General features: G+C 38.0%; 22 protein-coding genes, 3 long non-coding RNA genes and 1 other non-coding gene across 61 annotated transcripts; 13 read left to right on the forward strand and 13 right to left on the reverse strand.

The window, feature by feature from the left end:
- The first annotated feature begins 7,774 nt into the window (after positions 1-7,774).
- On the forward strand, positions 7,775-9,612 carry LOC131314128 (UPF0481 protein At3g47200-like). Its single transcript, XM_058342622.1, has 2 exons — positions 7,775-8,560; positions 8,600-9,612. Exons 1-2 carry the CDS (start codon positions 7,775-7,777, stop codon positions 9,251-9,253), a joined length of 1,440 nt encoding a protein of 479 aa, XP_058198605.1. The 3' UTR covers positions 9,254-9,612.
- A 13,466-nt stretch (positions 9,613-23,078) lies between these two features.
- On the reverse strand, positions 23,079-23,186 carry LOC131315393 (small nucleolar RNA snoR100). The gene has a single exon (XR_009196727.1). It is a non-coding gene; the product is annotated as a small nucleolar RNA snoR100 (small nucleolar RNA).
- A 1,301-nt stretch (positions 23,187-24,487) lies between these two features.
- Positions 24,488-26,300, forward strand: LOC131314527 (uncharacterized). 5 transcript variants are annotated; one of them, XM_058343230.1, is made up of 3 exons: positions 24,488-24,861; positions 25,216-25,350; positions 25,516-26,300. In XM_058343230.1, the coding sequence occupies exon 3, from the start codon at positions 25,621-25,623 to the stop codon at positions 26,062-26,064; it is 444 nt and encodes a 147-aa protein (XP_058199213.1). In that variant the 5' UTR covers positions 24,488-24,861; positions 25,216-25,350; positions 25,516-25,620; the 3' UTR covers positions 26,065-26,300. The 5 variants fall into 5 exon arrangements, with proteins under 5 accessions (XP_058199213.1, XP_058199214.1, XP_058199210.1 ...); XM_058343231.1 differs by lacking the exon at positions 25,216-25,350; XM_058343227.1 differs by lacking the exon at positions 25,216-25,350 and having other exon boundaries at positions 25,531-26,300.
- An 11,248-nt stretch (positions 26,301-37,548) lies between these two features.
- On the reverse strand, positions 37,549-44,012 carry LOC131314525 (sanguinarine reductase-like). Of its 2 annotated transcripts, none has more exons than XM_058343224.1 (9): positions 43,571-44,012; positions 42,515-42,627; positions 42,308-42,361; positions 42,118-42,202; positions 41,392-41,497; positions 40,126-40,212; positions 39,803-39,900; positions 39,486-39,595; positions 37,549-37,754 (listed from the first exon to the last, which is right to left on the reverse strand). In XM_058343224.1, exons 1-9 carry the CDS (start codon positions 43,992-43,994, stop codon positions 37,689-37,691), a joined length of 1,143 nt encoding a protein of 380 aa, XP_058199207.1. In that variant the 5' UTR covers positions 43,995-44,012; the 3' UTR covers positions 37,549-37,688. The 2 variants fall into 2 exon arrangements, with proteins under 2 accessions (XP_058199207.1, XP_058199206.1); XM_058343223.1 differs by lacking the exon at positions 37,549-37,754 and adding an exon at positions 37,914-38,102.
- Positions 44,013-52,091: 8,079 nt separating this feature from the next.
- LOC131314524 (LRR receptor-like serine/threonine-protein kinase ERECTA) lies at positions 52,092-61,993 on the forward strand. Its single transcript, XM_058343222.1, has 27 exons — positions 52,092-52,457; positions 53,074-53,212; positions 53,325-53,396; positions 53,589-53,660; positions 53,768-53,839; positions 53,936-54,007; positions 54,100-54,171; positions 54,329-54,400; positions 54,504-54,575; positions 54,668-54,736; positions 54,846-54,917; positions 55,104-55,175; positions 55,413-55,484; positions 55,847-55,918; positions 56,029-56,100; positions 56,178-56,249; positions 57,115-57,186; positions 57,320-57,391; positions 57,467-57,538; positions 57,628-57,699; positions 58,377-58,445; positions 58,550-58,621; positions 58,698-58,768; positions 59,936-60,064; positions 60,372-60,719; positions 60,928-61,298; positions 61,468-61,993. The coding sequence occupies exons 1-27, from the start codon at positions 52,349-52,351 to the stop codon at positions 61,840-61,842; spliced, it is 2,976 nt and encodes a 991-aa protein (XP_058199205.1). The 5' UTR covers positions 52,092-52,348; the 3' UTR covers positions 61,843-61,993.
- A 1,575-nt stretch (positions 61,994-63,568) lies between these two features.
- On the forward strand, positions 63,569-74,746 carry LOC131314531 (pseudouridine-5'-phosphate glycosidase). Of its 6 annotated transcripts, none has more exons than XM_058343236.1 (14): positions 63,570-63,743; positions 65,105-65,216; positions 65,763-65,873; positions 67,367-67,449; positions 68,137-68,196; positions 68,315-68,375; positions 69,308-69,414; positions 69,512-69,589; positions 69,850-69,895; positions 69,984-70,104; positions 70,207-70,292; positions 70,940-71,023; positions 71,613-71,674; positions 74,633-74,746. In XM_058343236.1, exons 1-13 carry the CDS (start codon positions 63,672-63,674, stop codon positions 71,633-71,635), a joined length of 1,044 nt encoding a protein of 347 aa, XP_058199219.1. In that variant the 5' UTR covers positions 63,570-63,671; the 3' UTR covers positions 71,636-71,674; positions 74,633-74,746. The 6 variants fall into 6 exon arrangements, 5 of the variants coding, with proteins under 5 accessions (XP_058199220.1, XP_058199215.1, XP_058199219.1 ...); XM_058343235.1 differs by lacking the exon at positions 74,633-74,746 and adding an exon at positions 72,407-72,644; XM_058343237.1 differs by lacking the exon at positions 74,633-74,746 and having other exon boundaries at positions 63,569-63,743; positions 65,135-65,216; positions 71,613-71,975.
- A 748-nt stretch (positions 74,747-75,494) lies between these two features.
- On the forward strand, positions 75,495-77,853 carry LOC131314532 (scarecrow-like protein 3). The gene is made up of 2 exons (XM_058343238.1): positions 75,495-75,806; positions 76,146-77,853. The coding sequence occupies exon 2, from the start codon at positions 76,183-76,185 to the stop codon at positions 77,599-77,601; it is 1,419 nt and encodes a 472-aa protein (XP_058199221.1). The 5' UTR covers positions 75,495-75,806; positions 76,146-76,182; the 3' UTR covers positions 77,602-77,853.
- Positions 77,854-78,993: 1,140 nt separating this feature from the next.
- LOC131314533 (protein GAST1-like) lies at positions 78,994-81,121 on the reverse strand. The gene is made up of 4 exons (XM_058343239.1): positions 80,844-81,121; positions 79,656-79,706; positions 79,499-79,532; positions 78,994-79,328 (listed from the first exon to the last, which is right to left on the reverse strand). Exons 1-4 carry the CDS (start codon positions 80,913-80,915, stop codon positions 79,147-79,149), a joined length of 339 nt encoding a protein of 112 aa, XP_058199222.1. The 5' UTR covers positions 80,916-81,121; the 3' UTR covers positions 78,994-79,146.
- Positions 81,122-84,412: 3,291 nt separating this feature from the next.
- LOC131314534 (G-protein coupled receptor 1) lies at positions 84,413-94,727 on the reverse strand. Its single transcript, XM_058343240.1, has 9 exons — positions 94,404-94,727; positions 93,030-93,061; positions 92,768-92,937; positions 92,433-92,536; positions 91,136-91,237; positions 90,926-90,976; positions 86,867-87,010; positions 85,732-85,802; positions 84,413-85,100 (listed from the first exon to the last, which is right to left on the reverse strand). The coding sequence occupies exons 1-9, from the start codon at positions 94,584-94,586 to the stop codon at positions 84,995-84,997; spliced, it is 963 nt and encodes a 320-aa protein (XP_058199223.1). The 5' UTR covers positions 94,587-94,727; the 3' UTR covers positions 84,413-84,994.
- A 3,033-nt stretch (positions 94,728-97,760) lies between these two features.
- LOC131314535 (DDT domain-containing protein PTM) lies at positions 97,761-111,916 on the forward strand. Its single transcript, XM_058343241.1, has 9 exons — positions 97,761-100,069; positions 100,163-100,783; positions 102,146-103,178; positions 105,310-105,598; positions 106,085-106,209; positions 106,520-106,977; positions 107,369-107,397; positions 109,660-110,280; positions 110,979-111,916. Exons 1-9 carry the CDS (start codon positions 98,292-98,294, stop codon positions 111,587-111,589), a joined length of 5,565 nt encoding a protein of 1,854 aa, XP_058199224.1. The 5' UTR covers positions 97,761-98,291; the 3' UTR covers positions 111,590-111,916.
- Positions 111,917-112,830: 914 nt separating this feature from the next.
- On the forward strand, positions 112,831-123,553 carry LOC131314536 (magnesium-chelatase subunit ChlD, chloroplastic). 4 transcript variants are annotated; one of them, XM_058343243.1, is made up of 15 exons: positions 112,831-113,217; positions 113,484-113,662; positions 114,900-114,984; positions 115,060-115,376; positions 115,659-115,782; positions 117,837-117,929; positions 118,281-118,376; positions 119,351-119,485; positions 119,680-119,880; positions 120,222-120,377; positions 121,038-121,145; positions 121,799-121,933; positions 122,626-122,787; positions 123,036-123,156; positions 123,242-123,553. In XM_058343243.1, exons 1-15 carry the CDS (start codon positions 112,966-112,968, stop codon positions 123,325-123,327), a joined length of 2,250 nt encoding a protein of 749 aa, XP_058199226.1. In that variant the 5' UTR covers positions 112,831-112,965; the 3' UTR covers positions 123,328-123,553. The 4 variants fall into 4 exon arrangements, with proteins under 4 accessions (XP_058199226.1, XP_058199225.1, XP_058199227.1 ...); XM_058343242.1 differs by having other exon boundaries at positions 112,875-113,217; positions 123,036-123,553; XM_058343244.1 differs by lacking the exons at positions 123,036-123,156; positions 123,242-123,553 and adding an exon at positions 122,072-122,209 and having other exon boundaries at positions 112,875-113,217; positions 122,626-122,642.
- A 1,737-nt stretch (positions 123,554-125,290) lies between these two features.
- On the forward strand, positions 125,291-131,466 carry LOC131314538 (uncharacterized). 3 transcript variants are annotated; one of them, XM_058343248.1, is made up of 10 exons: positions 125,291-125,653; positions 125,780-125,827; positions 126,963-127,032; positions 127,651-127,741; positions 127,827-127,888; positions 129,067-129,377; positions 129,496-129,567; positions 129,676-129,709; positions 130,046-130,177; positions 131,160-131,466. In XM_058343248.1, exons 2-10 carry the CDS (start codon positions 125,780-125,782, stop codon positions 131,348-131,350), a joined length of 1,011 nt encoding a protein of 336 aa, XP_058199231.1. In that variant the 5' UTR covers positions 125,291-125,653; the 3' UTR covers positions 131,351-131,466. The 3 variants fall into 3 exon arrangements, with proteins under 3 accessions (XP_058199231.1, XP_058199232.1, XP_058199230.1); XM_058343247.1 differs by having other exon boundaries at positions 125,293-125,601; XM_058343249.1 differs by lacking the exon at positions 129,496-129,567 and having other exon boundaries at positions 125,291-125,601.
- Positions 131,467-131,965: 499 nt separating this feature from the next.
- Positions 131,966-133,799, reverse strand: LOC131314537 (trans-resveratrol di-O-methyltransferase-like). Its single transcript, XM_058343246.1, has 2 exons — positions 132,899-133,799; positions 131,966-132,649 (listed from the first exon to the last, which is right to left on the reverse strand). Exons 1-2 carry the CDS (start codon positions 133,670-133,672, stop codon positions 132,344-132,346), a joined length of 1,080 nt encoding a protein of 359 aa, XP_058199229.1. The 5' UTR covers positions 133,673-133,799; the 3' UTR covers positions 131,966-132,343.
- Positions 133,800-146,822: 13,023 nt separating this feature from the next.
- On the reverse strand, positions 146,823-152,830 carry LOC131314539 (uncharacterized). The gene is made up of 7 exons (XM_058343250.1): positions 152,627-152,830; positions 152,395-152,511; positions 150,690-151,154; positions 149,565-149,704; positions 149,343-149,463; positions 147,574-147,714; positions 146,823-147,066 (listed from the first exon to the last, which is right to left on the reverse strand). The coding sequence occupies exons 1-7, from the start codon at positions 152,726-152,728 to the stop codon at positions 146,983-146,985; spliced, it is 1,170 nt and encodes a 389-aa protein (XP_058199233.1). The 5' UTR covers positions 152,729-152,830; the 3' UTR covers positions 146,823-146,982.
- A 2,355-nt stretch (positions 152,831-155,185) lies between these two features.
- Positions 155,186-161,900, reverse strand: LOC131314541 (PKS-NRPS hybrid synthetase cheA-like). 2 transcript variants are annotated; one of them, XM_058343251.1, is made up of 5 exons: positions 161,689-161,900; positions 157,842-158,294; positions 157,177-157,257; positions 155,874-157,087; positions 155,186-155,802 (listed from the first exon to the last, which is right to left on the reverse strand). In XM_058343251.1, the coding sequence occupies exons 1-5, from the start codon at positions 161,776-161,778 to the stop codon at positions 155,241-155,243; spliced, it is 2,400 nt and encodes a 799-aa protein (XP_058199234.1). In that variant the 5' UTR covers positions 161,779-161,900; the 3' UTR covers positions 155,186-155,240. The 2 variants fall into 2 exon arrangements, with proteins under 2 accessions (XP_058199234.1, XP_058199235.1); XM_058343252.1 differs by lacking the exon at positions 157,842-158,294.
- Positions 161,901-162,815: 915 nt separating this feature from the next.
- LOC131314542 (ubiquitin carboxyl-terminal hydrolase 24-like) lies at positions 162,816-173,204 on the reverse strand. 2 transcript variants are annotated; one of them, XM_058343255.1, is made up of 7 exons: positions 172,829-173,204; positions 170,612-171,268; positions 170,337-170,521; positions 168,368-168,627; positions 166,441-166,586; positions 164,064-164,240; positions 162,816-163,304 (listed from the first exon to the last, which is right to left on the reverse strand). In XM_058343255.1, exons 1-7 carry the CDS (start codon positions 172,841-172,843, stop codon positions 163,116-163,118), a joined length of 1,629 nt encoding a protein of 542 aa, XP_058199238.1. In that variant the 5' UTR covers positions 172,844-173,204; the 3' UTR covers positions 162,816-163,115. The 2 variants fall into 2 exon arrangements, with proteins under 2 accessions (XP_058199238.1, XP_058199236.1); XM_058343253.1 differs by having other exon boundaries at positions 166,441-166,589; positions 172,829-173,191.
- Positions 173,205-174,682: 1,478 nt separating this feature from the next.
- LOC131314543 (uncharacterized) lies at positions 174,683-189,219 on the reverse strand. 2 transcript variants are annotated; one of them, XM_058343257.1, is made up of 12 exons: positions 188,858-189,159; positions 186,516-188,769; positions 185,594-185,833; positions 184,685-184,814; positions 182,631-182,783; positions 182,036-182,253; positions 181,857-181,926; positions 179,688-179,894; positions 178,597-178,829; positions 177,322-177,400; positions 177,104-177,241; positions 174,683-175,760 (listed from the first exon to the last, which is right to left on the reverse strand). In XM_058343257.1, exons 2-12 carry the CDS (start codon positions 188,618-188,620, stop codon positions 175,557-175,559), a joined length of 3,777 nt encoding a protein of 1,258 aa, XP_058199240.1. In that variant the 5' UTR covers positions 188,621-188,769; positions 188,858-189,159; the 3' UTR covers positions 174,683-175,556. The 2 variants fall into 2 exon arrangements, with proteins under 2 accessions (XP_058199240.1, XP_058199239.1); XM_058343256.1 differs by having other exon boundaries at positions 186,516-189,219.
- A 2,087-nt stretch (positions 189,220-191,306) lies between these two features.
- LOC131314544 (uncharacterized) lies at positions 191,307-193,099 on the reverse strand. The gene is made up of 3 exons (XR_009196437.1): positions 192,791-193,099; positions 191,940-191,982; positions 191,307-191,829 (listed from the first exon to the last, which is right to left on the reverse strand). It is a non-coding gene; the product is annotated as an uncharacterized LOC131314544 (long non-coding RNA).
- A 3,638-nt stretch (positions 193,100-196,737) lies between these two features.
- On the reverse strand, positions 196,738-201,263 carry LOC131314545 (zinc finger CCCH domain-containing protein 22-like). The gene is made up of 8 exons (XM_058343258.1): positions 200,349-201,263; positions 199,342-199,524; positions 199,074-199,253; positions 198,906-198,976; positions 198,336-198,593; positions 198,101-198,215; positions 197,698-197,904; positions 196,738-197,039 (listed from the first exon to the last, which is right to left on the reverse strand). Exons 1-7 carry the CDS (start codon positions 201,086-201,088, stop codon positions 197,706-197,708), a joined length of 1,746 nt encoding a protein of 581 aa, XP_058199241.1. The 5' UTR covers positions 201,089-201,263; the 3' UTR covers positions 196,738-197,039; positions 197,698-197,705.
- A 3,249-nt stretch (positions 201,264-204,512) lies between these two features.
- Positions 204,513-212,605, reverse strand: LOC131314546 (uncharacterized). 5 transcript variants are annotated; one of them, XR_009196439.1, is made up of 4 exons: positions 212,533-212,605; positions 210,874-211,058; positions 208,939-209,198; positions 204,513-204,734 (listed from the first exon to the last, which is right to left on the reverse strand). It is a non-coding gene; the product is annotated as an uncharacterized LOC131314546 (long non-coding RNA). The 5 variants fall into 5 exon arrangements; XR_009196442.1 differs by having other exon boundaries at positions 204,515-204,700; XR_009196440.1 differs by lacking the exon at positions 204,513-204,734 and adding an exon at positions 204,755-205,855.
- A 5,151-nt stretch (positions 212,606-217,756) lies between these two features.
- On the forward strand, positions 217,757-221,226 carry LOC131314548 (RNA-binding protein Y14A-like). The gene is made up of 4 exons (XM_058343266.1): positions 217,757-218,085; positions 218,806-218,942; positions 220,536-220,681; positions 220,992-221,226. Exons 1-4 carry the CDS (start codon positions 217,839-217,841, stop codon positions 221,035-221,037), a joined length of 576 nt encoding a protein of 191 aa, XP_058199249.1. The 5' UTR covers positions 217,757-217,838; the 3' UTR covers positions 221,038-221,226.
- A 3,017-nt stretch (positions 221,227-224,243) lies between these two features.
- LOC131314547 (uncharacterized) lies at positions 224,244-235,297 on the forward strand. 6 transcript variants are annotated; one of them, XM_058343259.1, is made up of 12 exons: positions 224,250-224,449; positions 225,706-225,754; positions 225,864-225,912; positions 227,548-227,618; positions 228,976-229,034; positions 229,444-229,542; positions 230,845-230,902; positions 231,805-231,941; positions 232,032-232,088; positions 233,235-233,332; positions 234,129-234,340; positions 234,935-235,297. In XM_058343259.1, exons 1-12 carry the CDS (start codon positions 224,441-224,443, stop codon positions 235,003-235,005), a joined length of 969 nt encoding a protein of 322 aa, XP_058199242.1. In that variant the 5' UTR covers positions 224,250-224,440; the 3' UTR covers positions 235,006-235,297. The 6 variants fall into 6 exon arrangements, with proteins under 6 accessions (XP_058199245.1, XP_058199246.1, XP_058199247.1 ...); XM_058343262.1 differs by lacking the exons at positions 234,129-234,340; positions 234,935-235,297 and adding an exon at positions 233,494-234,087 and having other exon boundaries at positions 224,244-224,449; XM_058343263.1 differs by lacking the exon at positions 234,935-235,297 and having other exon boundaries at positions 224,246-224,449; positions 234,116-234,237.
- A 698-nt stretch (positions 235,298-235,995) lies between these two features.
- On the reverse strand, positions 235,996-247,470 carry LOC131314549 (uncharacterized). Of its 3 annotated transcripts, XM_058343267.1 has the most exons (11): positions 246,855-247,470; positions 243,455-243,588; positions 242,852-242,914; positions 242,366-242,455; positions 241,910-242,075; positions 241,053-241,242; positions 240,112-240,519; positions 239,499-239,926; positions 237,658-238,254; positions 237,511-237,576; positions 235,996-236,781 (listed from the first exon to the last, which is right to left on the reverse strand). In XM_058343267.1, exons 1-11 carry the CDS (start codon positions 247,416-247,418, stop codon positions 236,674-236,676), a joined length of 2,814 nt encoding a protein of 937 aa, XP_058199250.1. In that variant the 5' UTR covers positions 247,419-247,470; the 3' UTR covers positions 235,996-236,673. The 3 variants fall into 3 exon arrangements, with proteins under 3 accessions (XP_058199250.1, XP_058199251.1, XP_058199252.1); XM_058343268.1 differs by lacking the exon at positions 242,852-242,914; XM_058343269.1 differs by lacking the exon at positions 243,455-243,588 and having other exon boundaries at positions 246,855-247,087.
- On the forward strand, positions 236,625-242,926 carry LOC131314551 (uncharacterized). The gene is made up of 2 exons (XR_009196444.1): positions 236,625-236,799; positions 242,252-242,926. It is a non-coding gene; the product is annotated as an uncharacterized LOC131314551 (long non-coding RNA).
- An 8,599-nt stretch (positions 247,471-256,069) lies between the features above and the next one.
- LOC131314552 (exosome complex component RRP45B-like) lies at positions 256,070-266,253 on the forward strand. Of its 7 annotated transcripts, none has more exons than XM_058343270.1 (10): positions 256,070-256,146; positions 257,393-257,535; positions 257,975-258,184; positions 258,740-258,835; positions 258,967-259,081; positions 260,539-260,619; positions 260,716-260,904; positions 263,399-263,691; positions 264,667-264,725; positions 265,781-266,253. In XM_058343270.1, the coding sequence occupies exons 2-10, from the start codon at positions 257,399-257,401 to the stop codon at positions 265,999-266,001; spliced, it is 1,401 nt and encodes a 466-aa protein (XP_058199253.1). In that variant the 5' UTR covers positions 256,070-256,146; positions 257,393-257,398; the 3' UTR covers positions 266,002-266,253. The 7 variants fall into 7 exon arrangements, with proteins under 7 accessions (XP_058199253.1, XP_058199259.1, XP_058199260.1 ...); XM_058343271.1 differs by lacking the exon at positions 256,070-256,146 and adding an exon at positions 256,347-256,457; XM_058343272.1 differs by lacking the exon at positions 256,070-256,146 and having other exon boundaries at positions 257,393-257,515.
- Positions 266,254-269,697: 3,444 nt separating this feature from the next.
- Positions 269,698-278,491, forward strand: LOC131314553 (ABC transporter G family member 15-like). Its single transcript, XM_058343278.1, has 9 exons — positions 269,698-270,252; positions 274,121-274,200; positions 274,488-274,949; positions 275,177-275,299; positions 275,541-275,672; positions 276,207-276,491; positions 276,652-276,924; positions 277,174-277,281; positions 277,752-278,491. Exons 1-9 carry the CDS (start codon positions 269,994-269,996, stop codon positions 278,106-278,108), a joined length of 2,079 nt encoding a protein of 692 aa, XP_058199261.1. The 5' UTR covers positions 269,698-269,993; the 3' UTR covers positions 278,109-278,491.
- The last annotated feature ends 5,237 nt before the right edge of the window (positions 278,492-283,728 follow it).

A 283,728-nucleotide genomic window follows, 5' to 3' on the forward strand; every position in this document is an offset into this window, starting at 1 on the left:
TTTCACGCCACAAAGGTGAGATTTTTCTCTTTTATCTCGTACAAGAGCGAGATCTTTCATCTCATTTTTTTCTATTCTAAAATCTTTTATCACGCTACAAGGGCGAGGTTGTTTTTCTTTTATTTTGCTGCAATAATGAAGTCTTTTATTCCGTGTTAAAATCCACTTTTTATCTCAGTTTTAGACTTAAACTAAGATTAAAAAATTTATGCACCACTTTTTATCACGCTGTCACTGAAAATCGTGATCTCTGTGAATTTCTATAGTGTGACCCATATCTATTATTGTAGTAGTATATGTATATTTCTTCCGAGTACATGTATACTAATTTATCATTTAAATTTGTAATTACAATTTTGAGGCTTTACTTTTGTGACTTTTTGCTGGAAAGATGACCAATTATAATGATTCCTTCAAGGAAAAACAATCTGAGATTCCTTTCAGGTAAAGATTCGTTTCAAATCTATTCTAAAGATTGCCTTTCTCCGAAAAGGGTGGCTGGAGTCATGGGGTGGTGGAATTGGGGAATGGTACCTCCGAGCCATGGGATGCGCCGAGCTATCGAATCGTGCATTTGACGGCTCAGATCTTATATCGATAATGAACGATTCTTAATTGTTGGTTGTCGAGATGAAATTTAAGCTGTTGTATTCACGATTCGACGGCTCGAAAGTACGCAACACGATACTGTGCACCTCACTACACAGCATCAACCCAAAGTCGAGTGCCCATAACTCCGAAAGAGTATCTATCTATCCTAGTCTATTCTAACACGGCCTTTCTAATAAGGGCGACTTTTTTTTTTAATCAGTAAAAATAAGTTTCATTAACTTATAACACAAAGTTGTAAAGATAATAGGATCTTGGATACACTGGCCTGATCATCCAAGACACAGATCAACCAAATCCAGAACATGAAATAAGTCCTTATTTTTTAATAAGACAATTTCAAGCTAAAAAATAATGAGTTTACTGAAATCTAAAAATATGCAATATGGATCTTGTTTGAAAGAACGGTGCAAAATATATATATATTTTGCATTTATTTTAATTGTTGGTTGCCGAGATGAAATTTGAGCCGTCGTATTCACGATCCGACGGCTCGAAATTGCGCAGCACGATACTGTGCACCTCACTGTATTGCACAAACCCAAAGTTGAGTGCCCATAGCTCTGAAAGAGTATCTATCTATCCTAGTCTATTCTAACACAGCCTTTCTAATAAGGGCGACTTTTTTTTTTATCAGTAAAAATAAGTTTTATTAACTTATAACACAAAGTTATAGAGATAATAGGATCTTGAATACGCTGGCCTGATCATCCAAGACACAGGTCAACCAGTTCCAGAACAGGAAATAAGTCCTTATTTTTTAAGAAGACAATTTCAAGCTAAGGGAAAATGACGGCCCAGGACGTGTTTTGATAATTAATATCCGCCAATGATAAGTTAAGAACATTTGTTAATGCTGAAAATATTCTTGACGGATATTAATTATCAAAACACGTCCTTAGCCGTCATTTTCCCAAAAAATAACGAGTTTACTGACTTCGAAAGTAAGCTAATATACATGTCACATGCGCGTGAATAATTCTCACCTCCATCCAGTGATGAATAATTCTCATCATTGTCGGTATTTTATTGCATGTTTTTTTTTTTTTTTCACACGCTATAGTTAGCACTGGTTAGCAAGGTGTGTTAGATTAGCACAGAGAGTGCAGGGACTATCCATATCTCTGATCCCAAACTGTCTACGGAGGGGCTCGAACCTCCGTCTCCTAAAGGAGGGGAGTGGTAGGCAATTGCAGTAGGCAAAGGTTCCTTATTGCATGTTAGTTTACTTTCAAAGTCATCGTATTTTATGACGTGTGAAGCGTGTCGAAATTAATAGGAAAATTTATATAAATGGTCCTCCTAATTTCATTCGAGTCTCATTTTTATCTTCTAAGTATCAATTATAACTCTTTTGATATTCAAGTTTAGTTTTTGTACCAAATTAGTCCAATTGATAATTTTTGTCAGCCAAACTAGATGAAAAAAAATCAAATTGACGGCAGTTTGGACATTGTAGTTCGTACCAAGTTGGTTCAATTGATGACGTCTACCATCAATCTAATTTTTTTTCCGTTCAGTTTGGCTGACAGACGTTATCAATTGGATCAACTTGGTAAGAAAATCAAACTTGAAGGTCAAAAGAGTTGCAATTAATACTTGGAGGACGAAACTGAGATTCGGATGAAACTATAACGACTATTTCTATAAATTTCCCAAATTAATAAGATACTACTAATTGGTTTGGTTACAACCTAATCCTAATTCACGGGTGAATATAGAAGCATTCTATTTCTACTCCGTTTCGGAACAAAAAATAAGCCCTTTTTTTTAAGAAGGCAATTTCAAGCTCAAAAATTATGGGCTTATTGAAATCTAAAAATATGCAATATGGATCTTGTTTGGAAGATCTCGATGAGATCTTTTATACGATGCAAAAAAAATTAAAAAATTATTTTTCATTTTCTTTATTTTTGAGTTTGAAAATGTGAAATAAACTGCTTATTTTTTAAGAAGATTTCTGGAACGGGACTTCGTTTATTTTTAAGTGATCCCACTTGTTTCATCAGCGACGACTTAAAAAAATAATAATAATTTAGCGTACACAGACCTTAATGTATTTACTATTTAAATTGAAATTTGTAATTTCCAAATTCTTTTAACTTCAAATTTGTAATTTCCCACTTGTTTCATCAGCGACGACTTTAAAAAAAAAAAAAAAATTAGCGTACACAGACCTTAATGTATTTACTATTTAAATTCAAATTTGTAATTTCAAATAGTTCTACCGGATCGCTATAACGTCAGAAGCCACAAGTATAAAAGAATTTAACATATCCTACAAGATTCTTTTCCAAACAAAGACAAAAACAGTGGATGCGCAAGGTTTTGAGAATTGTCGTTCACAAATTTCGGTATACTTCCACAGTAATCCTATATCAATAATTCTAGTACGTACCACATCCAAATACACATTCATACAGCCATACTCACATGAGTAGTGGGTCTCACACTCACTAAAGTGCAATGTGCATGTGCGGGATATATATCCACCAGTCGTGTGAGTGTGAATGTGTATTTGAGTGCGGTGGCAGCAAAGCTGATCCTATCTTGCCACTATGTGTAGCGTCGGTTCTGGCATTTGAGTTGTCCAAGCCCAACCTCATATTTTGTTACCCACTTACTATTAAGTCATACAAAATATTAAAACAAAACCATACAAGTACCCCCAAAAAAATCAAAATTACTTTGTTCTTTTAACTTGAATAACATCAAAAAAATCAACATCAATATGTAAATCCCGGTTATAGTGCTTTATGATTACCACAATTCGATTCAAAGAAAACAACTTCTATCTCCTTGCATTTTTTGAAACAAAATTTTCAATTAAGTCATCATACTTTACTTATCCAAGAACTCGAGGCCTTTCCGCTAACTGTTGGTTTTTTTGATTTTTTGACTTTTTAATTGATATATGTGATGATAATGACCTATCTTGAAAAATGTAAAAAGTTAAAAAAAACACAACCCCCAAATGCCCAAAAAGCTCTTAGTGGAACGGCACCTCATTTTCAACTGAGATCGTAGCCAATATCTTAAATCTCTCCTGCAAAATAATAGTTCGTAGGTAAAAATAAAAACCGTTTTAGATAGCAATTTATTTTAACTATGATTTTTTTTAATCAAATGGAAGAACATATCACTTATACATTACTGTTGTGTTCTTTAAATCAAAAATTTCCAACAAAGTAATTTGATTTGTTGTAATACTATGGATTGGGAGGAAAATAAAAAGGGTTAGAAAAAAAAAAGGAGAAAGAAGGAGTGAGTTGTCGTTCAAAAAAAACAAAATGAAGGAAAGAGTAGCGTGGGAATCGAACCTTACTCACCCGGAGCTTTGCCAATTTGCAGCGACAAAAACACCAGGCAAATCATTTGTGTTACTGTAGCAAACTAATTTATATTTATATATAACTAAATTTCTTTTTGGGGTTTCTCGTTGCCCCTGCCCGGGGGCCAAGCCCGAGAGCTTGCGGGGCTTACCATTGGTCCGGCCCTAACTATGTGCGAAAGGAAGAAAAAAGCAAGGCCAGCTCTGAGCCGAGACGAGTAAGGCGACAGATTTAAGCCCCCGAATTTTGGATCAAAATTAGGGTCCCAAATATGTAATATATATTTAATCTAGCACTTATATAACAAATAAGCTAGCTAACTTAGTGAAAAAAGTTTAGTTCATCTATTCAAGAAGTACATGGTTCAAGTCGTAGGGGCCACTTTTTTTCTTCCCCATATGAATATTTTTTTTCCCTCCTAAGTTCGTCTTAGGTCCCAAGAATCTCAAAGCTGGCCTTGAAAGAAAGAAAGAGAACTTATTAAACCGATTGTGGATCGTGATAGGTGTGAAAAAATTGGAGCAACATATGTACGTAGGTTGGGAGTTTGAAATGTGGAGTGTGAAGTAGCTAGGTTCCGGGGGCACTTACAAATTATTTGAGGTACGCGAAATTTGGCTCAAAAAATATGAAGAGAAAAAATGAACCCGCAACACTCCGAGTGGACGGTGGAATCAATTGTGTTCCTACAAAGTCGTTAAGGTTTGCATAAATTGACCCAGACACTCCGAGTCATAAGGTTGCATGTTCGAACCAACTTGTGCAGAGCACACTTGACCCCTATATGTACATGCAGTACAGGTAATTGATTTGTACTTGTATTATAAGACGGTATTTTTTTGTCAAGTGCTACCACTGTGAACCGCGGATTTGGACATCTTAGTTGAATACTTTGGGCAGAGGATAGCTACCATAAACTCTCCATATTTTTAATTAAAAATTCGGTCCTAATATAATATGCAACTGTGCTATACGCACAGATTTTTAAACACAGACAGCCTGCACAGATGGAATTTGGACCCATTTTGGGTTTCAAAAAAAAAATCGGAGCCGTTCATTTTGTTCAAAACATCTTGTTTAAGGTCTCCGTAAAAAATCAGCTCATTTGAATGTCGATAAGGGGGTTTACGAAACATCCAACTTTGCTTCAGAAAATAGGCTATTTTCTGAAGCAAAGTTGGATGTTTCGTAAACCCTCTTATCGATATCCAAATGAGCTGATTTTTTACGAGGACCTTAAACAAGATATTTTGAACAAAATGAGCGGCTTCGATCATCTTTGTGAGATCCAAAACGAGTCCAAATTCTATTTGTGCAGGCTGTCTGTGTTGAAAAATCTGTGTCGGTATAATATGAGATCCCACGCCGAACCAAGAGAGGAAAGGGAAAAAAGTGAACTTTAATTGGTTACAAAGTTAGAGTACAACTTCTGCCAGGTGAAAAGTAAAACTGTAAAAGTCCCAAGTTAGGTGTTCCATGAAAAAAAAAAAAAACGAACACCTAAGTTATGCTAGATTCCCAATTATATTTACGGGTTCCAGTTAATGTTTTCATCCTCAAATGCAAAATTTGTATTTGAGGCTCAACCCACAGCAGGACTCTTCTTTAACTCTTATAGCCCAACGTACCATCCGATAGGTTTGTTGGAGGAAGAAGAGGGTGGGATAAGGGTGGGGCCGGGATAAGCTAAGACGGGTTGGTTTATATCCGGTGTTTGGTTCGCCTTAATAGTCAGATTACTTATCCCATCCCACAACTTATTTTTAGGCTATCAACAGTGGTATAATAAAAAATGGATAACCAAAAGTTAACACATTATTTTTTTATTATTCTTTTAAAAGATTGTTAAGCTTAACAATATTGAGGTCCACAATAGTCACTTCAAATCCATAACCAAAATAAAAGATCCTCTATAATTTCACTCTTTCTCTCTCTCCCTCTCTGTTTTCCACCATTCATTTCCCTCCATTACGTTTTTTTTGGAGCAAAAATATATCGATTTTCTCCCTTAATTTTGCAGAAAAAAAAGGAATAAAATAGAAACGAGAAAGAAGAGTGAAATACCTTTATTCCGGCGACGATGAGTTGAATTGTAGATGATCGAAAAATATAAGCTGCACTTTTAAAAAAAAAGAAAGAGAAATAGTTTGTGGGTGAAGTGAAGAAGATATAGAGCATACGAAGAAGAAAAGAAAGATAAACAGTTTGTGGGTGAAGTAAAGAAGATATAGAGCATACGAAGAAGAGAAGAAGAAAATATTAGTTGAAACACGCGTGTATACAAATTTTGGAACCAGTTAACTTATGTGGTGTGAGGTCCACAAATTTTGATCGGTTTTGCTATTGTCAGCCCACTGGGCTGACGATAAGTACACTAAAAGATAAGAAAAATACGTATTTTCTGTGTATTTTTTGCACCATTTAATATGCATTCACACACTTATTATTGGCTGATTTTAGAATTTTCCAATTTTGATTATTAAAAAAGATTGCTAGTTTTGATTATCCAAAACCCAAAATTTGATTATTTCTAAGAATGTTGCTAAATTTGATTGTATCATTGGCCTGTTTGGATGCGGAATAAAAATTTGGGGTATTAGTTATGAAGGGAGAATAAGATAGTATGAGATATTATGTAAGAATGGTGGGCCCACATTGATGTGACGGTGGGATTAAATAATACCTGGTTTGGATGATGGATAAAATAGAGGGATAAGGTTGTTTTGTAATTGAAATGGAAGAAAGATGGGGTATTATCCGGGAGTATTATGTAATAACACCCCAGAACCTTTCTATAAATAATCCTCCCTCCAGGTGTATTAGAGGGTACAAGAGAATTCAGAGTTTAGCTAATACCCCCGGTAAAATGTTTTCCCAAATCATAGCTTAACCATTAGCCCACGATCTTAGAAGGGGTATTACTAATACCCTATTGGTAGCCCCCATCCAAACAGGCCCATGAGCCATCTTTTGTACCAACATTTTTAACTTTAAACACAATTAACTTTTGATTATACCACTGTGAATAACCTTAGCTTATGAACAACCGATGTTCATGTACACTTTCTCGATCAATTTTTTTTTGGTAAATAATTTTCCTCAAATTAACTTTCCTTCTTTTTTCGCTTTCTTTTCCTTTCATTTCTTTTCCATAAGGCTCAGTTTGCATGGCAGGACTCTTGAGAAAGAGTGAGAATGTAACATCATATTTCCATAATTCCAACGTTTAGAAGGACCAGGAATAAGAATGTAATGTCACACTCTCAGGATTCCCATGTTATGGAGATTCAGGAATAGAATTGTGATTCCTGACGACATAGTCGATCAGGAATCACATTACTTGATTAAGTGAAAATTTGATCTCTTCCTTACCCCGAGGGAATCTTTCCTGGATCAATCAATAAAATAAAATATATATATTGACTTTATAAATTTCCAAAAAAAATTAAAAACTGCATAAGATTACTGAATTAATCTAAACACTGGAATTTGATTCCTGCATATGATTACTGAATTAATCCCCACACTGGAATAAAATTAGTTCAGGTATTGTATTCCTGAATAGAAATATGATTAATAACTAGGAATGAAATTTCAGGTAATGTATTCCTAGAAATTAATTTCATTCCTAATAATCATATTTTTATTCAGCTTAGCAAAAAAAAAATTCATACTCCGTATTTCTTTTCCGAGCACATTCAAACTGAGCCTAAGTACCAAACTGGGCGTAAAACTCGTGTTTCTCGGCAGTTGATAGTAGTTTTTATATATGGTGTATATATATAACCAATTACAGTATATAGCTGGAAAAGTAGATAGAAACAACACAAAAAATGGGAGACATAGCAGAGCAAGACCAACACCAGTATGTTATCACAATCAAAGATGTGAAGGGCATGCAAGAGAAAATCAAGGAAATTCCCAAACTCCTCAACCTAACAGCCGGAAAAGAATCATGTTGCATTTTCAGAGTCCCTCAAACGCTAGTCGACATCAACAATAAGGCCTACCACCCACAAATACTTTCAATCGGCCCATACCACCACGGGGAACCACACCTCAACATGATCGAAGAGCACAAGTGGAAATACCTCGGCGAACTCCTCGATCGAACCCCTCCTCATGTAAACGGCCTTAATCTCTATGAGTACATAGACCTCATCGCACCGTTGGAAACAAGAATCCGACATTGTTACTCAGAATTCATCGATTTGAGTAGCTTTGACCTCATAAAGATGATGGTACTCGACGGGTTATTCATCAATGAGCTTATATCAAAAAATAAAGGAGTGGCACATAGTGATCCTGACGATCCTATATTCAGAAGGGCTTGGATTTTGGCTTTCCTCAAGAGAGATCTTCTCCGGTTGGAAAATCAGATTCCGTTTTTCGTGCTTCAAACTTTGTTTGATAACACGAGAGTTACGAGGTCTGGTGATGACGATCAAACACTAGCGAAACTGATTTTAGGGTTTTTTGATAACATGGTACTAGAAAGGCCTGATGAGGTTTTAGAGAGGTTTGTAAATCATGAAGGGAAACATCTACTTGATTTCTTTCGATTGAGTTTTATCCCTCCTCCATCTCAACCGGTCATTGCTTCAAATGGTTTTAGAGAGGTACTAAAAAGGTTCATCGCTTCAATTGGTTTTAGAGAGGTACTAGAAAGGTTTGCAAATCATAAAGGGAAAAACGACATTCCAAACTCAAAGCGAAAAGGGAAAAATGACCATCCATCGCTTCAATTGATCCCATCATTGAAAAAACTCAAAGCGGCTGGAATCAAGTTCAAGGCTAAAAAGGGCGACACGTTCTCCTTCTTGGAAATCAGATTTCGCTACGGGGTACTGGAAATTCCACATATATGTATAGACGATTCCATCACCTGCTTCTTCCTAAACTCTGTTGCATTCGAGCAGGGTTACAACAACTACTGCTCGATGGACATGACCGCTTACACGAGCTTCATGGGGTGCCTCATCAAAAACCCCAGCGACGCGGGGTTCTTGGGTGACCAAGAAATCATCGAGAATTATTCTGGGACAGACGAAGAGCTGGCTAATTTCTTCAATGATTTGCGGAAAGATGTGGTTTTTGACATCGACGATAATTATCTGTCCAAGGTGTTCGAGGATGTGAATGAGTATCAGAGGAATGGTTGGCATGTGCATTGGGCTGGATTCAAGAACACTTATTTCAACACCCCATGGTCTATTATTTCAGCCTTGGCTGCTTTGACACTTCTGCTCCTGACCATGATCCAGGCTTTCTTTGCCGTTTATCCATATGCGGGAGGAAAGAGTGCTGGGTGACGCTTATAAATCACCTTCTCTCTCTCTCTCTCTCTCTCTCTCTCTCTCTCTCTCTCTCTCTCTCGTTTTGTCTCCCCCTTTTTCTCCTCCTGCTCTCTTTTCTCCACATTCCCTAATCCAGCGCTCCTCTTTCTCCCTTATACTCACCGCCATTTCTGTAATTTTCATCCATCGTTACCGGGGGTTATTTTATTGGCGCCAGTTGCACTGTTGGGTGCTTCCTGGTCTTGGGCCTAACGGCAATGTTTTGATTTGGGTTGCTGGTGGTGGTCGGTTTGGCAGCGGAATTACTGGTTGCTGGTGCTGTGTCTTCAGTTTCTCCATGTCTCCGACGATTGGTTGCCGTCGATGAATATCAACCTCGGGTTTGCTTGTGCAACGAAGAAGGACCTGGTTAGCACTGGATAATATGTCTCTGTAGTCTGTAGTGTAGTGTCTATTGTTTGGAGATATCTCATCTTCTGGCTTCTGGAGGTGGCGTTTTGCTGTTTGTTGGTTGTTGTGGAGGAGCTTTTGGGGTGTTGCCGCCTTGCCGGTGATAGTGATTCTGATGGGGCGGCGGCTTGGTTGTGGTGGTAGGGTGTTGATGCGGTCAAAGTCCTTTAAATTATTCATGTAATCATTGCGTAGATCGAAGAGTCTTTTTTAGTTTCTAAGGCCCCGTTTTGGTACTCAAAAAAAATCTTTATTTTTAAGAAGGCAATTTCAAATTTAAAAATGAGGGGCTTATTGAAATTTAAAAATATGCACTATGGATCTTGTTTGAAAGATCTCATTGAGATCTTTTATACGATGCAAAAAAAATTAAAAAATTATTTTTCATTTACATTATTTTGTAGTTTGAAAATGTGAAATAAGCTGCTTATTTTTTAAGAAGGTTTCTGGAACAGGGCCTAAGTTTTTTTGAGTTTCAAAGAATCAAACACGTTTTTCTATTCGTCTATGGTTAAGTCCTTTTTAATTTGTGTCTTGAAAATATAAGTGTCTTTTCCTATTTTTGGAGGGTTGTTCCAAGTTGTCTATAAATTGTGTTGCTATGAATGAAATCCTAAATTGTGTGTTGAATTAAAATATAGCCTTTAGCTAGTGAGAAGCTTTTTTTTTTTTTTTTGAGGGAGGGCAAGAGAGTAATTTCACCTACTAAACTCATCTAGGCAATTGCTGACTAGGGAGAGGTAGAGTGAACCCTTTAAACACACACACAAACCCAAACTCCCAATGTGGAAGCCAGCCCAACTGACGCAGGCCCAAGAGCCTCACCGCGAAACGCAGCACAACGACAGCGGGCCCAAGAGGCCTACACCAGAGGTCGGATCCCTCCACAACGGGTGGGCAGGACTTAGTTTTTTTTTAGGAGAGCAAGAGGGTAATTTCACCTACCAAACTCACCTAGGCAATTGTTGACTAGGAAGAGGTAGAGTGAACCCTTTAAACACACACACACAAACCCAAACTCCTTATTTCGTTTCTGTATCTCTTAAGTGGATTCCTTGGAGTGGTGAGCAATCCCTACGCCCTGTATCCCCAGTTAAATTCTCGAGTGGTGTCAATCTGTATCCCGTTGATTTCCTAACTTGGGTGGTGAGCGATTATCCATTTTTACTTTTTTTTCATCCCATTTGAAAATCCACCATTAGTTTTGGTATCAAAGCTTTGGGTTCAATGACAAGTTATTGTTGCTTACAATTTCAAACAATGTCGGACGAAATATTTTCAGATAATGATTCTTCGTCTTCACTACCAGTTGTGGATTGGAATTTGCCTCCAATCTATGATGAATACACTGAAGATGGGTTCTTGACTTTGCATGATGTGCACATCAAGAATATTGTTCGTGTGGCTAATGAATTGAAGCTGTTGGTCTCGTTCATGGCGAAATTGATAATTTATTCGTAGTTAACGATGATATTCAAGATGGCAATAGGCAAAAGCAAATTTTGCAATTATCTAGTACCATGATGAGTGCTATTCACATCAATCATATTGAAGAGAGCAAACAGGAAGTTGAAGTGAAAAAGCATTTTGATTTGATTGAACAGCCAATTTTTGACAGAAAAACAACTATTATTGATGAAGAAGTTTCTAAAGCAAATGACGAGTTCCAAATACGTGGTGGGTCTTTCAAGCAACAACATGTACCAGATCCATTTTGAAATTTTATTGAAGGCTTTGCAAGCAAGAATCCATGGGTTACGTACCAACAAAATAGTTATGTATGTCCTATAGTATTTTAGACAAAAATCCTATAGTATTTTATCTAAATATAAGATATGGATATTATACAAAAATACATACATAATCAAATAGATATGTATGTCCTGTAAATATATAAGTAATAAATAAACATTAATGTGTAAGTAAGTGCAATAATAATAAATAGTTAATATACGATGAATGTGTACAATGTTTTGAATTATGTTCAAAATTAATTTAGTAGTAGTATAAGAAAGATGATGATAACAATGATAAATAAATAAAAACCATAAAGATCACAGTTATTGGCTGTGATTATAAGTTTTTTATCACGCTCCTACTACCGTGGTGGATCTGGATGTGATTGTAAGTCATACTTTTTTATCACGGTTATAAACCATGATTGAAAGAGAGAAACAATCACGGCCAAAATGCGTGATCGTTTCTCTTTTATTACAGTTACAAGCCGTAATTGTTTCTCTTGGGTGTGATTGTTTCTCCTTTTTGGGTGTGATTATATGTCACTTTAGATCACAATCTATAACCGTGATTGAAAATTCAAAATGATCACATTATAAACTGAGATGGAAAACCATTGCGTGTGATTTTTTTTTTGTATCTACTGACCATCTTTTCTTGTCATTGCTAGGGGTGAGCAAAAATCTGTCAAATCGCGAATTCAATCCAAACTAATCCAAACCGAAAGATTTTGTTCAGTTTTTTAGTAGTATGGTTTAGTCATGATTTAAAAAAATTAGAATCCACGTTATATGGTTTGGTTTGTAGATTCACGTTCATGATTATGGTTTCAAATCGATCCGAACCGTATAATATATATAGTTTAATTATGATTCACCAAATAAATATGGGAGCCTTAGTCAACTATTTTTCCGATTTATTGATCCTATTAAATTCACCACAATATTTAGTTTTTTCATTCTCTGCTAAGATAATTTAGACTAAACTTCTATATAAAACGATTCACAATTGTTTCCTAATTTCCTAGGATTATTAATTTATTATACACAAAAAGCATATTGAATCACAAGATCAGTCAACTTCAATGCCCCAATTCTTAAGTTTTTATACATGAAACCAATCCCAATATCTATTCATATAATTCCTTCACCACCAAAACTAAATACCCTATTACTTTTTGAAGATAATAATAGCTTAGTTCAAAGCAGATCGTGGTTTAAAACCGAAACCAATCCTCATTTTAATGGTTTGGGGATTGGTTTGATTCTATATCTTTCGTGGGTTGATTTGGTTCTCCAATTTCATAATCCATAGGTATTAATTTGGTTCTTGGTTTACTATAAAACCGAACCAATGCGAACCATACTCACTCTTAGTAATTGTCAAGTTTCAAACCTACGCACCCTTGGTTGTTTTCCCAAGCCCTTACCACTAAGCTAGTCAAGAATTTCTGTTACATTAGGAAAACAAAAAATATTTATACTTCCTTCCTAAAGTGAAAAAAAAAATTCCCTTAAAATTTGTTAAATTTTTTGAAATGCAATTTACATGATATTAAAAAATATAAAAATACATATATAAACATTGTTTAAAAAATTTTAAAAATATGACAACAGATCTTTTGCCAATCAAAATTAGTTGTTGGATACCAAAGGATTTTCTTGGGGTGAAAAATTTTAGTTTTAGCCAGTAAATTTAGTAGACAATAGTATTTTTTGTTGTAGTGTGCGCCTTGTATTTTTATGAAAATTATCACAACCTGCCGATTGTAACATTATAGACAAATTTTAGATTTTTTTTTTTTAATAAACTAACCACTTCACATGGATTTTATGTTTATATTGAATTTCAATTTTAATGGTGGCTTTCCAATTGGATTTTAATCTTTTTTAAATAAGATTAAATCATAATAATATAATTATTTTTTTACCGAATGTGTCAAACACTTGGATGACATCTGAAATAACTAAATTTCACTACTACAATAGATCATAAAGATCACAGCTCGGCCATGTAAAAATCGAGCACTAGTGGAATAGCCCGCCTGTCATCAAAGAAATAACTAGACACTAGTGGAACCCGGTCGTGGGATTTACCTTCTCTCTCTTGATCTCGATCTTTTAGGGCGTGAAGATGAAAATGAAACATAAAGATTTTTAGGTTGAGTGTAATTAGGGTTTATTTTCTTACTTTCTGTTAGAAAAAGAAGAAGCAAAGTCCCTAAACGACATCGTTTTCCTTACATAACATTTCAAAGCCCGCCTAAATGGGTATCTACCTGTGCACGTGAAAATTCAGACTGCACGCCTAAATGGGTAGGTTTTTTATCTCCCCGCAAGAATGAGATCATTTATCTCACTTTTTCCCGTGCTAAAGTTTTTTATCACGCTACAATGGTGAGGTCTTTTCTCTTTTATCTCGCCACAAGAGCGAGATCTTTTATGTCACTTTTTTCTTCCCAAAAATCATTTATCAAGCCACAAGGGTGAATTTTTTTCTCTTTTTTATCACGCCACAAGGGTGAGATCTTTTCTCTTTTATCTCACCACATGAGCGAGATCTTTTATCTCTTTCTTTTTTGCCCTAAAATCTTTTATCACGCCACAAAGGTGAGCTCTTTTCTCTTTTATCTCGACACAAGAGTAAGATCTTTTATTTTTGCCTAAAAAATTTTTATCACGCCGCAAGAGTGATGTTTTTCTTTTATCTCGCAGCAGGATCGAGGTTTTTTATTCACTAAAATTCACTTTTTATCTCAATTTTGGATTTAAACTGAGATAAAGAAATTTAAGTACCACTTTTTATCACGCTTTGACTAAAAATCGTAATTTTTGTGAATCTTCTTAATGTGACATATATTTATTATTGTAATAGTGCAATCACAGAAATATTTCAAATCGTACATTACCATGTCCCAGCATTTAAAGACATTTGTTGATTAGTCCTCTAGTTACCGGCCCATTTTTTCTACCCAGTTCTTTTACTTTCTCTAGTATGATAGCTAGTTATTTGATTGTGAAAGAGGAAAAAAGTACTACTGACGTGTCCTATTTGAAGCCACTCCAGTTTTCAACTTCTCAGGCTTACGCCCGCTTTGAACCATAAAATATTGTAAATTCCCTCCCACCTTCTTTTCTCTTTTATCTCGCTACACGAGTGAGATCTTTTATTTCATTCTTTTTCACCCTAAAATCTTTTTTCACTCCACAAGGATGTGATCTTTTTTCTTTTATCTCCCCAAAAGAGCGAGATCTTTTATCTCATTTTTTTTCTAGCGTAAAATCTTTTATCACGCCGCAAGGGCGAAGTTGTTTTTCTTTTATCTCGCTGCAAAAACGAGGTCTTTTATTCAGCGCTAAAACTCTTTTTTTATCTAAGTTTTAACTCAGCTTTGAAATAAACTGAGATAAAAAAAAATTTAAGTACCACTTTTTATCACGTTTTAATTGAAAACCGTAATTTTTATAAATCTCCTTAATGTGACCTATATTTATTATTGTAATAGTGCCATCCCAGAAATATTCCAAATCGTACCTTTCCATGTCCAAGCATTAAAAGTCATTTGTTGAATAGTCCTTTGGTTACCAGCCAATTTTTTCTTCCTAATTCATTTATTTTCTCTAATATGACAATTATTTGATTGAGAAAGAGAAAAAAACTACTCACGTGTCCTCTTTGAAGCCACTCCAGTTTCCAACTACTTATGTAGTTAGGTTTATGCCCCCTTTGATCCAAAAAACTTTGAAAATTTCCTCCCACCTTCTTTTTTCTTTTACATCGCTACACGATCAAAATCTTTTATCTCATTCTTTTTTAACCTAAAATCTTTAATCACGCGACAAAGGTGGGGTCTTTTCTCTGTTATCTTGTCACAAGAGCGAGATCTTTTATATCATTTTTTCTACCCTAAAATCTTTTATCACGCCGCAAGGGCGAGGTTATTTTTCTTTTATTTCACCGCCAGAGCAAGATCTTTTATTCCGCACTAAAATCCACTTTTTATCTCAGCTTTGGGCTTAAACTGAGATAAAAAAAATTTAAGCACCACTTTTTATCACGTTTTTACTTAAAACAGTAATCTTTGTAAATCTCTTTAATGTGACCCATATTTATTATTGTAATAGTGCCATCCCAGAAATATTCAAAATCGTACCTTACCATGTCCAAGCATTTAAAGTCATTTGTTGAATAGTCCTCTAGTTACCAGCCAATTTTTTTTCCAAATTCATTTATTTTCTCTGATATGACAGTTATTTGATTGTGAAAGAAAAAAAAACTACTCATGTGTTCTATTTGAAGCCACTCCAGTTTCCAACTTCTCAGCCTTAAGCCACATCTGAACCATAAAACAATGAAAATTTCCTCCGACCTTTTTTTCTCTTTTATCTCGCTACACGATCGAAATCTTTTATCTCATTCTTTTTTTCCCTAAAATCTTTAATCATGCTATAAGGGTGAGATCTTTTCTCTTTTATCTCATCACAAGAGCGAGATCTTTTATCTTATTTTTTCTGCCCTAAAATCTTTTATCACGCCGCAAGGGCGAGGTTATTTTTCTTTTATTTTGCAGCAAGAGCGAGGTCTTTTATTCCACCATAAAATTCACTTTTTATCTCAGTTTTGGATTTAAACAAAGATAAAAAAAAATATTTGACTGAAAACCGTAATCTTTATAAATCTCAATAATGTGACCCATATTTATTACTCCGTATTGTAATAGTGTCATCCCAGAAATATTCCAAATCGTACCTTACCATGTCCAAGCATTTAAAGTCATTTGTTGAACAGTCCTCCGGTTACCAGCCAATTTTTTCTTCCTAATTCGGTGGTGTTCCGGTTTCTTAAAAAAAGAAATATTGATTGTGAAAGAGAAAAAAATACTCTTGTGTCCTCTTTGAAGCCACTCCCGTTTCCAACTTCTTAGACTTCCCCCTTTGAATCATAAAACATTGAAAATTTCCTTCCAACTTTTTTTCTCTTTTATCTCGCCACACGAGTGAGATCAATATGTCATTCTTTTTTGTCCTAAAATCTTTTATCACGTCACAAGAGTGAGGTCTTTTCTCCTTTATCTCATCACAAGAGCGAGATCTTTTATCTCATTTTTTCTGCCCTAAAATCTTTTTTCACGTAAAGGGCGAGATTATTTTTCTTTTATTTCACCGCAAGAGCAAGGTATTTTATTTCGCGTTAAAATTCACTTTTTGTCTTAGCTTTGGACTTAAACTGAGATAAATAATTTTAAGTACCACTTTTTATCACGTTTTGACTGAAAACTGTAATTTTTGTAAATCTCCGTAATGTGACCCATATTTGTTATTGTAATAGTGCCGTCCCAGAAATATTCCAAATCGTACCTTACCATGTCCAAGTATTTAAAGTCATTTGTTGAATAGTCCTCCGCTTGCCGGCCAATTTTTTCTTCCTAATTCATTTATTTTCTCTGCTACGACAGTTTTATTTGATTGTGAAAGAGAAAATTGTGTCCTCTTTGAAGCCACCCCCGTTTCCAACTTCTTAGATTTATGCCCCCTTTGAACCATAAAACGTTGAAAATTTCCTCCCACCTTTTTTTCTATTTTATAGACTTATGCCCCCTTTGACCATAAAATGTTGAAAATTTCCTCCCACCTTTTTTTCTATTCTATAGACTTATGCCCCCTTTGAACCATAAAACGTTGAAAATTTCCTCCCACCTTTTTTTCTATTTTATCTCGTCACACGAGTGAGATCTTTATCTCAATCTTTTTTGCCCTAAAATCTTTTATCACGCCACAAGAGTGAGGTCTTTTCTCTTTTATCTCGTCACAAGAGCGAGATATTTTATTTTATTTTTTCTGCCCTAAAATCTTTTATCACATTGCAAGGACGAGGTTTTTTTTTTTTTTGTCTCTCCGCAAAAGCAAGGTATTTTATTCTGCGCTAAAATCCACTTTTTATCTCAGTTTTGGACTTAAACCGAGATCAAAAATTTTAAGCACCACATTTTATCACGTTTTTACTTAAAATCGTAATCTTTATAAATCTCCTTAATGTGACCCATATTTATTATTGTAATAGTGTCATCCTAGAAATATTCCAAATCGTACCTTACCATGTCCAAGCATTTAAAGTCATTTGTTGAATAGTCCTGGTTACCAGCCATTTTTTTCTTCTATATTCATTTATTTTCTCTGATATGACAGCTATTTGATTGTGAAAGAGAAAAAAACTACTCATGTGTCCTCTTTGATGCCCCTCCATTTTCCAACTTCTCAAGCTTAAGCCACCTTTGAACCATAAAATATTGAAAATTTCTTCCCACCTTCTTTTCTCTTTTATCTCGCTTTACGATCGAGATCTTTTATCTCATTCTTTTTTGCCCTAAAATTTTTAATCACGCTACAAGGATGAGGTCTTTTCTCTTTTATCTCGTCACAAGAGCGAGATCTTTTATTTCATTCTTTCTGCCTTAAAATCTTTTATCACGCAAGGGGTGAGGTTATTTTTCTTTTATTTTGCCGCAAGAGCGAGGTCTTTTATTCCGCGCTAAGATCCACTTTTTTCCTCAGCTTTAGACTTAAACTGAGATAAAAAAAATTTAACCACCACTTTTTATCACGTTTTAACTGAAAACCGTAATATTTGTAAATCTCCGTAATGTGACCCATATTTATTATTGTAATAGTGTCATCACAGAAATATTTCAAATCGTACCTTACCATGTCCAAGCATTTAAAGTCATTTGTTGAATAGTCCTCTGGTTACCAACCAATTTTTTCTTCCTAATTCATTTATTTTCTTTGATATATGACAGTTATTTGATTGTGAAAGAGAAAAAAACTACTACCTCCGTCCCAATTTAATTGTCACTTTTAGGAGTTCGTGTCACTTTTCAATTGATTATATCTTGTAATTTATAATGTTTTCGGTGATTTTGAAAATATTGTATTATAGAAAAAATCGAGATCTATCAAACAAGATTCATATTGGATATAAAATTCATTATCAATTTAAAGATATAACTAGTTTTTTTATTCAGTTAGAATAGAACTGAGACAAGTAAATTTGGACGGAGGGAGTACTTTTGTGTCCTCTTTGAAGCCACTCCAGTTTCCAACTTCATAGACTTAGGTGGTGTTCCACTTTAAGAAAAAGTATTTTTTTTTCAAAATGTTTGAATTTCAAACTCAAATATAATGAAAATAAAAAATATTTTTTCAATTTTTTTGTACCGTTTAAAAGATCCTAATGAGATCTATCAAATAAGATTCATATTGGTAGGAAAATTATTTGCGTAAATACATGATTTTTGAGCTTGAAATTACCTTCTTTTTCAAAAAATATTTTTTTGGAGAAACCGGAACGGCCTCTAAATGCAGTTATGCCCCCTTTGAACCATAAAACATTGAAAATTTCCTCCCACCTTCTTTTCTCTTTTATCTCGTCACACGAGTGAGATCTTTATCTCATTCTTTTTTGCCCTAAAATCTTTTATCATGCCGCAAGGGTGAGGTCTTTTCTCCTTTATCTCATCACAAGAGCGAGATCTTTTATCTCATTTTTTCTGCCCCAAAATCTTTATCACACCGCAAGGACGAGGTTATTTTTCTTTTGTCTCGCCGCAAGAGCGAGGTCTTTTCTTCCGCGCTAAAATCCACTTTTTATCTCAGCTTTGGACTTAAACTAAGATAAAAAAAAATTAAACACCACTTTTTATCACGTTTTTACTGAAAATTATAATCTTTGTGAATTTGCTTAATGTGACCCATATTTATTATTGTAATAGTCTCATCCCAGAAATATTCTAAATTGTACCTTACCATGTCCCAGCATTTAAATACATTTGTTGATTTGTCCTCTGATTACCTACCCATTTTTTCTTCCAAGTTCATTAATTTTCTATGGTATGATAGTTATTTGATTGTTAAAGAGGAAAACACTACTCACGTGTCCTCTTTGAAGCCACCAACTTCTCAGGCTTATGCCCCTTTGAACCATAAAACATTGGAAATTTTCTCCCACCTTCCTTTCTCTTTTATCTCGCTACACGAGCGAGATCTTTTATCTCATTTTTTTTCTTTCTAAAATTTTTATCACGCCATAAGGGTGAGGTTTTTTCTCTTTTATCTCGTCACAAGAGCGAGATCTTTTATCTCATTTTTTCTGTTCTATAATCTTTTATCACGCCACAAGTGCGAGGTTGTTTTTTTTTATCCCGCTGCAAGGTCGAGGTTTTTTATTCCGCGTTAAAATTCACTTTTTATCTCAGTTTTGGACTTAAATTGAGATTAAAAAATTTATGAACCACTTTTTTTCATATTTTTACTGAAAACCGTGATCTCTGTGAATCTCTATAGTGTGACCCATATCTATTATTGTAGTAGTATATGTATATTTTGTCCGAGTACATGTCTACTAATTTATCATTTAAATTTGTAATTCCAATTTTGAGGCTTAGTTTTCTGACTTTTTGCTGGAAAGATGCTCAATTATAATGATTCCTGCAAGGAAAAACAATTTGAGATTCCTTTCAGGTAAAGATTCGTTTCAAATCTATTCTAAAGATTGCCTTTCTCCGAAAAGGGTGGCCGGAGTCATGGAGTGGTGGAATTGGGGGATGGTACCCCTGAGCCATCGGATGCACCGAGCCGTCGTATTGTGCATCCGACGGCTCGGATCTTATATCGGTAATGAACGACTTTTAATTGTTGGTTGTCGAGATGAAATTTGAGCCATCGTATTCACGATCCGACGGCTCGAAAGTGCGCAGCACGATACTATGCACCTCACTGTATTGCACAAACCCAAAGTCGAGTGCCCATAGCTCTGAAAGAGTATCTATCTATCCTAGTCTATTCTAACACGGCCTTTCTAACCAGGGCGACTTTTTTTTTTATCAGTAAAAATAAGTTTCATTAACTTATAACACAAAGTTATAGAGATAATAGGATCTTGAATACATTGGCCTGATCATCCAAGACACAGATCAACCAGTTCCAGAACAGGAAATGAGTTCTTATTTTTTAAGACGACAATTTCAAGCTAAGGGAAAATGACGGCTCAGGATGTGTTTTAATAATTAATATCCGCCAATGACAAGCTAAGAACATTTGTTAATGCCGAAAATGTTATTGACGGGTATTAATTATCAAAACACGTCCTTAGCCGTTATTTTCCAAAAAAATAACGAGTTTACTGAAATCTAAAAATATACAGTATGGATCTTGTTTGAAATATATATATATATATATATATATATATATATAGTCCCCTTCTCCTAAGGACCACCTTAACTTAATAAAATAAGGACCTCTCTTTCCCAATCAAATTTCGATGATCCGAGCCGCTCAATGTGTTCATAGCGTGATTTTAAGGGTACACGCGAGAAATCAGCAAAAAAAAAGATCGGGAAGGGCTTCATCCGAGCAGTTTTTGTTTATTTTTTATCAAACGGTTCAAATTAAAACTGCTCGGATGAAGACCTTCCCGGTTTTTTTTTTTACCGATTCCTAGAAGATACTTTTAAAATCACGTTCTGAACACATTGAGCGGCTTGGATCATCAAAATTCAAACAGAAAATGGGAGAAATGGAGAGGACCACCTTATTTGAAAATAACTATATATATATATATATATTCATTTATTTTATTTTTGAATTTGAAAATGTAAAATAAGTACTTATTTTTTAAAAAGGTGTTCTAGAATAGGGTTTACTCTCAACGTTTCTCTTACGAGTATCTCTATAAATACAGCCGGTGCATCCTCCAAACTCTGGTATTAGCTACTTCCGCAACTAATCGGCCGAGTTTTGAGATTCTCGTGTGCCCCAAAAGATAAAGATATATAAGAGCTCTTGAATTGTTTTTTTTTTTTTTTAAATCATTTTGAACAGAAAATACTCCCAATAAAAGAGTTAGGAGTATTTTTTTTATCACACAGTTGGTTAGTCACAACCCAATTGTGACAAAGTTATTTAGAGAATGGGCATATTACGCTGACAAAGTCTTCATTTTTCAGCTATCTTCCAAAGTAAACTGTAAGGGTTTTTTTTCTTTTTTGGGCAAATTTCACTGACCTCCCCTAAGGTTTCTGACACGAACAGAAACCTTCCCTGAGGTTTTTGAAATAACACTGCCCTCCCCTCTTTTACCTAAAAATACCAAGGGACCCCCCTCTCCGTTAATTGCACGTTAGAAAACGGATGGAAAAGATTATTTCTCTCTTCACCCACTACTAAAACTAAATTAAACTCCCAACCAAACAAAATCGATGTCATTGTACTATATTTTTTACAATACCTATACTACCCTCACCAGACTCTTTACCCCTCTTATTTATAAAATATAAAATACAAACATCACTACACTTTGTACCTGTTTCACTTTGAAATTTTGTCTTTATTTAAAAGGATTCACATTTGTTAATCTTCTATCAAATTTTTGTGAATTATTAGTTCGTCTCGATAAGAGGAATTGAAAAAGTAAAAAATTAAGACTTTTTCCAAATATTTTGAGAAATTCAATATTTTGGGTAAAAATAATAATTTTGTACTCTTTTAATTCCTCTTGTTGAGATAAGCCAATAATTCACAAAAATTTAACGCAAAACTTGCAAATACGAAAAAATTCAAATATGAACAAAAATCAAAAAGTCTAAAAATTCCACAAACAAACCCCGTAAAAATCAAAAAACCTAAAAATCCCACCAACAAGCCCGTACCCTCCATTGCCAATAGTTTGTTTTTTGGTTTTTACGGGATTTGCTTGTGAAATTTTTAGGCTTTTTAGTTTTTGTTCATATTCGAATTTTTTTCATGCGGACTTGTTTGTGGGATTTTTAGGCTTTTTTATTTTTGTCCATATTTGAATTTTTTTTGTATTTACTAGTTTTGTGTTAATTTTTGTGGATCATTGGTTTGTCTCAACGAGAGGAATCAAAAGAATATAAAATTATTACTTTTATCCAAAATATTAAATTTCTCAAAATATTTGGTAAAAGTCTTAATTTTTTACTTTTTCAATTCCTCTTGTCGTGACGAACAAATAATTCAAAAAAGTTTGATAGAAAATTAGCAAATGTAAAACCTTTTAAATAAGGACAAAATTTCAAAGTGAAATGGGTACAAAATGTAGTGATTTTTGTATTTTATATTTTATAAATAAGAAGAGTAAAGAGTCTGGTGAGGGTAGTATAAGTATTGTAAAAAATATAGTACAAAGACATCGGTTTTGTTTGGTTGGGAGTTTAGTTTAGTTTTAGTAGTGGGTGGAGAGAGAAATAATCTTTTCCATCCGTTTTCTAACGTGCAATTAACGGAGAGGGGGGTCTCTTGATATTTTCAGGTAAAGGAGGGGAGGGCAGTGTTATTTCAGAAACCTCAGGGGAGGTTTCTCTTCGTGTCAGAAACCTCAGGGGAGGTCAATGAAATTTGCCCTTCTTTTTTTCTTTTTTAAAAGAAGAGGACATACTAGCAAGGATTGTTATGGACCATTGATACATACAACAACAACAATAACATAACTTATCTAGTCTTCAATTATTGAGGGTATAGGCAGGGGATGATTGGAGACAACCCTAACTTTTGGCAATATATGCACAAAGTGGTTGCTCTCAGAAAACCACTGAAACGGTGGCCCCCCTAAACCTCCAAGAACCGAGAAGCTATAGGGACGTTTTGTTGTAGAACCATGCCCCCAAATCAAAGCCAAATGACATTAGAGAGGGCATGTCTAGAGACTCAAATCAATTTATGTGCATATTATCATACTTCATTCATTGATAGTTCAAAGCATCGGTATGCACCATTGATACATGATAGTCTTAATTCATCAAGCGGCACTTAATTTGTTATGGCCCTGCTCTCCGGGTCCATCCAATGTGATACGACAAAACAATGACACTGTAATTAGCTCTGCAATTCAATAAATGCAGTGCCAAGAACTTGTTTTGTGCAAGTCCGCTCTCATGTTCATGGTTTTTTTTTATTATTTAATTTGCCCTACTGCATCGATCTTCAACTCGATCATCTTTCGATCATAGAACTAGCCGTTGGCTGCAACATCTGATAGGGAAAGAGCTGAGACTCATACTAGAAAGCTGTCGGGCTTACCGACCGGGATAACTATGAATGGCGTAGTTACGGGGCTTCGAGGAAACCTGTTTATAATGAATAGGCAAGGGCGCTTGCTGGTTGAAATTGACAAGTCCTAAGTCGAATAAGACAGGGCAAACTCCTGCTCCAACTGCGATTGATTGATTTTTGATTTTTTCTTTTTCTTTTTTGGTTGACAAACGTAGAGCCCCATCTCTAGGCGGGGAATTTAGTTTGTTTCATTTATGGAGTGGAGGCAATAAGAACCGGCGAGGGAGAAATCTTAAAGGCATCCCAGAGTGACTCCGTCCGTGTGGCCCTCGTTTCCTCCGAACTTGTCTCTCATCTTTCTTTAAATACAGCAAGATTATCCTCCAAACTCTGGTATATATTAGCTGCGTTCTGTGACTAAATCGGAGCAAAAGCCATTGAGATCAACCAAGTCATCAAATTCTCGTGTGCCCAAAAAATGTAGAGGTAAGAGCTCTTTAGTTTTTATTTAGGACAGTTCAGATTTTAAAAAGAGTTTTCACGGAAATAAATTATTCTTTGTCCATAGAGCCTTTCAACAACACGAGACGGAGAAACCATTTCCTTTATTTATTGATCGTTTTGAACTAAAGATAGCAAACGAGAGTTATTTCTTGTCACACAATTAGTTATTACATATCTCAAATTCATTTAGAGAGGGGCATATTACACCAACAATACCAGAACATGATTAAGTCCATCCACTTGGAAATTGTTTTCGGAAGATAAATTTTTGTAGGCGAAAAACACATACCAGTGGAGGTTACGGAGTATTTTGTAGGCGAAATGCATCGGTGTAGGGATGACAATTTGAACCGAACCAATAGGTACCTGAACCGATAATCGAAATTATTTCCGAACCATAACCGAAATTTTTTCCATGGGTACGGGTAAGGTTGGCACATAGGATAACCGAACCGAACTAGTAAATTACAAAATTACCGCTGCCTATATATATACACATACATGAGTCACTGAGTTAGTGTTTTCAGTCCTATTTTCATTTCTCATACAGCAGCCATAGAATCAAAAGATCTTTCTCTGGTCTCTCTTTCTCTCACACCTCATCTCTCTCTGTCGTCTCCAATTACTAGAAGAATCAGTCCGATCGTCCGATTTGAAGCTCGACAGTCAGATCATCTCTTTCCGTCTATCATCCTCAACCCTCTCGTCGTCACTCATCACGCCGTCGATCATCATCACTCCTCGACGAAAGCAATCTCTTCAGCCAACCTCTCCTCGACGAAAGCGAAACCCAAGATCTCACCTAGTTGCTGTGGTGCGGAAGCATCTTTCTTCCCATTGTTGTCTGCTTCTGTCTCTACTAATTAAGTATGTAGCATTTTTTGTAGCAAAGTTTTAGATTATGGGTTTCTTATATCAGTTGAGAATGATGGATTTGTGACAAAAATCTTTTGGTTTGTTCTAGATCATGGTAGTTTTATGTGTTGATTTGCTTTGGGGTTCTGTTTCTATTGATTTTTCTGGAGTCTAAATTTGATCGAATCCTAGATCTGTATTTATCTTGTTGTCTGCAACTGCTAGTGTTTTTATTTCGGTTCGATTCGGGGTGGGTACAACTTGGGTAAACAGATTTTTTCATCCAATTCGGTTACCCAATCGGTTCGGGGATTATCCAAACCCCAATTGGTTCAATTACAGTTCCTTCTTTCTCTCTCCGTTCAGGTATCGGGGCGGATATGGGTAAACATTCTGTTTCGGGGATCGGGTATGGAAATCCCCATATCTGCCCCCCCGAATGCCATCCGATTCAATCCCGACTTTAGTCCGTCAGGACCGCCACTGTACTCTGGCTGCGCAGTACGTATTTACATTTTTCTTGAACAGCAAATGTATGCATGTATATACTTACACAAGAATAGAGAGAGATGGTTCATTACAGCAAATTAAAAATCATTCAAATCTAAATTCTTCAATATATTTTCTAATCTTATGATGATTTGTTATCCGCTTATATGTAAATAGTTCTATGCATCGCAGGGATTTGTCGCTAGTTCTCCTATATATATATAAAACCAAGACTCCGAGCATTAATTCCACAATCAACGACCAAAACGAAAAGGTACGACAATGTCGTCTCAGTTTAACAACCACGTGCGCATGTTCAAAGAACTACCAGAAGACGATCAACTACGGCTAATTGACGAAGCCTCTAAGGCAGTTGGCGATCAACTTGTTATTAACAAAATCAAGAAACAGTACCCCACAGATAGCGACAAGGAATTCAGAGTCAAAAAATATCCCGAGCTGCTAAAGAATCTCCCAAAGGATTCTCAACAGAATTTCATCACTAATGCTGAAAAGGAATTAACTGGGGATCGGATATTTAAGACGAAAACTAAGGATCCGAGGCCACCACCTCCGCCTCCAGCAGGAGCCGAAGGGTCTACTACTACCGGAGCCGGAGGGTCCGGCTCTACTACTACTGGAGCCGGAGGGTCTACTACTACTGGAACCGGAGGGTACGTTGCTACTTCTGGAGTCGGGCGGTCTACTACTGGAGCTAGAAGGTGAGGCAAACATTGACTGAGAAGTTGGAGGACTATCCCTTTTGATTTACTTTCAAATATTGTGTTGTATCAGTGGGTTTGTATTTTCCAATTACTAGGTGGTTAATTAGCTTCGTGCTCCGGACAAAAGCCATGGCCGTTGGCTTTTTGTGACCAAGTATTGTTCAGTTTATATTGGTATGTGTACGTGTGATTGTAGATGTATGATTACATAATTGAATGCATTTGGTGTAAAGTAAATTATAGTAGATTCTAGATATTGTAAGAGTATACAAGGATTCAAAAACACAATAAGCAAACTGGTACATATGCATGCAGTGGCAGTAGCAAAATTCGTCTCTTGAAATGAAGTCTTGAGATGAATATAGTTTCCACAAAGTATCGAAATAAAAGCTTAGGTAATACTACAAACGAGCTACACCTTAGGAGGAGGAGTTAGTTCAGGTGAGCAGCAACCTAAGAGGTGGACTCTTTTCAAACTCATCCTCAACAATGCTATTACAATCCCACACCAAATTTAAACTGGGACATTTTTCAAGAATCTATATAATTTGCCAACCCATGAGCTCGTCCTCGTTGGCAAATTATAGAGATTTTCAAACTCATCCTCGTTGGCAAATTATGACATTTTCAAACTCATCCAGTCATCCTTGCTGATTACACGCCGGTTACTGCAGCAAAAGAGATACAGTCATCCTCGTTGGAGTTACTCTCTCTCTCTCTCTCTCTCTCTCTCTCTCTCTCTCTCTCTCTCTCTCTCTCTCTCCAGGCGCTCTCCCTGTTAGAATAAGTAATTTGTAATCTTCTAGAATAATGTAGAATGAGTATTTAAATATCTAAGTTTAAGATAATTAGAAATGTGTAGAAGTAATAATTACTAGAAGATATTTGTATGGATAGGACTAGATAGTTCTAGAAGAAGCTTGAAAGATGTTTGTAATTAAGCACATGGGTTAAAACTAGAAAAATCTAGAAGTTAGGAGATCTTTGTAATGCACATGTGCTTATCTCTAGCTAGAAAATTCTAAAGAATTGGATGTCCTCTATAAATAGAGCTTTCTTGTACTCATTTTGTGTAATGAAAAATCCAAGCCTTTCACAACTTGTCCTTGTAACATCTCTCACCCATCCTTTCTTTACAAAATTCCACTCTCTTGTCCAATTTACTTCAAAATCTAACTAAGCACCCCAACACTCCCTCCCTTTTCCTTGTTTTTTCTGCACCTTTCTTCCTTTCCACTTCTCTGTGTTTTTGTTGCTCCCTTCTGACGTCAATCTCTCCTGCTCCGCCATTGCCCATCGGTTTCTTTCCATGGTTTGAGCCGATCTTGTGCTTAACGGCTTGGTGGTTTCGGCGGCAGGTGGTGGTCGTCGTTTAGGCGTTTTCTCCGGCCAGTTCTGTTTCCTGGGGCGATCTGGTTATGCTTAACGGAGAAGGAATCCTCGAGGCCACTGGTTTTGCGATCCTCCTCTCTAGCCATGCCACTTCTGTTCGTTGGTCGTTTGCTCTGGATGTTTGGTGGTGGGCGCGAGCGTGCATCGCCGTCCTTTCAGCTTTGGTGGCTGCAGATGGAGGAGGGATGTGGATGTGGGCTCTTGGTCGACAGCGTTTTGGTTTTTGGCCGGAGATGTTGGTGATTTGGGGCTGCGGAGGCTGCGTGGTGGTTTGGCATGGAGGCGGCAGATGGTAGGACTAGGGTTTAGGTGTTTTGTTTGCTGTTACAAAATCGGTTGTGTGCGGCTAATCGTGAAGTTAATAGTTGAATCAGTTTTTTCTTGCGTGGTTCCTTGCAAGTTTTCCTGGCATATAGCAGAGCTCTTGTTTCAAACACCGAAAACAAAAGTTCCTCTGATCATCTGAAATCCTTCTTCCTTTTGAGAGAGAGAGAGAGTACAGACACAAGTTGGTACGACTGGCAGTCTACGGCAGTGCTTCGGCAACTGAGTGGTAACCGAGTCAACTCTAGGAGACAAAGACTGACACAACCTCCGGAACCGGCCGGTGAGGCAGTGAATTTGTCAATTCTTGTTCCTTACTTATAGTTTATGTTTATGTTTCATATCCTATAATTCCAATTTCATGTAATTATTCTGGTCAATTTAAAAATTCCAGAAAATAGTAAATTCGATTATTATTTTCCACACTGTTTTCCTACAAGAACATCTTTTTGCGCTAAAAATTGGTTATTTTTCAAAATACTGGGTAAAAGTGCCAAAATTTTACTTTTCTGATTCCTTTCGTCGAAACGAATCAATAATCCACAAAAATTTGGCGCAAAACTAACAAATGAAAAAAAAAATTCAAATAAGGACAAAATTTTCATATTTAAGTTAAGTCCAAGAGAACGCAGTCTTTCTGTCTTTAAGCTCTCTTGTGAGTTTGAATAGTTTACTTTCCCTTGATCTTCCCTTAGTGCCTTCACCCAATTTTCATGGGTCGAAATGTACAAGCACGCGGTATGACTTTCGGTCTCTTGATTAAAAGAAAATCATGAGTCCGCCATACCAGTTCGTATCTTGTTGACAAGAAAATAAAAATAAAAAAGTGTAAAAAACAATCCGAAATAGACGTAGTGAAATTCAATTTATGCAAGTCACTGCATCTAAGAGTGAATGCCATAAGGTGAAAACAATCAACTCATCTAGCAAACGGAAAAGCCAAAGATGATATATGAACATTCGTATAGAGTCAATCGAGAAAATATCCTACCAAGAAAGAAAATATCTTTACAGAGAAAAGGCGAAAGAATGAAAGCGCGTATAGTGGCTCAGCTACAAAGTTATTCCTCGGTTACCAAAAAAAAAACTTAGCGAACAACGTACAAGTGAAACAAACTTAAAGTTTGAATAAGCACTACGGCTTCTACATCTTCTAGTACTTAAAACAACATTCAAGAAGAAACAAAATGATAACGCATGAACTAAATTTTCAGTTGCAAATGGAGTGGAGTGCACCTGGTGCTTGTAACGACTCTAATTTTTGCCCTAATTTTTTGATTAAAAATTAATATTTTGAATTTTAAACTAACTAGCATCTATCAATAATTTTTTTTTTTAACCCATATGTTATAATGATCCAAAAATTTTAACAAGTTAAATTATAATTTCATACCAAAAAATATTTCTTTATTAAGTTAGTTAATTAATTATAGATTGAACTCTATATTGGTTTAAATCGAATTATCAAAATTCCTTATAGGTGTGTGGTGTGCCACATACACCATAGTATTTTTTCCCCCCTCTTATCAAAAAAATTTCGCCCCTCTCTCTCTCTCTCTCTCTCCACATTAATTCTCCTCCTTTCACCCCAAGGAAAGATGCCCTATTCCTATTTTTAGGCTAACCATTAATTACGACCTTATCCCCTTCCTCCTTGCACCCCGCTCCACCCCACCTCTATATATACCTCTCCCTCCCTCCGGAAATAACAACACACAAAACCATCGCCACTAAAAAAAAAAATAGTGGGAGTTCGAGCTCCGCCCATGAAGGTCGAGAGAGGAAAAAAAAAAGTGAGCTGGATTTCTAGTTCGCATTCACCGAAACCGTTCGCCGTATTTTTCGATCAAATTCAAGGTTTTATAATCCCTATCCTACCTTCTCCTAAGTATATTAACGTCCTAAGATGTTAATTTTGATGTTTAGAAGAGGAAAGAATCGAACCCGTGTGTCGATTTTACAAAAGCCCCACGCGAACTCATTCCCCGTAAATGCACTATTCATAGCCGTCATTTTTTTTAAAAAAATGCACTGTTCATTGTGGTATTTTTGTTAATTACAGTTTATCCATTTATCTATTTAAGTGTAGTGTTTCAGCCCAAAACAGAAACTTCCAATCATTACTAAATTATGATTAAGCCCCTGAATTTACTAAATTCTATGCTTTAGCAACAAAAAAAAAACGTTTTGATTTGTTTTTGTTTTTGTTTTTATTTTATTTTATTTTATTAAATGTCTTATTTGTAATTTTGTATAAAAGTGCTAGATAGTGATAATAGTTTTACTTTTATTTCTGCAACTTAAATGTTAAATAGGTATTGTAACAAAAAAAAAAATGATAATGTCATTATAATGTAAAGTATTTTTTTTTTTTTTGACCCTTATCTATTGTATTAGTATTATAAGAAAGTATTTTACAAAGATACTAATACAAGCCTAGACCCTTTTTTTTTTAAATAAAATTTCTTTTATCAAGATTAACTTCTTGGCCATATAAGATTAAAGGTAACGACCCATTCATAAAAAGTCGTGTGATTGCATTGCCTATTATTTGTGTTAATTATTACTTGATTAATTGTATATTGCACCGATACTTGATTTAGAAGCTAGATTAGACCCTAGAGACATGGGGTGGTATGTGAATAGAATTCACCTAGACGATGCTAGGTAATGAATAAATTGGAAAGTTTATTTTTAAATTGCCTGCAGGAGGAATTTTGAGATGTGATGAGTTGGATGTGATGATTTGAAACTGGGAAAGTAAGCCCAGTGATGAATTGGAACTGGCAAAGTAAGCCCAGTGATGATTTGAAATTGGCAAAGTAAGTCCAGTGATGATTGTGAAGTGGTGCATAAGATAGGCGAACCATAGTTATGATTCGGGCATGATAAGCTTCCTTTTGTTGTAATAAGAGGGATACACACTAGGCACATAACTTAGGTGCAATCCGCGACAGCAAAAGAAAGTGATCTCATGGGACAGAGCATAGCTAGCGGTTGGGGAGGAAAGATCTCGTGGATGAGATCTTAGATTTCACGTTAAGTTAATAAATAGTAACAAACCGGTTTATGTGGAAAATCTCTGTTTTACTTTTTCGCATTACTATTATCCTGTTGCTTGCTAATTGTAAAGTAAAAAGGGGTAGTTGGGTTGGATTATTCTTCTGGATGATTTATCACTCACGGATACGTCTGTATCCTGGTAAATCGGTTGCTTCGGCGATTAATTTGCCAGAGGGTGCAGGATTCAATGGAGGAGCAGTCGGACCCAAGAGGAATACTAGGGACAAAGATCGAGTTCGCTTGGTATATGTATCAAGACTAAAGTCGGCTCTGAAGTTAATGTATTTTGATTCAGTAAATCTATCTTGGGATTGTAACGATTAAACCTCTATTTTTGAAAATTTTATTTATTTAGCAAAATTTTCTTAAGATATTATTGCTCCTGAAAAATCGGGTCGTTACAGTGCCTCCCTGTATTCCCAAGCACATGGACAGGGTTTGATTCCCGTAAGCACCCATCCCCCTCCCCAAATTTCCTAGGATAGAGTGTAGATTAAGATTAACAAATGGCCAAAAAGAACTAAATTTTCAGTCACGAGTATTCTATATGTTTTGCCATGGTCACTCTTACGATTTATTAAGGTTACACAGCCCTAACTTCCGATTAAATCACGTACCAAAACGGAATCCACATTTCCATCACAATGGCCCAAAGTTTTGGCCCTTGCTAAACCTCCATTGACCAATTCCCAAGCACCTTACACATGTTCTTACAGTAGTTCTAGGTTTGAAATACAGCTAGAAATCACAATCAATGTGTATCAGAACCTGAAATCCTCACAGATGGTCTCTACTTCTCCTTTGCATCCTCTCTTCCTTTTTTTGATCATTTCTAGTATCCTTCAATCACCACTTGCCACCAGTTGTTTTCCGAAATTTCTAAACAACGACAAGCATACACGACGAGTTGCAAAGAAGATAATTGCTCCAAATACAAATCAAACCTCAAACTTTGGCAAGCTACAGTGTAACCACTGAAGCTTTTAATGAGACATGCATAAGCTATATCTGAAACTCATGAGCAACAAATTAGGAACACTTGCTAGCTCATTCTGTTTTCTTGTAGAGGGCTCTTCTATACCCTAATACAACAGTATGTCACATTCAAACTCAAATAGATTAATTCAGATATCTTCCTTAAGTTGACTACCCCATTAAATCTTCTTCTTTTTACCTGGACTACCCCATTAAATCAACGAAAGGTAAAGGGAGACCAAAGTTACTACAGAGAAGTCCCACAGAATAAGTGCCATCAATCTAAGTAGAAAGGTCAACAGCAATTTTGAGTTCGTGAGTTAAATTATAGTCTCAACTACTGATCAATGTCCAACAAGGGACCGAAAAGGAATGCAGGTGAGAAAAGAAAACAAACAATTGGCGTTTCTCACCAAATCTCACGACCGAAATGAAATGGGCCTTTATGTGTGTGATCATATTCCACCATTTCTTTCCATTTCTCACAAATCACGATCCAAACAAGTGAGGGTTTCCCTTTCTCCACTTCTTATCATTTCTTACCAAACCCAGCAAACCAAAAGGGCTGCAAAGATAATTTCTAGACAAGTATAACAAGTTCAGGGACTTCAGAACACTTACCAACAAATTTTATGCAATTCTATGTAAACTAAGGTTTAGAAATGAATGCAAAAGTAACTAAATAACGTCATAACCAGTAGTTACTTACTATCAAGTATAGCAGTACCTCCAGGGTAGTTCATTGAACTTGGTTACTCCTACTGATGAAACAAGAACAATTCTTTTCAGCAACGCAAGCAGAGAGGACGCATGATTCCGCACACCTTCCCAATCTTGAAAGGTAAAGATAAATCTAGTATCAATGATGGCATTAAAATAGATGTCACGCACAATGGACTATGGCCCATTTAAAGGCCGAAAACATTGAATAGGCATCCACGTTGTTTAATAAATGTAGAGAAAACTCATTTCAAGAGCAACAAATAAAAGATTTCCCAAGATTTGAGAAAGGAGGTGCAAAGATGTTGTGAATCCTATTTGAGATACTGACTATAGTTTTGGGGATCCTATTTGTTTAGTGAATCAGTTGTACTGATAAAACTACTGCAGGCCCCTTAGAGCCGTATTGTGTAATTGCATTTTCTCTAATAAACGTAAGTAAAGGACACAAGCCAAATAGCGAGATCTAAAAAAAAAAAACACACAATTTGTTCAAATTCTTTCAGAAGCATCAGAAGCAAATGCTTTGGATTATTCCAATTTCGTAGCAGCCACTCTGAGAACAAACTTCTTACCAATTTACTTTAAAGGACTTTCATTTATGGACTTGGTTAGTGTCAAGCTTGGATCTATTGGTGTCTTTACAGCAGTTACAGCTGCTTTATCTTTCCCAGGACACCAGCAGCTTTTTGAAGCCTTAGTAATGCTACATCATAAGCCAAAACAAATACTAACTTCAAATTAATTCCACAATGGATAGTCCTCACCTGTTCTTTCTGGTGTATTATCTCCGTCCCATCACCTTGATGGAAAAGCAGTTGTTCCCATGCAACAAATAACATGTGTGACACCCTATAAAACAAGAGTTAATGTCATTGACTCTAATTTATATTACATCTTACACAATCGTGGATTCTTCCAAAAGGGGGAAGAGAGCCATTTTAATCAATCACAAACCTTAAATAACGATGGATCTAGATCCTTTGGGTTTCGAGTGTCCCCTTTCCATACCTGGCAATTTTAGCAGCTCTTTTCAAAATCCATATGCTGAAGAAAGAAGAACTTTGAAGCAAAGATTTGCCTGACATTCTAAAAGTAAAGCGAAAACGATAAGTAATGTTGCATCGCAATTAGAGTGTGATACAGAGAGAAGTTGAGACCATACCTGCAATTTTTCCTCATCTTGTTTACCGAAAAGGGAAGTTGCTTTCTTAGGATCTCTAAGTAAAAGGCGTGACTTGATATTCCGGGTGAGCAATGAGGCAACAACTAACCGTACGTCCTGCATGAAGAGCATGAAATTAAGTCTGCAGTTAACAGTCTAAATTCCACTTAACATGACCGATGAAAAAAAAAAATCATAGACCAAAACCATATGTGATGCGCTGAATAACGAGATCATAATTACGCAGCTTCCAAAAGGAAGTGTCCAAGATTTATCTTAACTACGCAGGTTCTAGAAGACAGTGTCCGAGATTTATCATATCTATCCACTAAAGCCCTAGTGATCCGTTTCTTCAAAAAACCAGAAACCTAAAGAAGGGCTAAGAGTAGGCTAACGCGATCATGGGCTTTTCATACAAAAAAATGTGATCACATGTGCTTTGCGCTAGGGAATCGCTCCCCAGAGGTGGACATCTCCTCCCGGATTTACTGATTATTTTCATATCAGTGGAATCCAGCGGATTTTACGTCCATTTCTAGTATTCATTATTCGTTTTTAATACTTTTCAATACCGTCTTTTTACTGTTTCATCTAGAAATATCTCAAAACATTATCAAAAGACTATTATTCATGCGTTTTACCAATTAATCCACTGTTTGGATAAAAACAGAAAACATTTTCAGAAATTGATCTGGACAACTGCTTTGCGCTGGGCATTTGAGACCCCAGCACAAAGGAGTTGTCCCAAAAGGTATTTTGCGCTGGGCACTAACTCCCCAGTGCAAAGGAGTTTTCTCCATCTTCCGCAGATTTTTGACAGTTTGCATTCATGTCACCTATAACATGTAACTTTCCGTTCTATTTCACTCTTATATATACTGTACACTCCAGCACATGTCTACACCGCACATTCAACTTGCTATGTGTTTAAAAAATAAAAATATAAGCATTTTTCAAAATCCCACAAGTATTTAGTAGAGACCGGTCCTCGTATCGGGCGAGAAGGGTGCCAAACAAAAGCCTTCCCTTCTCGTAAATTGGCTTCCGAATCCAAAATCTCTAGTTTATTTTCAAACTCAAATATCATTTTCAAGTTCTAGGTTTCTCGGGTGGCAAACCATTTTATAAAAAAACTCGGGTGGCAACTCTTCAATTTTCAATAAATCCAAAAATGAGCATGGGGTCCTCCATGAGGCCTCAGACTTGGTAGCCCACAACGATATTAGCTATTCAATTTTTAGGTCTTGATAGGTAAAGTAATCCTGCATAAAATCAGGTTAATCGAATGCGGTTAACCATACCATCAAATTGTGTATGTGTTGGAAGAAATTGACTGTCTTGGGATATTATTGTTCAATAAGGTACTTACAGTTACCGACATCTGATGAACCGGATTTTATGGATGGTTGATTTACACATTGGGACCTACATAAGTAATGACTCTGTTTCTCCTCACATGATAATATCCTGATCCTGTATTCCTGTGTTATAGTTTTTTTGAAAATGCTGTGTTATAGTTTGTTCATGCCTTTCTTTGTGTCATTTTAGGTTTCTTTTCTTTTTCAACTGCTTTGCTCTAATTTTGGCGGCCGTCTGACATCACTACTTTGCAGGACTTGGTGAAGAACTTCCTGTTTAATGGAATTGACGAATTAGGAAGTAAGACATTTTTGGATTACTTACCTGAGTACCAGTGCGAGGATGGGACTGTAAATGAGAAGCGCAGCATCATCGGGAAATCATTCGACCATCGGCCGTGGGATGCAGCTGGAGAATTTGTTGGCAACAACTTTAGATAGGTAACGTGCAATATTATCATTTCATCTTCACTTTATTTCCAGTCTCACACTCTGTCCCAACCCTTGTTATGTCGCAAGTTCTTGTTTCTCGTAGTTCTATTCCCCGTTCCACTTTGTGTATTCAATGTAGTCGGAGTTCTACCAACTCCAGTTTGGGTTTAGTGAAAGACGTATTGTATTATTGTCCACGTGCTAATTTTACGTTTTTGGCTATCGTTGTTGAAACGGATTGCGTAATTTTAACAGAAAGGTTAAATGAGATGAGAGATTTTTTATAAGAAATGAGAGATTATATGATTAGACTTGGGAATGAGGAGGCTGAGGGTCAGTGCAAGTAGCATTCCTGTCTTAGAACTTGTGGCAATGTTTCCAAAACTCTGGTCTCCGTTTATTATGCGAAGAACTTACAGAGAATCAAACTAGTTACTACAAACTAGCTATTGTGCACTGATAAATGATCGGTCGGCATTGCTTTGATTCATCTCAACGGAGGACGAATCACGTTTCCTGCTGTAACCCATTTCTTGTCGTCCCATTTTCTGACTACTTGGGTCTCTTTCCAAAAACGCATGTCAAATCAAATCCAAAACAGGAGCGTGGTAGAGAAAACGAAGGATGAGAGAAACTGAAAATGGGGAAAATCAATTCTGGCATAGCATGTTTGAACAGGATGAGAGAAACTGGTTGGACTGGGCTGCACCTTACCTCTTAGCCCACTGATAGCAGCATCTTGAGGCCCACAGAGTTGAGCACCCAGCTCCGTGAGGCCCATGGTTAGCCCATGTGTAGCAGCCTGCTTATCACGATTCAAGAGAGGGAGGGTTTTCCGGATATAGAGAGAGAAAAAGATGCTTTTGAAGAGGAGGAGTGCTATATATCCAGAAAGATTATTCCAAAACTACCCTGAATTTGAAAATCAGTGGTATTTGCATATGGACTACTGATTTTCAAATTTGGGGTAAGGTTTTATGGAACATAGAATTACTTTGAGTGGGGAGGGAACTGTGGGTTTATTTTGGGTGCAAATTGGGTATCACGTGACGGTACCCTGAGCCGTCCAAATTCCAAACGTGTTTTGGACGGTCTAGATCCGAGCACTCTCTCCCATTCTCAGCCAACCACTCTCTCTCCTCTTTCTCAACCTCTAAATCTTGGCCGTCCAAAACACATTCGGACGGCTCGGATGCACGCCTGGGTACTACGTGGACTATACCCTATTTGCACCAAAAAATTTATCAACTGTGGGGAGTTTCAATTGAGAAAGTTTAGAGACCCAATAGAAGTCCTTAGTCACATAATTCCCGCGTGTGAGTGTGAGAGGGAGAGCTAGAGAACGACTTCTGAAGATGTCAAACTACTAAAATTCACGATAGTGAGAATTGAGAGCTGAAACGAAAAGCAAAGATCGCAAGCGGAAGCGAATGATCTAACCAATGGATTATATGCCTTGCAGTAAAACTGTGGCCATGAGAGAGAGCGTGTGTGGAGGATTCAAGGTAGCTTGATGAGAAACAAGGAAACAGTTACTTTCGCTAACGGCGGAGGCGGATGGTGCGGTTACATTGTGTTGCACTAAAAATTGGGACGTTTAAGTTGACAAAATTGAAAACTCGGCGTTTGATATAGAAATCGTATAAAAATTCTGGGATTTAGTATAACTTTCTCAAGAATCAATACGAATAGAGTTGGCTGCCTCTTCTTAGGGCAGCAAACGAACCAAGTCGTTCGCGAGCAGCTCGAGGCTCGGTCAATAACGACTCAGATTGGCTTGGTTCGTGATGAAAACAAATGGGCTCAAGTTACGCTAAAAATCTCGGCTCATTTTGTAACCTAAAGATTGGCTCGAGTTGGCGCGCAAGCCCAATACATGTAATATATACATTTTTGGGCTCGAGCACATTCGTTTTCATCACAAAACCGAGGCAATCCAAGCCGTTATCGAGCGAGCCTCGAGCTGCTTGCAAACGGCTCGGTTTGTTTGCAGCCCGATTATGTTCCTACTGCCTAATTCATCGCTGCATAAAAATGGCGTGGTACTCCTGGGAAATTGAATAATTACTCCCTATATTACTCCTAGCAAATTGTCAACACCAAAAACCTTTCGCAATGTTTATTTTAAGCTACAGCATATGTACTGTTACGTCTGTTATATACATACCAATGAAATGGATAAACATAGTGCGCAGTTTATTGAACTTGAGCAGCTTTAAACAACTCGCGCCACTTCTGCGGATCACTTCCGGGTCCTTCTCCCTACACAGTTCCGAATCTTTTCAGTCTACAGCCGGTAGATATGAGGAAATTTTCAATGGAAATTATATGAAATGATTAACAAAACCATGTCCATTCCATTTTTAAACAAAAAGAAAACCATCAAGTGCATACTGATAGACAGATACTATGAACAGATGGTGCTGTCTTATATAGTTATATGAAATTTGTATACATAACTATATCAAATGCCAATAAATCCTTTGTCCCGACTAGCAAACTTGACCATATGGTTTTGGAGATTGGTGTTGTGAAGAAAACGAGATCATGTTGCTTATATATCTCCTCTGGGTAAACCAACTGCAGAAATGGTTTTTTGTTTTCGTTGTCCTAACCATTGAAAACAAACGAATAACTTGACTTGTTTACTTAATTTTCTTTTCCTATCTTTTCCATTCTCTCATCACGTACCCGAGATGCAAACATAACATAGACATTTCACAGTCGGAAAATATTGATGCGAACAGGAAAGGAAAAGGTATGCATTTCCCTACTTTTACCCAACTTGCATTAGCACTGCTGATCAAAAAAACTTGCATTAGCACTTATAGCTTAGTACTACAAAGTACAAACATAAACATATGTAACCATTTTGTCATACTAGTGATTTTCCGCATCAACCAAACAATTGAAAATGTTCGTCGGTATACATTTTCATGTCAACCAAACACTGGGAAAAAAGTATCTACAGAAAAGGTATTCCAGAAAATGTTTTCCGCATGAAACAAACGGAGCTCTAAGTAGCAAACTGATTCCTGATAAAGAGGTTTTAAAATTCCTTCAAAAATTTACTGTCATACTGTGCCTGTAGAATAAAAAGAAACTCATCTTTACTTTCTTTCAGCAGGCCATTTTGATCAATGATTAGAATATAAAGTTCTTCCATATCACCTTGTCCAGTGGCCTTCGCATGGGGCTTAAGTCTACTTCTTATAGGAATCTCTACACATTAGCCTTAACATTTCGTTTTCACCTCTCAATTATACTCTCCAATGCTCAGATCATATCCATTTTTGCAACCTAAGCCCTATGCTTATGGGCAAGTAGCGGGCTAATAACGCACATGCCTAAAACTTAGACCTTAATGACATCTCATTGACTAATATTCCCCGATTGAAAGGAACTTTTACTGCAGCTTCTGAGGGAAGGACAAACAATTCGTCTGCAAGGCTTGGCTTGTCGTAAGTTTCCTCCTATACACCTGCTGATGGATCCAAGGATTGGACGAACATGTCCTTATGAGAAACAGGTATGCATTGACAGTAAAGGTATCCATCTTGTTCACGGGTTCAGAGTTTTGGATGAAGCCTTCCTTAAGGAATCTTGTACTTTTAAGACGAACCACGTAGAATATTCTATGACATGAAGTTATCAATTCCTTTGCTTCAACGGGTCTCCAGTAAGGTTGAACCTAGTAAAGAGTAAGTCTTTCATAACTCAAACCGTTGATGGATATTTCAAACTTATACTTCACTTCCTAACCATGGTTATCGTATTCCAAAGCCAAGTATAACTACTACAAAGATGGGAGATAGATTTCAACAAGAGGACGTGTTAGTCATTTTTCCTGTATTCAGTCCAATTTCTTTCACCGACTTCAATTCTGTTTAATGACAATCTTGGAGTACTAGAAGGACTCTAGGTTTAAAGAAAGGTTTAAACAGAAAACCTACACATGATGTTCAATTGTCAAGGTAATCATCAAATAATTACCTTGACTGAGTTAAGTTCATAAATTTCGCCTTCAGTAAACTCTATGTCCAATGCCTGTATGCAAGCCTCAGCAACAACAAGCCTGCTAACCTCGCCGACGAGTTTATCTCCTGGGAACAATATGGAGAAATCAAAACCAAAGAAACATGCAAAAAACTGAAAATAATGCTTGTCACTGAGTTATTGGAGCAAATGATTTAGCTAAAAAGAAAGAAATTAAAGCAGCAGAATTCTCACTGATTGTGGATACATGACTTTCCATGATAAACAAATATATTTAGCTCGTTCCACACAAAAGCAAAAGGATTGTCTTCTACCTTGACCAACAACAACTGCACGCCTTTCTCCAGCGGTAGCTTTCAGAAGAGTATTCAGATCATACGACGTGTATGGTCCATCTGTCAATCTCCCAGGTCTAAAAATATGATAGCATAAGTAACAGCTGAAGTTTTCAAATAGCATAGAAGCATCAAATTGAGCCAACAATGGATGACTATGCTTTCATTTATCCACCAGTTCTTGAACCCTTGGCCTGGGGGTTGGAAACTCAAACCCAAAATCAACCAGAGAAAAAGGGGCTATTGAATGGGAAACTTCATCTCTAATATACAGAAAAAGATAGCAATTAGGTGTCACAGACCTGATTATTGTAAACGGAAGACCAGAATTGCGAACGAAGTCCTCACCCATCTTCTTATACTTGAGAACACCAAAAAGGTTCATGACACTAGAGAGAGAGAGAGAGAGAGAGAGAGAGAGAGAGAGAAGGATCAGAAAAACAGAAAAAAAGTTGCATTTATTCCAGAAACAAAGAACACAATAGGGGCAAATGCCCAAAGATTTTGGCCCTTGCTAAACCTCCCTTGACCAATTCCCAAGCATCTTACACATGGTCTTCCAGTAGTTCTAGGTTTCAAATACAGCTAGAAATCACAATCGATGTGTCATCAGAAACTGAAATCCTCACAGATGGTCTCTAATTCTCCTTTGCAACCTCTCTTCCTTTCCTTTTTATCATTCTAGTATCCTTCAATCACCGCTTGCCACCAATTATTTTCAGAAATTTCTAAACGACAAGCATACACAAGAAGTTGCAAAGAAGATAATTGCTCCAAATACAAATCAAACCTCAAACTTTGGCAAGCTACAGTGTAAACACTGAAGCTTTTAATGAGGCATGCATAAGCTATATCTGAAACTTATGAGCAACTAAGAACACTTGCTCATTCTGTTTACTTGTACAGGGCTCTTCTTCTTCTTCTTCTTCTTCTTCTTCTTCTTCTTCTTCTTCTTCTTCTTCTTTTGGGTCAATCGGAAATTCGTACAGGGCTCTTCTATACCCTAATATAACATTATCTTCCTTAAGTTGACTACCCCCTTTTCTTTTTACCTGGACTACCCCATTAAATCAACGAATCGCTAAGGGAGGCCAAAGTTAATACAGAGAAGTCTCCACAGAATAAGTGCCATCAATCTAAGTAGAAGGGCGAACAGCAATTTTGAGTTCGTGAATTAGATAAATTATAGTCTCTATAACTGATCAATGTCCTACAAGGGACAGAAAGGAATGCAGGAGAGAAAAGAAACCAACCAATTGGTGTTTCTCACCAAATCTCACCACCGAAATGAAATGGGCCTTTATGTGTGTGATCATTTTCCAACATTTCTCACAAATAACGATCCAAACAAGTGAGGGGTTCCCTTTCTCCACTTCTTATCATTTCTTACCAAACCCCGCAAACCAAAAGGGCTGCAAAATAATTTCTAGACAAGTATAACAAGTTCAGGGACTTCAGAACACTTACCAACAACTTGTGTGCAATTCTATGTAAACTAAGGTTTCGAAATGAATGCAAAAGTAACTAATTAATGTCATAACCAGTGTTACTATCAAGTATAGCAGTACCTCCAGGGTAGTTCATTGAACTTGGTTACACCTACTGATGAAACAAGAACAATTCTTTTCAGCGACGCAGGCAGAGAGGACACAAGATTACGCACACCTTCCCAATCTTGAAAGGTAAAGATAAATCTAGTATCAATGATGGCATTAAAATAAATGTCACGCACAAGAGACTATGGCCCATTTGAAGGCCGAAAACATTGAATAGGCATCCATGCTGTTTTTCCATAATAAATGTACAGAAAACACGTTTTGAAAGCATCAAATGAAAGATTTCCCAAGATTTGAGAAAGGAAGTGCAATGATGATGTGGATCCTATTTGAGATACTGACTATAGTTTTGGGGATCCTATTTGTTTAGTGACTCAGTTGTATTGATAAAACTACTGCAGGCCCCTTAGAGACGTATTATGTAATTGCATTTTCTCTAATAAATGTAAGTAACCAAAAAAAACACAATTTGTTCAAATTCTTTCAGAAGCAAATGCTTTGGAATATTCCATTCTCGTAGCAGCCACTCCGAGAACAAACTTCTGACCAATGTACTTTAAAGGACTTTCATTTATGGACTTGGATAGTGTCAAGCTTAGATCTATTTGTGTCTTTACAGCAGTTACAGTTGCTTTATCTTTCCCAGAACACCAGCAGCTTTTGAAGCCTTAGTAATGCTACATCATCAGCCAAAACAAATACTAACTTCAAATTAATTCCACAAGGTATAGTCCTCACCTGTTCTTTCTGGTGTATTATCTCCGTCCCATCGCCTTGATGGAAAAGCTGTTGTTCCCGTGCAACAAATAACATGTGTGACACCCTATGAAACAAGAGTTAATGTCATTGACTCTAATTTATATTACATCTTACACAATCATGGATTCTTCCAAAAGGGGGAAGAGAGCTATTTTAATCAATCACAAACCTCAAATAACGATGGATCTAGATCCTCTGGGTTTCGAGTGTCCCCTTTCCATACCTGGCAATTTTAGCAGCTCTTTTCAAAATTCATATGCTGAAGAAAGAAGAACTTTGAAGAAAAGATTTGCCTGACATGCTAAAAGTAAAGTGAAAACGATAAGTAATGTTGCATCCCCATTAGAGTGAGATGCAGAGAGAACTTGAGACATACCTGTAATTTTTCCTCATCTTGTTTGCCAAAAAGGGAAGTTGCTTTCTCAGGATCTCTAAGTAAAAGGCGTGACTTGATATTCCGGGTGAGCAATGAGGCAACAACTAACTGTCCTGCATGAAGAGCATGAAAGTAAGTCCGCAGTTAACAGTCCAAATTCCACAAAACATGACCAATGAAAAAAAAATCATAGACCGAAACCACATGTGATGCGCTGAATAACGAGATCATAACTATGCAGCTGCTAGAAGACAGTGTCCAAGATTTATCATATCTATCCACTATAGCACCGCCCCCCCCCCCCCCCCCCCCCCCCCCAAGTGATCCGTTTCCTCAAATATCAGCATAGGCACAACAGGTAGTTGAGAAACGTCCAGATTGAAACCTCTAGCTTATTGAACCCAAATGGGTTGAGCCCCTGCCCATCGGTGAGCTATCCGCCACGGTTCATTTATACGAGGAGACCTTCCGCACTCTCATTGGCAGTTCCCTTCACAGTTCACATTCTGCCTCACCTCCAGCAATGATTCTACTCTCTCTCTCTCTCTCTCTCTCTCTCTCTCTCTCTCTCTCTCTCTCTCTCTCTCTCTCTCTCTCTCTCACACACACACACACACATCTTTGTCGAAGCTCTCAACTCCTCTACCTCCATTGACCTATGCGAACTAAATGCCTGCCATCTGCCCTCTTCCAATGTTCCGCACTGACCACCTCACTAGACACCAGCCATCCCTCCACATTTTGAATAACAAGATATTACAATTCACAGCCACACAGGAGCCTATATAATATCAGAAAAACACAAAAGAGAATGTAAAACACACTAAGGGCACGTTTTATTAATAAGAATTCTATAAATTATGCAGTGTGTAGTGTGTACAATTGAGATTTGCTCTCTTGTAAATGGGTCAGCCCAATACAGCCCATTCACAAGAATAGTTGGACTGCACGTAACTTGGCCCGAACACCTGGTATATATATATATATATATATATATAATATACTGCGAAGAAAAAGAACATCAAAAGGCAGCAGTGGATGAGGAGGAGGGCATACCTACGCCGCCCGAGCCGCCAACAACAAGAACGAGCTTGGAAGAGGCAGGAGGGTCAGTCTGGGAATTTTGGGTCAAGTCCGAATTTGGGGATTGAATCACTTGCTGTTCTTTGACAGCATGACAAACTGATACTCTAGAAGAGCTTGAAATGCTCTTAGAGCAGTGATACCCAGCACACAAATTCAGTGGCAGGTGAGGAAAAATAGGAATTCTTTGAGGGGGTTTTGGGAATACATCGGAGGGAAGGGAAAGATCGGTTATGGGAGAGAATGAGAGCTTCGAAGCCATGAGCCAGTAGGACTGTAGGAGAACAACAACAGAGAAGAGAGAGAGAGGTGTATATTGCTGGTCATACATGTGGATGTGGTGGTTATCTTCCTCTTTCCAAATTGAGTAGGAGTGATAGTAAACCTTTCCCTCCATTCACACGATACACTCCTCTCTTTCTCCAAAACTTCTGTGATGCTCCCAAGTGGTATGGGAGCATCATACTCCCAATGAATTACAGCCCTTAGATTGAACATAGATAAATCACAGCCCTTAGATCAAATCCAAAAACTAAAAATAGGGTGGTTTTGTTATAAAACGAGGCGGTTTTGACCTAAAAAACGGAGGATTACTTACCACAGAACATGCAACACTTACCATTTACTAAGGCAACACTTACCATTGTATAAGGCAGAACTTACCACACTTGTATGGTAAGTTCTGCCTTGGTGAATGGTAAGTGTTGCCTTAATGAATGGTAAATGTTGTCTGTAATTCATTGGGAGTATGATGCTCCCATACCACTTGGGAGCTTCATAGCCATTTCCCTCTTTCTCGGTACACCCATTCAGCACCGTTCAGCTAACTTTTTGCACATTTTTTAAAAATGCATTTTTTTTATATTCAATTTTTTTTTATTTGTTATTTTTACGTTAAAAATTTTGTGATTTACTGATTGATCTCGATTGAAAAAATAAAAAGAAATACTTTTACCTAAATATTTTGAAAAATAAGTAAACACTTTCAAGCCAAAATTTGTAGTTACATCAAAAAAAAGTGCACGATCAAGAAACCGTATATCTCAAAGAAGTTGTATTTCTTTGGGTTGGTAGTAATGGGATTGTTAAATATGAGAGAATAAATGTTTTATTGAATTCAATAATAACATGTATATAGGCTCTTGAATTTATACAAGAGTGAAATCCTAAATATATGGAAACAAAATCAAATCCTATACTATGAAAAGATGATCAAATCATTGATCCTAATTAATTACAATCGATTCTATCAACTATAATCAATCAGAATATTTTCATTATTCTAACATCCCCTCAAACTCAAGTAAATATACCAACTACAACTTGAGTTTGAAAAACAACCAAGAGAAGCCAGCAGCCAAGCCAAGAGAAGTCAATAGAATAAACGGTCAAAAGAGCCGAGAGCTAGGAGCCAGGAGAATTGCCAGGAAGAAAACCAAGAGAAACCAACAAAAGTCGAAAAACGAAGAAGTCACGAGCGCTAGTGGTGAAGAGGCATGGTGGGTGCAGGCAATTGGAAAAGTGTGAAGGAGATTGACAAAGTAAAAGTGCCCGACGGATGGCAACGAGGCTCAGGCCGCCCGCCAGGAGCGAATATCCACAGGACCTAAATCTTAGAGATCTGATACCATGTTAAATATGAGAGAAGAAATGTTTTATTGAATTCGATAAGGCCATCCACAGTGGCATAATAAAAAATGGATATCTAAAAGTTGACACATCAGCTTTTGATTATCCATTTAAGAGATTACTAAGCTTAACAATATTGAGGTCCACAATGGTCACTTCTAGTCCATAACTAATAACTAAAATAAGGGATACACTACAATTTCACTCTCTCTCCCCTTGTGTTTTCCACCATTGATCACTTCCCTCCATTACACTTTTTTTTGCAAAAATATATCAATTTTCTCCTTTAATTTTGGGGAAAAAAATTGGTGACTTCCTTCCCTAATATTATGAATTTGGAAAAAAAATCATGTACTAAAAAAAAAAAACAGATGTGTTCTTGAATTTGTAAAAAAATGTAAGGTTCTTTATGTACTCAACCACAGGGAGAGGAACGAAAAAAGAATAAAATAAAAACGAAAAAAAAAAAGTGAAATACCTTAATGCGGCGACAAATGTTTTCCACCATTGATCACTTCCCTCCAACACGCGTGTACATAAATTTTAGAATCAGTTAACTTATGTGGTGTGAGATCCACAAATTTTGATTATTGAAAAAAGGTTACTAGTTTTGGTTATCCAAAGCTCAAAATTTGATTATTTCTAAGAATGTTGTTAAGTTTGATTATACCATTGTGAGCCATCTTTTACCCCAATATTATTAACTTTAAAAATAATTTGCTTTTGATTATGTCACTGTGGATGACCTAATAACATGTACATAGGCTCTTGTATTTATACAAAAGTGAAATCCTAAAATATGGAAACAAAATCAAATCCTATACTATGAAAAGATAATTAAATCCTTAATCCTAATCAATTACAATCGATTCTATCAACTATAATCAATCAGAATATTTTCACCATTCTAACAGAAATGCTCTCATTATCTAAAATGAAGAACATTTCCCACCAAAAGATCAGACCAACAAGACAAAGTTCAAAGTGAAGATTGATCATGGTGGGAAAGGAATGCCATACGTGGTTTAGAATAGCGAGAATAGTTAAGAGCATCCACATTTCTCTTTTTACTCCCCTCTTCTAACTAAATTAAAGAGCCAAAAAGAAAAAGAAAAAAAAAAACACCCAAAACCCCCTGCATCGGTCTCTCTTCTTTCCTCTCTACTTTGAAAAAAAACTCTAACATTGCTACAGTTGCTCGTTTGGACATTTGGACAGCCGAGCAACTGTTCACTTGCTTCTCATTTTTATATTCTCTCTCTCTCTCTCTCTCTCTCTGATTTTTATACCTATCCGATTTTTGTTTCTCTCTCCAAGGCAAGGGAGAGTATTTTAATTGAGGTGGATTTGATTATTTATTGAGAGGAGAGTGAGAGTAAAGTATCTGATGCTGTAATTATTTTATATTTTAAAAATAGGTAGCTGAAGTAATAAAGTGACTTTTTAATGTGAAAATTGATCCAAAATATAAAGAATCTTGTGCGGATGCCATAAGGTCCCAACTGGAAAGGTTAATTCATAGGCCTACCCTTTCCTCTATCCTATGTTGGATGCTTACGAAAGTTGCTTCAAATGGAGGCGGCTAAAAAAAATTACTTTTACCTAAAGATTTTAAAAAATAAGTAACCACTTTTAAGCCAAAAAAGATGAGGCAAATTAATAAGTCATAATATTTTTTGTCCAAAATTAATAAATGCAAAAAAAAAAAAAAGAATAATGAAAAAAATGCACTTTTAGAAAAAGTGTAAAAAGTTATTAGACTGAAATTCTTTCGTTTTGGAGTTTTAAAACCCTTGAGCACGGTCTCCAATGAATTCTCTTTATTTATTTCATTATTCTAAAAAACCTTCCTCAAAATTCAAAACGAATAAAACTAGACAAGCAGAAAGTTTTACAGTGCTCAAGCCCCACTAATATCTGAGTACTCGAGTTTTTTGGCCTCTCCATATTGTAGATCGTCCATTATCCTTCCAAATCCCTACTCCTCGTTCAGGATGCACAATAATAGTCCAAATTGTTTATCTTGTAAATCTCATCAACCAATACTGTAAAACAATCTTGCGGCATGTTAAAATTTTCTTGCATTAATTTCTATTGTGAACTCATTGACCAGATCACAGGAACTTAGTACAGTTACTCGAATCAGCTTGTCTGCACTTCAGATTAATTTCTACAACTCTTCTCACAACCGTTTTACATGCTTACGCACGAGGGTGAGGTGACACCCAATAATTATTGACAAGAAAAATTGAACCTAAAATCTTAGCATTTCTTTTGCAAATGAACTGCAGAATTGTGTGATGGTTCATCCTCATTAGGACTTGTGCGAGGACAAAATTGTCAAGTTGTGCAAAAAATCGTGGCAGGAACAAAATATGTCGTGGCCTTAATACGCCTTAAGTTCTCTTTTACGCTTGTTTGCCGAGCGGATAAGTTTTTTGATGGATGATAAAGAATGGGTAGATGAGAGGTGATTATGTCAAAAGAGATGGTGTTCCGGTTTTGTAAAAAAATACTTTTTGGAAAAATGAGGTAATTTCAAATTCAAATATAATGAAAATATAAAACATTTTTTCAATTTTTTTTTGCACCGTTTAAAAGATCTTAATGAGATTTATCAAACAAAATCCATATTGATAGGAAAATTATTTGCGTAAACACATAATTTTTGAGCTTGAAATTACATTATTTGTTCAAAAAGTACTCCGGTTATGTTCTCCCACTTGGATTACTTAATCCCAGGGTGGGGTGGTATTAGCTTAGACGTTGGCGGCCCTATTACATTTTTTAATGATTTTTATGAAGGTAATCCCATAATTAATTCTTTTGCCCCAATAAAAGTGTAGTTACCATTTTTTCTCTCCACAAATAATTTCACAATCATTACTGTTACGAACCTTTAGTACATATTTTCATATTGATTGAATGTTTGTAGCATTTTAAGCAAATATATAATCTCACATATGAATATATCAGTTTTTTTTAAGACTAATTTCGAAACGATATTTGGTATCTGGTGGGAATCGTCGTATCATACTTATATATAACACATATCGTGTGAGGGAACCCCGATCATAAGTAGGGAAAAAAGTGCTGGATATATATATATTGTTAGGGAAGGAGAAAGATCCCAAAGGGCAAAGATCATACGCAAACCTCAAACATTGAAAAAGGGTTGAGAGCATTAGAGAGAAAGAATGGAAAATAATTAGACCAACCTTGGGCGTTGGGGGGTGGGGGGAATATATTAAGCATGATTTTTTCCTCTGGACTAAATTGACTAAAGCCTATGTTTTAACAGATTTTTAGACAAATCATTCTACTCATATACATCAACTAAAATATATCAATTAGTGAAAACAAACTGACTATTGCCGTTACGTTTAAGTCGGTCTTGCTAACTTCCGTCTACTAGGCGATGGATAATATGTCAATAAATTCAAATAAGTTCGGATATCAATGCATATCTCGTGAATATTAATACACTTTTACAAATATCAATACGTATTTTATCTATTATCCTACAATTTTTGGACAGAGGTTAGAATAATCTATTTATAATTAATGAGGGGGACGAGGGTGTTGTCCCTTATCTCTCAACATTTCAATCACAAAACAACACATTATCCCATATTTTAGTTCAATCAAAATCAAGTACTATTTTATCCATTTTTTTAAATATCTCATCCAAACGAGAAACTTTTGGGTATCTGTTTACACCCATTTTTGGCACCCAGTCCTGGGTAAGCGTGGGAAGGCTATTTAATTATCTTTTAATTAAATTGGGCCAAAAAATAGAGATGAATTGGGCCCAATTAATTTTAGTTTGGTTCGGACTCGGGTTTGGAGGTGTTGGGCCAATTTGTAAAAGAGTTTGGCTGGCCCAAATATTGATGTGGGCTAAAAATGTTAATAGGCCATTTAATTAAATTAAATGGCCCATTGCCCAAGTGGCCCATGAAAAGTGGAAAGAAATGAGGAAGTTGTTGCATGATGAGAGCCGTTTGAGTTCTTTGCAGCCCGCAAAAGGAGGAGGAGAAATAGGCTCATTACCCCATTAATTGCCCATGATCAAATAAACACATGGGTAATTGTTATTTATCTCAAATAATTACCCATGATCCCACTAAATATGTGAATGGATAGTTACTTGGGACACGTGGCAACATTTGAGGCTTACTCGGGACACATGGCAGCTCGTGGTGAAGGCAGGAAGCTCGGCCCAGATCTGGACCAGTGCACTATTTGCTCATGATTTTTTATAACTTCCAATAACCACCCATTAGCCCATGATCTCATTAAGGAAAAGTTACAAAAGACACATGGCGCCATGAGAAGAGGATGACAAGCCTTTTTACGTGCAGAAAATCGAAGACTCTTGGCCTATAAATACTAAAAGACAAGAAGAAAAAAGGATTCACACACCAATCAAGCTCAACGCTTAAAACCAAAGCCTTGCCAGCGAAGCAACTATCTTTATTTTCTCACCCTCACTCAATTACTTCACCAAGTAATTCGGGTTTTTATCTTTCTTGTATCCCAACTTTATTATTACGAAATATAATAAAGTTATTCATATCTCTCTTCACCCCTTACTTTATTATTACGATATAGTAAAGTAATTCTACGCTGTTACTTTCTTTCCTACACGGTTAGGAAATTATTAAGTCCTCGCACGAAGAGGCAAAACCACGGACCTTCACTGCAATCCAGCCCTTAGGTTGCAGCACTATCGCCCTCTCAGATCTAGAAGTCAGAAAAGGGACGCTCAGCCCTTTACGTTAGACGCGACAAGTTTTGGCACGCCCGCTCAGTCCTTGAGCCATTTCGGAGCCGAACAGTATCGGATGGATATCACGTGAAGCCCGCTTTGCCCATTCAGGCCGTTAAAAAATGTGTTAATGATCCAGATTGAAATCGTCTGTCTCCTCTTGGACAGCCCAGATTCTATTGGAGATTAATTTACCAACTCAACGAGTCTAAAAAAGGGCACTGACATCACATGAGCAAAGCTGTAGCGGGCCGGCCGGCTGTGGCCTGACACTCCCAGATGTTGTATTAGCTTAGCCAGTTAGCTGTAAAAAAAGGAATCAACTTTATATGGCAACAAAACTTGATATTCTCATAGGAAGGAATTCTTTTACTAGCAAAAATGCTAAAGACACGTACATTTATACACATATTTTGCACATATATTTTTATAGGGTTCATTTTGGGTTTCACCAATATGATTCGAATTGTTCATTATTTTTAAAATAATATTTTAAGAGTTTCTGTAAAAAACCAGCTCGATAGGATATCGGTAAGAGCTTTTTCAGAAATCGCAGTGCGAATCAGACTATTTCATCCTATGATTTCTAAAAAAGCCCTTACCGATATCCTATCGAGTTGATTTTTTACAGTAACTCTTAAAAAATTATTTTAAAAATAATGAGCTATTCAGATCATATTGGTGGAACCCGAAATGAACCCCATAAAAGTGTATGTGTAAGATATGTGTAAAAGTGTATGTGCAAGTAGCATGACTGTTCTTTTAGTATGTTTTTTAAATAACTAAACCCTAGATTTGCTGTAGCCTCTGTACGTGGGTAATTAGTGGTTGGCTTAGGGTCCGTTCCAGAAATCTTTTTAAAAAATAAGCAGATTATTTTACATTTTCAAATTTAAAAATAATGTAAATGAAATTTTTTTTAATTTTTTTTGCATCGTATTAAAGATCTTGATGAGATCTATTAAACAAAATCCATATTGGTAGGAAAATTATTTACGTAAATACATTATTTTTGAACTTGAAATTGCCTTCTTAAAAAATAAGTACTTATTTTACGTTTCGGAATGGAGCCTTAGTCAAATTGAGTATAATAGTTGCACTTATCAACTATTTTGGGTTTTTCTAAATGTGTCAAGTCGATATTACAGAATCTATTGACCAATCAGTAATTGTTTTTGACATTCCACAGCTAGCTGAATCCATGTTTACTACTTAGGTAATGAAAAGGACAACATTGCAATCCGTATTAGTAAATTGTAAGAATCAGTAGTTGGTACGTAAACTATTGTAGGGATGATTTTAAAACTTACTGTATTTGGTAAAGATCAAAAAATTAAATAACACAAAAAAGCATAATACATTAAAACGACAAATAACGAAGAAGGTGGAAGGATGTATCGGGTTGGGAGGGGGGAGGGTACCGCCATCTTCGTTTAAGTTTAACTAAAAGAAAAGTATGAAAATCATTTTCCTATATAACACCACCAAAACTCATTCCAGACGCTTCAGGTGTTCCACACTTCCGTTAACAGTGCCACCCCACCCCAAAGTTTAGGGGGGTGTATCTGTTGAACAATGGAGTCGAGGGGCAGGGGATGTAAAGTTGAAGCTCGCTCAAAGTACAGAGGGTCAAAAGTGAAATTTGCCCATACATCATTATCGTGGTGGATCAAACAAAGAATCCAAATGGCTCAAAATGCTCCGGGAAGTGAGAGGCTGCTGTATGGTTGCAGGTCTCGCTGCAGAGCCTGGCACAAGTCCTTTTAACTTTATCTTCGAAATTATTTCCCCTCTCTCTCTCTCTCTTTCTTTACGCAGTTATGGTACGTACACCCATCAAATTATCTCGAGGGCTTGATCGTACGAACTAACTTATTCGCATATCAATTAATTTTATTTTTATCCAGTTAAAGCATCAAAATTTACGGTGAGACTAGAAAATTCGTAAGAAATTAGAAGGATTATTTTTTTTTGCGATTTGACTCCTAGAATTAATCACTGTTCTGTTACAATACGTGAAGAGCAAATTTACCAACCAATCGGACTAACATTAGGCTTGGTACACCCATCAATGGTCCATTGTACTAATAGAAGAAGCGATGTGTGACTGAACAGGCATTTTTTTTTCCGCAGAGAGTCTACCCCAGTTTCTTGAAAACTTTCCTCCCTCCATCTGGGCAGTCCTCTCTCTCTCTCTCTCTCTTATTTCCAGCAGTTGTCACTTGTTGGCATTGCTGGGTTGTGATAATGTACTGGTAATAGAAAAGGAAATTTGAAAAGAAATCAATGGTAGATTGGCTTCAGTGAAGAATGCTAGTGGTTGGGATCATCGACTGTTAGCTTCATCAGAAATGGCTGCTGCACTTAGTTCCAATTTCTATCGTCCTTCTCTTCTTCTTCTTCTTCTTCTTCCGCTTCTTCTCAGCTGTTTGACCTTCAGCTTTGTGTTTTCAGACGATGGTCAGAACCTCTCTCTCTCAATCTCAATCCCTTGCTACTCTGCTGCAATGGATGCCATTTAACTAGTCTTGCTCTTATTTAATCTGGGTTAAAAATTATAACCAAATTTTAAATTGTTTTTGGACATCTACAACCTGTCCTATTAGTCCCCTTCCTTTGTTTCTTTATTCTTTCTTTTACACATTATCTTATTAGTATTATGTTTGTTTAAATAACCGGCTGTCCGGAATAGCTTGCACGCATCTCGACTAATTTCGAAATCTCAACGTGACGACCGGGCAAACGCAGGCGGCTCCAAAGTTTGGGATGTTTGCCGAAGATTCGACCTTGCTGCCCCTTTGGTTGCTATCTCATGTCACGTGGCCTAACCCTTGTTTAATCCTACGATTATGTATAACAACGCTAGAGTTCAAGTGTTATGGAGATTCGTTGCTTCTCTCTCTCTCTCTGTTATGTATATAAACACACGTTTATGTTCTTTAATTGAGGGATGATCTATATATCTATCTATCTATATATATATATGTACTTGGAAGCATGTGTGTAAATTTATATTTGGGTTGAATAGTGTTATGGATTTTGGTTGTTTTTTTTTTTTTAAATTTTTGGAATGAAGGGGCAACTTTGTTGGAGATCAAGAAGTCATTTAGGGATGTGGACAATGTGCTGTTTGACTGGACGGATTTACCCTCTTCCGACTACTGTGCTTGGAGAGGCGTAGCCTGTGACAATGTCACCTTTACCGTCGTCTCACTGTAAACTCCTTCCTTTTTCTTCAGCAATATTTGTTTGTTTCTTGGGTAATCATCTCGTATTCTCTCTATTATTAAAATGTTGATTTGTTGGTTGATTATTGAAACGTTGTAGGAATCTCTCAAGTTTGAATCTTGATGGGGAAATATCACCTGCGATCGGCGAGCTTAGAAGTCTTCAATCTATGTACATTACTCCTACTTTTTTTTTTCCTGTACATCGGAAATTACATTTACTACTGCATTTCTAACTCTTCATCTCCGTCAGGCGCTCAGGCGCACTTGCTGTAGTACTATGCTAAGTTCTTTCGCCAACTGTCAATGATTTTTGGTGGGTGTTAGTTCTTGAATGAATTTAATTGCACTAATTTTGGAACAGTGACTTGAGAGAAAATAGCCTCTCGGGTCAGATCCCGGACGAAATTGGTGACTGCTCCTCCTTGAAATACTTGTAAGCACTTCTGTTTTAAAAAGCTGTTTTTTTATACTCAGCATTCGTAGTATTGCTGTTTATCGTGGATTAATCTTGATTGAAAAATTGAAATATCTTGCTATTAGGGACCTGTCATTTAACGCGTTGTCTGGGGACATACCATTTTCAGTTTCGAAGTTGAAAGAGCTAGAGTTCCTGTAAGTTCTAGGCAAACCTCATTTTGTTCCATCCCTTTCTCTGCTCCTAGATTTTTCTTATATGATTTGTTTTTTTCCTTGTAAATGGGTTTCCAGGATTTTAAAAAACAATCAGCTGATTGGTCCAATCCCTTCAACACTGTCTCAAATTCCAAACTTAAAAATCTTGTATGTCTGCTTTATCCCTCCTCTTCTTCTTTGCAGTTTCTTTAAATTTTAAATGTGACGGCTTGATTGTGTTTATAAAATATTTGTTCTAGGGACCTGGCCCAGAATAGACTGAGTGGGGAAATACCGAGGCTTATATACTGGAACGAAGTTTTGCAGTATCTGTGAGTATACTTCTCCTCTTGTTTTTATCGGTTGCCTTGTGTCTATTAAGGGGCACTGCTACTATTTCCCCATGTTGTTTCATCCCAATTTTTGCTCCCATGGTGAATCAACTTATTTATTTATTTATGATTCTGTGCTTATTTTCGCAACTCAAAGAGGGTTGCGAGGAAACAACTTGGTCGGGACACTTTCTCCCGATATGTGCCAGCTCACAGGGTTGTGGTACTTGTAAGTTATTACTCTTCCTTCTAATTCCACTGTGTTCCTCTTTAGTTTTCGTTACCTTGGGTCCTCATCTGAAATGTCTCATCTTTTTCACTACAATGTGCAGTGATGTAAGAAATAATAGTTTGATTGGTAGCATTCCTCTGAACGTAGGCAACTGCACCGCTTTCCAAGTCTTGTACGTGTACCATCGAAGTCAAAGGCCTCAAATTGTGGATTACTTTGTGTTCTTTTAATGCAAGGACTCTTGACTCTTTTTTTGTTTGGCAGAGACTTGTCTTACAACCAGTTGACTGGAGAGATTCCTTTTAACGTCGGTTTCTTGCAAGTAGCTACATTGTATGTGCCGGAAGTCCTTTTGACTTGCTTAATCAATACTGCACTGCTACAAGGTTTCTTAGTTATTTATATATATCTATAATTTCTATGAATTGCGTTTGTATGCTAGATCTTTGCAAGGTAATCAACTCTCAGGACAAATCCCATCGGTGATTGGATTGATGCAGGCACTTGCTGTGTTGTAAGCATTGTATTTTTCCTGTTTATTTGTCAAATAAAAGAATAACTTTGCTGTCATCTAAATCTACCATTTTTGCGGTATGGAATCAATCGTGTGGAGCCTTTTGGAGTTCAACTTGTAGACACTCCCTTCATTTAAAGTTTTGTTTGTCTTATTGCTGTGTCATTATCCTTGTTTTTGAGCCAGAGATTTAAGCTGCAACATGCTGAGTGGACCTATCCCTCCTATTTTAGGAAATTTGACTTTCACCGAGAAATTGTGAGTATATGCTCTGTAATTTTTTCAGTTTTTTTTACTGGATTTAATTTCCAAAAGTGCACAGGCTGTCTTGAATACGGCTTACTGTCTTTTTCTACAAAACAATCTCCTAGTAAACTTGTGTATCAGTAGGTAAATGAATAACAAACTTTTACTGAGTTGCCTGATGCATAAATTTTGTATTCTAGGTAATAGATCTACTGGATCCTGTTCTAGTTCTAATAACTGATGTAACAGGTACCTACACAGTAACAAGCTGAATGGATCCATACCCCCAGAGCTCGGAAATATGACAAAACTCCACTATCTGTAAAACTTCTCTCTTTTTCTTGGTCGGTTTTGTTAGTTGAACTTCAGTAATTTTCTTATTTTAGAACATTGTGGAAGGTATGTGCACTTTGTGTGGAACAGTTAGAGTGAGTCCATTTGGTTTTTGTCAAATTGAAAAAAACCAGGTTTGAGGAGTTCTGTGTTCTCTTTTATGTGATCAAGTCCATCGCTGTCACGATGGATTCTGATGCTTAGGGCATTAAAACCTGGTGCTCGAACTCAGCTGCGCTTGATATCTTCCTTTCCCTTCTAAGGGTTTATTTGGGAGTTGGGAGCAGATATATGAATTCACTGTTATAAAAATGCAAACTTGTTCTTAATTGATATTTCTGCCTTTGCAGGGAACTGAATAATAATCAACTCACTGGGCATATTCCACCTGAACTTGGGAAACTCACCGACTTGTTTGACCTGTATATCCTGTTTTCCATTTTTTTTTATCCTATATATCTCGTTTCCCTTAACGGTCTTTGTTTGAGAAGCTTATGTTTCCTAAGCAAGTACTAATGCTATATTCTTGCAGTAATGTTGCTAACAACCACCTTGATGGACCTATCCCTGATAATTTAAGCTCATGTACCAATCTTAATAGTCTGTAAGGATACAAACTTACTCCTGTCACTTTGTCTTGTACAGTTTGAACATGGTTATTTAATAGTGATTTGGTGGCAGGAATGTGAATGGTAACAAGTTGAATGGAACCATCCCACCGGCATTTGAAAGGCTGGAAAGCATGACCTACTTGTGAGTCAACTACCCATGGTTAACACTCTTGTATTGCACACAATAATCATTTATCCTTAGTTCTTTAATGCGAATTTCTTTGAAAAATCATGCACGACTATTTTTTTTCCCCCAGAAAAATAGCACAACTTTTCATATTGGACTAAAATTATGGGACAAAGGGAGTAATAGAAGAGCATTAGCAAGAATGGCAAAGTTGGGACATGGGAATTACTTAATTAATATTTCCTCAGTTAGCATGTATCTAAGTTATGGAGTGTACTCAGTGTAGTATGCAACCAAGTTGGCTTATCCACATAAATGGAATTCCGTTTTGTTCTTATAGGTAGTATTATTAACACTCTTCGTACAATTGTAAATTACGTTTATGGAGTCTAGTCTAAATCTATCTTATCTACTGGATTCCAGTGCAAATATCTAGTATGATGGTTCTAATGATGATCCTCAATGTATTTCGTTTGTATCTCACCGGTGGATTTAGAAAACCTTGCGAATTAACTTGGTTGCGGGTGTGGTTCTGGGTGTCTTGACCGCATCTTTTGGCATAACTGGTTATTCCTTGCCTTGGGACCACATTGGTTATTGGGCAGTAAAAATTGTAACAGGTGTAGTCTAGATGCTTGAACAAAGGAGCTAACCATCTCTAAATTTGGGGGAGATTGGGAGTACTTCATTATTCTGTGTTATTTTCAGTACCTTTGGGCATCATACTTGGGGGGTCTTGATCTCATTCTACACTTGGAATTGAGCATTTAACGCATTTTGAAGGATTCCTCTATTCATGTTAGTCAGTAAATTTTTATAACTACGGCGTGCACAATTGGTTATTCTGATGGTTCTGTTCATCTTTCCTTGTCATCTTTAGGAATCTCTCCTCCAACAATTTAAGGGGTCCCATTCCAGTTGAGCTATCTCGGATTGGCAATTTGGATACTCTGTAACTACTCAAAACCCTTCCATCGTTTCATTTCTGACCTTTTTAATTCTCATTTTTGTTTAGTGCCTTTTGGTTATTAGGTTTACTAAGATGTCTACTTATTTGTCCTTTATTGGGGTTTGGATGGGGTCAGGGACATATCAAACAACAGGCTTACCGGTTCTATTCCTTCTTCTCTTGGAGATTTGGAACATCTCCTGAAACTGTGAGTAAGAATTTGTTGTTGTTTGTTTTCTAGAAACTTCTGATTATAGCTAACACCTGCAATTTGGTTTGACAGGAATTTAAGCAAGAACAATTTGGTTGGCTTTATACCAGCCGAATTTGGTAATCTTAGAAGTGTGATGGACATGTAAGGAAATCCTTTTCACTTGGCAATGCATATTACCTTTCTTTCTCTTTACAGTCTTCAAATTTGTCAACCATACACTTGTATTACAGAGATCTGTCAAACAATCAGCTATCCGGTCAGATTCCTCAAGAACTTGGTCAGCTTCAAAACCTCTTAGTGCTGTAAGTTTTCTTGCCCTCATCTCATATTTGTCCTTTAGTAGTAATTTCCACCCTTGTTTTGGGTACCAAGACCCGTATGTTTTGTTATCCCTCCTCTGCTGCTGCAAAATTGTTGACATTCTTTCCCCCAGAGAACCTGGGTTGGTACCCGTCCTGCGAACAAGTTTTATAGTTCAGCATGACTCCCTCTTGAAGGAACCACATCTTTTTTCCCTACTATTAGTTAATGCTCTAGTGAAGAATTTCAATTCCCTGTTTGGCAATCGTTTTCGGTTTCGAATATTTTAAGTAACTTCGTGATTTTGAGGAAATAAGTGGATACTTAGGCATGTCTGGATGTTTTTTTTGGTTTCGTTGATTTTGTTGTCCATCTGTTTTGTAATAGAATTATTATGACTATTAGGGAAACCTTTTTAGTGTTTTCTGAAACATTAGCTTGTTTTGGTTCAAGTTTCCTGAATAGAGTTTTTTGGTGTTTTCTTAAAAGTGGGTTGTTTTGGTACACTTTACTGGAAAGAGTTTTTAACAATCGACACTAACATGAACATGCATTTTGTCTCACTACCATTTTCATTTGGGTATAGAATTACCATTATGAATCCGGTCATAATTTTATGAAATTGTGCTGTAGCTTCTCATTCTCACCATTATAGTCTCTGGGTGCAAAATAATGGCAGGAGAGTAGAAAACAACAATTTATCAGGAGATGTGACGTCACTGATGAGCTGCATCAGTCTTACAGTTCTGTAAGTTCTAATCTCTCTTTGTTTGTACACGTACAATCTTTATATATGTAGGTATCGTATAGCTGGACCATTACACCCTGACAAAGCTATTCTTTGCCTTGCAGAAATGTGTCATATAACAACCTAGTTGGGAGTATTCCTACCGGCAATAACTTCTCACGGTTTTCTCCTGATAGGTTGGTTAATCATGGATAACTGAGCTGGTGTTGGCATTTTATGAATGGTTGTGATTAATGTACCCTTTGTGCACAGCTTCATAGGAAATCCTGAACTTTGTGGCTATTGGCTTGGTTCTTGTGATGCACCTCGTCCAACCGAGCGTGGTAAGGATGCGTTGGATTATGATCATATTTCTTCACCCTCTTGCTAGGTTTAAGACAAAGCAGCCATGAAACCTTTCTTTTTTTTTTCATTTCAGTGTGTTTCAGTGGAAAAACATTGCGATGTAGCCAGGGACGGATCTAGGATATAGTATAGTGGGGGCACTTGTTAATCATAATGGTCAAAATTTATTTTTGTAGTCAACCACAATAAGATTTTACAAAATTAAGGCATGTATTACTAACTACAAAAGTTTATTACGTGTACTTTAAGTTAAATTAGGTAAAAATGAGCACAAAATCTCATACAAAAAATTTAAAGTGTTTTAAATGAACATCGACGAGTTTTAGAAAGATTGAGCTAGTTTTGTTAGTGATTTTGTTTTACAATATTTCTCCCAGACGGTTAAAAATAAAGAGAATCAAGAAAGAATTAGTTCAAAATAGACAAATAGCTCATAAAGCAACAAGTATAAATACACCATATGATAAAATTCAGACATAAAACTAATTATGTATGTATTTTTTCGAGATATATGCAAGTGTTATGTTTATATATTAGCACACTTTCATAATTATGCTAATTTATACCAAAAAATATTTTAATTTTGAGCGGGGGCACGCGTTCGAGTGGGGACATGTGCCCCCGCGGGCCCCCGCTTCGGTCTGTCCCTGGATGTAGCATATGTATCGCAAAAACTGGGCTGAACAGTACCCAACTTGCTATACTGTTGGTCTTTTGTATAGTGTCATAGCTTGAAGTCTGGCTTCCGGTTTGAGAACAAATTCCATACACTCTCTGGTCTTTCAAAATTGTTCTGACAGGATAAATAAACGACACTTGTAAGACTGGATGATTACTACTAAATTTTGAGATTGAGTGCAAAGCTTTATAGGAAGTATCTGGTGATTCTGCTGTATATGTGATGTCAAGTGTAGGAAAATATTTTCCGTCACACCTTTATGGGCTCCATGTATACGTCTTACCAAGCATCAGGCAAGTTGGTGAGATTGCCCTCAGTGGGTTTGTTATATATCTTATTGTTCTCGCAGTTGGAAAACATTATCTTTGTTCTAGCCTTGCTATTCACATCGTTACATCCTGCATTGGAGCTTTGTGTACAAGTTGATCTTCGCTACAGCTAATTCATTTCAATTGCTTGTATGCAGTCACAATTTCTAAAGCAGCTATACTGGGGATTGCTGTAAGTGCGCTGGTGATTCTTCTCATGATCCTAGTAACAGTAAGCAGGCCCACCAATTCTGTACCTTTTCCGGAAGGATCACTCAACAAACCAGGTACTTGCCACGGTGATTTGTACCCTTGTTTTGTGTCCAATGTGAGTGCATGAGGGAGATGACACAGATATTCAAAGTTGGCTTAGCTAGAACCGATGCGGACCTAATAGTTATCCAATGCTTGTAATTTAATCATGCCAGTAGAAGAAATGCAGAAACCCAGAAAGTTAAAATGAAAATTTTAATTTTGCAAATGAGTTCTATAGTTTACTAAATTGTGTGGATAACCTCAAATAGTGTGACGAATCTAACAATTTAAGTTGTTCTCCTGTTTTACTAACTCCTGTGTCTTCTTTGCTAAAAGCAGTCAGTTACTCGTCACCCAAGCTTGTGATCCTTCACATGAACATGGCACTTCATGTGTACGAGGACATCATGAGGATGACCGAGAACTTGAGCGAGAAGTATATAATTGGTTATGGTGCAACAAGCACCGTATACAAGTGTGTCCTCAAAAACTGCAGGCCGGTGGCGATTAAGAGACTCTACTCCCAGTACCCACAGTGCCTCAAGGAGTTCGAGACGGAGCTTGAGACGGTTGGGAGCATCAAGCATCGGAATCTTGTCAGCCTTCAAGGTTATTCCTTGTCCCCTTCTGGGAACCTTCTCTTCTACGACTACATGGAAAATGGAAGCCTGTGGGATCTCCTTCATGGTAAGTATTTTTTATTTTTTAACAATGTTGAAGGTATAGAAAACTTGTATGTCGTAACCATGCAAGAGCCTTTGGTTGAGTTGATCTCAAAATCGTACCTAACATTCACCATGCCGCAGTTGGACTTTCATAAACCAACTTGACTTCCAATATTTCATGAGTGGTTTGGTACTCTATGTTTCTCATACATGTTCTCTGTACCTTGTAGGACCTACAAAGAAGAAAAAGCTAGACTGGGACACTCGTCTTCGGATAGCGCTGGGAGCAGCGCAAGGGCTTTCCTATCTCCACCATGATTGTAGCCCTCGCATAATCCACAGGGATGTGAAGTCATCCAACATACTATTGGACAAGGAATTCGAGGCTCATCTTTCGGACTTTGGCATTGCGAAAAACCTGTGCATCTCCAAGTCCTATACTTCTACTCGCGTATTGGGTACCATTGGTTACATTGATCCCGAATATGCCCGTATTTCCCGTCTCACTGAGAAGTCGGATGTCTATAGCTATGGGATCGTGCTTCTTGAGTTACTGACCGGAAGAAAAGCAGTGGACGATGAATGCAACCTCTATCATATGGTCAGTTTTCTATCCATCTTTATAAAGTCAGTTGATATTTTTTTTATTAACTGAAATGCCTCGACTATTTGTGCTAGCAGAAAATGAGATGATATTGTTGTAATGCGATATTTTCGCTGCTTGCTCTATTTTTTTGATATAGGCTATTTTTGGTGATGAATTATGACAGATCTTATCCAAGACAGCCAACAATGCGGTCATGGATACCGTTGATCCCGAGATATCAGCCACGTGTAAGGATCTGGGGGAAGTAAAAATGCTATTTCAGCTTGCACTTCTGTGCACCAAGAGACAGCCATCTGACAGGCCAACAATGAACGAAGTTTCACGAATCCTCAGAAGCCTCGTCCCGTCCGACCCTCCAAAACAACCGGGCATGGCCCTTCCCGCGCCCCTCCCGTCAGCTAAGGTGACCACCTGCTACATGGATGAATATGCAAATTTCAAGACTCCTGACCTGGTGAGCTGCCCCTCCATGAGCACCTCTGATGCCCAACTCTTCCTAAAGTTTGGAGAGGTAATTTCCCAGAACAATGAGGATTAGTAAGGGAATAAAGAAATTTAAGAGCATTAAGTATCTGGGCAATCTCCTTGTATAAAAGTGTTGGATTCAATTATTGTTGGTTTGGAAATGGAAAGAGGGACAGCTCTCTTTAAGTTAGTAGAAGATTTGAATGTGAAAAAATTTAACCCCAGTTGCTGTACTCAGAAATTATTGTAGTACTAGTATTGGAAGTTTTGGTTGGGGACCAGTGGGTCAGGGGCACTGGCATTTGAGTGTATGGCAGAGACGACAGGTACACAGGAGGTGGGTGGAGAACTGCAATATCTGTGTACTCAGCAATAATGCGATGGAAAGTGATTTTGGCATCCCATGTTTAGCCATCGGCGCTCTACGTTTCGCCTTTTATCCTATGTGAAATTGTCAAATTATCTTTTATTTTTGTTAGTGTTCATCCACTCTCAGTCTTACACATAGAAAGGTATTGTTGTAATTGAAATTACTCCTAAGAAAAATAGAAAAAATGGGGTGCCGATGGCTAAAAGTAGAGTGTCAAAATCAATTTCCTAATGCGTTTTCAGGAGCTTGGTTGAAAACTTGAAATTGTCCCATGGGCAATGCTACGGACGGAGTTTTAGAACACAATCCCGGACTCGGAACAATGCTACGGATACAAGTTTAAATCACGCATATCTAACCGTTCCGGAATTTGGTCCTGGACTTTTTGATTTGGGAGACTGCGCAGAGGTATATTTGGCCAATACGGGTACAAATTATGAAAACTTAACTAGTTTGAAATTAGAATAAACTCTTCATTTTAGAGTGCTAAAATGAACCAAGCTGTGAATTAACGTGGCCTAATTCGTTTTGGGGTCTCAAAATTTCTAGGGACGGTCTTCAATAATTTTTTTTATCTATTTTTTTCACTTATTATTTTCAAAAAGCTTTCTCAAAATTCAAACCGAGCAGGGATGTTTCGGGTCAATTTCACTATCCTTAAAAGTAATTTTCCCAACTTTTTACCCCAAAACTCAGTTCTTCTTTGAAAATTTTCACTTACACCCCTGTATTTTGATGACTTCAATATACATTCTTTCTACTTCATTATTACCCTTTTACACCCCTTGTACTTCCATCTTAAGTGCAACCGTTAGTTTTTGTCTTTGAATTAACGGAAAGCAGAACAAGGGCTGCCAAACAAACCAAAGCTACTCAAGTCTGAGTTTGTGTTCGTTCGTTAAAAGTTTATTCAAGATTGGTTTGTTGCCAAGCTTGAACATTTTTTTGGAGCTCGTTAAGATTTCAAGCCAAACTTGAACAAGCTACTACTCAGTTCGTTTGGCTTATTGTGTATTAAAAATTCAATCTACTTGAGCTCGGCTTGTGATTGGCTTAATTAAAACTCGTTTGAGATTGACTCGTCTAATAAACAAGCCAAACTCAAACATATTTTTAAAACTCACTAAATTATCAAACCAAGTGCATTTATCGCCCCTAGCCAGAACCCATACACTAAAATGTGTTATATTTGTGCACAAATGGCAGAATTCATTGCAAGTTGTCTGTCAAACAAAAAGTATTTTCACGCTTCCACACTACTAGTACTTAAATTTGAAGTACTCCTTCCTACAAAGCAATGAAATGGTTATCAACTGCTTTGTTAGTTCTTAAAAATTTTGAACTTGAAGTAGTAATATTTATCAGGGGAAAAAAATTGTAGCGTTTGTTTGGAAAAAAGAAAAAGAAAAAGAAAAAGAAAAGGAAACATTAATAAATAAATAAAATCTCGTTTGGTCTACTTTTCCCAAGTTCCCAAATACGCAGGGGAGTAATATTTCTCTCTCCTCGTTCCGGTGTTACTGTATCAGAGAATGGCTTCTTCCGCCCTCTCAAGGCTTGTCAACCTTCAAAGACACTTTCAGCTTACGGGCTCAAACCGAAAGGTGATGTCAATTCATCGTTTTTTCTACATATATCCGTGTCTTTGGTGTTATACCCTTTTCATCTTACGTAAAAATCCATGTCCGATTGTGTACAAATTTACTTAGATTAGTCTCCTGTTGTTTCGCCTCAACTTCGGTTACGATGAGTCTTTGTTACATTCGTGACATGATTGGAGTAGGATTTTTAGAAATGGATTCCAATGAAATAAGCAAGTAATAGAAACCTCAAGGGTTGGCCTGGTGGTCTTGACTTTGAAGTTGGGACTTGGGTGTTTGTTCCATCCTAAGGTCTTAGGTTCGATTCTTCTTGCTAGCAACTCTTGCGACCACCTCACCCCACGTGTAAGCTTGTGAAATGGTTGTAGGAGGGGTTGTAGGAGTTAATCTGAGGTGCGCGCAAGGTGACCAGAGATACCCTGCATTACCAAAAAAGGAGAGAGTAAGTAATAGAAGCAAATACAGTGAATATTGGGCCCTGTTAGCTGAGGTGAAGCCAGGATTGTTGGATAGTGGGGTCGAAAACCGGGAAGAATTGGGTTAATGTAGGACTTGTGGTGAGATTTTTGGGGCCATTAAGACTTCTAATGATTGCGGATGGGAAATTTAGGACTTCATGTGATTAGGGTTAAGGTGTTAGGACTTCTTGTGAGGCTGTGGGTTCAAAATTTTGAAGCTAGGTTTATTCATGTTGTGGTGGGGACTTTGGGTCCAGGTTCCAACTCGATCGTGGAGAGTAGAATGAGTTTGGAAAATACATATGCTACTTCAACAATGTTGAATTGGGTGGGTTCAGTTGATCCTTTTGGTGTCAACCCACCTCTGCCCTTGCTTGTTAGAATTCCTGGAAATGTATTGGGTGTTATTGGAATTGGTTTGGGCATGTTTTTTTGTGTCTTTGGATGTAATCTCTTTTACTTTGTTTTATTGTGGAGAATGAAAAAAATATGAGAGTCGGTTTGGTATTATGGAATCCAAACCTTGAAAATGTTTTCGATTTAGTGGAAATTGTTTAGGCCTTTTCTTGGGTTATCAGAATTACTGTTCTTGTAACCTGTTTTACGAGAAAGCTGAAATGAATTTTTAGAGTGTGATTGCAACTTGGGATCCAAACTTTTTGGAATAGAAATTTGACGCAATTATAGATCAAAGTTTGGGCCAAGATGGCTTTAATCGTGAATTCGTGGCATGTCTAGGACGTTAGGCACTCGAAATAGAAAGAAAAAAAAAGAAAGCATTGATAATCCCTGTAATCCTATCATTTAGTCTAACAGTCAATTTTTTAGTTAGTCTTTTGGTTACAACAAGGGTAGTGATGTTGTTTTTGGTGGCATGATATTGATGGTAGATGTTTTGTTTCATAGGGCGGTAACGACGATGTGGGCATTGGCCAGGTAAAGTTATCAGCTGATGTTTCTGAAGCTTTATCACATGGAAGGGCAGTTGTTGCGCTTGAATCCACCATAATATCACATGGTATTCTCTGCTGCCTTCTGGCTCAGTTGGTTAATTTTCTATATTTGCTTATATTGGTTTGTGAAGAGTAGTTCCCCGAGGAACAACCTCTCAATATATGGCAGCAGGGAATTGGGCGATTAGCATGTCTATTTCATCATGGCAACTACTGGCACAATCTTGTTTTGAGGTTTTCATTGTTGCCAAAATTGTGTGGTATGGTCCAAAGAATCCTATAAACAGGAAAATGTTCCAAATTTTACGTAGCCCCAATAATTTATGCGTTGAATTCATTTCGTGTTTACTATTATCTGAAATGAGTCTGTTTTCTGGTGTCTACCGGGTTGTTGTGGAAAATGAAATTGCATGAGCCATTCTTTAACATGCGGACCAGTGTGAAATATGATTTCCATCATAAATACTACCCAATCTAATACCCTTTTTGTAGTCTGAATAAACCTAAGTCATGCAATTTTATATTTTGAATTTTGTTTGAACATGGATATATAGATTGGCAAACAAAACACATGTATCACTCTTGTAATTTTGTCATCGTCTGATCTTCAGGAATGCCTTATCCTCAAAATTTGGAAACAGCCAAGGAGGTGGAGGCAATTGTGAGGGAGAATGGAGCTGTCCCTGCAACAGTTGCTATTTTAGATGGTGTACCATGCGTAGGTGTTTATTTTTACTTGTTCTTTCAACTTTTCATTTTGTTTTTGGTCTGGGAATAAGGAATCAGGAAACAAAAAGTTAGGAAGACATAGGTACAATACAAGCTTAGAATCTAGATAATGTCAGAGATAAAAGCTAAAGGCAGGCAACTTTGAACACCACAGGGTTGAACTTTGGAACTAGAGATTTCCTAGACAAAAGTCAAAGGTTCAAGCAAGCTCTATCGATTGCTCTCCTGAGGCTTGAAGAGCTTGAACAACTTTTCCCACTACAATGCACCCATATTAAGGCCCATAACAATAGGTCCACTTATACAGCAATTCTGAGACTGAGACGAGAAGAGCTTAAAACAACTGTTCACCATTTTTATTGTTTGGTATTGCAAGAAGAGAATGAAGTTAATGTGAGAATTGAGATTATTTTGTTCTTGGAAGGGAGTGCTTGACCAAGCAGTGCATATTATGTGTTCCTGCAAAGGATTTGTTTCAACTATCGGAGTTATCTCACTTAACGAATTTTGTACCTTGATTGGCTCAGCATAGCAGTTTTGGTCTCACCCAAGTTTGGATGTGACTGACCATGTGCCTCAGATCCTTTGGTGTGGAACTGAGCCGGCTAAAAAGTGGTGGACAAACAACCTATACATCCCATACTATTTGAAATTGAACGTACCATGACTATGATCTCCCTTTTTTCAATGGAATCAGTTAAGTCCAAACGGGACAAAGATGTTTTTGGATATGCTAAATGTTTACGGCAGCACAACACTTGAAAAGCTTCTAGCGTCAACTTACGTAGCTCCCACTGCTCAACTAGAAAGTAAATAATTGAGTGTTCACAACCGATTGGATGCCAATGCAATGAGTGGTAGATATTTATTTTGAAAATCATAATAAATAACATCAAGAACAAGAATGGCATGATAGTATAATTGAAGACCTGGTATAACATCTCTATGGAAGCGAGCTCAGAAATGTCTCCATTGAAATTTCATTGTAATCTTTGACAATACTCATCATCCATCTCTAATATCGTGTCCACTGGATTGAGCAATGACTAAAAGCAGACTCCATTGTCCTATGATACCATCTTAATTGAGCAATTATGACAAGCAGGAAAACGTAGTGGAGCAACTCATGAACGGTTACAACTTACGAGTGACAGAATTGGCCCATGAATGCAAAAAATTGGTTATCTAGCAGTAGGGATTAATATGCTCAGCCCGACCTATTGGGTTTTGGGCGATGAAAGTCCTTCTGGGTTCTAATGTTAAATGGAATTTTTTTCAGTTACTTATAATAGGAAGATTGTCAGAAAAAGTGGAGTGAAAGACTTGTAGCATAACCTGTGGCCTGTGGCTGATTTAATTCTCATTGACCTTAGCCCTGCTGCATGAATTGAGATAGCAAGCTTCCCATTTTGTAGTTGTTTGCGTTATACCATTCTGAGTTCAGTTATGAGCAATTACTGTTCTAAAGTTGCAAAACCTGTTGCAGGTTTGAGTGCAGAAGAACTTGAGAGGCTGGCTATAATGGGAACCAAAGCTCGAAAGACAGCTCGCAGGGACATCACATATGTTGTGAGTAGACCTCGTAACACAATCAAACCATGGTCATGTCTTCTTTTATGATGCATGTGTACATTTTCATTTGGAAATCGTTTATGCCATTCGCATACCAGCTGCTTGGCTGAAGCGTACTGTCACTCCCAATGCTTGATTGACTTTTAACGCTGGAAAGCAGCACTTTTTAGGCTATAGTTACTTATCTATAATGCTACGGGTTGATGCTCTGAGAGGAAAACTAAAGATTCAGTAGTGTTCCAATTGAAGAGCTTTATCAAAATCTGCATGCAAGTTGCTGTAATTCTATTACATGTAATCGTCAATTAATAGTGGTCATTTAGTCTAATGTCTTAGAAACTGGCTTGTTTTCTTAGCTTCCTTGGTTCAATAGAGAGTTGTGAAAAGTAGAAGTCTTTGTACTTAGGTTGTGTTTTCAAGTTTGAGAATTTGTCTACGGATATCGTTTGTATGAGTGCTGATCGCTTGCAGTCAGTTGAGTGGTTCTCTCTATCATTTATCCACTTGTTGGTTTCATGTCTGGTTCTCTCTCAATTTTTTTTTACGGCATTGTGCAAATCCTGAAGTTAATCCTATCTATCTGCATCATTAAACAGGTCTTGCTATAGTATGTATTTTACAACTAGTATACACATATATGGATGACTAAGTTGAGCTGTGCTAACGTTTTTAAACTCTATATAGGTGGCAACCAGAGCGAATGGTGCCACAACTGTTTCTGCCACTATGATTTTCGCTTCTATGGTGAGTGCTCTAACCTTTTCACTTTTTGTCGATTTTTTCAATTTGATTTGTAAAAATAACCATGAACAAGATCCTTTGAATAGTGTTGCTAACATCAAGCAATTCAAAACTTCTGCAGGTTGGCATCCATGTATTTGTCACTGGGGGTATTGGTGGAGTGCATAGACATGGAGAGAATAGTAAGTACATTGATATGCATAATATACTCCTAGTGGAAATGTCAAATGTGGAACTAGGGTTTTTATGGCAAGAGAATTAGAGACGAGGAAAAAAAAAAATGGGTGTAGAAATCTAAGAAATGTAATCAGCCCCTTCACCCCATTCATAGTAGATACTGACTCCTCCTTTGCACAATCATGGGAGGTTGTACAATACCTCAGATCTTATTACATGTCTCCACTTTGCATCACCAACTTTTAGATGCCAGGTAGCAACTTTGGCATTCTGACACACTGTTCACAAAGAAACTAGATGCTTATCATATTACATAGGTTTTTTTTTTTTTCTCTTTCTGATCAGCATTATCATATTACATAGTTGAGCTGTTGAGGTTGTAAAAAGTTAGATCCATTGTGGTTCTGAACCTTTGATATGGATAAACAGATGGACTACATCAGTAGTCATGTTTCATGGAATCATGGCCATAAGAATCTCGTTATAGTTGTAACGTCATCCAACTCAGAACCACTTGGCAATGAGGGCAAAGGCGTCCAATGACTCCAACCTCATATACTAGTTTCAGAGGTGATAAAGTGCTCTTATGGCAAACAAATGGGGAATCGATGTAGACAATTTTGCCTAAAAGCCTCCGGACTCCTAACACAGATCCCAAGTGGCATTAAGTGGATGTTGAGGCATCCAACTCAAAATCAGTTAGCTCTAAGTGGAGTGGCCACCTGGGTTCATATGCTAGTGTACTTTTGGAGTTAACTGATGTGAGACGAGCTCTAACAACATGACATGAGAAGGCTTGTTTTTATAGGATTACACTGTGTAAATAGTTTAGACAAATCTCTTGGTCATTAGTGAATCATAAGGATCTCAGTTCCTGTAAATCATCTCTCTCTGACCTACGTTTATCTTCCTCTCTTTTTTTCCTTTTCTTTTTCAGCAATGGATATATCATCTGATCTTACAGAACTTGGAAGGACTCCTATAGCAGTAATCTCTGCTGGCGTAAAATCGATATTAGATATTCCCAGAACCCTCGAATATTTGGTATTTACGATTTCATCTTTTCATCTTCAAGTATCATGAGAAGAAACATAAGTTGACTTAATATACGATCAACTTCTGGTTTGTTGTGATGGTATAGGAAACTCAAGGAGTTTGTGTGGCTGCTTATCAGACCGATGAATTTCCAGCATTCTTCACTGAAACAAGTGGCTGTAAGGTACTTTCGTGCTGTATATCTCGCCTTATCTTATTATGCTCAACAGTTATTAATCCCTTTAATGATAGTTTAGTGTTAGTCTTTCAAGGTGATGCATGTAATTATCATAGGAACAATGTGTCTCAGCTGTTACGCCAGCTTTCAACTGGGGCCACAATCATTTCAATAGATGCAATTGCATCTCATATGAGTTTTCAACACCCCAATTCTGTTTAATTCTTGGCTTGCTGTAACTGTAATTGATGTCGAAGAAATTGTAGGCATCTTGCCGGATAGACACACCAGAAGACTCTGCTCGATTAATAGGCAAGTGGTAATCAATCCAATTCATCCTTGGTCGGTTTATAATGGTATTTTTAACTCCCTTTTTTAATTTATTTGTTTCTGATTGTAGTTGCAAACATGAAGCTCAAGCTCGGAACTGGTATTTTGATAGCAGTGCCAATTCCAAAAGAACATTCTGCTTCAGGCAGTTTGATCGAGTCTGCAATACAGAAAGCCCTCAATGAAGCTAGGTAAAGCAGTTTTATCAACTGGTAAAATTGTGAAATTCCATGTTGCTCTTCAACTGTTTTGGAGTTCCCTATATGCCTTACCTTTTCAACCTGGAACCACAGGGACAAGGGTATAACAGGCAATGCCGAAACTCCATTCTTGCTTGCTAGAGTGAATGAACTAACTGGTGGAGCTTCTTTGTCTTCAAGTATCCTTTACATGTACTTAAAAACGTATCGTTGTAATTTTAACATTGAAACTGTAAATTGGTCCCCCGGATTAGTTGGCCCATTGGGCCGGATACCAAACTATCAAAAAATTTGCACTTGTTTAAAGTACTTGAATTTCGTAGATGTCTATTGTTAAAACCTAAGAAGCATGGACATGTCAGTCTGCCTCCCCTGTCCTAGTCGGAGCATAGTTTTTGAGTATTTATTCAATGATAATTGTTTAATTTCTTCCTAGTTCCTAATACTATAATGTTTGCGTTGGTCTCTAATTAGATCCCCTTGTTTGATGGGAATGATTTTTGTATTTTATCCCTGGAAATAAATAAGTTGTATATATTTATTATTCAACGTATCCCCAACATTTCCGTGTATTAATTTTTGAAAAAAGGACGTATCTGCATGTCTGTGTCTTGTTGTATCGTATGTGTCCTGTGTCCCTTTCCATGCTTCTTATAGTTAAACATCAAACTAACCTTATGTCCCAATCAATTGGGTCGGCTACGTGAAATGTTTTTCACATATCTATTGTTGAACCAAACCAATTCTGTGGTTGAATTTCCTTCTAGAATTGTCATCAGTAATTGTGGTGTGTTTTATTGGGCAAATTTCCTTAGTGATTCCAAAGACATTGCTCTTGTGAAAAACAATGCGCTTGTTGGTGCCAAGATCGCTGTTAGTCTTGCTCAGATGGGAGAAGATGATCGCCATGGTGAATTTTTGTCCTTTTTCTTTGTTTGCTAATAGTCTACAAGAATATGTCATCTACTTATTCCCTGAGAAATGTGACTCTGGATCCATAAGCGCCGATTATACATGGCATGATATGTTCAGTGTTAAAGGAGTGTATCACTAGAAGGAAATCCCCTTTTTGTCGTGTACCTAAACTCTGCACTTCAATCATCAAAGTTTGATTATTCTTTCTGATATCTACTTTTGGACTTGCTCTAGCATGTACTCATAGCCATGAGTCGTAACCTTTCTTGTCGCGTTTTTGTGTGAAGTGAAATTGGGTTGTATTTCAGTGTCCTAATTCTTCGGCAGCAAATTTCACACGCAAGGGAACAAAACACTGAAAGGGTGGTTTTGGTACTCCCACTGGTCCATTTGATTTTTTTCCTCTTGTAAGGGTGAGAAAGAACAAATTTAGGGGCTTGATAGTGAAAATTTTATGAGTCAATTGTCCTCACCTTAAAGGGAATTGTTGTGAAGTTCCAGTTTGCCTCTTCTTTGGATTGAATGATTCATCATATCTTTCTTGGACTGTGTGTATAAAGCAAATTGTGTCTTATTTCTTGCAGGTGATACCAATTCAAAGTCATAGGCAATGGAATTGGTACGCGTTGAATCACTTATATGAGAAGTAAGAACCTTTTCTTTTGTTTTCTTCTCTGTTAGTGTGATTTAGAAAACGTAGAAACATAAAGAAAGTGTGTTTCAGAAGCCAACTTAGGAGAATTTTGTATGTCACTAGACGCTGTTAAACTGGCATGCAAGCTGGTTGGTTTATTTCTTTGTTTCAAGGTTTTGCTTCTAGTCCCTCGGTGGAGTTGATAACCTCTTGTAAGCTAGTAATCGGATTATTGCCGGTAAATTATACATAATGTCGTATGTTGACTTATCCTTTTTTGCTACTATATACACACTTTGGCATGTTGACTCTAGAACGAGCTGAAGTCACCTTGTTTTCATGGTTAAAACTTGTGTTTGCTAAAATTATTTGGCTTTTGGTGTTACAATTGCGCTCTCATACCCGACCCTGACTTGATTCTGGTTGTACTTACATATGTAGAGTTGGAGATGTTTCTAGTAATAGTAATTGTAATGTATATACATCTCGTTAACGCCTCAAGCCTCAAGAGTCGAGCAGGGTTTGAAAAAGCTCCCACACCCCTTGCAGCGTCGGCATAATGATGTTGCTGTCCGTTCTTAGATATTGTTATTTTTGTTTATTTTTCTTGATCTATGTACTTGAGAAACTATGTGGAAGTATGCAAGTTGAGTCGGATTCTGGTTTAGTTTTTTCCCTATACCAAATCTGACTTAGAAAAAAACGAGTTTCAAAATGAATTCTAACATGGTTTGTACATTGTAGGACGGGGTCAAAGGATGTTTGGGCGAGTCGTCCCGAATTCCTGTCACGGATTTGTTCAACCAACAAAGAAATTGGCAATATATCAATATATCTTGGCCAAAGGCTTTGATTGCACTTTTAAGTGATGTTTTTTGAGCAACAAAGAAATGTCGTTTATATTGCTTAAATTGGTACAAACTACACAGCTCATAGGCCAAAAATAGTTCAAACAACTAGTTAGCAGCATAAAGATGAACAAATGAAAAGCACATGCATAGGCTTACAACAGTATTTTAACAAGCTACAGAAAATAGTCAAAAACTCAGATACCGTTATCGATTAACCATCACATCCCGCTCAAGAATGGGTTTCGGAGAGAATTGAGATTTGTATCAAGCTAAAGTACTGTTTATGCCATTACGGGCTCACTTGATTCTCGAATAACTTAGGCGATTGGATAAGATGTTGATGAGACGGTCCAAAAAATCGCATTTTCAGGCTCGGGACTAAGCGCATCTAGAGAGCTGCTGCCATCCGGATCCAGTCCATATTTTATGGGCAAAGGGTCACGAATAAGCTGGACATATATCGTCAGATCCAAAAAAAAACAAAAAAACAAAGAAAGCTGGACTTCTTAAAATCAAAGACGTTCGTCGAAAATCCAATAACAAATCAGCCAAACTTGAAATTGACCCAAGAAATGGAGCTTTGCCAGCCTTGTCACTCTCAACTTAGGTGTCAAGAGTTAATTGTTTTCTAAGGATGGATGGTTTGTTTTTTTATGTAGTTGTGGTTGTTGGTCTTCCACGTGTGGATTTAAATTTGAAAACACATAAAAAAAAAAAATACTTAATCGAATTTATACGCTTATCTCTATCTATAATGGAAAAACATATGTACTTCGATCAAGTATAGTAGCTGATTCCCAGGGGCCAGGACCCAGATAAACTGAACCATTCGACGCACACTAACTCTCTGTAGTGCATGGAACACCTCGTCTTACATTGAAAGTCTACATTGATAATCTTGGATATGTAACAAATTACGTGAGCTACTACTAATACGTTGAGCTCAAGAATTTTGGACGATATGGTTAGGCCTCAACAAGTTACTGGACTACATGGAGAGGTACAGTGCACTCCTGCACTCCCCAAGTCCCATATGAATATATCTTGTTGTATGCTATGCTGATTAATGGAGTATTGTGCTAGGTTGTTGAAAATGATGACGACATGGAAAATTATTCAATTGTATAATATGTTATGCTTTGTGTGGAACTTAGGCTCCGTTCCGGAAAAGAAAGTAAGTAGTACTTATTTTTTAAGAAGGCAATTTAAAACTCAAAAATCATGTGCTTACGCAAATTATTTTCCTATCAATATGGATCTTGTTTGATAGATCTCATTGAGATCTTTAATACGGTGCAAAAAAAAATTGAAAAATTATTTTTCATTTACATTATTTTTGAGTTTGAAAATATGAAATAAGTACTTATTTTTTAAGAAGGTGTTCTGGAACGGGGCCTTAGGCCCGTTTAGTTGCATGGAAATGATAGAAAAATCAATTTTCTTGTAACTTTCTGCGTGTTCAGTTACCAATAAAATTGTAGGACTCCAAGCTTCAACTTTCCCACTGGAACAGACCTTGCCAAAATGAAGAAATTCTTATTTTTTTTGTAAGATTTCTTGTCAAGAGAACACACACAGGAAAATAAATTTTATTTTTCTTTACTTCACCTCACTTAACTTTTCTTGGGAACCAATTTCTCGCCCAATATTCCCGACAACTGAATAGGGCCTTAGGGAAAGTGAGAGAAAAGAAAGGAAAGTTAAAAAAAATTTCCCTCCAATCGTTTGGATTGAAAAGAAAGAGGAGAGATAATAAAAAAACTCAAGTTTTGTGAATAGTGAAATTTCTCACCCATTTTCCTCTTATTTTCTTTTTCCTCACTTTGCCATCATTTTCTTAAGTTCCAAAGAAAGCTTCGTTTTTCAAAATGTAGGCCACCATAGGACTCCACAAGTGGAGAAAAAAAATGTGATCTATCTAATTTTGGATGTTTCCTTAACCGACTTGTCTCTTTGTCTTAATATGAGAAGATAATACCAAGTTGGAGGTCTTTGGGCTTTGGAAAGAAAACAAGATTTGTGTTTTGGAATCATCTGGAGGGGTGGCTTTCTTGCATTTCCCCAAACTTGCCCCCACTAGGAAACAAACACGACTTCAGGCATTTTTTGGATTTGTTAGGGCTTGTTTGGAGTCAAGCAAGGATTGGGGAATATTAATGGCTTTTCGACAGCACTGATAGGCTTTGATTCCTTATCCAGCTTACGTGAAGACATAGAAAAGGCAGGAAAATAAGATGGAGAGAGAAAGAGACAAAGGTTTGGAGAGAGAGAGAGAGAAAACAAAATGCTTCTAGAGAGAGAAAGGGCAGGGCAAATGGTATCAGGACCGGAACGGCCGGACATTTAAATTGATGGAAGCACTGTTCGACCGGTTTAACTGTTGTATCAACCGGTTCACCATCCAACCGCTTACGAACATAGAAAACCCATCAAACCGCTTGTCCTAAGTGATACGAATTCAATATTACATTTGGCCTAACATAATTACTTAAAGCTCATTTTTTGGGGCACAACTAAATTTTTCATACCCGGATTAGCTATCTTGTTTATCATGCTCGGATAATCAATTAGAGTTTGATGACTCTAAAAACCCAAGATATATACGGATTCAAATATTTTCAATAAACAGTCCCTTGCGGATTGTTTGCTGACAGGATAAAGAGGTGGATATGTTATCACTCTGAATAGTATATTCGAAATACTTGTGTTTGTCACTTAAAAATAGATCATGAATATAATATCCATTAATTATTATGTTCTCTCACAGACGGATATAATGATAGAGGGAGAGATGATATTATTATATTTGCTTTCATATCCATCAAAAAACAAACCAAGCATATACATATCTCATCTTTTATAAATTACTCAAACAAATCATCTATATTACTCTCTCTCACTGAACCGGTTCAAGAACCACCTGGACCGGGTTCATCTAACGATTGGTGGTGCACACGGCACAGCAAGTGGCTCTTCTTTTCACAAATTCCATATTCCTCTGAAAGGAGGATGAATCCAAAACAGTAACGACAAGTCCAAACAAACAACCCCCCACACATTGTCGACTAACGTACTCCTCCCCAAAACAAAGTCATTCAAAACAAACCATTATCTCTTTTTAATTGTCCAGCAGATTGCTTTCTCTCTCTAGAACAGAATCCTGGAGAAAAACCGGAAGAAACGTCTGAACAGATTCACACGGAGATATGTCAGAGTGGATTGTCTTGGGGCTTTTGATGGGTTTTTGGTGAATTGAAAAACCCAGCAAGGGATTTGTGGTCTTTCTGCTGTTGGTGAGTTCTTGAAAAACCTGTGTGTTTTGTGCTTTGATGATTGCTTTTGTGAGTCTTATCTGAACCATTGCGATAACTGATACCCAATTGAATTTGTTTGTTATTGCATTTCTTGGCTCTAATTGGGGTGTTTCCCCTTGTAGTTGAACCAAACCCTCAATTTGTTTTAACCTGTCTTCAATTCTCTCACTTTGGCTTAGTTTTCTTTATATTTTGTGGAAAGAAGCAGCAAAAGGAAGTCATATCCTCGTATATCTCTTGCGAATTCTCCAATTGCATAAGACTTTGAGAAACCATCCAATACCTTAACTTTGCTCACATTAGTAGTGTTGTGTGAAGGTTCCTATCTTTTGGTTCCCAATTTATATATCCACCAATGTTTCAAGATGATGGGTCTTCATCTGTGACTTCATCCCCTCTCCAACCCTTTCCCATGATGTCACTCTCACCTGGCTTCGGATCACCGTACCCGTGGCTCAGAGAGCTCAAATCCGAGGAACGAGGCCTATATCTGATCCACCTCTTGCTTGCTTGTGCAAATCATGTAGCCTTGGGAAGCCTCGAAAATGCGAATGTTACCCTTGACCAAATCTCCCAACTTGCCTCTCCCGAAGGAGATACGATGCAGCGTATCGCAGCATACTTCACTGAGGCACTTGCCGAACGGATTCTCAAACATTGGCCTGGTATTTACAAGGCCCTCCATGCTACTAGAATTTCTTCGGTATCAGAAGAAATACTCGTTGGGAAGCTGTTTTTTGAATTGTGTCCATTTCTAAAGGTGGCTTTTGTGGTTGCAAACCAAGCTATAGTTGAAGCCATGGAAGGGGAAAAGATGGTTCATGTAATTGACCTAAACGCCTCAGAACCTGCTCAGTGGCGTGCGCTTCTTCAGGACCTGGGTGCTCGGCCTGAGGGCCCGCCTCATTTGAGAATCACGGGGGTCCATCAAAAGAAAGAGGTTTTGGAGCAAATGGCTCATATTTTGACTGAAGAAGCCGAAAAGTTGGATATTCCGTTTCAATTCAACCAAATAGTTAGCAAGTTAGAGGATATTGATGTTGAAAAACTTCGTGTCAAAACTGGGGAGGCTCTAGCGATTAGCTCAGTTCTACAATTGCACACCCTTTTGGCAAATGACGATGAACTCCTGAGAAAAAAATCACCATTGACAGCAAAGAATGCAAATGGAGTAGTTAACTTGCAAAAAACCCTCCAAATGAACCAAGAAGCTTCTGGGAAATTGCTTGACAAAGAATTGGTTAATGGGTATAGTCCAGGTCATGATTCGGCTTCTTCATCGCCTCTATCTTTCAACTCTTCAGCACGGATGGATAGCTTCCTTAATGCGTTGTGGGGGTTGTCTCCAAAAGTCATGGTGATATCAGAGCAAGATTCAAATCACAACGGATCAACACTCATGGAGAGGCTCTCAGAATCGTTGTACTTTTACGCCGCCTTGTTTGATTGTTTGGAATCTACTTTGCCTAGAAGTTCACCAGAGAGACTCAAGGTGGAGAAGATGCTATTTGGAGAGGAAATTAAGAACATTATAGCGAGTGAGGGAATGGAAAGGAAGAGCAGACATGAAAAGCTTGAGAAGTGGATTCAGCGGCTTGATTTGGCTGGCTTTGGGAGCGTTCCGTTGAGCTATTATGGTATGCTGCAAGCAAGGAGGTTGTTGCAAAGCTATAGTTGCGAAGGGTACATGATCAAGGAAGAGAATGGCCGTTTGATGGTTTGCTGGCAAGATCGATCTCTTTTCTCAGTATCAGCTTGGCGGTGTAGGAGGTAGACCTTTGATCATTTACCATATACCATTTGCATTTTTTTTCCCCCTGTTTGCTTTTATTGTACGACAGAATCTCGTTAGGTCTTGAAATTGATAGGGTCAGGTTGATTTGTTCATCGCTTGTGAGCTAACCTACATCATATAGTGGTTTCTTTCCGTGGTTTTTGTTAGGAAAATGAAGCTGTTTGTTCTCTATGGTTATATCCTTTGTAACACTGCATTATTTTTTTGATTCAATGCATTGTATTTTTTCCAGTTTTGTTGACTGACAAGACTGAAATAGCTGATATTATGGCTATTTGATTCTTAGAACTTTACTGCACTATGAAGACTTTGGGGCCTGGAAATTTGTCATATAAAGTCTCAGATTTGAATTCATGCTTAGTTGAAGGGCACAAAAGTAATATTGCACCAATGCGACCTAGTGGTCCCGGGTTGGAGTTTCTGAAACAACCTCTCTACTTACGAGGTAATCTTGCAGTACCAGGAGCTTGTTGCACTGGATGGACTTTTTTGAGTCTCTAAGAAATTGCTTAGTTGACGACTTACTCCCACCGCATGCGAAAATGACCAGAAAACCGTCATTTATTGGAGTTGATTGATATATTTCAAAATGAAAGAGAGAAAAATAAATCATGGATCCACTAATCCATATTTTGCTGGTGGTTAAAAAAGTAAAATTCGATCAAAAATTGGTTGATCCGGCTACTTCTCATGGACGTTCTTCAATTGTTGGGTTTACTTAGTGAATTATATAATTAAAGTTATTAAACATATATAACTAATTTGTCAAAGTGGTCTACTTCCATGTTTGGTTACTCATAAGAAATGAAAATCTAAGATGGCATAGGCGTGCCATGAAACACAGATAGCTAGTAAAATGGGATAAGTGTTAGTTTTGGTACCAAAATTGGGGGTGCATGTATGGTTCCCGCCTCCTTCGTCAAAAAGTATTGTCCCGTCACACCACACTACTATTTATAGGGGATCTTGCCGGATCTACGTCGGGACCGAAGCTAAGATCCTACCACATGTGGGTGGTATTAGGAGAATGTTCCGCCCCAATGAGGGGCTATGGGGAACCCGTCATTTGTTAACTGCTAGTTGATTGTTTTTCTTTAGTTATCAATTGTCCCTAAAGTTGAAACTATTAGGAAATGGTCCAACAATGTATATGAAGCTATTCATTCCTTGCCGAGAAAAAAGAAGAAGAAGCTAGTCATCCCCTCCCTCCAGTTCAACCCCATCTTGTATGTAGAGACGCAAATACCAAGAGGAAAAAGTAAAATGCAAACAGAGAGACTTGAATCAAGACTCTCCTAATCCTCGTTTTGTTACCATGTTAAATTATCAAATGCCTCAAAAGATTAAGTTGTTTGGAAGTAGACCCAACAATTTATATCGAGCTATTAAATACTTTCAATTATGATTAAATAGAAATCAATTCAAGGACATAGAATTAAATGTGCAGGAAACAGAATGATAAGCATAATACAAGCAAGGTAGGTTAAGGTAGGTAGCCAGGAGTAGTTGTGTTAATTTCCACTTTCAAGGGCATTTGGGTCCTCCTCTCTGGGTCTTCCAGTTATTGTAGCAAGGGCAAACCTGCTTGTTTCCATAGGTTCCCGGAGGCACACACAGGCATTTAGCACAACACTTCTGGCAGAAGAACATGCATGGCTTCTTGTACGCCGTCTTCGAGCACCGACCCGCGCACCGCCCTCCGCACTCTGTGCCCAACCAACAAGGTTCAAAAAAACTCGTTTCGTTATATGCATATAAACGGAAACATTTTCGAATCGATGAGTGCATTTAATTGGAAAACAAAATTTTCAAACTATCTTGCGAAAACTGTATTTTAAAATCAGTAATAAACATGGCCTAAATTTGCTTAACCTACCTTGAGGTCTGAGGCTGCCTTGGGTGACTCCATACTGTAATCAAAGAAAGGGGGGAAATTTAACAAAACTTAAAAATTAAAAAAGTGTTAGAAATGCATGAATAATAGAAAAACCATGATATAGGAATGTGACAGCATTTGAAGGAGTCTGTCTCACCAGTTGGTTGTTCCCTTGGAGCTGAGACACTTCAATTTGTAGGTCAGATGCCTGCAGAATCCAAGTGGAAGCAATTAATCAATGAACATGTTTTTCTTTCTGCATTCCGGGTTTAGACCGCAAGAAGCAGTCGCAACTCGGCCGCCCGTCTCAATTATTAATGGGTCAGGTTTGCGAAAGTGTCTTCCCGATTAGATACTTTTCTTATTGGTAAAAGTCTGTTAGCAAATCTACACCATTAGAGCACTTTTGGACAGCCAGGGATTGCACGGACTGTCCTCTGCGGTCCAAAATCGCGTGTACTCATATTTCATTCATCAAAAATTCTATATGTACCGACCAAAAATATAGGGAAACCGTACCGACAGCCGTGCGCGGCCGTCTCCGGCCACCGGAAGGCCGATCCGAGCCGTCCAAAAAAAATTTTAAAAAAAACCAAGGGGCCTAACGCGGGAATCAACGGCATCCGATGTGTGTAGGGTGCTTGATCTAAAATAGGGTGTTTAGATCAAGCACCCTACACACATCGGATGCCGTTGATTCCCGCGGAGGGCCCCTCGGTTTTTTTTAAAAAAAATTTTGGACGGCTCAGATCGGCCGTCCGGTGGCCGGAGACGGCCGCGCGCGGCCGTCGGTATACCATCGGTATGCTCCGGTTGGTGCAAATAGCACCACTCTTCATTCATTGTTGAGAATTTGGAATGATTTTTTTCCCCAAAAAAGTTCAAGAGATGAGTTTGGACAACCATACAATTTCATGTGCGTTCCTAAAAATGAGAACCGAAAACAAAAACTATACCGAACCAACCTAGAGTTGTGCGCGCGTGTTTGGGCCAAGGATCCTCTGTACCGAATTTGCCAATACCCACATTGTAGTGCATTTTCATGAGCAAAATCATGTTTTCAGATTTCTATGTTTTGAGATTCTCATGACCGAAAATGCCTTGTAACATATATATGTGCACATAGTTTTCGTTAATGACTTTGGACCATGTGTGTTTGGGCCAAGGATCACTTGTACTGAAAATCTCCTGTTTTAGCGCATTTTCAGCGACAGGATTATCTTGAGATTCTGATGGCTGAAAATGAACTCGAACGTTAGGCAATTACAATTTTCAATCGGAAATGAGGATCTTTGTCCGTGTGTTTATGCGGTTGTGAGAGAGATCAAATTAACATTCAAGTTACCTGGAGCTTTTCTGCAAGTGAAACAACCATCAATACAGAGAACAAAATCAGTGCAATTTGTTTCCTATCCATTGCTTAGTTTGCGCAGAAGAAGACAAAGAAAGTGAGAGCAATAATGGAATCAAACTCAGAGAGAGAGAGAGAGAGAGAGAGAGAGAGAGAGAGAGAGGTATGGTAGTGATCAATGTAGTAGGAAATAGAGGTATTTATAGACGTGTACCTATTTCTCAACTGGATTCTTTTTGGGGTAACTGATTTCTCAACTGGACAGTGTTAAACACTGGTACATAGACAGCTAACCTTTTTTTGTTTTTTTTATATCAGGATGTCCGAATCAGTTTGCGCATACCTCGACTAATTTTAGGGCCCTGAAGTCTGAAGATCCTGGTGGCTCCAAGATTTGGAATGCTTGGCCTCCGTGAGAATGAAACCCGTGACCTCATGGAAGAGCACTTATTGTTTTCTCACAACTACTTGGCCAAACCCCTTGGCAGTGGCGGAGGGACATAGAGACAATGGTGGGCAGCCGACCACACTGGCTGCCAAATTTTTATTGAGATAGGTATAATTTTTATCCCATTTTTATTAATTTGACCCACTTTAAAATTTATTTTGCCCTGGCCCATATAAGGTTTTGTAGTTGGAAAAAAAAGGAGTCAAAATAGAATCTCCACCCACAAAATTTCCAAACATAACGCTAGTTTGTTTGTTTCTTAAAACAAATAAGGGTTTTGTACGTGAATTACACATAGTTTAAATTTCTGACCCCACTTATCGAAAGTCCTGGCTCCGCCACTGCAGCCGTTGGAGTTCAGGTAAACTTCTATTGGATAGTCGTCTTCTATGACCCTTCAATCTTTCTAAAAAAACAACCAACCAGAGAGAGAGAAGCCATGTGGGCAGGCAGGTAGATAGGGTTGAATGAATCAAACTAGTAGAAAATTTGGTTCATAATTTACCGTGTAGAATTTTACTCGAGCTTGGTTTGTTACATGAAAAACTAAGCTTGAAAAGATGCTTATAAAGTTCGGTACGTTTTCAAACTCGTTAGTTTAAGGTTGCCACGGAGATCAATATTAGTCATTATATTCGGAGATTTCATGTTCAACTTCTGCCGGCAATGCCTTGATTTTAGATGTCTGAAGCGGGAAGTCGGCAATGCCTTGACTTTAGATGTCTGTAGCTAACGGACAAGTCTCGATACATGGTGTTAACCCTAGAGGTGCCGGCGGAACGTGACTTCACTTTCGAAGCAGTTTCTTATCATCACCAAGAAAAAAAAAACCAAGTTCAAACACCCATAGTCAACTCGTTAAGGTCGTACTATCAAAACATTAGAGCTGCCTCGTGATCGAAAGACTTAAAGCTTGTTTGAGATTGTTTAAAACAAATTAACCATAGGTGAAGACATTTTTAAAGTTCATTTTGTCCAGGAAGAAAAAAAAGTGAGGGTAAAATTGTTTATATATTATTTCTCCCATATCAAAAGAAATTGAAACAAACTTTGTTTGGAAACTATAAAAAAGAAAGGAAAGAAAAGAAAATTTAAAAAAAAAAAATCGCTCCCCTTGTATGGTTTAGAAGGAAAGCGAGAGGAAAATAATAAAACTACGCACAATAGTCAGTATATTTTTCTTTACATTTTCTCACACCTTTCTTCTTAACCATTTTCCTTTCATTTTCACAAGACTTCAAAATGTAAAAACCTTTTTACCCACATAGACTGATTAATTCAAGGGGTCAATCTCACTATTCACCATTCGATGCCTCAGTTAAATTCGCTATACAAATGTAAAATCCGCCCACCACAACCAAAATGTGAAAATTAGGGAACAATGATTGAGCCATTTTTAACAAAGGAAACAGATTAATCCAGAAGATAGAACATATAACGTCAATGCCACCCAAACTTTTTAACTCAGGTGTTTGGGTCAAGTTGTATGCATCTCGACAGGGAGCCCAATTAAAGCACTAAAACTCTGTATAGACTAACTCCAAAGAAGTTGATAAAATCTTGAAAGTTTCGAATCTAAGATCTTAGGAGAGAACAAACCTCTAAATCCCAAGTCTTGGTCATCAAGTGATTCAAGCTTGGGCGACTGATTATGAAGAAGCTGTAGTGTCGTCAGGGAAAGGACCCGTGAAATATCGTGGTGACTCTATGCTCGGGGCGCATGTGTTCACAAGGGGAAAGACTAGTGGAATACCATGATGACTTTGGTCACTAGAGAAAAGATTCATGACATATCTTGGGGACTCTAATGCTCAACCCCTCCCGAAGGCGCGAGAGTGGAGAGATTGTAAAACCCCATCCCAATTATAAGTCTACATTGTTGATTTTGGGTATATAAGAAACATTTTAAGTTACTACTTGTATCTTGGGCTTAAGTGTTTTGAGTTTGTAAGACAGGGTAGCGGACAGGACCAGGGGGCGTGTTGTGCGCACGGTGCACATCCGGACCATTGATCTCGGCAATCAAAGTTCTGAATTGTACGGTGTTGTGTATAATCTCAACCGTCCAACCGTTCGGCAATTCGGAACTTGTACTAATGTGGGGATAGAACTTGTACTAATCCAATCCATGTGCAAAGGGAAACATGAGGGCGATGACACAGTCACTTCAACATGTGCAATCACATGCCCAACTTTATGAATTATGTGATCAAAGAAAAAGAAAAATCACATCCCCAAACTTTGAATTAAATGCCCAGTGCAGCCGGAAAGCAACTAAACCCCAGAAACTGAACAGTCTGTTGTGGGGCTGACCTTGTACATGGATGTACATATTCACGGGCTCCACCACAAGAAAAGTGCTTTTTCCAATTACTGTGATTTTATTAGGGGCTTCAGATGAGGATGGCCTTTGCCATGTTCTCGTCCTATCCTTTCTCTGGGTTTGGCTTCATGGCAGGAAATGGTAGGGCCTTTTTTAACTTTCTGTTTGTACAGAAAACATGACCCGCTCTTGGAACCGCGTCACATGGCAGTAGAGGCGCGCGATGTCTTGAGGCGATGATATCATGGGCCATTATCAACGCTACAGCGCAGTCTGGTGACAAGCACATGTCGTGACATGCCTTGTCTAGTCCGGTGACATGTCATGTTATGCATTGGCTTGCCTAGGCTAGGCCGGTGAAAAGCACAAACCGTGTCATGCTTTGGCTAGCCCAATAACAAGCGCATGTCTTCCCAGTTCTTCTGGAGAACAGTGGTGCATTCTTCTTGAGAGCTCCTTACAATCGGCAGAGTGAAAATCTCCGGAGAGAATCTCAATCCCTTGACTTCGTATGTCGAAGTAACTGGAAAATTTTAAATAAGATCTTATGTATATATCATTTTTCAAATGAAAAAGGTGGTTGTTTTTTCTTGTTTTTGTTCGGACCTTTTGTTGTATTTCCGGGAACCGTGGCTACGAGTCCCTTGCACTGTTTGGTTTATGAATATATGCAAGCTTGGCAAATTTGATTGAAAGAATTTTGCTATGCCCAACCTTAGATTTTTCGAGATATTTGATGCAATCTCATCACTTGAAGCATGCCATGATTTTTTTGGATCAATGAGATGAAGATTAATTCACAACTTAGGGTCGTTAATAACAAAAGTAACACAACCAAAAAATTGTTATAATGTACAAAATTTTCGGCTTCAGCCTTTCCTGGTACAATACTCTTATCTTTTCCTCTTGTCATATGTCAGAAATATCTCTACTGCCCCAACCTTCACCCAGCGCATGAACAAGGTAGCGATTGGAAAAAATCAACAAGGTATCAACATTCTCTTTATAAAAATTGAACCCACAACCTCACTGCACCTAAATACTGTTACACAACCGTTGGGCCTTTTTTCCCTACAATGCCGTAAGCGCCACTGGGGCCATCCCCCTTATGCAACACACAAACCTCTGGTAGTGATTCTGCTTGGAATAAGGCTATCAACTGAAATATGTGGGAGGACCACTCTCCAGAGGGCAGAAGTGTCTCACAAGGCAAACGGATCAACAGATTTATGCAAAAAAACTGGGCTGGTTTAATGAGTATTGAAAGAGTCCCCAATACACGGCGGCATGACGAAGTTGACCTGTATTCCGTCTCGTTTTCAACATCATCCCTCCACTGTGATAAAGCAGCAATGCCTAGATATCCCCTAGTTGCTATTGCTGGTCTTGAATCTTCAACGAGACCAGTTCACTTTCTTGCTGTTGTGGGCCTCTGGACTTGGTGTTCTTCGGGCGCCATCTTCTGAATCTTTCCGGTAAACTGGAGAAAAAGGCAAATCCTTCTGTCTCAGCAGATTTATTGTAAAATAACCACATAGCAAAAGACTAGATGCGAACTAATGTAAAATTCGAGAATTCGAGAGCCCTAAAGAGATCCACAGCAGCAGGTAAAATTAGCCCTTCTTCCCAACTAATGTACCAGTGCCCCTATCTGAGTCAGTCTACATAAAAGATTAGCCTATCAGTTTGTTATTTACTAAAATTGGAGCTCTCACTATTATTTAGCAACATGTTTTTCTTTTCAATTCTTGGATTAAGGTTAAGATTTTCCAAATCTACCTCTGCAACGGATTTGACAGGGAGCTTCAACGGAAAAGGACTATTTTTAAGGAGGTTAATGGACATTCAAGAAAGAAAAAAAAACTCTACTCCGTTGCAGTGGGATGAAATTCAAGCCACCCATAAAGTACACTCATAGGGTGTACATAGCGGTGAAGGATACGACCCAAATCTTGGAATCACAAATCTGAGTAAAATATTAGTATGTGGCACTATAATCATAGTTAGAGAATCTAGCGAAATTCATATCCAATATTTATTGGCAGACCTCAGAAAAACAACTCAAAATTTCTTCACAAAATAGCTAAACTATTCAGAATTTGTTGACTTACAGATCCAATCTTTCATAGATTGCCCGCCGCACTGAAGAGTTGAGGCCATATGCTATTGAGTTGAACAAGCCCTAAAATAAAACATAGTTGAAGAAGTTAGCAAGTGAGATCCCAATGTAAGGAAACCCATTGAATCTCCAAAGAACAAGTAATCATTCAGCAGAACACGTCTTGGACAAAGAAAATGACAAACTTGTCTTTATATTTGTGATAGGTTCGGTTCAGAGTGTCTTGAACCCGAGATCCAAAAGCAGGTAAAGTTGTATGGCTCATTTGGATATAGTTCAAAACAACCCACCAAAGAATTCAATCAAACCATCTGCCCACAGACATCTTTATCTCTAACATTAGAAAAGGCATCTGTGAGGGGTTAATTACCTCAACCCAAGAGTATTCAGACCTGGCCCTGATCCGATTAGGATAAAATGCCGCCGAGTACAAAGACCTCGGTGCTTTTTATCGCTTGAACTAAGGTTATTATAGTGAATATACTAACCCGAACTCCATCACAGAGTACTCCAGCTAACAGAATCGATACATACAGACACCTGGAAGGGTATGTTCTGCTGGACCTCCAGGTGGTCCTGGAAATAATCATTAGGAAGACACAAAGTTGTGCCCATGCCAGAGGATCTTCTAGAAGAATAAAGGATATAATGAACCAGTGGTCCCACTTGTAAAGTGACGTCAATACGGGCATTTGATGGGTGGTCATACCTCACGTGCCCTCGGGCACTTGTGTCAAGTAAGGTCAAGGGAAGGGGTTCAACGAAGGATCTCTGTCATCATGTTTTTGAATCATATTACTCATTACCCCACACACCATCTAAGTTTGCCATGAGTGCCACAAAAGGAAAATAAAAAGCATTTCTATAAACAAGTACCTTAAAAAATAACCAACAGATGAGATTGAGTTTACTCTAAAAAATCCACGTGCACTCTACAGCCCAATACACTATGAAAAGCTACTACCGTGAAATATTAGCACACATTAAAATAACGAGCAATGTCCCCATATAAACCATGCAAAAGGTACTACCCCAAACAAGGAGAGTATGTTTGCTTCCCAGAGATGCAAGAGAGTACCCATTGACAAACCAATTAAGAAAGATAGCTATAAGATTGTGGCATTTACCATAAGTGCAGCCATTCCAATATCAAGCACTGACAGCCAAAAGATGTTATGCCCTGGTTCAATAAAATCATGGATGTGGTTGATTGTAGCAAAGCTCCATGATCCTACTAGAATGAGCGGATAATATCCCCACTGGTTTAAAGCCTATAAAATGTAAATTAGAAAGGCAACGGTTAGAGGTATGCAGCCTTAGCTGTCCTTAAGATTGTTTATGAACTAGATTCCAAGACTTGGAGACACCAATTAGCACCTGACAACAGGAAATGTAAATAATTCTTTAGGCTTCCTATGAGTAAGAAAATAAAAACAAGTAGAACAATATGCATTTTTGTTGCTATTTGTGCTAAGATGAATCAAATAAAAATCATTATTCTGTTATTTTCCAGTGTGTGAGAAAAATAAATGAATGTATGCCAAATACCATTCTATTACACTATATATTAAAAAATATTGTATTCAAAGTATACTCAACTTGTACATGTTCTAATTCATGGATCTGTGTCATGTTGTGTCGTGTCCGTAGCCGTGCTTCTAAGTGTTGCAACCCGTGTTTTCATTAATCCATTCCAGTTTGCCTTTATTAAAGCCAGATCGATTGTTGATAATGTTCTCGTCATGCAAGACATGATCCAGTAACTATCATAAGGATTCTGCGCTTCCTGGGTGTGCCAAGAAGGTAGATCTCATAAAGGCATATGACTTGGTGGCATGGAACTTTTCTTTCGATGTAATGACTATTATGGATTTCCCTGGGGTTTTTATACACTCAGTATAGTAGATGTAACCAAATACATATTCTCAGTAGCCATCAACGGTGAGCTAGAGGGATACATTGCTTGTAAGAGGGGATTGAGACAAGGGGATCCAAGATCTCTTATCTTTACCGCACGGTGGCTTTCTCAACTATTCTCCTTCCAGGATAAACCAAAGAGTTTTCACTTTTCACCCTAAATGTAAGGAGCTACATATTATCATCTAGTATTGTGATGATCTGTTCATTCTTTGAGGGCCGACACAGAGTCTTGTAATCTGGTTAACGACTTAAAGATTTTCAAAGTTGTTCTGGCCGAAAGCCCAATCTCCGAAAAAGATGCGTTCTTTGCTGGTGTTAGGGATGATGATAATGCTAATTTACTCCATTCTGGCTATTGCTGAGGGTGTTGTTCGCGTCAAGTACCTACATGTTCCCCTAATTACATCTACACTCCAAGCCGAGACCCGTCAGGTGTTGGCGGTAGAATTCTAGAAAGGGTGCAGTCATGGACTAACAAGCTCTTATCCAAAGGGGGTAGAGCTCAAATCGTAGCATTCTGTTGTTCAGTATCCAAATCCATGGGAGCTCAATTTTTTCTTCCTTGAAATATTCTCACAGACATTGAAGCTCTTCTCAGATCGCTCTTTGGGCAGGCCATGATTTGAAGAATGTGAGTGCGAAGGTTAACTGGAGTGATGTTTCCTTATGGAGGAAGGAGGGTGGGATTTAGATACTTGAAGGACTGGAACAGAGCAGCTATTAGGCACCTATGGGAACTTTGCCAAAAAGCTGGTACAGTATGGGTCAAGTGGATACACACATCTGCCCCTAAGGATCAATGTCCCATAATTCAAAGATAACTGTTCTGGTAGCTGTCTACTCCAGATATACTTCTAAGTAGGGGAATTGTTACCATGGCAGCTGTGTCCTATGCAACAACAGCACAGAAACTCATGATCACCTATTCTTAGTGTGACCCTTTGTCTCTCAGATGTGGTCCTATTTTCTGAGGGGAACGACATTGAAAGAGTTCCTACTACTCTGTCCCAAGACTTGAAATGGGTCCACCATCACTGAGGGATGGGTATGAGACAATCTGTCGTCAAACTATCAGTGGCTGTGGTTCTTTACTTCTTTATCATGTGTCGGTAAAAGGAATGCAAGGATTTTCAGAAAGTTGATTTGGGGAGCAGATCTTTTGGACTCTCGAAATATAAAATTATGCGAAAACGTGCGTGTCATGGCATGCCGTGTCATTCAACTTCCGGGCCAACCGTGCTTCGTGCCGTGTCGTGCCGTGCCCGTTTACTTAAATCGTGTCGTGCCGTGTCGTGTCATAGCCAATCTTGTCGTGTCGTGCCGTGCCCATGTACTTAAATCGTGTCGTGCCGTGCCGTGCCATTTTTCAATCGTGTCGTGCCGGGCCGGGCCCATTTACTTAAATCGTGTCGTGTTGTGCCGGCCCGTTTTTTAATCGTGTCTTGTCATGCCGTTTTTCAATCGGGCCGGGTCGGGCCATTTACTTAAATTGTGTCGTGTCGTGTTGGCCCTTTTTTTAATCGTGTCGTGCCGTGCCAGCCCGTTTACTTGATCGTGTCGTGTCATTTTTCAATCGTGCCGTGCCCGTTTTGTATGGTACGCACAACAAAATTGCTTTGTTTTTGTTTTTGGTCTCTTATGGACGGTATTCTTTTGAACCCTTAAGAACCATAAAAGAATACTGTGATGTGCTGTGATGGAGTCATGTATTAAAAATATGGCAGTACCCATTTGCTTCTTAGAAGCTACACACGAATCCGGGTGCTAAACACTAGGTTACTATAGCCAAATGAATGACTTTCGTTCGTTTGAGTAGGCAAAACCTGGAAAACATTTAATTGATTTTCTCATCAATCATGTGGATCATGTGGTTTAAACTTGCACTCTAATTATCTTCATACACCGGTGGAGGATTTGGGCAGCAATATTTCTACTATGTATTTTTTTCTTATTTTTTGTTTGAGATTTTTTTTCTTATTTCTCGTTAGATCTAGGGATATACGACTCTTGCACATTTTCTTTCGTATTAAATTACTCTTGCACCATAAATATTTGATAAGTTTTTCTAATTTTACTTGTTATCTTGTAATGTTAAATTTACAAACCAATTGTCCAAAGTCTATTCACTAACAAAAACAAAACAAATATTTTTTACCGAATAAAAATTGATTATTTTTTAAAGGTAAAAAAAAAAGATTTTTTAAAGACATGATTTTTTTAAGAAATAGTTTTTTTTTTTAAAACTAAATATCTCAATTGTAAAGGTAATCAAATATTTTTTACCGAATAGAAATTGTTTAGTTTTTTTTTTAAATTAAAAAAAGCCATTTGGCTTATTTAATTTTTTTTTTATTTTTCCGTGCCCGTGTTGTGCCCATGTCCGTGCCCGGCTTGAACCGTGTCTTGTCGTGCCATTCCCATCCACATTATGTGTCTGTGCCCGTGTCGTGCCCTTCTACGACCGTGCCCGTCAAACTCGTGTCGTGTCGTGCCGTGCCTATGCCCAGCTAAACCGTGTCGTGCCGTGCCGTGCCGTGCCAGGCCAACTTCCGTGCCGTGCCCGTGTCGTGCCCGCCCACGTCCGTGTCCCGTGCCAGTCCACGTGCCCCCTAAAACCGTGCCGTGTCGTGCCGTGCCCGGCCAAGACCGTGCCCGTGCCAGTCCACGTGCTCACTACGACCGTGTCGTGTCGTGCTGTGCCAAGGCATGACCGTGCCCGTGCCCGTGCCCGTGCCCGTGCCGTGCCACATTTAACCGTATCGTGCCGTGCCGACCCGGCCCGTTTGACACCCCTATGCGAGGTATTCATCAATTCTTGGAGGCAGGTGAAGAACAGATCAAAACAGGCTGCTGTGAATAGAATGGAATTTATCCCCTAGCAGTTTTTACTACGTGATCTGTGATTATGTTGTTACATGTTTTCCTTAGTTTGTTGGCTGTTAAGTTCTTGACTTAGTTCTTTTGGCTGTGTTCTGTTGCTTTCCTTTCCCTTCCGGGATTTGTGGCCTTAGCTTGTTTACTTTTATGGAGGGTGCCCCTCTGTAATTGGGTGGTTGTTTCCAATGAATTAATTAATAAAAAAAGACGTCATTTCCACTGACAAAAGTATCATCACGACCACTTAATTTGTCTTGTAAACTACTTAGTGCACCAGCGACAGCGAAAGATTCATTTTAGCCAGTGCTTTCACCCCAAATTTTTCCTACATACGGGTAGCAGGATCTTATGAGAATCAATATACGAAGATTAATTAAAGGACAGTATACCTTCGCCCGTGCTTCTTGTTGGTATGCCCTGTTTGACATGTCGACCGCCATCTGAAATATCAATTTTTACCGTTATAAGGTGAAAAAGAGCATTGAGACATTTCAACACAGTATCCTACTTCTACGTCAACAAGCACTTGGTGGCCCAAAAAAACAAAAACCAAAGAACTAGAAAAATAAAGGGAGGAAAATGCATACGTAAGTACTTACACGCGTTGCATTGTTTAGCATGCGTATCACTTGAAAGTACGTGACACCATTGAAAATAATTGCACCCCATAGCGGCACATAAAATGTAATAAAGTGAACCACCTGTTGATCAAATAGAGAAATTCAAACTTACCATGAAGAAAATGCAAGTCAATGAAATCTCAGGCTAGATATGTTGTTCATTATCTCAAATTATACTGACATCCCAAAAGATAAATCGGAGTACGGACTCCTTTACGAGAAAATCATTTCCTCAAATTTAGCAGAAAACTTTTACCCTAATTTACTAGAAAACAGTTGCTCAAATTTACTCAAGTACATATTATAAACGAACGATTTACTTATATAGTATTTCAGGAAAAATAGAATTTGCAATTCACTCCAATTCTTAGTTGCACAGATTGCCTAAACGAGGAGCTTCTATTTAGTAATTGATTAATTGGGAGAGGTTTGCCAAGCTTGGGCTCTATGTAAGACTAAATTAATTACTTCCAAGGAGTATTTTAAAGAGATACTCCTAATGCTCCCCCAGCCCAGCAACCACCTTCGCACCCACTTCAGCAACTAAGGAAAGGAGACCAAGAGAGAACAAAGTCCCCTTTTCATTTACAAGGCTTGTTTAAGATCTATTCGTATGTCCAATAAATTTATGGAACATTGATTATACAGATCCAACAATAGATAAATTCCAATTGGAAACACTATAAGGAATGACCTTGGTGTGTATCAAAACATGGCATAGAGTCAGCCACTGGAGCAAGTCTAAAAGGTAGTCACTCGCGACTTTCTACCATTGCAATTTTCAGCAAGGTCCAACGACATGTTCTACACTACATAACATGTTTTTTTCTAATATACAATAAGACAATGGGTAATAAGGAGACTAGAATAGAACAAAGCTTTTCTCTGAACTCAGTTATTTATTATAACAGGTTCCAAAGGGGATTTCATTTCACGTGTTTCATATTAATGACAAGCATTCTATATTTCATGAATTTCATGCTATGTTCTAAATGGTCCTGAGAATGACAAAATTTGTCATGTAAACCTATCTGTGGAGTATTTCATAGTTACAAGTAGAACTGCAAAACTGGATGTTTTTCTCCACCTTCTTTTCAGCCAGTAGTAAGGGCAAGAAGCAGAGCATAAAAGTAACTCTTGTGATGAAAGAAAAAGTACATAGGCAGTCACAATATAAAATGACTAAATTTCTATCAAGTCAGCCCCGTTCCAAGAAAGCAAAGCAAATTAAAAATTAGAACACAATGGCAGCTGGAAAAATCTATCGAATGCCTACCTTCCCTGTGCGCCCAGTTTGTGTCCAACACCATGCACCTAAACCACCAAAATGTCCATGTTCATTACCAATAGACCGTATCACTGTCAAGACTAGAGAAGTTCCTGTTGATAATTGAATTCAATAATTAGCTTCGTGGAGGGGATAGAATAGATATAGTTGCATGGAGGCAATGAAAGCATAGATAAAAAATAAAAAAACTGAAGGTCACTACAGAGACATAAGTGCAAAGAAGGCAATGACGATTGACAATGAGAGCTACAAAAATAGTCTCATAACAATATTGAAAGGATTCTCTTTTTTCTTTCCTTTCTTTGTCATGGATAGTTGCATACCCCAAACATACAAGTGGAAAATGGGCTCCATATCTTCAACGTCTGTCTTGTGTCTAACAACTGTACGATGAAGAGTAAAGGCAATTGTAGTAGTCCATAGGAAAGAAGCCACACAGAAGAAATGTGTGGTATATGCCTGAGCATAACAGAAAAACCCTTTTGATGGATCCCTGCATAAAGGTAAGGTACCCATCAGGAATCGCATCGATCTACAAGAAACACTAGACAGAGATACTAATTTACTTAAGGCTGAGGTGCATACCCAACAATGCTGAAGAAACTGTAAAGCATATCCTGGAGGCAAGAAAGGGCAATAGATTAGCCAAAAAATAACTTCTCAAGCATTTAAGAAAAGAGTGACCGATGAAGAGACTACAACATGTCCAATATTTGACTTCGCAGAATAATAGGCAAAAAGTCTCGTTGACCATCTTCTTTGCGGACGTAACTCTTTTTTTTTCTGATAAGTAAATAATTATATAAAAGAAGGCATTAAGGGAATGCCACCCGTATACAAAAAAAGGGGCCAATCAAAACCAAATCTAAAGTCACAAACTGCATTCATCCCTCCATATCACTGACTACAGAAACAAACCAACATTTTTCATCTATCATTGCACAACCAACTAACCTACGTTATTAAGAGCTTGTTGGTTTGGGGTTTGAGCGAGGTTTTGGGGGTAATTAGTGGAGAGAGGTAAAAAGAGAAAATTTATTGGAGACCATGCACAGAGGGAGGGATCAGGTTTTGAGACCCAAAACGAACAAGCTCAACTGATTGCGGAAACCCGAAAACCTACTAATAAACCCTAGAGAAAGAGTATTAAAGCAGGAAAAAAAGAAGAAGATAAGAAGTGAGGAAGCATTTTGTTATGTATCTGTTTTGATGGCATTGTAAAAGGTAAGACATCAAACTCTATACCGTTGATGGCAGATTTTGATGGGAACTAAAATATCTTTTTATGGCTTCATGTGATCTGTTTAAAATTTTTATGATTTGGACAGGTGTTCATTAAAGAATGGCGATTTTCATTCAGGCATTGGTTTCACTATTAGGGACCATAGAGGTACGCTCATGACGGCTGGTGCTAAGGCCATTGTTTCATAAGCATTCTGTCATCCGGGTTAGTATCTATGTTTTTTTTTCCCCTTTGTCTCCTGATATCACTTATCAGGTTTCTCTAGAACCTTGCTTTCCACTACCACAACTGCCATGAGAAGGCATTTACACATAGACAGGTATCTCCATTGCATTAGAAGTCAAAACATAAGATTTGAGGTCATTACAAACCATCATTGGACCAAAACACCACCAAAAACCATTGACTGCAATACAAAACCAACCTTTTATTTGTCATCGTATATGTAACGCCCCATGTAGACCACTGACTCAGTACCTTGATTTTGATCAACAAGTCACACCATATGGCCCAAAATGCTCAAGCCCAAGGTACTAGCAGTAGCTCACATTGTTCATTATATTATGCCCAAGATCACCCATGTAGATAGATTTCCGATGTGGGACGGGGTATCACAGTATAATCAACTTTAACCTACCTTTTTTACCCATTGCGATCCCGAGAAATCCAACAAATGAAACCGTAGAGAAAGAGTATTGAAGAGCGAGAAAACATACGGAGAGAGCGAGGAAGAAGACGAGCTTGAAGGAGAACTTGCGGAGTTCTTTGAAACAGAGGTAGCAAAGAACTATGAAACCTGAGCCAAGCAACGAGAGGCTCGACGCTCCGCTGTTAACCGCCGTCAGAATGCGCCGATCGCTTGCCGGCAAATTCCCAAACACTGCCTGCACCGTCGCCATTTGGCCCTAATTCTAAAATTTCGAGCCACTGGAAATGCTCTCTGATGGTAAAAGATGTCTGATCTCTCCCTCTCTCACTCCAAAAACTGAAACGCTACTTGCACTCTACACTTTCTTCCCTAACTTTCTATCAAAAAAATAAACATCCCCTATTGTTCCGTTTTTCTATTTTTTTTCTATTTTTATTTTTTATCTGGGCATATTGTTCCATTTTTTCATTTTTTTGGGGACCGGCCAAGCAACCCTGCCAATCGGTGCCAAGTGGCATCCGTTCGTATATCTCAACACAAATGGCTCGGATTGAAATTTGAGTACATACAGATTTGAATAGTACATTGTTTGGTGAAGATACAAGCCGTTGATTACTGAGATGAACGATCGCATCAGTCGCTCAGCACCCGCTTAGCAGGGGTGTTTGGCTGCATCCCCATTCCGGGGGCAAAAACCGAAAAACTATTTTCAAGATAGACTACTCACGAATGTCAAAACTTATTTTGGTTTTTAAAGGAGGTTTTTTTGGTAATGGTGGAGAGAGATATAGAGAAAACTTATTGGCACCTTGCACATGGGTTAAGTCTAGAGACCCAAAACAAACACAATAAATAAGTAAATGATTTAAAAGTACCTAACTTTGTCACCTAACCTTTACATTATAGTTCGGATTTAAAAAAAAAAAAAACCTTTGCATTATAGTTGAAAATCACAAAGGATTTTGTATAAATTTTTATATATTGGGGGGTAAAGAGATTTGGAAACAAACCAAAATAATAATGGGTAGTGATAATTTACCTATTCTTAATTTCTTAACTTTGTATGTCAACATAAAAAACATCAAATAAAAAACTTACGAGTATCATTTTTTCTAATATAAAAACTAAAAAGGTATCTTAGTGTAAGTATGATATTTATGATTGCTTGGCAAATAGGATTAAGAATAAAAATTGCTTGGTAGAATTGTATGTCTTGAAAGAATGTTCAATGCAATTTCATCACTTAATGAGGGGAGAGAGATACATAAAAAATGAGAGTAATAATTTTAGAGAAAACTTAATAGGGATCGTGCACAAAGAAAGATGTTGAATATAGAGACCCAAAGCGTACACAATCAGATTTCCCCTCTCTTGGGGATTCAACTACTTAGATACCTATGATCTAAAATGTCTGGAGATAGGTGGCAACTAATTGGCTACTATTAGATAGTGTATTAATCCAAAACTTTAAACCGTAAAATTATTTTATAATTAGAACATAAAATTCAAATTATTGGTCTACTCCGCTATACACGTAATAAAATTGTTAAAAAAAAAAAACTTGAAATAATTTTTACTGAGACACTTCTTTGACAAAGGCTTGGGAGCGTTAAACATATTCTCAAGTTCCTCTTTCAAAATCCAAATCCATATCCTTGATTTGATGAGTTTCTCTGAATATAATCAATTTTGTTACTGTATTTATTATAATTGTCTAAATCAACATTTTTTCACCGAATAAAATTCAGTAAATCATCCATTCACTCGTTTATTTCCACTTTGGGGGTTGGGATAGGTGTTTCTTTTTTATTGGGAAAGCATTTATTTTTGAAATCGGGAAAGCCTTGAAAAATCGATTTTTGGTGATGTAACAAGATTTGGCATATCAAATACTCCATGTTTTTCACATTTTTTTACACTAATTTGTACTTACCGTAAAAGATGAAATTTGCCAGAAATGAAGATGCACATGCGCCCAAGTCCAATACTAATACTAAGAAAACCTTTGTGGTCATGTCCAACTAGGGCTGTAAATGATCTGAGCAGCTCGAGAGCTCGACTGAATTCGTTAAGGCTTGGGCTGAGTTCGAGCTCAAATTTTTGACTTATTCAATAAACTAGTCGAGCTTGACAAAGCTCGACTCGTTTGCAACCCTACGTCCAACCCAGATGAACATAATTGTACCTACCTTCTTTTGTTTTGGTGTTACCTGTTGTAACATTCTTACACATTGACCGTAAGCACTCCCACTTAGAGATACCCAAATTTGTCTATTATAGAATCCTTATGCTTTGACTGCGGCAAAATAGTACTATAATTGATAATGTGACCAAAAGACCTAAATGTGCATAGATAAAAACATAAAAAAATAAAAAAACCTCACAAGACAAAAAGTCGAAATCCTATGGTTGGATAACCGGATTCACCACTTAATTTTGAATGTATTGAGCAATGAACGGGTGAGCAAGTTTGATAACCGTATTTCATGTTACGTAAGATTTTATATTTTTCTTAAAACGTGGGTGAAATTATTTATAAAAGGTTAAGTAGCTTAATTATTCAGTTAATTTTGACCGAATTTTTCATCACTTGCATACCACCTCTTTCTCTATCACCATCACCCTCCACTAACGATGCTACCACCACTCCTCTGTCGCAAACTCTTCATCATTTCTATAACTACAATCACAATCGCCCTCTACTATTGCACCACCACCATCTTTCCACCGCACCACCAATACAACAACCACCATTTTACCATCTTCCACCACTATAACCATCCACCTCTTCACCCCCACAAAACAATATGCCTACTTACCAATGTCACACCAAACATCACTACCCATTGATAAACATCATTCCACCACCACTACCTCAGCTACAACCACCATCAACTCTCCACCACCACCACATAACCACTAGCAATCGTGACCGCCATCTCTTTATCACCTTCCACGACCAACAAGCACATTGCCTCTTTATTTGTACGACTACGAACATCACTTGCAGCCATCGCCACTTCCTATTGCAACCATCCTTTCACCACCATCACCTCTGATGTAACCACCACCACCACATGCTGCCATCACCACCGTAACGCCACATGTAATCACCTACCTCTCCTCCACCGACCAACATCTCTGCTAAAACACCCATCAACTCTCTACCACTACACCACATCTAGCCATAACTATCTTCATATCTTCGTCATATATAGTCACCACTTCTTCGCAACTATTACTCTGCTACAACTACCGCCAGACTACCGTCACTCTTTTACACCACCACATGTTGTCAAACCTCTCCACCACCGCATTTCTCACCACCACAAAACACATTACGAGGACTAATAAAGCTAAAATAGAATAATTAAAAACCAACATAATCACACAATTTTCATTTTCATTAAAAAACCAGCAAGAATGGTCAACTTTAGTCCTTGCCTCCTCGGCCGGCGGACGTGCTCTTAGCCAAATCGAAAATCAATCACAAAACATTTGACTCCATTCCTTTTTCTCCCAAGAGGGCGGACCCAAATTGGACTGGTTCAACCCCTTTCCCACCCACCAAACCATTTGACTCCATTCATACGTTACCAGAATCCCATCTTTCCCTTTTCAATTTTAAAGATCTCAGACCCAGGCCCCTCCTTCTCGTGTCACTTTAAATTGCTTTTCCTTGAGATAGAAAATCAATTTATCTCTCTCTCTCTCTCTCACGCACCCCCGGGGTCTACGCTTCATCTTTTTGGTAACTGATTTGCCTAACTCCAACGAAGAACCCATTCCTAGAGAGAGAGAGAGAGTCACATAATTTTCGTTTCATTTCCAGAGAGAGAGAGAGAGAGAGAGAGTTTGCAGCTGGAAGTTAAAACCCCTCTTCTGTATGGTTTAGTTCAGATCAAGAGAGTTTTATTTTTTCCGATTGGGTATGAACAGCTCCGCCGTCAAATGAATGGCGGAGTTGGTGGGTAAAACAGTGAAGAAAGAGTTCAAAGGGTTTGGGTTTTTCAACGGCGTCGTTAGCTCGTTCGACCCTTCAACTGGGCTTTTCGAAATCGTGTACGACGACGGAGACTCGGAGGAGCTCGAGTTCCAGGAGATTTCCTCCCTCCTGGAAAACGGATCGGGGTCGATTCTGGACAATCATCAATCTACCTGCGCTGCTGCTGACGTCACGAAGAGGAAGCCGAGGAAACGCCGTCGTGTTGGCGATGATTCAGGTACTATTATCAACTCTCATTCTAATTTGGTGATGGGTATTAGTAGTGGTGAGGGTTTGAAAGAAGATACTATTTCTGTTACTGAGAATAATACTAGTTGTGGAAATGGGGTTAGGTCAGAAAATTGGCTGAATTTGAATGATGGGTTTGACTTGAATCATGGGTTGAATTTAAATGATGATGGGTTGGGTTTGAATGATAATGAGTTGGATTCAAACGACGGGTTTGATTTAAATGTTGATTCTGAACGACGTTTGGAGAAGAAAAATGTAGCATTTATTGACCTGAATTTGGATGCAAATGGTGAGTCTGAAGAGAATTTGAAGGAGGAGGATTTAGTGGTTTCGGTTGTGGTGGGGACCCAGAAGACGGAACGCTGTTTCGATTTGAATTTGGGCTTAGATGAGGAGATCAAAAATTCAGACAGTGAATGTGAGGGACAATTGGAAGAGAACGGTTCGTTCTGTCTGGTTAACGAAACCCAAAAGCGGGATATGGAAGAAACTCGGATGGAGGTCATTGGCGGGTATTCGGAGAGTGCAGTAAGAGATCCCTGCGTCCGTTTGTCAGAGGAAGTTCCAAAGGGGAGCGGTGTTAGTCTAGGGTCAAAAGGAGAAGATGCTAGTTCTGGAGCTATGTGTTCTACAGATATTTTGTCTTCCGAAGTTCAACTGACAGAGATGCTTCCTGATACTGGCACTCCAGTAGATCATAGTAGTTATCAAGGGAATTCCGAAAGCACTTGCAAAGAAAGAAAAAGAAGAAAGAGACAGAAGTCTTTAGATAATGTTGACTGTGCTACAGAAAGAGCGTCGAGGAGGAGGAGCAGTAGTAGAGTAGCAGTTGCTAATTGTACTGAAAACCATGTTTCCAGTGGAGCAAGGTCAGTGGCATATGATGAGGTGTCACCTCCTGGAGCTATTGAAGCCAAGGATTTTCCTTCTTCTGAACTTGAAGTGGAGGCAGGGTTTCCTGATGGCACTCCATTGGATCATGGTTACGGGGGCAGTACTGGAAGCACAAGAAAAGGAAGGAGGGGTAGAAAAAGAAAGGAGCTTTTAGATAGTGTTGATTCTGCTAGAGAAACAGTGTTGAGGAGGAGCAGTCGAAGACTGGCAGCAACTCTTTCTGATCAAACTTGTGTTTCAAGTGGAGCAATGTTGCAAGAACTTAATGAGGCTCATCCCTCTCCTGCAGTTAGTGTAGTACTGGAAGAATCTGAAGAATACAATGTTCTTCCTTCAAAGCTGCTGTTACCCCCTTCTTCAACAAACTTGAATTTGGATGGGATTCCCATACTTGACCTTTTCTCTGTTTACACTTGTTTGAGATCCTTTAGTACCTTATTATTTTTGAGTCCCTTTGAGTTGGAGGATTTTGTGGCTGCCCTCAAAAGCAAAGTTCCTAACTTCTTGTTTGATTCCATTCACGTTTCTCTTTTGCAAACTCTGAGACGGCATTTGGAGTTTCTTTCTGAAGAAAATTCCCAATCTGCTTCTAATTGCCTCAGGTACTGTATCCTACCTTCTCCAAGTAACTTAATCCAATTGGCTGTTGAATTATCTTTTTGTGGTTATTTACTTTTGTGTGTTCAATAATGTAGGAGTCTTAACTGGGATTTTCTGGATTTGATCACTTGGCCCATGTTTATGGGTGAGTACCTTCTTACACATGGTTCTGAATTGAAGCCTGGTTTAGATCTTTGTAAGCTAAAGCTATTTGAGAGTGAATACTACGAGCAACCAACATTAGTTAAGATTGAGATACTTCGGTGTCTCTGTGACGATATGATGGAAGTGGAGGGCATAAGGTCAGAGCTTAATAGAAGAACTCTGGCAATTGAGCTGAATATTAATACTGATCGGATCCATCGGAATATAAAAATAGAGGCTTCTAGAAAAAGAACTTCACTGGATATTTCCGGTGGTTCTTGCTTAACTGAGGATGTTGTTGATGAAGCCACAGACGGGAACAGTGATGAATGCAGACTTTGTAAGATGGATGGGAGCTTAATATGTTGTGACGGGTGCCCCGAAGCATATCATTTGAAGTGTGTGGGAGTTGCTAATTGTCTCTTGCCTGAGGGTGACTGGTATTGCCCCGAGTGCATGATTGACAAAGATAAGCCTTGGCTTAAAATGGGAAAGTCAATTCGAGGGGCGGAGCTTTTAGGAGTTGATCCATACGGAAGGTTTTATTACAGCAGCTGTGGCTACCTACTGGTGTAAGTCTTCCGTAATGTTGATCCTTACGAGCTTTTATTAACTCCGTTCACCTTAATGTGTATTAGGCCTATAATCTGTCTACAGTTGGCTGTAGTTTCTTTTCAGAAATCTTTACATTGCCTAGACCAACCTTCTATTTGAACAGTGGTTGTTATAAAGAGACTCTGACTTAACTATTTTTGTTAGGTCTATTTATGTTTTGTACATGCAGCCTTTGAATATTAAAAAATTGTCTCAAATACCCACTAAAATAACATCCTTTGGTCTTCTATTGTTCATTGACAAACATGCCTGTATCAAATTTGCACCATCTAGATTTGTGTATATTAATAGTAGACATTTTACCAGGGTAATTAATGAGTCACGCGTCATTTTAAGAATAGGAAAAGTCGAAGGGTCATTTGGAAATCAAAATTCTATGTTAGCACTAGTTTCCGTTATCAAGTCGGACAAGCAGAAATCAGGCGCCTCTAGGTGTTTGACCCCACGGTCCAAAAATCTTGGCTCTGTCTGTGATTCTTGCCATCTTTTTGTGATCTCTTTAAAGGGAAGTCGGTGACCATTTTGGGTTATGAAATAATGCAGATTAAGTATACTATGGGTGGAAGTTTTGCAATGGCCAATTCCATTTTTTGTCAAGCATTTTCTCCACTTGTTACCTTCTTTATCGGCGTAACGTACTCTACCATACGATCTCTCATGCACACCCACATAATTAACTAAGAGCACAACTCAAGATTTCTTGTCTTTACCAAGGGGAAAAAAATCTGAGATTGTTTGCGAGAACCTAGAAAATATGTCCAGTATTTCCTTTAAACTTGTATGGGACTTATCTCTTCTTAAACCAAGGGTGAGTTTTCACCTTTCATGTGCTGTTTCTGGAGGAGATTTTCGGTCCCACAGTTCAGAGTCGGCCAAGTAGGCAGAGAGTAGTCCGGGTAAGAATTGTCAATGTTCTTATATGGACATTGAGAAACTTTTCTGATTGTGCATCGCGTTCCCATATCTGCTTTTCACATAGGAGAAATTTATGAGTTATCAAGAATTTTGTGTTGGCTGTGGAGTACAATTATACGTGGTTTTAATTATCATTACATAGCTCCAAATGAGCGCAACTTCTTACTCATGCTGTGCAACTTTACATAGAATTTTGTTGGAACTTAGGAAACTTGTAGGTGGAGTCTTACGTGCATTGTCAGCTGTATTTTGTTGTGGTCTTGTTTGGGAGGATTTTCATGATGACTCATGTACTTTTCATCCTTTTCTGTTTCGCCCCTTTTTGTTTTATTTCCTTGTGTTCCCTTTTTGTGTCATTTCATAGATAAACTTGTAAGGAATCTTGTGTACTGATGAATTTGCAGGTCAGATTCATGTGAGAGTGGAGTGTCCTATCACTATTATCGAGGAAATGACTTGGCTTCTGTTATTGAAGCATTAATGTCATCAGATACTCTTTACAGGCCAATATTATGTGCAATTTCAAAGCAGTGGAATATATATGTTAAGTTTAATGGATCGAAAAGTTATGCAGGCTCCCATCGTCCTACTGTATGGTTAGAAACTATGAAAGGACAAATGCCTTCTTTAGCTCCTTCAGAAACCTATGTCAGGGATGAAATAAGTGATGAAAGAAAACCTCGGGTGAATTCTATAGCTGCTCAAAGTTCGGGGAATACAGATTCAGAGGTTTCTGCATTGGTAAATAATGAGCCAGTGACTCTGAATAATTCCATGAAGATGGAAAATCCATTGACTAGTTCTGAAGGGTCAGCTGAAACCTCACTGGCTACAAGAATCCACAATTTTGGGAAAACTGGAATTTCAAAGGATTCTGAGATTCAGGGGACTATTGTATCTGTAACTATAGATTTAGGTGCCAAACGAGGAAAGAATATGGAATCATCAGATTATGTGAACAATTACAATTTTGCTCGAAAAGCAGCTTTGGTTGTAGAAGAGTTAACTGGGAACTCATCAGATAAGATCAATGTGGGCTCTACAAAGTCACTCGAAGACATAATTTCAGCCCAGCTGAAGGCTATATCGAAGAAAGCTACCAAGTTTTCTTGGCCAAGCATTCAGAACCTAAATGCTGTGGCGAGGAGAGAAAAATGTGGGTGGTGCTTCTCCTGCAGAGCACCGGACGATGATGAAGATTGTTTCTTCAACATGAATGATTCTGCTCCAGATTCTACAAGTGAGATTATTGATCTTGGTGCAAAAAGGAATAAGAAAGGCCATCTTGTTGATGTCGTGGGCTATATGCTGTGCTTTGAAGATCGATTGCGTGCCTTTCTGCTCGGACCGTGGTTAAATCCACATTATACCAAGATTTGGCGTAACAGCGTTGTCAAGGCATCTGAAGTGGATTCCCTGAAACATTTGTTGCTCATGGTAAGAATTTCATTTTGTTGGTAGTTCCTGCGAGAAACTTGGTGTACAAATTGATGTTTTTGTGTCTGCTGAATGCATTTTTGAGGACATGTCCTGAGCTTTGGCCCAGTGAAAATTTATAATGACGTAATCAACCTGAATTTCTACTACTTATTAAGTTTCTTAGCTAGGTGAATTCAATCTAGTCTCAAGGTTTTTTAGTTCATGCTTTGGTGAACTTCCGGCAGGACTATATTAGAACCTACTAATTTTTATGGTTTGGTATGTTTGCATGTCATAGGTAACATATGTCATCCAAAGTCTGAGGTCATTGACTGTTCCATTTCAAATCATTTTTCTTTTGTCATGTTTAAAGGAACCAATTCTCAGCCCAAGATATTGTTACTCTACTTGATCTTGATATGGAATTAATGGACTTGCTCTCTGTTCTGATTACCTACTTCATGTGTTCGGTCGGATGTTGCTTCATGGAATTACTGAAGCTGTATCCTGGTAATTTATGATGGTGTTTTAGTTGACTTTTAGGTTTCCAAATATATATGGTGGAAGAGTGGAGGAAGTGGAAAGTTGAGGGCTCTGTTTGAAAATGGTGAAACAGTAGATATAGCTTGAAAGTTAAGGGGATAGACCAATTGGAACTCCAAGTTGTTTGCCTAGAGTTTCTTGGCAACAACAATTTTGGGAAGGTGGATGGGTAAAATCTTTAGTGGTAGGGAGGTTAGGATCCATGTCACGTAGAACGCTGATCATTGCTGTACAAGGAACAAAAGCAGTAATGCTTTACGCTACATGCCCTAAATGTAATACGGTGGGGGTAGGATTCTATAGATTCTATTGCTAGAAGCTGAGATTGTGCTTACTCAAGAGATAAACATCCATTTTTTTTTTTTAGTCAGATATAAACATCCAGCTAGATAGAGTATTGTTTTGCTAATTAGTCATGTAAAACACATTTATGGAAGCATTATGACCAGATTTTTCTTGGCATTTGTCTGGCTAAATCTTTTCTCTTTATAAAACTGAAAATACTAAGGAAAGTATTAGGAAACAATTGGAACTGGTTTGGATCGGTAAATTCACTGTTTTGGAACATACAGTACCATATTCCGGAATGTGCGTTCCAAAACGTTAGTCTTTACATTAGCCTTTTTTTAGTGACAGTCAAGATGATGAAATTGGGATTTTTCATTTTTGGTTAATAGTAATTACTAACTGAAAAATAAGGTTGATTGCAGTTGAAAATTTTGCGTACTCAGTAATGAGAGAAGGGCACTACTGGACTCAGTAATGAGAGAAGCACCTACCTACTACCTCTCTCCCAAACCATGTTGTAAGTGGTAGCCTTGGCCCTTGTGCATGACAACATGGGCAGCACTTGACTAAAACCCGTTAAGCTGCATATAAAGACCAACAACATTGGAAAGTCCAATAGGCAGTAAAAGAAATTCATGGAACACTAAAACACCGGTAAGGCTGTAGAGTGTGAAGTTTGTTCAGTGTGAGCTTTCTTTCAGGCTATGCTAAAGTGTACAGGGAGAAAATGCGCGTAGTGTATTCTGACGCCTTTGAGATCAACGTGCTCCTTGCCGGAACCCTAATCCTGCAAGACAAGGCACAGTGAGCTCACCTTTGCCTCTCATTGGGAAAGGCTCTCCAATGCCTTAGTTAGTGTCTTCGACTAGCAAAACCCAAATTCACAATACAGGAAAAATGATGAATGACAGTGTACTGTTACCCACAGGTTTACCTCTTTATTTATACAATTAGGTTGGCTCGGGCTCCAAGCTTCCTTCTCTTCCTAGGTTTCCACGTTTGCTAGAGTTTCCGCATTATTTGCTTGGCAGAATCGCCGTGCACCCATTCATGGTGCCGCTGATCAATTACTTGGTTGGCCATATAACTTACCCTCACATGGTGGCCTGTTATAGGGCACATGCCATGCTTGTGCTGGGCCTTGTTTTGTATTGTTCCGGAGAACCCTCTTACATGAGGTAGTACTTAAGCAACCTTAAAAATAATACTTGGTTCTGCATATTTCGAAGAGCAAACAAATAACTATCTCCGAAGTTGTCTTCTTTGCTCAGTTTGTTTGGGTTGGTACTAATCACCAATTTTTATGGGCATTCTGCAGTTAGAGTCCAATTTGCGCCCTCTTGCACTTTCAGCAGAGTGGGTAAAACATGTCGACTCTGTTGCTACCTTGGGTTCTGCTTCTCATGTTATGACCAGTTCACTACGCGTGTCTTCAAAACATGGGATTGGTGGGAAACGTGGCCGGAATTCAGATTTAAAGCCCAACCCTTCATCAAAAGCTGCAACTGGCTTGGGTTTATTTTGGTGGAGGGGTGGAAGGCTTTCACGTGAGTTGTTCAAGTGGAAGGTTTTGCCTCGCTCCTTGGCTTCTAAGGCTGCCCGACAAGGTCTGAATGTATTTTCTTTGTTAATACTCCCTCCGTTACATTTTGTTTTTGTCCCTTTTGGGAGTTTTAATGCACTGTAATTCTAATAAAAATGTATTGATTTGCGACAATGCACCTTTGTTACCATATGTGAGGCATATTTCTGGAAAACTAGGTTTTGTACTTTTGATTTTCCCTAGCGGACATGAATTTTGAGGTTTCTACTTTTTAAGGGTACCTGCAGCTGATGCTCTCTAATTCAACTCAAAAGGTATTGATTTTCAACAGTGTCCCTCGACCCCCACTTCCAATATTATTCTTTATCAGAAGGAGTGATTTTTGGAAACTATTACGATTTGTACCTTGATTTTTCACATCGGACATGCATTTTGGGACAACCCAAAATACAAAGATGAAGAACGAAAGTGGGATGGAGAGAGTATTTGTAATTTTTCTCCTTTTGGTATCTGCATTATCATCCTGAGTTTGCTGTTTAAAATTCTGCAGCTGGATATGCAAAGATACCAGGCATATTGTATCCTGACAGTTCAGAATTCGCAAACAGAAGCAAAAATGTTGCATGGCGAGCTGCTGTTGAGACATCAAGAAGTGTGGAGCAGCTTGCTCTCCAGGTATGCCTCTGGTTCTTTGAATATTTATCACAAGGTTTTAGGTAAGGCCTTGGCCTCCCAATTTAGTATTTAATTCTCTCTTGTTTCTTTAATTGCACTGTTGTTTAAATCATTCTCTTAGTGAGCAATTGTTCGCTTCTACCATGAATCCATGATAGTCGAGCACGTATCACACACTGCACCAGTGTATGATAAAGGAGTAATAGACTAACTTGAGTTATTTGCCAACGATATATAGATTCCTAAAAACAAATAAGTTTCTGATGATTTTTGAAGTAATCAGCCCATTGGATTTGTATATTCTTCTCAGGTTAGAGAGCTTGATTCAAACATTAGATGGGACGAAATCGAAAATACTAATCTTCTCTCCAAGATGGACCAATTCAGAAAATCAGTCAAATCTTTCAAGAAGGCTATAATTCGTAGGAAGTGCAGTGAAGGAGCAGTGGTGAAATATCTCCTTGACTTCGGTAAGAGAAGATTTATTCCTGATATTGTTCTGACGCAAGGATCCAGGTTTGAAGAATCCTCTAGTGGAAGGAAGAAATACTGGCTGGAAGAACCTCATGTTCCCTTGTTTCTCTTGAAAACTTTTGAAGAGAGGAGAATAGCCCGCAAAACAAATAAGATGAGTTCCGGTAAACTTCATTGGAATGATAGAGTAGCAAAGAAAACCTCAAAGAAAAGGGGATTCTCATACCTTTTCGCAAAGGCAGAAAGATCAGAAAACTATCAGTGTGGGCAGTGTAACAAAGACGTTTTGATCAGGTATCAAAGGATTATTTCAATCCACGGAAGTATAGTCTTGTCATTATGTAGTTTTGTATTTACTGGAATGTTTCCTTAAACTTGAATTATGTAGCTATATTATTACTAGCTTTTGTATCTCTGGTTATCTCAATAATTTGGAGAAAGAGTACTTAGCAATATCAATATCATACCGACTATGGTAACGACGTAACGTATTGGGAAATTAAGTGAATACCAATATCTATTTGAGTGCTGTTTTCAGTAGCATGTGTATGAACTTGTCGTACTAGCGTTCAAGCCCTTGGTCTGTAAACCTAAAGAAGCATGCTGAGCTTTGTTTTAGCCTTGTTGAACCTAATAATCAGTTCTATTTGTATCTTTCTAATTTGATTTCATTTTTTATTGGCAGGGAAGCTGTGAGTTGTCAGCATTGCCAAGGTAAATACTTCATTTACAGTAAATATTTTCTTGTAGTGTATCTTCTCAAAGTTGGATTCCACTCATTGTACCAGTTTTTGGAGCGAAATCCATTGGTGGCGGCTGTTTTAATTGGGCCAATCTGTCTCCCCGATGGTGTCCAACCTGTACAAATTTAGTATCAGACATGTTTATCTTTGGTTCTTGTCCAAGTCCAGGTCTGGACTTAGTTTGGTTCTTCAGTTCTAAGTTTGGGTAATTGCTGGCTTGATCAATCTGTAAAATCCAGTTTGTTGGATCTTGAGGAATTCATGAAGTTAGGTCTGAAGTATAATAGGAGAAAGTGGTAGGGTTCTTTTAATCTAGTCATTTATTTCCGGGGGGGGCATGTCATGAACATTGTCGGTTTTATGAGATGTTCAGAGTTCTTGTTTGCAACTTGAAAGTTTTCAAGCTGAAGCTAAAATCTTGTGAATGAGGTTTCTCCCACGTGTATTACCCTCTTTCTTTTTTCTTCCTTTTGCCTTTTCTTGTCCACTTTTGGTTATAGTGGCCAAATCTAAGGCCATTTTTCTAGGGTTTAGGTTTAATGTTTTCATCTACTGTTATACCATTTCTATTTAACTTCTGATCTTTCAGCACTAGTTAGTTTTTGTTATTCTATTTTGCTTCTTTTTTTGGCTGTAGTGTTGATGATGAGGAAAGGCAAACCATTTATATCATCTTGGTATAACGTCTCTGATTATGCACCAAATTGTGAAAATTAGATAGGGTTAATGATGTCGATTCTACACCCGTATGGTTCTGCTGGTTAATGATGTCCATTGGCCAGGGTTGTGAAAAGTTGGTTTTAGGTCTTTGACGATGTCCTAATTTGCACTAGAAACTTAACTATTCGTAGCCCTCCAATGTTGGCTGGAAGCGTTTGCAGCTCTGTTTTTCTCCAAGGATGCATGTAGTTACTTCATAGGGATTGGCAAATATAGTAAAGAACAACTGCCAACTGCACCACTGAAAGTTAAAAAAAAAAAAAACCAATTTGTTTTCTTAATCTTCTTTTTAAATTTCCTAACCACTACAATTTCTACTGTGGTTTTAGAATCCATTTTGTGGTTCTTCATTAATACTTGCCCCAAAGGTCATTCTACGTCATCTATAGACCCCTTGAAGTATATATGCGAAGGGCTTAAGGCTGGAATGACAGTTGTTTATACCCCCAGTGAGTTGGTATCGTGTTATACTATACTTGCATTCATTTAATGACTGTGGAATCGCCTTCATGCGATTTAGTTCCCGATGAAACCTTATGTTACATGGACCATTTTAAAACAAGTGAAGTATCCAGACACCCGTGTATAAAATCATGGACCATGGAATGTGTATGATACTTTTATTGGGCACCTGGTATAGAATCGAATTCTACCCTGTCATTATTGTGTAGTTTCTAAATAATGAGTAAACACTGTGATGCTTTTTGCCTAGTCAGGGAACCCTTCAATTAGAGCTTTGATTGTCCAAACCCCTTAATAAAACCTGCACCCGAATCTTGTATCTATGTCCATGTTATAGAACTAAATTTGTAGTTATAACATCTGAATCTGTGGTACCATTTTATTTGGTTCTAGTACTATTTTATTTACCAACTGCATGGCCTCTACTTATGTTAGATACATGAGAACAAACATCAAAATAAGCCATTAGGTACGTTTGCCTAACTTGAATACCTGTACTTGACCTTTTTGAAGTCTTATTTCTTCCCAAATCATGTACTCCCTGATGAACGATGAAAACAATTTTAATGTCTATGTTGGTTGGTTGGTTGCCTACAATATACCACCTTATACTTTATTTTGCTGAAGCTTTGGAGTTTTCTTGAAAATGAGACCCTTGACCTCGAAGCCTTTTTGAGACCATCTGGCCAAGCCTATTAGATGACAAATAGCTTCTTGCAATGGCTGAATTTTGTTCTCGAAACTTGTTGCACTGAGTCCATCCTAGACACCTAGTAAATTCCATATCCTTTTATATAGCGGAGAGACATGTAACTAGTGATGAGTTTTCTACAGCAACTAATATAAAAGATTTTGAAGGTCTTAGGACATGGTGGTCTGAGTTTTCATTGCTTCAAATTCCAATATTCTTATATAGATGTTTGTTTAACATTGTCATGGTTTTGGCTGGTCGTATGCTCCCTTCAGTTTCAATTAGAAGAAAGCAATGTCTGGTGATGTTTTTTTGTTGTAGTTATTATCTTTTTTGATAAAGTTGCAATATGGCCTTCAGGATTTTTCCATAAGAGACACGTGAGGAAGTCTGCTAGAGCCATCACTGTTGAATGTACATACACTTGCCACAAATGCCAGGCTGGCAATCGTGTGAAGGTCGCAGCCAATCATGTGAAGGTCGCAGCCAAGAAAGGGAAAGCACAGTCACAGAAAAGTACAAAAGTCTCGACTGTGTGTAGGATACTGCGCTCAAATGCAAGTAAAAAAGCCTGCAAAAATAAAAAACAAATACAGAGGCAGAAAAATAAGAAAGATACTGTGGTTTTACCTCTGCGACGTTCTGCTAGGAGAATTCAAATTGTGTCATTGCCGACTAAAAAGGTTGGAGGACGCAAGAAAAAGAAAGGGAGACAAATCAAACCCAAAAAGGAGATATCAAAGAAACCAAAGAAATGTACTTGGCAGAAGAAAAGAACGGGGATATATCATTCTTACTGGCTGAATGGTCTCCTGTTGTCTAGAAAGCCAAATGATGATCGAGTTGAGAACTTCAGGAGTAAAGTTCTTCTTGCCCATTGTGACCAGTTGAGTGATGTGGTTGATCAACCAAAATGCAGTCTCTGCCGTGAACAGGAATTTTCATCGATGTTAAACTACGTTGGTTGTGAAATCTGTGGAGGTAACCAAATCCATTTTCTGATGTTGTTTATGTTTTCATTATTGTGTTGTTTGTTTGGTTTGTGGATTTCTTTGATACACAGAAAAAGCTCCTCTAAATCTAAATTATGTTACCTCTTAGTACCCCCTTTTTGATAAGGAAAACGTACCAATAAATGTGTCATTGATGACTTAGGTCTCCTTCTCTCTCGCGTAAAATTTTCCACTCACTATCAAATAGGTAGTCTGTGAATTCTAGAGAAAGCATTCTTGTTATTGGATCAAACAGAGTCAGGTGGCGAATGTGAAATCGTTAGATGGATTATCTCATATACGACTACATCTTTTAGACGTTTTTTACTGAACTTGTTAACTGTGTCAACTCGGAAACAACCCAGGTCAGTTAGCGGCAGCATATACGCATATATAACACATGTAGTTAAACAGATTGTGTTGGGGGCAAGGCGGTTTTGAAGTCAACCTGGAATGACACAACACGACATGACATTGCCCCCCCCCCCCCCCCCCCCCCCCCCCCTTGGGAATTAGATTTTCTGAGTTCTGACACTTGCACACATACCCGAATGCATGTACCAGAGGGGGTTTTAGATAACTTGTCATGCTTCCGAGGCATCAAAATTTTATCAGCTCATAAATTTCTTCATATTTAGACATTCCATTCTCTTAGATAATAATTTTCTTCCCTGCAATATTCTGCAGATTGGTTCCATGGAGATGCTATCGGGCTAGGTGTGGAAAACATCAGTAATCTCATTGGATTTAGGTGCCACGAGTGCCGTAATAGGGAACCTCCAGTCTGCCCCCATTTGCACAGTTCGAAAACTGATCGGACACAGTCGGGTGAGTCAAATCATATGGAGATTGAATGTGCTGAGGAAGTTTCTAATGTTACTGCACCTCCGACTGAGGTACTGGAAGAGAATAAGTCCCATACAGATGAAGAATCCAAAAACATACATTTGAATGACGATTATAGTCATAAGGACCAGGAATCAGAAATTTTTCTCAAATCAAATCAATTGGAGGCAGAAAATGAGCATTTAGCGCAAAACGGCACTGAGAATTCGATACGAAACTCATCAATGGAATCCAATGAGCATGTTTCATTGGTGGAGAGTGCAAGTGATATTGACAGAGGAGACATTGAGGCTGTGACTGATGTTATTGACACAGAAATGGCATTGTTGGCACATAACAATACAGAGAAGGGGTCATTGGAGCAGAAAAGCCTTGTCGACTCATCTGAATTGCCGTGTCAAGCAAATGCGGCATCAGGTGAGACGGTAGATGGGCAAGAAACCATGTTGTAGATTAGATTTTAATTCCATACTTTGACTGATGTAAGGAGGCTTCCGATACTATAGAGTGAGAAGCCATTTATGAATCTTCTCTGATGCCATGAAGATGCAGAGTTGGTAGATGATAGGAAAATAGGTAAACCATTGTGTTGTTTTTGCTGAATTTGAACAGCTATATAGGGATTATTCTCTTCAAATCCGAAATAAAGAGATTGAAGGGTTGAAACCTTTTTTTTTTTTTTCTTTCTTGTGACCTCTAATTTGGCATTGTAATTAATTGTTGCAAATTTAGTGTTATTTTTCAGATGGGAATCGATACTGTGCTAATTTATGGCTTCAGAATTGTGTTCGGTTCGCGAGATGATTTTCTTATTGTGCTCATTCAGCATGTCTGTGAAGGGTTGAAATTATATCTGCCTGTGTCGAAATTTCTAAAACTATTCTTTCAAATTTCTAAAACTATTCTTTCTATTCCAATTTTGATTATCGTACTTTTTTACTTACCGATACCGAAGACGGTATTACTTCTGAAAAAGTACAGGAATTTTTTTGTACCTGTTAGGTATAGAGAAACATTGAATCTAAAATTTTAAGGATTTGTGACCAAGAGGGTCCTAATTTTTTTCTCTTGTGACCCTTTAATTTTTGACCTTTTTGGAAGCCTATTGTTTATAATTCTCAAGATGTACATGTTTTATAAATTTACCTATTGCATGGCCCACACAAAACAAAAGATTACATAAAATAGGAGTAACATCTTACGATCTTGATAAAGTCTCTGCATCTTTTTTGGATCGAGAAGATTTTGATCAGTCTTCTCTTTTTTTTCTAAAGAGATCTTTTCTTCTTCTTCTTCTTCTAAATCGAGACGATCTTGATAAGTCTTTTTCATCATCTTCTGAATCGAAAAGATCTTGATCAGTCTTCTCTTCCTCACATCTTTGAGCATGCCAGCTTGGATGAATATGGAAAGAAGAATGTTACATACACAATTCTCTGTCCAAAGTCGTTCATAGTTGTTACGATTGATAATAAGTCCATATACAACTGCGTTCAGAACTGTTCGATTCATGCCATAATAGACCACAACTCCGGACATCAATTGGATCTAGATGTAGTTGTGGTCAATCGTGGCACAAAAATACTAGGTGCGCATCCAAACACAATACCTAACACAATCCTAATATACGCACGGGTCCCACCCACATTTAACACGGAGGGATTTTGTTCGGATAACTGTTCACCCAGCATCTCTCATCCTGGCACGTAATTGTGTCCGGAGTTACGGTGAGAGTTGTAGGAAAACTTTCTCAAATGGAAATGGACAAGCAACGGATAACAAATGAACAGATAAGAGAAGAGTGAGTCTCTCTCTCTCTCTCTCTCCAATGGCAGCTCCGACATGTTCCTCTCTCTCTGCCCTCAAATCCTCCACACTTCTCCCCTCCTTCAAACTCTACCCTATCCCAATCCCTTCTTCCTCTTTCAACCCCAAACGCTTCCCCAATCGGCTCCGTGTTCGCGCCACTGCAACAACCCTCGAATCCAGCAACGGCGCCGTCGTTGTAGCCCCCGAAAAGGAGGAGGAAAGCAACCCCTACGGTAGACAGTACTTCCCTTTGGCTGCCGTGGTTGGACAGGTCCCTCTCTCCTCTCCAGTTCTCTCTCTGTTATTTGTTCTACTATAATTGAGAATGCGTGGTGTTTTGTTTGCTTATTATTGTTTTCTTTCGGTGAATTCATTAATGTATAAGTCTTGGTGGTGTAAGATTGTGGTGCTATTTTTCAAAGAGCAATACTCGGTTTGGTAATATATCATACCAATGTTCTCACTATGTTTATCTGTAAAATTTGTTTGAGAGAACAATTTACCTCCAACCCTGCACTAAAATAACTCCTTTCACAGGATGCTATCAAAACGGCTCTTCTGCTTGGGGCTATTGATCGTGAGATTGGAGGTATTGCAATCTCTGGGAAGCGAGGAACAGCAAAAACAGTAATGGCACGTGGGTTGCACGCTATTCTGCCTCCTATCGAAGTAGTTGTTGGTTCAGTCGCTAACGCGGATCCAGCCTGCCCAGAGGAGTAAGGTTACCTAATTCTGCAGCTTCCATACCGCAACGCCATGCTTTTTCATTTGATCACATAGAAAATAAAATAAATGATCTATGTTTTCTGATGACATACAAACATGATTCTTCTACTAGCTGAGCGAACTGGAACATTGATTGGTTGTACTTGAATGGTTTGATATAATTGGCGATACTGATGCTGATGTGATAATGAGCAATAAATCGTATTCTACTTAAACCAATTGTTATTGTATTGATTTTTGTACATGGCATCAACTATCCCACTTAACTTTAGAGTCCACTAGCAGAGGCCTGACCTCAGAATGGTTGAATAAGGGTCCTTATGTCTAAAAGTGGTGGCATTATTCTTGGAACTCTGAAATTGTTTGGTGTGAATGTTTCCTCTTCCTTGTAGATTTATTGTAGTTCTCTTTCTATGAATTGTTTTCTTTTCTTCCACATTTTCTTTCCTAATTGATGACGAATAAGAGATGATTAATAGGATATTTATGAGGTTCCGGGCTTGTAAAATTCTACAAGTTAAAAGTTTGAGAAAATCATTTGAAATTTGAGCAAACCTAAGTGGGGGCACATGTTTAAGGGAACCATTAATGCAGAATGCCATTGAGGAATGTATGGAATCTACTCCACCATTTTTGGGCATGTGCCCTGCTAACTGTTTGCCATTGCGTCTTTTATGTAACAATCATCATGATAGCGTCTATGTTTTATTTGATTCTTATAAGCAACAAACACTTCCATTGCCAGTTTAAGAGGAATACTTGAAATATATGAGCTTTTCTTGGTAGATGAAGGGTTAGTTTTTTACTTCTTTTTTGCTTTTTTGTTCCCTCCGACTCTTGTTTAGTTGAACTATAATCAACAGATTGGTTCCCATCTTCAGATTTAGAAGTCATCTTGGTGACCCTTTCAATCTCAAGTTTCCTTTTCATAGAGTCTGAATTTAATAGTTGTTTACTTGTGATATTTTGTGCTTTGAGTTTGTTCAATACTCACCAGCACAGTGAATCCATTGAAACTGTAAACGAAACACATTCCCATGGACATCAAAAACATGAAGGGATTGACAAATGAACTAAGTTGCACCTTTCTGAACACTAACAAAAAAAGAAGAAAGGGCTGTACTTTTGTCTAACAAGCAAAAATAGTTCATGTGGATGGCCCACATAACATGGTCCAGATGGATGGGGGAGTTTAAATACTTAATGTTTGTAATGTACCCTTTGAAGATGGGAAGATGGACTGGCTGCGAAAGTGGAATATGACTTTGCTGGTAATGTCAAGACTAAGATTGTCAGATCTCCTTTTGTCCAGGTAATTCTCATGCTTGAATCCTTCACGTTCTCTTTGTTTCCTTCTTTTACTATCCAAGTCCAATTTGTGCTGCAGATTCCTCTTGGCGTCACTGAAGATAGACTAATTGGATCTGTTGATGTTGAGGAGTCTGTGAAATCTGGAACCACTGTTTTCCAGCCAGGCCTTCTTGCTGAAGCTCACAGAGGAGTGCTATATGTTGATGAGATTAATCTGTTGGATGAAGGCATTAGTAATTTGCTTCTCAATGTTTTGACTGAAGGAGTTAATATTGTGGAAAGAGAGGGGATCAGTGTTAAACATCCATGCAAGCCGCTTTTTATTGCTACTTATAACCCAGAAGAGGGTGCTGTAAGGGAACATCTACTGGATCGGGTTGCAATCAATTTGAGGTACACTTTTTTATCAGCATAAAAAAGTTATCAATTGAGGGTTCTTATATTTGCATTTTTCTTTAATAAAATTCTCATGATGTGCAATATAAGCTTTTCTTTTCCAACTCTAGAAAATTTAAGTCTGTACCCAATTACACCTTCCAGACACCTATTAATGTGTATGAACTGGCCTACTTTTGTTTTTATCAGCTATTTGTGTTTCTATTTCACAGAATATGACTTTATTGTTACTGTCAATTCCTATCCAGTTCTCCTACCAATGACATCATTCTTCTGCAGTGCAGATCTTCCAATGAGTTTTGAAGATCGTGTTGCAGCTGTGGGAATTTCAACACAGTTCCAGGAACGTAGTGAGGACGTTTTTAAAATGGTTGTTGAGGAAACAGACTATGCAAAGACTCAGGTATTTAGTTGAGAAGATATATCATTAGAGGGTGCTGAAGATTTCCATAATTCAAATGAACAAACTTAGGTTGTGACTTGATGAAAGGATGGTGTTTCTATAGGTTAGGGTTAAAGGGTAAAGGCTGCTGAAGCTAAAAGAACTATGCAGGAACTTTAGCAGCAGTATAACTATAAGGTAGGCAAATTTTGTGAAACTGTAAATGACACATCAGAAGGATAGTTTGAGGGGTCTTGTCTCACCTCTTTGTCAAAATTTGAAATCTCACCCTTCCAATGTCCATTATCTATCTTTGAAGTTTCTGTTCCATAGTTGCATGACAAATATTTGGCCCGTCTTTGAGGAACATACAGATTTGAACTGGAATTAATTTGAAGCACTGAGTAGGAGGACAATAAATCAGTGGGGCAAGCTGAGCACTTAAGTGCTATGCCACTCATGTACCTGGTTTCGAGCCTAGGGAGCCCTCCTCCCCCACGGTCAATATATATATAAAAAGAAAGGAAACTTAAAGCACTGGTCAGAAACAAATCCAGAATGGCTCTTCCAAATTTTCAAAGCTGCAGTCCCCTGAAACTATTATGTACGAAATTCAGATCTTAATGGGTTTAGTCATTTGCACTTTGAGATAAGATAACTTTAATCTATTAACACCATCGACCTTTTTTAACGCTAACGTCTATATAACATGGAAATCTTGTAAAGATTGAGACTTGATTGCTAAATTCCTTATTTAAAGCTGAAACTGTAAGTCATTGAATAGGTGGCTTCTTAGAAGATAAGTTGTTCTGGCATATCATGCTGTGTTTAGTTGATATTTGGCTATGTAAGGTGGCCAAGGGGGTGACCTGTCCATCATTCCCCCCCCCACTGGTAGACTAGTTTTCCTTAATTTTGGGATTTATTGTTGGATCGGCAAAAAGCCATATGTTAATTAGGTTTAAAACAATCAAACCGTTGTGTAACAAAATCACCTTGTTTGGTTGTCAGTTTTGATATAAAAAAGTTCTATAGGTTTGCGTATTTTTTTTGTCTTTAGTCAAAAAATTTAACATTGTAACAAATTTTTTACTATTTAAATAGAGTTACGCTATATACATCTAAAAAGTAAAAATAATTTAAATGTTGATAAACAATCACTAAGATGAAAAAAAGAAAGTTGAAATAGTCAAAAATTTTGGTGGTAAATTTTTTGAGAGGAGAACCAAACAAGTTTATGTCTTTTGTTGGTCCAATTTTCTTAATCAATACTTGTATGGCATTTTGCAATCACTTTGGTTGGTTCCCAATGAACATTGTTCTTTATGAAGCATGGATAATCTGAACATTGTTTTGAATATGCACAATATGCTTGATAGATACTCGAAATAAGTATCCTGATTTCTTCCTTTTCTGATTCTTCTGTGATATGGCAACCATGCGTTGCGTATACGGCAGGGGCCACAATGTACTTTTCAAATGATTTTAAATAGGCTTAAACTGTGAATAAGAGATTCGTCTGAAGAGTAAAATGATTTATTTTAATTGGAGAAAGAAAGCGAATATCTTGTTTTTATATCTCTGCGATTGAGCAATTCTACAAGATTTCAGATTTTTATTTGTTTAAGATTAAGGGAAATTACTTACCATAAAAAAGAAGATAATCATCCTATATTTTTGTGATGATAATAAAGTAATAAAACTAGGGAAAATGACGGCCTAGGACGTGTTTTGATAATTAATACCCGCCAAGGACATTCTGAGAACATTTGTTAATGCTGAAAATGTCCTTAACGGGTATTAATTATCAAAACACGTCCTTAGCCGTCATTTTCCCATAAAACTACTCCATTTAGAACGTATCCTTGTTATACCCATCTCCTACTTGTTTTGGTTTTCTCCTATTGCCGAATCCAGATTGTAGCCATATCCAATGTACGTATCCATGCTTCATACTTTGTTATTCATATTTCCCCTCAATTTTCTGTTCATGTCTTATTGGTGTGTTTTTATATAAGATGAACTCAGTTCTTTGGTTAGTTTAGTGACTTGTTTCCATTTCTTTATGCCTATAGATAATTTTGGCCAGAGAGTATTTGAAGGACGTTACTATCAGCAGAGACCAATTGAAGTATCTCGTTTTGGAGGCACTTCGAGGTGGTTGCCAGGTTCTTATTATGGAACCCTTCCTTTGTTTCCATTAACAGTTTATATGGTTTCTATATCTAGTTTTATTTACATTAAGAAAAAATGATACTGCATTTTTTACTTCATAGACACAAGTGTGGTGGTCCCCACACAAGTATTTGTGTGGAGCCCACCACACTTGTGTCTATGGAGTATAAAATGCAGTGTCAGTAGCATATTACTTGTCATTAAAGCGAACAAAAGTTAGGTTTTTGTCACCATTGCAAGAGGTTGGCCATATGCCTTCACTGATGACAGAAGAGAATACTTTTGACAATACTTCTAAAATATTCTGCACTTGTTTGATTTCCGTATACATGTGATCATTACAGGGACACAGAGCTGAGCTATATGCTGCTCGTGTTGCCAAATGTTTGGCAGCATTTGAAGGGCGGGAGAAAGTCTATGTGGATGACCTGAAGAAAGCAGTTAAGTTTCTCTTTATAGATCTTCAAATAAATTTTGTTGTGATATAATTTAGGTAAATGATATTGGCACTCCAAATATTGATGCAGGCACTCCAAAACCAGTGTAATTCCAAAACCACTTTCCTTTGTTTTTTGGAGTGCCTCCATCAATTTTTGGAGTGCCAATATCATTTTCCATTATTTAGTACCTCCTTTTTGTGATATTGTCCAACACTTGTTTCGAACTACTTCTATAGTCCTACGTGCTGTGAATAATGGGTTCTAATGCTCAGCCTTTCCAACTTTTAGCCAATGGGCAACTAAACAAAGAGAAGGGATTTATTTTTCAATGCTTTCTAAATTATATTATTCCTTTTTCTCAAAGAGAAGAGTTTTATGTTGTAAATTTGGTCACATTTGCTGAAAGTTTCAACTTGGGAATTGTGAGACGATTATGCATCCTGAATGTGGGGACCTAACTTATCATTCCAAAGAATAGAATTTCTAAAACACTTTCTTTCTTTTTGAAACTGCATACATTTATCATCCCAATTCTATTATAACAACAGCTGGACTTGTACCAAACAATAATTTCTTGTGTGGTCTCGTAGAGATCATAAATTGAAGCAAGATGAAATGGACAGCAATGCCATTTGGCTGACATGATGCTAAGTTTGAAGCTCAACCTCAGATTAATCTTTGGTCAGCTGTGAATTTATAGATGAAAATTTAAAGCGAATTTTTTTTATTAACCTTTAGTTGGAATGCAGTGAGTTTGTAACAGAATAAGCTTGAGATCAACGCATTATCATAACTATAGGTTTTGGCATTTGAAAAGCTAAAGGTGAATTTCTGCAGCATCTTTGATAGTAAGTCAACCATTGACATTGATTCAAACAAAGTAATGTACTTTTGTCAGAGGGGTGTTTTAGTTTGAGACTTATTCTTGACAGACAAGACATAAAATTAATCTTCTGGCATTTTATTTGATACAGGTTGAACTTGTTATCCTTCCTCGTTCGATCATCAATGAAAATCCGCCCGAACAACAAAACCAGCCTCCACCTCCACCGCCTCCGCAAAATCAAGATTCTGCTGAGGAGCAAAATGAAGAAGAAGATGATCAGGAGGTTAGTTGATTTCCGAAGGCTTAACATCAATGTACAAGATGATTCAAATTGTATTTCTTTTACCAGTTAATTGGAAGAAATCAACTTCCTCTTGCCACATTCCTTGATTTCTTAGCTTACATCATTTTCTGCAAGAGAAACTTTGATGATGAATCATGTGTGTTCTTGTAATAGAAGGTTCACTTTGTGATTAGGATGAAAATGATGAAGAGAACGAGGAACAACAGGACCAAATCCCTGAGGAGTTCATCTTTGATGCTGAAGGGGGTCTGGTGGATGAGAAACTTCTGTTCTTTGCACAACAAGCACAGAAACGCCGAGGAAAGGCTGGGAGGGCAAAGAATGTTATATTTTCAGAGGATAGAGGCCGATATATAAAGCCAATGCTTCCTAAGGTATACATGTAGAGATTAAACAGGACATTCAAATACTTAGAGATAAAATAGAGGGCTAGAGAGATTGATGAATAGAGAGATACATGGTTAGTTACAGAAACTATGATGTGGACTTTCTGCCCTGTGAACTTCTTTTTTTTAATACTTGTAGAAACTCAAGAGTTAGTAGAGAAATTTGTTCTTCTTCTATGGATTCATGGTTCCACCCTTAGCCATCAATTTGTTGAACTTTTTAGTTGCTGAACAAGCACTTCGCTTTGGGAGTGTTGGAATCTAGAACTATGTTTAAAAGTTAGTTTCTGCATTTTTAAACCCTGATTAAGTTCCACAATGGTGAGCAGGGTCCTGTAAAGAGATTAGCTGTTGATGCCACTCTTAGGGCAGCTGCACCGTACCAGAAGTTACGAAGGGAGAAGGATACTCTAAAGATTAGGAAAGTGTATGTTGAGAAAACAGACATGAGAGCTAAAAGAATGGCCCGAAAAGCAGGAGCGCTGGTACCACAATGCTTCAATTCTACATATTTCGACCTGTCCTTTTGCTTTGCTTGTTTTTGTTTTCCAACCTTTCCTTTTGCTTGCCAGCCTTGTTTGCTATCTTCCTTATTATGTTGCAATTTTGTTGCGTTGGTTTCACAGCTCTATTATTCTTTTCCTCCTTTTGCCATTTTAACTCATCTTGTACGCTCTATTTTTAATTCTTTTCAATGAGAAATTTTCTAAATTGGTGCTGTGGTATTTGGTCTTAAGAACCCAAACATATCCAAAAGTGGAGACTGGAGAGAGTAGTTATTCATAATGTTATGTAAATGAATCTATCTAGCTATCTGTAAATAAAAAACTATATCGTCAATTTTTTCTTACTTCTTGAAATTTTTTTCGTAAAAATAAAGTGGAGTGCATTTCTTACAAAATTTTACCAAAATCTTGAGCCAGCTTTTTGTTGGTGGTTGATTTCAGCCTAGAATGTCCAGTTTAACTTGGGTTGACCATGGATGCTGTTAGAGCTTGTCCCACATTGGTTAAATATAACCTCCAAACTTAGTGTATGAGCCTGAGCGGCCTCTCCACTCATTGCCAATTGGTTTTAAGTTGGATGCTATAACAGAGGCCTCTGGATCCAACTTATCACATTACTGGGAATTTTGTCCATCTCAGGTAATATTTGTTGTTGATGCTAGTGGAAGCATGGCATTGAATCGTATGCAGAATGCAAAAGGCGCGGCACTTAAATTACTGGCTGAAAGTTACACAAGCAGAGATCAGGTGCATAAACGACATTTGATGTTGTGACTATGTGAAGCTGCTTTAAGTACCGCTTGTATATGTGGTTACTATGTAATCTTCAAATATAAAATTTGAAGTTGTACGCATTACTTTACTTCCATGCTTTTCAGTTTTCTGCCAAATTCAATATGTTTTACACATTTCTGTTCAATCAAATCTTTATACCATAGATAACATGCACACGAGATCATACATGAGGTTATTGAGTGAGAAAACAATTGCCCTTAAGAGGCGCAGTTTCCGTGCCTGTTTAGTCACAGATGGCGTCAAAGCGAAATCTTATTATTTGAAATAGTCAAAATATGCAAGTGATTCTTGATGATACGAAGGTGACCTGGCATACAATCTCTCCTTAATGCAAAGATCTTGTGGATGAAGTTTCAGTGCCATCGATTTTTTTTTTCCTTTCTCTTGTTCCCCTTCTACTACATTTTACTGAGTTGTGGCCTTCATTTCTTTTAAAGCTTATATCAACGTCTCAAGTTTTTTCCCACAAAAAATAAATAAAGGTTTCCCAAATTTTCCTCATATGAGTATCATTTCTTAAACAACTGTGAGGTTACATTTGTAATAATTGTCATAGTTTTCCCTGTATCCCCAATCTGACTACTTTTACTCGTGACCTAAAATAGGTTTCAATCATTCCTTTTCGTGGAGATTCTGCGGAAGTTCTGTTGCCTCCTTCCAGATCAATTTCTATGGCAAGAAAACGCCTTGAGAGACTTCCCTGCGGAGGAGGTTCTCCACTAGCTCATGGTCTAACCACGGTAACAAAGCTACTCTAAATCTAGCATTGTGGCTAATAAGCCAGGGCTTATCAGTTACCCGAACATTTGAGACGTTTGGTCTATGCATTTACTAATCGGTTGTCTAATCAAATTATTTGATCCACCTGTTTTGTGAAGATATGTACCTTCTGCCTCAGCTACATGGAAGTACATACCCAACCAAGCGGCCAAATAAATCATATTGCCTCTGTGAATCAGTCTTGGAAGTACATGGGCCAGTAAAATAAGGGCAAATGGGCAATATCATTTGCTTTGGTCAGTCGCATGAAACCCCCACAACTATCTGTTGATATCACTTAAACAGTTAATCCCCGTCAACTACGAAACGTTATCTATTACCCTCAACTAAGTAAAAATGTTTAATCAAAATGCCTTAACGGTGAAAGTGATTCAATTTTCAGGTTGTGGTGGTCCAAAATATGGTTTAAAAGTTGAGGTAGACTAAGTGATATTAAGTGATAATTGTGAGGTGCCCCTGTAATTTTCCATATTTGCTTTGAGCTTTTGGCATGCATTACATTTTCCTCTCCTCAAATGTCTTGGATTTCTATCTGAACTATTCCCATCTGTGTCAACTTTTAGTTCGTAGGAACCCAAACCTGAAGTTTATAACTCTTAAGTTTGCTTTTATAGGCATTGACTAACTTTTCTGTCAACCTAAATCTCCTTAGGCTGTCCGAGTTGGGCTAAATGCGGAGAAGAGTGGTGATGTTGGACGAATAATGATCGTTGCAATAACTGACGGTAGAGCTAACATATCTCTGAAAAGATCAACTGATCCTGAAGCTGCTGCTGCTTCTGATGCACCTAGACCTTCTACCCAAGAATTGAAGGTAAATTTATTCCGAAACAAAAACATAGAATAAAATGGACACTACTAGCTCACATTTTCAAACAAAGGAAATTGATTGAGCTTTCAATTGTGAACTCAATCTAGACTTTCAATGGATTTGTTTAAGAATTCATTTGGAATAAACGTGTAGAAAACACTTGGGACTTAAAGACTCGGTTTAGTTTAGTTTAGTTTAGAAAAAACTGAAGTAGTCATATTGTTAATTTCATTTGATATTTTCTTTTGAAGGACGAGATTCTTGAAGTTGCGGGTAAAATCTACAAAGCAGGGATGTCTCTCCTCGTCATCGACACGGAAAACAAGTTTGTCTCCACCGGCTTTGCCAAAGAGATTGCGAGAATCGCTCAAGGTTTGATCGTTGGAAAGGCCATCTCTTATGCTATCTCAAGTTTTCCCCTCTTAACTGGTTTTCATTTCGATATTTGTTTTTCCAGGAAAATATTACTATTTGCCAAATGCTTCGGATGCTGTTATATCAGCTACAACGAGGGAAGCTTTATCAGCTTTGAAGAGCTCTTGATTTTACATTTTGATAGCAAGATTGTGTGTTAGTAATGTCTCATACTATTTAGGCCAAGGATATGAGAGAGAAAATACGGGGCGAAATTTGTGGGGAGTGTCCATTCTATAGTGTGTTCTTTTCTTGTTTTAGGTTTCGTTTTTGTTTGCGTTTGATTGTATGATATGATGTAGCTTCAGCTTTGCGGCAGCCAGCAAATAAAACTAGAGGGCTAGATTCCATTGTCCTTTTTGCTTTCATGGACTTCTGTTGTGGTTTGTTGTAGTAATTGGGAAGGTTGATTGCAATTAGGAAGACTATTATCCATCAAAGAAAATAATTGGACCATCTACTTCTTGGGTTCATTTCAATGATCGAAATTGTTATTTAGCTTCAATCATGTTAATTGACTTAACAACTTTACGGCTTCAGTCTGTCAAAATAACCGGCGTTTTATCTTGAATATTTCAAAAAACATTTGAGTAAGACTCATTATTTTTTACTTTTTCGATTCGTCTTGATGAGATGAATCAATAATTTCCAAAAGTTAGGTGCAAAACTAACAAACACAAAAAAAAAAATTGAATAAAGACAAAACAAAATAAGGATAAAAAATCTTAGCGGAACTTAGCCTAAATAGGCTATCTATTCTAATCTATTTTCTAATATATAAAGGGGAAGCATACTTCGGTGTGGATTTCAAAATAAGGCTGGCTCACATTTTCTCTCTCCAAATTGCCACAAACAAAATAAAGATTTTATTTTTGAAGTAACCTCCGCAAATAAAATAACCAAGCACAGTACCCACGTTTCGACGTGCAGTTACAACTTACACTGCATACTAGCAAATTTCGAAAATCCATTGTTGCCAAAAGCTTTAAACATCTGTCTATTCAGTAAAGTCCAAGAGATTGATAATCAATGCTTCACACAAAATCCAACTAAGCACTGAGAATACTTTTGGAATTCCCTTTTGTCATTTCTCTTTTGGTATACGTTTTAATTAGTACTTCAATACTTTTATGGTATTTTACCATTTGCCCTCTCTCTTAATCCCTCCTTTCCTCTGCCTTTTGGGCCGAAATGGGAAATCCCACCAAATTGAAAACTGAGGTTGTGTTAAACAAAAAAGGATGCAGCTTTGGTTAAAACAGAGGCTGTGATGATAAAAAAAAATAAAAATACCATCGTTTTGATAACCATTTTAACCTTTAAATTTTTGGGTTTGATAAAAAAATCGGTCTTTTAGTATAAAAAAATTATTGTTTTGCTTATAGCCTTATTTTATTAGAATTTGTCTTGCACACGCACTCGGCCTCTAGAAGTCGAATTCTGATAAAATATGCACAATCCGGATAAAAATATGCACAACAAGTGGTCAAAAGTTATTGACGTGCTTTATAGCCTTATTTTATCTGAATTTGCCTACGTGTGTGCCTCGGCCTCTATAATGTTAAATTCACCATTATAAAAAAAAACTAGAAGCCAGGCACAAGCGATGCTCATGCAAGTCGAAATTTGCATGTTTTTTAAAATTTTGATCAAACAAACAATAAGCGGCGAGCATTATTGGACTTGTACACGCATCGCGCATGCCCGGGCCTCTAGTTTTTAGTATGCTAGGGAAAGATTGGATTTATTCCTCATAGATTAGTTGAGGTACACGGAAGTTATTCCGGAAATCTAGATGTATCAACAAAAAATAAAATAAAAAATTTACGGGTACATACTTGAAAAAAAAGGCAAAAAACTAAAATAAATTACGGGTACTTATTTTTAAATTAAATCTGATGTATTATGAGAATGATTTTCGTAAAACAAAAAATAAATACTTAAAAAATAAAAACAGTACATTTAAGATTACGAACCTTAGATGACAGTCTACTTTATAGGGATCCCTGGTTTTGCTTAAATCGAAAATAAGAACATATCTGCAAAAAATACTACTACTACTGTACTAGTAGCACGATAGAGATTCATTGTTCTAGATCCAACGGCTGAAATCGGGAGATGCATACGGTGTCGGTGTGCACGTAAGTTCCACCATAACTTTTTTATCCGCTTGGAGTAGTAATTCAAAAGCGCTTACGTCGTTCATCAGTCGAGAACTTCTCAGGGTTTCAAATTCCAACATTTTTCTCCCGCCATTGCTCGTTTCTCAGATTCTTGAAATCAAGTTCCTTTCACCCATTTCTGACCTTCGGAAGGTGCATCCAGAGGTCGTTTCAAAACTACGGGTTTTTTCCTACGGTTTTCTTCGCTTTTTTCTGCGGTTCTTCATCACTGCTTGCTCAGGTAAGGACCCCACTTCTTTTCGAAATTAGGGTTTCCAAGATTCGATCTGGAGGTAAAAATCCCATTGCATTTCACCGATGGGGGTTTCTGATTTTCAATCTTTCTTCTTCTTTTTTTGAGTTTCTTTTATGCTGAATTTCGTCTCCAAAGTAATTCCTTTTCTGATTTTTGGTCGCAGATGGAGGCACTTTACTCAAAGCTTTACGATAAGTACACTAAGATCAAGGTTTCTATCTCTCTCTCTCTCTCTCTCTCTCTCTCACACACACACACACACACACATGCAGACGATATGTATATGCATGTATAGTTTTACGGAGGGATGGATTTGGGGTCCCAAGTTCAGGAGTGCAGACTTTTACTGTAATTTGTAGGTACCATCTCTTGTGATTTCATCTGTAGTGGTATAATATGAGGGGTCTTGAAAGGTTTGGGGGTGCGGATGAAACTAAGGGCGGAGTTAGTGCTAATTGCTAAATCATAAATTGTGAGAGCAGTATTGGAGTCAAAAGGGTTTAGAATAAGTGTGAAGATATTGAGTTTAGATTCGTAGTAGTGGAAACTAGCAAAGAATCAGCCAAGATTCAAAATTTATGAGGTGTAAGAGTGAACATTTTGTCCATTTACGTGTGATTATTGACAACAATGACAAGGAGGGAGAGATTCCGGAGATTGTAACCCATAGAATCAAAGTAGGTTGGCGTAAGTGTAAGGGTGCTTCTGGCGTATTATGCGAGCTACGGATATGTATAAACTTGGAAGGAATTTTTTATAGAAGTATGAGGTCAGCATACTAGACGCTAAAATGTTGGATGTGTAAAAAGTCGATATGAATTTTGCAAATGTAATGGATTATGTAACCCTTGACCAAGCAGAAATGGCAGCACCCAAATTGATTTGGACTGGGCTTAGCTTGATTTGGTCTCCCCCCTTAGGCTCCCCTCGGATCCATCAAAGTTTCTAAAACGCGGTATTGGGATCAGTGATATGGTCATTTATCAGCCGATATTGGACTGTACACCTATATAAATAACCATATTAGAGGTCCAAAATGTGATTACGTATTTTATCGGTTTATAATTATATGGTCGACATTTGGAACCTGGATCCATTACTATTAATGTGCTTATGCACGATTCTTTGCTTCTCTCTGTATCCTCTGTTTGTTTGGCCTTAGTTACTAGAAAGAAGTTTATGTGCAATACAATGGATATATTTGGCAGGAAGAGGAAAATTTATGCTATGCCATTAGCAATTTTGTTGATAGATGCAATGCCCCATTTCGTACCTAATTTGTTACAGTATTATTTAATTTTGGGTAAACTAAATCGCACTATCATGCTCTTTTCTTTTCTTTTCAGACTCAAAAAGAGTCTGAAATGGACAAGCTCAACCATGACCAGGAAGTCAAATTTATGAAGTACGTCACTGGTAAGCATTTCTTCATCCTATGCTTGCGTTCTTCTTTATGCATCTCCAAGTGCTCATTTGTCCAAGAAAACCTCCGCATGCTTTTCTTACATTCCCTCCGTACCATTTTGTTTGTTTTGTACGGGGAATTCAACTTTTTAGGCAGACATGCAATTAATGCCTGTGTCCTTAGAAAATTTAATTAGATACACAAAATTGTCAATGATTCCCTACTTTTAAAACTACTTTTCAAGGAGAAGAAGAGTTAGAAAAAAGAAGAGGTAGTGAGCAGTTAGGGTAAAAGAAGTAGGAGCATTAATCAACCCCTCCACCAAATATGTATTTATATCACTGTGCCAAGAACATGATAATTACCAGACCCGGGTTAACCCTTGAAAAGAAATAGCAACAAAATAACAAAACTAGCCCTTTAAGTCTTTAACAAGCTGCAATAAGGTGGTGTACAGTCATTAGTCCAGATTTGACCGCATATAAATACGAACTAGTTGGGTTTGGTTTTTAATGAAACATAGAGACAATCTTATTATTGAAGTTCTCTGTTGAGACGTGCCAAGAAATGAGAAGGAAATGTAAGCATCTAAGTGGTTAATACTGTATTTTCTTTATTTGTTGCTTCAGCTGCAGATGAATTGATAGAACACTTAAGAAATGAGAATAGGAGGTTGCATGAACAAACCAATAACTTGAGAAGCGAAGCTGCTTCAATCAGGTAAGAATGTCTGAAATGGCATTGACTCAGTTTCAAATAGATCCATGATGACTTAAATGGACAACATGCATGAATTTGGCTGCAGATCTAGCACGGATGAGCAGAAAGCTGAGTATCAAAAGCTTTTAAAGGAAGAGAAACAGAAGAGTAAGAGTACATGATAAAATGTTGCATTTTGACTCTTATATTAGCTCTTTGTCTGAAATTTTATTTTTGACAGCATTAACATCCATGAGTTTATTGGCTTGGTTTAGGCTTGAGCACCCTTGGTTGTTGCAATATGAATTTTTGTATCTGAATCCCTAGATTAGCTAGTATTTGTGGTTTTGAATGGTTGGTCTTTGCCTAGCAGTCAATTTCATGCGTATATGTAGCTTTCTCATTGCTTATAAGAAAGAAAAAGAAATCAGTTACCACTTAAGATAGTGGATACTTGTTAAGATATCATATTTCCTTGAACTTGTGAAATATACGGTGCTTTTGTGAAAGAAAAACGATAAGCTATATCGTTTAATGTAGCTAGCCGCAGGATATGCTTCCATTTACAGAGCCTTGATGATCCCTAGCGCATATATATATTTTTAAATTTGGAGCTCTTGATGATGCAGAATGTGGTATTGCAGGTTGATAGCAAAATTGTTGTCTCATTTCTGCACCCAACAAAATCAGTTTTTTGTTTGAGGTTCTTGTGGAACTTAATTTCCATTGTAGTTTTGTTACTGTTGTCTTTGTTTAGAATGAATTAGCAAATAATGAGTTCTTGAGATCAATGGAATGGCGTATCTTCTTTACCTGATGGCCATCTCACATGTTTTCTGTGCTTTGAAGTTGTTTGTGGGCCTGGCAATAAATGCCAATCACTTGTTCTAGACTATTTATTTCTTCTCCAGAGTGCAGAAATACTTGCACATCTCTTATGTTGGAATTGGCCAAGGAAAACCCATAGGACTCCTTTATGTTGCACACTTTCTATTATGCTGTCTTTGATCAGGAGTTGGAATAATGGTTGTACAACATCCTACACTTGCATGCGTGCACTATAACGTCTCTGTTGACCATTCCTTAATTCCTTAGACTCGAGGATGCAGCTGGGATGAATAAAGTCAATAGCGAATATCACAAATTCCTTCTAAAACGATACAGGAGAGCAAACCATGAAGCCAACGTAACTCTGTTACCTGGCAAATTTCATGGGCACCATAACTCAGTGGTTGAAATAAGTAACTCTGATGGGTGAAGTATGAATTAGTGACATGACTCTCATATGTTGCTTTGCTGAATCTTTAGACTCCATCTCTCAGTAAAGTGGCTCATATCTACCGCAGATAACCAGCTTTCAGAAGAAATTGAGCGGCTTCGGTACCTCCAACGCGAGGGACTTTGTTGCAGTGCAAGGGAAGGCAACATCGAAAATGGACAACTGAATATGTCTGCAAGGTTGCAAGTTGGATCAGGAATACTTAATGGCTCAGATGTGAATGTCACAAGAAAACGCCGCAGGCATTATGGGACTTCTGCCGATATTACAGTTGCTCCTTATTCCGGTGATCAACTTGAGCATGCTCCTGGAAGGGAATCAGCAAGTGATTTATCCAAGAAAACTCTGTCTGGTGGAACTGATTCTGTAGTTGATCAGGTATGTGCGTATAATTTCGCACATTCAGTCGTCAGTCGTCACCTACCGGTTCTTTTTTCCTCAACTTTTTCTCCCATCTCTTTTCTGACGATTGTAATGTATATTATCTTATATCTAGCCTGAGTGTGAATCAGCAAGTGATTTATCCAAGAAAACTCTGTCCGGTGGAACTGATTCTGTAGTTGATCCGGTATGTGATAATTTCACACATTCAGTCGTCTCCTACCGGTTATTTTTTCCTCAACCTTTTCTCCCATCTCTTTTCTGACAATTGTAGTGTATATTATCTTATATCTAGGCTGAGTGTTGTAGAAGGAAGATCAACCTTTCAGGTATGTATTCAGGAATACTCCTTCTCTCCCTAATTGTTAGTCCATCTTTCCATTTTGGGATATCCCAAATTAATAGTCCTTTTCTTAAGAAACTGTGTAATGTTTAGTTCTCCAAAACTGTCCTCTATAATGTGTGAGGGATAGGAATGTATCAAAAGTTTGAATAAAGGGAGAATGATGGAAGTACGTCGTTTAGGTTTAATTCGGATGCAATCATTACATATTGGAACTTGGAAAAGGGACCAGTTTTAAAGGACGGAGGGAGTATCGTTTTTCTATTGTCCTACTGGGCACTATAGTCCCATCTTTAATATTTTCTTCAACTAAATTGTTTAGGTGGTGAATCAAATGGTACTGACCCTACCAACTGCATGTTTCACGATCTTATTGAGTTCTTGGTTAGCATGAAATTATCTACTATTCCGCGGAATGATGGTAGAAGCATCTCAGCAGTTCATCAGTCAAGCGGTAATTCTTGACTCTGGGTTTCTGTAACTAAGTTGTATTTAATGACTGTTAATCTTCCTTTTACTTCTCTCTTCTTCTTTGGCATGTTGATACTTGTCTTTGTTGACATGTTGATAATTCATCATTCCTTAAGCTGTTGCGTTTGTTGTTACATTCTAGTGTACGTTTCATATATCCTGTTGTGGAGTAGAAATGATGTTTTTTGGGTTGTAAGTTACAAGGCATTCGGTACAATGCATATACTGCTGGGAGCTGGCAATTTCATTTGTGTTGTAAGGTATGTTAATGTGGTGTCGTTGATGATTCTATGTAAAACATGAGGTTTTTGTTCGTAGTTCCACCATAAACTTGAATAATAAATGTGCTGAGTGAGTGTCCAACTAAAAACTTCGGATACAGCTTACACCTTTAAGTGCTGAGTGTCCAGCACTAGTTCTTTATACATTTCAAAAAGTCCATGTAACACAACTTAAGGAATAATTGTTCTCAGTTCCAGACTGGTGGCTTGGGATTTATATGCAGGCAATCTGAACATGGAATTTGGTTGTAATTATTGAATTGCGAGTTGCGACCCGTCTCTCTTATAGTCTAGAAGAATCAACTTTGTCATAGGTTCTTATGTTAGCAGTGGTTATCATTTTTGTAATTAGTTTTTCACTTTATTGTTATCATTTGTCAAAATGGAAGAGAGGTGATAGCCTTGAGATGAATGAGAACTGCAATACGTTTCTCCACATACGGTTGCAACTTTAGTAGACATGTCAATTTAGATGTCCGTCTTGCGATAACAAGCATTCCGCTTCCATTTTGGTTTTGGTTCAAACATTTTGTACAGCAGAATTTTCAGTAGAAACGACGGCCAATGGAATGTGTTTGGCGCAAGATGAGATGTGTTTACCAAATTGTTGTTCTATTTAGCATATCCAGGAGAGGTGTTTACCATTTTAATCTTACCGCGGGAAGGTTTTTGTGGTTGTTGCAGGTTACTCTTTCAGCTTGACGTTTGTAAATAGTAAGGCAGGCGAAGTGGAGTTGTTGTACCGGGTGTTGTCACTGGGTACGTTTGAGAGAGTGGCACCAGAGTGGATGAAGGAGGAAGTTCTGAGGTTCAGTACGAGGATGTGCCCCGTCTTCTTTCAAAGGGTATCCCATGTTATCAAGCGTTATCGCTAATGTACATTTGGTTTGTGTATTTTGGCATCACAACTGGAAATCAGGTCTTGTCTCTGACTATATCATTGTGCTGTTTTCTGAGGGCTTCTTAGATTATGTAATCGTGTTTTCGCAAAGGCCAAGTATCTGCGTTCTTTCATGTCTTTTGGTGTCCAGGAAATAATATACGCGGTAGGGCTACAAATGAACTGAGCTGCTCGCAACTCATGGCTCGACTCGGCTCGATTTGTTCAGTAATCAAGCCAAGCTCGAGTTTGAGTTTTAGGCTCGTTTAGTAAACGAGCAGAGCTTGAACATTATGAAGCTTGGCTCGGCTCATTTGCACTCTTGATTGGGGGCATGAGATGTGAAACCTTTAGGCTGGGTTTCGATCTTGGGTTTTGAAGGGATTTGTGGAGGGAGAAGATAAGGAAATTAGAATTTTAATGAGAAACGATAAACTTCTAGATGAAATACTTGCCGATATCCAATTGAATTGAACATTTTCATGGTCTCTCCTAACAAATGAATTTTGACAAAATGAACGGTTTTGATTACCAAATCGAGATACACAATAACCATATCTGCTGGGGTGAACAAATCGCAAAAGTTGCGAACAACTTATTTTTATTTATTCAAAAAATAACTTATTTATGACACCGGCTGCACCTATCTCGGGAGTCTGGTCTAGTCTGATGAAATGAAAACTTTATTACCTAGCGGGGCCCATCATCATTCCTTATTCTTTTTGTTACGACTCTGGAATTATATAAATTGGAGTTGGATTCTCTCATGTACTCAATTTGGATTAGACGAGACAGTTGGTATCCGAACCATCGATTGTTGTAATAAATGGTTCAAATTTGCTTCAAAACTCTTACCGATAAGAGCCTCTAAACAAATTCAAACCATCTATTATAGCAATGTATGGTGTCCACATTTGATCCGTTCCATCACGTTCAGAACTTGGACCGGAGAGAATCCATACCCATATAAGTTTTGGCAGCAAAAAACTCACGAGGGATACACCTCAATGAGGGACATTAGACCAGACGCGGGTGTCATCTTGTAGTGACTAAAGCCAGCCTGCAAGAAGATTTGTTCCCATTCTTTCTCACTCCTCTCTCTTCCACCGGGCATAACCATCATCGTTACGTCAAGAATAAGCTTTGCTTCAGCTGCGTCATGCTCATCTCCCGCCCCATCCATCACCGCGTCCATGATTATGACCTTTCCTCCATTGTCTTTGCTTGGAATAGCTTCTTTGCATCTCTTCAGTATCTTCACACAATCCTCGTCGCTCCAGTTATGCAAAATCCACTGCATGTCAATGCATTCAACTCCACCATTAAAACAGCACAATGATATATATATATATATAGTCAGAGACAAGACCTGATTTCTAGTGCTGAATCAGGTAAACCTTGTTTTTGTATTGTCTGATTATTATGCCTTCTACGTGTTTGATGATTGCCTCTACGTGTTTAATCAAGTGATTCCCAAAACTTGCTCGATTCATTTCCGATTTGAAACTAGCTGAGCAATGGAAAAAATTGGCCTACGGTCTACCTTGAGTAGAACGGCGTCAGCCGAAGGGATAGACTCGAACATGTCACCTCCAACATAGCTCAAGTTCCCACTCTCTGGCAAGTTCGTGAAAACGTGTGGGAGATCCAACACCGTGCATTTTATACGAGGGAACGCGCCCGAAATGATCCGAGCAATAGTCCCAGTGCCACCCCCTACATCGACTAATGAATTCAGCCCTTGAAAAACTTCCTTGCATTCTCCAACAACATGGTTCATCATTGTGGAGTCACTGGCCATTGCCTCACTGAAAGTACGGCTGAATTTCGGGTTTTGGTCGCAAAACTCCCACATTTCAACCCCATGAGCGGTTTCAAAAGCTGTTTTTTCACTGCCGCGGAACCAGTCTCCCAGTGACTGCCACGTAGTGACCATAACTGGATCCACCATTGCTCGAACAAATGGGGAGAAGTTTGTGATTTCGCTCTTGACAAGAAGCCTAGAAGATGGTGTGAGAACATACCCCTCTAGATCTCCTTCATTTGTGTTAACTTTTGCGGTGGCGAAAAAACCCAAGTGCACTAATAAGCGCAGAAGCCGGCGAAGAGAGTTGCTTTTTTCGGGTGGGAGGTGAAGCGACGAGACTAGTTCGGGAAGAGTTATGGGTTGCTTGTGGTTTTGAATTGCGTCTGGAATGCCTAGCTGAACTGCAGAGTTTAGGCACATGGAGTTTGCATAACTGGTTGCATGTTTGTATATATGGGATTGAGCTTGACACAACTCATTTCCTCCTAATTGGCCTCTTTGGTGATCCATCAAACACTTCGGATATTTGCTTGAATGGATTAATATTGGTTCTTGGTAGTGTTTGCCAAAAGGGAATTTTGGGGACTGAGTACCACAAGAATTGTGTAACGGTTGGACAAGGTACCAAGACTCAAGACAAGTGCTGGATTTTATCTTTATATGATTTTGTTGCGACTTTAATTACTTTCCCTGCAAGTGCATTTATTCGCTAAAACGGGACAACCGAAATAGTTGACGATTTGGTCAGCTTTAAATCTAGCTTGGGCCATAGGCTGGTGATTTGACGGTGGCTCACATTTTAAGATTCTCATTCCTTCCCGCATTTAAGGTTCTCATTCCGTCCGAACTTTATACTCCCTCCGTCCCATAATATTTGTCCGGTCCGCAAAACGGAGACGTAAAAATAATACTATTTTTGTAAGAAAAGTTGAAAAAAAATTCAACAATTTACTAGATCTCGACGAGTTCTTTTAACTTATGAAAAAAATTTAAATTTTTTCTCGAAAGAAATGCATTATTTTGTAGTTCTCGTTTCGCGGACCGGACAAATATTATGGGACGGAGGGAGTATATGGAAAGCTCATTTCCAAACTGTAGTAGAATACCTCTGGTGCAGGCCCCTTGGGCCCGCCTGTCGTAGTGTTGCGATCCGCGGCGAGGCTTTTGGACCTGCGTCAGTTAGGCTAGCTTCCACATCGGGAGTTTGGGTTTGTGTGTGTGTGTTTATAAGGTTCACTCTATCTCTCCTTAGTCAGCAATTGTCTAGGTGAGTTGATAGGTGAAGTTACCTTCTTGACCTCCATTAAAAAAAAAAAAAAACTTGTAGTAGAGTATAGGAGTAAAATATTAGAAATAGAGAGGCTGCGTCTAGTACTGTAGGGTGAACTCTTGCCCAACCTACACTTCAGAGGAGAGGTGCAAAGAAGAAAATCGGGACGCGGGGGCTCTGCTGCCCGGGGGGCGCAGCAGCCCCTACCCACTCTCTTTAAACGGCACCGTTTCTATTAAATAAAAAATTTCAACCGCCAATTTGCAATCCTAAAGAGCAGAAACGTGATTATGAGAGCTTTAGAGACAAAATTTGATTATGTCTCTTTAGAATAATATGATCAGAATAGTAAGATCTTCACACCCGTTCAAACAAATTAAAAATTGGACCACTTAATTTTTTAACCATATTTTTTAATATATAAACGGTCTAAAAAAATTATTGCTCAAATTTTCACTCCCATTGAATCTATACAAAGATCTTGTTATTCTTATCATATTATTCTAAAGGGTCGTAATTCATTTTTATCTTTATGGCTCTCATATTAAGTATATATTCTTTATTAGGATCCTATGGAGCATAAGTGTGATTATGAGAGCTTTAGAGATAAAAATAAATTATGACCCTTTAGAATAATATGACAAGAATAACAAGATCTTTGTACCGATTCAATCGGAGTGAAAATTTGAGCAATAATTTTTTTAGACCGTTTATATATTAAAAAATATGGTTAAAAAATTAAGTGGTCCAATTTTTAATTTGTTTGAACGGGTGTGAAGATCTTACTATTCTGATCATATTATTCTAAAGAGACATAATCAAATTTTGTAACGACCCGGATTTTTGACCCAATTTTTTTTAATACAAATTTATATTGTTAAATTTTTAATTCAATAATTAATTAAATTGAATAATTAAAATATATTATTATGTGTACAATTGATATTATTTACACTATTGTATAAGATATGTATTTAAACTTTAGATATACGAATTAGTGATTCATATTTATCTCTTATCTTTCCTATCTAAACCCTAAGTAGAACTCTATTCAAACTAACTCTCCACTTCTCTATCTCTCATCCTATACATAAAAGCGTCTAGATACATTCTCACCATGTACATACATGCATCCACATACATTAGAATTGAAAACCCCCCAAATGTGGCACTTGTCCCCCATCTTTTTATCATTATCAGTATCACTCTTCTTCCTCATTCCACCACTTCTACACTTATCCTCTCACCTTCTCACTACCTTATTCTCTCTCATTATACATACCCACATAAATCCGAATATTGAACACCAGTATATTATTTTACTCTCAATTATATTGTTGAGTCTAGAAAAGAGAGAGAGAGAGAGAGAGAGAGAGAGTTGTGAGTTTCGTGGATACACCGCTGCTACGGGTCCTGTTGGAGTGCCACCGGACGCTGCCTCGAGATTTCAGAACCAACATGGCGATCTACGAACACCGACAACACTTATCCGGACTTAGAATCGCGTTTGAGGTAGTTTTCCGAAAACCCAAAACCTTTATCTGCATTTTAATGGAGTTACTTAGATTTAAAGTTTATTGAAGACGATGATCTGCTGTTAAATTGTTAATTTATTTTTAGTCCTGTTTATATTAAAATTTAGTCTGGTTGTGCTGGAATGATTAGTGTTATACCCTGTGAAAATTTATGAGCGTTTAACAAATGTTTGATTGTGAAATTATTATTGATGTTGCATTGTTAATTTGTATTTGAATGGACGTTTACGTGGTTAATAAATTATTGGAGTAGATAAATATTTATGAAACATTAACAAGAATATTTTATAAGTAAAACTTTATTTAGATTGTAAACAAGAAATATTTTAGATTATATATTAGTTAATCTTTAACTCTAATAAATATTGACTAAAATAGCCTCGCATAATTTTGTTGTTATAAAAATCTCATATTAATATTTAATATAGTTAATAAATACTAAATTTTGCAATAAGTATTTTTTTTCAATAAAAAAAATTAGTTTGTAAAATCTATAAATAGTATGAGAGTTAAAGAAAATGTTTAAATAGTAAAAATGTTTTATAAAATTTCTAAATGAGAGAAATAGACTTAATTTTAAGTGTAGTAATTAATTGTTTGACTGAATATTATTTTGTTACTCGCATGATTAATTCTATGACAGGATTAATTTTATCGCATGGTTATGTGTTGTTAGTACTTTTAGTTGAAATGTTGAACCGTGTGATATTTTGTTGTGGCTGTAGATTGGACAAATAGGTTCCCTGGGAGGTTACGAGTAGTGACTCATGTAGACGATGATAAGTAAATGGAAAATGATAAAGTGTTGGAAGTGTGATTGTGTGGATTGTGATTTGAGCCATGGTGATGGCAAGGGTAACCTATGGGGCCCTGTGTTGAAATGGGTTACCTGAGGGGCCCGGTGTTGTGACACTAACGTATGATACGTCATGGGAAGTTTCTCTTCGAGGAAGAGAATGGGTCCCATGAGACGGTTATAGTTAGTGAGTCGCTAATGTATGATACGTCATGGGAAGTTTCTCTTCGAGGAAGAGAATGGGTCCCATGAGACGGTTATAGTTAGTGAGACGTTAATGTATGATACGTCATGGAAAGTTTCTCTTGGAGAAAGAGAATGGGTCCCATGAGACGGTTATAGTTAGCGTGGGGTAGTGGATGTCCGATCCTAATGTACGATACGTCATGGGATGACTCAATCCTCTTGTTATGGTCTTAAGTGAGAACATACTCGGTACATAACTTAGATGCGCTCACCTAGGACCCTGGTGCAGGATAAGCAAGAGGAAGGGTGGACCCATGAGACGATTGTAGTTAGTGGATGTGGGAGGAAAGGATCTCGCGGAGAGAATCCTTAGATTACATGTAAGATGATGGATAGTAAAGAAAAAGACGATGTGTTATTATTTTGTACCTTCGGTGTATTATGAATTATTATATTGTTGATCTGTCACGCCCTCGATTTTCAACATAATTAAGTAATACATTTCAATAAAAGAGAAACCTCGCATATCATATACGTTACCCAAATGAGTTTCCCACCTGTTTAATTTACAAACAAGTCCTTAAGTTTAGATAATTACAACTTTAGTCAAAAGAAAATTCAGTAATAATTAGTTACAAAACCACCTTTAACAAAATGAGATCTTCACAAAGATGACGAAATAACCAGTGATGTCAGCTTCCAAAAGTCTTTTACTGTCAAGCACATAATGCATGCAATCTATTGCCCGGCATCAGGACCTGAAAAGAAAGATTTGGTTGAGCTACACTAGCCCAGTAGAAAATTCTAAACTCAAGCTATATGCAATTTGAATGAACCATGCACCGAGAATGAATGAGTACTGACAGATACGCCTATACCACAAATGACTACCAACAAGCTGCGAATTATCGCCTAAGAGTCCTAGACTTCACATCAATGTCACTAGCCGTTTACTTCTTTAACTAGTTACATTATTAAACTCACGTCATCTCACACTTGTCTATAATCAAATCAAAACATCTTATTATTCTCCGTATGATAGTACAATCTTTCTCGTGTCCACATTGATCTTCATTAAATCCCTTAATTGCAAAACCTTTCTTTTCCTTTAATCCGGTATTTCCCATCAAATAATCACTAGGGTCACCTCGGGTCTAGTTCCCTCGAGCGCAGGGTCACCCCGAGTCTTTTCCCTCAATAACAATAATCAAGTGGGGTCACCTTGGGTCTAGTTCCCTCGAGCGCAGGGTCACCCCAAGTCTTTTCCTCCAATAATATGAATCAGTTGGGTCACCTCGGGTCTAGTTCCCTCGAGCGCAGGGTCACCCCGAGTCTTTTCCCTCAATAACGACCACTTGGGTCACCTTTCACACTTTTCACAATCGACATCATTTCATAATCAATTTCATCATCCCTTTGACGGTTATACCACTGAAATTTAATTAATCATTACGTGATTCCACAATTGGACACATTTATGCCTCCTCTTTGTTTACATACCCGCATCTTACATGACGTACTAGGCCCATACATAAAATCCTACAATACTCTGTCCATTAGTTATTCACTTTCATTCTGCTTCCCATTTTCACAAACATCCATTCATTCAATTGAATCCAAAGACCATTTAATCAATCACATGGTAATATAAGACCAACAATCTACCATATCGCATATACTCAAATACACACGTCCTCACCGTACCCCTATGTACATTTCCCGTACCTTCGCACACCACATATCAACCCACGACTAGACTCTACGATGCCCGATTATCTAGTTTCTATACTCGGAATCCGTAAAAGAACGTACTAAAGGAATCTAAGAATTTTATGAGTCGAGAGAGAGAACGGATTGCACTACTACTCGTCGAATCCCTAGACATGTTCGCTCTAGTCCATTGAATGCCACTCTAAGTCAGAAACGAGTAATACTCGCCAAAACACTTGGAAGGATGCGTAAACAATCCCATTAAAGTCAATGAAAAGCTTCGACATGCGAGTTGAAAGATATATGGAAGCAGCTGAAAGATACTGCAGCAGCTCAAGAAAGCAGCTGAAAGCAGCTCAAACTCCTAATCTCCTACCGGTAGGCAGGCAAGTCCTACCGGTAGAACTTGAAAACAAAAGGGCCAACATCTGAACAAAGCCGCTTGACCTACCGGTAGGTAAAAAGTTCCTACCGGTAGAAGCACTTGACCTACCGGTAGGTGAGAAGTTCCTACCGGTAGAAATTGGGAACAGAAAGGTCAACAGTTGAACGAAATAATTTTTGTACTTGACCTACCGGTAGGTAATGAATTCCTACCGGTAGGAATCGAATTCGTTGAGCAGCTTTTGAGCTGCTGCTGTACGTTTGAGCTGGTTACGAAGGAATTTCTCAATCGTTCTACCGGTAGGTGAAGAGTTCCTACCGGTAGGGAATCGATTTTCTGGTAAAGTAACAAAGTTCTACCGGTAGAAAGGACGGGCCTACCGGTAGGAATTCAAGAAAAACAGACAATTCTGACAGCAACTACGAATTTTCAATCCAAACTTAAACACGACATTACAAGCACGATTCATGCACCAAATCACTCATAAAACATATAAAGAGAGGTAGAATTCCCTACCTCAAGTCGGGAAGCGAAACCCACGCAATTTGAGTAAGCCCTAGCTTCCGGAACCTCAAAATCAGTTGAATACTCCTCTCCGAGCTAGACCCAACTGAATACACGCTCAAGACCACGTACGGAGGGTGGAATGGAGGTCAATCTTCATGAGTTTTGAGAGTGGAGGTTGATTGGAGTTGATTTTGAGTGGGAGTGGAGGAGAGCCGAGAGAGAGATATGTGAGAGTTAGAGAGAGAGCCGAGAGATAGAAATGAGAAAGAGGAAAGCATTCCTCTGGGAATAATAGAGGTGGGGGAAATAATCCCATGCCCTCACACCACACACTCACACATGCACCTCTCATCTATTTACCTTTATATCCTTCCACAAATGCGTCAATCCATATATCCATACCGTTTATCTCGACAAGCCGTACAGTTATATAAAAAAAAAAAATATAGGCCTAAAATACGGGTCTCTACACCCTACCCTCCTTAAAAAAAATTTCGTCCTCGAAATTAGATAAGGCAAGCCTAATCATGCCAAGCATCACATCAACATACTCCAACTGTAACACTATCCATTATACAACAATTCAATTACCATCAAAGTCTATGTCTAGATTCACATCAAGCAAACCACAACAAACACGCGTATATCTTTCGAACTTCGTACCCCCATTTCCACGTAACCATGCACTAACAACATCGGCTTACCTTTCAACAATGGATTACACGAGTCTACGGTACGCATCGGTTTCTCATCATAGGACACTTAAGCTCCTAATTCAATTTCGGACCTTTCTAACACATGCAAAGGATTTATTTCATACCTCCTCAATCTCCGTATACATAATGCGTCATATATTTTGAAAAAGTTAGGCGGCAACGTCAAACGGTTCACAGTTTCTAAACTTTTCTTTATTATACAAATCCCATACACAATCATCTATCTCACCATTGAGATCTTACCTCCTAAGTATAACCAGATAATCCAATTGACTTCCCGAGACTTCCATCTAGAATGGGCGGTGATCAAGCGCCTCTTCCAAGTGGATTTCACCGGTTGTCGCCTGGGTATCCCAAAACACGCACATAGTGTCCGACACTTAAACTATCTTTCTTACGGTGAACGCTTCTTTTCTGCCCAGAACGAGACAAACCCCAACGCAACTATGCTTTACGAAATTCATGACTTCCCTTCTTCAAATAACATTGGGTGACGTCGACGGTCAACATAATCCTTTGGTCAGCCCTCCGCAGTTAGCAATCTTTGACGATCTTTACCTTTCTCTTTTCGGTCATTCTCCCTCGAGCTTCCAACTATCGTTGGCGAATCGAATTAATTGTTTTAGCGGGTCCATAACACAAGCCAATCCTTCTAAAGGCCGCACCAAATTTTCACTCTAGGTTGGGTCATTCTATATTACGAGAAGGATTCGATTCGTCATCTCAAATGAAACGAATAAGCTACAAAATTCAAGCAGCATTAATCAAGAATTTGAAGAACAGCAATAGGGCATCTGAAATTTAGAGAGCACTTGGAATCTTTACGGCGGTTCGGCAACAAACTCGAAGTACCTATTTATGCCAACTCACGAAATTTGAAGTGACAGGTCATAACTCTCTTATTGCTTTACAAGTCAGAGGAGTCAACGGATAACATTTTTCAAACGAAAGATTTCGATATTATGAATAAGTTCCAGGTAATGAGACTGATCTCGCGCAAACCAATTGATCCAAAATAGGAAATTTTCCATACTAGAAATGAGTAGAACTTTCAACAATTTGAGACTAAGCATCACAAGATGAATCATGTGCCTCCAGAATCGAGGAACCACGACAGAGTAAAATACCATTGAAAGTAATTTCCACAATTGAATTTGTATTGAACGGTGTCAATGAATAGACATCAATAGATATGTCACCACAAGATTTGACTCCAACAATGGAAATTCGAACCAACCAAATAGGCAAGGGCAAACAAATAGATACAAAGAGGATATGAGTTCAAATCATATGACTTCTTAGTCATGGGACCACAATGAATGATGGCCCAAGCAGGCAATGATGGGTACAAGGTCTAAATTTTGATAGTGTTAACGAATTTGTATTTCATACGGTACATAGCTAAAGGTTGGGTTCAACAGATTGATGTTGCAAATTAAATACTCATATGGAATAACGGTTATAAGCAAACGACGAAAATGATAATCGCATCAAGGAAATCTAAACTGACCAATGAAAACTTATCTCAAGCAGGATGATGTCAAATAAGACCTCGAATAGGGAACGAGAAACACTTGTCAAATTTGATAGCAACAGTGTCATAAGATACTTCGCTATAAGAATTTAAATATGCCCAAGAAAAGTTAGGAAGGGATCGCATGACAATTGACTCAAATACTGAGAATTATAACGGGTCATCCACCCACTGGATTTCATGGAAGAATAAATTACGATACAATTCTGGCAATATTCAGCTCGGCCAATGAAAGATGGTAATAAAAGAAACAACTCTTCTAAACTCACATTTGAGATGTCACCAATCATCATGGATACAAACAATCCCTGTCCAAATCAGACCAAATCTCGATATAAGCAATTTAAAGAGGTCAAAGACAACACTTCAATACGGAATGATTAACCTCTAATCTCGGCAAATATGATCTATCGATATTTCTCAACACGCGTGGACTAAGATTTCTTATTTTCTATTCCAAACATGGACAAGAATAGGATTCTCAATGAGTGAAATGCTTCCAAATCAAAGGTATTGTAGAGAATGAGTAGCACAACTAGGAATAAATGATACCTCAAACAAGTGATGCTTCTAAGAGCTAGAGAATAAGGGGGGGGTGGTAGTTTAGCGGCGGAACTGCATCTGTTGCTGTTTCGACGTATGTGTTTCCTGCTGCATCGAGCTCGACTCACCATGTACTCCCAATCCCCGAGGACAATTCCTTGCCATGTGGCCACGTTCACCGCAAGTATAACAAGATCCCCCACGCCGTGGACATTGAGAACGAATATGGCCAAACTGACGACATCGATAACACATAGTCTGACACTTGAGAAGAGCTCTTGGAGTCCCGATATAAAGAGGTGGCTTAAAGCCCTGCTGGTCCTGAGTAAAGTGATTTAATACTCTAGGTTTCTGCCTTCCTGAACTCTCAACACTCTTAGAAGATGATTTTGTGCTAACGACTCGATGCCTAATTTCTCCCACATTCACACCACCTTGCGCACCTTCCAGTGTCTCGACACCTTTTCCGCACTCAGCAATCTCAGGAAACATCGCTTCATCCCTGGTACATTGACTCACTTCATTCTCCCCGTTTGCACTACAGCCCTGGTGCTCACGATCCCCAGTCTCACCACACCTATCTCCACGTCTCGAAGACATCCTACTATGGAAGCATAAGAAATGAAATCATCAACATTAGCCACCTAATTATGTGCTACAGGTCTCCAACCTTTCCAACCGAAGTCAACAACTTTGTGCCACTCTATGTGATATATATATGCAATGTCACATCGACATACTGACTCTTCATGCAAGCACACATGTGATTTTTGTAAAAAGATGCATCGATTTTTTTGAACCCATGAGACCAAAAGTCTCCCCACGGTCTCGAGGTGTTCTAAACTTATGCTCTGATACCAAGTTGTCACGCCCTCGATTTTCAACATAATTAAGTAATACATTTCAATAAAAGAGAAACCTCGCATATCATATACGTTACCCAAATGAGTTTCCCACCTGTTTAATTTACAAACAAGTCCTTAAGTTTAGATAATTACAACTTTAGTCAAAAGAAAATTCAGTAATAATTAGTTACAAAACCACCTTTAACAAAATGAGATCTTCACAAAGATGACGAAATAACCAGTGATGTCAGCTTCCAAAAGTCTTTTACTGTCAAGCACATAATGCATGCAATCTATTGCCCGGCATCAGGACCTGAAAAGAAAGATTTGGTTGAGCTACACTAGCCCAGTAGAAAATTCTAAACTCAAGCTATATGCAATTTGAATGAACCATGCACCGAGAATGAATGAGTACTGACAGATACGCCTATACCACAAATGACTACCAACAAGCTGCGAATTATCGCCTAAGAGTCCTAGACTTCACATCAATGTCACTAGCCGTTTACTTCTTTAACTAGTTACATTATTAAACTCACGTCATCTCACACTTGTCTATAATCAAATCAAAACATCTTATTATTCTCCGTATGATAGTACAATCTTTCTCGTGTCCACATTGATCTTCATTAAATCCCTTAATTGCAAAACCTTTCTTTTCCTTTAATCCGGTATTTCCCATCAAATAATCACTAGGGTCACCTCGGGTCTAGTTCCCTCGAGCGCAGGGTCACCCCGAGTCTTTTCCCTCAATAACAATAATCAAGTGGGGTCACCTTGGGTCTAGTTCCCTCGAGCGCAGGGTCACCCCAAGTCTTTTCCTCCAATAATATGAATCAGTTGGGTCACCTCGGGTCTAGTTCCCTCGAGCGCAGGGTCACCCCGAGTCTTTTCCCTCAATAACGACCACTTGGGTCACCTTTCACACTTTTCACAATCGACATCATTTCATAATCAATTTCATCATCCCTTTGACGGTTATACCACTGAAATTTAATTAATCATTACGTGATTCCACAATTGGACACATTTATGCCTCCTCTTTGTTTACATACCCGCATCTTACATGACGTACTAGGCCCATACATAAAATCCTACAATACTCTGTCCATTAGTTATTCACTTTCATTCTGCTTCCCATTTTCACAAACATCCATTCATTCAATTGAATCCAAAGACCATTTAATCAATCACATGGTAATATAAGACCAACAATCTACCATATCGCATATACTCAAATACACACGTCCTCACCGTACCCCTATGTACATTTCCCGTACCTTCGCACACCACATATCAACCCACGACTAGACTCTACGATGCCCGATTATCTAGTTTCTATACTCGGAATCCGTAAAAGAACGTACTAAAGGAATCTAAGAATTTTATGAGTCGAGAGAGAGAACGGATTGCACTACTACTCGTCGAATCCCTAGACATGTTCGCTCTAGTCCATTGAATGCCACTCTAAGTCAGAAACGAGTAATACTCGCCAAAACACTTGGAAGGATGCGTAAACAATCCCATTAAAGTCAATGAAAAGCTTCGACATGCGAGTTGAAAGATATATGGAAGCAGCTGAAAGATACTGCAGCAGCTCAAGAAAGCAGCTGAAAGCAGCTCAAACTCCTAATCTCCTACCGGTAGGCAGGCAAGTCCTACCGGTAGAACTTGAAAACAAAAGGGCCAACATCTGAACAAAGCCGCTTGACCTACCGGTAGGTAAAAAGTTCCTACCGGTAGAAGCACTTGACCTACCGGTAGGTGAGAAGTTCCTACCGGTAGAAATTGGGAACAGAAAGGTCAACAGTTGAACGAAATAATTTTTGTACTTGACCTACCGGTAGGTAATGAATTCCTACCGGTAGGAATCGAATTCGTTGAGCAGCTTTTGAGCTGCTGCTGTACGTTTGAGCTGGTTACGAAGGAATTTCTCAATCGTTCTACCGGTAGGTGAAGAGTTCCTACCGGTAGGGAATCGATTTTCTGGTAAAGTAACAAAGTTCTACCGGTAGAAAGGACGGGCCTACCGGTAGGAATTCAAGAAAAACAGACAATTCTGACAGCAACTACGAATTTTCAATCCAAACTTAAACACGACATTACAAGCACGATTCATGCACCAAATCACTCATAAAACATATAAAGAGAGGTAGAATTCCCTACCTCAAGTCGGGAAGCGAAACCCACGCAATTTGAGTAAGCCCTAGCTTCCGGAACCTCAAAATCAGTTGAATACTCCTCTCCGAGCTAGACCCAACTGAATACACGCTCAAGACCACGTACGGAGGGTGGAATGGAGGTCAATCTTCATGAGTTTTGAGAGTGGAGGTTGATTGGAGTTGATTTTGAGTGGGAGTGGAGGAGAGCCGAGAGAGAGATATGTGAGAGTTAGAGAGAGAGCCGAGAGATAGAAATGAGAAAGAGGAAAGCATTCCTCTGGGAATAATAGAGGTGGGGGAAATAATCCCATGCCCTCACACCACACACTCACACATGCACCTCTCATCTATTTACCTTTATATCCTTCCACAAATGCGTCAATCCATATATCCATACCGTTTATCTCGACAAGCCGTACAGTTATATAAAAAAAAAAAATATAGGCCTAAAATACGGGTCTCTACATGATCTGCATATTGTGGTATTGGGTTTTAGGATTTCTACTTAGTGAATTATCACTCAGGATACGTTTGTATCCTGGCAAATCGTTTGCTTCGGCGTTCAATTTGCCAGAGTGTGCAGGATTCCACAGTGGAGCAGTTGATACAGGTGGGACCCCTGAAACGGAGTCTGGGCCAACATTGCTTGGAATTTCGTGTCAAAACTAGAGTCGCTCTGGAGTTGCTTTTGTTACATAGATTTTTGTATTATTTTGAAATTGTAATTTTTGTATAAGGGTAAATAGGGGCCTAATAGTTTGTAAAATTCAATGTATTTTAGGGTTAATGCTTCCAAAATCCCTTGAGAAATCGGGGCGTTACAAATTTTGTCTCTAAAGCTCTCATAATCACGTTTCTGCTCCATAGGATTACAAATTGGTGGTTGAGATTTTTTATTTAATAGAAACGGTGCCGTTTAAAGAGAGTGGGTAGGGGCTGCTGCGCCCCCCGGGCAGCAGAGCCCCCGCGTCCCGTAGTATATGTTAATGCGGTGGCTCTTGGGGATATTTAAATTGTGTTTGTTTTAGGGTTTTTCCTTTTTCATTCGTCCTCTCTCAATCTATTTTAGCTCAAGTGAGAATGGGAGTTACCTTTTCCAACATCCTAAATAGTACTCCAGTACTACTTTTTTGACAATTTTGAATTTGAAGTTTAATGTTGGAATGAGTGAGGTAACAGTTACAAATAGGTCCAAAACAATGAATTCTCCAACCAATAGGAATATTTCTACTAAGATTTTAATTTGTACACATTTAGGTGCCACATGTCGCATTCGTCCTTTGTGGCTCTCCTCACAAGAAGCGACTTTGCTCTAATATATCGTATAGATATAGATATAGATGTACTTTCTCCGTGTAGTAATGAATAAGTGTGGATTGTAGATTACTTACCAAAAATAGAGTGTGGATTGTAGAAAAGTAAAGTTAGGCAGATTCATTGTTAGGTACGAATTTACTTGAAATATCTCCTCTAAAATCCAAGATATTTCATTCATATTGGAAATTCAACCAATCCCCACAGACGACAAGATAATAGTAAAATCTAAATACCAATAAGTAGCACAGCAAACTAGAAAGCAACTAATGATTAAAAAAAAAAACTAGAAAGCAACACAAAAAAGTATATCGAGACTATGGTTTGGGTGATGTCAGCTGCCTCAGATTATACTTGGCTAGTTCCTTGTATTTTTCAACAACGCCCATCAAGCACACAGTCTGCAAAAGAACAAATCGCAAAATAATTAGGGCCATGGGAAAAAAAAAACATCTACTTCATTGAGGTGCAAACATGAAAAATGCTTTTTGATTCGTGTTGCCACAAGAAGCCCGGACAATAGACATGGGACATGACACAGACACGCCCGGATACATTGAATCGTTCGTCATGCCCTTTCAAGTACTCTGGAAAATTCACATTCCACAGATCTATTTTTCCATACAAGTTGAATCGTTTGTCATGCCCTTTCTACTCTCGAAAATTCACATTGTTAGAACGGTATGATGAATGGTTAGATTAACGTATTAATCGTAATGTCAAAAGAGTTGAAACCATATTGACAAGGAGTGAACTAGCTTAAACTCTAAGTGACGGATAACTCACAATTGAAAGATGCTACTGTTATGAACTAGCATCACTTGCATATATTGAATTTCCGTTTGACCGAAAAAAAATCACTTGCATATATTGACTCAAAATTTTTACATGGAAAAGCACCATCTTACCTTTGCAATTTGAACCACAATGTTCTTATCTGGATTGTTGAGATCAACCTTGTGAGGTGCAGGAACAGATTTTGCAACTGCATTGATGATTTTCATTCTATCTATTCCAGTATTTGCCCGGGCTTCATACAGTACTGCAAACTACAAAACACAATCAAAGCAGAAACGGTTAAAAATTGCCTCTTCCAGGCAACAAATTATAGCTAGCTCTAGAAGAACAAGTGGATCATATCGAAAGAGGTTACGGTTGAGACTTTGAAAAAAACAGGAAGAGAAGTGTGCTAACATAATTGTTCCACTACTTCCACCCCATAAGTGCTCCATCAGGGAAAAAAATGAACATGGTAAACTTAGAGCATTTTTTCTTTTGATAAGTAAAATTATATTAGAAAGAAGGCATTAAAGGGGTATGTTAAAGCTCCAACTCAAAACCAAATGGCAATGAGTGAAGATGCCGATCGGGCTCATATACTAACTTTGATACCATGTTTAAGCTTTCAACTCAAGACCAATTGGCAATGTGTGGAGAGGCCGCCTACGCTCATGTACTAGTTTTGGAGGTTATAATTAACCAATGTGGGACAAACTCTAACACTTGTATCTTGTACTCACTATATATTAATTAACCAATGTGGGACAACACTTGTATCTTGTACTCACTATATATAACTCAGTAATGTGTATTAGGGTTAATGAACACCCTAAACTCTTTTGTCTCTCAAACATCATGGTATCAGAGCCAAACCCTAACCCAAACCCACCACCCTAGCCGCCATTACTTCCAGCAGCCTCCGGTGACCATCCCCGATCACTGACAAACCCTGTTCTGACAAAGCCCATGATCTGACACTGTGATCTGACAACACCTCCAATGAAACGAAACTATAGAAACATCTATTTCAAATGTAGAAAATACACTAAATAGCACAAAGAAAAAATTGAAATCCTTGAAACATCTATGCAGAATGTGGAGCTCGAAATGTGTTCATCTTTCACGGTTGTGTTAAGAATCCAGCGCAAGAGAGTTTTAAATGACAAGAAAAAAGAGGAAGAACATAGAAAAATAAATTAAGTCTCCAGCTGGGACACGTTTTTCCCACATATTTTTTGGAACCAACCATCTTCGCATCCCCCTCTGACAAATTTTCTGAAGCTTGGTGGAACAAACACATTTCCCGTCTACTCTATCATGGCAGTGATGATTATTTTCCACCCTTGTGGCAAAAGATATGCATGACTTGTCAATAGGGCCACAAATGTTCAAAATATGTTGCACAAAAAAGAGAACAGTTTCTGCTGTTCTATACGTCCGTTAAAAATATTGGCAAGTGAACCATATATAGCTTCTTTGTGAAGGAGACAATAATGTTAATTATTTTAGGAATGAAGTTTCTCCTGCATGCATAAAGGTATATTGAATCAGGGATTGTAGTTCTCAGCCAATTAAGTAAAGTCACAAGGACACACATAGCCATTGTGTTCCCAGCATTTCGGATATGGGCCTCAAATGGAAAACCATGTCCAAGTCAAAACAAAACAAAACACTTTCAACCGTACCCATAAAGTTATAGCTAATAACAGACCAGGAGTCCCACCATTAGTCGAGAAAAATCTGCATACACAACTAGAGAAGAAAGTTCCACGCTACATCACCTTTTGGTCTACACTTTCAAATTTGATACATTACCTTACCCTGGCAAACTTTCTTGGGGCAAATGCGCATTTCCTAACTATCGAAACAAGGTGGATACCAAGTTAGCAGAAAATACCTTGATTGCAGTTTGAGTTTCCACAGGAAAATATTGCGATATGAGTGGTTTGATTGCTCTAGTAATTTCCTCTTCCGAAGCATAGCATGTCACTTCGACAGGTAGCACTCTTAACATGAACCTGATCAACACAGATGCAAATCTTATTTACATGTTTTTCTTAAATAGACTACTAAGCTATTAAAAGGAACATATTAATACAAAAGTCAAAAGCCAATTAACCTTGACATATGTTTCCTGGTTGAGGAAACCGACGACATCATGTGTTGCACAATATCCTTGGGGCTTGGGTCCTTGTCTCTCTTTCTCATTTGAAGAAAGACGACCCCATTACAACCTGAATCAAGGTTGTTAAAACGCCTCTGTTTCAACAAAACCCAAAATAAAAAATAAGTCCTTGTATCAAGTGAAGCTTCAATGCATAAACAGGACAAGAATATGCAACACAAAATAGGAATTTATCACTACGTCAAAAAGACAAAGAGCTTCTTTTCCAATGTATGTCTTCCCTTTTTGACAGAGCTACTGAGCATATGGCCCTTGGACCTTGACAGAATAGAGAAATAATATTCATATATCCAGTCACAGGAGGATCCTAATAAAGCTGATCTAAACTGCCTATACACCATCCTCTCCTTGGCAAACTGTATTACTTACACTGCCTATACACCATCCTCTCCTTGGCAAACTGTATTACTTACACTGCCTATATAATTTTTAACCCTGCTCCATGCGGAATTTGAAGAAGTGCGCTAACTAATACTACAAGGGGTGCGATAGAAACATATGTACAACTATTTGTTCAGGAGAACAAGATTTTACAAAAAAAAGAAGAGGTTATATAGGTAATAGGAAACAAAATATAAAGTTTAGCCAGCCTATTGAATTAGATGCTTCCAGTTCTCTTCTCGGTATTGTTTTCTACTTTCTTCTGACATTTTAATCACAGAATTGGTGGTTACAAGAACACAGAGACAAAAGTTTACGGTCTCCGCAACCTTTTCTTGTGGTGAAGATATATGGGCACATTAAAATTAACAAGTGACCACATAAAACAGATTTCAAATAAATAAACTATAACAAGCATATATCTCCGAAAAGAATGAGAATACTCAGAAATGTACAACACAAGCTATTGAAATGGAAATGGACCCAAAACCATGAAAATAAGTTGAATAACCCAGGAGAAAAGGGATTAAAACTAACTTCTTGTGATAAATAAGGATTATAGAAACAGTAAAAGAAAAAAAAGGAAAATCATGAGCTGATGGGGCTCAATGGAATCAAGCTTTCCTCTAGAAGTTTCAAAACTGCATTTGCAGAGTTCAGCAGTTATCATTCACTAACCTTGTTTCTGTCTCCCAACTCTTCAAGTTCTGCTTCAATTAATCTGTCCACGGACATCTCCTCCTTTTTGTTACTTGTGACATCTCCACATCCAGATGCAGTCGGTTCTACGCATTGTCTCTTAGCTGGCAGAACATCACCTTCCACTGTTTGACTTTCATCACAAGTAGCATCCTCTTTACTATCGTCTTTATTTTTTTCCAGTTTATGAGGATTTGAGTCTGCATTTATGGAACTTTCAAGATTTGCATCACCATCTTCATGAGATTCTGGTTTATCTTTCTCATCTTCCTTGTCCTTCTGATCATCAGTTTCACTATCATTATCATTGCCAGCATCGTCGTCGTCATTGTCACTACTAGAAGAATCTGAATACGTGAATTTAGTCTTTTTATTCAGAGATTTATTGGCTAACTGTCCACATTTTACACCTGAAGCCTTCCCATGAATCAGTTCTTCATAGAACTGCACCATATGAAAAGAAAAGGAAAAAGAAGCTCAGAGGGAGTGAGATAACTCATTTATTCCACCCCCACAGAAGTGCACTCTTTACTCATGCACTCATTATTTTGGATCCTTTTGCATGAGATAACTCAAGTGTCAGCGTACATGTACTAATTGAATAAGAAATATTCAAAGCAAGCAAAGTAGTTTTGGTGGTATGGTAACATTATGAGGCATGCTTAGCACCACAAAGAAACAACATGCCCATCTAGAAGAATGGATAATGACCAAGTACATAAACCACTTAGTTTGAAACAAAACCATCCATACCAAAGTCCGAAAGATTAAAGAAGGCCCACACAAACTTTCAGATCATGCAATAGCTACAACGAGGTGGATAATGTAGATCAAGTTATACATGCCACAGCACAAGGGATTGTTTTGGTTCTTTTTTTATGTGGTTCATGCAGAAGCAATTATGATGTCAAAGATCTGGTGATTTGAATTAACAAAATTTCTTAAAACATGTCATGTCTAGATGAAATCATAAAGCTGGTGACTGATAGATGAAATGGATCAGTGCTACAATAATGTTGATCTCGAAGCTCCAAAACTCAAGCTGATTGCATCTTTTTAGTTTAATTGCTTGTTTCAGCGAAAACTTATACTTGAAACACTAAGTAGATTATACAGTATTATACAAGCACTTGACTTACATGACTCATACACATAGAAACGCCTAGACCGTAGAGAGGCTCACTCAATTACATGGAAGAGTGTTGTGAAGAAATTTTTTAATCCTCATTTCTATTCCTTAAAACTTTCTCCTAGTCTTAGGAACGCGTATCCCATATCATCATATAAAGTTATGGAAAACTGACTCTTTAGCCCAGTTCAATTTCCCCCCTTAATTTTGCCATAAAATTTAATTCGCTAAAACCGATGAAACATGATCATAAGAACCCCAGCAAAACTGGGAAACCACTAACTAACAAATTTCCTCGCTCCCCTCGGTTCTCCTAAACACCTACATAACACGTATATGTGTACGTATATATGAGTCGGATGATGAAAAAACACTACTTTGAAATCTAGCAACTAAAGATGCTGTATCGAAAAAAGTGACAAACATGTATGGGCATAGAACTATGAAATAGAACATCTTTTTACTGGATAAAGTCGTAGAAACAAGAAAATAACAAAAACACAAACGCAAAGAGAACATTTATAAAATCAATGGAGAGGAATAGGGCTAGCGTACAGAGTCAATAACGTCAATGGCTTCATGAGAGGCTTGGCGTTCCCTCCCACCATCGCAAGTGATGAAGAATCCCTGCACTCCCGGGCGTAATGGGTACCCACCCTTCTTCACAGGTCTCTGAAAAACAGCAAAGTACAGAAAAATAATGGGGAATTAGCAGCTGGGAAAAAAAAATCCAAGGGCACAGAAATATATATATGAAACTGTATATGTATGTGGAGAGAGAGATGACGTTTTGGGGGAGATATCTGTTCTTCCTCTTCTTGTTGTTATTGTTGTTGTTGTTGCTGCTGCTGCTACCATTCCTGGACTTGGATTTGTTCTCGGAGGCCATTTTAGGGTTCCCTGTCTCCTGGTTGATGACTTTTGGAGAAGAGAGTGAAGGCGGGGAAGATTGAAGAGGATCTTCCAGGGACCGAAGGGTGGTTTTTTTTTTTCCTTTACGGTCGGGATGTATTGTCAGCTTACACACATCTTAACTAATTGTTGATTAAAATTGATCATTCAAATTAGAGGTTATGAAATTTTGGAGAAATAACTTTCTTCTTGCGGCCTAACCTCGGAAGTCGAATTCTAATCAACCGCACTAGCCATAGGTATAGCTCGAGACCAAACAGTATTGTTGGGTCGTTCGTAGAGATTTTTTTTTGGAAAATGCTAGGTACAAAGAAAATTTATCCCGAAAGTACCTCGAAAACAGCAATCAATAGTTGAGAATCACTTTGATGATTATGTCACACACATCAAAGTGAATCTCAACCACTAGTTGATCTTTTCGAGGTACTTTCGGGATAGCATTTCTTTGTTCCTAGCATTTCTGTTTTTTTAAAAGTAATTTTAACACTTTTCGATTTGATTCTCAGAGGAGTACCAAAATCAAACCCTTATAATTATATTGACTTTAAATTAGGCACACACTCCAAGAGTTCTTGAGAATATGTGGGAGAGAGAGGGGTGGTAGTGGGGTAGTTGGCTTGGGCATTTTTTTTTCCTTTTTCCCGATTGTAATTTGTAACTGCCCTTTGTCAAGTTCCACTGCTCGTTTTATTTTGCTGTCCGTCTTAATAATTAATACTCCTCCGTCCCTTTTTAAATGTCCTATTTCGTAACTCCAACTTATTAAAAAAACATCATCATTATACCTTTCACATCAACTTTTTCCTCCACTTTTCCTACTTACCCTTCATCATTACACTTTTTACTTCCTAACTTTTCAAAATGGAATTTACTTTTAGGGACAAAATAGACAATGTACCAACTTTTACCCACTAACTTTACCAAATGGACACTTATTAAGGGATAGCCCAAAATGGAATACTGGACTATAATAAAGGGACGGAAGGAGTAGTACGAATTTTAAATAAATTCTTCTAAAGAAAAAAAAGGTGGGCATAGACTTTTGGTAACTGATTTGGTTGAGGGCATCACTAAAAAGCAAAAATACACACATCTCAAAAAAGAAGACACCAAAAAGGAGTAGCCCATTTGTACATATACTGGTGCATGTCCGTCTCAAATAATCAGCACACACAAATAAATATTGGACTCACGTACAATATATCAACTCCTCTCCAATGAATCTAACTATGCAGAAAATAATAACACAAGCATATTCATTGACTTGTTTAACTGTGCCTCGTTTGATTCGCAGAATAAAAATGATAGGATTAACAGCTCTGAGATTAATAGTTCCTGAATTATTTATCTGAAATTAATTTCATCCCTAATTTCACCGAATCCCATATTTGATTCGTGTGGGATTAATTATGGGATAAAGAATAGTATTTTTAAAAAAAATTGAAAACATTTTTTGAGAAAAGAAAGTTTTGAAAAAGAAACATTTAAAAATAAGAATTCTGGGAAACATTTTTATTACAAAACAATTTGGGAAAAGTTTATTTTTGAACTAATTTTTGAAAAAAGAAATTGGAAATCGATTTTCGGAAAGAAAAAAAAAACTAGTTTTTGAAAAAAAAAGGGTTTTTGGAAACATTTTTCAAACAAAATGGTTTTTGAGAAAAGAAAGTTCTAAAAAACATTTTTTCGTATTTTTTTAACAAAAAAAAAATTCAAAACGTTTTTGAAAAACAAGAAAGTTTTGAAAATATATATTTTAAAAAAAATTAAAAAAAATTCTGAAACTAATATTTTTTTTAAAGTTTTTTAAAACATTCTGTAATTAAAAACTTAAAGAAAATAATTCTGAAAATACTTTTTGAAATCAATCTCAATATCATCAAAATATTTTTGAAAACAATTCCTTTGTTAATCCTACGTAATCCACCTCCCTATAAGATAATATAGTACCCCCCATATAGGGATAACATTAATCCAAGAATTAATAATCCCGACAGTCATTTCGGAAGCCAAACGTAAGATAACTCAAGATTAGGACAAGTTACAACTAGTCCTATCCCAGGTAGTTAATCTGCGAATCAAACAAAATGTGTTTTTGGCGCATTTGTTTCACAATTAATTTAGGAAATTGAAATCTACACTCCCTTTTTTTACATCTACACTCCTTTTTTTGTCTTCTAGCAAAAAAATTACACACACTTTCAACACTAAAATCCAAAAAAGGGAGTGTAGATGTCAAAAAAGGGAGTGTAGATTTCAATTTCCTTAATTTATTCAAGTCCAATTTACGTTTCCTAAAATAGTTTTCAATATTTTATTTCCAAAAAGGAATCCATTTCTAGGAAAATACGAAAAAGAAACTATTTTCAACTTTTGCAATTGAACTATGCTAACAAATAAAAGCCGTAAGAATCCAAAAATCATAACGAAAAGCTAACAAAAAGTTACGAAAAATAAAAACTATCGAAATAAGTTTTAAACTAATAAGTTTACAACAATGAAGCTTTCACTTCGGGGTCTAAGTCGGAAGCGCCAACAAGCTCTTTGAATTTATCCATCAAATGAATCTTGTACGGCTCATCCAACCTCCCAAGTTTACTCAAAAAAATATCAAATTCGGCCAGGAGAACCTCCTCGCGGGTAGCATATTCCGACGGAGAAACCAAATCAAGCTTCTTCCAATGGTCGGGAAGGAAGGACAACGGTAGGGAACAATTGTTCTGCACAAATGGAACAATCTTGTGAGCACAGGGTATACCATGGGTATGCCTAACAACACATTCGCATGGAAGGTTATGTTGAACAACACATGGAACTCGTTGTGACTCCATTAGAACAAGTTTCATGGCGCTCTTCGAAACAAATCCCTTTAGCTCTTTAAAGAGGTCACACCCGAAACTATGCTGCTCACGATCCAGACTCTCCTCAAATGAAGCTTTGATTCCGGTGCACTGTAACTCAATCAAATCATGCATCTTCCCCCAAGCATTATCAAAGTCGCCTTGGGATGTCGCAAGAAGCCTTTTGAGCTCGGAATGTGAACTCTCCGCCCTGTGGAGAAAATGGTAAAATGTAAGTGATTGCAACAAATCAAGTGCATAACATGAAGGGTAACCAATTACCTGTTGCTAGTAACATTGCCAAAGTGCATGACGGAGTCCGTCCATGCCCCTACAAATCTCTCCTTTAGACCTCCCAACCAAAAACGCTCGACATAATCAAGTGCTGCAGGATACATGCCAAAGTCCCGCTTCAGTGCACAAAGGTGCTCCTCGTATGCCGCAATACTTGATGAGAGCACCAATGTGTTCCAACCATGCAAAAATGCCTCCCACTTCTTGTTATCAAACATCTTCTTACACTTAGCCAACACATTCTTCTCGATATGCCATCTACATAGAAGATTTGTAGCATCTGGGAAAACCGTTGCAATGGCATTCATAAGAGCCAACTTCCTCTCAGTGACGATCACAGTCGGAAGTGCGTCTTTAACCATCTCAGTCGGAAGTGTGTCTTTATCCATCATACCCTTCAACTTCTCCAACACCCAAGTATAGTTGTCCTCCTTCTCACACTCCATCAAAGCAAAGGCCACTGAGAACGTCAACTCCGTAGATGTGACACCAACAATCTCAAGTAACGAAAATTTGTACATGTTGGTCTTGTAGGTGCAATCCATTAGCAAGACCCGAGGGAAAGCACGTAACAAGTCACCGGCAGTAGGATGTGACCAAAATAACTCCGTGACACAACCTGTGGCCTCATTAGTCCGGTGCCACTCAATGTAATTGTGCTCAACTAACCGACTCATTAGTTTTTGCATCTGGGATTTCCCCTGCTCTATCACTCTGTGCTTATGGCGTGAATTGTAAACAGATTTAATAGTGCAGACATTCATAGGATCCTGGTTCTTCAATGCATTTAGGATATCTTTGGGTTTAACCAGAGACTTTGACAACTCCACCAATTTTGACGTCTGGTCTGATGACAACCTCCTGGCATATGAGTGCCCCCCCATATGAAGCGTGGAAGGATGGTTGTGCATACCGTTGAAGACCCTGACAGTCCAACCTTCAATGCCCTGAACACATTTCAATTCAAAAGGGCATCCACATTTCTTAGTGCCTGTGGCGTTCGGTCTTCGCTTCACTTCTCTATCCTCGTCATCGGACTTATTGACAAACTTTCTATACTGCCCACTCCGTTCACATGCAAATCTCATCCTTGGTCTTCGATTCTTTGCACCTGTCTCGGAGGCCTTTATCACAATACCAAGACCATTATTTTTACCGGTTGATCTTGCCCACTCTATCAACTCATCCTTGGTGGGAAAGACCTACGCTCACATGGTAACAAAAAAACAATCAACCCTTGTATAGCATTTGCAAAGATCATGAAAAAAATAACTTCTTCCAAAACACACACCGTGGCCGTTGTGAAAGCTTCGGTATAATCAAATAAAGCCAATGGCCCAGTATGAATACCCTGGGTGGAAGCATCATCACCCTGCAAGAACCAAAGAAACCAAAAAAAAAAAAAGAATTACATATGTTTTAGCGGCTTGTAGCATCTCATTCAGAATTAAAGTCCTAAAAGTAAAACAGATTTCAAACAAGTCAACTATAACTATAAGCATATATCTCCAAAAAGAAGCAAAATAATCTGAAATTTCCAACACAAGCAATTGAAAAGAAAATGGACACCAAACCATGAAAGTTGAATAACCAAGGCGCAACAGGATCAAAACTGTTAAGTTATGGGTGTATGTGTAATTAGCGTGTAATTAAGCCCTTGTGTAAATTAGATTAGAAGATAAGGGTCTCAGTGTAATTATTCTCTTAGTCTTGTATAACTCCAACGTAATGAGAAAATAACTCTATTCTTTTGGGTTCCCATTCCACGTCTCTCTCTTTCTTTACGACTTTACAAAAACTAACTTGCTGTAATAGATGAGGATAATAAGAACCGTTAAAAACAGAAAAGGAACACCATGCACTCATGGGGTTTAAGGGGCATTGAATTTGGCAATAATTTTCCCCTACAAGTGCCAAAACTGAATTTCCAGAGTTCAGTAGTTATCATTCACTCACCTTGTTTTTGTCTCCCAACTCTTCAAGTTCTACTTCAATTAACCTATCCACGGACTTCTCCATTTTGTTAGTTATAACATTCCAACCTTCGAAGGCATTTGCTTCTATGCATTGTTTCTTAGCTGGTGGAACATCACCTTCCACAGCTCGACTTTCATCACAAGTAGCATCCTCCTTCTTGCTGTCTTTGTCTTCCAGCTTATGAGGAACTGAATCTATATTTAAGCAATTTTCAAGATTTGCATCACCGTCTGCATGAGATTCTGGTTCATCATTGTCCTCTTCCTTGTCCTTCTGATCACCAGTTTCAATATCATTGCTGTCGTCGTCATTATCCTCATCACTACTAGAAGAATCCGAATATGTGGATTTCGTCTTTCTATTCAAAGGTTTATTGGCTAACTGCCCACATTTTATGCCCGAAGCCTTCCTAGTTACCAGTTCCTCATAGAACTACACCATACAAGAATAAAAACAAAAAGAAGCTCAGTGGGATAACCTGTTGAATTCCACCCGACACACAAGTGTACTCATGTACTCATTTGGATCCTTTTGCATGACATGACATAAGCCAAGTGTCAGCATACATGTACTAGTTGAATAAAAAAAGAAGTAAACAAAGTAGTTCAACGACATTCTCTCTCACAACAAGCTATTCCACAAGAATGAGAAGAAAATAATCATGAACCATACCAATCAGTTGAAAAATTAAATGGACAATAAGAAAGATACGTAGGAACAACACGAAGTAACCTAATTAACACATAAAAGCGTGAAAGCATAGAAAACACACACAAGTTGGTCAAGGGCTCAAGGTTACTTAATTCTATAAAACCAAGCATGAGCAATTGTATGTTAAACCAGAGTAAAAAGACAGTAATGAAATGTTGGGATAGTGACAATAGATACAAATCCAAGCACAAAGAACCGTGATAGAATTGCTTAGACGTCATTGAAGAAGATAAGAGAAGAAAAAGTTACCAATAACAGAAGAACATTAACAATCATGAAGAGAAACCAATATAAACATAAGAAATACCAGAAGGAAATAAAAATGACCTTCTGGAATCTGGATATAACTTAACTGCCATACTGGTTTGGTGGGTTTTATCCACCTGGCACGTCCCATACATGTCCGTGTATGTCCTTAGCGAATTGAGTGTCCCATAGTGTCCGACACGGATATGACAAGTAGTTAGGAGTGTCAAAGCTTCATACATCTCAATGATACCAATAGACACTAACCAGTTGTCATCGTTTTACTCCTCCGTCTCAAAATTCTGGTCCAGCTTTCCTTTTTTGGACATCCCATTCCATAATCCTTGTCCATTTTGACTAGTCAAAGAGGAAAAAATGGAGCCATTGTCTTTTGCACCCTTCATCCCCATATCCAAATTCCAAAACAAAAGTGGAGGAGAAAATACACTCGAATCTAAAACTAATCATTGCATTTTGAAAAGGAGGGTTATCTTGGAAATCACATGTTTTGAGTAATGATTGTGGTCCCTTAAAAAGATGGAGTTTCAAAAAGGTAAAATAGGATTGCAAGAATTGTCAGCAAAAGTTATTAGATGCCAAAGATATTCAAGCAATTTTCTCTAACACATTTGAAGGCAGGTATCTAACCATTAATCATTTAAAGTTTCACCCATCAGTCATATAGGGGAACTTTATAGTTGGAAAATACAAAGTGTATGTCAAATCACATAGCTTTGGATATATGTTGCAGTATTCCACCGTTTTCCTTTATGTTGAGTTGTTATAAAAGGTTCCTTGCATTGTTTCACCCAAAGCATCTTTTTGGAGGTATCTGGTGGTTGATATTCTCCCCAATGATTAGGATATCAAAGGGTTAAGTCGACTGATTAGGACGACTATGGGTCGGCAATGTTGAGGGCTTCCAAAGAGGGCAAGTGGATGGCTTTCCTATGGTGGTTAAGGTTTCATATTTGCAGTTTCCAATAACACTTCCACTTTGGAAGGATGGATACCGTAAGACAGCCTATTTGTCTTATTTTGTGCATTAAGGTTGTGACAAGCCTTGAAGGCGAACTTCCCTTTTCTCCCCAACGGCGAGGTGGTAAAAACAGATGCTCTCACTTCTTCCTTGTACAAATTCAGTGCCTTATAAGGCTTGATTGTTAGGAAGAAGCAATGTTACATGGGTGTTTGGGGGGTTTCAAACGAGATTGCCTAGGTAGAAAAGTTAGTACTTGGTCAAAGGGAGCGAGCTTGCTATCATTAAGATAGTACTTTGCCATAAGGAGTTAAACTTTGAAGTGGTGTGGGAGAAGGTATTAGAGCAACTTTTCCCGAGTATTTTTCATCTTGTCAATCAAGAAGGCCGAGGTGAGGAACAATATTGGAAGGGAGATACAATAGGTGTTATAGCAACAATTCTATTTGACATGAATTTGCAAGACTGGTATATCATTACGAATTGATGAAGGACGGGATGAGTTCAACAGGCCATCTACAAGAAAAGGATATTGGAAGTGTAGCATTGCTATGGGGCTTTGATGTAGGCTTAAGAACCACATTTCCCCAACAAATGATTTGGTTGTGTCCCAAAAGTTCGGTCCGTTCTTGCAGGATGCAACATATGATAAGACTCTCGCTGTTGGCAACTTGATGAAAATGTGGCATTATCGTTAAATGGTGTAGAGTTCATAATGAGGAAGAAGAAAGCTTGGGTATAGTCCTCCATATGCTAGATGTGGATATTTGGAGGGTGATATACAATAAGACTTCTCAAGCGGTCGAGTAGCATTCTTATAGGTTTGAAAGTTACTTTGTTGCAACGTTCTACATGTGAATGCAAAGGAGGCTGACAAGAGAGAAAACTCAGATGTTAAAAAACAATATAGTCCCCCCACCAGATGGGGAAAAATAAAAAAGGCCCGAAGTTCTGGAGGTATGGTAATGTCATAAGGCATGCTTTGACAATTAAACAGGAACATATAGCAAAGAAACAACATGCCCATCTTGTAGAATGGTTGATGTCAACTATCCATCCCATTTTCAAAAAGATTAGAGAAGGCCCCAACAAACTATCAGATCATCCAACAACTGCAAAGATATGCATAACATGGATCAAAAAAGGGTTGGTATCCTCTCCAGTTACTGTCACGGACAGTAAAAGATGCAGTTGGCTCACATTGTAGAGCTTGGCGACAAATATCATTATATCACTCCTTATTCCATCTATCAGTAATAACTCGTATGGATTCCAGTTTTCCATCATATCTTAAGAAATAAATGGTTAGTCTGGTCAAATCACTAGATCATTTACACCATAATAGCTTCTTTTGCTTGGACATTGTCCTGCGGCATGACCTATAAAACAAAACAAAACAAAGCATGTCTTGCGGCATGCATTTTTTGATGGATCCGGATCCTCTCCAGTAAATGTCTTGCTGGGTTGTCTAAAAAATGTGGGCCCTACATGACATTCTTACCTGTAAGAATACATTATAGTGTGAGAAAAAATGGACTGTCGGGGACAGTGAGGATACCAACCCTTTAACTAAAACCGCTTGTTTCAGCGAAAGTTATCCAACTACTTCACATACGCAAACCACATATAAAACACTTACACCGTAGAGAGGTTCACTAAAGCACACGAAGGAGTGTTGAGTTAAATTTTTTAATTCTCATTCCTATCAGTCAACATTTTACCCGTATCTCAGAGAACCCATAACCCTTATAAATTTAGAGAAAACTCTCTTTAGCTCAGTTCCTTTTTCCCCATGAATTTTGCAATAAAGATAAATTCCTCCAAACCAATGGAACATGATCATAAATATAAGGAGAGAGAGAGAGAGAGAGAGAGAGAGAGAGAGCTGACGTTTTGGGGAAGATATCTGCTCTTCCTCTTCTTATTGTCATTGTTGTTGTTGCTACCTTCGCTGGACATCGATTCGTTCTCGGAGGCCATTTTTAGGGCTCACTGTCCAGTGTCCACTGGTTCGTGACTTGACACAGAGAGAGAGAGAGAGAGAGAGAGAGGGAGAGACGGAGAGGGAGAGACGGCGGGGAAGATTTCCGCGAGGATTTTTATACTTTTTCTTGTTTTGTCCTCCTTCAAATTTTGTTTGCGTTTCTTATTCAAATTTTGTTAGCATTGCTGCGGGTAAAAGTAGAGTATAATTTTTTATTTATTTGTGTTAACGAAACAAATTAATAATGTCAAAATTAATTTTATTTGTATAAAAATTGTAGAGCATCAAATCTATGTACCAAGGTTTTTATGCGCTATAATTTTAATACAAACAAAAACAATTTTAGAATTATCATTTGTCGGCGAGAATACAATTATATTTCAAAAAATGAACTTGCACACTGGTCGAACCCCGTTTATTTCAAAATAGAAGTATCATGATCGTACATTTTATATTGATGAGTAGAAATTGGGCACACTAGTGAATGCATGGGTTGTGGGGGAGGGGTGCCGTAAAGGAGTATTTTTTTTTTTTTAATATTATATATACATCCGCGGGAGTTAGTAGATTACTCCATAGTGAATTTCAAAGGTTATTTATACGTGGATTGTGGTCGGTGAATGCGTACGTATCATTGTTCTTTCCTTTCGAAAAATAAATAGGACCCTCTTTGGGACTAATCGAAACTGTTTGCAGGCTTCCGCCCTTAATGGGACCTGGACTCACTTCGATGGTCGAAAATTGTTTATTTTCTTTGCTCTCGCTAAGATTATGATGTTAATTGCATATCGCTTGATAATTTTTTGGAACACGTCTATGTTGAGAAAAAAATATTGCAACGCTGGATCAAAATTTATTTTTCCCGACAAATTTATTCCGAAAACACATCAACCAAACTCGATTAACACAATTTTTGACATTATTTTCTCGACGATCTCTAAAAAGTGAATGTTCCAGATAATAGATTGGGTCCGAAAAGAGCCCACAATGCACAACGGGAAGGTCCAGTGACCCTAAATGAGAACATCAACAGTACACGAAAACAAATTTTCCTCCCCATTGATGTCGCATGAGCCTTGTACACAATTCTTGCAACAATATTTTCCTTCTAAATGTGTCATGATCATCTATTTCACCTGGCCATGAACTCTTGTTCTACAACGAACACACAACACAAGTACCCTCTATGTCTCGTCAGTTTTCCACTGTGGAGTTGACCCTACATGCATACAAACTCTCCATGGAGTTCAAGAAGAACTCCTAACTAAAATACATATACCATTTTTGTATCCCTCCTTTCTTACAAGAATAACCCAAATTCCGAATCTCATGTCTACAGTTGCTTGTAGAAGAGGACATAAGCTTGCTCATGAAGTACCTTGCTTGTGGGTATAACAGTTACAGAAGCATCATCAAAGTGCAACCACTTTCCGTTTGGGTGGCGGGTATCTGCAGTATAATGCCCCTTCGACGGGTCCCTCCCGTGGTGAGTAATTGTGGCAACAAGTTCGTATCTTCGCCCCTGTAACAGAAAAGGCAAATCATTTAGAATCAAAGCCCTCGTATCCTGGATCATCCAAAGCAAATGAAATGGTAGCAGCGAAAGACTTGAGGAAGGTGATTTACAAACAGAATATTTATTCAGAAAACACATCCAGAATGATGTGGAAATATCACTTTTTGACGTAGGCATAATGGTGGGCATTTAGATATGTACTGAAAGGATATGTACTGAAAGAATCACCAATTGTTGAATGGATCTCTAAGGAATATGGATAAAAAAAATAATACTTCTGCTTCGCTTTTTTGAGTACATGCTGATGTCTGAAGATGAAGATAACTTCCAGAATATGATCTATGAATTGTAAACCGCTAGATGATGAAATCTAGCAATAAAACAGCGTCTTTTCAACATTTTTAGTTTCAACAACCACTGACATGGTCCTATTAGCTTTACAATTTCGAAGGATACAAGTAGACAATGGAAATGACTCCAATCTAAAACATAGCCAAGGTGTGCTACATAATGCCTTCAAACCTTTGTTGAACTTTTGCAGGAAGAGAACTTGGTATAAGAGTGTAAAAACGACATATATTTTTGTGCAATAAGAGTTGTTGAATATTCGAATAACAGGCACATAAACAGTTCCCCAAATGAAAATTCACAAAAATAGAATAGTTTAGAAATTTAAAAAAAAATACAAACACTAATTGTTTGTAATAGTAGCTGCCAGCTCTGACTGACTAACGTAGTAGAATAGTGACACTATTAGGACATTACCTCAGAAGACGGTGAAACTATTATTTCCCGTCCAAAAACCAGCTCCAGAGGAAACCGGACAGGTTTATGCAGTTTGGTGCTTCCTTGGCTCCCATAGCTAAAACGCATCAAATGCAATATCATTATCTCAGAAAGCTCCAGTATCTTAACAGACTTGCTAGCATTCACCACCTCAGCCTGAGATTATGGGCGCGAACAAATATTCAGCATAAAGCAATTTCCCAAGTAGCGCAACATGATAATAGATGATACTGACAGAAGAAGGATTAAAGTGATAACTACATGTCAGCCACATTCTTCCATTCATTTACTATTGAGGAACAAATTTCATAGTTCATTGCAAGGGATGCTCGGTACAATAAACCAAAAATAAACTCTGCCAGGAAGTAGAATAGATGAGTTATAGTATAATACGTGAGAACCCCAATTGAATGCTAAATTACATAATGACTGGATTTATATGATAGTGGTAGGAAGACTCACACGAGTAATCATATAGAAATAATCAATAGAAATACTGACCTTGAAAATTAGACAATCACATGAATTTCGAACTAGCTGGAGATTCTATGGTCAAGGAAAGAAACAAGGCTAGTGCCGAAAAATCCAGACATCAAGCATTAAACCAGGAACATATACAAGACAACATGGGCACCACCCAAATTACCCCCATGGTCTCATAGTTTGTCCACAGGTATCTTTGGGAAATTCCAAAAATGATGTCCATTTTCATTTGCCAATCTAACAAATAAACTATTATTAACCATTATTAGTTAATACAGCAACAGACCGTAGTTTGGAAATTCTGCTCTACTAGATGTATGTGAAATTGCATTTCATTGTGAAGTATGGACGAAAGTAATAAATGAGAACCGGAAGGCAGAATGGTATCCAAGAATATCTCGAGACATATTTGGTTGAACCCTACCTACCAAAAATTAGTAGTTTTTTTTTTTGAAGGAGCAATTAGTTTGTTTACTGTAGGACTCAATTTAATTTATTAGAGTTGCGTAGCAAGTTAGGGTAACATGATTCTTTCAAGTTTCAACTACCCAACAAGTTAGAAGTTACTGGTCGGGTATTTGCAGGTTAGAAGTTACTGTAGGGCTCCCAAAAATCATAGTTTCTACGGAAGAGTACAATCTAATGTCGGTTGTAGATTTTTTAGAGGTTTTCCGGAGATTGACGTTAACAGAACATAGGGCATTTTTTAGGTGCATGGTAAAGGAAGGTATTAGGATGTATACCGAGGCAAAGGACCAGCTTTTAAAAGAACCTATAGGTCGAGTGACATCATACGGCGCACCTAAAGGCTTTGTCAAGGTCAATTTGGATGCTGCACTTATGGAAGGCAAGGAAATAACATATAATGCGGGGGCGATAATTTTTACGGATGACATGGGTAACATTTTATAGAATAAAACGTGCATATTTTCTGGCATATTAAGTGCCGAGGCAGCAGAATTAGCAACTCGAAAGTTTGCACTTGATGAAGCGTGTTAAGGGTGGACTCAAGAAATTATCAATAGATATGGACAATTTTAACGCAGTGAAGAAATTGCAGGGGGAAGCCTCATCAACCCGAAACTTTTAATGAGTATGGGTAAGTTTTTTGTGCATTTTCTTTTAATTTAATCTTGTCTTTGTTAATTGCTAATAACACTTTTTTATAGAACAGTGCCAGTTCATTTCCTTGAGAATTACGAAATCAGGTATAATCCAAGACAAGGAAACACAGCAACACATATGATGGTGAAGTAAGCGATCAACTTATTTATATGTCCATATAGGGATTTTTCATCGATTTCGGAAAAAACAAGAGCTGCAATCGAAAGGGATGCTATAGGCCCAATTTCAGATTTATGACAAAACCGAGGAAATGTCAGATTTATCACAAAATCGACATGATATCTGTCTGGAGGCCCTTTGTCGATTGCAGGAAAAATAATAAATAAACCTAATTGTCTTTCAGGAACCTCTTTCAATAATTGTGAACCATCATAATGTTAAAGTCTAAATCACGGTGAGCCCCAACTAAAATTCTTCTTTAAAGTGAAGAAACTTGAGGTGCTTTTGTATGAAGTTATTCCTATGCAGCATGTCAATCCTTCACCAACTAATGTGAAGAAAATAAACATGCAGATTAAGACATCTTTCGAGTGTGTTAAGTTATGGGTTTGTATGTAATTAGTTGTAGTTTACATTTAATCTCTCATGTAAGTAGATTAGGAGATAAGGGTCTAACATGTAATTATTGTTTACATTTGTATAAGTATAACGTAATGAGAAAATAACCCTAATTTTTTGGGTCTCAATTCTGGCGTCCAATTTTACAGAGTGGATCAAAAATCGTACAATAAGATACAAAACACCATACCTTTCCAGGAGCAGATGTTCGATAGCCTTCAAGTGTCTCGGGAGCAGAAAATAGATGTAGTGCATCTTCTATGGTACAGACAGGATCTGGGCAAATATTAAGATGGAGCAAAAGAAATGGTTGAACAGTAGCTGAGGCCTTACTACCTGCTTTGAATAAGAGAAAGGGTATCAATAACAAAAATAAGATTTCAAGTTCAGCATGTTCTGGTTTTACAACAGACTGATTGCAAACATCTAAGCAAAATCCTCACTGTAGACTTGTTCTCAGTGACTCAATTATGAAACAAAACCAAACCAAGCCAAGCCAAGCCAAGCCTTAAGTCCCCATAAATTGGAGTCGGCCGTCCGCTACATGAATCTGTTTTCTCTATTGAACTCTGCCAAGGGCATCATGTTCCATAATATCCAAAAACTTGTATCCTTCCGAACTACCGCCTTTAAAGTCGATTTTGGTCTACCAATGCCCTTACTGCGACCATCTACCATGATCCTATCACTCCTACCTACTGCATCTATTAATCAACGATACACATGTCCAAACCAACTTAATCTACTTTCTCTCATCTTCTGTTTTTTTATAAGTAAAATAAAGTTTTATTGAAAAGGCATCAAGGGAATGCCACCCGTGTACAAAAGAAAGCAATGAGTAGAAAAGAAAATGTCAAAAATTAAAGGCCCTATACACCCCAAAACTATCTAACAGGCCGAGCCAAAAAAAAAAACTATCTAATATGTCGAAAAATTGACCCAAAGTAGGGTTGCACTCCCTCGACTCCCATCATTGCCAATTGTGAAGATGAATGAAAACATACTACCACGGACTAATCATCACAGAAGCATTAAACTTTTCAAAAAACTCAATAAACGTTGAAGGATAAATATTTCTGTCAGAGGTTGTCCAACAATGGTTAATTATCACCTCCAAACTAGTATATGAGTCTAGGTGTCCTTTCCACTCATTGCCAATTGGTTTTGAGTAGGATGCTTTAACAATTTCTAAAGTTATCCTTTGTCAAAATGCTTTCAATTTCACAGGTAATTTATTGTTCTATGGTCCTAAGACTAATACTTTAACATTTTGTTTCTAGACTTCTAGTACTTGATTAGTTTAGACTTGAAATTTAAATGTGTTGTTATCTATAGCTTCTATAAAGAAATGATGGAATAGGTAAAGGTTATCATTGCTCTCTTTTATAACGTAAAGCTTCCATCAAGTAATCATGGAAGCAGCTTGCAGCGGAAAAGTGACAAAAGATCAATGTAATAAGATTATCAAGCACAGTTGATTGATAGCATCCCATTGAACACTCACCAACATTAGTTGCAACATCTTCAAATGACGTGGACCATTTTAAATGTGTGGAACTCAATGGGGGCCATCAGGAGAAGAGGTTGTGTTCCAGAGAAGCCACAAACTGGAATGACTCAAATTCATAACTATCATTCTAATCCTAACACCCCCGCAAAACGGCAACCAAAACAAAGGGAGAATCTGATCTCTACCCAATAATCCCAAACATAGACCAAAGTCAAACAATTAGTTCAATTGAGTTAGTAGGTTCTAAAGAACACAAGCCCATGGTCAAGAATAGTCAGTTATAAGCCGCATTTTTCAACATTATCTACAGGCAAATGGTGGCTCCGTCAGTGGTCGATTGACAAATTTTGTTATAATAGTTTGGTGAGCAATCTTTCTAATAAAGTCAAAAGGCAGGCTACAATCCAAATCGAGTAGGCTCAGAAAATAAGAATCTGAATCATGCAAAACGGCAAAGGATACTTTTGGAAGACCGTCGTCAAACATAGGAGATTCCAATGTAACCTTACTTCCACTAGAAATACCAGAAAACCATTCATAAGAGACCAATACCAAGCGATGGGATAAAAGCTTCATGATAGCAGCATAGGCTGTAAAGTTGTCCTACCTCTTGCCTTCACGACACTTCTCAATTGACCCCCAAAAATGACACTTAATTTCGAAGGAATAAAGCTCTGTGTTCTTGTAATTGCCGTCTTGTTTTTTGGGCCGACAGTCTCCCAGCAATCATCATCGTCATCGTCGTTTATTGATGAAACCAAAGAGGTTCTTTCCCCGTTACAGATTGAAATTTGACCTTCAAGTTTAAGCAATTCATCATGCATCTGATGCATGATAAAACTTAGGAACTCCTGGGCATCTTCCTGCCTGATAAATATGCGAATCTTCAGCACAAAAAAAAAAGTACAAATGCAAAACACCAAAATACAAAACAGCATTGCCACAGAATTACCCCTCACAAAGAGGATACAGTTGTGTCAATCAGTTCGATATTCCTCCTCTTCAAGTTCTTACAAATGAAGAGAAAAAGTGAAATCTCAGTAGCCAAAATTTGGACTCTACATAGGCATGTTAAGAGATCATCAGGGTTGCTATTTTATCTGGTTGTGAGAAGGAACCGAAATAAGTCTCAAGTCCCAATCAATAGGGGTCGGCTCTCAGCACATTTCACTCTTCCAAAGAATCCAAACAAAAAATAGGACAAATGAAGGGAGAAGAATGTAAGAAGAAATAAACATTACAAAACTATATAACTGTACCCAGTCTGATGAACATCCCATACCTCAATTATATCTTATCTTCTTTCTTCTTCTTTTTCCTTTTTTTGCCATTCGTTAATCTTAATCTACTCTATCCTAGGGGACTTCGGGAGGGGGATGGGTGCTTACGGAAATTGAACCCTGCCCATGTGCATGGGAGTATAAGGGAGGCACCGGCTGACTCCACTCCACTTGCTACCTCAATAATATCTAATTGCACAAATATAGGCATTACAATCTTGAGTCAGGTAGCAAGAGACAACCACCCAATCTATCCTAATATTGAAAGGGGCTACCCGATACATGATAGGGATATACCATTTTAGGCAAGAGGAACCGAAACCCCATCTGTGGACGCCTCTCTCTCTCTCTCTCTCTGAGTAATATCCAATTGCACAGATATAGGCATTACTATCTTGAGTCAGGTAGCAAGAGACAATCACCCAATCTATCCTAATATTGAAAGGGTCTACCCGATACATGGTAGGGATACCATTTTAGGCAAGAGGAACCGGAGTTCCTCTCTCTCTCTCTCCACAAAGCCTACCCATTTCTCTCTATCTATCCAGACTCGACACCCAGTGAGGAATCGACATCGAGATTCATTGGGAGTTCTCCCAGAAGAAGCTGGCAGACAAAAAAGTGGAGAAAGAAAAGAAGGTTATGGAAAAGGATTGAGACTTCTTGTGGTACCCGGAAGAGTATGACTATGACTACGAAAACAGAAACAGGTACCTTTACTTGATGACCCAATCTATGATACTGTCTTTTGGTTTCCAGAAATTTTGATTATTCAATCTTTGGAACTATGATGTCTCTCGTGCAAGAAATTATCAAACAAATATTGCAGGAGGAAGAACGCCGTTTACAATGAGGATGAGATGACGGTGTTGAGGGCACGCAAACGATTGATCAAGGATCAATGCAACTTCTACTCAAAGCAGGGATTTTGTCGGGACATTTTGAAGGGAAATAGACGAAATCGGGACAACTTTGTTCTTTTACAAGTTGTGAGAAATTTTTTTACTCTCTAGACGGTTCTCAATAAGTTTTTTTATCTCTCTCTCCACTCATTACCAAAGTTTCTCAAAACTTAAAACCAAACAAAGTGAATTTCTATAGGGATAATTTGGGAAACTGATACACCCGACCGTGGTGCAAAATGTGCACATTAAGCATTTGTCTCCTTAAAGTCAGACTTTCCATTATGTAGAACATTATTACTGTTCTTCTCTTTCTATTGGCATAATAGATGTCCTAAGTGTGCCGATAAGGAAAAATGCAAGGAAATAAGAGAGAAAGGATGACATTACAAACCTTGGCCTGCCATGTATACTGTTTGGAACATCAGGAGTGAAAATTTTCAAAATCGTTTCAAACATGTCGGGGCGAAAAGGCTTTCCAGTTTCTAGAAACATCTCTTTTTTCTTTGAGCTTGACTCCATGGGAGTGTCAAAATCAGAGATGAACTCAACAAACGCACGTAACGCTGGATACTCATCCTAAGTATAGAAAACAAGTTTTTCATTCATGAGTAGAAATTTGACTACCAGAAAAAGATGCTTCAAACGAAACAATCCGTACTACAGTACCATTGGTATGTCACGAGTTCTCAATTCCTGTAAAAGTAGAACAAACGGAGGACAAGAGAGTAGAGCCTGCAGAGTTGCATTGAGAAAGCATAGATTCCCCATGTTGACTAAACCTCGAGGTAATAAATTTCTGACAGCTGCAGTTCGTCCATTAGATGTCTCAAGAATACTTTCTCTGGAATTCACAAGGTCCACACCTTCTGATGAGCTAACCAAGGCTTCATTCGCAATGAGGTTAGATGGTATAGTCACAATTTCACCAAAATGGTGTTCCCCACTAAACTCCTTTGAAAAATTAGAAACATTTTCGGAGAAGCACGAATGGGTTAGCTCTACATTAGCAATTTTCAATCCTTGTATACCATCACTACAGCTAACAGAACATCTATGATGGACGCTTCCATTTTCATCTATGGTTGTGCCTGCTATCGGAGCTGTACTTTCTACTGTAGAACATGTCGCTGCATTTTTCTTATTGACCAGTTTTGATATACATCCTGCAGTATGATTGACCTCTGACAATTTAGTGCTGAAAATCCCCACAGATTTCAAAGTTTCAGAATCAATAGAACCAAATTTAATTTCTATATCAGTCTTTGGGGACTGCCTCTGCAAGGACTTGATTTCATCTTCTGTGAATGACCCAAATATCAGAACCTGCAAGTTATACAACCAAGAAAAAATAAGCAAAATCCTCTAAACATGCTTAAGAAATTCGTAAGGAACTAGAAACCCGTCCTTTGTCAACTCACTCATACCAAAATCAGAGAACCTAGCAGGATGTCAGGTAGTTAAATAGTTATGAGGTTTAACAACATTATGGTAAATTCAAAGGGGACGTCTCAAATTCCAAGGCCATGCAAGTTCATACTTCAGCCCTTGCCTAACGTAAATTTGCTATTTACGTTTGCTATCTTCCAGTTCCCACTTTCCCCATAAGGGAAAGTTCGTAACCTTTGGTTTGGCATAAAGTGGAAACTTTTGGTTTGACTCGCGTAGAGGGGTCAAGATAGAGAATAGCTTGATATACATTGGTAGGCCATTACAATTTACAAAACAACTTTTAAGCTTTAAAGACAACCAATGACTTAGCATTGTATCAGAGCTCATGATTACAAGGCTTTTTTCCCAAAGGCACCCAGCTTTCGCCCCTTTTCAACACTGAGAAAAACACATAGCTATCTCCGATGGTAAAGATTCGTTTTTGGAAATTTCCTGGGGAACCCTTGTAAACAGGTATAATTTGTTCCTTTTGCTTTGTTTTCATAAAACCCTTGCCTACTCGTGAAAAAATCGACTTCGCCGCTTCCCGGGGTACAACAGCAATGGAACAACAAACACCAAAGCTACCAAAACTTAATCCTCAGCAAAGTTTCTGAGAAAATGCACGACGGGAAACAAGAAAAGTACAGGTTCCCCTTCCTCCATTTCAACTCTATAGCTAGATAGCTACAATGTAAAAGGAAACCATTGTTTGAGGAAAATAAAATAGCATTCCCCTTCCTTAAAGGATCTATACACTCAAAATGTCATATCCCATATTACTTGTCCTTAACCCAAAGGGTTTGGCCAAGCAGCCTTGGCCTGGGACTTAGGGGTTTGCTCCCACCTAAGGTCACAAGTTCAATTCTCCTTACCAAGTCCTTTGGGCCAGAACATAGAATTTTCAAATGGAAGGTAAGGTTTGAATCTCAAGGGGTGGACCTATGGTGAAATTCCATAACTCACTCACCCGGTAATTACCCGGTACATATGGGACATGGCGACTGCATGTATCCGAGGGATTAGTTGAGGCAAAATGTTTTGGACACCCTAAATAAGCAAAAAGAAAAAAGAATGACTTGTCCGTTTTTTCTCACCAGCTTTATGAGGAAACAAAAATAGCCCTAACTTTGACAACATTGAAACCAAATAGAATCAAAATTAAACTAATAAAAAAAGGAAAGTAATGGTTGCCCACCGTCCATTTCAATCTATAGCTACAATGTCAAAGGAAACTAGCATCATTTGACGAACATAAAATAGAATTGTTCTTTCCTTAACGATCCATACAGCTCAAAATGTCATACACGAATTACTTGTCCTTTTACTCCAACAATTTCCCATGAACCTAACATAGCCCTAACTTTTGACAACATTGCAAGCAAATGGAATCCAAATAAAACCACCAAATGGGCAAAAAAATTATAACTAATAATAAAAAGGAGAAAAAAGAACCTTGTGATCAGTCATCTTTGCGAGAGAATTGAAGGGGCAAGCGGGAAACCATCAAGGAGAAGCTAGGGAAAGGGCCATCAGAGACCAAGTGAAGCCATTTCGTTCGGAGCCAGGTACAGGGGAGAGGGAGAGATTGCTGCGAATCGATGACGGAAGACATGAAAATGGAGGTAAAGAGGAGGATGGTATCGGAGGAGAGAAAGAGAGGAAAAGGGCTTGGTGATGTGGGTTTGTCTCTATCTGATGTGATGATGGCCTGAATCTGCAAAATAATGCAGCCTAGTTTTGGGCAAAAACAGGCTCACAAAGTTTCATGAGGAGCCATGTCAAAAAAAAAAAAAAAAGTTTCATGAGGAGAGAGAGAGAGAGAGAGAGGTTAAGAAGGAAAATACTAAAAAACCTAAAGAAAGCAAGCCAGCAGGGTTTGGAAAGGAGAGGAGCTTGTAAATAAGAGGGATGCTACTTGCCGACACAATTTCGAACATAATTGCGTTCGGAACCGTTCGATACATATGAACTCAAAGAAATAAATCCGTGTAAATAATGTGGATGAGACAAAAAAAATCTTTTATAAAAAGAAGAAAAGAAAAGAAAGAAGTTTAGACAAAATTAATTTGTGGGATGGTCAGAACTAATATTATTTATAGAGATTGTTTATTTGGTTTTCGTCAAAAATTTTGAATTAATGAGTTGTCACTACAAGAGGAATTACAACAGTATGAAATTATCTACTGAAATTTTTAAAAAATTAGAGACAGTAATGTTACAAATTTCTCGCCTTTAGTAAACTTTTGTTTTTTTACTTTTAAGCGCAATTTATTTCTTTTCTGAGATACATTTTATCAAGACGAATGATTAATCTTTAAAATTTAACGTAGATAGTAAAAATTTTAAAACGCAAATAAGAGTACCGAAACTAAATTTTAGGTGAAAGTGGATCTAAATACACTCACTTTTCTCTCTCTACACCACTAGAATTTTATATTTCCACCCGCTAGAGATCCCATAACAGATCTATGGGGTCGAGTGTCGAGCAGACAAGCACTTCCAATTTCCAAAGAAGATACGTACGCTAGATTTGTGTATGACTAGATAATTGGTTGTTTTGACTCTAGTAATTTAAATAAGATTCCATTTGTGGGGTAGATTGATAATGAGAAATATATATATATATATATATATATATATTTTTAACCAATATTATTATATACATTAGCGGGGTCAGCGGTGAGTTTAGTTCACAGAGATTTTAAAGACTAACCATAACTATGTATCCCAAACGCTCACGACGAGACTCGAACCCTGACCCTTCACATATGGTTAAATAATAGTTCACCAGACATTGATAAATAGGTCATATTTAAACTAAGACATTCATTAACAATAATTACATTTAAGTCTTAGGGTTGGCATAGTGTTCAGAGGATTAGGGCTTAGAGGTTTATTTGTCTCACGTTCAAAGTCTCTTAAATGCTACTTATCAACTTTAACTTTATTAATGTCAATTCATGCGGATTTTTTTTTCTGCTTTAATCAAGCTCCCTATTAGGCAACGTTGAGATTGGTCCCTCAAAAGTTAATCGAAATGATTGTAAGCCAAAGCATACATGCTAGTATTATAACAAAATGACCACATTTGTACTATTTCTTTCATACAGTAGAATTTTGTGCGTATATTGTATTTACTACTACTATGGACCATTTTGATTTATAGGCTTCTTCGATGGGTTCGTTTTGCAGCAGCAGAAGAAAACCAAACAGTTAAGCGAAGCTTTCTGTTCAAAATCTAGATCAAAAAAATCACAAGTAAAAAGAAAAAATACAAATAAAGAAACACATCTGCTCAAAGCCGTATAATCGAACCATCAAAAAGCCCAGTAAAACACCAACCAATCCATCAACTCACCAACCGTTGAACACCACCACAAGGTAAAACTATCTCTGCTGCCGTGTTTTCTAGTCCATTTCTTAAATTTCCAAACAAATGCCATATACAGTGGCTGTACAATCGAAAGACGCTCCGTACTGTCAGGAACGATATTTAAGGAAACTAAAAATCAAGAAAATAATGTGTTTGGAGAGGGGGTGCTTCCTGTGTCGCTTCACGATCTCTCTGGAAAAATGTCATTCTTTTGTGCAGGTAAGACTATTGTCCAAGGCCAGCAATCTTCCATCAACCAGAAGAATACATTCTCTCACTTCTGTACACATTGCCGGCACATAAACATACTCTAGTCAGTGTCAAACGATACATTCATCGCATCTGTATACGATTCCAGTACATCTGCAGAGCTCCCCCCTCCCTCTCTACGACCCTTTGTATCATGCCCTCAGTATTTCCTAAATTAAATAGATTTTTGTTTTTGCCTTCTTTTTTTTTTCTCCTTAACTCCCCAACTTTTATGTTCTTCAATCTGTAAAAATCTCTCCCTAGCTCACAGTGTTAAAACCTCCATCTATTCCCAACTTGTGGCCGAAGTCCCTACCCATATGCTGCACCTCTCAATAAAGCTACTCGGCATGTAGCTTTCATAATTTGTGTTTGGCCCTAGCATTTATGCATGAACTAACAGACAATACAAAGGATTTGTGAAGCTGTTTCTTGCGTCTTTCCTCTTTTGACTTTTTGTCCATCCATAAATCCCCCCACAAACCATGATCTGAACACAGCCTAAAAGCTTTGACCCAAGCCAAGATTCCTCTCAGAGAGAGAGAGTAGCAAAAGTTGTCACGGATACCTGCTCGATCGATTTGTTTCTGAGGTTCTAGATTGGGAGTTTCCATATGGTCTCCAAACCTCTTGCCATTGGCGCCTGCTTCCGCTTCTCTCAAATGGATAATTATGGACATCTGTATGCATTCTTGATGCGCTGCCACCATTTCCTCTCTTTTGGGCGTTCCTCATCTCCTCTTCTAGATCATACCGTGACCGCTACAAGTAGACAAAAATTAACCAAGTTTACACTAAAGTTCCAAGGTAACATTTAAATATGCATACACATGGATATATTAAAAGGAATTTTACTTCATGAAGAATGTGCAATGTAAAAGAGTGATCCGAAAATTCTGAACCCATGCCAACCACACGAAGGCTATTAATCATGAATTATCAAAATACAATTTCGGTTGTGTTAGGGTGGAGTGGTTACATAGTACAAACCTAATTTCTAATTTTGTTTTGCACTAACAGCTCTCAATGTGTAAGGCAATCACAGAAATGGCAACAATTACAATATCTAAAACAACTGGCATAAAACAATGGTATGAAGTACTAAACATTATGTAGGAACATAGGGCTTCCAGAATTGCTGGCATAACCAGTTAAATTTTTTATTTTTTTTGGAATTGCTGGCATAACATAAATATAGTGAATTCCAAAGGCAGTATGTGGCAAGCTTCTTTCATTTCTTTGATAAAACTGAAAAAGAAAAAAGAAAAGAAAAGAAAAGCAACAAAAAGCTTCTTTCATTTCATTCACCTCTTCATGCCAGAAGCAAGCAATTGCAATGCCAACAATTTAAAATGCAGATGACATCTACCATCCAAGAGGATGGCAATGGTGCGTTAGGTAGCATACATCACGATAGACGCTGCATTCATGTTAGTTGCATTTCAGATCATTTCACTATATGTCAATGGTATTATAACAATTTAGTTTGCAACTATTAACGAACAATTCCACCTACTTGCAGAATTTGTGTAGAGAACAAATGATACAGCGTAGAGTAGAGTTAAATGTTGAAGAGGCCCTATCAACAAAAATGAGTTACTAGCATGCAGCGTATCATTCAAAAAGCAATAAGTCTATTTCTTTCATTTGCTTCAACTGACTCGTCTGTCGTCTTGTTTGTAAATGTTATGCATTCCAACTTTCCATTGTACATGGCCATTGAAACCACAGCATTTATGTATCTTCAAAGAGACGAAACACCAGTAACATGCACCATATACAGAACATCAAATAGATGTCTTCATCACCTTGTGTGCATATTGGGGCCAGAAAGAAAAAGATGCTAGTCTTGCATTTCAACATAATTTCAGTGCAATGACAATGTAGGGGACAAATACGAGGCTTTATAAGCAACACAAACAATACTCACAGAGATGTCAAATAAGTGGGTGGGGGCGAGGAATGGGTAATAAGTGATAGAAATGATCAAAACTCATTGGATGACCCTTTCAAAAATTGGCGAACCATCAATACACCCACTCTGAGAGAGAGAGAGAGAGAGAGAGAGAGAGAGAGGGAACGAATAGGGAAAGAGAAAACAATACCTTGTTAGGATCGGAAAGTACAGCATATGCTTGTCCAATCATTTTGAAGAGCCTATCAGCACCTTTGTGAACCTCTTCCACTACCTCCTTCCACAGCCCGTCATCTCCATTCTCACTTTTAGCCAAGGACTGACCAGCCTACAATAGCAAAATACATTTAGAAAGGGTAAACGATAGAGGCTGTGTCAGTATAGCAGCAGATAATATGGTTCTCAAACCTTGTCAGGATGATGTCTGAGTGCAGCTTTGCGATAAGCCTTCTTAATCTCTGACACCGTTACAGATGGATCAATTCCCCTGAAACGCAATTGATTTTAGCATATTCCTTTAATTGATATGTGGCAGCAATCATGTGCAACATTGGTGAGACATTTAAAAAGTATCAAGACATCTTCTGTCACATTACGAAGCCAAATTGTTTAACCCATTCTACATGACACGAACGCAAGTTTTCATGCCGAGTGCATGCTTTACTAACATCCTTATAAAATTACCAGCCAAGCTTGTTAGAGACACGTCCATAGATTGATAATCTTATATTTAAAAACATAAAGCTCAGCAGAATACGGAAGATGGATGCAGCTCAGAGCATATGCAACACCAATGACAATTACCACCAAGTTAGAATTGCATCAAGATAGGCCAATCACATACAGAAAGAAGTTACGAAATCGTTTCTATTTAGTGCAGATAAGGTTCCAACCAAACGCACAGATGATGTTGTAAATATATTAAGCGGCAAAATAGAAATACCGACAATAATTTCAAGAACAGAAAAAGACACCCATGTGGCCATGTACAACGAAATCACGCATACATTTACCATTGTCCACAAAATAATGGGAGTATTTCCACATTGGTTAGTAGTAGTGATTCCCAAAAGATGAAGAAATGGTGCTACTCTGTCAAAAAAAATGGTGCAGTTGTGTCCATTGACCTGGATGAATCAACAAATTATCTACATCATGCAGACCCAAGGTCCGAGATTGACAAGCACGAAGATTCGGAATTGATGAAAGAAAACTGAAACGCCTACTCTCTTGAATATAAGAAGAATTCATCAATACAATTGCTCTTTTTTTCCTTTTTCTTCAGATTGCAAATTTATGATAAAGCTGAATTTTAATATCTTAATCATTTCTCATCTTTCCAATTTCTACTCCAAAAACCCTTGTAGGCTAGTATTTTCAGGAATCTGGCTTACCCTATATTCCAACTCTAAAATCCTTAGTTACCTTTGCTTACCCTACACCCATCATGTCAGCTTAAACCGTGATTTCTAGTGCTCTCTTACATTATATAAAGTGAAATGAACCAAGCAAAGAGCCAAATCAACCAAGCACAGCGATCAAAATACAAGTTAGTACATACCGCAAAAGGACACCTTCCAACAGACCAACATACGCAATTGTTGTAATCTTCATGTGAAAAGAGAGAACAATGACGGAAAACAAATATAATTGCCAAAATCAGAAGCTAAAGAAGAGACTTACAAAATGAGGTAAATATTCAAGGGGACTTCCTTTCTCGCTTCTTCTTCCATTGCCGAAACTCGTTGTTGAGCCTGTCTTAACTCATTCACACTGCTGCTTCTATCAGATGCACCAGATTGATTGGCCTTATCCTCTGCTTGTTTCACGAGAACTGACACTAGTCTCTGAAGATCCGCAGTTGCTTGGTCATAGTCCCTAATCATCTCGAACAAGGTAGCTCGCCTAGAAATTGCCTGCAGAGGAATGATCGATCCCAATCAACAAATACTCACTAATAATCTACCGAGCCACAAAGAGAATAACATTATTTTGGCAGAGTATCCCTTTGCAAATTGTTTGAAGTAGGTGTCCCGCTCAAGGAACTATGAAAAACTCCCAACACAAGATGAATATATAGTACTTTTAAATGGATTCATGGCATGGTACTTTTCCCACTATTAACCCTCTGTTACAAGTTTTAACATTGAATTTTTGTCGCAGTTGTGTATGTGCTCTTCACTTGAGAGATCAAGCTTCAAGTGAACTTGTTCAACTTTGCCATCCATAAGTGCTGCTCAGAAGATCACCATAGATTCTGTCCATTCACTAACCTAATTCTGATTTCAGAGCTTTTGTCAGAAGTTAGAAAGAATGGGCACTTTATTTTCGTTGCCATATCCGTGTCTGACGCTTGGGTACGTCTACATATTAATGGGACGGAGTATCCCGCCCTACAGCCAAAACCCTACCACAATTTATGCTTTCTTCTCAGAACCCAAATCCGCCCTATGAACAAACTCCCAAATCCAGCCCGTTAGATCCATGGACTCTTCAAGTAGGAGTTTTTTCCATCCCTACCTAACTGGGAGAAAGTTTCCTGTTGAGGATGTCCTTAGTAACTTAAAGATCACACCTTAAAGGCAACCGACAAGAAAATTTCTTAAGTTACTACCAAATCAAAAAAGCCTAACTGCGTTCAAAGATGAGAAAAATCAAGATTTTAACGCAAAAGGAAAATTAACCCAAGGCAAAATCTAATAGCTGTTCAAGAAAAGTTTCTTGCAAAATTATATCAAACAGCTATGAAGAAGAACATTATTTCAAAGCCAAACCTTTAGATAATTTCCGTCAAGGGCTATAGCTAGGCTGCAATCTGCTATGGCATCCACGATCTGGCCCATAGCCTTGTATGCAGCAGCACGATTGCAAAAACAAACAGCTGCAAAGGGGCGTGACTCAACGGTGCATGACAAAGCAGCAGTGTAATGGTCAATGGCTTCTGTGTGTCTTCCTGATTGAAATGCTTCATTTCCTGCAGTCTACAAAAACAAATAACAACATATACATCAACAGGGACAGAGAGACCTATCGGTCTTTTTCTGCCCAGCTATGCCAAACAGAAACGAAAAACTCTGGCCACGTAATTGTAACTCCGACCACCTACTTTCTCGAGTGTACCATCAACAGGGGAACAGTAGGAATCTTTCATTCCTCACCCTTATGTTATAAATCAGGGGAAAGCCAGAAAGATGGTTGGATTGTCCCTGTAGGGATTAAGTTTAGATCCAAAGTAGCCTATAGTGTGTTATTTAAGGGAGGTGGAGAGAGAGTTCTACAGCATCCAGCTTCACTAGAATAACCTGCCTGTTTGGAAAGAAAGAAACTCTAAGAATTCCTGAGGAGTATGAGGATCTTTGCTTTACTGAAAATCTTGACGGATCACTCCTGTGAAAGACTTTGAATGTTATCTTTTCAATATCATTTGAAGACATAAGATAGCAACGACTACACGTGGGGAAAAAATCTTATGATAGAGGTCTACACCTTCTCTGTTGATCAATTAACCACCAAATTCAACTTCAACACCTGCTCCCTTAGTAATTAAGGCCATACAGGAATTGGAGGCACCTCTGAGAACTCCAAAGAAGCACAATAGTTTTATTCACAAAGCTGAGAAACAGGTTTTTCCCGTAAACAAAAATTTGGATCCACTGAAATCTTTTAGGAGGCCAATGTTTCACGATGACAGGATTTGTTTGTATGGTTGAAGCTGCCCGGTAGAGTGAGTGAAAATGTCTTACTCCTTCAATGCCCAACTTAATGAGAGAGATCCTGAATAATGGCTTCTTTTGATGTGGCTATTACTAGCTACCCTACATGGGCAAATCGAGGCCAATACATAATGGTGGATTTCTTAAGGGCCAATTGGCCAATTTGCACCTCAAAAGTTGTTGTATGCATGCGCGGGCCCCCACACAAACCCCCCCCCCCCCCCCCCCCCCCCCGTCGGAGCTTGATTCGTTAAAAACTTGAACTTTACAAAAAGAAACATCATGCAGCAACCTATTTTTCATTTTTCACATTGCATTCTTTTGTTTTTTCACACTGAGACACAGAAAGAGAAATTAAGACTTCATTTGGCATGTCTAAAAAAGCCAATTTTCTGGTGCTTAGCTAAAATGGGTAAATTAAAGAAGCAAAAGTAGTTTGGGATGCCATTTTGGCATTCTGACATTTCATTTTGGGTATAAGGGTGGGAGCTGAAAAATTTAGCTTTTTGTTCATTATTTTGGAAATCTTTTGGCTTTTTTAGAGATGTCAAACATTCATCCACATCCAGCATGATGCTTCCCAACATGTTTCTTCTTCAACGTTTCAAAAAGTAGAGCAGAATCAAAGATGAATAACAATTCTCAAGCTCCTACTCTTTTTACTTTATTTTTAAAAAGCAAAGCAAATTGGATTAGAAAGCTCAAAGCATAGGACTATTTGCTCTCAAATGCTCTTGATTGAATACAGGCACTTTGAAACTAGCAAGAAAATTTGAACACTTGTTTTGGGGGATTTGGTTAGAGAGAGGAAAGGAATTACGGGGACAGGGAATCAAGGTATAGGTAGATGTTACAACTATCCTTCTGGGATAGAGTTCGTTATATGTTCTCTTTTCAGTTTTTTGTATTGGCTCCTTTCAAGGTAATTTCTTTGTTCTTGACGCTTGGTTCTTTTGCATTCTTCTGTATTGCTTTTGCATTCCTCATCTGTTTTCAATCTGTCTTCTTACTTTACCGAATTCCAGTTCACATAAACAGGTTTCATTAGCTTTCCTTATTAGGAAAGATATTCCCAGTCTTTCCTACTCTACGATTGATGTCCAGCTGCTTTTCCAAGATATTGAAGATAAAGATGTTTATTGTACATGCAAATTTTATATTTTTGTAAAACAAGGAAACAGTATTAATGGACAACATGTCTAAGAGAACTCAAGGTATCAAACGACATACCTTATGGCGTACAAGCTCAACGATTGTGCCAGCTAAGGGTAATAATGATGCCAAACTCTTGCTTTCACTCCTGAAAAGCCCAACTAACATAATTCACTTCGAATCTCATGTACAATAGCCTGATGAAATCAGACGAAGTACTTTGAAATAAGGTCATATATAAAAAGATTAGTTGTTACTCTTTATTGGTAGAGACAGATTCCTCTTGCTTCTTCAGAAAATCAAGAGCCTCCTCAAGCCTACCAAGATAGAAGTAGGACTTAATACTCAGGTGCAATCGCCATACCCGGAAGGAGGCAATCAGGCTGTGGCTATCAGCAATTAGTGCATGATAGTTCATCTCAGCAAAACCAAGAGTCTGCTCACATAATTGGATCAACTCTTCATATTTCCGCAGCTGATAGATGAAACTTAATTTAGTACCTTTTTCCATAACAATTCCTCAGGTCGAAAACCAAGAAACAGAAGTGTCAAGACATATCAGAAAAACAAAAAGTTTGAATCAAATTTGAAAAAGGCCATTAGAGACGACAATAAGCCCAAATTTTCACGATGTTCTGGCTTCTTCTTTTTTTCTGTCTTGAATTTTTGCAAATATGGTTCATCTCTTTTTTTACTTTCTGACTCTCGAGACAAATCGATAATCCCTAAAATGTTGACCATATGATAAAAAAGGGTCACTAAAAACAGGAATGTTTTGTTTTGTTTTTTTCCTTTTTCCTTTTTTTTTTGAACTACTTAAATTTTCAAACCGCAACTAATAAAAGCACAAACCATGAGAAGAGCATCGGCTTTCATTTCAAGCAATTTTTCACAGTAAGAGCTTATTGTCAAAGCCTGAGCAATTACTCCCAAAGCACTCTCTGCATCACTGGATGTTCTCCGGCGCAAAAGCTCTGCAGACTGTTTCATGCACTCTGACACTTTCTGACAGAGAAGAAAGCAATGAATTTTCTTATAGAAACATTTGCAACAACGAGCTAGTGAGCAAATTTCGAAGCCAAAAAAACCTTAAAAACAGAAACAAGTCTTCTAGAAGTAACATGTCAGGAGCGGAAGCAAATTTATATATGGCCAGGTACTGTCACATAAATGACAAAGTACAAACCCCATTGTTGACATATGTTAGAGAACAAAATAACAAGAACTAAGTCGGATAAAAACTAATAGCATTACCGAAAAATTGCAATTTTCCCACTGCTCAGGTGTAGCAAATTTCCCACCAAAGTGAACTTGAGAATACCAAACTGGGAGCTACTTCTAGATGGCAAAATGCCTTTCGATAGTTTTACTATAAAATTTAATCCACTTCCATTATGTAAACTCCAACTAAAGCACACACCAAACTTTACCAGCTATCCAAAACGCATCTCCCACCTGAATAGATCAATGACTAGTAATTGCAACTGGAATATCTGATCTTGTGTAACATCAATTGCACATGCCAACCTCCACCAAAAACTACTTAAATATGAAACAGCTTTACCAGTAAGGCTTTTATCAATGGATACATCCTATGTTTGTATAAAAATGTCAAACCCCAATTATTCTTGATATTTAATCATGAAATAATCTTTGTGATATCTTTTATCTCCCTTTAATTGATCTCCACTAAGTACCTCAATATATATCCCTCCAGCACATCACTGTTTGCAATCACTACACAGTAAAGACCCAAGACCACAATGTACCTAGTTAGGCAACCAATCGTTTGTTCATCATCAGTAAACATTTTCAAAACAAACTCCAATGGGAGCTAGCAACTCCAAATAGCTTCAAACGATCTGCACGAGTCTACTCCTTGACATACATCCCCAGTATGTAAAATTGCTACCCTGCATATAGCCCTAAAAGTACTATTGTTTGATAACATGAAACTCACTAAGAAACTTCACCGCCAAAAGCCACAGAGTATTTGTGAACTGGCCCCTAGGCAGAAACTTCAAAGGCTGTGACCTAGTGAGACGTTAACTGGCAACAAAATAAAATAAAAGCAGATGACGAATAACGGATGGAACACATTGAGCAGCAAAACATCAAGATTTAGAGAGCTTCTCTCCTTGACCTAAAAAAAAAACTTTGATCAAATGTGAAATTCAGCAGCAAAACTACGTACTAATAACAGCCACTGTTGGGTTTCTTGTAATTTTAGTTTCTTGTTGGACCTAGTTCTTTCTATTCTACAACTACTACATACCCATTTAAAATAGGGACAAATATACTGCTTATTCCACCCCTCCCAAGAGGGATACCCAACTGCTAAATTATGACATGCAATCCTACTCTTTCCCCATGACAAGATCCAATTGTTAGCCTACCAGCAGTTGGTGCTGCTATATAACCCATGATCTTCCCCACCCATGGCCATAAAACTAAACACAACCATTAAATCTATACTCAGAGAAAACCATACACATTTACCAAGCCTGCTTTTTAAGCACCTTAACCCCCACCTCCAATGCGTCATATTCAATTTCTTGTAAACCAACAAGGGTTAGACATGTCTTGGATGTTCGTTATAATACCAGTTTACATAGTTACACCTATAGAAAGACGCAGACCTATATTGTAATATACATTATGTACACAGTATACACCCATAACTGATCCCTACAGTTCCTTCTTTTCTTCTGAAGAATCCTCTGCCATCTGCTGATCAGCAAAACTATTGGTGGGAACTACTTTCTTAATATAGTACCGAACGATGATTTAGACTAAGTTGTCTTTAATTTAGATGCATCACACATTGAATGATGTTAAAAATTATGGGTCAACATAATGAAGTGAGCAATATTTGAATGCACTAAAGAAGAAAAAAATTTCTATACCTGCGCCTTATCCAGGCCCTCAGAGGCTTCTAATACTAGCTTTCGGTCCACGCAGGCTTCACTTCCTGATTGCAGGCACTTCATGAAATGCCGCGACGCATCTTCAACTTCCCCAAGAGCCAGATAACAACTAAAACAACGCAAACATTTGGGAGGTTATAATCCACCATTAATTAGAGGTACTCAGTGCTGCATGCAATTACCAAACTAATATATGCAATGACTATCCAGTACCAAATAAAAAACAAGTGCAAGAGAGATGATGCATGAAAGTTGAGGGTAGAAAACTTCAGAAACTTTTTGGGTATTTCACTAGCTCATTGGTCAAAAACTCAACCAACTAACATCTAGTTGTGGCTTAGGTCTGCATCGAATCTATCCCACCCACGCACCAATTAATGGATACTTGCTGGGCGTTCCTTAGACTTAAAAAGCAGATAACTGGCATCCCGGCAAAAAATAGACGAACATGAGTAATTGAATACATTCATAGCATACACAACCACCCTGAGCAATAGTAAACCATGAACTATGGCCGAAATATGAAATATCTCTACAACTCATTTGGTGACAATTACCATAAATATCAAGCATGATAGTCCAGAGACTTCAGATGGAAAAGAAACATTAGGACCCACGGCATCTCACATTCCCACTTAATAGCAAACAATACACCTCCCACTAAATGTGTAGAAACAACATGAATGACAAGATAAAATTGATGCTCTGCATGACACTGATCTGACATGAAAAAATCTATCTGACTTACCAATCAAATCAGAAAATGCATACCAAGAAAATTTGCACGTAAGAAAAATCTGAATTTCAACAATGAACTGATATACCAGATGCTAAAAGAAGATATTAATTTCAAACATAAGCTGAAGTCATAAAAAAGGAATGCCTTACTTTGCAGCTCGAACTTGCACCCTGAGAAAATTGGGATCTATAGCAGCAGCCCTCATGCAGTCTGCAAGTGCTTCTCTCATTCTTCCAAGGGACATTCGCGTTGCCGCACGGTTGCTATAGCACAGCATCAAAGCCCTAAGGCAGCTTTTAGAGTTCTCATTTTCAGAAACGCAGCTCACCCCTTGTGTGTAATAATCCTCAGCTCTGGACATATCACCATTTGCATAGGCTTGGTTTCCCCTAATGAATCAAAACCAACATTCTCAACCAAGAGAAGCCACAACTAACACCTCAAAATTGGCACAATAAACACCTATCAGGGCAAGATGATCCATCTCCAACTAGAGCAAAACTGCTATGCAAGAAAGATAATTAGAGTGCACTTCCATCTTTAAGATTTGGCCAAAATGTCAAGAAGGACCCAAGGCAAGTGGGTTCTGTTACGGACTTTTCCAAAAACAAAAACAAATTGTTGATGTTGTATGTCTACATTTTGTTCTTCTAATTTGACCCCCAAAGTTATGAAATTGGGCCAAGCTACCTCACTAAACTTGACATTGCCCCATGCATATCACAATAAATTATAACAGTTTTTTTCCCTAGGCGATTCATCACCATTTGTCCTGGTTTGCCCTTAATACAAAGATGGTGTTTTCTAATATGACTATTGTCAAATAATAAGTCCATGACCGAATGAGGATGTTTGGATGAACGATACCTTATTTGCATAAATCAAAAGATACATCTATTCTGGCATTCCAAATGACACTATCATGCGTCACTTCCAAAATATGAAAAGTCAGCATGGCAACATTGAAGATTCCATATTTTTATATAAAGTCAAGAATATGCATGTAGGAGTCCAGTCACAGTAAGAATCCTGACTGTGACCCTGAACAGGATCATTGGAAATAAAACACACCTTAGTCGCCACTTGTCACAAGCTTCCTGAGCTGCGATGCTTGCAGCAGGTGTGGAGCTTTGCTTGATTTCCTGTTCCTTAACTGCTTCCGGTTTATCCCCCCTTCTGCTGAGTGAAGAGGGCAGATCTCCTCTTTGACCCCGCCTGGGGGACAAAAGTGAAGTTGTGTCTGAGTTTGGGAAAAATTGCATAGAGGATGATGCAGGTGGAACTATAGTATTAGGAGTGGAACTACTATAAGACTCTTGAACAACTTTTGCACGATTTTTCTTTTTTTGGTGGCGCATTGCTGCTGATGATTGACCTTGAACTGAGGAGGAAGCAGCAAACATAAAGCTGGTCCCACCAACATCTACTGAAGCTGAAGTAAAACTAAATTGCATTCTCCCATCACTATCTTGCCTCTCAATCCTCAATCTGGAACTCACTTCGTTATCCGTAGCCGTAACGAAGGAATCAGTACTACATTCTAACTGCTCATTCGCAGTCTTAAAGCTTTCACTATCAGCCCGCGCAGCAGACTCTGGTGAATGACTTTTAGCACCACCTTCTTTACCAACCCAGTATTCAGAATTTCCGACTTCTGTGTCCGTAGATTTCCTATCATCATAGTTAATATCCATTGATTGAGTAGCAAAGACCAAATCTTCATCTGTTGCATCATTCAAAACTGTTGGGCACGACTCACTTGAGGCATCATTGATAAAAGGATGGAAGGCCTCTTCTGATGTCACAGAAGTTTCTCTTGAACCCGTATTTTCGGCCAATATCTCCTGATATGGAGAAACGTCCATAGGAGAATACGCCTCAAAGGAGTCTGGATTTTCTTGTGAACTACTTTTCATAAAGACAAAATCTTTTCCAAGCAATGGTTGAGATGAGGTAGGTTTCTTCAATTTTCCTCTTCTTTTCTTTGACCTGGCATCTTTAGTTGACTCCAGTTTCGCACTGAACTCCAGTTTCTCATCTAAGCCAGGAAATATGTTTCCTTTTGGGTTTGGTGTAGTGAACTCTACATGCGTTGGCCCCATACCATTCCAACTGCTTGTAAAGTTAAACTCGTCCTTCTTTCCAGGTCTGACCACAGAAGGCACTTCAACAAAATCTCGAACTGGTTTGAAACAATCATCACGATTCTTATTGCTCAAATTTCCCATCGAATCCTTGCCAAAACAAGTCTGTCTTTGATGGTTATTATCCCCTCCCTGCGTTGCTATTTTCAACTTCAGCATGTCATCAGATAACATACTATCTGCTTTCCCATAGAAAATACCAGAAGATCCTCTGTCACTTCTGAACACAAAACCACTCTGGTCATTGGCACTGAAATTATCATCTTTCTTCTCACCATCATCAGTATTCACAGGATCCTTCACATTCAAATTCATCATCTTTTCAGGAAGTATACTTGCTGCTGAGCTTCCACCCAAAGAACAACTACCCTTACCAATGTTCAACTTCTTCAACTCATTTGGAAGTTCTGATGCCACGCTTGTAACACATGATTTCGCAGCGTCGTCACTACTTCCAAAGCTGAAATGGGTCTTATTTTCTGCACTTACATTAGAACTCACATCTTTCAGATTCTTAGACCTTTCCAAATTTGCTGAACCCTCAATGTTCAACTTACCAATCTCCTCCGGGAGTTTAGACACCGCATTTTTGTCAATGCCAATCCCTTTAAAGACACCTCCAGATACGGGAATCACTTTATCAGAGCCCTCAACATGACTAAAATTCTCTCTATCATTTGCATTTACATTTGACATGGGATTCGCAGTACTCGCAAACTCTTGATTGCTTCCAATTTTCAATTTCCCCATGTCATCAATAATTCTATTTCCCACAAACCCACTAGAGTTCTCAACATTGGTGTTCAAATTGCTTCCAATTTTCAATTTCCCCATGTCATCAAGAACTTTATTTCCCACAAATCCACTAGAGTTGTCCACATTGGTATTCGAATTGCCAAACACAAAATTCTCACTACCAACGTTTCCAAAGTTCAACTTTTTCCCCAAAAATGAAGAATCCACTCCCGGAACGGAATTATCTGGAACAGGTCGAAACGGGTTAAACCCAGAATCATTTTTACCAGTTTCCATCCTACCCTTTGGTTTTCTCAATTTCACCAGTCTCGGCCTCGAACGGCCCGATGCCGCTGAGCCAAATGCCGGCTTTCCAAACCCTAACGGCACACCCAAGCCAATATCTGGGTTAACTTCATTTAAATTGGGAAACCTAGAAGAAGGCTCTGTATTTGAATTCGATGAATACATAATCAATAGCCTTGATTGAAGAAAACCCAGAAAGACTGAATCAAGAAAGAGTGAAAATCTGACCGTTAGGATTGGATTTGTGATCTAGCAAAGCCGGCAAAATACCAAGATTGACGTCATCAAGTCGGAGTGCTGGTGTTGCTGGGTCTCAATCAGTTTTTCAATCAATGGTAACGCGATAGGAGGAAGATGGGTTGTCGGTTGATTTGGGGATGTGGGCTGTGGCGATCTTTTGTTTTGATATTTGTCTCGGCTGTCTGACTTTGGTTCGAAGGAAGAGAGAGAGAGAGAGAGAGAGAGAGAACGCGCTGGCTGCCTCTTTCCTAGTATGAACGGCGCAGAGAGAGGGAGAGAGAGAGACGGAGAGAGGGTGCTCGCTGGCTCTTTCCTACAGTATAAACGGCGCAGATGTTTTTTACATTTCAAAATGTTGCGTATTTGGGTAAGTTTGTTTCCGTTTTAAAACATTACCATGTCATATCTTTTGTTTCGTTTTGTTCTTTTTGGTCATTCTTCTATTTTAAGTTGTAGGGTGTGTTTGAAAAAAGAAGTATGGGACATTAAATTACAATTCGAATATAGATGTGTTTGAACATATCCGATGTACGCAAATCTCGCACGGTATATTAGGCTCCGTACACATCGGATGATTTTCGGGCACATTTGCGGCCAAATATGTGCAATTTAATTTGTGTCTGTGTCATTTTTCGGTCAAATTGTCTCGTCCTAAAAATAACACAGGAAACAGTGTGCCTAGAAATTTGGTATTATGGAGGAAACGAGAGTGAGGAATCAGTGTGCCACGAAGAATTGTTCTTATTTTGGTTTTGCAAACACAATGTGGAAGTAATGTAAAATGAGGGAAGAAAACATTCATGTGTCCGATTCTAGTAAAAAGTAAAGAGAGAGAAAATAATAAAGAAACGAAACAAGAAAACTTGCTTTTCTTATGCGTAATGGAAAGATAGAATTGGGCACTATGCTCCACAGAGGAAATATTATGGTTAAGGAAAGGAAACTGATTTTTGCGCTTCACTTTTTATTGATGGCTCTCCAATTTTTACGTGAAATTATTAGTAACTTTATGAATAAAATGGAGCGCCACCAGTAAAAAACGGAGCGCGAATATCAATTTTCTAATCTTTTATCCCTGGTCCTATTCCAATTGAATAAAAAACTAATTATAACTTTTAATTAGTAATACTGTTTATAAACAATATGGATCTTATTTAATAGATCTCAATGAGCTCTTTTAAATAATATTTTCAAAATCATGACCTAAAAGATTATAAATTGCAATATATAATCAATTGAAAAATGGTACGGACTCACAAAATGGACTAAAGAATTGAGACAGAGAGAGTAATAAATTTCCAATAGAGATTCTCTTATCCTAACATAATCTCTTATTATGAAGAGATAGTATCGTCGATTCTGCGATCTGTTGATTTTTATTGTCAAGCTTATTCTGTAATTCCCATTCCAAATTATTAATTCCATGCGTTCAAGCTTCTGTTTTCAACGTTACCTTTTTTATATATGTAGGATAGGAGACTAGGAGGTGAGAGACGGGAAGAGCGGGAATGGCGCCATTGCTATGAGACAGAGAGGATGGAGGATGTGGTTGTGATGTGCTTATCTTGTACACGCGCTTATGTCGTGCTTATTTCGTGATATCATGCAAATATCGACGTCAAAGACGCGCAAGAGAAATGAAAATTTTGAAAACATACAAGGCCTAAAGGCGCTTCTTACAAAGTAGATGAGTCTATAAACTATGACACGTGAATGTAGTGCAATATAAACCAAATAACAACACAAATCTCTACATGAAAATACAAACAAAACATACTCCGTACTAAAATATCTGAAGCGTGGGACAATGATTTGACATCTTCAAAATTGTACTATCTCCATTTTTTCAAGTTCCTCGTAATTACTACCTTTTAAAATATCCATGTGCCATTTGCATCTGTTCGTAATTTGGTGGCAATGTTCGATTCCATGGTTGCCTTGGTGCATTGTGTTCTTTGGAAAAGTCACCAATGGTGACTCTAGTAACATCCACCATTTGGCTATTTAAGGGATCAAATCCCATTGGTCCATTTACAAGGAAAATTTTGGTTATCAGTTTCATCCAAGGTGTTCTTGGTTTGGTCAGAATCCAAAGTGTTCTTGGTTTTGTCAGATCGTACATAATCTGAACCAAACATTATCGATTGGATTGCATTGTATCCTGAAGGCAGCGTTTTCATTACTCATCGCGTACTCGTGGTTCGATCCAGAAGGAGAGAAATTAATATTGCCTAAAAGATAGCGTTCTTAGAACGTGCCTTGCAGTCATGATTCGATTTTGTGGCTACTTTTATTTATTCTTCCATCTCAAAGTTACTGGTGGTTGCAACAAAGTTGTATACATATAGTATTGTCTCTATCTTGGAGCATGCCCCACAATCTAGTGATTTATGCAGACATCCATATTAATACGAAACATTATAGATCACAAATTAAATATTGTGAAATTTAAGGTACTGGAATGACCATGTCATTGAACCAATCCTGTAGGGGTACTTTTCTTAAACCAATAAAACTGGAAAGGAAAACCCTAAAATTTATTTATCGAGAAAGCAATAAATGTTTGACCAGGAGGTGGTCGCATGTTTACAAAGGCTAACCATTCCAAACCTTGGGGTCACTGGAGGTTATGCCTGGTCATTATCTTCAGGTTTTCGGAATTAATCGAGGTGCGCGCAAGCTGGCCCGAACATCCGGTTATATATACAAACAAAAACAAAAAAAAACTAGCTGGCCTTAAAACTAGTACTTGTTATTGCATTTGTTATTGTACTCATCCCTCAAGTTGTTGTATTTCTCAGTTAACATCCTAAAAGCCTCCCTTTTCCCCTCTGGAACTTCATTTTTCTTTTCCTCCAGATGAATCTTGGTTTCAGCCATTTGTTTCTTGAGCTCTTGAATTCTCCGCATTTTCTCCTCATGCTCTTTCTGCAGCATTTCCAGCTTTGATCTCTGTTTGGCTGGATTTAATTTTTTTTATCAGACATGAGAGAGAGAGAGAGAGAGAGAGAGAGAGAGAGAGAGAGAGAGAGAGAGAGAGCATGAAATGAATAGTGAAAGAATGAGATACCTGAATTGAATGAGCTGCTGCCACCTTCCATGTCTACTACTTCCTGAAAGAGAAAAACACCTTAGGCAGAGAGTGACAAACAGATAGAGAGGGCGGAAAAAAAAGAAAGAAAGATAAGTAAAAAAAATATTCATGCCATGAGACAATATTCATGCCATGAGACTCCAGTGGTTCAAATTCTCACAACCCGGCAAGTTGATAGATTAGAATAGATAGCAAAGATAAATCCAAAGTAAAGCAAGAGAAGTCCTTGGAGTCTGAATGAGCCCAGCCCGAAGTCCATTCTACAGCCCAGAGACTCTTGGGTCCGGGTCTGACCAAGCCCGAAGAACTTGGGCTAGGCTAGCTAGCATGATACTTAATGGGCCAGATCAACTCAATTTTTTGTACTACTATTTTTTTGTACTATTATTGTATGATAGTAATACTCTCTCCGTCTCATAATGTTGTCCTGATCACAAAATAAGGATGTAAAAATAATAGTACAGTTTTTGCAAGAAATTTTTTTAAAAAAATTCAATAATTTACTAGTAATATTGTACTTTGATAGGTAGAAGGAATTTGCACAATAAAGGACAATGTTACCACTTTAAATGAAAAAAAAAAAACAAGAATAGATAAAACTCATCTCATAAAAGTGGATCAGTAAATTAATTTGAGTCTCTCCTTTTTCACGTGAATCGTAGTGTTACCTTCTTACTGGTTTAATTTATCACAAATAAAGAGATATATATATAACATAGCAAATCCATACTAATAAAAACAAAAAAGGAGAGTGCATAAGATAAAAAAGAAAAGTGTGAAAATTTATTTCTTTGCTTAAAAAAAAATTCCAACCGATATAAACTAACCTTGTGGTTTCCTAGTTCTCTCCAGGAACTTCACCTCTCTCTCTCTCTCTCTCTGTGCATTTACATTGAAGTCATGGGTTGTAGGTGTTTAAAACAGTAATGACTTATGAGGGGTACTGTAGAAACAGTGAGAAGGCTTGTGAGCTAGCCAAGCCAATACACGTGGCATGCACCAAAACAAGAGGATCCAAACAGAGCATCCCCCAACTGATGGAAACAAAACGAACAAAGTAGATTTTGGTACACGGATTTGCTGAGCCATTGATGGGAAACTTGTTCATCATTTTCCTCAGCGAATCCTAAACAGTACACTCCTACTATGAGAGAGAGAGAGAGAGAGAGAGAGAGAGAGAGAGAGAGAGAGAGAATCGGAATATAATCAAGAAACGCAACAGACATATGCATGCGTTTGTTAAAAAGCTGGTACAGTACCAACAAGGTAGTAGTAATTCACAGAGATGATTCTAAAGATCAAAAACATATTGCATGGGACAACTACTGTACAATGCATAAAGTGAACAATGGTAGCCTCTCTCATGGGCCAGAATTTGGAGGCAGGATCCTCTCTGTGCCGAGGGTTTTTCTGACAGTTGAATTTAAAAATAAATAAAAATCACACAATTTAACGGCCGGAAAATCCATCTACATTGGAGTTTTGGGACAGAGAAGATCGGACCCCTCTGAATGTGGTTTGGTTTATATGGTTACAACTACTGTACTACGTTTCAATAATTCAAACAGTTATGGCTACCGGTACGTAAGAAAAAGGGCTCGCTTTCTGTGATGGCCGGAAGCCGATAATGATGCTGGTCCAAAATTGTACATACGCAATTTGTGATGGACTGGCTAGATCAAATGAGGCAAAGGTAAAAGTGTGTGTTAGGGCCTGCGGCTGAGCATGGAATAAGACTTCTTCTTTTTTTTAATTCGTTAATCCTAATTTAACCTATCTTTAGGGACTTGAAAAAAGGGATAAATGCTTATGAAAATAAGACTTATTCAATAAGTCAATTTGTACGTATGGACGAAAGATTTTAAAAATATTCAAACCGGTTCGTAAAATTCATCAAACCAGACCAACCCAAATCAGTTGTTATTTAACTGTAATCACAGTCCCAGTTTCGAGCCATGAGATTCACTTTTTAAGATAAGATATCATCCTTATAAATCATTTACATCACTCAAAATTGGAGAAAACAATCAAAAATCGAAAATTTTAAGTTTTCCACTGAAGGTGGAAACAGTAAAGATACTGGTACCGACGGAAACTGGACCGAAATCATACCGATGGCCTCGGCGGGCCCACTCCAGCTACCCGACGGCCGATCCGAGCCGTCCAAAAATTCTATTAAAAAAAAAAACTAGGGGGCCCACGAGGGAATCAACGGCATCCGACACGTGTAGGGTGCAAAAATGGAGTGCTTGGATCGAGCACCCTACACGCATCGGATGCCGTTGATTCCTGCGTAGGCCCCCTCGGGGTTTTTTTTTTTATAGAATTTTTGGACGGCTCGGATCGGCTGTCCGATGGCCGGAGTGGGCCCACCGAGGCCGTTGGTTACGATTTCGGTCCGGTTGCTGTCTGTACGTATAGCAGCACTCAGGTGGAAAAGAGATGCAGAGATTCACCGAACGTTGTTAAGATCAATGGTTCGGAATAGCACAGTGAGACCCGGAAGGGTGAGGTGTCAAAATAGATGTGAGCAAAACCGGCCCCAATCATTTGATCGACTCCACTTCGTATCAATTTAGAACTACAAATATTGATATAAATTCACAATCATTTGATTCATTTTTCTTTACTTTTATACCGGAACCACATCACACTACTGAAACACAGAACCAAGTTGTCCAATTAGGAATCAATTGGACTTAATTCGCGGTTCCATTGTTTTTTTCTCACCCCCTGGTGTAAGCATATGTCTTCCGCTTTCGGCCTCGTTCTGTAATATATTTTGATCGCGGTTCCTTGTGCCTGCACGACCACTTGAACCAGAAGGAGAGGCCTTGACTAGCCTGGCAATGGATAATACCGCACACGAAAAAAGTGCGGGCACTCGAGACAAACTTGTGGCATAGACTAACCTCAGCTCCATCGAAACGAGTGATTATTCAGTGCTCCAAGAGCCGGTAATAATTTTCCCATTGAAACCTAGTGAGTAGTGACAAGCAGACAGTCTAGAACTAATACAACCTAGAACTAAACAGGGCCCAAGACCAGTACTACACCTTGGGTGGTCATACACTTCTCACAAACCACTATACTTTCTGCTTGGGTAAACACACTTTACAGTTTACACCCCTGCAATCTTAGTTTGTTACACTAGGTACTCGTATATTTTGCACCCTCCACTTTTAATATGGTCAAGTGGCAATCCCACCTTCTGGCAGGCTGCCTATATGAAAACTCACCACATGCCACTCACATCGGCATTTTCGCAAGGTCAATGGGGAAATTTAAGCTCCCTTACCCCTAACAACCAGAACCCCATCTCCACCTTTAAGATCTAATGCTCTAATAAGATTAAGCTCCTCACTGCCTCTTCAAACCACCCCCACTATCAATACACTAATCAAGACCCACGGCCTCACTACCATGCGTAAGCAGTGACATTGGTGGTGCACCCAAAGCAAAACGGTGATAGTGGAGGTCGTATGTTTGGATAAGTGGTGATAGTGATAGTGGCGTTGGGTGGTGAAGCATTGGTGGTGCGCCCAAAGCAAAACGGTGATAGTGGAGGTCGTATGTTTGGATAAGTGGTGATAGTGATAGACTGATAGTGGCGTTGGGTGGTGAAGCAGAGGATGGCACCGTGCGTTCAGTGATGGAGGTGAAGCAAGTGAACTGTTGCAAATTGTTTTTAAGTGAGGTTTAGTACTTAAAGAAATTGATTGCATACCTTAAATAACGTAACTCTTTTTGTCTAATTGCTTAATTGAGGGTAATATGGTAAATAAAAATCTCACAATCGATTTGATCCTATAGAATTTTTCACAATTGAAAGCCAAGGGAGGGAGGGAGAGAGGACGTTGACATGTAACTGAAAGTGTGAGGAATTGACCGATGTAAGTGCAATTGAAAGATGCAAAATGACACCCAATATAAAGTGCAAGGGTGCATAGTGTACTTTAAACATGATTGTGGAGAGCAACGTTGGTATAAGTGCAAAATTAAAAATAATTGGAGGGCAAAAAACAAGAAAAGCAGCACATGCTTCCACGTACAACTAGCATGATAAAAGCCATTGCCAAAACACAAGGGCAGCAGAACCCATAGAGAAAAAGTCCAAAACCCTACATATTATAGTCTGAATTCTTTGCTAGGGAGTGAAAGTGAAAGGAGTGTTGTGGTACCCTGATGAGTGAAAACAATTCTTCAATTCAAATGGTGTCAGCATCCATGTGAGTATGTGACTGGTGTGTCCTTTTCTCCCTTCATGTCCCACCTAATTAAACCCCATAAAAATGAGACTAAAGAGACCCCTAAAGTAGCCTTTAATTACTAAAAGGACACACTTTGCTTCCTACCCCCATCTTTTCCCCCTGGCTAAAACACCTTTACTGGTTCTTTTGAGTGATGATCCACTGGATAACAGATGCTTTGTCAAGAACATTGAAAACATAAAGGAGAACATTGAAAACATAAAGGAGAGACAGAGCACCACCGTTTTCAAACTAGGAGTATTATTCAACACTCCCATCCTTCCCATATGGGGTAGCTTATCAGTTGTCCAGTTGTATGTCTGTTTCACCTCCTATTACACTTGCTGGCCCTGCTTTTCTGAATACAAGTATACTCCATTCCTCCTCCACACATACATCAGATATTTCTCCTCTCTTTTTACCCAAAAAATTTTCCCTTCTCTTTCACCTCAAAATAGGGTGCTAAGAAAAGGGTAAGCAAGGTAAATTAGCAAATAAAACAAGAGGTACTAATTACTACTAGCTTTTATGGAAAGCTTTTAGGTTATACCATTGTTCTGTATGGTCCAGCAAAAAGCAACAGATAGGGTACAAAGGTAAACAGAGAGTGAGAGAGAGAAACCCCACTCCCATAAATAAGTTCATCCATCCTTTATGTATACATTATGTACTGCTGTAACTATTATGGTATTGATGATGACAATAATCTTGAGAGATCTTCCTCTTCCTTACAGATCTTTTCTTCAGTTGTTGTGGTTATGGTTTGGCTGTACAGCTACAAGATTTTTTTTCCTTGCATACGCCATATATGCCCTACTCAACCTTTCTGCATAGATGAACCAAAAAAACAAAATATTACAAAAGAACATATTCAACTAGAAACCTAGAAATCCCAAAACAATGTTGCATAATCAAGGGCAGAGCTACACTAGGACAACTGATTTGTAAAAAGTATTTGTACCTCCGGTTTTTAATGTTATCGATTTTTCCGGTTAACTATTTAAAAAATAGTGGAGTACTTCTGTGTTCATAGTTTAAAATTCTTTTTGTATACCGCTAAGAATTTCCCCCCTTGAAAATCTCTACTTTTTTTTTTTTTTTTTTTGATCAGCCTTGAAAATCTCTACTCATTTGATGAATTTCCATCTGTCTGGTTGGTATACAACTTTACCATCCTTGGTTTCCTGTCTCTCTCCGTTTCTCTTTGTTAATCCGCTTTGACGTGATTTGAAGCAGTTTGGAATCTAATACAGTTAATGCTGGAGAAAAATATATATTGCATATGAAAAGTTTTGCCTCCAACGATAAAAATTATGGCCCCACGCCTGAGCATGAGAGTCAAGAAATGCAACATTTTAAGTCTCCTACCCAAGAGATGCAACATTTGAATGGCCTCTTGCCCATATGAGAACCTTGTAAACAACAATGCCAAATCAAATCGAGTTTCTTATGGCGCGCGCGCGCGCAAGAGAGAGAGAGAGAACCTCGGCAGTTAGAAGTAACATGACTTCTGAGTAGCAATGTTGAGGGTAGAACTATCTGGCAGCATTGGGCTAGTGCTAGGTGAAGATGTAGTTGTTGCAGAGGTGCTATCATCAGCTTCTGCTGAAGAAGTAGAGAAGATAGATCGGTGATCACCGCCCGATTTTCTAGGTGAAGCGAAGAGGTTATCAGGGAGGATGTGCTCTAAACTGCGCTCAACAAAAAAAATCTAAGTTAGAAATTGAAAAAGAAACTAAACTACAGGAACTAAATCAAAACAATCCAAAGATAAGCAGCCTACAATACTGACGCAAAAGAACAGCTAAACTCGCATAGAACTTAAGAAAAACTACGAATTTTTCACTGGAAAGCCTTACATTTTCATCTCAAAGGAAAAACTCATACCTATCGTTGTTGTCGCCATTATCATTGCCATTGCTGTCATCACAAGCTTCTTTTATTTCTTGCTTCTGATCAGCAGTAACAGTTGGAGAATCAGCTGCAGCTGAGCGGTTATTATCTGCAACAGAAAATAGAGATCAACCACCTAAAATAAATAAATTTTTATCTTGAACTGCTCTTCCGTGAATTTTATTTTATTTTATCTTGAACTGCCAACCACAGATAGTTTTTTGTTAACCTTCTAAAATTTCCTGATTAAAGCTATTGGAGCGAAGCAAATGACTCTGATTGATACGAAGGTGAGGTGGAGCAGGAGAAGGAATGGGAATTCCAGGGATTCGGTTTGGCTGGAATTGATGCCCGTGGTGATGATTCTTCAATTCCGAAAGTTGAAAATTCATCATTCTTCTTCCTTGGAGTTCAATGGCTTGCTGCAATTCAACCTGCTCTAATTTCCTTCTCAACATCTCTTTAGAATTTGAAAACATCCTTGGTCCTGTATAAAAAGATAACAATGAAAACAGGAGCTTGAATATATAGAATTAATAATGTGGAATGGGAAGACAGATTTACGGAATATGCTTGGCAGAAAAAATCAATAAATTGGAGAATCCGCAATGCTACCTTCATAACAAGAGATTAGGTTAGGATAATCAAATCTCTAAAGGAAATTTATAAACAAAATTAGAGGATTTCCTTATCCAAACAGAATCTTTTTTCTGCCAAGCATAGTGCACAATTCTATCTTTCCATTCCACATCAGTTACATTTTGGCCGGGGAAGAAAAGCAAGTTTCTTGTTTGGTTACCAACGGGTAGGTCATAGGGCTCCAAAGAGTCAAAGGACCCTCCTCTCTCTAACTGACGCTGGCGATGATTCCTGTATACAATTCCAACAATAATTCAAGCTCCACGCATTGTAGTAGAGTAGACATTACAAATTGAACAAAAGAAAGAATTAGAGCAATAGTCTCTACTTGTCTGGGACTTTCCCCTTCTCCTTGTAAGGCTTAACAAGGACACGAGAATCACAAACGAAATGAGGGTTGCCTTTGGCCAAGATGATATTGACAGTCTCTGGATACACAAACGATACAAACCCAAACATTCGCTTCTGCTGGTATGGTATCCTTACATCTTGCACTGGTCCAAACTTGCTTCAAAACCAATAGACAATGTTATCATACCAAAAAACGTCAAAAAATACAGAATTTTAAATGAATCAGGCAACCAGGTACCAATTACCTAAAGTAATTTGAAACATCTTCTTCCAAAAAAGTACTATCAGCTGGAAATGTCAAATAAATCTGCCTAGATACCGAATCAGCACTTCCTTCAAATCCCATGACTGAAAAATCACTCCTTTCAGATAGATGACGACCAAAGCTGTGAAATTCTTCACCCATCACCAATGCTGCAGATGCGGATCTAAAATATTGCACAGTGCCATGGAGAAAAAGACTCGCAGTCAACTCCAAACGAAAATCCCAATATCAAAACATAGCCTTACTGCTTTAGAAAAAAAAGAAATAGTTTGGTGCAACAGCCATAAATAACCTTTTCCAAAACACCTTTACTCCGACAAACAATACTTGACCACATATTTGCAATGTCATCAAGCCATTAAAAACACTGCACACAAAAGTCCCAGAACCAAATCAAACTTTAAATCAGTAATGCCATGAAAAAAGGGGAAGATAGACCAAAAGATCAGCTCCAAAGCTGAAATTCCACTTCAAAACCAAATATTAGGTAAGAAATTGTTTAGTTCCAGACAGGCATATAGTCAAAAGTGTATCCTACAGTAGCACACCTTTACTCAGGATAAGGAATATTCATAGTACAATGCCATCAAGACAATTAAAGCACTATCACACAAAATAACCAGAACAAAATCAAACTCAAAAACCCATAAACCAATTCAACAATCCAGCCAAAGCGGTGGTAATTTTCGTTTATATACACCTTGGTGAGTCAAAATAATCCCAATGTCCAACTCCAAAGCTGAAATCCCACTTCAAAACCAAATCTTGGGCAAAAAATTGTTTAGTTCCAGACAGCATATAGACAAGAGTGTATCCTACATTAACACACCTTCACTCGGGATAGAGCACATTCATACAACAATACCATCAAGACAATAATAGCACTATCACCAAATACCATCAAGACAACAAAATCAAACTCAAAAACCCATAAAATCTATTCAACACTCTAGGCAAAATGGGTGGTAATGTCATTACAATATATACCTAGGGGAGTCATTCACAAAGTTCATGCATTTGTTGTAGGGGAAAGGACCTCCAGCCATCATAAGCTGTGAAGCTGCTGCAAATCTCTGCTGTTGAATCGCCTTCATTCTCAAGAACTCATCAAACCCATTGTTAACCTTACTCTCAGGTGAACAACCCCCAAACCCACCATGCAACAGCTTCTTGCAACTGTTCACATTCTCACCAAAACCTCTATCATCAAAGCACACAAAATCACCATCTGGTTCGTCTAGAAACGAAAGCTGGTTTTGCAGAGTATTATACTCATCGCTAAGATTGCTAGAATAATTACTGTTACTGTATAACTGGGGCAGAGAAAAGGAAGACCTAGTAGAAGGAGAAAAAGACCCAGAAACACTATTAGGGTTTCTGAAACCGGAAAACCCAGAAGGAGAAGAAGGGTTGGAATGAAACCCGTTGTTAGGGATAACGATTCTGGGGGTAGAATGGGGAAATGGGTTGGGTCTAGTAGGGTTGAAGAGTGAAGGAGATGAGGGGGTAGAAGGTGTGGTGGACGAGGTGTTTGATAAAAGTCCTAAATGGGTTTTGGCTTGGTTGATGAGGGACAGGAGAAGGGTTTCTGGGCCGAATGCCAAGCGAATCATCTCTTCCTCTCCGTGGTCTTGGATGAATACGTAACCCATGATTTTTGTGGCGTTTTCTGGATCTAAAGATTGGATTCTTGAGAAAACGGTTTTCGTTGCTACGGATGAGTCCATGGCGGCGGCGGTGGTGGGTTGTGACAGTTCAAGTTTAGTGACCACCGCCTCGGTTACTAGTCCATCAGTTGAAGAGACAGGAGGGGAAGCAGAGGAAAGGTTTTAAACAGTTTGCAAAATCTTTGATTAGAGAGAGAGGGGGAGAGTGTGAGTAGGAGTGAGAGTGAGAGTGATAGTGAGAGTGAAGAAGGTTAATTAAACAAGACTGTGGCTAGACCGGTACACCATTTGCACACCGCGTTATATGAGATCATCTCGAAGTTCCACATAAATGATCACCGGAGCACTAAATTTGTTTAAATTTTTTTGGAATATGATATTAGCATTCCAAAAATCAATAGAGGTATTCCAAAAATCAAATGAAAGTTACTTTAGAATTATACTGATTTTAGAGTACCTGCATCAATTGTTGGAATGCTAATATTATTTTCTATATTTTTTTAAGAATACTTGTTAAAAATCAATTCAATCAGATATCAGTAAGGATTTGATTGATTATTTGCTCAATTTCCTATCAGAAAATTGAGCAAAAAACTTATCAAGCCGTTATCGATAAGCTGTTTTTTCACAGGATTTCTTAAAAATAAGGAGTATATTTTTAAAAAATACGGTTCCAATTATTTGTGCGAAATTCCAATATGGTCCCACACAATGCAATGTGGTCCCACACAATGCAATGCGCATTGGTGTGCCAGATGGTTTTATTGTTTGTAAGTGGTATTTAAAGGGAGTTATTAGAAGTGGTTCACCCCAACTCCGTACCATTAATTGTTTTGGCTATGTCTTGGGGTTTTATGATTTCTGTGGCGAAAACTCTATACTATGTACTGAGGGGTTTTCTGTCCATTTGATTTAAAACAAAAAAAAAAAAATTACACAATCTAATAGCCCAAAAGTCTTTCAATACAAGGGTATATAGATTTTCGGGACAGATGAGATCATAGCCATACCCTGGGGCACAATAATCATTTGAGCCGAATTGGAAAATGTCTTTATCAATGAAATGAAATGGGTCATTGATAGATACATAAAGAAATCATATAAATTCAAGGGTTTAGACTTTAGAGTTTATAATAATTAAAACAAACTAGTTTATCGATTTGTTTTGTGTCTACGAGTGTTCGATCAAATTAATTTTTTTACAAATTTTGTCCAACGTAAATTGTGTGTGATGAATGGTTTGAATCAATATTAATAGAAAAAAAAACTAAAATTCAAAAGTAATTGGGGAAAAATGGTGTGAAGATGAGCTAAATCCTCTTGGGAGGGAAAATTTGTTCAATGCTTTTTTGGGAACCGTGCCGAGGCCTTTTTCCTACCAAGTAAAGTGTGTGAATCTTTGTATGGTGCAAAAATGGCTAAGAGCACCACGTGACATTGCTCTAATTGCATTGAATAATTACAGTCCTTAGGACAAGGTGGTTTAGAATTAATTTCAAGTGAATAAAAGATAATGATGAGGTGGTGTCACATCTGTAATGATTCTGCAGATAAATATGCCAAGTAGATGGGTGGAAAGAAAATCCAATGGGCAACTTCAGCTACTATTTTCCGTATGACTTTAATGCACTTAATGATATCCGATAAACATAATTTTTTGAGTGAATGCATTACTCTGTAAGCTTTACAAGACGAACGATTTAGATTACTAAAAAAGCACGATAGGGCCCGCAATAGGTCTCTTTATGTATAGTGTTGTTTTCTCGTTTTAATGATTTTTCTTCTTCTAGTAAAAATTTGTCATAATTTGATTGTCTAAACAAGTAAAACTTTAAAAAAAGAAAAAGAAAAATTCACTTTCATCTGTAATATTTATTTAAAATATTTATCCTTCAGAATTTTTCTAATTGAAATCATAGAAAATTTAGAGTTAAAGTTACAAAAAATTACTAACAAATACTAGAAATATATCATCAAAGAATGCTCGAATGGGGTTGGACCATCTTCTCCTGGGTTATTGTGAAACTCATCTCAAATCGACTTTAATGATAAAAATCACTGCTCTCGTGGTCTTTGTAACAAAAAGTTACATGATAAGAAGTGATTTGGATTTTCTGTATCCAGCTTGTAATAGCGAAAATGCCACTAAAATTTACAAAAATGCAATTATTCATCTATATCCCCCTTTCCCGTATCACTTATTACATTTTTTTTATAATAATTCCCTAGGTAAATGACTGAAATGCTCATTTACCTAGCATGATGCGGACCCGGGATGCTGCCAAACGGCCGATCCGGCCTTTCATCTTGGCAATTGACGGCTCGAATTTTAATCCAAGCAACAGACAATTCAGATTTTTATGCGCTTAGATTATATCCGAACCGTCCGTGCCTAGATGAACGGCCACTAGGCAGCATCTCCCAATCCACGTGATGCACAACTGCACATGCTCTTAAGTAGCAAGTACCATTGTTGGTGATGCCACACCTATTAAAACATTGACCAGGGTCCAAAAAAACACAGCTTTTGGGGGCAGTGCAACCTGCAGCCTTGGGTACTCTCTCTCTCTCTCTCTCTCATTATGTTTGTGGATCACCTTTGCATAATTGTACACAGCAAACTGAACAAAGGAAAATGTGGGATGTAGACTGGGATCTCCATGGGGTAATATTTTAAGCCCACCCACTCTCTTTCATATGCACTTAATTTAGACTCCAAAAGATATGCATTATTGGAAATGGGTCTGGCCTAATGTCAGACAATATCTTAAGGGAGTGTTTGTTTTGGTTAAAGGCCCATTCTTTCCATCAATGGCAAAAACGTTCTTGTTGCCAAAAAGGCTGATTTTATCAAGAATCATTTCGATATTAGAAACATTTTCTGTACTGTGATTATGAGCTGCTAAGACACTTGTATAGCATGGTCTTGTGCCTTGATTTGCCAATAATTCGCTCACATAGTGAACCCATAACTTTTAACTAGCATGGATGCGTCTGGTTCACCTTTGTGTTAAAATTTAACCTATTATGGATGCGTTCAATTGGGTCTAAATGGACTTTATATTTGACTTTTACTTGGTAGTTTTTTTAATATCATAGCCTTCTTTTTTGGGTAGTTTGTTGATATTGATGATCCCCTGAAGAAACAAGAACAAAAGAACACACGTCAAAGAAAGAGCGAGGGCATTAAAGTCTTTTCACAAGTTGCGGGAGAAACTTTACTCCCGTTTTTATAATAGGTATATAGATAATCAAAACAATCATAATCCAAATATCTTAATATTTATAAGTAATAATACCAACAGCACCAAATATTAAAGATTAGGTAATCATATTTACCTTTCGCATTGAGACAAGTGTAGACAGTTCAAATCAACCTAGCCTCCTTTTTCCTTCTTATATATTTTGTTTCTTTTTTCTTTTCAGAACAGAAGGAAGAGCCAAGTATAAAACATTTTTGCTTCTTTTTCTTTTTAGAATAGATAGATAGAATACGGGAAAGAAAACTCAATAACTATTAAAATTCATGGGCCAGCAGGCGGGCGAGACAGAATGGGCGGGCACTACTAACCAAACGAAGCCCAGTTCTCGCCGGTAGGCGCTGGTAGTATGTCCATTTCGTTTATAGTTCCTCAAACAAAGCTCAAGCAAGATCACCGGCAGCAATGCAATCTGATCCAGTCTCAAAGCAGCATGATTTATCCACCTTATAGGAAGGGGAAAAGAATAAAAGAAAAGAAAGAAGCTGAAAGTAATTTACATCAGAAATCACCAAGCAAAGCCAAAATTTGCCAGAAGACAGACTTTGACAAGCTTCAACTAACCTGTGCAAAACTCCCTTTTTTCAAGATGGCATGGTATATGGAAGAAGCTGACACTAGCCTAATCTAAGGAGGTAGCGAATGGAACCCTATGACGAGAATTGAACCCAAGACCACATCCCGTAAAGGGAGCACCTTACCATTTGGGCTACTCTTTGTTCTCACCTTTGCAAAACTCAGTTTACAATAGTCTGATAATTCATCTTTTAAACAACCTTGGTGAATCAGTTAGGTAGCAACAAAGATGCAGGAAAATAGCATCATGACAAATATAAGACCTAACAAAAACTCCAAATAGATATACCGTCGAATCTAGAGATAATATCCCTATATGAAAAAAAATTAGCACAAATCTCATATCCTCAAGGATCACATACAACTAACTCGTCGGGTGATAATTCTTGGTTCCACATCGACCAATTAACTCGCGTACAGTTACGCAGAATGGGAAGTAGAAAGCCCGTTCTAAACTTTGATCTTCCTAGTTCCTACAGAAAGCAACATTCATAATCCTCTACGCTATTATTCATTCATTTCATCAGCACATCACCAGCCACTGTGTTTTCACAATTGTCTGTGTTGACTTCACCAGTGTCCATGTTTTTTCACTCCTTGTAACCTCATGCTGATATCATTCCTCTCAGTGACAGTAACTTCCCCAGTTAAGCATCAAACCACCAGATACATAAAAGAACAAACAACACAGGCCTGATAACCTATTGATTTCTTCAAGGGGACTGGACAAACATCTACCACCCTCCAATACAACCAACAATAATGGAACAAATTATCAGACTACTAATAGTAAATGGTGAGAGAGATGTTCAGAAATGTGGGATTTAGACCAAATCATAAGAGTCATAACATCTAGAATCAGCAGAGGGAAGGAGGAAAGCTACTGCCTTACAAATCCGTTACTTCTGCACTTCATTCTCAGGAACTGTTGACTTCATATGTTTCATCTGTCTACCCTTTCATCCTAGCACCTCCTCACTTGTGTGTACTACTGTACAGGTAAGGTCTCCAATCGGATCACTTAACCACTCCTAGTTGTGAGGAGTCACATGTTGTGTCCAACTAATACCAGTCTTTCAAGTGTGCACTTCTCCTTTTCTCCCAACAAGATAAAGAAAACTACATGACTGGCCTATATTAGTAGGGCACACCACATAACCGTGCCCGGAATTGGGTGGAATACAAGGCAATTGCAGGTTTAAAGAGCTTGATTACCATAAGTTATTAGTATATACCTAAAAAGTTTAATGGAATTGGTCATTCTTTGTTCTTCACCAGCTTAGCAAAAAAATTCTACATCAGTAAGAGTTTCTTCTCCAAAACAATATCAGACATCTACTTACGTTTCCAAAAGTATTCCAAGGAAATCTACTCGTCAAAATCATGCCTCCCTCTTGCTTCATCAACAAAATGAAAAAGAAACAGCAGATGTTCTGCTTTTTCCCTCTCTTTTTCTGGCTGAAGAAAATGTAGTACCTTAGAGCAAGTCCAACCATTGACCATTTTTGGGCAACTACAGTGCCATTCTGTCAAAAAAGACAACATTGCTCCACAGGTGTAATGTCATTGAGGCATAACCATCTTTCTCCCCCTTTTGCAACCACCTCTCCCACACTTTGAAAGTGATGTAGCTAATTTTGGCACCAAGAATGGCATTGTCATAATTTGGCACAAGGGTGGAGAGGATTACACCATTCTTGACGTCAAATTTTGACTTTGGCAGGACATTTGGCACAAAGGTGGACTTGCTCTTACCTTATCCCTTAACTGAGTTTCACTCAACTCTGCTCAAGGAAGAAATATAATATCAAACTGTATTTACTTCCAAAGGCGGTGTTTCAAATGGTAAGCAAGAAAGGACAGTAGCTTTCTACAATAATTTACCTACACACCTAGTCTTCCTAAGGCACAAAAAACAACAGGGACATCCTCTTTAAAATGAGCACATAAATTAATGCAATGAAACTAAAAATGAAACTCCGCGACCATGGTAGCAACGCAAAAAATGTTGACATGGTTTTTACATCCTACTTCCATTTGTACTTGACAAGCTATTTCAGAAGACTGAATAGTAATCCAATCATAACATTCTTTGTGCGTACTGAGTAGGTGCCAAAGATTACAGGGACTTCGACAAATCACATGGCTTGGGATAAATGAAGAGAAAGCAGGAAGCTTATCAATGCATTTGCCTCAAATCACTGGAAGCAACTTGGAGGGTTTGTACATCCATATATGCATGAATTAGAGCAAGACAGAAAGGAGTACAAACTGCAATGTTCAAATGAACAAGACCCAACATATCACCTTTGACTACCGAAGATAAAATCAGTAGTTCCCGATTTTACCGAAGATAAAATCAATTGTACAAGATACATAGACGATTTCCATCAATGAAGTCAGTTTACAATGTATCGCCTTTGACTACCGAAGATAAAATCACGCATGCTTAAAAAATTTCATGCTCAACCAATGAAAATATACGGCCACAATGAGAATAGGAAGTGTCAAGGGCACCAAGAAGCAGTAATACCTGTTGTAGAACATAAATAAAATCAGGCCAATATCTACAAGAACAATGGATTCCAATATGTTATTCCTACTAGAAATAAAGAAATTTGGGTGAAGTGTGTGAACTGATCCAATCAAAGTTAGGCGACTTGAACCTAGGTCCACCTAACCCACACACCTAACCCACACCAAGCCACCTACCACAAGACCATCCACGTATCACGTTTAAACTGAACATAAGGGAGTAACTTCGCGAGACCATTTTGGTCCACACTGGAGAACTCGGTCTCTCGGGCTAGGCTCTATTGGGCGGAGGCTCACCTTTCTTTACAAGAAGAATTACACGTCACATTCTGTATATCTTCTGCAAACTATTTTCCTTTTATACCAATGACGTAACAGATCATCTAGTTTCTAGGCTGAGCTATATAACGTAAATAGATGCTGTAAAAAGTCGTCTTTATTCTGCAATTCAAAGGCTCTTTCCATCTGCCAGGCAACTGGCTATGGTAAATCCCCTTGAGGTATGTCCCCTCCATGTGCACTGAAAGGCACAGGAGTTTAAACATGGAGAAAAAATAAATATGAATAGTCATGCATATAAGCTACCGAACATGGAGAGTGGTAGAGACGTATATGTTATTAACGACTCTTACAAACGTTTTATAATCAGTTACGCACATAGAGATGGTTCCTATTGAACAGAAATTCCCTATAAGCTTTGGTACTCATAATAGTTAAGCAATCAGACATCCATATTCCATACTGAGCAACAGAGAGAGAGAGACAGATAGAGAGAGAAGCAATTATTACACAATGGGAGTAAAATCTAAGGCAATGTCGGGTAAATGGGACTGACAAGAAATAGGATTCTCCTTCACCATCAGACACTATAAGGTATTGATGTCATGTTAAATATCACTTCCATTGTGTTTGATCATATACTGAATTCTTACAGAGATCAGGGAATATAATAACAACTAACGCCAGCCACCCCCCCCATTGTCTTTGTCCCAATCCCCCTCAAAGCATATAACCCTCAATAACTTTTTTTTTTTGATCGGCACCCTCAAATAACATTTTGTTCCACACATTTTAATCCACTTTAACAATGCTCACCTGGGCTAAAATTCGCAACTGCCGTTTCATGAAGCAAAGAGGCAGAGGGACAAATACACGCGTTCTTTCACTCAGTAGGCTTGTTCATCCAAATATTCTAAAGGATGTATAAAAGATTCAACTTATACTTCCAAAGAAAAAAAATGTGCAAGAAAGCAATAATAGTTATAAATCAAAACCCTTCTACAATTCTTTCAAATGCAAATGCACACTAATCATCCCACAGACAGGTAGAGTGACTGATGATATTTAGAGAAGAAACTATACACAGCTATATCAGTAGGTGAAGACTACTTAGCATTAAGCAACTGATGTCAATTTATTAGAGAAGTTCTAAACCAAAGACCATCCCGTGGAGGCCTAGAACACGACTTCAAATTGTCAATACTTTGGTGATATTTACAAGAGATGGAACATACTTACTCTCATACACCAAAAGGTTACCTGTCGTTTTGTACGGCAGATATGAGGGCATTATCCGATGGTGGAAGAAACTTCGATATAATGGCAGCATAGAAGAACCCCGAGAAGGAAACACATCCGAATATGAGGAAAAACCAGCCCCAAAATTCTGTCCTTGGAGGCAACATAGTGAGAGAAATTCTGCATTCTTTCACTGCACCAGTTCTTTGATCTAAACTCAATGACTGTTTTAACATAATTCTTGATCACAACACCATCCAGCAATTTTACGCTCTATATAACTGCCACAGAATTTACCAAAATAATTTAGCCACAGCATGAAATGAGTTTATTAGGTGAAAAGCTCACTGGGCTTCCTTGGCTATGTCTGAGACTTACATACCCAAGGAAGAACTCCAAGCATATACAATACACATCATCCTGCACTCACAAAGAATGTTTCTACAGTTGTAAACTCTTTTCTGTTGAAATTATACCCATGGGCGGAGCCAGGAAAACTTGAGGGAGCCGAACTATTGTGCCCAAAAACTCACACAAGTACCCAAATAAACACAGTCAGTCAGCAATTGCCTACTCCACGGGCAACACAATTCAACACTGAAGGGGAATTTTACAAAGGTTTTTGCTTATTGGAGACCAAAACAACAAAACCCACCCTCCCTTTTCTGCTACAAGTTACAACTTGTGAGTTACAAGAAAAGGAGCTTCATAAAGGCAAAAGAGAATCACAAGTGAATCACCTACGTATCACGTGGATTCACCAAAAGTCAACGAAGGAGGCACATTGAACCGGAGGCAATCCAAAACCAATCTTTTGGGATTTGCAGCAGCCATCAACACAACAAAAAATTTCACAGGACAAGTTTCCAAAGTTAAATCTAGTCATTCGAGTTTTCATTTAATTTCGAGATATGATTTCTATTATATCATCCAATGACACATAGTATCACTGTCCACCTGTGTTTGCTAACAACAATGCCGTATATCATACCAAACGTAACATTGGACAATGGTTTAATTGCTTCAACGAAGATCAAATATTCTTAAAGCGGTAGTTACAAACTATAATGGCAAATATTTCTATATTTCATCCCAAACAATGAACTCCAGTAGTTAGTAATGGTAGTTTTTCCCTGCATTGCCTAGTTATTATTTTAAGAAATACTTTTTTTTTTCCTTCATAATGCAGGTGTCCGGGTCAACTTACGTGCACCTCTAGCAATCCCGGGCGACCAATCCTCCTACCGTTCACTAGCGGCCCTTATTTGAGTTGATAGCAAGGTTTTCAAATCAGGATACATATCGTTTTTTTTCATTGTACGATTCGTATCGCGTATCGTACGATTTCAAAACCACCGGTTGATAGCACCTGGGACGTTTTGAGCCGGAGACCTAAGTCCAGGCCTTGACCACCGGGCGATCCCCTTGGGATCTAGAAATCCAATTGATATGATGAAAGATATCCTAGTCTTAAGTACGCATCAAAAGAAATCCCCTAACAGCCTGTTTGGGAGAAGGAAATGGAAGGGGGATATAGAGAGAACCCGGATATACATATCCGGGGTGCCTATATCCCTTGTTTGTTTACACTGTCAAGTTTCTCCTGGGATTTCTATATCCCCCAGCAGTGGGATAACTTTTAAAAGCCCCACCCCCCCCCCCCCCCAGTTAAATCTTATCCCCTTCCCACGTTACCAAATTACCCCTCTTCTTCTTCCCACATTACTTTGAACAGATTTCTGATCAAACCAAATTTCAACAACTAGAAATAATTTTTTGCCAACAAATTACAACCAACAGATTTCTGATCAGACCAGTTCCGACCAGCCCAGTGCTGAGCTCAAATCAGTGAAATTAGCCAGAAGCAGCCAAGCAAACTATGAAACCCAATTTACAGATTTATGAATGAAATTCCAAAACCATCTTCAAATCAGTGAAATCAGAATCCCAATTTACCTCATTCACGTACGGACCCACCGCCGCCACCAGTCAACCACCACCGCGTTGAACCGCAAACAGGAGAAGAGAGGGATTTCGAAACCCAGTATCGGCGAGATTTTCAAACCCCACGCATCTTCATCTACATCTGTGTTTAAGCATCAAATTAACCATGAAAAAAAGCGAACAGGAAAGAGAGAAACCTGTTGAGGAGGAGAGAGAAGCAGACCTTGGAGCTTCGACTTCTTCTTTTCTTTTTCCCTTTATTCGTCGAGGAGTAGTCCACCGAATATAATGAAGAACTGGCACTTCAGAGGCGCGAGGTTGAGGTCGTTCGGGTTTCGCAAAGACCTCGCATCTTAAACACGGGAGCTTAATAAAAACGACGACGTCCTGTTATTCTATGACTTCTCATTTTGAACCTGAGAAGTCCATTAAAACGAGTAATTGGTAAATTGCGAACTCATTCCTGATTATTTGTACAATCCAAACTGTTCAGGTTTTATATCTTTGTCAATAATATAAACCTCGTTATAAAAAACCTTAATTATTTACTAATTTAGACATAATCGAATATGATTTGAGTGAATTTATTTTTACGAAAATAGGAACGGCCACACTTGATAAACGGCCAAGTCCTTTCAAACGGCGACGTACAGAAAAGATGTCTTAGTTCCAAGAACCCTTAGACTGCAAGGACGTTTTCTACCGATATAAATTCATATTTCCATGATCTGAGACGTTCAGTTTGAAGATAATGTTAAACCTCTGATCGTGTAAAAAATTTGTGTTGATTGGACATAGATTATTACTTAATCTCAATGCATTTCTGTTTCTTAAAATGGGATTCGTTTCACTGAATCAAAACTATCAAACACGTTCAGGCCTTCTCAAAAACCGAGGCTCTGCTCCCCCCGTAATTTTTCGGTCAGGAAATTTTTTCCGTTATGGTTTTGTCATAGTAATTTTTTAAAGCTTTTTGGCGTGATATTGAGGATTAAGCATTTGTCTCGATCAAGGGGAATCAGTAAAATATAAAAATGTGAACCAAATTTAAAAAAGTTCATTTAACGACAAAAATACAACAACAACAAAAGGTTTCTTTCCAATTATGGGCCCATTTCCCCCCTCATCTTCGTTATATGCACGATATGCGTAAGTCCGAACTAAAGGTTTCTTTCCCAAAATGAACGAGGTTTAAGGGTTTTTAATTTTGGATTCTAATCATTATCATATTTCTTTCCAATTATTATTCTCATTTTTCTCTCTATCTCTTGCTAATCATTATTCATATTTTCGATAATTACTTTATTTCTCTTTACACTCATTACCTACAAATCTAAATCTAAAATTCCAAAACCAATGGTCCGAAGGTTTCTCATCAACCAGTAATTTGTACACATCAAATCTTTTTCTTTCTTTTTTGGCTAAACAGGTACTACTTGTATAACAGTAAACATTTGAATTAAGGATAACAAAGCTATTAACAACAACGGATTTAGCAAGAACATCCGTCCAATTGTGGGGAAGCCCAATTAAAATTAAAGTAATTGCTCCGTATGAACTGGTCCCAAAAGAATTGATAGCACTTGTAAAATTTCGAACCTGAGACCTCACGACGGATGTATGGATTACGTATTATATGTAAGCATCAAAATTAACGAGTGAATGGGAAACCTGTTGAGGAGAGAGAATGGAGAAGTCGATTTGAGGAGAGAGAAGCAGACCTTGGTTGGAGCTTCGAGTTCTTAGATTAGATGAGGAGGAGGGCGAGTTTGGTGAAGACTCGCACTTCTGAAGCGCGAGGTTTATCAAAACGACGACGTCTGGTATTGTTGTTACTTCGCATCTTGAACATGCGAAGTTTCATTAAACAACGTAATTGGAAAATTGTGAACTCATGTCTGATTATTTTCAAAATCTAAACCGTTCAAGTTGTAGATCTTTGTCAAGAACATAAATATGGTAAATATCATGCTGATATGTTACTGATTAGCACATAATCGAAGATGATTTGAGTGAATTTTTTTCCATGAAAACATAGATAGCCACACTTGATAAATTGGCATCCCCTTTATCTCAACTTGCGATGGCTTCTGAACGACGTCGTACCGAAGTTAGAGGACCGCAAGGACGTTTGTCTCCTTATATATGTCATATTTCAAGGGCCGAACTATTTGCAACCACAAATTCTTTAAACGTAATATGTTTTAAAGTTAATTACTTTCGAACAAAAATGCCCTTAAAAAAATTGACAAAAATACCCCTACTATTACTAGACACAACCACAACCCCTGTTCATCTTCCTCTCCTCCCATTTCCCCACCGTACCGGCCACCTCCTCTCACCTCCTCCTTCCCCAACCCATTTCACAATGCCGCCACCGCCGCTGTAATTCTATCATTTACCTCTCAATCTCTCCACGATCCTTCCCCAACCCTTAGAAAGTACATTTGTTTTTTGATTGGAGGGTTCAAGTATTGAATATACCACTGATGTTTAGGTTGAAAAGGCGATGCCGCAGCCGTTTTGCCGTGTCATGTAAAAATTAGTGTTGATTGGAATCACATTATTACTTAATCTCAATGCATTTTTGTTTCTTAAAATGGGATGGGTTTAACTGAATCAAAACCATCAAACAGTCATTAAGGCCTCATCTGACTTATTTTTTGTTCTTATTCAATTTTTTTCGTATTTGTTATTTTTTCATCGAATTTTTGAAGATTATTGTTTCGTCATGATGAGAGAAATCTAAAAAATAAAAAATTACGATAGAAATTCAATTTTTTTGAATAAAGACGAAAAAATTGGCTTATTGACTTATTTTCATTTTTATTTAAAAAAAATAGATTTTGATCGTATTTTTTAACTTTTTAGATTACTTTTGACTCTCATCGTGACAAAACAATAATCCTCAAAAAATCGACAAAAAACTAACAAATATGAAAAAAATTTAAATAAAGGCAAAAAAATTAAGCCAAAATAGCTTATTTAGCCGAATGAACCCTAACTCAAGACGAAACAGCTTCTACTCGGCCGAGAATTTGGACAAATCTTCCGAGAATTACTTTAGAATCCCTTGAATTTAATCCGTGTCACAAATTACTCCTCTCAACTGTACTTTTTAAAATTCCCCATTATTTTTGGGTCTGGTATTTTTTTTAATATTCTTTGTTTTTCATAATTTTTTTGGTTTAGCTTTTCGTCGTGATCTTTAAAATAATTATTTGTTTTGATGAGAAGAATAAGAGAAGTATAATAATGTGAACCAAAGTTGATATAAAACAACAAATATATGAAAAATACCAATTTTTTGGTCTTTAGTTGTACATTTTTTTTAAACTTTTGGTCATAGTTTTTGCTTTATATGCGGATCCAATGTGTTGCATTGTTGAAGGCCCCGTTCGGCTATGTCACGCCCTTGATTTTCAACATAATTAAGTAATACATTTCAATAAAAGAGAAACCTCGCATATCATATACGTTGCCCAAAGGAGTTTCCCACCTGTTTAATTTACAAACAAGTCCTTAAGTTTAGATAATTACAACTTTAGTCAAAAGAAAATTCAATAGCAATTATTTACAAAACCATCTTTAACGAATTTAGATCTTCACAAAGATAACGAAATAACTAGTGATGTCAGCTTCCAAAAATCTTTTACTGTCAAGCACACAATGCATGCAATCTATTGCCCGGCATCAGAACCTGAAAAGAAAAATTTGGTTGAGCTACACTAGCCCAGTAGAGAATTCTAAGCTCAAGCTATATGTAGTTTGAATGAATCATACACCGAGAAGGAATGAGCATGGACAAATACACCTATAGTTCAAGTGGCTACCAACAAGCTGCAAATTAACGCTTAAGAGTCCTAGACTTCACATCAATATCATTAGCCGTTTACTTCATTAACTAATCATATTATTGAACTCACGTCATTCCACATTTGTCTATAATCAAATCAAAACATCTTATCATTTTTCGCACGGTGGTACAATCTTTCTCGTGTCCACATTGACCTTCATTAAATCCCTTTATTTCAAAACCTTTCTTTCCCTTTAATCCGGTATTTCCCATCAATAATCACTAGGGTCACCTCGGGTCTAGTTCCCTCGAGCGCAGGGTCACCCCGAGTCTTTTCCCTCAATAATGATAATCAATTGGGGTCACCTCGGGTCTAGTTCCCTCGAGCGTAGGGTCACCCCGAGTCTTTTCCTCCAATAATATGAATCAGTTGGGTCACCTCGGGTCTAGTTCCCTCGAGCGTAGGGTCACCACGAGTCTTTTCCCTCAATAACGACCACTTGGGTCACCTTTCACACTTTTCACAATCGACATCATTTCACAATCAATTTCATCATCCCTTTGACGGTTATATCACTGAATGTTTAGTTAATCATTACGTGATTCCACAAATGTACATGTTCATGCCTTTTCACTGGTTTACCCATTCGCATCTAACATGACGTACTAGGGCCATACATAAAATCCTACAATACTCTGTCCATTAGTTATTCACTTTCCTTCCGCTTCCCATCTCACAAACATCCATTCATTCAATTGAATCCAAAGACCATTTAATCAATCGCATGGTAATATAAGACCAACAATCTATCATGTCGCATATACCCAAATACACACGTCCTCACCGTACCCCTAAGTACACCCCCGTACCTTTACAAGCCACAAATTAACCCACGACTAGACTCTGCGATGCCCGATTATCTAGTTTCTATACTCGGAGTCCGTAAAAGCATGTACTAAAGGAATCTAAGAATTTTACGAGTCGAGAGAGAGAACGGATTGCAACACCACTCATCGAATCCCTAGACATGTTCACTCTAGTCCATTGGATGCCACTCTAAGTGAGAAACGAGCAATACTCACCAAAACGCTTGGAAGAATACACAACAAATTCATTAGAGTCGATGAAAAGCTTCGACATGTGACTTGAAAGATATAGGGAAGCAGCTGAAAGATACTGCAGCAGCTCAAAGAAGCAGCTGAAACTCCTGATCTCCTACCGGCAGGCAGGCAAATCCTACCGGTAGAACTTCAAAACGGAAACGCAACCTACCGGTAGCCAAGCAAGTCCTACCGGTATAACTCGAAATCAGAAAGGCCAACACTCCAATTCGCGCGTGACCTACTGGTAGGCAAACAAATCCTACCGGTAGAACTTTAAAACACGGAAAGGCCAATACTACAAGTTCGTGCTTGACCCGAAATCAGAAAGGCCAACACTCCAATTCGCGCGTGACCTACCGGTAGGCAAACAAGTCCTACCGGTAGAACTTTAAAACACGGAAAGGCCAATACTACAAGTTCGTGCTTGACCTACCGGTAGGCAAACAAGTCCTACCGGTAGAACTTTAAAACACGGAAAGGCCAATACTACAAGTTCGTGCTTGACCTACCCGTATGTAAGGAATTCCTACTGGCAAAAGATTGGTATGTTGAGCAGCTTTTGAGCTGCTGCTATACGTTTGAGCTGGTTGACAAAATTTTTTTCACTCGTTCTACCGGTAGGTGAAAAGTTCCTACCGGTAGGGAATCGATTTTCTGGTAAAGTAACATTCTACCGGTAGAAAGGACGGGCCTACCGGTAGGAATCCAAAAAGAACAGACAATTCTGACAGCAACTACGAATTTTCAATCCAAACTTAAATACTACATTACAAGCACGATTCATGTACCAAATCACTCACAAAACATATAAAGAGAGGTAGAATTCCCTACCTCAAGTCGAGAAGCGAAATCCACGCAAGCTGAGCAAGCCCTAGCTCTCCAAACTTCGAAATAAACTGAATACTCCTCTTCTGAGCAAGACCCACGAGATTTAAGGTTGGAGTCGCGTATAGAAGCCAAAATGGAGGTGGGTTTGTATGGGTTTTGCACCAATTTGGTGGGCTTTGGTGGAGAGGTCGGGAGAGAGAGATGAGAGCCGGAGAGAGAGACGAGAGAATTAGAGAGAGACAGCCGAGAGCAAAAATGAGAAGGGGAAAAATGTTCCCTGGAAATAATAGAGGTGGGGGAAATAATCCCATGCCCTCACACCACACACTCACACATGCACCTCTCATCCATTTACCTTTATATCCTTCTGCAAATACGTCATTCCATATATCCACACCGTTTATCTCGACAAGCCGTACAATTATATAAAAAAAAAATATAGGCCTAAAATACGGGTCTCTACAGACTAAATAAGCCAATTGGTTTTTTTTTTGTCCTTATTCAAATTTTTTTCGTATTTGTTAGTTTTTCGTCAAATTTTTGGGAATTATTGCATCGTCATGACAAGAGGAATTTAAAAAGTAAAAAATTACGATCGAACCCTAATTTTTTTTGAATAAAGACAAAAATAAACTGATAAGCCAATTTTTTCATCTTTATTCAAAAAAAATTGAATTTCGATCATAATTTTTTACTTTTTAGATTCCTCTTATGACGATGCAATAATCCCCAAATAATTGACGAAACTAACAAATATGAAAAAAATTTAAATAATGACAAAAAAATAAACCAGTTGGCTTATTTAGCCGAACGGGACCTTCCCCCAATTTTTCCCCATCTTCATAAAACCGTCATTTATCACGTGACCGGCCGCAAACTTTTGCATCTAGCTGCAAAATTTTGCACACCTGACCGCAAACTTTTGTACTTGGACGCTAATTGTTGCATTTGGCTGCAAACTTTTGTGCGTGGCTGCAAATTGCAAATTTTTGCACTTGGCCGCAAACGTTTTTGTATATGGACGCAAACGTTTGCACATGAACGCTAACTTGTTACCTGGACGCAAGGTTCGATGAAAGGTTTTCGGTTCGATAGAACTTGTTTCGTCGAACCCGACCCACAAAACAGGACTCACATAAACCCCGCGATCTACGGATCCCTCCTGTGAACAAAAACCCTTTAACCCACCTAGTAGAGAGCGGATTAAAAAAAAAAAAACCTAGGAGAGAGAGAGAGAGAGAGAGACAGAATGGCGAACGTAGACGTGGAAGCAGTGGACTTCGAGCCGGAGGAGGACGATCTGATGGACGATGACGGCGCCGTCGACGCCGACGCGGCCATCATTCCCAAGCTCAAATCCGCCATCACCGGAGGAGGTCCCAAAAGGACGAAAGGCCGTGGGTTCCGCGAAGAAGAGGCCGAAGCCGATCGCAACAACCGCCTCGCCGGTCGGTTCGACTCGCTCGACTCCGATGGCGGGCCTGGCGCCGAACGATGTCAGCTCCCTCTCTCCCTCTCTGTGAATTAGGGTTATTTTTTATTTTTTCCCCTTTCTGTTCCGTAATTGTAATGGGTTTTGATTCTGTGTAAGTGTGGTTTCTTGTTTATGTTGGATTAAAAGCTTTGTTTGGTACGAACCTGTTGAAGGTTTGGCATAGTAGTAAATTGTGAAGAGCAAAACAAGCCTTCAAATATTCGTTTAACGAAACAGAGAGCAGGGTTGGAAAGGTAATCACGGTTCGGCTAAGATTGTGGATATAAACCTTTTTCTTGCATTTGTTCAGTGACTTCAGTTCAGCTCCTCGAAATTGAAGAGTTTTCGCGGGATTAGAATTATTGAAAGAGAGCTGTTTCTAACCACAGAAAACCTGCTGTTATCAAATAAGAATAGAGGTACACCGGGGATTGGGAGTCCCATGGATTGCCGGTACTGTGGGTATCTAGTTGAAAACTAATAGAAAAAGTGGAACTTGCTAAATCACAATAAAGTTCTGTATTACACTTCTTTTTGTGATTGACATTTTCTAGATGACTTTTAGTATTCATTGTCGATGAATGGCAACCTTGAGGTCGCTATGCATTGTAGTCGTAGATGTACATGTATGCGCCTTGTTGTGAAGTGATTTAATGAAAGCTAAATTTCTAGGACTCAAAATTGAAATTGTAGAGAAGGTTGGAAATCCACATGTTATTCCTAATGAGATTGATTTTCACAGCCATTGAAGGATGGATAATTCTGGTCACTGGAGTTCATGAAGAGGCCCAAGAAGATGATCTGCAAAATGCATTTGGTGAATTTGGGGAGATGAAGAATTTGCATCTGAATCTTGATCGTCGAACTGGATTTGTCAAGGTAAGAATATTGTTAGCATGGGTAACATGAAAAATAAAGCTTTGTCATGCTTCTATAATTGCATACTAGTGGTTGAGTAGTTATCGATGGGTATTGCCGTATTGGCACCGTATCATTGAGGTGCGGGTTACATACTGAAGGGTGCTGCATCTATTATTTGATGCTTCATCACTCTCTATTCCTCTTAAAAAAAGTTTCTTTATTTTTTATTTTTTGTTGAATCTGAAAGTTGTTGCAATATTGTGTCAGAAATTCTCATAATGCTCCAGTTTTAGTCAATTAGTAGAACTTGTTTAAGCTAACATCAACGTGCAAACATCGGATCTTATCAATGGAGCATAACTGCACAGGCTAGTCAAATATGTGGGTGCGTGGATAGATGGGCATAGAAATATAAAAGAAACGAGAGAAGGTGCAACCAAAGGACACAAGTGGGTTCACATGAAAAAGCACAATGTATTGCTCACTCTGAAGAAAAAGTTGTGTGGAACTTTTATTGCAATAACCCTGTCACGTATTCAATGTATATTGCATTCTAGCAAAATTTTCCTCCAAGGAGTTATTGCCGATATGAAAAGTTGCGTAACATGATATTGCAATGACATAAGATGTCGTGAATCTTGTGATATGTTATTTTGACACGGCACGACGTAGCAAACATTGTGAGAGTATTCACATGTGTTTTATGTGCACAATCCTTGTGAGTTGTGCCTATTGAAAGATGATATTTTGATTTCTTTCTTTCATAGTCCTTGTATACCTACATCTTTATCACTATGGAAGTATAATCTAGGCTATACTCGTCGTAAAGACAAATTTGCTTCTTATCTCGATATTTAACTTGCCAACCATCTTGCTCAATAAATTTTATGTTCTTCTAGTAGAGATATGCGTCATGAATGAAAATTCCATTTTTCCTGAATTGTGAATGGAACTAAGTTGCGACCCTTCAAACTCATGGACCCGTGGAAATAGATAGAGATTTAATGAGGAATGTGCTTACCTCAACAAATATATCTACAGAAGTTTTTTTGCCTTCTGGTTTTTCGCTATTCTGTTGTATCAAGGTCCAAGTCTCAGTTGAGCATTCACTGATTCACTATCATATCTTTCTGTACTATCTTGACCCCTGTTGATTTTGGTTTTATTTTCTCTGCATTACTGTCAATGGGATCAGTACCGCTCACCCTTCTGAGGCAATTGTTTGCTTTGGTTTCACGTGACACTGGTAGAGGCACTTTGTTGCTTTTCATCTTATTTTCTCCTATATTTCGTTCTTTCTCAAATCTATAGGCCCGGCAAAACACTACATTCGAATAATTTGACATAAAAAAAAAAACTCTATGCATTTAGGAACGTGTAGATTTTTTTGTGTAAATGTTATTGTAAGAAACACGAGTTTGGATATCCAGTGTCTGAGATGCTCTTCAAGGTATTGTTTAATCTAGGGAACTAATAAGAGAAATGAATATTTCTAACTTCTGAGCATGGAAGAAATGTTCTGAAAGGCACATGTTTTCGAAGACCCCTCAAGTAGTTGGTATAGCAATAAACTAACCAAGAATTGCTTGATTTGGAATTATTTTTTGACAGGGATATGCATTGATTGAATACGAGACCTTTGAAGAAGCACAGAAAGCTATACATGAAATGGATGGAACTGAACTGCTCACTCAAACCATCAATGTTGATTGGGCATTCAGCAAAGGTCCATTTAGGAGGAGGAATATGAGGAGGAGGTACACATTTTCTGCCTATTAGTTTACACACTCGAAAGGTTTGTTTGAAAATCTCTGTAAATAGATGGCGTGATCCTTGGGACAATGGAATGTAGTGGACGGGTAGAAGACTTTTTTCGAGTTGCACTTAACTCGTGAGTAAGAAATATGAGACTGTGAGAAGAATGCCTTGTGATGTGATGATGTGATAATTCTAACCATTTGTGAAGTACATTTGACTAATAGCCAGTATACTCCGTTGATAGTGGTTACATTAATCTACTCTCTCTCCCCTAAGCATGTTCTTGGTTTCTTGTCTCTACTATTGCAGATCGCCACATGGTCGTCGTTCAAGAAGTCCGAGGAGGAGATTCTAATTATGCAAGGCTTTGTGGATTACTGTTGGGGATGAGAAACCAGATGTTTGGACAGGAATTTTTTGTGTATTACTGATCGTTTGTACAATTATTAATCTGTTAGCTGAGATTAATAGGATGTTTTTCCTCCAAACCTTGTAATATGTCGTGATACTGTGTTGATATTCTAGGATGTCTTTTGGACTAGCATATTGTTTGGGGTGTTTGATTTTGGTTGTTTTGGTGTTCATTGCATGATTTCTTGTCCTTTCAACATGGCAACATATAGCTCTCCCTTCTAACTTTCTCTCTCTACAAACCACAAATCAGTGCTACAGCTCTCAGGTTTTGGCTGGGGGAGGGGCGGCGCCTCTCCCACCCCCCCCTCTCTCCCTCCCTCCATACTCCCTTTCCTTTCTATATACTGAATAAGTTTCCAACCCTGTCCGTCGCCGCCCCCGCTCTCTCTACCTCCGGCGATCTCTATTTCCTGCTCTGGCGAGCTCTATTTCCTGCTCTGGCGTTCGTGTCTCAAAGCGTTTGAGGCCTCTTTCTCCGGCGATGTGCTCCGGTGATCCTGTATTTCGCCGCCAATCACCCATGCAATCAGTTTTTTCCCCTCTTCTCCGGTCGCTCAACCCCCCGTTTCGTTTTTCCCCTTTCCCTGTCCGAGTGACTGCTCTCTCTCTCTCAACCAATCGGGTTTCTCTCCTCTTTCCCGTTTGATCGGTCTGTTCTTCTTCCCTCCAATTGGATCGGGTTTCTCGCCCCTTTTCTCTTTGTCCCCATCCGATCCATTTGTAGGGTTGCTTGCATGTGGTTTGATTGGCTTTTACAAGTGCTGTTGATCGGAGCTTGGTGTTGTTGAACGGAGCTTGGTTATTCTGAGTCCTTGTGGTCTGTTTTGTTGTGACGCTGTGGATGCAGGTAGGGGTGGCAAATTGAACCCAGACCCATTAACAAACCCAGACCCATCAACTAGAAAATAGACCCAACCCAACCCATTTATTAGTTGGGTAAGAATGGGTTCAAACCCAGCTGACCCATTATTAGTTGGGTCATAATTGGGCATCAATTGGGTCAACTTAAATGACCCAATGGGCAATGAAAGTAACCCATCAAATTTCATCTCTTAATTGGTTTCTTTTCCAAACTCAAACCCATCAATTGGTCCCGCTCTCTCTCTCCCCCCCCCCCCCCTCCCCCCACCCGCTCTCTCTCTCTCCCCCCCCCCCCCCCCCCCTCCCACTCTCACCCGCTCTCTCTCTCTCTCTCTCTCTCTCTCTCTCTCTCTCTCTCTCTCTCTCTCTCTCTCTCTCTCTCTCTCTCACCCCTCCCCCAGGAGCCCCCCCCCCCCCCCCCCCAAAAAAAACCCAAACCCCCAGGATGAGCCCCTCTCTTTCTCTCTCCTCCCCCCCCGGCCGAAAAACCCAAACCCCCAGGATGAGCCCCTCTCTTTCTCTCTCCTCCCCCCCCGGCCGAAAAACCCAAACCCCCAGGATGAGCCCCTCTCTTTCTCTCTCCTATGCCCCAGTATCATGGCCTTTTCTTTCTTTTATTCAATTATTTTGTTTTAAATTACACGCGTTTAAAAATATTTTGAATGGTTCGAATTAAAAATCAATTGTGACCGGTAACAATTATTTTGACCAGTCAAAATTGAAAACACATCTCATCCATTAATTGCGCGAATGGACCCGTGAAATTGTGCTCCGCCGTGAATAAATTTCTCTCATGATAGTCCCGCAAAGGATTTGGATTAAAAAATTGACTTATTTTTTTTTGCCCTTTTTCAAATTTTTTTTGCATTTTTTTTGTTTTGTGTCATATTTTTGTGACTTATTAATTTATTTTGATGAGAGGAATCGGAAAAGTAAAAAAATTTGATCGAAACTTATAATTTTTTAAATAAAAAAAAAAAAAAATCAATAAGACAAAAAAAATTACTTATTCTCGTCTTTTTGAAAAAATTTATGAGTTTCGATCATAATTTTTTTTTACTTTTCTAATTTTTCGATCAGAATTTTTAGTATATATGTAATTGGGTTAATGGGCGGGTCGGGTTTGCTTTAAAATAAATGGGTCGGGTTGGGTATGGGTAATTAGACTCATAGTTAATGGGTCTAAATGGGTCAATGACCCATTAAAGACCCAACCCACTAACAACTTACCCAATTTGACCCAAACCCGCCCGTTTGCCACCCCTAGATGCAGGGGTGCTGTTGTTGGGGTTGTTGCTGGGGTTTTCGGCTCTCTGATTTGTGTTGGCCGCCGTTATGTATGGGCGCGATTCAGCTAGCGGTTTGGTTGTCCTTGGCTGCGAAGTGTTATAGTGGCTTGCTCGTGGCAGTGGCACACGGTTGCAGTTGGGTTGTCTATTTCTTTTTTATTTTATTTTCTATTGTTTATGTATTTTTTTTTCATGCATTCACATTGTGCTTTGTTCCTTAGGCTTTATGGTCTTCGCATGTCACCAGCGCCCTCTATTTTAGGCGATAACACAGTTGTATTTTTGTATTATGTTTGTTAAAATTCTTGTATTCTTTCTTTTCATATATATATATATATATATATATGATGTTCTTTTTTGATGCCAAAAAAAAATAATGCCAACATGGCATTTGACGCTCGGATTTTGGATAGATTTTCTGAATGGGAAAAGAAAGTTAAAAGATTCTTCCTCACTTTTACACCTGACGGCAGGTTATTACACGTGGCCGCAACTTTTGTACATATCCGCAAACTATTGGTTTTGGTTGCAAACTTTTGCATCTGGTTGTAAACCACTGTATTTGGCCGCATACTTATTGTACCTGACCGCGAACTATTGCACTTGATCACAAACTTTTGCATGTGACCTGCAAACTTGGCCGCAAACTTTTGTACCTGACCAGCTATTACACTTGGTCACGAACTTTTGCGCATAGTTGCAAATTTTTGTACCTAGCCATGTATTTTTTACATGTGACCGCAAAGTTTGTATACCTGGACGCAAAGCACACCTGGTCGCAAGTTATTGCTCTTGGGCGCAAACTTTTCTCTAAAGTATCGTCTTATATAAACTTCTTTCGACATTGATCCATATATTTTTGTATTTTTGATTTTTCTCGTTGAGATCAATTATTAATTCCAAAAGTAACGACAAAAAATATCAAAAAAAACCAAAAAAACCAAAAAAAAACCTACTACTGTACTAGTAGACAAATAATTTAGAAAGAATAGAAACAAGAAGGAAATAACGAAAACAGAACCGCATAGACAAAACAAATTCTAGGGTTATTTGAACTGAGAACGGTTCCATCAACGGGAGTAGGATGTTATTTCTGACAAGAATCAAATTCTAGGGTTCTCTTCGTAAGTCAGTTGCTACTACGTATGCATCCAATTTCTACGGCGATCAGAACCAGATTGGAACCAGCCTACAATGGAGCAGGTAACCATTCTCTCTCACTCTGTGTGTGTGTGTCTGTCTGTTTGCTGTTTTTTTATGCTTAAACAGTCAATCACACAACTCCCACCGATGAATGCCACAACAAACAAATTCTAGGGTTTCCCTTGCCACCCTCCAATCCCGTGTATACTATATAATACAATGTCCTTCCCTTCGCCACCAACATTCACCAAGGTAAAGGTCTTTGACCTTTTTCCAACGGTGGGTCATACGTAGGAACGGGTCGTTAGTTAGAGCTTATCCCACATCTTTCATTATACTCTCCAAGACTAGTACTCTCTCCGTTCCAATTTTTTTGTCCACTTTTAGGCTTTTGCATGTCCCACAATGTTGTCCATTTGACTTCTGAATGAATCAAATTCCCTTTATGCCCTTGTTTTTTGAAATAGAGTAACTTTTCGAAAAATAGAAGGGTAAATGTTGGAATCTTAATTATTTCTAGGTGTAATGATTTTGTTTCCTAAAAAAGTTTGGATTCTCAATTTTGGATAAACAAACAAATAGGAACGGAGGGAGTATATGAGCTTGGCCGGCGGCAGCTTCTCTACTCAATATCAATTAATTTGGAGTTGGATGTTTTAATATCGTGTCAAATCTAGGCTTTCAGTGTTTTTTGTGCAGGACTCTCTTGATCAATTGCCCGGTTGTTTATGCCTTAAGTGCACCTTATTCTGCATTTATTCGTACTGATCCCGTAGGTTATGGATCTTTTGTTCACCTCTTCACTTTGAGTCAGGGGACACATGTACAGGGGAGTGTTAGAGATCATCCCACATTGGTTGATTATAATCTCCAAAACTACTGTATGAGCCCAAATGGCTTCTCTACTCATTGCGAATTGGTTTGAGTTGGATGATTTAACACTATCATTTTGCTAGATCTATGATCTTCTAGTAAATGGTCCGCTATGGGATACAGTAGTGACTGAAGTATTATTCTCTCTATAAAGTGACTCCCATCCGAGTTGAGTCTCTATGATTTACGAGTAAAATATGTCATCTTGAACGAAATCATGTGTTTCTTATATCTGCATGTTGTGCTTGGTTTCGTTTTTTCCCTCCTGTTTGCCCTTATCAAAGTATGGGTTTCCTTTTATTGATCTCCTTTACATTGATATTTTGCCCCTTCTTGAAAAGAAAAGTATGGATTTTGATTGTAACCACATATCATACACTTTTTATGGGATTATTGCACTTATGTATTACGTGATTTTGATTTTCTAATCTGCTGTGTGACAGCATTTTGTACAAGAGGAAGATGTACGATTGGAGACTACACGGGCTAGATGTACTTGATCTGAGCTTAGAAACTTCCCCACCCCCGCCCCCCCCTTGAATTTGTACACTGAAATTCTTAATCTGGCGGTTAAATTGAAGCTGTTTAACCCTTTTTGCAGTTTCAAATGTCCTCCGCAGGCATGGAGAATTAACGGAGCGCCTATCGAGGTATAGTGTTACTTAAACTTACCTCCTGAAACTGTTTTGCTGCTTTAAATACTGGAGTGTAGAGTTTAGGAAAACTATGCTTATAGACTGCACTATGGCATTGTCTTTTAAAAGATGTCCTTGTAGTGTTAAAGCATCTATGTGTTATATTTTTAGCCAGTGATACGGAAAGATATTGAAAGTTGGTAATCGGATTTGGTTTAGCTCTTTTTCGTTCACTCAGAGACTATTTTCAGCCTACATCTTTGCTTTAGAAGCCATGTCCCAAAATCTTGCCATATCATTTGTTATATTTTACATGATGTATACTGTAACTGGGACAACAGCTTGTTGATATACGGTGTCATGTTAATTCCGTAAATGCAGACTGTATAGTGCGTTTGCTTAGGGCTCTTTTCCGTAGGCAATACCAAATGAGTAAGGTTTCTCATAGGTTGATAATTAGTAGCTGTGGGCAGTTTGCATTTCTTGATAGCCCTAGAAAAGTGGTTAAACTAGTGGTGTAGGCGTTTTAGATACTTTGGCAGCTCTTACAAACCTGGTTAGTATGATATCCCCAACATGTTTTATGATATGCCCAAATTGATATCTGCAATGGGTGCTATCCAAATTGCGTAGTTGATTTCGTGCCATTGGTTTCTGGATCTTACATTGGGTCGAACAATTGCAAAAAAACTGCAGTAGCAGTAGTAAGCATAATGTTTATGATGATAGGATGTAATTTTATAGGTAAAATTCCACGAGAGAGTTTCCGATAAGTCACTGGAATTTAAGAGGGTTTAGTTAGACAGACCTCCCTGTGATTTTTGAATTCCATTGCCCTCTTCTTTGTGAGTTTTCTGTTGGATGACTATACCAGAAGACACAAAATGACCAATAATTTAGGGTTCATTGGAATGTGTGACTTTTGGCCTGATTTGGAAAAAAGGAGTGTTTCTAGATTGGAGAGAGGGCAATAACGAAACCTTTAGACAGCTTTAATTTGAAATTTTTGAGTTCTAAAGTTTGTAAGCCTGGAGTGAAGCCACAAGGTTTGGGAAGGGCTTAAGGTTGATTGGAACTTTCTATGTGGTAGGGTTTTGTAACTGAAAGAGAGGCTGTTCTGGTTTCTGAATAGGAAATTTGAACAATAACAATTTGAGTCTTTTTCCAAAGAGAAAACGGGGTAGACTTGTTTTGCAGAGGTTACCCAAATTCATCAAAAAGATGATATCAAATTCTGGCAAGGCGACTCCCTGGTCAATAATTAAACACAGCTAGCATAGATATTTATGGGCTACAGGGCTTCTCTTAATTTTATTGGGAAATGACTCAATCTTTGTAGAAATTCTGATATGTCCAGCAAAGTATAGCTTAATTGAAACTTAGAATGAAGATCATGTAACCCCAAACCTGATTACATGGTGTGCAAGGCATGCTCTATGTAATTTAAATTTTCCCTTGATCTTCTGTAGTTCAAAACATGCTGATGACCAGATATATACAAAGAGTTATGACAATGAGTCGGTCATTAAATCTATTTTTTTACGGTTTATGCATAATTGTATCTCAAATGTTGAGAAGTGAGTGCTTTTTGATAAAAGAAATATCATGCTCTTGGAGGGTGAAGCTTTTGCAAATGATTGGATTTCTTAGGGACTCTGATAAGATGATATTTGAGCGTCTACAGAAGGAGTTTGGAGCTGCACGTGCTGCTCAAACTCAAGGTAGCTTTCAAGATAACCTTTGGGAGTTCATTGTTGACAATCATGGTGTTTGATAAGTTTTTGTCTAGTGTGAGTGACTGTGCTTCTGTTCTGTTTGTGTTGTTAATTTGTCTTCACGATTGACTGTGATTTCTTTGTAGACCTTAAAGTAATTTTGTTACTTATATTTGAAAAAGAAAGAAGATAGCTCTCTGTTTTCGTCTATCTCCCAATGCATGTTTGTGTTCTCATATGAAATTTCTTATCGTCACTGCAATGATTGATTCACTAGTGTGAAGTGCGAACCTATGTTACTAGAAAACACTTATAACCTAGTGATTTACATATTGAAACGCATGTTTGGAAACATGGTGCATGATTCCATTCCGAGACGGTGAATTCAGTGATCCCACATCTTTTACTATGTACTTCAATAAACCTATCGATTGAGCATTGGTTTTTCTGCTAATTTAAAAAATTTGGCGAAAGTACTCCTACTAAGGTGTTTTACATGAATAGTACAATAGTATGTTGTTTGTCATTTTTTATATCATTTGAAAGGAGTACAATATTGTGTTATAATGTATGGAGGCCTACCCCTATCGTACCACAATTTATGGCGTACCACGTGCAGTCCTCATACTGGGACGCTCCTCATAGTAGGTAACCCTTGATGTGAACCATTGATCCTGTCGACATAGGCATGCCGATAGGCAGATTGTGGAGTTCCTCCGTTTTGATTTGTTGATGGCCAGACACTTTCCTGGACACTTGTAAGTACTTCACAGTATAGAAATGTGTGGTTTCTGTATGTTTTGTAATTGATGTATGTGTGTTCCGTCCAGATCCAAACCGGAGATCCGAAGTAGGATCGGATAAACACTCCCACAGTCAACATTGTCAATTTGAATTTCTTCCTTTCTTCTGCAAAATCTTTCTTTCAAACAATCTTTTTCATGAGACAAAGCAACTCTTTCTCTCGGTTGTGTCCTATTTTACATTTTATGAGACTATGACCCATTGATGCTGACTTGTTAGCATAAATGCCCACTTGAGCGCTGAATTTCATTCATCGATCTTTAAATGTTAAGGTCACTGTTATTAAGAAAAAACTCTCTATCAAGTAATCCTAGTGTGTTGGATGGCCATAATTTTTGGAGTGTGCCTATACTGCATGGGTGATGCTGGTATATGCCAGGTGCTGCATAGATGCTTCATCTTGATGTATTACTATTAACATATTGGGCTTTCTACTTGTTGTATACTCTCTCTCTCTCTCAGATATTAGTTTTTGACTGTTCAGTTTGGATCCCTGTTGCATACAAGTAATTAAATGCGACATATTGCTGCTTTAAGTAAGAAACTGTTTTTGTTGCAGAAATTTGTTTGCATGGTGAACAATGGAATGACGGGTTGTTAGCAACAATAAGGGAGCGGGTATTTTCTATTGCATGCTTCATTCTCTCTCTCTCTCTCTCTCTCTCTCTCTCTCTCTCTCTCTCTCTCTCTCTCTCTCATGGTACTTTGAGTGTAGGTTAGTTGAAATGGCTTAGGACTGATGTCCTATGAGTTCCTGCCCCGCTTGAACCAAACTATTACTTATGCCATTGTACATATATTCCTATCTACTATCTGGTCAATCCCACTTGTCATCCGTAATTCCATCTTTTCCAATCCTCCCCAAAAATAATCTTGCAGTCAGATGTGCTCTATACATGTTTTAGAATCAGAATTAGCCTTCTTTCTCCTCCTATGCTACTGCTTGGTTAAAATGAGATTATCTGTTCCATATCTGCATTTTCTCGCTTAATAAGAGTTAAAATGGTTTCGCTGGAGTTTCTATCAGGTTCACATGGAGGCTGAAAGAAAGGCAATGCCAGGGGATACAGACATTCTACCAGGTCTTCATTTTCATGAGAAAATTACGTATAAAGTTGGAACAAAGGTATCTATTATTGGAATAACTTTTTACTCTTTGATCAGAATTTCTTGTCAGATGATCTATTTTTCAGGAACATAACCAAACGTCCATATTTAGAAAATTTTGGGAGAAGTACGTGCTAACAAAACAAGAAACATGCTTTCCGGTACTGGCCCTACCATCTGGCCTGTAAAGCATTTAAGCTTCTTGCCGGATATAAATTACATATCCCAAAAGGATGTGTTGTCTGTGTGTGTCACCATTTGTTATAGGATATTCGATCTGCAGACACTCGTTTTTGCTTCGTGTTAGGCTTGAATTGGTCGCATAGATGACTTTGAGTTGGAGCAAACTGTTATGTGTTTCTAATTTCCGATGATTATTTTGGCGGAGATTGAGCCACTATCGATGGCAGTTGAGAATCTTGAGACTCCCTTATACTTCCGTGAAACACCACGGTAGAGTCTTTCAATGGCAACTGAATCAATGAATGCCATTAGTGTGAGAACTGAGAAATCTGTTAAACATTGGAATCTGAACCTTCATGCCAAAATCCCACAAGAAGTTGGCCAACACAAGGATTTGCAGCGAAATCTTCTTTTGAAAGCTCCTCCACAAGAAGTCAGTTTGGCTGACAGTTACGCGGTAGAAGTGGAGCGGTTAGAGTGGCTCTCTTCTCAGACGAAACAGACTTGTAAGCAGCCATAGTGTCCTCTACCCACTGAAATGTTTCCTCTGCTCGGGCATCTGTGCAGCCTCATTGCATTTGTATACATCTACAACACCACCACCATGAACTGCCCATCATGCCATCATCCATAATGGAGCATGGCACAAGGAAGCATTACATACAACCGGAAGCATTGAGCAACGAGAACTCCATGAACTTGTTTGAACTAAATAAACTCTCTTAAAACAAACACAATATAGAGATACGCTCTCAGTTTTACAATCATATCAACTGAACTTTACTAATCATCCCTAAGGGGCCAAGACTTGCAACCTTATCTGTAATAGGTGTCCTAGAAACCCTGGAAACACAAAGTAAAATACTCCTACTAAAACCCAATAACCTCTAATCTAGTTGATCGAACCACTATTAGAAAAGGGAGATCAAATTAACTCAAAGTAGGAAACCAATGATCTGGGCACCTGCTACTAAAAACTGAAATATCCCTAACATAGTAGTCCAGAAATAATAGAAACATATGTATAAATTTCCCATTCCATCAATGATGCCCAATTTAGCTCTTCTGTTATCATTATAAGTGATAGAGTTGCAGTAGTCTTTCTTTGAGCTTTACCCTTGTATTTATTTTTGAGCAGGTGATCTGTTGTCTGGAAGGAGCACGGATTGGCATACAGTATGAGACATCCTTTGCTGGTAACTCATAGAAAGTCATCTTCTGTTTGTTTACTGATTCAAAGGTCCTGAAGTGTGTTATGTTTAAGAATTGCAATCAATTTGTGATATGTCTAGATAAATAGAAGGTGAGGTAGAGTCTTCCTATCAAGTTGGCCTTGTTTGGGACCACTTAAGAACACGATGAGTAACTTATACTTTTTCACTAACATGCTTGTGTATACTTAACTCTGTTAGCATTGTCCTCGCGGATAGCAGTAGCTTTCTTAACGTTTCTTATGAACTAGAGATATTGTACAATTGGGCTACAATATGTAGCTTCAACATACATGTGTTTACTTTGTTTGTGCGCCTTATTTCCTGAGCAAAAATTATGCATGCTGTTTGTTTTAGTGGTCTTTTCAAGATTGTCCCAGGTTTCTCTGTGAGTTCTACCTGTGTGTTTACCTAAGTTGGAAGACCTCTTGTCCATGTTGTCCTCTTCTGCCTGTACAAGGGGAAAAACAAAAATAAGGAGATGTTTTTCCCTTTCAAGATTTCTCGACTTACATGGACGTATTGTGCACTTCGCAAAAACATTAAAGATTTAAAAGGGCGACATCTTGGTTTCTTTTTCTTGTTTCCCTTTGCTTTTTTTCCCTATTTGCTTTTGAAGGAATGTTACACATGCCAGTCGTTCATTCCTTGTCTTTATCCTCTACCCAACGTGTCCTCATTCAGAAGCAGGATACATTATTTAGTTTTCGTTGCTTTGGCTTCTACTTCAAAAAGTGAGGGTCGAGGATAAAAACATTTAAAACAAGTGTAATTGTTGCTGTTGATTACAAGGATTGATCCTTCTTCCTTTGTCTTTTTAGTTGAAACTTTGAGATGATAAAATGGTTTGATGGGAAGTTTTTTCATCTGGTTATTTAATTTTGCAGGGGAAACTTGTGAGATGTATCACTGTGTGCTAGAGAGCAAGTCATTTCTTGAAAAGATGACTGTTCTTGAGCACACTGTTCCTTTCTTTCTGCCATTACGTGAAGCAGAAAATGATCTTCTCTCCTCAAATGCAATGGTGTGGTTGGTTGTTTGGAGCATCATTCTTTGTTACAAGCTGCTTACAACAAAATTGTGCTCAACCTAGAATCTTGACAATTTGTTTCAGAAATTTATTGATCACGTGGGAGATCTGTTGCAGGCTTATGTTGATAGAAGGGAGCAGGTACGTTGGTATCATAATGTATTCTGGACAGCAGGCAGGTTCCCCTGCAAAATAGTAACTCCAGCATGGCAAAACAGTTGAAACTCGACAACTTTTCTGCTTCAACAGTTCCTAGCTTTTTATATACATCTAACGAATCTTCTGAAATAGTACATGGCACATATAAGACTTGAAATGTGGGATGAAAAAGTTAGTTTATGTCTTTGCTGGCAAAATTTACAGAGTGTGATGGGGGTGGTGGCAGTTTTCGGTCTTGAATAGGGAAATCGAAGTATTTGATTGAGACACCCAAAAAGACATGAATAACAAGAATAAGGAGGAGAAAAAAGGAGGTGTGGAAGATCTTAGCTGAAATGTTTCCAATGACTTGTGTTTTAACTTTATAAGGTTTCTATTATATATTTTTGGATTTAAAACTTGTTATCACCATAGATATTTATTTTAGAGAAATCATTGATGTAGATAAGCTCATGCAACCAATAGTTGCAATAATTAATAACCTTTATCATCAAGTGTGCATCTTATTTTCCTCAATTCAATAATTTCTGTGGGTTTGTGATTTTTTGTTGCAGAAGTTTAATAATTTTTTGAACACTCGCCAATAAAGAGAAACCAAAGTAGACACATGGATTTTTTGAACGCTTCATGAACGATAATCATAAAACGATCACAATTTCAATGAAGAAGTATTAATTATTCAGTTGTCGATGTTAAATGTCAAGCATAATTATCTTCCCATATTAACCACGTGGTACATGATCTTCAATTTTGCATGACATTTACATTCTATTTCTTGGGAAATGTTTACTCTTTGTTTCGTATTTGTGATTCCATTTGGGAGCTTTTGGAGTGTTACACCTTGAATCATGAATAGATAAGGTGTATGTTTTCTAGACTTTCACAGCAATATCTCTGAAGAACTTCACTCGGAAAGAGAGCCAGTAATGGATATTTGACATTCTTAGTTGTGTTAGGTTCTATAAAACATGATATGCGAAAATGGAGCCAATCTGCTTTGAGCTCGTCCTATTTAACAAAAATAGTCCTTCTCTTGCCTTCAAACTAAAGAGTATCTGTAAATAGGTTGCTCTATTGTGGAAACACAAGATTGATGACCATACATTTGATACTCTTGTTTCCATGCAGGTTCGAATTATTAAGGAGATATATGGGAACCAAATTGGAGAGCTTTATCATAGTCTTCCTTACCACATGATTGAATTTGTGCTAGAGGATTTTGATTGGTAGGTGTATTTTTGTTAGTATTTTGTATTCTATACGAACTATATAATGTTTTTGTTTTAGTTATTTGTTATTACTTCCATCTAGCTTGAAGAATTTTTGTTTTGTTTTCTCTTTCGTAAGAGCTTGTCCCACATTGGCTAATTACCATCGTCAAAACTAGGAAACTAGCTTGGGCGGCCTCTCTACTCGCAGTCAATTGGTTTTGCTTTAACATGGTATCAGAGCTTGGGACAAGACTCTCTTCATTGATTTTCCCATTGTTTGTGCCTTAAGTGCAACCTGTTTTGTCATGATCGATCCTTTGTTTACCTCTTCACGTGTGGGGGAGTAGTTGAGCTTGTTCCACATTAGCTAATTATTTCCTGCAAGCAAGGATATGAGCTTGAGTAGCCTCTCCACTCATAGCGAGTTGGTTGTGAGTCGGATGCTTTAACATCTTCCTTTGGACGTTTTGTTTAACCGTAGTCAGCACATAGTTCATCTAAGTCAAAACAAACTAGGATATTTTGTCTATCACGTATGTATCCTGATGATGTCAAGTACACTGCTTGATGCATGCCCATGCAATATATATTACCTTCATCTTACGAGGTGACAACATACTCAACCCCAGGAATCTATTATTAAGTTTTCTTGTGCAAAATAGATGCATGCTCTTACGGTACAAGTAGTACAAGAATCGATATCCTTGTTTTGCCACAAAAACAAGAAAAGAATCAATTGACTTATTTAACAATAGTCATGCCCTTATAAGTTGACAAATTTCCGTTATCTGAATCCAGCTTCTTGTTGCAGCAAGGTAACCGTCAGTCTTAGATATGCAGAACTCATCTCTGTGCTTCCAACTAGAGTCAGTGTGCTGGCATGGCCAATGCACCAAACCAAGAAATCCTTAACAAGTACAGCAACAACAAACAAGAAGGGAAACGGAGCATCGGGAAGCCAGTCCATTCCAGCACGTCTATCTTATGCTGAGGATGCACTACGAACTATGAGTTTACCAGAAGGTATTGCTAGTACTAAATGAAGCTCTCTTGGTTTGTTGACAGACAGATTATGCGTTCAAAAATGTCTCACTAACCAAGATGGTTTTACGAGACCAACTTTGTCTCAGCAACAAAGTTTTTTTTGTTAATTCTTCTGTTTCAGTTTGTCATGGGAAATGCTCATCTGGCTTTGCTTCTGGATGTAAACGGATCCTTTGGGCTGTGGGGATCATGGATTGACTCACTTCATTAACTTCTTATCTTTCCGTTTACCATTTTCTTCCCCTTTGCTTCTATACATAATACCCTCTTACAGCTCTAGTTTCTGTATCATTTGTCTTTTTTCCAAGGTCACCAATAATCTTTTCAGGAAAGTGTTGACGAAAGAAAAGGAAGAACTCGCAACCTGTTTCTAGCAACTCATCATTTTATGGTTTATGTAACTGAATTTTCTTTTAATGTATGAAGTAGTGCTTATCATTTGACAATTGGTATGTCATGTTCGAAACCTTTAGGTTTTGGTTGATTTTTAAAATACCTGTTCAATTCTTTATTTTTCTTGAGGGTTTATGCCTTACTCCTATATCGACATCATTTTCTGCTTTTTTTGTCCAGCATATGCAGAGATAGTGTTGAATCTGCCTCAAGCGCTTGAGCAAATATTTCCAGACAGGAACTCTCCTTAGTCATTTTGAGGACTTGTACAAAGCAACAATGGAGCTGGTGTTTGATTAGTTATGTTGTCTAGAATAGTCTACTTGATAACCTCCTTCCCGTGAATAGTGGGTGTCTTTGTAAAGTGATAGGGAACAAGAAGTTAGGTTATTCGTATTTGATTTAGGAGGATATTTATCTGCTGTAGCTTTAGTTGTTATTCTAGGATTTATCTATCTGTAGTTAACATTTGAAATAGCCTATTTAAAGGACTCTTCAGATTTGCTTTGAATAGTTTATGGTACGGAATGGATTTCTCTTTAACACTGGTGTCCATGTCATTACTTCCCCTTAATGTGAATTTTTATGATTCCTTGGGTGCAGATAACTAAAGGCCTCTTCTTTAAACATCATTCGTCAGGCTAGCATGAAATCACCATGTCCATTGACATTTAGTAGCTAATGAGGCTCAGATGCTGCCACATTCACTTGTGACTCTTGTTTTTCAATGTTTTATTTGGCTTGATGTGTACTATTTGCTGGATTTATCACGATGGGTTTCTTCAATTCTCGGAACTGATATTTAGAATGTTGGTAGTTGTTTAGAATATGGAACGGTTCTAGCTATGGTTTTATCTTATGTATGCAATGTCAGATTTGTCAAGCCGAAGAACAATGAGAAGGAAATGGAATTTGTTTAAACAGATATATTGTCGATGGGAAAATAAGAATATATTTCATGATAATCTTCTACTACTAATCTTCTTATGCTCTTCACGATTGAGTAGAATTGTTTTCGTCGTGCCATATTCTACTTATGCGATTATTCTCATGATCTTTCCGAAAAATGTGTGTATGTGATTACTAGTACCATATGAAAACATTGTAAACTACAGGGCTTCTACAGAATTTTTTGTTTTTGTTTTTTTGAACGTCGTTCTACAGAATTTTGAAGAAGTGTGTAAAGACAATTAACATAATATCATTCACTTGTTCAAGGGTATGACCGGAACTCAAGGAAAGAAACAACATCGAAAGGAAAATTTCTTTGCACTGATGTGTTCATGAATAGTTGACATTTGCTCTGTTACATTAACACTATAAAAGCTGTGCTAATCTAATGGCTCATTTCTTGCCCTCTTGTTCTTCAAACCCTCACCAACTTATACAATTCCGTGGTGCTCCCAACCAATGAAGGAGATGGAGGATAATTGGGGCCGGCCATGTCTCCGGCTAAGTCAACCAAGGTGAGTCAAATCTGCTTTACATCATCGTCGCTAGTGCTCTTATTAGTGCTCTAGGACCATATCTGTAACTGGCCTACCAACCTGCACCACTGGCTCCTTCAAACACGGCTCAAAAGCTCAATCTCAAGTTGATAATAGCTCGCGGGCATCTGTTGATTATATCCCTTGTACTCAAGCTGTAGCCCACCTATGAGACAAAGGTGTCTCACAATATCATCATGCTGAGTTGCTCTTTATACTACTGTATTTGACTAATGCGGTTATTGGTCGGCTCCACCCACCCACGCGACTCCTGCTCCTATTGGTTCCAGAACGTTCCAGAACACCCACCGTATCAACATGCTGAGCTGGCGGTCAGAACTACCGAAGAACTATTTTAGTTCAAAGTATATCTTTCATACTGTACAGCTTCAGTATCAGCTTCTGCTTCTAATTATTCCGTTGTGTTTAGCATCAAGATGCCAAACCAGTCCAAAAGTGGGCTACGCATAAGCTCGTTGGAGTTCCAATGATCCGTATCCATGCCCAACCGATGTTCTCACTGTGTTGCATTTCTGCCAACTGCCATGAGATGATGATGTTAGTAATACTGTCCTTCCTACATTCTCATTTGCTTTTTCTAAATTCTTGATTTCAGTACCATTGTCGTTCCTTCAACATAATTTTGGAAGACATTTCCGTTTCAGCTTGCGAAAAACATCCACTTCTCATATAATGTCGATTAGGTTTACATAGACTAAATGTGTCGGACACTCCATGATGTACAGAATATTTGTCCTGCAAGTGTACTTCGACATATTCCTTGCAAAAATATTTAGTAACTCGAATTTACTATAGTTATGCATAAAAGTAGCATGTTAGGGACGAAGGTTATACGGCGCCTCGTTAACTTCATTTTCACCCTAGAAACTTCCAAGCTATACATTAAGGCATATGGAAATTTTCTCTACTCACCATATTAGATTATTTGATACTAAGACACGTACCCACCTGGCACCCCAATGTTGGTCTCTATGTTTTACACTTTACGGTCCCCAAGCTCCTTGGAACAGGACTCTTCATTCCCAAAACTCATGCCCCATCCCAAATCCCAATCCACTCTCAGGCTCACGATTGTATCACGAGATTTACTTCAGAGTTCTAACCACATCGTACAGTTGGGAGTGTTATACAGCAGACAAGAATTTTGGTATTACAGAGCTTGAACTTGAGCATTTGATTACTAATGATAGTTAGTATTTAGAGTGTTTTAAGTCAGATTTTGAAAAGTAAAAATCACGATTTACTTACCCTGCCATCTTTTAGCTCAAAAATCACTGAATCCTCCGTGAAGGGAATCGGTCGTATAGGGGCCACCTGCACAAAACAAAACACCATCAGCATTGATTCTACCAGTGCCAAGATGCTAATATTACATTGACTGACTGACATGCAAACCTTTGAGTCACAGTTTGTGTTGGAATCATTCATCTCCTCTTCACTTTTCTCGAATCCAGCAGCAAAATCCTCACCGGTACAAACCCCTTCATTCCCGAGCTTCTCTTCAACCTGCATTTGACCAACATACGGGTAGCCGTAGTTTTTCCATTTCCATGTTGTCTGATCCAAGTACCTCAAATACACATTCCCATCCGAACCAATCAAGAAAAGTTGATTCCCCTTGTAGCATGGTCCAGGGGAACCAACCAAGGTCACACTGCGATGCGGTGTTCCATGTTCCACCCAGTACCACCCATCCAAGGCATTCCAATGATATTCAACAAGTCCACCATCTTCAGACAACACAAAAAGAGAACCTGTGAGGGCTAGCGAAGATTGCCTCATGGCAGTTCCAGGTAGTCTTGACAGCACCAAGTGCTGAGACTGGCGGTGTTCATGCCATATTTCAGTCACTTTGTTATACTGATATAGACGGCCGTTCCTTCCTATGACAAATACTATGTTTTCCCTGAAACCTTCCTGATCCACTATACTGGCAATTTTGGTGTTCGGAGGGTTCCGGCAATCTTTCCATTTGAACTTCCTCAATGCAACCTACACAAATAGTCAAATAGGGGTTTTCAGTCCATATGGATTGGGTGATTTAGAGAGCAAATGAGAGAGTGGACTGTTTTGGCCCTTACCACTTGTTTGGATAACTAACAAAGGAGAGACATTGAAAGAAATTGAGAGAAAAGTTTTTTTTTTAAAATGGGAATGCCTCCACAGGCAGATACAAGGAAGAGAAAACAAATTAAAAAGAGGTTAACAGTTCACAAAGTACCCTTTGTGTTCTGGGGCTTATTTCACTTGAGAAAATACATGGAAGTTTTTCATGCAAAACCAGAAAGTCTCTTCTAACTTTCCATCGAGCATATTGCAATGGTAAACTGGACCAATAATTGATGACGTTAACCACATTACCATGGAAATGATAGCCCTATGACAAACTTAACTATTGCTCTTGGCCGCAAACTTTTGCATGTGGCCGCAAACTATTACTCTTAGCCGCAAACTTTTGCACGTAGCTCCGAACTATTGCTCTTGGCCGCGAACTTTTGCATGTGGCCTCAAACTATTGCTCTTGGCCGTGAACTTTTGCACATGTTTGCGAACTATTGCTCTTGGCCGCAAACTATTGCTCTTGGCCGCAAACTATTGCTCTTGGCCCTTACCACTTGTTTGGATAATTCGCGTCTGGCCATGAACTTTGAATACGTTTCTGCAAACTTTGGGTACATGGACGCAAGCTATTAGACCTGGCCGCAACCTTTTGCACACGGCCTCAAATTTTTTTGTACCTGGAAGCAAATTTTCTCGATCTACAGTTTGATTTTTGAGGCCGTGTGCAAAAGGTTTGAAATCAAACTGTTTGTCTAGAGTCTGGCATGTGTGCATCTCTTGTATGTGGTACAAAAGGGTGAGTTTGAAATACTGATTTGCTACGAAGGCAGGACAATATAATAAGAAAAAAATAAAAGAAATGATTTAGGTTATTCACTTCACGATCTTCTTATCTTTTCCCTCCCCTTGATTAAACCTTCCAATAATCCGGGTCAAAACATAGCCTGTTGCTGGGTGTTTTTAGCAGTTTTTTGGTGTTTGTTGTGGTGTTTTAGCTGGCAGCTTGCCTTCTTTTGAGTTTGGTTCTTGGGTGGCGTGTGCTGATGTGCCCGTGATCCCTTTAATCTTTGTTTTCTTTCCGAAGATTAATAAAATAAAATTTTGCCAATCAAAAAAAAAAACATCACCTGGTGATGATTGAAGCACAGTTAACTTAGCTTGGTTTTGCAACTTACTGTGAACTGCAGCAGCCTTCCAGTTTTGCTCACAAAGAACATTGCATCTTCTGTTGTCACTTTAAAGGCTCTTCCGGGAACTTTATCCCACGGCGGGCCTCCGACAATCTGCCTTCCTTTCCTCATACCAGTGCAGTTTATCCATGCTAATTCATTGTTGCTTCTTTCTCTGATGAGCAGACTCCCATGCTCATCAACCAAAAACAAACTTCCATTGTAGTGTCCCACCGCACCTCTCATTGCTGTCGAGTGCTCATGCCTCAGCCAAAGCCATACATCTTCAGCATTTAGGTATTCGAAAGTCAAACCGCTGTCGGTGATGAGGAAAAATGATCTTCCACTGTGCATCACTCGTAGACGGAAGTTCGTATTGATCCAATTGTCTGGCATGTTATACTTGTCTTCTGAAGGCACAGTCGGATAACTACCTGATCAAGGATCAACTTTTTCTTTTCAGTATGGCGTTTAAACTAGCATTCTAACATTAAATTTAGAAAAACTGCTTGGAAATGTTTCTGGAAATGACAAAAGAATTTCGAATGGTATGAAAAATGTTACGCGAACAATGGACTTTTCAATACTCCACTAATGTGTCATTTCAGTTTTCGCGTACCTGATCCATCGGGAGATAAGTAATTTTGTTGTGCTTTGCTTCCCTTCCGCCCTCTTGATCTTGTAATCTCCACGTCGTTTGGTTCATCTTTTATCCCCAGCATGCAGTTTGAAGGGCCGCGCTCTTCCGTGCAATACTCTCCATTCCATCCTTCACTCTCGGGGGCATCTAAAATCGACCATACGTACTGGAACGAGGCTTTTCTTCGAACATTGTTCGGATTAGTGGGGCCTACAGTTTCACCACCGAGGCCCGGGACATGCAGTTCTGCAAGCCTACCATCATCCAGAGGGAAAATTATTCTCCCAACTTGAAATTGTTGTCCTGAAATTCCTCTTGCAACTTTCGCATGTGAGGGATGCATATGATTCACCCAATTCTCTTGAATTTGGTTGTCTTGAGCAGAACCTGTCTTCATGTAAAAAAATTGCATTTAGAAGATAAGTTCATTTCCTTATATTGACAATGATGTATCCTAAGTCGCAAATGTGTCGACACAATCAAGCGCTCGCGCCTAAACACACACACACACACTCATAGTGCACTGCCTGAACGTTGGTTCTTTCAATAACCTCCCCATGCAAACTCCTTCACATATCATGATTCCAGAAATTATACACATCTATAGCTTTCACGAACTGTCATCTCTCTCCATGTAATTGTGTATGGCTGTGTTAATTTTTCTCTTTGAAATACACGAAGTATCCGGACACTTACACGTGAACAAGGGAGTAGCAAAGGTGATACGTGTCCGACATTTTAGTCGAACATTCATATGTAAAACTTGTTAGATTCAACTTAAATGCAGAACTATGCATAAAACTCCAATAATATATGTAAGAAGGTCTATGACCTCCTAAACACAATTTACCAGTTGGATCTGAAGTTTTCAGCCAAAAAAACAAATCAATGTTGGAAACACAATCTGTTAGTTCACTTACCTGCATATTTTGCAACTCTATATTCCAAAAGTGTTCCAGATGCTGTTGAGAGGAACAAGGGGGATGTTTTCTCATTTAGTTCGTCTTGCGAAACGGGTGTGATGGAAGACAAGAAGTGATCTTCTGGACTTCCATGGACTATCCATTTCCACTTCCTTTGGTGTAATCGTCTCTCGACCAAGTTCCCACCCTGCATGTCTAGCAGTTTTGTGAGAGTAAAATGGATGAAAACTAGGAAACAAATTATGAAGGTGCAGAACATTTGTATCTAATTTCTATAAAGACAACTGTTGGAAAAGTATGTATGTTAAGGGGAGTTGACGTAAACATTAGAAGAGTTGATACAACTTCTCACATGATTGATGTAGTGTCTTATTTTTGTAGTCATCAGCATATATATGAACGTACTTCACCTCTTTTGGGGAGGCAAAAATGCCAGAACACGATTTCATAGATTGTCCAAAGTAAAAACAACTTATACACCCATGCATAATTTTTTTGCCATTTGGTAGGTATAAAGCCAAGTTCTGTTATGTTCTATCACATATGAACTCTTTGCCAAATAGGTTCGGGCGTAGATTCGCACTTATGCATGAATCAAAGACCGTACTTCGAATGTATTAGCGAATCATAAGAAACTGGCTACTGTGCACAATACTTACATTACTAAAAGATTCTATCTAGCTCCTGCATTTTACTACCCATTCTCAATCACTGCAATTCCCTTCCCCAGATTATTCTCCACAGGTTAATTAACGAAACATTCATGTCTTCTTCTCTCAAAGATTAATGAATTTCTTTTGCCGAGCAAAAAAGAAAAAAAATGGAACATTCAGAAATCAGTAAAAACATGGTACCTTAGTCAAAAGAAATAGGGAAACAGAATGAGCTCCACCTAGGCCATGCAAAGGACATCCTGTCGATGGTATCAGAGAAGTGTTTTCTGCTGTTCCTTCTCTCCATATATGCTTCTTCCATGATGGCTTTGAGTTTCTGTCATATTCATAGAGGCCCCCATTTGAACTGCAACAAACAGTTCCATGCTTGAGTATAAAACACTAATGAAAGAAAGAAAAAAAAAACTACGTAATTCTTGACAGTGTAGTCAAAATCTTACGATACGATACATATTTTGCTGTTGGATATATATAGCTGTTGCTTCAATTTATATTTACTCTTGCTAATGCATCTTACGACAGGCAAGACAAATGGTCATGCGATACATTGACAAGAAAAAAGCGATATGCTACACACATTATCCCGTGCGCTTTGACAGCCTTGATACTTGAATTCATGGAAAGAGGGGAGCACACCTTATCGTGAAGATCACTTCTTCTCTAACGCTACAAGCATCAGCTATTGCTGCAACATTTGCGCCGGGAGGTCGGCCATGAGTCACCCACCTATTTGCATTTGCACAGAGGAAAACATCCAGGGGGAAAACATCAGTTATATTACTATCATATAAAGTGTGAGATATACAATATCATGGAGATATAGCATTATTAGTTTCATCACTATTAGCCCGATGAGCAGCGACCGGGTTCCATCCGATGAAGCTTTAGCCTCTGAATACCACAAGCTTTAGCCTCCGGTCACATGTTCAAATGAATCCCATAGAGGCTGAACATTCCAAATTTGGGGCCACTGGAAGGATTGCCCGGTCGTTTACTTCAGGACCCTGCAAATTAGTCAAGGTGCGAGCAAGCTGGCTCGGAAAAGTTTATCGAAAAATAACAGAATAGTATAACAATAGCAGAACACAATGGCATTTTGTTTGGTGATGTAAAAGTTTTTACCTTGGAGGCTCAATCTCACTGAGTTCTAACAGTGACCCATCCTTTGTGCAGAAATAAAGTCTCCTGTTTTGGTCAGCAGAAATTCAAAACTGAAGTAAGTTTTCGACTATGCAATTTGATTAATGTCTTCCAAACAATTACGATAAACTTTATGATATACGAAGCCCAAATGGTTTGTCCTGTTTTTTTTTTATAACCGGAGTCCGGTCAGCTTACACGCACCTCGACTAATTTCGAGATTCTGAAGGTAATGACCAGGCATAACCCCCGAGTGGCCCCAAGTTTGGAATGTTTAGCCTCCATGGGAATGGAACTTTTGACTTCATGGAGGAGCACTTATTGCTTTCTCACAATCACTTGGGGCCGCAAGGTAGGTCGGTTTATTTTCCACACAATTGATCAAGTTCGATTCTCGGGGTCAGGCCGCAAGAACGTAATTTCTTTTGAATCCCCAGGTCCCATGGTCTGTCTTTGACCGGACCGGAAAGGGGATTAGTCGAGATGCGCGTAAACTGGCCCGAACACCCCCTCGATAAAAAAAAAAGAAACTTTATGATATATACTATACATTGGGGAAATTGTGGTAGTAAATATTTGACTCACAGCCCATCATATGAAATAACTCCGGACTTTAACAGGATAGAAGAAGTTTGTTGAGCTTCCTCTCTACTTGTGCTCTGATTGTCTGTTGGGGTGAAATCTACCCAAACCGGCTGCGAATTTTCATTCAGCTGCATCTGCAGCAGGAATGTATAAGTTTACGTTTTAAAAATATCTCAAACTATTAAAATTCACGAGAACATAAGATTAAGAAGAAGAACGCAGCAGCGCTAAGATTAAGAAGGGGAACGCAGTAAAGCTATTAGCCGAGTGTTAAGTTTTTGTTTTTTTTGAGGAACAGAGCACGAAACTCCGTTACATGACGAGAAAAGCACAACAGTGTTGTCGCCTTTATAATAATAATAAGACACGCCAACTACGAGTTAATACCAGTGTTGAGTTTTTCAAAGGCGCATAAAATCTTACGATGGCCTTGATTGACTTTTTTTAAATAAAAAAAGTGGGTTGGTGGTAGAGTTTTTTTAAAGGAAGTTGGGCAGCAGACGAACGACCTTTATAAACCTACGGGCCTATAGGTTTTAGGGAAGTGTTGTTGCCAAAAAAAAATCCCAAATGGTTTTGGGTGCGCGGTGGTTAATGACTTAAAACACACCGTATTATTGGTGTTTAGCAAATTGAAAAATATTGAAATTAATTATTTGTCTTGACGAAATTATTGAAAGGAAATAAAAATATGGACAAATTTTTTTAAAAAATAGTAACTTTTGGTTCGTCCGTCTTTAGCGAACTTTCTTTTAGATTTTGTCACAATTTTGTACTTTCTAGATTCAGGTCGTCAATACAAAACGATTAATCTAAAAAAATTAAAAATAAAAAAAATGCCACCTCACCCTTCGTCTTTCTGCCTATAGTCTTGGTTAAAATAAAACAAGTAGAAAATAGGACCAGCAAATTGTTTGATTTTTAGGTATCTTGTTCAAGTTTGGTGGAGTATCTTTTTCCTAGTAATCTTCACCGTCAACGGAACAAAATCCAAGGCCATAAAATTAACCACAAAACAATAGTAATATGCACAGATCAAAAATAGTCTCATGTGTCCAGGCATGATGACTGATCCCATCTTCAAATTAGAAAGTCTACGGCCACCGCATGCCATGTGGGGCCCAAAGCACGGATGATCCGAGCCATTCAATAATTTTTTTTTTTAAAATAAAGTGTGGTGCGCCAAAAATCAACTCGATCCGATATGTGTAGGTGCTCGGATCAAGTTTCTCATCTTCTTGTACACCTGAAAACCTATCTTTCCATTTTTTTCGATTTTCCAAAGATGAGAAGTTTGATCTGAGAACCTACACATATCGGATCGAGTTGATTTCTCGCGCAAACCCACTCGGTTTTAAAGAAAAAAAATTTGAACGGCTCGGATTATCCGTGCGGGGTCTGGAGTGGGTCCCACACGGCGTGTGGTGGCTGTAGTGCTGCAATAACCAGAGCCGGTCCCGAGGGAAGCCCCACAATCCCCCGGATTTGGGTCACCGCCACTATGGAGCAACAACAAAATAATTGTAAACCAACCAATTTTTTTTTATAAACTTCAATATAATTCAAGCTAAAAGCACAATGTAATCGTGATGATTTATTTTTATTTGTATGCTTTTTTACTTTTTATGACTTAATAGTAGCCAAGTTTGGGGTTGAACTTGGATAACTCAAATATCGGAGCCGAAACTGCGCCAATGATGGGGGCCTCGAAAATTGTCCGACTGACAATAACAACTGAATTTGCATGACTAACTGAAACATGCAAATTGGATGGGAAAAACCTCATTTTATGTCAAAGGTTGTCCCAAGGTCATTAACATTAGAGGTGGTAGACTCAACTTCATTAAAAGGAGGGAAATTAAGTAAGTTCTTATGAACCCCTTAGTCCCAGCGTGGATGGTCTGTCTTTGACCGGATCGGAGAGAAAATTATTCACAGTGCGCATAAGTTGTCCCAAATGTCCTAACCGTCGAACGAAAAAGAAAAAATTATTCAAAACCGAACTTTGGAAAATGAGTATACAAAATGATTAGGCAAATTGGACGCCCTGCCGTGAGTAACACTCACTGCAATCAGCAGCCAAAAAAAACGACGTAGTATTTTGGCAAGTCCGGGCTCACTTTTGTAATCCAAGACTCCGAGGCTAAACGTGGTTGTACGGGGCCCACCTAAGGGTCCCGCACAAACGATCTAAACTGTTCAACAATTTTAAAATAATTATTCAACTCATCTTGTAAAAATTTAGCCCAATTGGATGTTTGTAACTAATTGATCTATTTTGTTCAATTTTTCATTCAGAATTCAGGACCCTAAACTCTAAAAGAATCTTGAAAAAATTTAGACAATTGTATCTTCAATGTCCCCTTGATTTGAACCGTAGAAATCGTGGGGCTTGTTGAGAAGAGAATTTACTAAAAAAATTATTTTCATTAGACATCGATAGGTATCAAAACAGTTCATATTCTTGGTATAATCTTTGTATTTTGATACCTAATCAAGATAAATTTTCTATTGAATCTCTTGTCAACAAGCCCTACGATTTCTATGGTTTAGATCAAGAGGATACTGAACATACATTTGTCTTACTTTTTTTCAAGATTCTTTTGGAGTTTAGGGTTCTGAATGAAAAATTAAACGAATTAGATCAATTATTTACAAACATCCAATTGGGCTAAATTTTTTTGAAGATGACTCGAATAATTATTTTAAAATTGTTGAACGGTTCAGATCGTTTATGCGGGACCCTTAAATAACCACGTACAACCACATATATAACCTTGGAGTCTTAGATTACAAAATGAGTCTTGACTCCCAAAAAATTATGTCGTTTTTTGTGGGGGGTTGTGGATTGCAGTGAGTAACCCTCACTGCAGGGACTCGGTATTGTAATCGTGATCAAAGTCATTGACTTTTCGACTTCCAATGACGGAAATTGCACATGACCTCGTTCTGAATGAGATTTCTGTAAAATATCTTTTATCGAATACATGCTGCACATAAAATAAAATAAAAAAAGTAGTACAAATATTTCCAATAATCATTTAACTATAACATGAAAAAGACCCGATTCAATTTTCGGCCAATTTATTCGCCCGCCCCTCCTCATAAAAATCCTTTTAATAACACTAAGAACAACTGAATTGGTACCAAAAAAAATAAAAAAATTTAAGATCAATATTAAGGTAAAAAACTAAGAACTGGCCATCCTCCCCTCAAGCAAAAGCGTGTGCAAAATAGCTACGGGAAGGGGAGTTCGGTTTACCGTGCGGCCAAGCGACCTGAAGTTGCGGTTGGCATGATCAGTTTATTTTTGGTATCTTTCCATGCAGTTCTTGTACTAAAAAAGATTAAAAAGAAAAAAGAAAAAAAAAGATCTAAATGGAACAAATATGGGAATTACCTGAAAGAGATTCCCAGCTTCAGATAAAGCAAAAATGGTCTGATTGACAATAAAAACAGAGTTTGCAGGACCAGCCGAGACAGGCAAATCATGAGGAGCGATCACCCACTGAACTCCATTCCAATACCTCTCGTAAATTGACCCACTTACCCCTACCACCCAAACCGAATTCTCCGACATCTTAATCAAACGAACTCTCTTCCTGACGGGCAAAACCGCCAAACCAATACTGTCATCCTTCTTCTTCCTCTCCCTCTCCTCAGCTTCTCTCTCCACTTTCTCTGTCTTCCCCTGCTTTGTCCCCTGATGATCATGCTTACCGATTGAGCCAACTTTAGTACAGTTATCATTGATACAGGATATTAGATCGTACGGTAGTTCGACTTCAACCCAACTGTTGGATTGCTCTTCAAACTCCCAGAACCTGTCGGTTTTCTGCTCGAACTTCCGGTCGATTCCGGGGAGGAATTGGTGAGGGCAGAGCGAAACAGTGGAGTTGGAAGTGACGAAAAGGATCAAGATTGAGAAAACCCAGATGGAAAATATTGGATTGAATATGGACATGGTGGGGGGAGAACCAGAAAAATGGGCCAGGCACCAGAAATATATATATATATATATACACACACAGTCGGGTTCCGGTGAGGAATCTCGCATTTTTTTAAAATGCGGGACTCCCCTTCCCGATTGAATTTTGACGATCCGAGCCGCTCAAAGTGATCATAACGTGATTTTAAGGGTGTCCGCGAGAAATCAGCAAAAAAAAATGACCGGGAAGGGCTTCATCCGAGCAGTTTTCATTGAACGGTTCAAAAAAAACTGCTCGGATGAAGCCCTTCCCGGTCATTTTTTTCGTTGATTTCTCGCGGGGACCCTTAAAATCACGTTCTGCACACATTGAACGGTTCGGATTTTCAACATTTGATCGGAAAATGAAAGTCCCGCATTTTAACAAAGTGAGGGATCCCTCACTTGATAATTTGTGTATATATATATATATATATACACACGTAAGTATTTTTTTAAAGATTTTAACTTTTTGGGAGTAAGATATGGTGGTGGTGTACTGGTGTTGTGGACAAGTTCATTGGTTGGTTTCTTTATTTGGGGTGACCTCATATAGGGGCCATGGTGGAAAAAGACTATTTGGGTGCTCTATATATATATAGTACTAACTGTCATTTTGTTTTGGTTTTTTTTTTTTCAATATTGTATACATTAGCGGAGGTTAGCGAAGATATTAGTAGGTTAGTTCACAAAGACTTTCAGAGGCTATTTATAGTCATGAATCCGAAACGCCTACGACGGGGCTCGAATATTAGCCTCCCATATGACGAGGAGAGAGGACGGAAGTTACCAACAAGGACAAAAGTCCATTGGTAACTGTCATTTTGGTTGACCTGGATAGTTGGGTGAGACCAGTAACTAGTAAAAGGAAAAGTTTGGAAAACGTCTTTTACCCTTCAAAAAACGTTTTTTTGATAGCAAATGAATTGTTTTCCCCGTAGCTGATTGGTGCGAGCATAAGAGCAAGGTCATCAAAAAAAAAATAGTACTATTTTTGTGCGCTGGTTTGGTGTCGTTACAACATGATCTCGAATTCAAACCATTTGACTTAGGCCCCATTTCCGAACTCAAAATAAGTACTTAAGAAGGTAATTTCAAGCTTAAAAATTATGTGCTTATGCAAATAATTTTTCAATCAATATGGATCTTGTTTGGTAGATCTTATTGAGATATTTTAAACGGTGCAAAAAAAAATTGAAAAATTATTTTTCATTTACAATATTTTTTATTTTGAAAATGTGAAATAAACTGCTTATTTTTTAAGAAAGTTTCTAGAATGGGGCCTTAACTCGTCTCATTTTTTGATAGCAGATGAATTGGATTGGATGAATAGTGTTGTGCGTTGGTTTCGTTTTAACACGATCTCAACTTCAAACCATTTGACTTAACTCGTCTCATTTTTTGATAGCAAATCCATTGGTTTGGCTGATGTGGGATTTTGAGTTTGTGATAATTTTGGCACCACAGATGAATTTGTTTATTTACAGCAGAAAATAGCAACGGATGGATTTGAATTTTACCAAAAAACCAAAAAGATCGAGATAGATACATCAAATAATGATTTTGACACCTAAATGGCCCCTGGGCAAAAACTTGGAATAAGAGATTCTGCAGTGTATCCCTGCACAAAACTTTGAACCGTTCATTTCTATAATCAATGATTCATATTTTTTAAAAGTATCATACTGTCCCCAATTCCAATTAAAATATAATGAGTGGAGAGAAATAGATAGAGAAAATATATTAGCTAGGGACCGTGTGCTGGGGTAGGCAGCCCTATTGAGCAAGTATGAGAGAGAGAGAGAGAGAGAGAGAGCCGGGGGGGGGGGGGGGGGGGGGGTGGGTGGTTGTTGTGTGTGCGCGCGCTGGTGGGGGGTCCATCCGGCCATACAAGAAGGGGGTGGAGTCTTAGGAGAGGGTAGTTGCTTGTTGGTACAGGTTATAAGATCATAACTACCGAGCCAAAATAGTACACATTTTGTCAACTCTCCTTTGGTCAGTATAACGTTGAATTTGAACTCCCATGGATTAATATTTCTCTGCAATTACGCATCCCGATTAGAAAAAAATTCATTAGTAAAAGATAAGTACTACTATTTGACAAATTAATCTCCTTACTAATTTCAAGGCAAGGGGAAAGAGAGCTCATGTGTTGAGCCCTCGTTTGGTGCTTCAGAAGAATTGTATGGCGGAGATGACAAAACCACAAATCGAAATTTAAAAAGTCGTTTTACACGACTACGCGTGATCTCTTTCGCGTGCGAAAAACTTAAGAGTCGAGGTTTTTTGTCTTTCAACTTCTCAATGAGGGTTTTTCCACTGTTGAAAAGAATGTGCATGGGTCCCAACTAAGCAACATCTCCATCTCTGAAGAGGTCATGATTTGATCAAGAGTGTCAAAAAATCAATGGAATAGTTTCCCTCTTGACGGGGTAGATTAAGGCTCCGTTTCAGAACACCTTCTTAAAAAATAAGTAGTTATTTCACATTTTCAAACTAAAAATTAATGTAAATGAAAAATAATTTTTTGATTTTTTTTACACCGTATAAAAGATCTCGATAAGATTTATTAAACAAGATCCATATTGGTTGAAAAATTAATTGCATAAACACATTATTTTTGAGTTTGAAATTGCCTTCTTAAAAAATAAGTACGACCAAACACAACTCGGGTTTTAGTGCTTGAAATAGTTTGTCACACCTCTCAGGAGGTTGCATAGCTTTTTCGTGCCTACTTTTCTTGACTTTAGTGCACAGTGTCAAGTAATTTAATCAAAACCGATAGTATATGTGGAGAATTGTTCCTTTTTTACTTTCGTAAAGTGCTGCTTTTTTAATTTAATAATGCCAATAGACTCTAACTCAGTTTGCATTTCTTCCCTTGGTCCTTCTCTCCTGGGAGGTCAGAGTTTGAATCCTGTCGTGAGCGTTTGAAATTTAAGATTACAAATAATTTTTAAAATTTATCGTGAACTAACTTACTAACTCTCCGCTAACCCTTACTGATGTATACTACAATATTGGAAAGAGAAATACTGCTTTATTAAAATTCAAGCACCAACACCTTGAATGGATTCATCGTCCTCTTGGGGCCCACCTAGGTGAAATCCCATCCCCAAAATCGAGGGATGAAACAATTGGAACCATCAGATGTGTAATTTCGAGGGATCCAACAGGTAGTGGGGGGTCTTTAGAGAAAGGTGTGGTTTCAGGTGCATGCAGCAATTTTCTATTTCCCGATTATAACCTTGGCCATGTTCGGTTTGCTTTTTGAGGAGGTTTTTAAGAGTAATGAGTAGAGAAAAATAAATGAATAGTAAAAGTTATTGGGGACCTTGCGCAAGGATTTTAAGTCCCCCAAACAAACAAGTTTCCCAATGTTCTGCGCTCTATTTCTCAACTCCCGCACTGTATTTGTACTCTCAGCCTTCTTGAATTCTAGTAGGTTAGGATGCGATGCGAATCAAAGCAACTTTCACATTTAAGCTTCCACTCATACTCGTTACATGTGAATAATGTGACTTAGGCCGTAGCAGTTATGAAGAGACTCATTTGGTTGAAGAGAAAAAATTCTTTCCACCACGGATTGCGGGCTCTGCTGTGTATTTTTTTTTTAATAATTTGAACCGTTCATCTTGTAGGATCTGTACAGTAGTACATTTCCACAAAAAATCATATTTATCAGATATCGATAGGTATATTAAAAATTAAATCTTAGTTTATAAAATAGACGGCTATGGATAGTTTAACCTTAAACTTTTCTACCGTCGATTTTTTAAACTAAACTTCAATTTTTTATATACCTATCCATGTCCGATGAAGCTGATTTTTGGCTACGATTTCCTATTTTGCAAGTCCTATAGGATGAACAGTTCAGATTACTATGATATACGCACGGTGGAGTCCATAATGAATGGTGATGGGAAACCCAAGTTTTTCACCCAAGATGGATGAAATTTACACTCTTTGGTTGAATACTAGTAGTATTTTGCAAGAGAAGGGTAATTATCAGCTGAGGAAAGACATCACTAATTTCCATTGGAAAGTGACAAACACAAGTGGCGTTTGATATATGCACGTACCGACTGACGTACACTATCCATTTTTTCGCTTTTGCACGATCACGAGGCTGATACACTGTATGTACATCGCCCACTTGATCAGGTCAGCGTCAGTTTTCTCTTCGTAAATTTTTTTGAAAATTATTTTTTCATTCCATTTTCTTTTTATAAGTGCGCTCTAAAATTTGTCTTTAAACATATGAACAACAAAATAAAGACATACATTAGAGTGAAGAAATTATCTTCCTTTTTTGGGGTCATAAATTGCATCAATGATAGCGAGTTAGATTACAACAGCCAATTGATCGCAACTCCATTTACTTCAACCCGAGACATTTTTCTGATGGATTGATTTTTTTTTTTTTGATGGATTGGATTCGATCCACGATTTTAAATATGAATAGCTTTGTTGTATTGTAAATAAAAGTATCTTCTCCGCCCCCATACCCCCCATGTTTGCTCCCGTATCTCAATCGTTAGTCTACTCGTGGTTCCCAGTTGGAGTTTGCTGCTAGGCTCTTTGATTTTTGCTTAACGGCTTGGGTTTTTTGGGCTTGGATGGAGCGTCCGGCATTGGCTCCAGCCGTGGCTGTTGTTGGGCGGCCCAGTACTCGTCTAACGGCTTGGTGCAGCGTCCACGGTAGTTTGGTTTCGCTCTGGGTTTCGGATTACACTGCCATCTGCCTATGGTGGCTTGGTGGATGTCGGTGGTGAATTTCTGCCAGCGGCGGTGGTGCTTCTGTCAGATGCGATGGGCGGCAACAGTGTAGGGGTAGGTTTAAGATTTTCTTTTGGGCTGTGCTTCTATTGTTGTATTTGGGCTTTTGGAGTTTGTGTTGTCTATTGTTTTATCTGGGCACTTTTGGCTCTTAAATGTTGTATAGGGCTTCGTCTCTTTACTGTGTTTCCAACTTTCCCTCTCCCTAATAAATTGCTATTTTCGCCGTTAAAAAAAAAAGAGTAAATAAAAGTATAATAATTACCTCTGTCCCAAAAAAATTGTACGATCTGTAAAACGAGAACTTAAAATAACATATTTTGCTAGTCAAAATAAAAATCAACCTTTTTTTTTGATAAATTAAAAGAACTTTTTGACATTAACTAGGGGCAAAAAGTTTTTCTTTGACAAATGCATCATTAGTTCTCATAAGGACAGGACAATTTTTTGCGACCGATGGAGTAAAATTAATAGTAACCCTTTAAATTGGGGGGGTAAAAGCTGTAGCTATAGTTAGAGCTGGGTAACAAACACGAAATATGATAACACGATACGAATTTGACACAAAATTAGTAGGTTAGAGTTGAACATTTCTGACACGAAACATGAAAATGACACGACTCGAGAACACAAATTCTAAATGGGTCGGGGTTGGGTTGAACACGCGAGACACGAAATTGACACGACCAACGTGATTACTAATTTGTGTCACCCATCAACATAAACACACACACACACACACACACACATATATATATATAATATGGTATATCTGTAATTCTATATAGAGTTGGACAACGAACACGATAACATGACACGAACCGGACACAAAGTTAAGGGGTTAGGGTTGAGCATTTCAGACACGAAACACGAAAATGACACGACTCTAAAAACACAAATTCTAAAATGGGTCGGGTTCCGATTGAGTGATTTGTGATATGAACTCGACTGATACGACACGAACACGACCCGACCCGATCTGTTACCCAGATCTAGCTATAGCTATAGATTTATGCAAGAACTGAGGGTCCACCGTGGCTGATGGGACCTCGGGATCGCACCTGTCGTGGGGTCGAGGATCCAAAGAATCCGGGTTGGTTTATGGAATCTATTTTTATTTTTTACTGTAAAGCAAGCTCTCTACTAACAGTGCTCATAGCGTGCTTTTGAGCCTATTTCAGATTTCACAAAAATTATCAGAGCCAATCGTTATGTTCAATATGGTACTTTTATGGTCCCCATAAAAAATATGCTCCATCATATATCAGTAATAGTGTTTACACAACGTCCAATTTTGCTATTGAATTTGACCTGAATTCTGAAGCAAAGTTGGACGATTCGTAAACAAATTTACCGTTATCAAATGAAGCAAATTTTTTCACAAAGGACCATAAAAAAATATTTTGAGCAAAATGAGCAGCTCCGATCAATTTTTTCGGGCCTAAGACAGGCTCAAAAGTGCATTGTGCGCGCTGTCTGTCCAACGTTTGCTGTACCTATATTATTTCCGTTGTTATTACGGACTAGAAATATCTAGGAAGATTCTAGTCTTCTTAATGAACGGTGGAAGAAAAAAAAAATTGACCTCGATCTTGATGTATTTCATTTTTATTTATTTATCTACTCTCTATTTAGAGCCTGTTCCAGAACACCTTCTTAAAAAATAAATACTTATTTCACATTTTCAAACTCAAAAATAATGTAAATAAAAAATAATTTTTTACACCATATTAAAGATCTCAATGAGATCTTTCAAACAAAATCCATAATCCATATTTTTAGATTTCAATAAATTTATTATTTTTGAGCTAAAAATTACCTTTTTAAAAAATAAATACTTATTTCGCATTTTGAAACGGGGCCTTATTTATTACTACATTTACGAGTATACTCCTATATTTTACGGAGATATTTTGGTGACGATAGAGACTGCGTTCGGAATCTTGCAGTTTAAAAAAAAAAAGAATCTTCACACGTGGAACCAAATCACTGGTTGAGTCTTTCGTATCTTGTTGCCATTATTTTGGTATTTCCCTGCATTATATACTCCCTCCGTCCCATAATATTTGTCCGGTCCGCAAAACGGGGACTATAAAATAATGTATTTCTTTCAAGAAAAAATTCAAATTTTTTTCATAAGTTAAAAGAACTCGTCAAGATCTAGTAAATTGTTAAATTTTTTTCCAACTTTTCTTACAAAAATTGTATTATTTTTACGTCTCCGTTTTGCGGACCAGACAAATATTATGGGATGGAGGGAGTAATGGATTATTCTAACATCCGCCCAAAACGTATGTGATACAAAAATGCTATTTGTACAATCGTTGTGTTGGTTATGTGCGTAATTCTGACCGTCTAAATGTATTTGGGCGGTCTAGATTTTATAATAACTCTTCAAAGGAAAAGTTCAATTTTTATGGAAAAAAGTTTAAGCGAATCTTGGCAATTTATTATAGCAATGAACGGCTAAAGATTGATTATGTATTGTGTTTTACACAATCGTTGTGTGTGTAGCACTTTTGTATATGATAATAGGTAAAAAGTGCATTGATATCTGAAAAAATATGTATTAATACCCATAAGATATGCATATTATCCTCTGCCTAATGAGTGAAGATTAACAAAACCGTTATAATATTCATATTCACTTAATCCAGCGTTTCAAAAATTGCAACTAGGCATTGAGATAAAATAATATCTATCCTCCTTTCATGGCACTAATAACAAATTGCAGAAAAATAAAGGTAAATGATTTTGACATTCAACTTTTTTTAATAATGGCACGTCAAAACTTTGTTTTTTTTATTTTCAGAAAAAAGATAGAAACCACTATATTTAATTATAAAATTTCTTTCCCGTAACCGAAAGACTACGCCCATACTTTGATAGTTTATCAACCATAAATGTACATGACAATTATACAAAACCGTGCTACACATAGAGCATAGTGATTCAACAATGCAACAAATTGGAGTTGCGTATAGAGCAAAAATTATGACCAAAAGTAAAAAAAAAATCACTAAAGTCGTTTTATATGATTTTTTTTAAAACTTTGGTTCATATTCTTCTCATCCGGACAAATAATAAATATTACGGTTACGACGAAAACCTGAACAAAAAATCATGAAAAACAAAAAATACTGAAAAAATTAACCCAGCCGAAAAATGATGGGGAATTTTAAAAACAAGGTACAGTTGAGAGGAGTAATTTATGACACGGATTAAATTCAAGGGATTCTAATGTAATTCTCGGAAAATTTGTCCAATTTCTCGGCCGAGCAGAAGACGTGTTCGATGGTTTTGATTCAGTGAAACCAATCCCACTTTAAGAAACAAAAATGCATTGAGATTAATCCCGATTAAGTAATAATACATATCTAATCAACACGATTTTTTTACACGATGAGTGGTTTAAAATAATCTTTAAATTGAATGTATCAGATCTTTGAAATATGACTCAGATAGGTAGAAAGCGTCCTTGGAGTCTCCCAAGGGTCCTTAGAACTAAGATATCGTTAGGTACGACGACGTTTGAAGTGGTTTGCAATTTTATCAAGTGTGGCCGTGTCTATTTTCATTAGAAAAAATTCACTTAAATCATCTTAGATAATGTACTAATCAGTAATAGATTACTGTAAAATTTACAGCGATTTATCTTATTAACAAGATCTACAACTTGAACAGTTTCGATTGTAAAAGCAATCATGAATAAGTTCACAATTTACCAATTACGTTGTTTTAATGGACTTCTCATGTCCAAGATGCGAAGTCATAACAAGTCCAGACGTCGTCGTTTTAAGAAAAACTCGCGTTTTGAAGATAAGAGTTATGCTTGAAACCGGTTCGCCGTTGTTTTGAACGAGCTCGGGTTTCAGCGTTCACGTCCCGAATTGTTCGACAACAAAAGTTCCACTTGCCATTAGGGTTTCCTAAAGCTCATCCCAAGGTCTCTCTCTCTCTCTCTCTCTCTCTCTCTCTACATTTATACATATTTAGGGTTTTAAAGTTGTATCAAAACTCTGTTTCCTGGTTACTGTGGTGCAAATTAGAGAGATATAGTTTAGGGTTACGACGTGGCTGCTCTTAGAAAGTTTTACCACCAAATAAATGAACGTTATAACGTCGAACCATGCCCTCAAATCATAGCCAAAGGGCATCATAAAGGACTTGCCCGGAGACACTGGTTTATGTGCTCATTACCTTCTTCCTTCATTCGAAATCCAGAGCATCAGTAATGCACATGAATTTGATTGACATGTACGATGTATTTGTGTTATTAATATAATGTCATCATGGGTGGGTTTTGGGGTGCTTTGTTATACCGTCCTGTGATTTTCAACTTCTGAAACAAACCATAGATACTGAGAAACTAACATGAAGCCACTTTTAGGGATATGCTGACATACAAGTGTTCTAACTTCTAAAGTGAAATCAGCAACCCAAGACCAATTTGAACTATAAGTGGCATAATTAGTGATAGTAAGTTCTTTTATGAATGTTGATCTCCACTGGGATCAATTGGTCGCTTCAGATGTTTTACAACAGTAGATTACAAGGGTTGACAGTTTTAGTCGCTTTGATTGTCATCTCCCTAATTTTTAACTACATATTGAGTGGTCCTAGTATTTTTTTAGGGTAGGTAATGTTCTAGTGGAAATCTATAAATGTGCTTGTTAGCGTGCACCACGTGAGTTTATCAAATCATGAAAGGGAAATGTCAGCGGAAATGTGTAATGATTGTAATTTTTCCAACTACATTATCAGTTTATCTGTTTGGCTTTAAAAATAGGAAATCTATGAACGATTCTATCCTAAGTACATCCTCTCTTTTTGAAAATCATCTTTTTGCTATGCCGTGCTTCCCCCCCACCCCCTCTACTTATATGCACATGTCTATCTAACCGGTGGCAAATGTACATTTTTGTGTATTGATTTTACTTTCGAGCGGTCGAGGTGGTGATATGGTTTTTCGAGGAGTGTTTGGGAAAGATTCTTGAATCATGTGTAGTGTTTGCTTTATATTTGATTATCTATCTTATATCTACATGACTATTTATTAGATTCGTTTTGTAAGGCTGTAATTGATTGATTAAATCATGAAAGGGAAATGTCATTGGAAAAGTGTAGTCGTAGTATTTTTTCCATCTCCTTTGTTGTAAATGTTGTATACCTTTGTTTGGGTACTTCTGCAGAATAAAATGGAGCAGAGGTTGGCTAATACCTTGAGGATGACTGTGAATGAGAAGAAATTCATTGAGACTGCCCTACTATCAGATCTCCGAGTTGATGGACGAAGTCCATTTGATTATAGATGTGTAACTATCAAGTTTGGTAGGTAAGAAGTCTTAATGTTACTGTCCATGTTCATAAACATGCATGACCAGCAGTTCTCTTGATCTTCAACCTTCTGTGCCGCAAATTTAAGAATAATGATTTAGCATTAACTGTTCAAAACTTAGGTATGGGTTCATGAAAGCCTACTGAGATAATTTATAGTTTTTTTTTTTCAAGTATGGACACACATTACAATTTCCATCCTGTATGAAGATGTAGTTATGCAAGGATGCACATGAACAGCTTGAAATGAAATAGTATTTCCTGGAAAAAAAGGATGGGCTTGTCCGTATTGGATTTGTACTTTAATTGGATTGATTTGCAGTCCATGATCATAGCTTTTGATATTGCTGCTTTGCTGTAGTCATTTTCATCCTTCCTGTTTTTCTAGATGAACGTTTTTGGAACAAATAGACTTTAGATCTTGCTACAACGTGCAGAGAAGATGGTTCGTCAGAAGTGCAGCTTGGTCAGACTCATGTTATGGGTTTGGTAACTTCCCAACTAGTTCAACCTTATCGCGACAGGCCAAATGAAGGGTCTCTTTCGATCTATACCGAGTTCTCTCCAATGGCTGATCCTTCGTATGAAGTAGGTCGTCCTGGAGAATCTTCTGTTGAGTTGGGACGCATAATAGACCGTGGTTTAAGGTATTTTAGTCTTTTGCTCTTATCTCATAGAAGCTGAATCGGTTATTCTTCAGTGGTTAAACCTTTTATTATAATGGTTTGAACGTGGGAACTTATCGAACAGATATGGTTTAGTAAAACCTTAAAATTGTAGGAACTTCAATGGCTGAGTCGTTCATGTAATGAAATGATATCAGATTTGAGTATGCTACACTCATAATAGAAAATTTCAAATTTAACAGAACTCTCATTATGTTGTTCATGCGCTTTACTTTAAGAACATTCGGAGTCTCTCATTTCCACTTTTTTTAAAAAGAAATTCTGAGTGTTACTTTTTCCTTGCACAAATTGCACTTATGAATCTCTTGAAAGTTCTTAGAACATATTTTGATTGTGATGGTTGTAATTACTATGGCAGAAATGAAAAACTTTCTGTTAAGCTAGACTTCTTTTCATGGTGATTCTCATTAAAGGATCATTACACATTGTCATTTTTGATATGAAGCTCTTTTTTTTATAGAATTACAAGCAAATTATGGGCGGGCTTGTATTGATTTGATATTATACATGCTGCAGGGAAAGTCGGGCAGTAGACACGGAATCACTGTGTGTCATTGCTGGGAAGTTAGTATGGGCAATTCGCATTGATCTCCACATTCTAGACAATGGGGGGTAAATCGTAATGTACTTGAAAAGCCAAGTCTATTGTTGTTCTTTTTTTTCTTTTTTCTTTTTTCTTTTTTTTCCAGTTTTGTGGCTGATATGTCCGATGTGAACTTTTCTCATCTTTATTATCGGAACAGAAACCTCGTTGATGCTGCCAATATTGCTGCTTTGGCTGCTCTCTCGACATTCCGGCGGCCTGAATGTACATTAGGTGGAGAAGATGGTCAAGAAGTGATAATACATCCACCTGAGGTTAGCTGCTTTATGTACTTACCTTCATTTTCAGAATTGAAGGTTTGAAATGTTGTTTTTGTGAACATTGATCCTTGCTCCTAAGAAACTCGGACAAAGATATGGAGTTATGGACACCGATACATGCACGTGACAGGGTAATTCTAAATTAATTGGGACACCAACATGGCGAGAGACATGGAAAAAAAGAAGAAACAAATATTATACATTTCTAGTTGCGACTAATTATTGTATCCACGAATACCCAAAGCTAATAGAAGTCAACACTCCCTTAGCACAAATAAAACTAACACTGTTTCTGCTGAGATAGATCCATCAAAAAAGTCAAACCACGAGGTACAAGTGACAAGTTTGCTATAATTTTTAATCCCTTGAGACACACATTGTCTCGGCGTATCCCAGACCTGTCTCCTGGTTGATTGTTATTGTGTATAATCGGGCACAAGCCACCCACGACTTGTCGCTTCCCATTCGTGTCCTTGCATGTCCCTAGCATGTTGGACATGTACACGGATACGGTGACCACTTACATGTGTTGGTGCTTCATAGCTTGCTTCTCAAAAGATAATTCGTAAAAATCGTAAAGAATGTTTAGACTTTAGGCCCTCAATGATGTTCCAAATACTCAAGGAACTTGCTTGGTCAGAAGACATGGCCATGATTGTAGCCCCCAAATATTCTCTCTCTCTCTCTGTCTCTGTCTCTGTCTCTGTCTCTGTCAGTGTGTGTGTGTGTACATACGTGTATAGATGACACTACTCTTTCACAGAGTTTGAAATGTTTGTTGAAGTTCAAAACTTTAAAGTTGGAATGTCCCTACTCGATCCTGCAACTTGGCTGGATGACTTATGAAGCTATGTAGAACTAGGTTATATTTTTTTGATAATTATTGTGGGATTCACCTTAACGTCGGGGGTTTTGTGTTTGATATGAGTTATAGGTATTCCTTGTTTGCAGGATCATTCCAAAAGTTAATGGTATTCTTTTTGTGTCAGGGTTTTTGTGTTTGATATGAGTTATAGGTATTCCTTGTTTGCAGGATCATTCCAAAAGTTAATGGTATTCTTTTTGTGTCAGGGTTTTTGTGTTAGATATGAGTTATAGGTAATCATGAAATAGTCATTTTGTCTCGTCGACCTTCTCCTTATCTTCCTGCTGTGTTTCCTTGGTGCAGATACTCCACTTTTTGCATTATGTCATAACAACCATTAACGTCAATGAAAAATAATTTCAGTTTGACCTACCTGACTTTCTTATGCAGTTGCTCCATTTGTCAGTTTTGTTTAGTTGGGTGCTTTATCATTGGCATGCTTTAGGTACATTTAGGTAACAAATAGTCTCTCTCTCCCAGTAGGCTGGTGAATCATTTTTGGTACTTTTATGGAATTTTCTTCTTAAAATTGTTAACTGATTTTTTTCAACTTGGTGGTGGCTTATCAGTTGGTGATCTTTGACAGGTGAGGGAGCCACTTCCTTTGATAATACATCATCTCCCTATAGCGGTGACCTTTGGGTTTTTCAGTGAGGATAATATAGTGGTATGCAAACTACGTCCCAATAGGGTATTTTTACTCTCCGTTCATTGAAGGAATTGCCGAGTTTCAGGTATCAAGTCTGTTTTCTAACGTGCCTAGGTAATTGACCCAACACATTATGAAGAGGCTGTTATGAGGGGGAGAATGACGGCTACAGTCAATACAAGTGGTGATATTTGTGCTATTCAAAAAGCTGGAGGAGTGGGCGTCATGCAGAGTCTTATCATGCAGTGTCTGAGAATTGCTTCTGTGAAGGCCGCTGATATAACAAGCAAGATTAAGAATTCTGTGAGTTTTTCCTTGTGAAATCATTTGCGGATATTGAATTGCCTTTCGTGGCTGCTCTAATGCTCTTGTTTTTGCGTCTACGTCTTGTAAAAGTGTTTGGTAATTTTCTAGCTGGGAAAACCTTTTTCCTCTCTGTCATACTTGATGCTAGATTTGGTTTGAAGGGCAAAGTACTGATGCTCAAAGTTCAAACAATCAATGGTACAACCGGTAGTGTGCAAATATTTTTATAATGTAAACTGTTTCCGTGTAATCGTTCAACAGTTATACTTATGTCAGCGTCTATGACATGTAAGGTATGGACCCAAGTGTCGCACTTTGACTGACACATACACGTACTTATTTAGAAATGGCTTAGGGCATTTGCTCTATCATACATGTACGTGTATCTTTGTTCCGATTGTTCTGTAAAAAAGAAGCCTTGTAGAATAAATCGGGGAAGAACATTAGTTGATTCGTGAAGTAGGTCTATGAACATGGTTACTTGGCATCTTTTCTACACCATTTTAGGTAAAACAACTGCTTTGCAAGTTTCCAAACACCTAGGCTATGTTTGGTACGTATGGAGGAATGTAATGAAATTTGACAGTGAATATTTTGTAACGTGAATGGAATGTGATACCCATTGAGGCATAGTTATTCCGTTGTTAATGAAGAATCATGTGATTGGAATATCCATTCTGGTTCTTGTATTTGGATACGCTTTAAGCTTTGTATGGAATGAAATGTTTAAGCTAATGGAACTTGATTGTGAAGCTACAAATGGTGGTGAAGGTGGTGGTGTATTGTGGTGGCAGCGGTGGAATGGAAATCCATACCCTTGTCAAGAGGAATGATCGGTCCCCTATTTGGTGGGGATGATTATTCCAATGCAATGGCATCTTCTACATTTGTTTGTCATACCAAACATGAGAATGGGCAATAAGAAGCTAGAATGGGCACCTCGATACCAGCCCTTCTTTATGCCAAATGTTGGTTTAGGGAATACTGATCTATCTTTCTTTGGTGGTCTTGTAATATAATCTTAACAAGAGTTTGACACAACATGTGGTGGATTAGAATTTTGCTTACTATTGTGTTGGCGAAGAAGGAGTTTGCCTGAAGCCTGAAGGGAGTCTAAACATTCTTTTGTTTTCCCTAAATTTCTTGTTTCCCCTTTTGACGTAAACGTTGTGGAGGTTGGGACTTGACTCCAACTGGTTGGTAGATAACATGGTAAGCTAATAAAGCCTGATATAATACGTGGTTTGTTTCTCAAGGCGATCGTATTTGCGCTTTGCTTTTGCTCGCTGCCCTCACTCTTCTTCATGATGGCCTAGAAGCGGTTGACAAATGGCTTGAAAACAGCCCAGTAAAGGTCAAGATCATTTGAGCTCCGTAAGGGGAAGGATATCCTTATGAATTCTGAATGCCATGGGATTGGACCATACTTAACACAGCCTTTTCCTTCTCTTGGTTATGATACCTGACAAAGTCGATATTTGCATGTCCTAGTTTTGTTTTTGTAAAGAATTCTATTGTCGGATCATTTTCAATGTGAGCTTACAGTAGCTTTTCACCCAGCAGGTCATTTCATGTGAGATGGAAAAGAGTCATGTTAATGACGTTTCTCTCGTACTTCTGTGGGAGTGATCATTTCTTCTATCAAGTGGCGGAGCCAGGAATTTTATTCAGAGGGGGAGACCTCTTTACAATCAACTAATGATCATTCTTGCGGTTCCGCAATTGATTGTTCGACTTTTGTTTTGAAAAGCTAGAAAATAAGTTGGATGGACTAAACATGTCAAACAAAGTAGCAATTTGCTATTTGCCTCCCTGAGACAAGCATTTAGGGTGCGTTTGGTTGGATGGAATGAAATGTGAATAGGAATGGAATAGAATTGGAGGAATTGAGAATGGAATAATCGTTCCCATTCTCATGTTTGGTTGTGCTTAGGAGTAGTCATTCTCATCTCCAATGGAATAGTGTGGCAATAGCAATTTTTGGAGTGGCAATAGCATTTTTTGGAGTGGCAATAGCATTTTTTGGAGTGGCAATAGTAATTTTTGGTGTGGCAATAGTGAATGTTGGAGTGGCACTAGTAATTTTGGTGTAACAAAGAAATGGAATAACAATTCCTTTACTAAAGTGAATAGTGATTCCATTTGGAATCATCATTCCGTTATTTAATGGTGAACCAAACATTGGAATAAGTAAGTCATTGGAATGACTATTCCATTCTAATCTTAATTCCATCCAACCAAACATACCCTTAATTCTTTAAGGGGTTCATTTATTTGGATGGAAACAAGTGACGATAAGCCCTATGGCCAAAATTTTCAATTTCTTTAACATTTTTTGAGCAAGTGTATCCCAAAAAAAAGATGTGGGAGATAAAATTTCAGGGGGGGCACATGACCCCCCCTGGGTCTATGCTGTCTTCGCCCCTGCTTCTATCTATATTGAATTGCTAGATGTTGTTCATGCCTAAATTTCCTGTTTTAAGTTCTGCAGGTTGAATCGTACGACACTGAAAGGGCATTGCGGAAGATCAAGCGTCATTCATCTTCTCCTGCTTTGGATGTTTGTGAACCTTGTGCGAAGTGGGAGACGCTAGAAAAATCTGTTGATCAGAAGGGAGTCGATGATTTGTCGGGGCATCATTTGGAGAGGTTAAAGTTGACATCAGAGGAAAGTGGTGTTTGCCACATTAATAACATGGAATGTGGAAGCCAATTATCTGAACAAGTCAGAACCAACAGGAAAGATGGCCAAGCTAGGAGTTTCATTGGTGGACCCTCAAGCTGGTATAAGTCCTTCTATAACGAACTTTAAAATCTTCTCTGATTTTTTTTTTTTTGGTTTTTTTATCAGCTCCTTGAGTAAAGTTTTATTGAAATGCCATTTTGAAAATTGTAGGAACATCAAATTAATGTGTGGACCAACATAAGAACTAGGGTAATCTATCTTGGCTTCCCATGTTAACCAATGATTTCAATGGGCTTGTGATAGCAGGCTAGTTAGCAGGTAATTGTTATAGATGACTAAATCGAGGAATCAGACACCCAACATGAGTAGGTGTATGAGTTCAAACTTCCCTAGCCTTCCTCTCCGCAAAGAGCAAGGGTGGGTATATGATCATAGGGCCCTTTCCTTCTTAGTGGAACAGGCCAGGATGACTTACTGAACTTTAAAATCTTCTCTGATTTTTTTTTATCAGCTCCTTGAGTAAAGTTTTATTTAAATACCATTTTGAAAAACGTAGGAACATTATATTAATATGTGGACCAACATAAGAACTAGGGTAATCCATCTTGGATTCCCATGTTAACCAATGATTTCATTGGGCTTGTGATAGCAGGCTAGTTACCAGGTAATCGTTATAGACGACTAAATCGAGGAATCATACACCCTAGGTGTCAATCTCAGCATCTATGCCTAGCATAATGTTGGACTAATTTCACTATTGTCCCCTTAAGTTTCATAAATAGTAGATTACACCACAACATACTCAGAAGTATATATCTTTGTGTACGAGTACTCATATGTATTTTTGTTTTTGGAGATAAAATGACATGTGTCCCATGACTCAGGCTATTTAGTCTATTTGTTTTTCATCACCTATTTGATCAAATCTCAAATTAATCCCAATTTTATATTTTTCATGCATTTGATCCCTAACAGAATTTTTTTTTGTCACAATAATGGGTGGTAACCTATGAGATGTATGATTTGGGTCTCATGAAAATCTGTTGCATGACATGAAGATTCGTCTTTTTCAGGGATCCGTACTCAAAGGGCGTTAATTCTGATGCATTGAAAGCTTCTCTAGCGTCACATGGTACCTAAATTTTATGATAATTCCTTGAATTATAAGTGGCTTCCGTTCCATCTTTAACAGCTGCTTCATGATGATCTTTAGCCTTATTTCTTTGATTTGGTTGGTCATTCTTAGTAGTGGAAGGACTAAGGTTATGCCTGATGTCACATAATTGTCAAAGGAGGGTACTGTGAAACAATTCGGAGGGAATTCGTGGATTCATTCACGTAAGATCGCGAATCAGCCAACAAAAGGTTTATGGCAAATGGAAGAGGATCACGTAGAGAAACCCGGATATCTCAGCTTTAAACATTGCCCCAGACTCCTTTGACTTCTCACGTCTCTGTTCTCAACCTATCAGTTCCCACACAAACACTTTGTCACGCTTACATCACAAGCCAAAGTAGTAGTAATGGTTTTATCATGCTTTTAGAATTGAACGGTACTACCTTCTATGTCAGATTATATTTACATATGCATCTGCTGATTGATGGTTGATCCACGTAAATATGAATTGATTGAAAAACTATAAAACATATATATTCGCTCTGATGGCATACGAACATGTTATTTGCATATCGGAAATACATATTAGACAGAAGATTAGCAAATAAACGGGTATATTATTTTTGTTTAGTTTTAGGTGTACAAAGTACTGATGCATGCTTATCCTCAATCTGGAGTACCTTACTTTCACGATGGTGTTAATTAGCATAGGCTAATCTATTTTCTTTTTGTACAATAAGCATTTAGTTTCGTTTATAAAAATGCTTATTTTGAACCGGTTGATGCAATACGGGATTTAGAAAATAGGAAGTGATACGGAATTGTTGTCCCGATTTGACAACTATGATTGATAGGCCCAATGTGCAGCGTCAGTTCTGGAAGAATGGGAGTTCTTGTTAGTTATTGTCAATTGTTTTTCTATGCTTTGTGAGAACTATGATGACGAGTTATTGAAATTATAGTTTTTTCAATGTTCTGCTGATGCCGTTAGGTATTCACTAGATAAAACTAGCTGTGGAACAAACAGCGGTGAGGTGCTATATTAAGATGAGTTTTGACCTTACTTGCAGGAGTATTAAAATCCCATCAGAAGATGGAAGAATCAAAACACGAGAAGCCCTCTGAAACTGGAAAAGACCAACTTCTTGCCGATATTAAGTTGGCTCCTACACTAGAGGACGGGGCAATCGGTACCGGAGTACAAACTATCGGAGTGAAGACATTAAAAGATGCAGTGAAACCCAAGCACAAAAGAAAAAAGAAGTCATCCTCCAATATTGGGGCGAGTTAGCTGAGCAAAAAATCTGTCCCAGACGGAAAAGGCTTCGTGAGGCCCTGGTTGCTAGATGACTATGCCAATGCTCTGGGAATCTGGGGATTATATTTTTCGCATTTGCTGGCCCATAGATTGACCGACAAAGATAGAGATTAGAATCACTTTCTCAAAATCCCTTAAAAAGTCAGTTATGTGGTGTGTTTTTCTGTTTCACGAGCATATTGTTCTCTGTTGGTTATATATAAGGTTTGGGAGAGCTCCACACCATAGTTGTTTTTGTGAGGAGAAACATATGCAGTGGCGCTACGCCCACCTCTCAACATTCACCGTTACCCCCCCTCCCCCCTCAATCTCATCGTCCAAAAGTGTTTGGGACGGGGACGGACGGTGAGATGTTTGAGCAGTGGGCGTAGACTCTTCCGGACATATGATGCTGGCTTCTCTATGTGTACCAGTCCGTGCTGCCTGGGCCTGTGAGGTCCACCATGACTGTGTGGGCCGACTCAAAAAACTAGTGAGAAAGTGTTTGTATTATGGTACTTTCTTTAAGTTAGAGAGATGAAGCAATGGTTTTGAGTACTGACTAGTTTCTACTTCGGCTGATGGATCATTGAATTGTACTCCTAGACTCGTAGCCGAAGCAGCCAATTATTAATAATGGTCACTGGAGAAAATTTCCAATACTCCAACGGTTATTTGCAACGCTCCTCTCACATGGGATGTGATTTTTACGTACCTTATGTAAGAGGGTGTTACAGATGGAGGGATGGATGCCCTTTAAGCGTGTTCTGGTTTGTTGGAATAGGGTGGCGGTCTGGTTCCGCTGTCCGCAGGAACATGTACACGCAGAATTACGAAAATTTCCACTTTGTTGAAGATCTAGTGGTGCTACCCTTTGTAGTGTGAGCCTTGAAAGTACCTCGAAGTTGGGCAATCCACACGAATTCCTTTAAAAGCTCTCTTAATGACTCTTCTTAGGGAGTAGGATCTGTTGCCTAGGAGCTCGGAAAAAAGGTACCATTTGTAAGGATCCGCTCCATCTTTGTACTATATTGTCTGCTTTGGACGCTCAAAGCCCATAGACTTCCTAATAGGTCACCCATCCCTGGACTATCCTATGATAAGCACGCTTAACTGTGAAGTTTCTATGCACTTTGGCTCGTTCTCACGGCTTTAAAAGGCTTTATACAAGTGGCAAGAATCTTTTTTCTTATAAACCATGACTTGCTCCCTACCGTTCAGACGGAGCCTGCTATCCTGCAGTACCGCCGGCCACCGAAAAGCGAGGTGTTACGAAGTATCATTTTTTTTTTTCAAGCAAAGAGGAGTGGAGTGGCGGTCGTGCGAGCAAGCGAAGTAATGGTTGTATCAAAAAAAAAACCTGACCACTGGATGCCTTACCTCATTACTACTCCGTATTATTATTTTTTCTTTTTTGAGAAAGGAGATGTGGAAATAGGCTTGTTCGTGTTCCCGCCCGGGAGCATTGTCTTCAGCATATAAGAACAGACAACGAGAAACCGAATTCACATAAATGCAATGTACTGAATAATGATATTACTAATATGTAAGGTTTGTAAACCTAGCAATTTTGGGTCAGGAAAGGAAAAGGGAAAAGAGTGCAATCATTATGAGATGATCAATTTCATCTTTGCGGTCCTAGGTTCGAGTTTTTTTTATGATACTGGGATATCCAGGTCACTTTGCACGCACCTCGATTAATTTCAGAGTTATGAAGTTGACAACCGGATGAATCTTCAGTGGTCCGAAGGTTTGGAATGTGGTCTTCGCGGAATTCAAATTTGCGACCTCTTGAAGGCAAACCCCTTTTATTGTTTTCTGACGCTCACTTGTCCAAATCCATTGAGGTTGGTCCTGAGTTCGAGTTGATAGACAATATTTACGCTTTATCATAATCTAATCGGTCGATTTACACACCAAATGGAGAAATAATTAAATTAGAAAATTCCTATACTTATAGTAACTACAATTCATTTTTCTTATTCAGATCTAAAATATGGGTCAAGGTCTTTAAAGTTTCGCGCCACTCCTTGACTCGATCAAACGATTACGGGATTCAGTTTTCTATTTCAAACTTTACTTAAAAATTGAGAGAGACTCAAAAGTACTTTTTGGTGAATTTCAAAAGGCTATTTTCCTTTTCTCAGATTTGCAAGCGTGCCATTAGTAATAGTAGCTTTTTAAATCACATTTATGCATAGATTTGATTTTTTTTTTACTAGAGTGTTGCATATCACATGAAAATTTGATTTAGATTGTTATTTAAATTTTAGTAAAAGTGAGGATAAAAGCCGGAGATGTTCTAACTTCTAAGGGTCCAAGACATGAGGGGTATTCGGGGTTATATATGTACAACTCCAAATATTTTAACTAATAAGACTTATTTTTTTTTGGGTAAATTGGGAAAAATTGGCCTATGCGAGCAAGTACCCTGGTGAAAAATTTCTTAAAATTCCTACATACGTGTGGGAAAAAAAACTCTTAAAACTTTAATTCACCAATCATCTTTTAGATCGCGAATAGAGGTTTAAATAGCGACTACATATATACATGTGGGGGTGTATACGGCTCAAGTGGTGAAGGCCCTTTGTGCTTGGTAAGCCGTTTGCTGTAGCAAAGCTTACTGATAGCCTATCGGCTACAGCCAATCTTCGACCGTGGCTGCTCGTCCCTTCCGGCCGCCTTATTCCGTCACCCGAGATCCAAGTCAGCACCGGCAAAGATTTCTTGATTCCTCGCGGCCGGGCTGGCCGGCTTGGAAGCAAGCTACCTGTTGCCTATCTCTCCCCTTTTCATAATAAGAAGGTAAGCTTCCAAAGCTCCTTCCTTCAGCTGGGTGAACTTTCACTTTTTTGGTGAGCTCTTTCAAGCCCATAGTAGGGTTCCACTCCTAAGTTTTTGGTAAAAAGACGTAGGCCATTTCACCATCTTATTTACACTAATCAATGAGTTTTGGTATTTTAGCTTGTTGTTTATACTAACAAATAATTTGTCAACAATTTTTCGATCACTCACATACTCATCTATAACTTATTCTCTATCGGAAACAAAGTAATACTTTTCAATAACTTATTCATTACCGAAAACAGCTAACAATTTGATTGCAATAAATTCTTTTTCAAAATTTATTGACTACCAAAAACGCTCCCACAGTCTCGTATCTTTCTCGGGCCAAAAAATTATATTGCTATAAAATGTATATACACTTTTTGTTTTCAATGTAGAAATTCATGAGGTTTGGAGTCCAGTTGAGTGTACATCGTAACAGGTAAGTAAGTAGAATGTGAAAGTCAGACCTAGGCAACTTTTTAACGGTAGCTAGAAAGTTTAATATTTTATCCTTCATATAGTAATTCATATAAAAAAAAGACTTCTTTACAGCAGTAAATGGTGCTCAATTGTGTGCGTGTTTTGGACGGTTCAGATTTTTTTTTTAAAAACTAGTCGCTAAAAGAGTTAAACCTTGCAAGTTGTTTTTAAATTGACTCTCGAAACAGACGACTAAAATTGCGTGAAGCCGTGAATTAGTTTATCTCTTCATATATATATATATAGATATTTGTTGCAATTTAGTCTGAAGGGACTGATCATATACGTGCCTACATGGGCCAACCTTCGTTTAATGCAACCGTTAACCGTACTGGTAGCTGTCTTCATTCAATTCTCTCTCTCTCTCTCTCTCTCTAGATCAGCACTTCTACTTGCCACCCACATGAATTATATGGTTCCCCTTTCCAAAACTTCTGTGTCTCTCTCATGGCATAAAAAAGGGGTTATTAGTTGTTTGGTGACTTATTAAGACTACTTATTCATTTCATTCATTGAGACTTCATGATACCCACACGAAATATGTGCTTCCCCTTGACCTTATCGATCTATACTCTTATTTAGTTCGATCTAGTTGTTAATTATCTCTCTCTCTCTCTCTCTCTCTCTCTCTCTCTCTCTCTCTTATTAGTTAGAGTCCTACTTGAAGTGAAGTTTGTATGGAGATAGAGGCAGCAAGTGCTAGTTATGGTGGTGGTGGCCATGGTGGTGATGTGGAGAATGTTGTGCAGGGGTTTAACGGTGGAGATAGGGCTCCGGCATTTTTGGTTTGGGAAGATCTAACCGTTGTGCTTCCAAAGAATGGAACCACCAGGAGGTTGCTTAGTGGGCTCACTGGGTATGCTGAGCCGGGTCGGATCATGGCTATCATGGGTCCTTCTGGATCCGGGAAATCTACTCTTCTTGATTGCTTGGCAGGTCTCTCTCTCTCTCTCTCTCTCTCTCTCTCATGTATGAACAAAAGCAATGCTATATAGCCTATACTCAAAACACTGGTTTGAAACTGTTAACTGGCTGATCAGTTTCTACTACATATATTTTATTTTCCGTAATATTTTGTTTAGTTTTTTGTCGTAAATTTAAGGATTAATTATTCCTTCCAATGAGAGGAATCAGAAAAGTACGAAAAATATGGACCGAATTTAAAGAATTCCATAAAAAAAATACCAGATTAGCAATCTCAAGGGCAATCGTGTGTCCAAACAACACGAATCTGGTTGTGCCCATTATTGTTATTTGTTACGACTGATGGGTCAATTATATTGACTTCTCAATTTCAGATATTAGTGTATATTTTTATTTTATTTTGATAATTCAGGTGTCCGGATCACAGTTTTACAAGCCTCTTTGGAAAACTAAGATACATATGGGATCAATCTAAATTTTCGTGTACATTATTCGAGGATTTGATTTGAACCCGAGGATTTTGGTTAGTAGTTCGGAATCAATCAATCTTAGTAATTCTTGTGTGCAATTATTTTTTTTAAAGAATTGGGAAAGTTAATAGGAATTTCAAATACACATTTCCCTTGTAGTATAATTTCATTTAATTGACCAGAATTTATGACCTGAATTTTTTTTTTTTTTACTTTTCAAGAAAAAAAATGTCCTCAGATTCCTCCAGTCAAAAATCTTTTCATCATCAATAGATGACATTCTTATTTTCATTATCCCGTTCCGCTAACATTCTTATTTTCTAAGTACTTATTCTCTGCTTTACGAATGGGACGTATCAATAGGTCCAAACATATATGTTGATTTATAAAAAGATGTGTATACGATAATGGCATGGCCGTCCATATAATTATTGTGGTCCAAAAGGTTAGGCCTTTCATTAATTTTGGACAGCAAAAGGCAGTTGAAGAAATAAAAGAAAAAAAGTAGTATCTCACTCTTTAATTAATACTCCTACTACTAGTAGCTAGCCACCGGCCAAACCCTAGCTAGTCCATTTAATGCTTAGAATTAATTCCAAATAGCCCCATTTTAGTTAGGGATCAATCTATACCTAATATTTATCCCGATTTGCATGCAATACGGTAAATAATAATAATAATAATAATAATTACGTTCTTGAAATCTTTTTTATTTTTATTTATTTTTTTCTTTAATTGCCGTGCGTGCATAGCACAAATTAATTAGTACTTCAACATTACATTTAATAAGAATTTGTTGATAAACCTGCAAGTCCGAAACTTAATAGCAGGATCCTTCTAAAATGGTTGCGTTCCCAAGACAGGAGCTCTAATCGGCGCTCCCAAGATAGGAGCTTGACAGGAGCTTGGTACCCTCAAGATGGGAGCTCGCTCCTAACTTAGATGATAGCTTATCGGCAGTTAAGACAGTTATTCTCTTACTTTTAAGGGAGTAAATGCCATTGTGAAAATAAAAATACAAAAATCATATCAATCAAGAAGTTTTGCAAATTGGTAATGTCTAACTTCCTTTAATTACCCTTTGAAATTTTCGAATTTGAGCTTACGAGCCAACTGCCGCTTGTTTGCTTACATTTCAAATTTGTTGATAACCCGAGAGTCCAGAAATTCATCTCGGAAAAATAATACAAATCATTTGAGTCATCGGGATAATATGGTTTTTCTTGGTATATATTATTATTTATGTTGTCCCTCATTACTATTCTGATTGGACACTACCTCTGTGTCAAACAAATTGTTCACTTTCACTATTTTTGACATCTCAAAACTTTTCTATAATTCTTTTTGTAAGAAATATGAATCTTGTTTAATATACTGTATTTCGATTACTTCTATTAAATAATTACCTTTTTTTTTTGGGGCAGGGGAATATTCCAAATTGTCCTTTAAAATTGAGGCCTCAAAAATTTTAAGGCCGGCTCTGTGGTGAGGATTGGCTCTGAGCATATGTAGGTTAAGCCAATATTTTTTTTAAAAAAATTGCGTTTGTTAATTTTACGCTAAACTTTTGTAGATTATCGATTTATCTCAATGAGAGAAATTGGAAAAGTAAAAAAAAATTTACTTTTACCCAAATATTTTTAAAAAGTAAATATGCTAGTGATCGTTCAATGCTTCTCCGTAAACTAAACCTCCAACACCCTTGAAAACCAACTGGTACAACAAACCATCCTGAGCTAAGCTCAACTTCTTTCCAGGGATACAAGTTAGTTTATCAAGTGAATTTACTGAAGCTATTTTTAATTTGTCAACATCCTTTTTGGTGGAAGCTGATATCATGAGATGAAGCAGGGTATAGCAACTGTTAGGATCAAGCGCTTACCATCTTACCAAAACCCGCTTACCATCTTACCAAACCCACAATTCACAAGTTGTGGTAAAGACATAACTCTATTTCTTACACTAAAGCGTAGCAGACCTCAAATGCCATAGTTCGACCGCATGGGCAGGGGATCCTGGTCTGCGACCAAAAATGACCCACCCTATTAGAGGCTTCTTTCAAGTAACATGTAGAATATCAATGTTCAATTCCATTATTAAGTTGCCATATTTAGGGTCCTTTTGGATGCAGGGCGCCCTATGAATTACGGAATAATCGTGCAACAAAATGTAACAAAGATGGACACAAACTGTAAAGTTAGACGAATGCTCTCTAGACTCTTTTAATATCAATAATAATCAACAACTATCTAGCCCCGAAGGCGTAACTTATTATATAGTAGAGAAAATCCTAACCCTAATTGATTCGCCCCAAATCGGAAACCGAATCAATTAAAGACGAAAATTACCAAAAACGGAAAAATTCAGAATAATAACAAACTGGAAAATAGAGGAAATTCTAAGACTCCTTCCAAAAGAATGGCTTAATTCGGATTTTCCTTGCTCAAGTTATAAGCAAGTCAAATATTTCTTTAAACAACAAATTTGGACTTTCGGGATCCTAAACGGCCGTAAACGGCTAAAAAACACACGGAACATGGCCAAGGCCATGTGTCTTGACCATTGGGCCGTTTTAGATCGAACCCATATGGGCCCGTCGCATAACTTTATAGGTGCGTATTTACAGTTTTGCCATCCTAGGCTTAAAATGCCTAAGATACTCTTCTGCTGTGACATATGCATCAGTTAAATTCTCAAATAGCGTAACAAGAGGATTGGAAGGGTGGATTGGACTCATTGGAGATCTACATTATATGGAACCTGTATGACTACAATTGGAAATGTGAAGAATTTTCGATCAGTAATATGAAATAGTCCTTTCAAATTCGTCATGATAACCCTCTGAAATCGATATGTTTATTCAAGTTCATTCATTGATGGATTGATTGGATCTAATCTAGCTTTGTTTGTCTTCTTGTGTTACGCGGAACCCTTACAAATTATGGGGCTTTTACATTACATGTATTCGGGTTTGGGTGGAGAGCAGTATTTCTTGGGACTGTAATAACTGTGTGGACGCTACTTCACTAGATCAAGTTGTTGAGACGCATCAAGACGAGATTGTTTCTTAGCTCATGTATGGGTGTTTTTGAAATGATATTAGCACTCAAAAAATTGATGGAGGCACTCCAAAAAACAAAGGAAAGTGGCTTTAGAATTACGCTGATTTTGGAGTGCCTGCATCAATTTTTGGAGTGCCAATATCATTTTCCTTTTTGATTTCATGTTTGTAAATCTTTGTTAGATTTCCCTTCTTGGTGTGTTCACGGGTGTGCTTTGTTTTTTGCGTTTAGAAATGTTGCAAAATCTAACAGTTGAACCTACATTTGTGCTCCTCATTTAATCCGAAGAATATGGTCTATTTTTTTCATTTGTATTTCTGTGGTAACTAATGCTTGGCGTTGCTGCAGGAAGACTATCAAGAAATGTTGTCATGACTGGAAACATTTTGCTCAATGGAAAGAAGCGAAGACTAGGGTACGGTGTTGTGGTAAGCAATTTCAAAAATACTTTGCGTTAAAAAAAAAAAAAGCGTAGAACATGTGCTAAAACTTTGAGCAGTGGATTGGTGCGATTCGTTGGAAAAAGCATGTCTTGCACACTTACGCTTCCAATTTAGAGAGATGGAAGAGAAACCTGGAATATAACACTGTACGAAAAGTGCGCTGTGTGGACGTGTGTCCACGCAGCGCACAATGAACGTTTCCTTTCCCGTGTCTCAATTCTGGATTCTCTTACCAAGTATGAATTACCGTTTCCTTCTGTTTGAAATCTCAGGCTTATGTCACACAAGACGACATATTATTGGGAACTCTCACAGTCAGAGAAACCATCACGTACTCAGCATACTTGAGGCTTCCAAGTACCATGTCCAAAGACGAGGTCCATGACATAGTTGAAGGAACAATCATGGAAATGGGCCTTCAAGAATGCTCTGACCGCCTGATTGGAAACTGGCACTTGAGAGGCGTAAGTGGTGGGGAGAAGAAGAGAGTGAGCATTGCTCTCGAAATTCTCACACGCCCCAATCTGCTGTTTCTGGACGAACCCACAAGCGGCCTTGACAGTGCTTCGGCCTTCTTTGTCATCCAAACACTTAGAAATGTCGCTCGGGATGGAAGGACAGTCGTCTCTTCTATTCATCAGCCCAGCAGCGAAGTTTTTGCACTCTTTGACGACCTCTTTTTGCTATCTGGGGGTGAAAGTATATACTTTGGAGAAGCAAAGAGGGCTGTACAGGTATGGAATAATTGAAGTCATTACAAAGCAAGGATAAAATTCGAATGCGGATTTTGATATTATCTGGTTTTGGTCATGTTGAAATTCGAAGCAAGGGTGTCGAATCGGATGCACATTCGATTCGATTCATGATTTGGAAAAGGGTCATTTTGATTTTCTATCTAATTCACATTTCACGGTTTGACAACTGTGATGCGCCTAATGTCCTCTGATATTTTTCTCTGCAGTTCTTTGCTGAGGCAGGATTTCCATGCCCAAGTAGGAGAAGTCCTTCTGATCATTTCTTACGTTGTATTAATTCGGACTTTGACGTTGTAACAGCCACATTGAAAGGATCGCAGAGGCATCGTGTACGTATGCATTATTTGCTCTTCTTCTTGTTTCATCCACTTATTTTACTGTTCTTCGAAGCAACCTACAAAACGTCCAGAACTTCTTAACTGTTGGATTATTGTGAAAAAAAATCACTTCCATCTGCTACATTACTTACGTACTTAAATGAAAATTTCGTTTATTTTAGAGATCGTTAATCATTAAGATACGTTCTTAGTTCTGTGTTTTCACTCACACCCCTTTCTTCTTTCACAACAGGAAGTTCCTAAACCATCAGATCCTCTCACGAACTTGGCAACGGTGGAGATCAAAGGCATGCTTATTGAGAAGCACAGACGGTCAGGGTATGCAGCGAAGGCTAGAGCCAGGGTCCGAGAACTATCTACCATCGTAAGCATTCCAAAGTCACCCTTTTCATGATTGTAATTGGAATAGAATTCCTGTATCTTTCTGTTTTCCTAAATTTATCATGCTGCTCTACGCAATTCTTCCGAAAGCCAAACTAGTAACAAAATTGCTCTCTAATTTGGAACATTCCATAGCATAAACTTGCTTTCAGAAGATAGTGTTGGAGAGCAGAGAGCTATACATTAACACAAACGATTTGGAACTAGAACTTGGAACTTTTCATCTCACTCATCCACTCATATTTTTTCTCACACATGTATTTTCTTATACTTCGAGGTGCTAGATTATAATAAGATCTATGAACTGCAATATATGGTACTTCTAATACGTAGCACATGCGAAACTTGGCAAGAAAAAGTGGTTTTGGAGGAGTAATCGAAAGACTTCAGAAGTTTGTGAGAGAACGTTTGTTTCGTGACTGGGGGCTTCAGTTTCTCCGCCTGCTAATTGGATTGGATACCTTTATCTTGCATCATTACTAGTCACGGGATAATGCGTATATTTGGTTTCTTGCAGCAAACACATGAGGTTGAAACCAAAACTGGAAGCCAAGCTGGATGGTGGATGCAACTTTCAACTTTGATCAGGAGATCTTCTTTGAACATGTCTAGAGATGTGGGATATTATTGGTTAAGGCTAATAATCTACATACTCGTTTCTTTTGGCGTTGGCACAATCTATTTTGACGTTGGCACAAGCTATACAGCGATCTTAGCTCGGGGAGCTTGTGGCGCGTTTATATCTGGTTTTATGACATTCATGTCCATCGGAGGCTTCCCGTCCTTCATAGAAGAAATCAAGGTAACAATTCCATATTCGTGTCATGTGCAACGGAGGATAATAGTGCTTCACTCATGCTTAAGTTTTTGAGGTCGCCAAAATATGTTAGTATGTATAGTGTAGTTGGTCTAAGGATCTTATGCAAGGTTATGGTGGATTTGACGTTTCATTCTAAAAACAGGTATTTTATCGAGAAAGGCTCAACGGATACTATGGAGTTGCTGTCTTTATTCTCTCAAATTTCATATCTTCGTTCCCATTTATGGTCGCCATTGCTGTCTCTACCGGGAGTATTACTTATTTCTTGGTCAAATTCCGGCCAGGATTTTCTTACTATTTATACTTCTGCACCAACCTTTTCCTCTGCATTTCTGTCATAGAGAGCTGCATGATGGTTGTAGCTTCATTAGTTCCAAACTTCTTGATGGGAATAATAACAGGAGCTGGAATTATTGTAAGGAAACCTACTCATCGTTAAGGCTGTGTTTGGATAACAGATTTGGAGAGTGATTTAGCAAAGGAAAGGAATATGGAAAGTCTAAAGAAACTTTTTTCTTCTGTACTTCATTATGTTCTCAGCCTTTCCATTGCTTTTTGCTTCTCATCCACAATTCCCTCTGATCATGATCCAAACACAGTCTAAATTTGTTTTCAATTTTCATCTTTCATCATGCTTTGACACGATCAAGAATTTTGCATGCAGGGAATAATGATGATGACCGCTGGTTTTTTCCGTTTGCTGGATGACCTTCCCAAACCATTCTGGCGCTACCCGATTTCATACATCAGTTATGGGGCATGGGCGCTACAGGTATTTACTTCAATCACGGATATCGTATATTTCAATTTATCGTCAATCCAGGAAAAAGGAATACTTCCGGATTCACCATTAAATTTCTTGGTTTCTCAATTAGAGATGCAATACGTTAAGTAGCACTGTAGCAGCTTTCACCACTCCGTTTGCTCAGGAAAAAACATATTCTGGAAAAATCATATTTTGCATTTTCTGGTTTCTTCAATTTTTCGGTAGATCAGTCATTCGTCAAGAGAATGTTTTCCACCAGAACAAGATGATTGTAAAATGGCAATTTGATGCAGTTCTGGAACCATGGACATGCCGTAAATATGCAAGTCTACCATCACACATGCACCAATTCTGTGAACATAACATGTGGCTATTTATATGGCCTTATTTAGGATTTTACAGGTCTATCTTAGAGCATTATTACCAGTGAATCGAATGTTTTGAGTTCATCGGTGTTTTTCCAATGCAAAATGCAGGGTGCATACAAGAATGACTTGCTAGGACTAGAGTTTGATCCTATGGTACCCGGCGACCCAAAACTAAAGGGTTCATATATCATCGAACACATGTTCAGGATCCCGCTAGATCACAACAAGTGGTGGGACTTGTTTGCCTTGCTAGTCATTCTCATTTCGTACAGAATCACCTTCTTCATTATTCTCAAGATCAAGGAGAGAGCTTCACCGTGGTTTTGGTCTCTCCACGCAAAGAGAAATCTTCACCGTCTCAGCAAGCGGGCTTCGCTCAAGAAAAGGCCGTCTTTTCCTTCCATGAGGCATCAGCCTATCCGTTCGTTGTCTTCTCAAGAAGGCCTTAACTCTCCTATTCCGTAAAATCCATGGTACGTTGTCGATGATGTCTATGCCCCAGGCTGAGAACGTCCACGGCGAAGTTATGTGCAGCTCAGATGGAGGAACATGCATAAGATTCGCATGAATCTGACACTTGTGGCAACGGTTTAAGTATCAACTTTAATAGCTCCTTTCTGCAGCTTATGCTGTGAAAGTGATTGATTGTTTTACAGATTATTATGAGACAAAATTCATTCTCCGACGACGAATTTCACCATTTTTCCTTCCCTTCATTTGGTGGAGTTTTATAGGACTATTTTTCTTGATGCTGTAAATTTGTGTGAGAAGAATGAAAAATGATAAGTGATGCTGTAATACTGTGATTTTAGGGTGGAAATAAACATTGTTAATCTGTTTTGATTCAATAATTAGTGGTAGTTTATATATATGTGGGCTGTAAATGAGCCGAATATTAGAATGTTCAGATTTGTTTGTTAAGTTTTTAAGTGAACTCGAACTCGAGCCGAACTCAATGAAAATTTGACAAGCGGAGCTTGCCTAGGTTTGAGTCAAACTCGAGCTTGTTCACAAGCCTTAACGAGCCAATAATGTCATATATTTAAGTTGTAATACCAGCTGCAAGACAATAGATATTACTTGCCATTCTCATTGCTCTGTTTGGAACCCAGGGAAGTAAAGAGAAAGGGAGAGAAGATTTTTCCTTCCTTTGCCATAGACATATTGTATGGTTCTTATTTTTGGATAGACGAATGGAAAAGGTAAAGAAAAAGAGTCAGCTGGCTTCTTTGCCATTTTTGATCTGCTAGGTTAATCCGTGCAATCAAAGCTATTCAAAAATATTTTTAACGGTCAAGATTTGTTAACAAATTTTTATTGATAAGAAAAGTATATTACTGATAAGTATCGTTCACAAACTTGAGTTATTGATTGTCGAGATAGATAGGTGAGATGCGATTGCCTCCTGCAATCCAGGTTTGGACGGCAGAGGAATCGGGTCCAAGAAAAAAATAGGTGAAAAGTTAAATTCCTTCATATGTGGGTCCCTTCTTTTCATAAGAAATTAATACAATATTTACAGGGCTAACCTAGAAGTCTATCGAAACAACCACCAAGCAAAACTATCCACAGTTGTTTCCTTGTAATTCGTTTGGGGTTTCAAAATTTTTAGGCACGATTTTCAATAAATTTTCTCCATCTATTTCTCTACTCATTGCTCTCGAAAATCTCCTTCAAAACCCCCAACGAACAAGGCGGCAACATAGGCCTAAAATTCGTGCAGTACTTATATGAACCAACCCTACATAAATATGTGACCCCAAGACTACTAGGAGAGTCATATCTCAAAAAAAAAGAAGAGTAGAAGACCCATTTAGGAGTTTAGTTAGGCACATAAAAATGGGCAAAATTAATGTGGGGGTGTGAATGGACATGTCGACCCATAACATTATGGACGGTACATTCACATTTTGAAATACTCCTAACATGCAACCCATGGCGGACGAATGGACCAAACACAGGGACAGAGAAAACAACTTTGTCTATTTTTTGAAGCAAGTTCTTTAATTAAATCATCTCAGTTTAATATTAGTCAATTCCACTTAATCTCTTTTGCGGCATGATAGTCCGAGTATATATATATATATATATATATATATATATATATATATATATATATATATATATATATATATATATATATATATATATATATATATATATATATATATTAGAGTGTAACGATATCAAAAGCTGTCGTCATTTGTTCCGGTCACGTCTAACAATATATAGATGTATTTGACCCCAAAATTAACTAGTAGAAGAGTGACAGATCTCACAAAAATAGTTGAAGTCACATGACAATAGGCCCACATGTCGTGGAGAGTTACATAAAGCAACCCATAAGTAAATAGTTGAGGCCACATTTAGAATTAAGTTTAGGCACATAAAAATGGACAAAATTAATGTGAGGATGGGAATGGCCATGTCGACACATGCATGACATTATGGATATATATGGTAAATTCATATTTTTGAAATGACATGCAACCCATGCATGCATAGAGGAAGAATGAACCTAAGACAGGGACGAGGAATTTGACAAGTGACAACATTAATCCCTAGTTTTGGCTCAGCAGTGGTTATATAATGAAGACAAAGAAAAACCAAACATCAAAATACCATGTAAACCTCTCCCAATTAATTTAATTGATTCCAAACGGGGACAATGAGTAGGGACGAGAAATTGGGATACGACACTGTACACCCAGCATGAACCCGATACGAAGTTATAGGGTTTGGATCGACTGCTTTTTCACCTCAACACTAATAAAACACGACTCGAAACCTAAAGGGTTTGGCCAAGCAGGAATAAGGAAATCAATAGGTGTTTGTCCTCCATGAGCTCGTATGTTCGATACGAAAGCCAAATGTTTCAAATCGTAGAGCCACTGGTGGGTTTGCCTGGTCGCTAACTTTAGGCCTCAAAATTAGTCGAGATGAGGGTAAACTGATCTAGATATCCGGTTATTAAAACAGTATGACACGACTCACCAATACTCTACTTAAATGAGAAGAATACGCATTAGATTCGTATAACACGAATTGAGTGGACAGAATTAACGTGAATGTGACCGAATCCGATTTCGAGGAAATCAATAAAATGTATATAAATTCTTCATTAACTCTTACTCCTTAAGCATGCGGTACTACAAAATTATAAATACTCAAAATAATTTTCCCTAGGATGGCTTCAGCACTGGATCGATGCAACCGGTCAATGCGAGTAAGCTAGCCCGAACAGTCAGTTTTTTCAAAACAAAACTCAAATTGTAAGGACAAAAAAGAGTGCAGATTAATTCTCTTTCTTAGGGAAAGGGGGCAACTATTCGCAGCCCTGTATTTTCTCTTTTAGCCCGTTAAAAATTTTCAATTATACTCGACAGTTAGTTACCGAAATTGAGATACATTTTTAGCATACAATTACCGAAATATAATATTTTTTTCAACAGTTATTTACCGAAAATGTATGTTCGGCAGTTGTTTACCGAAGGTTGAACATATTTTTGACATATAGTTACCGAAATATAATCTTGTTTTCAACAGCTATTTACCGAAATGTTATGTATGATTTTCAACAACTATTTACCGAAATGTAATGGGCAAAGGGAGAAAATACGGGATTGCGAATAGTCGTTTCCTTGAGAAATGCTACGTACCCGGAATTCAGACCCATAAATTACCCAGAATATAGTACTTGTTTTTCACCCATAAAAGGTCGTGGCCCCACCCACTAATACAGAATAATAACACTTTGGTTCTTCACCCATAAAGGTCGTGGCCCCACCCAATAATACAGTACTTGTTTTTCCTTTCTTTTTTTTTTTTCTAGCCTTTGGGCCAAAAGTAATTTGATGTCACCCAGCCACCTGCTGGACCCACGTTCATCCCACTAAGGCTGCGTTTTTTTGAATTTAACTTAAATTTGAGAATTTTGTCCTTAGTTGAATTTTTTTTGCATTTATTAGTTTTGCGTCAAATTTTTGTAAGTTATTGTTTCGTCTCGACGAGAGAAAGCGGAAAAGTAAAAAAAATCTTACTTTTACTCAAGTATTTTGAGAAATAACTACTTTTTAGCTAAAAAATAACTTTTTGATCTAAAAAGTGTTCATTTCTCAAAATACTTGGATAAAAGTAAAAAAAAATTACCTTTCTGATTCCTCTCTTCGAGAGTCGAGACAAATCAATAACTTACAAAAGTTTGGCGCAAAACTAATAAATGCGAAAAAAATTCAAATAAGGACACAATTCTCAGATTTAAGTTAAGTTTAACAAATGCGAAAAACTTCAAATAGGTATAACAGTAAATTTTTTTATCGAAACTTGTAATTTTTTGAATAAAAACAAAAATAAGTTAATAAGACAATTTTTTGTAATTAAAAAATTTATGAATTTCGATCAAAATTTTATACTTTTTCGATTCCTCTCACCTAAACGAATCAATAAATCACAAAATTTTAACGCAAAATTAACAAATGCAAAAAAAATATGAATAAAGACAATAAATTACTGTTATACTTTTAAAGCTAAATCAAGCCTTAATGAGTTAGTGAGTGGGACCATGACCTTTTATGGGTGGAGGACCAAAGTGTTATTAGTCTAAACTAAAGAGTTATTATTCTGGGTAATTTAGGGCCTGTTTGGATGCAGGTAAAAAATTTGGGATAAAAAATATGAAGGGGAGATAAGATAGTAGGGGGTATTAATTTTGATGGTTTATGGAGGGGGGATAAAATTTGACTTTGTTTGGATGGTTTATAGAGTTGGGGAATAAGAAATGGTGGATGATGGAAAAAACTGTCAAATGACTATTTTGTCCATATGCAATGTTAAATTTATTATGTATTAAAATAAGTATATAATAAATTCAAAAATTAATATTACCCATCGGCCACCACTGCCTACATTTACTACGTACTATTACCCAACCTTTCTTTTTTATTTTATTATGCTTCTCTTTTTCCCCATGAAACCGAAGGGTTTCAGAGACTCCGCCGGTTACAGCACTCCAGCAACGGCAATAACAGGTACCTCTTCTCTCCTCTCCTCTCCTTCTCTCTCTCTCTCCCTTCCCCCTCCCTCTCTGTCCAATCATCTCTCTCTCTCTCTGTTTTTCAAAAAAATTGAAAAAATAGGGTTAGTTGCAGAGATGGAGGGGAGGGGGATAAGGAAGGGCATAATCGTCCATATACCATCATCCACAGCCGGATAATTTTTGGGCAGGCTGGGAGGTGCCCAAAAGTTATCCCCCTCAACCCCTCCACAGCCGGATAAGTTTTGAGGGGGGGAAAATAATCCGGAAGCAATTTTGGGCTTCCAAACGGTGGATATGGGACTTATCCCCTCTTTATCAGGGGTGAAAAGAAATCCGGGAGGTTATATCCCCGTCCAAGCAGGCCCTTATAGGTCTCAATTCCGGGTACTTAGCATTTTTCCTTCTTATTTTCCTCTCAACAAATTTCACCGCAAATATGAGGGCTGCTATTCCCCCTTCCCTTGACACACACACCCCCCGGCCCCACCTCTCCTTTTCCGAAATTACCCCCGCCTCTCTCTCTCTCTCCCTTTTCTTTCTTTCTTTTTTTTCCTTGTCTTTCCATTCCAGTTTGGTTTTTTTTTTTCATTTTATTTCTTTTTCTTACTTTTTAGTTTGAATTTTTTTTCTCTTTAATAATAGGTTCAAGTCTAATTCTAGACTTTGTAAAGTAATTATGAAAAAAAAAAGTGTTTCAATTGATCATGTTTATACGACTGTTTTATTTTTCTTTTTTTTGTCCTTTATAGATTAAAAAATATAGTTACGAAAATAAGTGTTTCAATTTCCAAATATTTCATCCTAAATGGTCGTAGTAAATTTTTTAATACACATATTTTTTTAACTATTTTTTAATATATAAACGGTGTAAAAAATAAGTATTTCAATTTTCAATCCATGCTACTAATCAAACTATTATTTCTTACATTTAAAAAATTTGTTCTTTCTTTCTTACACAATAGGTTCAAGTCTAATTCTAGATTTTTTAAAGTAATTGAGAGAGGAAAAAAAAGTGTTTCAATTGATCATATTTATCCGACTATTTTTTTC

The sequence above is a fragment of the Rhododendron vialii genome, chromosome 13a (assembly GCF_030253575.1).
Source record: "Rhododendron vialii isolate Sample 1 chromosome 13a, ASM3025357v1".
Taxonomy (NCBI): Eukaryota; Viridiplantae; Streptophyta; class Magnoliopsida; order Ericales; family Ericaceae; genus Rhododendron; species Rhododendron vialii.

Bases quoted from the DNA above. Each gene is read 5' to 3' on its own strand.
- LOC131314542 (XM_058343253.1), bottom strand. The intron at 166,590-168,367 runs GTAGGACAACTT...TCTTATTCAAAG, and splicing joins AAGTGTCGTGAAGGCAAGAG to CAGGTAGTAAGGCCTCAGCT. The intron at 164,241-166,440 runs GTATGGTGTTTT...CCATAATCTCAG, and splicing joins GAACATCTGCTCCTGGAAAG to GCTGAGGTGGTGAATGCTAG.
- LOC131314541 (XM_058343251.1), bottom strand. From the start codon at position 161,778: ATGGCCTCCGAGAACGAATCGATGTCCAGCGAAGGTAGCAACAACAAC. The intron at 157,258-157,841 runs GTGAGTGAATGA...TGGTTCTTGCAG, and splicing joins AGTTGGGAGACAAAAACAAG to GGTGATGATGCTTCCACCCA. The intron at 157,088-157,176 runs GTGTGTGTTTTG...ATGTGAGCGTAG, and splicing joins AAGCTTTCACAACGGCCACG to GTCTTTCCCACCAAGGATGA.
- LOC131314525 (XM_058343223.1), bottom strand. From the start codon at position 43,994: ATGGAGGGAAAGGTTTACTATCACTCCTACTCAATTTGGAAAGAGGAA. The intron at 42,362-42,514 runs GTATGTCTCAAG...TAAAATTGCCAG, and splicing joins AAGATGAGGAAAAATTACAG to GTATGGAAAGGGGACACTCG. The intron at 39,596-39,802 runs GTAGAAGACAAT...TATTGTTCCCAG, and splicing joins TGCAGTTGTTGTTGGTCAAG to GAGATAAACTCGTCGGCGAG.
- LOC131314552 (XM_058343270.1), top strand. From the start codon at position 257,399: ATGGAGCAGAGGTTGGCTAATACCTTGAGGATGACTGTGAATGAGAAG. The intron at 257,536-257,974 runs GTAAGAAGTCTT...TACAACGTGCAG, and splicing joins GTAACTATCAAGTTTGGTAG to AGAAGATGGTTCGTCAGAAG. The intron at 263,692-264,666 runs GTATAAGTCCTT...CGTCTTTTTCAG, and splicing joins ATTGGTGGACCCTCAAGCTG to GGATCCGTACTCAAAGGGCG.
- LOC131314537 (XM_058343246.1), bottom strand. From the start codon at position 133,672: ATGGATCACCAAAGAGGCCAATTAGGAGGAAATGAGTTGTGTCAAGCT. The intron at 132,650-132,898 runs GTAGACCGTAGG...ATTGACATGCAG, and splicing joins CTGACGCCGTTCTACTCAAG to TGGATTTTGCATAACTGGAG.
- LOC131314527 (XM_058343230.1), top strand. From the start codon at position 25,621: ATGTCGTCTCAGTTTAACAACCACGTGCGCATGTTCAAAGAACTACCA.
- LOC131314536 (XM_058343242.1), top strand. From the start codon at position 112,966: ATGGCAGCTCCGACATGTTCCTCTCTCTCTGCCCTCAAATCCTCCACA. The intron at 117,930-118,280 runs GTTCTTATTATG...TGATCATTACAG, and splicing joins CACTTCGAGGTGGTTGCCAG to GGACACAGAGCTGAGCTATA. The intron at 121,146-121,798 runs GTGCATAAACGA...GACCTAAAATAG, and splicing joins GTTACACAAGCAGAGATCAG to GTTTCAATCATTCCTTTTCG.
- LOC131314553 (XM_058343278.1), top strand. From the start codon at position 269,994: ATGGAGATAGAGGCAGCAAGTGCTAGTTATGGTGGTGGTGGCCATGGT. The intron at 270,253-274,120 runs GTCTCTCTCTCT...GCGTTGCTGCAG, and splicing joins TCTTCTTGATTGCTTGGCAG to GAAGACTATCAAGAAATGTT. The intron at 276,492-276,651 runs GTAACAATTCCA...TTCTAAAAACAG, and splicing joins CCTTCATAGAAGAAATCAAG to GTATTTTATCGAGAAAGGCT.
- LOC131314532 (XM_058343238.1), top strand. From the start codon at position 76,183: ATGTTTCAAGATGATGGGTCTTCATCTGTGACTTCATCCCCTCTCCAA.
- LOC131314534 (XM_058343240.1), bottom strand. From the start codon at position 94,586: ATGGCGACGGTGCAGGCAGTGTTTGGGAATTTGCCGGCAAGCGATCGG. The intron at 92,938-93,029 runs GTATGCACCTCA...ACCTTTATGCAG, and splicing joins AGTTTCTTCAGCATTGTTGG to GGATCCATCAAAAGGGTTTT. The intron at 92,537-92,767 runs GTATGCAACTAT...AATTATCAACAG, and splicing joins TTTCCACTTGTATGTTTGGG to GAACTTCTCTAGTCTTGACA.
- LOC131314543 (XM_058343256.1), bottom strand. From the start codon at position 188,794: ATGTATTCATCGAATTCAAATACAGAGCCTTCTTCTAGGTTTCCCAAT. The intron at 177,401-178,596 runs GTAAGTCTCTTC...ATTGCGTTTCAG, and splicing joins TTGAATATTTACCTCATTTT to GGGAATTGATCCATCTGTAA. The intron at 177,242-177,321 runs GTTTGAGAACCA...TTGCTATTGTAG, and splicing joins TCAGACATCATCCTGACAAG to GCTGGTCAGTCCTTGGCTAA.
- LOC131314548 (XM_058343266.1), top strand. From the start codon at position 217,839: ATGGCGAACGTAGACGTGGAAGCAGTGGACTTCGAGCCGGAGGAGGAC. The intron at 218,086-218,805 runs GTCAGCTCCCTC...TGATTTTCACAG, and splicing joins CGGGCCTGGCGCCGAACGAT to CCATTGAAGGATGGATAATT. The intron at 218,943-220,535 runs GTAAGAATATTG...ATTTTTTGACAG, and splicing joins GTCGAACTGGATTTGTCAAG to GGATATGCATTGATTGAATA.
- LOC131314531 (XM_058343232.1), top strand. From the start codon at position 63,672: ATGGCTTCTTCCGCCCTCTCAAGGCTTGTCAACCTTCAAAGACACTTT. The intron at 68,197-68,314 runs GTGAGTGCTCTA...AAACTTCTGCAG, and splicing joins CTATGATTTTCGCTTCTATG to GTTGGCATCCATGTATTTGT. The intron at 70,105-70,206 runs GTAAAGCAGTTT...CTGGAACCACAG, and splicing joins AAAGCCCTCAATGAAGCTAG to GGACAAGGGTATAACAGGCA.
- LOC131314538 (XM_058343248.1), top strand. From the start codon at position 125,780: ATGGAGGCACTTTACTCAAAGCTTTACGATAAGTACACTAAGATCAAG. The intron at 127,033-127,650 runs GTAAGCATTTCT...TTGTTGCTTCAG, and splicing joins ATTTATGAAGTACGTCACTG to CTGCAGATGAATTGATAGAA. The intron at 130,178-131,159 runs GTAATTCTTGAC...TGGTTGTTGCAG, and splicing joins AGCAGTTCATCAGTCAAGCG to GTTACTCTTTCAGCTTGACG.
- LOC131314545 (XM_058343258.1), bottom strand. From the start codon at position 201,088: ATGGACTCATCCGTAGCAACGAAAACCGTTTTCTCAAGAATCCAATCT. The intron at 198,216-198,335 runs GTTAACAAAAAA...TTTCTGTTGCAG, and splicing joins TAATCAGGAAATTTTAGAAG to ATAATAACCGCTCAGCTGCA. The intron at 197,905-198,100 runs GTATGAGTTTTT...TGTTGAGCGCAG, and splicing joins AATGGCGACAACAACGATAG to TTTAGAGCACATCCTCCCTG.
- LOC131314524 (XM_058343222.1), top strand. From the start codon at position 52,349: ATGGCTGCTGCACTTAGTTCCAATTTCTATCGTCCTTCTCTTCTTCTT. The intron at 53,397-53,588 runs GTACATTACTCC...ATTTTGGAACAG, and splicing joins CTTAGAAGTCTTCAATCTAT to TGACTTGAGAGAAAATAGCC. The intron at 53,840-53,935 runs GTAAGTTCTAGG...ATGGGTTTCCAG, and splicing joins TTGAAAGAGCTAGAGTTCCT to GATTTTAAAAAACAATCAGC.
- LOC131314547 (XM_058343261.1), top strand. From the start codon at position 224,392: ATGCATCCAATTTCTACGGCGATCAGAACCAGATTGGAACCAGCCTAC. The intron at 225,913-227,547 runs GTATAGTGTTAC...TGGATTTCTTAG, and splicing joins TTAACGGAGCGCCTATCGAG to GGACTCTGATAAGATGATAT. The intron at 230,903-231,804 runs GTAACTCATAGA...TTAATTTTGCAG, and splicing joins GTATGAGACATCCTTTGCTG to GGGAAACTTGTGAGATGTAT.
- LOC131314539 (XM_058343250.1), bottom strand. From the start codon at position 152,728: ATGGCCTCCGAGAACAAATCCAAGTCCAGGAATGGTAGCAGCAGCAGC. The intron at 152,512-152,626 runs GTCATCTCTCTC...GCTGTTTTTCAG, and splicing joins ACAGATATCTCCCCCAAAAC to AGACCTGTGAAGAAGGGTGG. The intron at 147,715-149,342 runs GTATTTTCTGCT...TGTGTTTTGTAG, and splicing joins AAACTCAAACTGCAATCAAG to TTTGCAGTACTGTATGAAGC.
- LOC131314533 (XM_058343239.1), bottom strand. From the start codon at position 80,915: ATGGATAGGAAACAAATTGCACTGATTTTGTTCTCTGTATTGATGGTT. The intron at 79,707-80,843 runs GTAACTTGAATG...TGGATTCTGCAG, and splicing joins CACTTGCAGAAAAGCTCCAG to GCATCTGACCTACAAATTGA. The intron at 79,533-79,655 runs GTGAGACAGACT...CTTTGATTACAG, and splicing joins TCCAAGGGAACAACCAACTG to TATGGAGTCACCCAAGGCAG.
- LOC131314128 (XM_058342622.1), top strand. From the start codon at position 7,775: ATGGGAGACATAGCAGAGCAAGACCAACACCAGTATGTTATCACAATC. The intron at 8,561-8,599 runs GTACTAAAAAGG...GGTTTTAGAGAG, and splicing joins CTTCAAATGGTTTTAGAGAG to GTACTAGAAAGGTTTGCAAA.
- LOC131314549 (XM_058343267.1), bottom strand. From the start codon at position 247,418: ATGTCCATATTCAATCCAATATTTTCCATCTGGGTTTTCTCAATCTTG. The intron at 242,076-242,365 runs GTGTGCTCCCCT...TGTTTGTTGCAG, and splicing joins GAAGTGATCTTCACGATAAG to TTCAAATGGGGGCCTCTATG. The intron at 240,520-241,052 runs GTAAGTGAACTA...ACATGAAGACAG, and splicing joins TAGAGTTGCAAAATATGCAG to GTTCTGCTCAAGACAACCAA.
- LOC131314535 (XM_058343241.1), top strand. From the start codon at position 98,292: ATGGCGGAGTTGGTGGGTAAAACAGTGAAGAAAGAGTTCAAAGGGTTT. The intron at 100,070-100,162 runs GTACTGTATCCT...TCAATAATGTAG, and splicing joins TCTGCTTCTAATTGCCTCAG to GAGTCTTAACTGGGATTTTC. The intron at 106,978-107,368 runs GTATCAAAGGAT...TTTTATTGGCAG, and splicing joins AACAAAGACGTTTTGATCAG to GGAAGCTGTGAGTTGTCAGC.